This window comes from Echiichthys vipera, assembly GCF_963691815.1.
Source record: "Echiichthys vipera genome assembly, chromosome: 8".
Classification (NCBI taxonomy): Eukaryota; Metazoa; Chordata; class Actinopteri; order Perciformes; family Trachinidae; genus Echiichthys; species Echiichthys vipera.
In genome coordinates this window covers 29,609,666-29,861,249 of record NC_139833.1, presented here as the reverse complement: position 1 = coordinate 29,861,249, position 251,584 = coordinate 29,609,666, and the positions used below count along the sequence as shown (strand labels likewise).

The window sequence follows — 251,584 nt, the reverse complement described above, 5'->3', positions numbered from 1 at the left end:
TCAGAGGGGGGAGGGGGGGCAGAGTAGGGAGGGAGTTGAGTCTCCTGACTGCCTGGTGGCAGAAACTGACTTTTAGCCTGCTGGTTTTGGCTCGGAGACTCCGCAGTCTCCTCCCCGACGGCAGCAGGCTGAAGAGGCTGTTGGAGGGGTGGGTGGGGTCACCTGCGATCCTGATGGCTCTGCGGGTGAGACGGATGTTGTAAATGTCCGACAGGGGGGGGAGAGAGACACCAATAATCCTCTCAGCTGCCCTCACGATGCGCTGCAGAGTCTTGCGGCAGGACACGGTGCAGGCGCCGTACCACACGGTGATGCAGCTGGAGAGGATGCTCTCGATGGTGCCTCTGTAGAAGGTGTGCATGATGGGGGTCGGGGCTCTTGCTCTCCTGAGCTTGCGGAGGAAGTACAGGCGCTGGTTTGCTCTCTTGGCCAGTGATGCTGAGTGATGCTGTTGCTCCAGGACAGGTCTTCAGAGATGTGCACTCCCAGGAACTTGGTGCTGCTCACCTGCTCCACTGCAGCACCGTCGATGGTGAGTGGAACATGCTGGGAGTGCCGTCGTCTGAAGTCCACAACAATCTCCTTCGTCTTCTCCACATTCAGGCGGAGATTGTTGTCCTTGCACCACGTGGCCAGGTGGCTCACCTCGTCCCTGTAGGCTGTAGGTATGTATGTTTGTATGTATGTATGTATGTATGTGTTGCTGCTGCTGTGTCATGATCGGGATGTTGGGCAGATAACGCCCAAGGTCAAATGCAGACCAGTGCCTCCTCACCACACTGACAACACCAGGACTTCGTGCCCACTGAGTTGTAAACTGTATTTCTCAAGTATAAATGAAGACTTGTTACTGAAATGATTGACGGTGCACTTCAGCAGCGAGGGGCTAAAATCGATGAGTGCCACATGGGGTCTGAAGACAGAGGGCTGAAGACTGATGCCTGTGATGCCTACCCTCCTCAACACCCCAGAACTCTCTCATAAATAAATGAGGGAGTGTATTTCCTGAGAAATAGTTTGCTTTGAGAACCAAGAGCCTCTGTATACCTTTATTATACGGAATCCTCCACAGAACAGAAAAATATATTCGCTATTTTTCACCCCACAAATACACAATTTACTCCTAGTTTTTATGCAACAGAGAATCCATTCATCACAAATTAGTTAAAGGGGCACTTCATTGCAGCAATAACGTTAAGCGTGTGTGTGTGTGTGTGTGTGTGTGTGTGTGTGTGTGTGTGTGTGTGTGTGTGTGTGATTATTCTCACACCCATCATAAAACTGCAAACAGTCTTGCACAAATTAATTTGGCTTGAGACGTACTGAGAGCCAATGCATGAATTTCTCATCTGAATGAAATTACTTGCCTGTAATGTTAAGTACAGCTCGGTGGAATAGAGTTTTTCTCAAGAACACATCGGTCCACTCAGAAGTTACGTTTTCAAAACAGTTCATACACAAGTCTACACCGAAAGTTTCACATTTGGTTTGTAAAAACTGTAACACTCACCAACAAATTAAAACATGCAACAAAAGCAAATGTTCAAGCAATGCAACTTGATGATCGTGATCAAATGAGACTTTTTCTAATAATGATATATCCATTCATGTTTTTCTCATGTGCAAGACAAATTCATGCATTCATTATCGTACAGCTCTTGTTCTGCATTTTTCTTTCACCAAAGAACCAATAAAGAATTTCACCTTAACTCAGAAATAAAAGTGTATTGTACTGTATCAGGTTTTTTCTTGACAAGGAATATCCAACAAACAAGATTTCATTTTTTATTGAATGATTACTGCCTGGAGAGCTTCAGTTTCCAATTTCAGCTGTAAATATATGTTTTCATTGTGTTTCACACCTTTAATCCAATCTGTGTCTTTCTATGAGATCTGTGTTAACAGTTTTGACAAAGGGCATGAACAATATGAAAAAGTGCTAACACATTTGCAAGAGAAGACATCTGCTGAGAAAGGGATGATGGAGATCAATGGATCCCAGTTTCATTAAGTGTGTCTTAGTGATCGAGACATTAATAAAATAAATGAATTCAAATGAAAACTTCCCATGACTGAACATTGAATGCTGTCGGTCAGTGATGGGGAAATGTTTGCAAGTACTACACTGTAAAACATGCTGTTCATTTGCAACATAATTTCAACAGTATTAATCTTTTATTGTTAAATACAGTATTTTACTGTTAATACACAAGACAATCTGTTAAATTACACTCCATTGACCATTTAACAGTTCTATAATGGGTTTCTGGAATACAGCACTTTACTACTGCCAACTGTAGTTAACAGTAGTATTTTCAGCATTTTGAGTTCACATCGGCACATGTGAAGCTGGATCCATTTGTTTCTTAATCCTTCTCCATCTTAAAGTCAAATTCCAGTGTAAAATCATCCCGGGGTCTTTTTCGGCAAATACACTCATCAAATAAGCCATTGAGACAATTTTTTTTGTGTAACAAGTATTAACAGAGTAATCTCGGAAAGTCGCTAACAGTCGCTAACAGCCGACTGGGTCGCATTGGTGAACGCATTAAAAACATATTTTTTAACCACTAATACTGCTAAAGATAACACCAAACCTCTGCAGTAGAATGATAACAGTCCCTACACAGAAAACAAAGTAGAAAGTGCTGAGAAGGTGCTAAATAGAACCAGTACTTTGGCTCTGTCTTCCATATCAGCTGGTCCCGTCTAGAGTGCTCCACACGTCTCCATGGCTACAACTGACTGTTTAATTCAATTCAAGTCAATTTATTTTATCGTGCCAAATCATAACAAAAGTTATCTCAGGACACTTTACAGAGTAGGTGTAGACCACACTCTATGACTTATTTATGATAAACATAGACCCAACAATTCCCCCGTAGAGTACGGTGGCGTTGAAAATTTTCCCTTTAACAGACAGGAACGTGGAACAGACCCATCTCTGTGGAGGACGGACATCTGTCTGCACAGGTTGGGGAGGAAGAAAAGGAGAGAGAAAGTGAGAAAAGAAGGGAGAAGATTGACAGAGAGAGACACTTGCTTGCTTGAAGTAAGACAACCAGGTACCGTGTGTGGCTCGAGGAGGCACGGCAGGAGTCTTGGTGAAGGAGAGGCTGTGTACTGGCGGAGGAAGACTTACGCACATGGCTACCCTTTTCACCGCAGGGGCTAGCCAGCGGCAGTTAGCTGTAAGCGAGAAGGCATACAAAGCAAGCAAAGCAAGCACTTGAAACTAAGTCATGCAACTGCACTAGACACATCACATCACCCTGTGGATTACACACACACACACACACACACAAACACACACACACACACACACACACACACACACACACACACACACACACACACACACACACACACACACACACACACACACACACACAGAGAGAGACAAGGAGAGACACAAAGACAGACAGACAGAGAGAAAGACACACTTCCAGAGATGCAAGTAACCAAAAAGTAACAGTAACTATGATAATAGCTATAGTAATGTGAACACGGCCCACATGCCATGGCAGCCAGTACAGCAGAACAGCAGAAACAAGCACAGCCAAGCCATAAGCCATAACAAGGTCGAGGGTGTGATTAAAACAGTGAGTAGGTTTATGTACACTCTGACTAAAACCAATCGAATCTAATAGAGAGATAAACGCAGTACTAAGGCTATTATTATCAATGTCCATGTGAATATTAAAATCTTCTACAATGATTACTTTATCAGATTTAAGGACTAAATTTGACAGAAACTGAGAATTCAGACAGAAATTCAGAAATTACAGTGTGACAGTGTCCACAAGAAACTGCAGTTATCCTCAGTTTTCCTGTCCACACATGACTGCTGAAACTGGACTTTTCCAAAAAAGTTCACTCTGGACTCTGGTAACAACAAACTCCGGTTTCAGGAGCAACAACTGTGGTTACGTGTGGATGAAAGGACAAACCGTGCAGAGAAACACACGTTGTTCAATGGACATTTAACATAATTGGTTAAAACCTTGCCCTGTCTTCTGTGGAAAGGCCAATCAGTGTTTGAGTTTATTTTTAAATATTAGATAAGTGCAAAGAAAGGGACTGTTGCCCTTTGGCAACACTGTGCAGTAGTGGCAACAGTTGGCACGTTGCTTTGCAGCGATGTCACCAGCAGTTTGTTGACACTGTAGTTCTTTTCTTCAAGGGTGTTACTGTCACTGTCAGTAATTCCCAATATTTACAAATTGCAATTACAATTATGACTGCTGGTAATCTAACCTCTGACAGTTATAACATGAATGTAACATCATCAGCTATTTGCTAATTTTTAATTTGTAATGACTAATTTTTAATTTGTAATGACCAAATACTAGTACTGATACTAGTACTAGTATTTGGTCATTACAAATTAAAAATGTCACTATATGAAAAGTCTATGAATCATCAATTCTGAGGGAACATGACAATCGATAGCAACATGGCAATCCATCAATTGATATCAAGTCACTTCAGTAGAAACCACAAATGTTAACCTCATGGTGGCATTAGAGGAAAAGTCAGGTGATCACCAACGTCATGGCGGTGACTCCTCTGAGCAGCACAAGTGTCTGTACAAAACCTCAGGGCAATGAAACCAATATTTGTGGAGCTATTTCGGTCAGGACAGAAGCGGTGGACAGACGGCTGACATCCAGAGATGCTAGAGCTGCTAAAACCTACAGCTTCTGTCTAACATGAGTTTCCACTTTGAGTTGGGGCATTGGAACATCCTACCACCATTCAGTCAGGTGGATTTAATAAAGTCGAACCAACATATTGTGAGATACGAATGCCCCTGCAGATTTTGGTGATGGCCTTTGGTGATACAGACAGCCCAATGCGGAAATGTCACCTAGTTAAACCGGCTCTATGTGTGACAAAACAGATAAGACAAACAGGAAATGGCTTTTTATCCGCCTGCCGTGCTATCTCAATTACGATTTGATTTCATGTACATGTAGGAAATTCTCCTGTGTGTGCGTTGATGCTTTGGTGTGATGTGATTTATTAAGGAAACCCATTTTCAGGCCTTGATATCAAGCAGAGAGCAAAAGTGAGCATTGCTTGGGAAAGAGCTGAAAGTAGGGAAGCAGAGGCATGAGAGAAATGTCAAAATAATAGGTTATTATTTGCACTCAGACTCTGGCTCTGTTCTAATTTTTTCACTGGCTGTCCTATTCTATATTTCTTGTGTGGGAAAGGTGGCCTGTAGGAATTGCATTGTGTACTGAATGTCAAGGCTAAGGGGGAAGAAGCAAGCAATTAAAAATGGCTGCTGCCTCTAGACATGGCACAAATGGCGAAGATGGTGTCAAGGTAACCTGGCACTGAATGAATGGCTCATCATGTCTCTGCACCTTGAGTGTGAAGATGTTACATGTGGCTTGAGGCAGATGTTATTTATGAGCAATGTATAATTAGAATAGCAGAGTGTTAACTGCAAAGCTTCTCGTTCTGTGGATGCTAAAGGATACGGTAACATCATGTTAATCCCAAACAAACAGGAACTGCAACACTCTTTTTTTATTAATACCAGTTTACATCAACAACATCACAGAACTATTAGTATAGGGATTACGCTGATACCACAATAATAATTTTAATAATACTACTGTTTATATTAAGGTCACTGTAAAGAACTGCAACACTCTTTTTTTATACCAGTTTACATCAACATCATCACAGAACTATTAGGTATATAGAGTTCTATATAGGAATAGGGATTACGCTGATACCACGATTTTAATAATACTACTGGTTATATTAAGGTCACTGTAAATACAACAGGACAGCAACTGTACTGTAAATCCCTAAAGGGATATTGTAGGAGTATTGCCATTTTTTTTTCATCACAAATTGCTACAGGAAAATAGAGTTAACGTATATAAAGCAATCATTTAAAAAGCATTGCAAGTAATATCTGGCAATCTCAGGCTTCAATCACTGCGAGTTCTGTGGGTTTGATTTAGAGCTTTGTCAACAATCAGAGATGTGTATAGCCCTGAACCCTGCACTGGTAATCCAAGGGAAAAATGACAAATACCAACTTTTAATCTGGAAGTCAAGGACATCATGCATCATCAGTTTTCTGTTACTGTGGCGAATCTCATCATTAAGTCCAGATCTTTGGTGGAATGAGTTTTCTGTGAGAGGAGGCAAACAGCAAAAGACCTGTGTTTTGTTTACCGCTGTTCAGACTGACAGGCCGCACAGAAGTCAAGGGCCGCTTGGCTGCTGTTTCAATGGCATTCACAAACTGTAGAGTGAAGCTACAGTTGTCTGATTAGACCATCCTCCTCTCAATCCTAATTATGTAGAGCTGGAACAGAAGCAAGAGGTAGAGACGGTCCTGCGTCATTAGCTTTAATCAACCCTGGATACCCTGAAACAAAAACAGCACACATACACAAACAGCCAGCCTGACAGTGAGTCAATACCTGACATTCATCATTTCGGTCCAGCCAGGCTTTTTAATTACTGCAATGAATTCCCTACATGGCTCCAGTCACCTGCTATCTAAACAGGGTTTATTGTTGAGGTCTTGCTTTGTCTGGGCACTGTTTAATGGATAAATAGTGAAGGTAGTCTGGCTTTGTTTTCTCTTTGGTGAATATGAAATGAATACAACTTTACAGAGACTGGTCTCTGGATTCTGAATGAGAACAAAAATAAAGTCTCATAGTCCCTTTCTGATGATGGTGCTTCTGTTGTTGCCTAAAACTTGAATCTTTGCCTAAAACCATAAAGCGTTAACATCAGATGTCTCCCTGGAGTCTGAAATTAGCAAAATGATTATAGACATGGAGCACAGCCAAATTGTAGGCCCAATTCACAACAATTGCTGTGTGAAAGTCTACGTGAATGATACAGACTTCATCAGTATGGATGTCACAGTCCCTGAATGACGCAAACCAGCAGTCTTTGGCGTGCAGTGCACACATGTATGACTACATAAAAACAGCAATTTGCATATATTACTTGTCTTGGAGGCAGCTGTCCTGCCCACCATAAATGTATTATTATTCATTATGATTGTTTGATTTGTTGTTTTAAAAGGATAAAAGAAATGCAAAGCCCCAATTTCTGATTACCTACATCTATTTGGTTATATTAAGATGGAGTTTCCAGTTTATATTAGGTCTGTTCTTTACTGAGTGTGGGATACATGTATGTATGTATGTATGTATGTAATTATGTATGTTTGTATATATATATATATATACTCTCTGATGGCTGAGAGGGTCATCCCTTTGGCCTTCATCTGGACAACCTGCTGTCTCAGGGTTTCAGTCTCCTTAAGAGCAGCCTGACATCATGCAAAGTAACCAGGAGAGCTGCAGAAAAAAGTTATGTGTCCAACAATTAAAGGTTGAATATGGAGAATGAGCAGAACACCGCCATCTAGTGTCTCAAGATCGTAGTCGCAACAACATAAAATAAGTCCAGCAGTCGGGTTGCCAGGTTGGTCAGACCCGGTCCAGTAGCCTACAGGAGACCAGAGTCAGTTTGAGCCTGTTTGAACCTGTCCCCTCCAGCAAATCACACCATAAAAACAGGTATTGCAGAGGAGTTTGACTGACAGTTAGCGTTAGCCGTTAGCATTAGCCGCTCCAGCTAAGTAAAGATAAAAGTGATGATAGGGATCAAGGAGAATCGTAGCCAGTGGAGTGAATGCTTGGCCTATATTGACTGTGGTTTTTGCCCGTCTCCGCACACTCAGCTGCTGGGACAAATAACGCCCCCTTCACTGAGGCTCCGAAGCAGCTGCAGGATTAGCAAACTCCATTTCACCCAGTGCCAGCCTACAGTAGCTGCGCCCAACAACAGACAACCCTGGCAACCAGCAACGCCCAACGCTATTGGCTGCTACCATGGAAACACAACTGTACAGAAAGTTATTGTCAAACCTATCAAAACATTTAAAATATTAATTCGGAATAAATATATTTTTAATGGAAAAGCAATACTTATAAATATATAGCTTTTAATAAAGATTCCGCATATTACACTTTAAGTAAATTGTCACCATGGTGCCAGATTAACACCAATAACTGGGAGGGATCTGAAAGTGTTCTCTAATTTTGCTCACTCCTTTTTTCACAAAATAAAGTTGTTTTTTTTAAGTGTCTTGGTTATTTAAAAAAAACAACAACATGCAGGTACAGCAGTGGTATAGCCACAGCTGATATTCTAATTCTGGACAATAAAAAATAACAGTATTTCAGAATAAATCAAATATTTATAAGTTGTTCTCTAATTTTGATCTCCATATATGTAAAATGTATATTTTCATAACCTTGTATATGCAGCCCTGGTAGGAGCAGCTTTTTGTGTATGCTGTTTATTTTTCATAAAATAAAGATGGAAAGTGTGACAGTAATAATTGTTATTTGTTTTATAAGAGAGGCTATTCATAAATAATTGCAAGGAAAAGACAGAAAAAGGAGAAAACACCGAGGAGACTGTGCTGTGGTAGGAGGGCACAATATAGTGCAACGCGGAAGGTAAAGTTTGTCTCTTGTCGGCTTCTGTACCTCCACCAGGAAGTCGCTACAATCCTTGAGTTTCATTCATTCTTCTGCTCAGTTTGTGTACTTTCCCGACACTTTCACATTTCAAAATGCGTAGAAGAACCGAGGGTCAGGCATCGAACAATGAACCCGTCAACGCTGATAGAAAGGTAATGAAACGTAAAGGATAGCTGGCTGCGGAAAACTTCCGTAAATGTGACAGCAGAACTCTGTTAGCTTACAAAGTTACTCCTAACCAAAACATGCTCCTGTGCGCCAGCTCTCGTTCGTGCCCACACAGCTGTCACGGGAGTTTGCACGCTCCTGACGGGTTCCTGCTCTTACAGTGATGCTACAGTAAAGTCATCCGGTCCTCCAGTTTCGCACAGAGACGAGGAGCCAAATCCTCTTAAAACAGATTTGAAGAATTCGTTGCGTATTTACATCTTAATCACTCATAACCTTTTCATATTTTTCCTTTTTTAAACAAATCGGTAGCAGCAGTTATTTAGTTCGGCGTGCATCCAGAACAAATACGTAACACCACTAGACGCCCATTATTATTAAGGGAAGGGTCACAGCTGAGGCCAACCAAATGTTTTTGCAGGGCATGGAATCCCTCGAAATTGAAATAAAACCAGGAGTCTTCAACCGTGCTCCTGTAGAGCTTCTGGCCTGCATGTTTTACCTCTCCTTCTCTAACACGCCTGATTCTAATGATTATCAAACTGCAGCAGCTGATTGAGAATGTCCAGATCATTTGAATCAGCTGTGTTGGAGTATGGAAAACTTCAAATAAAAATGATGATGATTTTCACCTTCTTTAAAATGGTCCGGAGAAAAAATCCCTCAGATAATACTAATCCTGTCCGAATACGACAGGGATTTCTTAATCCTAATTGGCCATTTATATTACAGATGAAGACTATATTACCCCACGTCCCCACATTAAACTAATCCCGTTCTATAGACGCACTCAATGAAACTGGGATCCACTTGATCTTCATCATCACTCTTTCAGCACAGCAGAGGCCTTCTCTTGCAGAACACTTTTTCATTGGTTTCCCACGTTTTTCAAAACATTTAACACAGATCTCAGAGAAGGACCCCAAACTCTACGGCTTAACTGTGTTAAACAAATGAAAAACATCTATTCACCACTGATAGAAATGACTTCCATTATTATGAATCTTTAATTGACCTGTATGAAACTCCTCTTCAGTCAGTAATCCGTTAGGAACGAATGGACTAAATGTGAAGTTCTGAGTATTTTACTTCTTTAATTTTTTGAGGGGGATATTATTATATCAGTTTCCTTTGGTTGATTGTATGTTTATTTTATTTACAGTTTTCAACAGAGTTTGAAAAGTATGGAAACAAGACTTGTCAAATCCTTGAATATGGCTGTTGTGGTTCGGCCAAAAAGAAATTATTTCTGAGTTTGGGTGAAATTCTTTATTGGTTCTTTGGTGAAGAAAGGATCCAGTACAGAAGCTGTACCCCAATGAATGTGTGAATTTGTCCAGTCTAGGTGCTTCACTCTGGTAACGTGTGATGGAGAAAATGTGGAGCCGTTTGCCAAGCGAACATCACCGTAGGTTTTAAGGTGGATTTAAGTGTGACGCAAGGAGAGGCAACTGTTCAGTGAAATGGATGAGATGAGCGCAGCCATCACGCAAGTTTTATCAGAATTAGAGAGTATTCCTTCGCTGAAAGAAGAGCAAAAAACGGCACTGGAGGCTTTTCTCGTAGGAAAAGATACAAATATCCTTTATGACATGTTTACTTTCTCGATGCTCTGTTAGTACGTCATACGCTTTGTTAATCTGATTGGTTGATCTGGCCTGTATATCACCAACATAGGTGGTGAGAGACAGATGGTTTATTCAATCAGCAACTGGTATATTCGCCCCTTCCCAAAAGAACCAGAGTTCCCAGATGAATATTCTGAGCAAATGGGAATAAGTCCGTCAGGCGGAGTCAGGTTAACTTTCTGTAACAATGTGTGCATGGTGTCAAGATCCTCCTCACCACCCACAAAGCCCTAAACAATCTTGCACCCTCATACCTGACTCATCTCCTCCATCGCCACTCCCCCACTCACCGCCTCCGCTCTGCTGACGCCAACCTTCTCACCCCCCATCACCAAAACCAAATATCTACCCTGGGGGAACCGAGCCTTTGCCATCGCTGCCCCTACCCTCTGGAACTCCCTGCCCTTCGCCACCCGGAACTCAGAAACACTCTCGTCGTTCAAGAGTCAGCTTGAATCACATCTTTTCAGGATCACCTACAACAACTAAAATCCACCATCTTCCACCACTGTCTTTTGTTCTAGTGTTGTTTAACGAGCTTCCTGTTTGATTGTCTATTTTTTTTTTATATGTAAAGCGTCTTTCAGTACTGAGATAGCTGTATCTATTATTATTATTACTGTTGGTCTTACATGTCAACAACAGTTGATGGACTGAAAAAGACCCGTACACAAGAATAACACCCATCCATCGGTTGAAGATGGATAAAAATAATAACATATTATTATTGTCCCTATCGAGGTCGAGGGGGCTTGTTATTTTTTAACAGGATTTCAACAGGGCATCTCATAAAAGTGCAGCAGGGTTTGTTATCTCTAGTAAAATCATCTTTGAAGGGAAGAATACTGTTCATGCTGTGATCTGTCTCCTTGCCTTTTTTGGCACATACTATAACTATGTCAAGTATCAATAAACACAACCATAGATCAAATCAAGGTTTAACCAGTTCATATTGATAGCTGTATTTTGTTGACCATTGGGTAATGAGCGATTGAAAAAATATACTCATTTGACCACAAGTTGTGTTAAATGTTTTGTGAGAAAATGACATTTTTTTTTTTTTGGCCAGAAACTTCTGAGCTGTCTTGGAAATGTATCTCCTGAATGGACCAGTGTGTTCAAGCAAACAAGAAAAATGTTACATTAATCAGAGATACAGTATATATGTCGATACGATTTATATATTTTTTCCAACTCTAGGATGCTAAAGTTAGGTTAATGTGTGACTTAACATTGCATTTTCTTCTGTACATAAACCTCCTCCTCAACTAGGATCGGGATCAAAGATTGCACAGCCAAGCTGAAGCTGAAGGCAGAGTGTCCTATGGTTCTGTGCTCATGAGTATTGGAAAGTGTTTCCTTTTGATCATCTTCATCCCCCCGTTCCTCAACTATGCATCGCTGCAGAGAGAAGGACAGATGCTCTTGCCTAAAGGTTCTCTTATCTAAGGCTATATATACTTTCTATTATGTTTTCAAAGTTGCCTCTGAAGCCTAATCTGTCTTTCATTTCTTTTCCCTCATGCATCCAGATGGCCAGATGGTGGATGTCGGTTTGGGTCAAAAGATGCATCTTCTGTGTAAAGGACAAGGTCAACCAGTTGGTAATTAATCCTATGATGATTATTTTATGACCTGCCATGACTGGTTTTCTTTGAAGTTATGAAACATTTTCTGGCACGTGGTTTTTGCTGAACCCACCCCTTAACCAGTTTGTTTTTCTTTCTTAAGTCATTCTGGATGCTCCAGCTGGAGTGTCCTCAGATGTATGGCTGCATGTCCAGGAAGCTGTGGCCACACTAACAACGGTGAGGGAATGACATAATTACTTTGGATTGTTTTGAACGGAGCTTGAAATTATTTCCCAGATAATGTAAGTTAAAATAAGTGCTGAACTGAACAATATGTCTCAGATAGATTTACTCATGTAGAGTGAGTTAGCACACTGGTAAACCTCACCTCCAACCGGACAAACACTGGTTCCCACATAAAACACCACTAAGAAATACGAGTCGGTACCCCATCCACAAAGTCCCCAATTCTGCACTACAATGGTTTTGCCTTTGACCAAGGAAATCCTCTGTGGTGAAGATTGTCTAGAATCCTTTACTACCAATGCGCCCATGTTGTTTGTTGTCAGGGTCATATAGGGACAGTAGCTGCCGTGACTGTGCCATGTCCTCTCTGCTCAACAAGGACTCAGTAAAGCAGAAAGTCGGGGCTGACAGCCTGCCCCATGTTGTTTGTCTGAAATGTGACCCAAATGAAGTCACAGGCTTGTTGAGGGAATGGCCTAGATACATCTAAACAACAAAATCACATAAGAAGTTACACAAACAAATATACGGTGCACTGTTTGCACCACAACCTCTTATTTTTGTTATTCATTTGAAATGACCTTGTTGTCCATATTGAGAGCATCTCATGTGTATGTAGAACATGGAGTTTAAAATCCCTCTAATCTGTGGTGCCCCTATTTGTGACACTGCTCAGGTCTGTACCTATGACAGAATGGGACTGGGCTTCAGCAAGCGGCTGATGCAGAATGAATCCACAGGAACTGAGAAGGTTTGGGGGATGTCAACCACTGGACGGTTAGTATAGTACTTAGGTTGGCAGTCATTTTGAGTGCTTGTGTTATAAAATGTGACGCTTTTCTCCTGTACACAAAGTCTTCATTGTAAATATAATGTCACAGTCTCAAATCAGTTCTTTTATTGCCATTAAGTTGATTCTGAATGAATGAGTGGGCTGTTTTACACCTGCAGGCCCATCTGTCTCATTTACTGTTGGTGTTACAAAATGAATTTGTTTGAATTAGATGTAGACCAAATACACTGTAGTCTAGTGTGTGTTGCAGGTGAATCTTGGTATGAAGCCAGCATCTACTTTGGAGAAATGCTCAGGTGATACAGGCCTTTTGTAATGGCTCTGTCACTTTCAGGACACTGTACGTTAAAGACCATAGGAGGAAAAATGACTTGGACTGTGCCAGACGTTTGTGTAGGAGGAGATACAACAAGTCATAAGGTCATATATAATCTAATGTTTATTTTACTTACATATGTACTTACCTACCTTAACGACCTAAAGGATGACCTTCTGGAGCTCAAACTATTTTATTACCAATTCATCGAAAAATTATCTTTTGATTGTTTAGTCAAAAATGCCATAAAAATGTTCCCATCATGATTTCCCAGAGTCCATCATCATATCGCTTGTGTCAGCAAGAGAGATCCAGCAAATGTTTTGAAATATCTCAACTAAATGTAATTATTGACCTAGTACCATAATCCAGTCAGATTTGTGACTTGGGTTTATAAGAATACCTGCAAAATTAATTCGATTTTTCCCTCGACCAGCTGTACTCTCTGTAAAGTGTTAATTAGCACGCTAGTGTGCTAACACGCTAAACTTAGATGATGAGCCTCAGAAAAATATAGCTGCTTCAGCATATTGACGTTCTCACTATTAGTATGTTAGCATGCTGACCTTAGCAATTAGCCCAAAGCAACACTGTGCCTATGTACAGGGCTGTAGACTCTTTGTATTGTTGCTTTCTAAATGGCTTGGGGTGCAAAACTTAACCATCTGGAGATTTTACTTGGAAATGACTTACTCGTTTACTTACTAAAATTATTAACTGATTGTCAAAATTGTTGCTAATTCAGTTTTTGTAGAACTGATCGACTGATCGTTTCAACAACTTTCTGTTGATCAAATTGATAATTTCAGAAAGAGATCTACCTTTTTTTAGGGACAATACACATGAACATCTGTTTGAATGTGCCAGTGATTTTCAACTGAAGTCCTTTGTTAAGTGATGGTTAAAAACACAAAAGTTGTGCTCTCATGAGAGTGCAGAATAGAGATGCACCGATCCATTTTCTGTTACAGATACCTGGGCTGAGCGTATCGGCTGATACCGATCCGATACTACTGTTGAATGAATGAACCGTATCCGTCTGTTAAGACATGATATAATGCTCTTTCAAAAAAGGGATTTTCGGGTCCAAGCTGGTCCAAGCCTCATATTTCTACAACTCTGCACTGTTGTTTGAACACATCTGAGTTTTTAATTTTCATTTCATCTCTTTCTTATGGATGAAAAAGACGTCTAACTGATGAAAGAGGTGATCGTAATTGTTCACATGTTCGGCTGTTGTGTTTGTTTTGTTTCAACGCAGCGTTTGAACCAAGAAATCGTATTTTGAAAGAGTGTTACGTCAGACTAGGCTGACATAAACATTTAGCCTTGTTAAAAACAAGGTAACAAATTAACACAGATATAAATGTACTTAATATTATTTAAGTGTACATTAGCAGCAAAAAGAAAGAAATAACACTTCCATGTAAAGTGCACTGCAAACAGATATTTTAAAATGGAATATAAAACCCTAACGTGTTGCAAACATAGAACTGAGGTGATTAGATCGCTGTAACTGTATTGCTGTGTATGATATTAATAAAACAGGAATGACTGCATCAGAATGCTGGATCGGCCTCTTACATCCGATATCAGATCCAGCTAATTAGTCAGTATCAGAGCAGATATCGGATCAGGGTATCGGATCGGTGCATCTCTAGTGCAAAAGTTGTGCAGAGCAACAGAAAGAAGCAAAACATTAGTAGTAATGCATCAACAATGTCTATATTCAGTACAGCAACAACTCATTGCCAGGTAAACTGATTACAGCTATTTGACAAATAATATACAACAATCATAAAAAAAACAATGATAAAAATGTTAAAAGATGCTTTTACAAGTTAAATGGGGATATGACACGTGACCAAATAAGCCATTTTGCACAGGGTTGGAAAGTTCTCAGGCACCGTGTCTGATTTCAGGCATAGAGAAGTTTTAAATTCATATAATACTTAATTGAATACATTGTAAACCATTTTGTCCTGGATAACGTTCCCGGCTCACAAAAGTTTCTTGCTTTAACTCCTGAGATCATATAGAATACTAGTGAATATTCTGTACATACCCAGTTCATGCAAAGAGGACTATCTGACAACAGGTGAGACGTGGAAGTTAGCAGCAGGGTAGTCAGTAATAACAACAAGAATAGTAAAATTTGCATTTGATTAGAAATGTTTACATGGCTGACTTTTGAAACGCCATGCCATGAGACTGTGAAGGCATGGTAGGTGCTGCAGGTTCTTATTTCAGTTGGTAGGGTGCTCCACAGTTGAGAAGCTTCTACAGAAACACATGAGTGGCTGAGGGAGCTGGGCCTGTAAAGCGTTACAGATCTTGTGAAGTTGTTGTTTGAATTTTTGCTTCATAAACGTACCGCGTGGTGTCATTGTATTTCCTCTCTGAGAGCCGTCTTTTTTCCTGGGTTTGGTGTGCTGATATACTGGTGCATGTTACAAATGACACTGTGTCAAGCTAAAAACCTGACCTGCTACTGCACACTACATATCCACTGGGACTTAATATTTCCTTGATAAAGTGACTGCTTGGGAATTCATGTTCCAGTCAGCATAGATTGATGGGTGCATGGACACCTAGTGTCTGTCACTCTGTGGTGGGACTGGGCTCTAATCTTCCTGCCTTTGACATCATAACGCACTTGGCAAACCTTAAATCTGCCACAGGGCTGAGCAGCCGTGGTTCGTTGATGGTCAGTAGTCTAGTTTACCTTGGCATCTGGCCCAGAAAGCAGGCGGCTGCCCATTTGAGAGGCAAGCAATCGATTTCCCAGAATTCGATATCTGAAGGAGTTTGATGACTACCTAACCTTAACCCTGGGAGTCTTGTGATAACTCCTCATTTCAATTTGACACCTTAGGTTGGATTTATTAGCACAAGAAACCCAGGATAGCAGATGGCTCTCAGAGAGGATCTGCTGCATCTCATGTCATGATGATGCTCCCTCTGATGATTTAAGTATGCTGGTGATTGTTTTTCTTGTGGGTTGAAATGAGAAGTAGCCAGCAGTCCCCTGCGTAAGGCTGTCATTTGGGTTTCAGCAGAGCTTTTTGTTTTGGTGTCTTTTTTCTAACACTTTTCCCCTCCTTATATTTGGTCTTTAACAATGACTCTTAATACGCCTGTTAATGAGCACAGTAGAAAAGAGACACATAAGTGTTGTTGTCTTCCAGGATGGTGGATGATCTGCACCGCCTCCTGCAGGCTGCTGGAGTAGCCAAGCCCTTCATCCTGGTGGGCTCTGAGCTTGGCACTTTCAATGGCAGGTTTTACAGCCACATTCATGATATGTAAGTATTGTATAATGAAATAACTTAAAGCACAGCTCCACCAGTTTTACACATAAAGGTCAGTTAACCTGTCACAAGGGACACTAGTCAGCTTGTGAAAACAGTTATGTAATATCTGTGGCTCTGAAGGGAGCTTTCTTGATAACATAACCATGATGGTGTCATCAGGATTATCTTGTATTGGGCTTGGAGACTACACATTTCTAATCGAAAGCCTACATTACAAACTGAAGGCATGACATTTGAGGGATGTGTTTACAAGGCAAGCCGATCATCATCCACCCACTGAAGGCCATTGCAGGGAAGACAAGAGGGTTGAGATCAACCACCCAGCATTCACCTTTAAAATTCTGGAGGGTAGAGAGCAAAGCCAGGGTTTCCTTACCGTTTTGGTGCTTGTTGAACATAGGCAAGAAGTAACACACAGGATGATCAACCCCATCAGCATCCTCCTGACTCCTGATACAATAGTTCTGGCACCAACCTCTAGTTTAAAGCGTCTGGAGAGACCGGGAGGAGCGAGCACTGGAGCGAGACTTCACGCTTTCGAGGGCATGTCGGCATCAAGAGTCGCCATGAAATCTGCATTTGGACTGAGAAGATGGGTTAAAGAGAGGACAGCAGTTGAGAATTTCTGACAGAAGCTCCTGTAATAAGCTGCCAAGGGTTCTCCTAGTGCAGGGAACAGGATACTCTGCAAAGCCCAAAAATGCAGCTTCAACACAAAGTACTACGTAGTAAGTAAGTGTCTCACAATCCTTAGTAGGTAGGTGACAGTGACTTTTCAGAATTTACATTGTGCCAATTTCAATGTGACCAATGCCTGAGCGAGCTACATATATTCCTCCTGGGTGGTTGTGTACACAACGAGATCATCTTAATAGGCATTGCAGTTGGTCATACCGGCCAGAATTGTGTTCACCAACATTCAAAAAGTGGCCAGAAAAGATGGCTGTGTACTGTAAGAAATTGTCGGAGGCAAAGTACCTGCCAATAGTCTGTGAAAAATCTAGTGATTAGTTCACTCACTCATTCACTCACTCACTCACTCATTCACTCACTCACTCACTCACTCACTCACTCACTCACTGACTCACTCACTCACTCATGTCATGACCCAGCTTTTATGACCATAGGTAAGAGTAGGAACAAAGCAGTGATTAGTTTCAACAGTAATGCACTGAAATAACTGGCCTAAGGATGTAAACCATCTCCATACCACACAGCACAGAGCTATAACCCCAAGCAGACTGCTCTGAGAACATTAACAGTCTGGGTTGATATAACAGTGAGTAGGATAGCAGCTTTAAACAAACCATGCCTGCTCCAAAGGGAGCGCAGCAAAGACCTCTTGAATTTTCCCATGAGTTTTACACTGCAAAAGAAGAGGCCAAACCTCAGGTGGTCCCTGCTAAGCTAAAGGGATGATGGGATCAAATGTCTAGGAGCCAACTTCTGATTGCACCCGCAAGACAATAGTCTTCAGTTCCACCATCTCACGATAATTAAATCCTTAAACTGAAGCAGTTTGGCAATCTGTGCTAAATCATCTTCGCAGCAGCTATCAGTTCGGCCACAACTTGCTCAAGATTAAGCAGCTCCATATCTGCGTTTTAGTCAGCTGGCTCGAAATTTAAAAAAAATGTCCAATCACTAAGTGTTTAATAACTTTGGCTACGGGAATCAATTAAGAGATCTACTGGAATTGCTGCCAGTTATGTTACAACCCAGCCCTCCAGGGAAAAGGGAAAGAAACTAAACCAGATGGATTTGGTAAAATCCAAAAGTTATATATTGAATAGACCTAGATTTACAAATAATTCAAAAATCTATCACAGTCACACAGGTAGCAAGGCAAGTAATGAGCAGTAGATTTTTAAGTTTAAGTGAAAGGCTGATGGCTATATTTTTCTTATGCTGTCAAAAGATCCCATGAACTGAAATCCAAACCAACAACATGTTAGTCTGTCTAACATTACTACCTGGCTTCCTACTACTACTCAGAACAGCCATTTTGGCTCCTATAAGATATGTTTATCTTTCAAAATGGATCACAAATGTTAGGGAATAGTTTCATTTCCCCAGACAGTTTGTGTAGTTAATGGTCAGTCCCTCTGTGCTATAGTGGAGAGCTATAATTACAGGACTTTCTGTTAGATATTACTGCTGGGGTCAGTTATCTGCCCTACTTTCTCTCTGAGGAACACACCAAGGCCATGGTCTTATGGCGTCTTCAATCTCACTCTCTGGCAGGTTGCAGACACAGCTGTAGAGTTAGATGATAACACTCACCATCACAGGGTAACACATTGCATTTCCTAGCTGGTGTGAATCCTTCTCTTTGTGTTTATGCACTGTAGCCAATTGGATATCAACAGAACTCCCCTTTGCTGTCTCGGTCCACCTCTCTAGTATAAGAAGTTGAGCTTTGCTGTTTGAACCTTAGAATTGAGGTGGCCTCCCGCACTTATTTGTGTTGATGAGTCTTCTGTTCTACTTGATCAAGTATAAATAAATCCTTCAGCATAAGATATCCAGGACTCTGGTACTACTTCTTCTTCTTCACCGGCGTCACAATAAATCCCACCCTAACCTAACAAATACACAGTTACAAAACATTGCTGCAATTTTCAAAGGATTATTTTCACACTTCATGTGAAGTGTGTATTTCTGGCAGAAGAACAGTGAATGTGAGACTAAATATAAATTGAGTATATAACATGTGTGATTATAATGGTAATGAAGAATCATGTCACTAAATGCAACAATGTGACTCACTGATGTTTTCTATCTATCATTCATGGGATTTGTTGATAATATAACAATAAAGAGTATTAACAGACTTATCCTTCATGTGTCTAACAAATCATGCTTTAAGGTATATCATATACTTTAAGCATTTGCACGTTTGGGAGGATCATGGTAAGCAGTTTCTCTGAAACTCGCCCTCAACAAATGTATTCCAGTGTCCGTTCCCATCATCCCCCATAACTCAGCCACCTAGGAGTCAATGTAGTGATTAACGTGACAAGTAGCCCGTACCAGCCATGAAAGATTTAGTATTTAATCTGGCACGATGTTGCTGCTGTTAAGGGAGAAAATTAAGCAGTGTGAGTGGATGACACCTTTCCAAATAGAAATATTGCCCCTGGATCTAGTATGGTCATGACGTCTTGGGGTGGGGCAGAGGACAGACAAAAGACAAATCTACAGGAAGACAGACGCGGTGACACAATCCATCCAACACCCATTATGGCCTGGCCTGGGCTGGGAGGGTAAAGTGGAAAAGGGTAGTCGATGAGTCTTACTTGATCTGTGTGTGTGTGTGTGTGTCCCCTCAGGCAAGTGTCAGACCTGGTGCTGATTGATCCCATTCCAGAGGACGTTTTTGAGGATGATCAGTGGACAGAGTACTGGTGAGTTGAAAGCTGGTTTCTGGGGTGTAGGGAAGACACAACTGGGGGGAAAGAAGAGGAAGGAGCAGAGGGGGAAGATGAGAGAAGATGGAGAGATGTTCAAGAAGCAGAAACTAGGAAGGGCTGTGAAAAAGCAGAAAAAGATTGGTAAAAGTGTGTGCTAAGGAGCACAGAGGACGATAAGGAGGTCTGAAGGGCAGAGAGGAGCAGATAAAAAGTGAGAGGCAGGGAAGAAAAAACAGGGAAGAGGATTAGGGTGAGGAGAGTGGAAGCAGAGACACTGGCATGTTTCACAAGTGAAGCGCCAAACTCTTCCCTTATTGGCTTTCATGGTGAGAAGGGTTGATTATCTTTGCTGGGCGGGGCTCATTAGCATGATTAATTGGAGGCCAAGGAAACTCATTAGCTGATCACACTCTTTTAGCATGAAACAGATGAGGGGGGAGCGAGGGTTGTGTCGGTGGTCGTGGCTGAGTGACAGAAAGTGTAATAGCAACTGCTTTAATCCTCCAGGCGAGATACTGTATATGTCAAGTTGTAGTCATTGTCACAGCGTATATCTCATTATGCATTAATTATCATACAGGGGGTCGGGTTGTTAATGATAACCGAGAGTGGAGGAGGAATCTTGTTAGAAGTGTCAATTATGCAGCACTAACAATATCTCAGATTGTTTACAAGCAAAGTATGTCATGTATAATCCCTAAAAGGTATTTAACTGCTGAAGAGACTATAATGAATCAGTTATATCATTTAGCAAACCATGCTAAGCTTGTAGATGTAACTGACAGCCTAGCAGCGATGGCTACACAATAAATCAGTCTTTGGAGTGCATCCGGAGTGTGTTTTTTCACTTACAAAGCAGATCAAAAGGCTTTTTTGTTGGTGCTCAAAACCCATTAAATATTTTAATTGCAAAATAGCAACATCCATCATTTGAAATTTAGTTTCTTAAAAATTACTCAAACAATTCAGGGTAAAAGAAGTGAAAAAACAGTCAGACAACAAAAGAATAATAACTCCACCCACCCGTAGACATGCAACATATGGCTCTTATTCTGATCATATGTTTGTCCATTCAATTGTATTACAAAGTATGCTACACATGTTTAGTTCTTTGCTAAGTGTTAAGAGATAAATTCACATTTTAACAGAAATATATGATGATTTTCAGTGGAGTATTTTGTGCGCATTTTAAGCTTGATTGAAGAAGTCCTTAATTTTCTGTAAGGCTTTGACATTTTTGCTTTGACTTGATTTATATGTGGCTTCAAGTGTAATTTATTATGTACAATCACTCCCAAAAAATTGAACTATTTCAATCTAAACACCACTTTATAGGGCTGCAACGACTAAGAATTTATGTTTTCTTTAATTCAGAGATTATTTCTTAAAATTAAGCCAAATTTCACTTATTTCATAAACTGTTCCAAATCTTTACTTTATCTTTACCATAGCAAAATAAATATGTTCATCATCTGCAAAAAATAGATTTATGTGATTTTTTTTGTATTTGTATTTAGGTGTAGAATAAACAGTAGTGGTCCCGTCACTGAGCTTTAGGGAATCCCTCAAGTAACCTTCAATCATTTCATTTTTAAGTCATGGTCAAAAGTATTTACTGTTTTTATGTCAGCAAAGTGGTTCCGTGAGCGTAAAAGACATTTCTGTTCCTGTAATATGTTTTGTGATGTCATAGGAACACCAACAGGGAGTTCATGTGTGCTTTGGTATCACTGAAGGAAAGGAATATCAGCTGAAATCAAGTAATGTCATTCTGGGCATGATTTGCTGCATCAGTAGTTCTGTACGCCAATATAAGCTCACATCTTATATAAGCATGAGTCAAGCCAGTTAAGAAATGGATCCCTTAAAATGGCCTAATTTGTACGTGACTCAAAGTGGAGCAGCGCCATTTATCAGGGGTCTGTGTCCAATTATCCTCTGATTAATAGGCCTTCATTTCACAGTACATGACAGTGCAGCCACAATCCAATTATTCTGTGGAGAAGCAGTGGAGAAATCAAATGAACCAAAGACTTCCATTTACATCCTAAAAACATTTTTATCATCGGTTTCTGATTCCATGGGGGTGTGAAAATAAAACAAGAATAGGATATATTGTCTGAAGAGAAGAGATGCAGCACAACTCTATACATCCCAACATCCAGTGCAAACGGCATTCTTCAACTTGCCTTTCCTCCTTATTTCCCTCACTTTTTTTCAGCAAAGTTGCACGTAGGTGCATATTTCTTTCTCTTATATGCGTGTTTATTAGCTGTTGGAGGTCTTACAGTATTTGGTACACAAGATAAGTATTGCAGAAGGGACACATGAGTAGGATTGTAGGGAGACCCTATCAGCTTTGCACTGGGACTGGTGGATTTACACATCAAAGACCCGCTCATTATCAGAGGCTCATTCCCAAAATGAGTTCTGTTACATCTTACAAAATGAATCTCTACCATCTTCTGAGAATCATATTTTTGCCTGCCTGTGTATGTCTGTTTGTTTAGGCACTTGCTCGTGTGCACTTGTTGTAAAGGGTCAACTTTCTTATTTGGGATTTTCTTCCACAGACGTCGCAGCATGTGTCTCAGTTCCTTGCGGGCAAAGATAATGCTGTCTGATGAAAAATCAGTGGGTCTAGCATCAGAGATTAGGAGAAGCCCCAGTGTACGTCTGGACAAATTACATTCTGGATGAGAGCCATTGGTTGGATTCACTCAGTACTGTCAGCCTTTGTTTCAGCAGCTCAAGCAGTGGAAGCATTGCGTCTCTCCACTTTAATACAGACAGGAATATTCTTTTCATTTCAACATAACTTCTTATAATGTAAAGTATCTTTAGCATCCTTTTTGTTTGCTTACTTTGTCTCTGCTAGGATACACGTACATCACATGGCCAAAAAGATGAAATAAATTCAACTTGTTTGAATGGGGTTACGGTCAGGACTGCTTTGTGCACAGGGGCACAGTTGAAAGCACACTTTTGACTTAAATATGATTGTATGTTAGGACATTAAGATTTCCCTAAATGGGGGCTTAGAGACAAAGCTCTGTTTTGAAAGGTTCTCTGTGGTCAGATCGCAGTACTTTGTAGTTTTCATTTTACTGAACACTTTCAGACACATTAAAGTTATGTTGAGTTACTGCTGATGCAAACCAAACGTTTGCTGTTGCTGCTTCCTATGGCAGGGATGTCCTACCAGCCTGTAGGGATTGAAGTGTAATTCCAGCGCAAAATCATCCCATGGTCTTTTTTGGCACTTACATAAATCAAATAAGCCATTGAGACAGTTTTCATGTATGAATTATGAACGGAGAAATCCGGTAGAGTCGCTAACAGCAGAATGTGGCTAACAGGAATTAGCTCGGGGCAGTACGGTGAAGGCATTCAAGCGTCTTTTTTAACCACTAATACTGCTCAGAATAACAGCAAGCAGCATGAGAAGAGTCCCTACACAGAAAACAAAGCACCAATGGGCTCCTTCCTTTGGGATTGACTTTGGTAATTGACTTGAATGGACTTTACTATGAGAGGAGCTGGTACAGGGGCCAGTAGATAAGTCTTTAAAACACTCTTTTAATAAACTCTGGGTTCATTAACTACATTGTTGGTGCTTAGCTCGAGCCCGAGCTAATCGATGTTGGCCACGTCTGGCTGTCAGCGACTTTACTGGATTTCTCCGTTAATAGTTCATACACTAAAAAAACTGCCTCGATGGCTTATTTGATGTATGTAAGAGCTGAGAAAGAGCACTGGATGATTTTGCACCAGAATAACACTTCCCTCTGCATCTAAGTTCTTTTAATTTTAATTTTTTTTCCAGCAGGTGATAATCTGAGTTTGATGTTGAGACACAAAGTCTGTTACAGCCTTTTCTCAGGTGTCTATCTTAAACATTTCAAGTGACATTGTTTTAGAGTTCATGTGTATATGGTGCTCAAATCCACAGTATATTGGGTGCATCCTCTCTGAGGTGAATATCACAGTTTTGGCCTAACAGCTGTAGCTGTAGGCCTGGATGGAGGCCCGATTGAGTTGAGTCCCAGAATGAAAACAACACTTTCAGTCTCATTTATCATCCTACCTGTGATTAAAAATGCTCTGCAAAACTCGCATACAAACACACACACACACACACACACACACACACGCACACACGCACGCACGCAAAGACACAGACACAGACACAGACATGCGCACGCACGCACAGACACACACACACACACACACACACACACACACACACACACACACACACACACACACACACACACACACACACACACACACACACACACACACACACACACACACACACACACAAACATGTTATATATGATATGCATACATACAGTATGTACATATATCACATACACACCCCAGCAGTTACCCACACATTTTGCTGCAGATCACCTGGAGCCTGCTGTGTATGACAGGCAACGTATGACTGTACTTTGAGTGACGACCCTCAGAGTCTCACCACTGCTGCATTTGGTTTGATTTATCAGCCAGAAAGGGTTTAATATGAGGTACAAGACGAGTGTGTGTCCTTCCCCACGGCTCTTTGTTAGGAGATAAATGTACAGGCCTAATGGAACGGTCCTCTCCTCTCCTCAAGATATTTTAACATTTCAATACTCAGATGCTACAGTAGTTAATTTAACACCACAAGTGGCATTTCTCTCTTGCTCTCTGTCTACTCTTTCATTGGTAACCAGGCAGCCAGTGATGACATATCCAGTCTTCCCCTCAGAGCCCTTTGGCTTTCACTGTGAGCTGCGTTCAATAACCAACTGGAGCACAGCTCCCGTCACCCCCCCACCCGCTCGGCCTATCCTGACTCTGCTGCCTCCCCCTCCCCAGATCCTCCCCTTCATCCAGAGACTCCCAGATGAGCCAAGAATGCCAATTAATTGTAATTAGAACCACTGTAAGCGTAACTATTGCTGTTACGCTCCACTAATGAGTCAAGGCTGCTGTGGTCCCTGTATACTTACTCCAGTGTAATCTATCGTATTGATGCAGGGAGGAAGGTTGAGAGTAGACGGGGGTACTGGGATCAGCTTGACTTTAGCTGTGGTGCAAGTATGACACCTTGTGTTCAGTCTGGGTATTACACTTTGAAGCTGGGGTTTTCACCTTTATATTTCAGTTGTCTGGCACTGGGACGGTTTAAAGGTTCTGCTTATTAGGGGTCCAAGCCCGAGGGGGCTGGGGGCCACAAGATGCAAGCAGCAGCGTGGCTCCCAGTACTAGCGACGCTGGGAACCCTTTTGTTTTTGCTCAGATTTTTACTATTATTATTATTATTATTTTTTTTTAATTCTTCTGTCTATAAAACTCATACTACACCGTACACGTTATGCGAGTGAAACTTTGAACTTTGGTTCAAATCCCTGCACGAATGGCCGACACCAAAAATTACACGTTCACCAGCTGGTGGCGCTGTAAACAAGTTGATCACTTTTTTGCCTATAACTCCCACATCATACCTTGCAAATTTTGAATTTGAACTTTTTCAAAATCGTCCTAGGCTAATAGTCTAATCACCACGGGGCCAGATCACCATGAAACTTGACACACACAATCTTTGGATGGACCTGATCAAAAGTTGTCAAAGAATTTTAATAATCTTAAAAATGCGCAAATCGTAGATTATAGTCATAACAGGAAGTGCTGCGTATCTATCCGAAAATGTGTCAGATCAACACAAAATCTGGTTTGCTATGTCTTACTGAGGCCTGCTACAAAAATTGACACCAACCAACCATTAGGTGGCGCTGTTGATGCTGAATTCATCGTATTTTAGCAATTATAAATCTGATTAACAAGAAACTTAGAACAATAGTTTCTCACGCTCTTCTGAGACTTTGAGGAAAAAAAATGTGACTTTAATCATCCAGGAGGTGGTGCTGTTTTGAATGTCACTCATACGGGAGTATTAACTGTAAAAGTTATGGAAACAAAACTTTCAGGGGAGGTTTAGATTGGTGCACCCTCAAAACACACCAAAAATGACACACAAGGTGGCGCTTTAATAAAAGAAAAGGCTTTTTGGCTTCTAACTTCCACATCGTATATTGCAAATTTAGATTTCTCTCTTCATCTTCCATGTTTTCTCTGAAAGGTGCTGAATCTTGTGATATAGACTACGCCCATTTCCACATAGTGTTTTTTTTGCAAAATCGAAAAAAATGTAAAATCTATTTTTTCGAACTCCTCCTAGGCTGAAAGTCTACACAGGAATTATCCTTCGACCATCTTGTTGAAAGTTAAAAGAATTGTAAAAGTCCATGTATACGTTACAAAGGAACAAATTCCTGTATGTTGTAGTCAAAAGAGGAATTGTTGTATATATTCACAGTACATTATGGTAACTTGAGGCTATGTGCAAAATCTGAGGTCAATCGGCCACAAGCTGGGGCTGTTATGCAAAATTGAGCAATGCATGCATTGTGTGAACAAATGCAAAATCTACTTTTTTGAAATACCAACACTTTCTTTTTAAAACTACTATTTGTGCTGCACTCAAGCTACGACCTGCTTCCATGGACCTGCAGGTCCAAATCACCTCTGCGGGTCGCCAGGCTCCCGATGATACCTGCTTGCAGATCTAGTTAATGATTGGAAACACTTTCAAAAATGACTCAAAGTTCCAACTATACATATGGTATTGTTGGGCTCCATTTGAGTATGTAGTAGTTGTAAAGTAATGTAGCCTGGTTCCATGCCTCTAAATACCCAGACCCGTAACAAGTCATATAGCGAATGAATGAACTGAAACAAAATGGCAATTAAGTCTGATAATCAGACAAGTTATGAAGCAGATATGCTACTAAAATGGAATGTACAATAATTATGGTAGTTAGAATACATTTATCAGCCTTCTGAGCATTCACAAAAACATAATCAGCATATCATTATGTAACCAGAATCCATTTACTGTATCAAGGAACAGCATTCTTTTGCTTTGCTTTCACTCAAAAAGCTATTTTTCAATCCCTTGTTGGCACAAAATATGATGCAAGTTTAATAATCCCCATGAGGAAACTGGGGAGTATAAAAAGCAAACATAAAAATAGACTATTTAATACTGATGGTATACAAACAAGCACAGTTGACAGTTTGTATTTAATGTGGCTCTTACTTTTGTGCTTTAAATGAGCAGAATGTCATGCCGCACAGTATTGTCTGTGTACCAAAGTATGTTATTCTAAAACTGCTTGTATGTGACCAGCACTTCATACTGCGCAAAATAAGAGAATGATACATGGCCTTAACATACAATAAATTTGGTATTTTTACTGTAGGTCTAAAGCTAGTTCTAATTGGTTTGCTGTTTATCAAAGGTCAGAGGAGAATGTGAGTTTTACTGTGTCACAGATAAAGCCTCTATAGAAATGGAAATATACTAATGAAAACTTTGTCAGCGTAAAATATACTGTATTTAAGCTGCAGGCTTTCTGTTAAAGTGGCGATACTGATGATTAAAAGTAATCACATGTAAATGTGTAAAACAAACAAACAGCTATTATAATCTGTATTAGTTTTCCATTGTTGTCTGTCACACACTTGCATACCAAGCAGTGAATAGAAATAGTCCCGATGTCGCCCTACAGTGTCACTTTTTCTAGAACCTAGACCTTATGCTATTTTTATCTTAGGGTTAGGGTTAGGGGGGTTGGGGTTAGGGTTAGGGGGTTAGGGGTTAGGGTTAGGGGTTGGGGGGTTAGGGGTTAGGGTTAGGGTTAGGGGATTAGGGGTTAGGGGGTTAGGGGGGTTAGGGTTACAAGTAAACACAAAACTAATGGACAGAATTCATGAGTGAAGAGTGCTTCTTCAAGCGCCTCCAAGATCAAAAAAATGTGGAATATCAATATAGGTTTTACAGAGGGTCGTATTCAGACGGGATTGGTATTATCTGAGGTATTTTTTCCGGCCCTTTTTACACAAGGGGAAAATCATTGTAAATTTTTTCTGACATGTGGGGACGGGGGTAAGGTCATTTTTACCAATGGTTTTAGTCCTGTCCGAATAAGCATGTCAGTAAATAATCCGTTAAATAGATCTAGGTCTAAGATGAGTCAACTGTATAAAGGCCTAAACTTTAAGATGCCCTTTAATATATTTCTTTTGAACTGTTGTTTTTCTCATGAATACTTTCACACAGAATGTGAATGTTACACAGCGAAAAAGTGACATTCATTTCTAAGGTCGATTTTTCAGGGCTTTCGCACAGTGAATAAAGACATCGACCAATCAGGTTTTTTTTTTTTACTTATGAGGATCATAAAACAACAACACAGAGGTCTGCTACTAGACCTCATTCATCTATGGATTAGATGGAAAACTATTTGACTTTCAACCTTGACTAAGACAACGCTGATAGCTTAATTTCTAACCTTTTTACCTTTCACAATAAAAGCTCTTGACACACACCAGGTAGTTAACTGCTTATCAGAGGGAACTTACATTCATCCAGAGCACTTCTCTAAAAGGAAACTCCATAAAATATCTTACTGTAGCTCAGTTTTAGCTTGTCCTGCTTAGGCTTCCTGACTGTGGTTAGAAATCACAAGAGGAGACACTTTTATTTTGTCTCCTGGCCGAAGTCTCCAGAGTTAACCTCCATCACTGCACTTAGCAGCAGAAACAAGACAAGGCTCCTCCTGTGCTGCTGTGAATATTCAAACCTTTTATGTCGTCCATTCGCATCGCTGCTGGTGTGAATAGTGCCGCTGTCATACAGTCTAGTGACGGTATACCCAGGTCATTTTAAGGATTCGGCTTATTCTGAGTCACTCACTAATATGATCTGGGTTGTGGGAGTCACTTGAGTCAAATTCATCCCATCGCTAATGAAACTTGTTCCTTCGATGTAATTTACAGTGAATGCAGCCACTCACTTAAGCGAGTGCATGACCAAATCTTCTCTCGCAGGATTCGCCATGTACCCGGATGTATCCTCATCCGCAATCTCAGACTGTTTCAGTTGACGTTCGATGATACAACTGCAAGTTATATTACATTTGGCAGATTATTCAAACTGCATCTTGGAGAAAAAAGTGAGTAGATGCAGTTTGAGCGCCAGGTTTTTTGCAGTGTTTATGAATTTCTGGGCACAACCTTTTATACGATTTCCTATGACCTGATAATGAGAATACGTTGAGCTACACTGAGCCGCGCCCGAGATAGACCTTCTCTGGAGTAGGGCGAAAGCGTTCCCAACCCCGTGCCTCCAAGTGGGCTGTAGTGACGTTTTGCTGACACAGGTTGCACCTGTGATGACCATAGACTGTATGTGTCGGGGTCTGTTCTCAACTTGATCCAATCGTACTCGTCCACGGGAGTCTCCATCTTGTCAGACTTTGACTCCGCGTCATTTCCTCTCACCAAAAAAGGGCATGTATGTGACGTTGGGGGGAGGGGGAAGATACGTCCATCTGGGTGGCGTTAACCTCCGAGGAGAAGTGATGGCCAGTAGCTAGCTGTCACTCAAGAGACCACGCCCCTAATTATTCATAAACTTTAACATCCAATAAAATAAAAATTAGACTGGTCCAAAAAAATTCACCACCCTCAGTGTTGTCATGGAGATATGACCTAAACACACAGACAAGAATGTTTTTTGTGAACAAGCCCTAAAAAGGTTTAATTATGCTGTGAAAACGGCCTGTTTAACATGGGGGTCAATGAAAAAGTGCTCTATTGTGCAGACTGCTCCTAGTGGACACTCAGAGAACTGCAGTTTTTGGCACTTCCAGGAAGTTGCTGTGGTGGGGGCTTGGTGATGACCCCTTTCTCCCCCTCAAACAAGCGTAAGTTGGGAGACTTACAGCGTGCTCACACTATCCCTTTGGCCGCGGCCAAAACCGGTTTTTCAGCTAAAGTCTAGTACCTTTAAGTAGTGTGAGCGCACCCGCTCCGCGCTCAACTGGGGCCAGCTGGGCCGCCACGGCCCGCTTGAAAGAGGTGGGCTTTAGCGGAGCCGTTTGCACATGTACGAGCACGAGCGTGCGCACGTGTACGCGCACGAGCACGAGCACGAGCCCTACGGCAGTAGCGTTATGTCCGCCTGTTCGGACATGTAAATAGAAGGACGGACCATGCGCGGACATTTAACAACAACAACAATGGTGGTGAAAGGTTCACGTTGTGTTTACTGCAGATTTGGTCGGATGAAAATATTCAAAAACAGTCGACAAGACGCACAAAAACTCCGAGGTCTATGGAAAGATTTGTAAACAAAGCCACACACACGCGATCAATGCGTGTGACGTGTTACGGCTTGAAGGCGTATGGACAGCAAGAAGTATTGGCCGAGGCCCTGGTAGTGTGAGTACAAACGGGGCTGGGGCGCGGGGGGGAGAGGGAGGGGGGACAAGTACCCTAAAGTCCGGGTCTCGGTCCGGGAGGATAGTGTGAGCGCGTCCATAAAGCACAGGAAAGCTGAGAGAAAGTCTCTGCTCTCAGTACTTTTGTAGTGTCTAAGGGCGCGCTCACACTATCCTCCCGGACCGAGACCAGGACTTTAGGGTACTTGTCCCCCCCCCCCCCCCTCTCCCCCCCCGCGCCCCAGCCCCGTTTGTACTCACACGCTGAAAAACCGGTTTTGGCCGCGGCCAAAACCGGTTTTTCAGCTAAAGTCTAGTACCTTTAAGTAGTGTGAGCGCACCCGCTCCGCGCTCAACTGGGGCCAGCTGGCCCTCCACGGCCCGCTTGAAATAGGTGGGCTTTAGCGGAGCCGTTTGCACATGTACGAGCACGAGCGTGCGTACGCGCACGAGCACGAGCCCTACGGCAGTAGCGTTATGTCCGCCTGTTCGAACATAGTAAATAGAAGGACGGACCATGCGCGGACATTTAACAACAACAACAATGGCGCTGAAAGGTTCACGTTGGTGTGATGCGAGGGCGTGATCACACTGTCCTCCCGGACCACGACCCGGACTTTAGGGTACTTGTCCCCCCTCCCTCTCCCCCCCGCGCCCCAGCCCCGTTTGTACTCACACTACCTGGGCCTCGGCCAATACTTCTTGCTGTCCATACGCCTTCAAGCCGTAACACGTCACAGGCATTGGTCGCGTGTGTGTGGCTTTGTTTACAAATCTTTCCGTAGACCTCGGAGTTTTTGTGCGTCTTGTCGACTGTTTTTGAATATTTTCATCCGACCAAATCTGCAGTAAACACAACGTGAACCTTTCACCACCATTGTTGTTGTTGTTAAATGTCCGCGCATGGTCCGTCCTTCTATTTACATGTCCGAACAGGCGGACATAACGCTACTGCCGTAGGGCTCGTGCTCGTGCTCGCACACGTGCACACGCTCGTGCTCGTACATGTGCAAACGGCTCCGCTAAAGCCCACCTCTTTCAAGCGGGCCGTGGACGGCGCAGTTGTGCGCGGAGCGGGTGCACTCACATTGCTTAAAGGTACTAGGCTTTAGCTGAAAAAACTGAATCTCTGTGGTCTGAAGTTGAGTTTCTCTCCTGCATCCCTGGTTGAACTTTCAGCTTTCTGATATCTACTTTTAAATAAGAAAACAGTGGGAGACTGTGTTTTCCAGCAGTTCTTTGACCACTAGCGTAAGAGAGAATGCCTGTCGTAATATCCTACATATTTGTCACTTCAGGTATATTTTATGAAACTAAAAATATAAAGGACTAAAATACAGCCGGAATACACAGAGCTATAGAGCCACGGTCCTGAAAAGCCACTGAAGACACAACTTCAAGCAGGTGGCCCTGTTCTAATGGAAATGTGAATCCTTGCTGTGACAGGCTGACGGGCCAAGCCAAACCGAGCCGAGCCAGCACATGTGTATGGAAAAAAACGTCATTAGAGGCCTCATCATGTACCTGTCCATGTCTATATGCCCTCCTTTTGTAAAACTCTCTCGATGTCTTTGCAGTGGCCAGTTTAATAAAAAAAAAATCACTCGGTGTAATAGTTAGTTGAGCCTCATGTAATAGTCTGTGTTTAAATGTTCTCTGTTCATTGTAATAGTTGGCAGAAGCTTGTGTAATAGTTCGTGTTTTGTGTGTGAGCAGCCTCTCAGGTGACAGAGGCCCTGCATATGAAATGAGATGGTAATGGGGAGGAGGAGGGGAGCCTTATCACCACAGGGCCAAATTCCGACAGTGAATTGCGCAGTTGTAACAAAAGTAACAGAGCGTCCATTCAGCCTGCACTAATCCAGATGGGAAAGTCAAACAGCAGAAAGTCCACGGCACAAACTCATTTCATCACTTTATTAATTTAGATATTGCCTCCTCGCTCCTGTGGGGAGGAAAAAAAAGAGCCCCTCTGAAATGACCAACATCGGTGAGGCGTTTTGCTCTACATGGTTCCCCCACTTCGTCTCCTCCCGTTATCTGTTTAATTCATCCCGCCAATCTTGGCTGTCTTTACCCACTAAATTTCCCTTTGACACGCATGCCTTGCTTCGCATAATCCTCACTCCGGGGCAGAATTAAAAATGGAAAAAAGAGGAGGGAATAGGACAGGTGGCTGGAGAATCCTTGAAATAATGTTCAATGCCAGACCCAGAAATGATTTGACCAGATTCGAACTAGGGGGCTGATAGGGAAAGAGGTTCCCCCCCCCCCTTTATTTTTGGAATCAAGGGGTAGGAAAAGGGTGACAGGTGAAAAATGTGCAGAGACTGAGAAGTCCCTGAAGAGCCAGGGCGAAGAGTGAATTCTAAATTGTGGTGCTAGAATGACTTCGGGGGGAAACTATGGCAAGGAAGATGAAAATGTCAAAATGTCACTCTCCGGAGGTCTGATTTAAAAAGTTTCCTCTGTCTACTGGAGACTGAAAATTAGAACAGTAAACGTATATCTTTCCTCCTCCTGCATGTATCTATTGTTGACATGTAGGGACTGAATATGACAGTGCTATCTTTACACAGCCATTTGTAGCAGTTGAATAACCATTCTCTGCTGTTTGTATCAGTTTTATCTGACCGATCAGTGCAGACATGCTTTGCTGGAGCAGAGCTTGGTAGTTCTAGCTATAGCTCTTTAGCTAGCAACGTGTCATATCAACAACAGGTGAAATTGGTTATTTTAAAGCCAAAAGTGCATGACATAGGTGTGATATGATCAGTATAATGTCGGTGAACCAGCACTGAAGCCGACCTGTTCTTAAATGCAATAGGCTATATACTCTACTACTGGCTTGTGTTGTTACTAGGGGTGTGACAAGACACTCAGCTCACAAGAGGAGATGATACAGGCTACAGGATACACCATAGTGGGTTCACGAGAACAAGATTTTACACTTTTTATATTTTACTAGTTATTTTTTTATTCAAGAGCGTGGTCTTTCAGTTTGAGCGCATGATTTACTGATTTCACATTCAGATCCGTCATTCTTTCCTTAAAACTCTGCCCTCACACTCATAAAGCTCCTTCTTGTGCTCAAACAGTGTCTTCTTGCACATTTATTCTGCCTCTGCTCAAACTGTTTGCTTGTGTACGTATGTTTTGTTGCTCACACTTAGATATGTTGTGGCTCTCACAGATTCCCTGCTCCTAGCTTCAGCTCTTCTCCTCACACTCACACTGCTTCTGTGCACTCTCCAGTTGTCTGCCTGTGGATTTCTGCTGTGCTCTTGGATTTTTGTGTGACAACCCTGTCAAAAATCCTCAACCAATAGGATTCCAGGTGTAGTGTTGAATGAAATTATCTGAAACAACTCGTCACCTAGATCTCATCTTAGAAAACAACCAAACGTAGCTTATTTATCAAGTGGGCTATGTGACTGACTGACTTTAAATTTTACTTTGAATCAGCTATATTGACCTCAGCAGTCATTTCCCTATTACGCTACACATTAGGGAGCTGTAATGCAGGGGTCAATATATTTGTAGCTTTTGAGAAACACCCTCGATAATTAAATAATGTGCACACTTATACAATCATATCCGCCACAGTAGATATGAAATGCGGCTTGAAAATCATCGGTAAGATGTTTGTGAATCTAACGAGAGAGCACAGCTGCTGCTGTTAGAGAAACAGAAGAGGGAAACCAATAGGCGTAACACTGGCTCCCACTGATGACAGCACCCGGGACAGCTGCAAGCGCCTGGCGGCGTGTTTCCTCATCCAGCCAGTTTGACCGACTCCGACTTTAAACTTCGCTTTGAATTAAATTTTTCACTAACACCTCCAAATCTCAACCTCATAGTGGTAATAAAGGAAAGATCCTGGGGATCAGGTGTCGTTTTATAGGCTGGATAATTGAATAAAGTAATTGGTAAAATAGTCAACAAATAATCTAATGATAAAATAAGCATTATTTGCATTGCTGTAGGAAATCTGATGATATTTTATAAAGGTGAGCCATACTTAATATCAGTTATTGAAATGTACTGTACGACTGAATATAGCAGAGAAAAACTGATAGGACACAGGCATTCTGCCGTAAGTCTGATCCAGATCAGGAGTAAGCCTAAGACAGGGACGAGTGTTTCCCAGTGCAGGGGGGCTGATCTACAGTGTGTTGGCTGCATGTAGGGGCAGGCTGAGTAGCATGGCGATGGCGGCAGCAGGCGCACGGCACTATTGATTGGGCTCCACAGGCTGAGACCAGCCAATTCAGAGCACCAGTGAGCTGAGACCGATTGGGCCTCCTGAGTTACAAAATCCCACAGCTCTTCTTCTCTCATCTGCCAAAAAAAAGAATATTTCTCATTCCCAGGCAAATGTTTTCAAAGTGAAAGTTTGAGTTTTTGGGTGAGAGAAAGTGTACGACTTCGTCTGAGTCACTGTTATGTGATCATAGAATCATCCTTTTTGTACTAGAGCCATTTAGAACTTTAGCATGTTATTGAGCAGCACAATCTAAGTTTTACTTGATTGTATGTTTATAGATCGAGGTACTTGAAATAGGTCAAATAAAGCCAGAAATCTTGGGGCTATTATGGATTCTGATTTACATTTCGACAGTCACATCAAATCAGTAACAAAATCGGCCTACTATCACCTTAAAAATGTAACAAGACTTAGAGGGCTCATGTCAGCTCAAGACTTAGAAAAACTTGTCCATGCCTTTATAACCAGTAGGCTAGACTACTGTAACGGTCTCCTTGCAGGTCTTCCCAAAAAAACTGTCAGGCAGTTACAGCTTGTTCAGAACGCTGCTGCTAGAGTTGAACAAAGACCAAAACATGTGAGCACATTACACCAATTCTTAACTCATTACACTGGCTTCCTGTACGTCAGAGAATTGATTTCAAAATCCTCCTGCTCACATATAAATCACTACATGGTCTAGGGCCGAGGTATATCACTGATATGCTCCCACTACATAAGCCTTCTAGATCACTAAGATCCTCTGAGGCCAATCTGTTAGTGGTTCGCAGAGTAAACTCAAATCAAGGGAAAGCAACTTTAAGTCATTATGCAACAAACAGCTGGAATAAACTTCCTGAAGATGTGAGACTTTCACCCACTCTGACCACTTTTAAAACTAGACTGAAAACTTTTATGTTCACCTTAGCTTTCTGATAAATCTTTGCACTTTTAACGTCCGCACTGTTTTTATTATTGTCTATGTTTTTATTCTCTTTGTCTTTCTGTAATGCATTTTAATTCATGACATGTTGTGCTGTGAAGCACTTTGAGTCTGCCTTGTGTATGAAAAGTGCGTTACAAATAAAGTTGCCTTGCCTTGCCTTGCCTTGAAAGACTACTGGAAAACCTATGATAGAAACTGATCAAATGACCAGTGTCATTTGAAAGAATTTGCTTGTAGTGATGAAGCTTTGCAGTCTCCCCTAGCCCTTCGGTGCCTTTTTAGCATCTTTTAACCATGGACTGTATAAAAACCGTTCTCTCAACTTGATCCAAACGTACTCGTCTTTGGGAGTCGCCATCTTGTCAGACTTTGACTAATTTCCTCTTATCAAAAGAGGGCATGTATGTCACATAGGGGGAAGGACATATGTCCATCTGGCTGATGTATACCTCCGAAGTGAAGTGAGGGCCAAAAGCTAGCTGTCACTCAATAGGCCACGCCCCCAATTATTCATAAACTTTAACCTCCAATAAAATAAAAACTAGCTATTCAGCCTCCTCAGTGTTGTCATGGAGATATGACCTAAACATACAGACTAGAATGTTTTTTTGTACCAGGCCTTAAATAGGTTTAATTATGCTGTGAAAACGACCTGTTTAACATAGGTCAATAAGCGTGTTTCCATTAGCCCTATAGAGTGGCCTCCCGGAAAGTTTCAGGCCACGCCCCCTCAAATGGCCGTTCACCCGCCGTGTTTCCATTACAAAAAAAGGCCCAGAGGGATTTACGAGACTCAGAGGTGACGTATCACTCTGAATGGGTTTAGATTGCCGGTGATCAGTTGATCAGCTGATCAGTGATACAGCGGAGCGCCGCTCTAAAGTGAGAAATGCAGAATAGTTGTTGTTTGATTTAAGGTGGCCCGTATGATTCACAACGTCAACTTATGTTCAAGTAACATGAACAAAAACACTCCACCTTAAGGATTTGTGTGTGTGTGTGTGTGTGTGTGTGTGTGTGTGTGTGTGTGTGTGTGTGTGTGTGTGTGTGTGTGTGTGTGTGTGTGTGTGTGTGTGTGTGTGTGTGTGTGTGTGTGTGTGTGTGTGTGTGTGTGTGTGTGTGTGTGTGTGTGTGTGTGTGTGTGTGTGTGTGTGTGTGTGTGTGTGTGTGTGTGTGTGTGTCAAACAAGTTGTGAATTTGTTGTAATGTAACATTAAAACAGGAGATGACTTACTTTGTGCTCAAAGTGATGCTCAGAGCTCCAAGATGCTTGTAGCAGAGTCACGTGACTAATTCTAGCATAACTTTGCTTTTTTCATTGATTGTTGCATTAAATCTTACCCAAATACAAAAGCAATATTTTCTGATTCGCTATTGTGTACCCCCCCCTTTTTTTTTGATTGGCTGGCCGCTGGTAAGTGGCAGTTCGACTGATCTCCAGGGGAGATGCGCTTGATTCCTGCTGGTTGCTTAGTGAGAGCGGCACTGCTGCGCCACTGCCAGAGACAGTTTGGGCGCTGCAGCATATTATAAATTGACCAAAGACTGAAAAGAGTGACTGTTGCTCAATGCGTGAGAGCCCTGTACTTAACATTACTTTGCCACAAATAAACAAAGCTAAAAATATAAATGTTTTACACAGAAAAGAGCTTATAGTGGAGTTGGGTGGCCAAAATTGGACTTACTTATTGATGGCTACTCTATGTCTGTACCATACAGGTACTTCTGCAGGTACCAGGGGCTATGTGGATAGGTTGTACAGTAGGTACATTTATTTGAAAAAATAAAAATTATGATTTGACCAATATCCACATATTAAGTAGTCAAGTGTAATGGAAAGATTGTTTTAAAACTAGCTAGCTAGCAAGCAAGCAAGCACAGAATTTAGCTAGAACTAATGAATAACTGGTAGAAATAAAAAGCTAAAAGTAGCCTAATGACTAAACATGATTTACTAAAAGTAAGTCAGAAAGAAAAATAGATAGCGAAGAGTAGGCCCTATCCAGTAGGTTTGAAATAGTTAGCTAAAAGTAACATTAATGGATAAATGGTTGAAAGAGTTAGCTAAAAGAAACATTAATGGATAAATGGTTGAAATAGTTAGCTAAAAGTAACATTAATGGATAAATGGTTGAAAGAGTTAGCTAAAAGAAACATTAATGGATAAATGATTGAAAGAGTTAGCTAAAAGAATCATTAATGGATAAATGGTTGAAATAGTTAGCTAAAAGTAACATTAATGGATTAATGGTTGAAATAGTTAGCTTAAAGGATAAATGGCTGATACATTCAGCTTTACTCCATTTCCAAGGCTGACCAAACCAACCATATTATTGAATATAGATTTGGAATCGATGACAGGGTATGTGAGTTGATCCAGCTGTGGGGGTACCTCGGACCAAAAAGGATGGGAACCCCTAAGCTAGAACACCTTTATAATGTTTTAATGTGTCAGTGTGTTTTCAGAGTATTCTTTTGCCCAAATGTGGCCAAAAATCAATGAATGCAGCTTTAAGAACCAGTATGGTTTAACTGTTAGACCATGATACTTTGTTTTGTCTTCTGCTAATGTTTTATGGGTGTGAATGTTTGTGTGTTTGTTCAGGTATGGTAAGCTGTTGCCCTCACTCCAAGTCAGGCAGTTTTCAGCAGCTACAGGACTGAACCGCATGCTTATAATCCTTGGGGTGATTGAACCAACTATTAAAGGAGAAAATGTCTCAGAGGAGGTCATCCAGCGCCAGGTCAGGCTAAAACACACACACACACACACACACACACACACACACACACACACACACACACACACACACACACACACACACACACACACACACACACACACACACACACACACACACACACACACACACACACACACACACACACACACACACACACACTACAATGAAGTATGCCCCAAAGACTGTGACATCGATTTTTTTTTTTAATTCATCTGTTTTAAAAAATGTTTTGTGTTGTGTTACTCTGAAAGTGGGGTCTAGACCATGGGTGATTTAGAGGTCATTAAGGGATAAGTATAACAAATCACCAGGGTGGAAAGGTGCTATCATACCATAGATGTCGAAAATTTCTATATTCTGGAGACGAGACTTTTGCTCAGACAACTTCTGTGCTTTTGTTAACCTAATTAAGAATATAATGGAAAAAGAGGCCTTTTCAAGGAACTCCTCCCATCTTTCCTATTCAGCCACAGGATGGTGCTAGTGTAAGAATAATCATGTCTCCTCTTCAGCAGATACGAGTGGATGATGATTGCAGAGGCATTTGTCTCGGTATCGTCAAAGAGACTGTGAATTTGGCATGATATGATGCCAACGTCATTTTAAAAATAAATGGAAATTGAACCTGTTCCTGGAGCTGACATGACGATGCAGTTGCACTGTATCTTCCGATGCCTGCTATATTGTAAAATCAGCCTTCTGACAGGTCACGCAGTGAGTGAGGAAAAGGCTGTTAATATAAACTACAAGCTTTTTTCTGTGTATTGCAGATGATGTTTCTCTACAGGAGAGGGTTTTATGTTCTTCAGATCCGCTATGACACACACACACACACACACACACACACACACACACACACACACACACACACACACACACACACACACACACACACACACACACACACACACACACACACACACACGTGACATTTCTTCATGTCATAAAGTCCTGTAGTCATTTTTTCTTGTTATAGAATACATCTTAGGCGGAGACCTAGTAATTGATTTTGGTGATGAACAAAAACCAATATCTTTGGTAACAGGGGACGATGCTCTGTATAGATTGACGCTGTATTATAACAGGGAGCAAACATTCATGTTGGGTGCATTAGGGACATGGAGAAAGAGAGATTATTCTGGGAAAAAGCTAATTGAGTAGCTGTTTTATTGCATTTAGACCATCCGGTCCTACTTCAGAATCTTTTTTTCTTTAGTTTGTAGAAACAACTTGGGTGACCCTCTGTGAACACTTAGTGACAATTTTATAAATTGCATTCATTCAGCATTACATTTTAACTGCGGCTGTCTAATGTGATGATGCCTGCCTGGGGATGAACAGTTTGTCAAGACGCCTTGTTCTCTGCTGCCAGCCACCCACGATTTGATGGCAGTAGTGATGAGGGACCTATTTCAGCTTTCAGTATTACAGTTGTTGCCAAGGAGATAAGGACATCATTGTGCTTGAATTCTCCAAGGACAGAGAAAGGTTTTGTAGACAGGCTAGTGAAGGTTATAACATGCACACACACTCACAAGCTCGCCGGACTCAATAGAGCATGCAGTCCATTTCTCAAGGGCATGTTCTGTAACCACTGCTTAATTGAACTGGATCGGAAATAATTTGCTGCTGTGTTAACCTGTTAATGCCACCAAAGCTGTCATACAAGGCTTACTAAAGAGATATTTTATTGGGATGCTCAAATAATTATGCATTGAAGAAGTTATTGTCTGAACTTGTTCTTCGGTATGTATATAGATGTAAGTTGCCTTGTAGCTTAACTTAGAACCTTTCATATCTTTGCCATCTTAGGTCAATGTGTTAAAAAATATATATTGTGCACTGAAAAATAATGCTACAACATTCAACATGTGCATGAAGTTATTTTAAGTGTAGTCTCTGATGCTCTGACTTGTTTGTATTTATTTGAACCAATCACATCGTCTTGGGTGGAGCTAAGCGGATGGCAACAGATAGGCTAGCGGAGATAGTGGAAGGGCACGCTAGATGACAGGCTTTATCCCAGCATCTGGTGGCCCAGACAATTTTAAGAAGGATTGTTTTGACCCCGGATAACAGCGCTGCTAGACTACCCTACGATTAAATTCGCCAAATATAGTAAGCTACAGTAGCTGTATGGGTACTCAAATCATCTAATTGTAAGTTAGCAAGCTAGCTATCTAGCACATCCTGTGGTCTTTCCACCTTACTTCCCTGTCCACTGGGACACTTCATTGGGAGGCAAGCAGACAGCAGCTCTGGAGACAGACCTTCAGTTAGCCGCTGTAGCTACTCAAATTCAGCCAGGTCAAACCCCAGCCCTGGGAGGTCGCAGTGTGCTGGTGGCCAACAACAGAAAGTTTTCTGATACGGCAGGAAGTTATGGCAGTCCAGGATTAGACCCTCTGCACTGCTGGATTGAAGTTACTTCAGCATCTAACTGAAGGTCTGTGTCCCTCCCATATAAGCCTATGTACACTGCAGATCACAATTAGACAACAACGTAATAAAACTTGATTTATTCTGAAATATTGTTATTGTTCAGATTTTGATAAATCATCCACTGTGGCTATACCACTGCTGAACTAGCACGCAACAAAAAGAACAAAAACCTGTAGAGGCCACAGCTTTGAATGACTTCAGCACATCTGCACCCACAGGACATCAGTAGTTTCTCACACTGCTCTGCTTTGATCTTGGTCCATTCTGACTCAGTCTCTTCCACAGTTCAGTAACTGGAGTGGGTTTCTTACACATTACTTTGTCACCAAGGATTTTCCAGAGATTCTCTATGGGGTTTAGATCTGGACTTTTAAAAATAAGAAAATGTTTTAACCAAATTTAACTATTTTAATTTCTTTAGACATAGTCATTCCCAGTCCAACACCACACATAATGTTTCCCATCCGGCCCAAATAAATTGAACTTAGCAATGTCATTTCATGGTTTGTGGGATGTTTTCTGCAGCAGGAGTTGGGCCTCTTGTACAGCTACATGGCAGGGTGAATGCAAATGTTTGTGAACTTCCTTCAGCAACATGCAATACCTTCACTGTTACTGTTTCCCAATCATCTGCAATTTTCATGTAAGACAATGTCCCCTGTCACACTGAAAAACAGGTGAAGCAGTTCAGTGAAGCTAAGAATATTGACGCAATGAAATGGAGTCCAGATCTAAACCCCATAGAGAATCTCTGGAAAATCCTTGGTGACAAGGTAATGTCTAAGAAACCCACTCCAGTTAGTGAACTGTGGAAGAGACTGAGTCAGAATGGACCAAGATCAAACCAGAGCAGTGTGAGAAACTAGTGATGTCCTGTGGGTGCAGATGTGCTGAAGTCATTCAAAGCTGTGGCCTCTACACTTCCTGTTCATTTTTTAATCCTACAGAAGAAAACATTGTTGAAATATTCTCTTCTGACACAGTGAACACTGTTCTCTCATTTTGATCACTGTTTTTTTCACTAAATAAAGGTTTTTGTTGAAGTGCCTTGGTTATTTAAAAAACATGCTAGTACAGCAGTGGTATAACCGCAGAGGAAATTCTCTCAACTACTGAACAATAAAAAAGAGCAGTATTTCAGAATGAATCAAATATTAATACTTTGCTTTCTAATTTTGAGCTCCAGTGTATATGCCATGTGTATCGGCTTTCTTTCTTTTTTCTTGCCTCTGAAAGTAATGTAAGTAGGGTGTTGTAAGCCTCTAGGTGTATGACACAAAATAATTTTCAGATTTTGTGACTGATTTATTTTCTCTATCGCTCCCTTATAGAAATACCTATTGAGTAACCCCGCACACCAGAGCAGTGCTGTGGATGAGCATTACTTTTTGAATGAAAGCGCAGCTCAAGTAAGGTATGGTAACACTTTTTATCATTATTTTCTTGATGGGTTTGCAATTTTCTTAATGTGGGAGTCAAAGTTTACCTTGAAATATGAAACATTAGTATTTAAATGTTTGTGCTTTTATAGGGATATTACAAAGTTTAAGCCGCTCTCCAGCAGGACATCGGTGAGTGTGATCACTGGGGATTCATTTGACCAGCAAATACCAGAACATTTAAACCAGGTGAGAAAGTTTACTGTAGCTGCACAGCTCCATGATGTATCAACAAGACAGTACTGTAGTCATGGTTGTCTAAAATCTATAATAAATCATTTTCTCCCTGCACCAGATGGTAGCTAAGCTTCAAAAGAAGCTTCTAGAGGAATCCTACCCATCAGCCAATCACATTCACATAAAAGGAGCAGACCGGCGAATGATCTACAAGAAGCCATCTGCCATCAGCCAGCACCTGAGGAAGCTAGTCAAGCAACGACAAGCCAAACAGCAGAGCGAGTGACCCATGGCCAACATGTTACAATACCCCAAACATGGACAGAGTAATTACTGAATATGTTTTAAATATTCAATAAAATATAACTACGGTAAATAACTTTTTACCTTTCCCTGCAGCCATGTGTAAATATTGCCTTGTTAGGTTCATCAGGAATAAATCAATGTTTGAACATATTTTTGCATAGCTCTGCTTTATTGGAAGCTTCTAAATTGAAAATACCTGGAGGGTATTCAGTGTGATGAAATATTGGCTGTCTTAGATTCAGAAAATTTTATCTTTCAAGTTTTTATTTCACTCTCTTTACATGATTGGCCAGACACAAAAATTAATAAATTATTCCTTATCAATGTAAAGGCCACCCACGTCACTGCTCAACCTTCTTTTTTATCGCATTGAGTTCTGTCTTAATGTTCTGCCTTGTTCTAGCCAGAGGGAAAGGTACATTGAGTTCCCCCTCTCTGTTGCGTCGGCCTCAGTCATTTGTTACTTACATATAATTGAGTTACATCACACCCAGATGTAGACCTCTGTCTTTGGACTTGATTTAATTCATTTTATTTTTTAAGAACAGATGAGTCCGGCCTGCAAAGCTAATTTTGGGTTTTTGTAAATCCATCTTTATGTACTTTTGCATCTATTTTTAACTGTACTGAACTTATTTCTGTGGCAAACATGAACTGTTTTGATGAGTGCTGTATACAGTTGTGCGAAAGAGAGACCAGACAGCATTGGTTTATCCTGAGGATTTAAGTTTAATTATGACACCACATCAAAATAAAAATTTCCAACAGATCTGGAATTTAATTCCATCCATATACATGCATAGCAACAACGTTTTAAGAAACATTTTCTCCCATAATCAGGACATTGGAATGATCATTTTACATCAGTATCCCCACTGACCTCCCACCCATCTTGTTCATCAGCAATAAACTTAATTCTTGTACAACTTCTTTTTTTCCCTTTGGGGTTACAAATAATTATATGCACAGTCCCCATTTCATAATACTGCTTTCAGTAATGTTCCCTCATTTACAAAGTATTGCATTGAGAGCAAATTTCAAAAAGGGAGACCAAAGTGTATCATCAAACAGAAATACGAGTACTATACAAGAATGCTGCCATCCTCATGAAAACATCCACATCTGAGTTGAAGAAAAGAGACAGGGACAAACAGCCACATATGTATGCAAAGCCATGTGTATATGCCGAAATGTGAGATGCAGGGTTGTGCCTGGTTATCACCCCCAAATGGTGATTTTTTTTTTTTAAGGCAAACAAGTCATTAGTAGCAATCTGCAAGTGACATTTTGGGCATATACAGAAACTGGTACAGCAAATAAGAATACACAAGTGCCTCAGTAGCTATTTTTGTGTCTAAAATGCATCTCATTTTTGTATTGTCTATTTGTTTCATTGAGCCTACACTACAGTGTAAACAATATGTGTGCTACACAAGAATGACTATACAATAACATTACAAACAACTCTGATATAAATTTCATTTGGAATTTTAAATTAAGATAACTACTCCTATTAATACTGATTGTAAAATAAATTAATGTGAAGGTGGCACCAATATTATTCTTGATTCATTTTTCTTTTCTTTTTTAACCAATGGTTTTGCATTTTTAAGTCTTAAAACGATGAAAGAAGAAGCTTCTCTTGATTGTCCACAAGCAGCGTTTAGCACTGCGTGATGCACTATTCCAGACACAACAGTGTACCAAAACAAAGGAGGAAAAAAGGGGTAAAAGTTGGGGGGGAAGGGTGTGGGAGGGACAAGAATTATATGTCTTATTCTTCTCCACTTATTTTACATGCTCTGCAGCATGTGATGAACAGTAAAACTTCTTATGGGTAATAAAGTTTGACAGGTTGTTGAACTGGATATCACACAGGCGGCAGTACTTGCCACTTCCAGAGCCATTCACGCCTTTGTTGGCTGGGGGTGCCGCCTCCTCGTTTGGAGACTTGGAGGAAGGTGACATGTTCTCGTTGGAGTCGGCCTGGTTCTCAGTGGCCCACGTTGGTGAGGGATTGGGAGGTTGGCCGTCTGGCTGTGGCTGATTCTCCTGCTGAGGGGGAGCTGTGCCTGAACGCTCCTCGGGTTTGTGCCCCCCGTTGACTATGACCATGCCCCGGTTTTTGGGCAGTAGGGGAAGAGGCTCCTTGCCAGGGTGGGGGCAGCCATTAGCAGCAGGCTGCTGGGCCTGCTCTCTGGTTGTGCCTGTCTCTCCTCCTCCTCCTGTGCCTCCTCCCCCATTGATGCTCTGCTCCTGTTCGCTGGCCTCTCCTTGCATCACTGGTCCCCCAACCACATAATCGGTTGGCTTTATCCCAAAATATGGTGATATTTGCTCAGGACCTTTCACCTTCTTTATTGCTCCGGGATAAAGGCAGTGGGGCAGAAACATATTCTTGTTCTCGTCTTTTGATGGGATCAGCTGGGGCTCAGCAAAAGACTTGAGTCCCGGGACAGGCCCCAGGTGAGGGGGGAACATGCCTCCATTCTGCACCATTACCTTCCCATTGCCATTCTTCTCACATTTGCCTGGGCTCTTATCGTAGGTGTCATCAGGGTTGTTATTGCCTTCACTCTTCACATCTGGAAACATGGTCGGCTCCACGCTGCCGGTCTCATTGTGTTGTTGCTGTGGTTGGGGTTGTTGCTGTTGTTGAGCAGCAGCAGCAGTAGCGGCGGCTGTTGCAGGGCAAAAGTTCTGTTTGTGTGCCAGGTAGTTCTCCACTTTGTTAAAACTTATTTTGCACACTGCACATTCATGATAGTCCAACAGTCTTTTAGGGGAGCTACATGTCTTATCAGAGACTGGCGAACACTTTTTGCTGAGATCAATTGGAGCGTCCAGCTCCTGCTGCTCCACTGTATTGCATTTGGGAGCCAGAATAGGTTTAGTGACAGTCAGAGAGGCCTCCAGGTGCTTGGGTACCATACCAGGGAAGATGTCACAGCGTGGGTGGAAGCGTTCTGCTAGGCTCTCTACAGCTTCCTGGGATGTACAAGGGTTCATAGGAGGAATTCCGAGGAAACCTGGCTGACCCATAGGGGGCCTCTGGTGGTCCTGGTCAGGGAGACACATCTCATACATCTTCCTGCGTTTGCGGGCCCTAATGGTTCTCTGCATGGAGGGTACCTTGTTGCTGGACATGCGTTTCATGGGTGGGTCATGACGGGTGGCACAGTAGTACTGCTTGTGGACCATGTAGGTCTCATGACGGCTGAAGGTGATATTGCAGGCATCGCAGGTTGTCTTGTTTGGGTCATTGTCACTTTCCACCAAACCTGTACTGGGGCTTTTTCCCTCCATCTGCTTGCCATTCAGCCTCTCCTCAGCCCCCGTTGGGGTAGAGACCTTCTTCACCTGTCCTGTGAGATCCTTATCAGGCCCTTTCGCCCCAGCATTGATCATGTCCAACACATTGGCGTTCAGACAGGCAGACTGCATGAGGTGGTTGTCGCCCTCTGTAGGGTGGCAGCTGGTCAACATGCTAACAGAACTGTGACCACTGTTGGGGCTCACTGCCTCTGGAACCTTATCTGAGAGGGCGGAGAAGTCAGGGGACTTTGCCATGTGTTGCCAGCGGCTGTTACAGTAGTGCTTTTTGTGAACCAAATAGTTGTCCAGGTTACTGAAGGTGATATTGCATTCGAAACAGGTGGCCCCTTTGGGCATAAGAGGACTGTAGATGACAGGGGGGTAGCTGTTCCCTCCATGACGCAGCCTCCGGTGAACTAGCTCTGACATTTTAGCCAGAATCTCAGAAGCCTGCGGGACTACTGAAATGTCTTGGGAGAAAGCAAACTGAGACAAGAAGGGGCCCATGGGAAATGTAGGCATGTTATGCTGCACAGGGGAGGAGGCCAGCCGGGGGCTGGAGGGCTCAGACTTGATCCTAGTGTAAGAAAAACTGGCTTTGCTGCCTGGGTGGGTCTCTCCCTTCTGAACAGACAGCATAGGCTTCTTCTCAGCCTTGTCAGCCTCTCCGTCTGTGCTGGTCTCCTTGTTGAGGGCCCCTTTGGGACTTCCCAGTAGAGCATCCTTCCTGTTGGCCAGCTCAGCGCGGGCCTGCTGCTGCTGCTGGAGGCTTTCCTCAGGCCCCCTGGGGGAATGCTCGGTGCCGTCGCCTTCCCTGTGAAGTTTGCTGCCGTGCCCATGTAAGTCCTGATGCTGTAAGAGTTCCCTGTGGCTCTGGAAGCTGATATGGCAGTGATTGCATCTGAAGGCCGCCTGTGACAGGTGAGACATGATGTGATGCTGGAATGTAATAAGAGAATCTGCCGTGTAGTTACAGATTGTGCATTTCAAGCTGGTGCCAGGAGGGAGGCTCTCTTCCATTTTGACACCTGTGAAGGAGATAAAAGGGAGAAATGCTCAGAATCTCGCCTCCCACTTCTCCTTTAGAGGTAACTGTAGAAACCATCAAACACTCATGCATTATGCCAGGCTTATTCCCATCCACTAGATATTTTTTTGCTCAAGGATAAACTGTCAACTATGCTTGCTGACAGCAGGATATGTATATTTTTGAAAAGAAATGACATTCATTTTTCAATGTAAAACTCAGTCCCTTTGTCAAAACAGTTTTTAGACACTGTTTCTTGAAACACTGTTTCTTGAAAATGAATTGAAGTTAGCCATCTTAAAGAACCATAATATAAAAAAAAAAAACAACAACATTAAATTCTGCACAAATTGTTTGATCCATGACATTGTCACTTACCACTGTGTGAGGTGCTCAAGTGCATTTCCAGTGCCCTGGCTCCGGAGAAGCTCTTGTTGCACTGTGGGAAGGGGCACATACTGGGGGTCTGAAGGGGCCCGTTGTCGTTTTCCTCTAAGACCGTCTCCTGCTCCCTCTGTCGCCCACTGCAATAGTACATCAGATGGGCCTGCAGGTTCCTCTCACTCCGAAACCAGATTCCACATGCCTTGCAGGGGAAGATGTCCTCTGGAGGGACGAGGAAGGGGACAAAGGGGACAAGATATCAGGATATATACAGTACTTTCATATTTATGCATAAGTATAAGATAAAGAGCTTGCACATATGCACACACTTCTCTACTTTTACAGTTCTGACTCTCAAATCCTGTGTTAAAAGGCTTTTCCACCAAATCCTCAGCTGCTGCATATCGCTGTGTTGCTACCACTGGGTTGGTGCCCTTTCTCAAGGGCAAACAAGGACACTGGACCATCTGCTTACAGAAGCCTCCCTGTTGAGCTGAACCCAGATAGCCCTCACGAAGTAAACAAACACACTATTTGCATGAGGCGTGTATTTCGCAATTAACACGTTAGTTCGAGCCTCTGTGTGTTTATGTGAACCCAAAACTTGAAGGTCGATGGCTCTTATCTCCAGTGCAGAGACTCATCTGGGTTAATCTACGCCCGGCGGAGACGACGCTCCTTGTTAAGCAGGTGACTGAGTGCAGGCTTTGGACTGGTGTGAGTGTGTGTATGTGTGTGTGTGTGTGTGTGTGTACGTGTGTATGTGTATGTGTGTGTATGCATGTGTGAGTGTATGTGTGTATGTGTGTGTGTATGAGAGAGACAGAAAGGGAGAAAGAACAAGAGCGAGCATGTGCGATTGTGCATGTCTAAACAAAAGCACGTCTCGTTCCAGCTCTGTGTGTGAGCGCTAGTGATGGTGCACGGACACTCACTGTTGACGATGGCAGTGGGCAGGATAGAAGCCATTGCGGCCTGCTGCGGCAGGAGCTGGATGCTGTCCAGCAGCCTGGCTGGGTACATGCCCTCGCTCAGAGACATGTGGTTCACCGCCTGCAGACGTGAGTCAAAGTCCACAGCAAACGCCACTAGCTCCTCGCCCTCCATCATGTTCTTGGTGGTGGTGCACCATAGTTGGCCACCTGGACAAAACAGAGATAGAGGAGGCATTTAGATGCTTGTTGCGAGAGAAGAAAAAGCTGCGTGTACACATGAGTAGTTAATTAATACTTAAATGCCAGGACAAAATGCAACATAAGAAGTTATATTTGTATGCGACTTGGATGCCGTGCACATCATCTCAAAGACCCACTGGTGTGTTGCATAACAGTATGTAGTTGAAACAGGAGAGTGGAATTTAATTTGTGGTCCTCACAGCATTAAAAAATGATATTAAAACATGTCAACAGCAAGATGTCTTTCCAAAATCAGAACCCACATTACTCTGGATAAGAAAGAGGAAATCTATGAAATCTATCTATGAGACATATCTAAAAACCTGTACAAAACTATTCAACCAATAACTGAGAAATATCTGTTTGTAAATTGGCTGAGCAAACCTTTAAAAAGGAAATGTATTTATTTTTACTGTCACTAATATCCAGTAGCAAGGCAAACCTCAGCTGGGCTAAACTGTAGCCTACAGTGGTGTTGTCAGCTAGAACACAGACAGGTCCTTCATAATATTAGATTGTTGTGTTTTGGGATTAAGCATTCCTCTGAAATCTTCTGAACATATTCATTAAGTCAGAGAAAGGGGGAGGGGGCAGCAGGAAGGAGTTGGGGGGGGGGGTGTAGAGTGAGAGAGTGAAGGTTTTAGCTTAGATAATATTTATCTCAGCACATGACAGGCTTTTCAGCTGCACTTCATTTTCCATTGAAGAGATTAAAGTTTTTAATATGACTATTTACAGAAATCTGGCTGGGGAGATAACAACAAACTATGATACGCTCCTGCTAAATGGCAGAATTAGGACATTGTTTCTGAGGAAAGCTGGACAATTAATTAAAGCACGCTGTTAGCTTTCAAAGATGTGCAAACATACCGACAGAGTGTCAGGCTGAGAGGGGACATGTGATTTGAGCCCTGGCTGATGTGGAATAAAGAGAGTCCTGAGGAGAGGTGTGAAGGCAGGGGGACGTCGCTGAAAAGCCCCCGCACATGTGGAACACTGATTACTCATGTTTACACAAACCCTATGAATCACCAGGTTTAAAACCACCCTGTAGACACGGTGAAGGTGCTCAAGTAAGGCTCTGTATGAAAACAGTCCATGTTTCTGAGGATTTACCAAGAATGGAGAACTATGGGATGAAAACCGAACCACCATGATTTTACACAATTATGGCATGCTGTATGTATAAGTCATTGCTAAGTTTCTCAAATGAATTGCCCCATTATTTTAATTCAAAATTGAATGTTTCAGATTTCACATCGCTGTTTTGATTAAAACCTTTCCAGCCCTTCCTATCTGCTGGCAAAGCACTGGAAATTAGACCAGCACAAATGTGTCAAAGGAGTGAAATATTATTAAAATATGCTATCTTTCAAAGTCCCATTTGTGTGCAGGCTTCCTCCCCGTGAGCGTGTACTGTATGTATGTGTGTGTGTGTGTGTGAGCGTGTGCATGTCAGCGCCACTTTAAAGAGCAGCGCCTATCTGTCGGCCAATCTGCTGTGACGAGACACACACTTCAGGCCGCTCCACTTCATCGTTTTGATTCTGTCATACCACACAGTGCCTGGAGAGGCCCTTTGAATTTTTATCGCCTAATTAAAATAACAAAACTCCTCTCCACTGTCTGCCCAAGTTACCATCAAGGTAGATACAAACTGCCACTGACAATGGCTGGGAATATATCGCAGTCATAGCCACAAAAGTTTCTCACTGAATGGATCTTTTAGTTCAGACACGCTCAGCTTACAAAGAGAATTATGAACTAGGCCCTGACGCAGATACAAATCAGTGTTCTCTGGATCAATCCCAATCAAAGGTACTGTATGCTCTGCTCAGCTGAAATGACTTAGATTATGTGGAGTCTGATGGAAATGTTTGACTGCAGTTTGACAGCAGAATATGCACTCCGATTGCATCCCTTCAGCCAAGAATGCTACAGATCCATCTGTTGTGTGTGAGAATGCTCGAAGTGAGTTAGAACTGCATGTCCCAGTTTTACTGAGCTACACAAAACACTTAGGCAGCACTTGTTACAGTCACTCAACCAAGACAAGGTAGTAAGATACATGTGCTCAGGCTGCAGGATTATGGTTTCAACTACAGCGATGTTGTCATCGCAAATATAAATCAGAACACTTTCTCCCAGATTTGTGACACTTTTCACTGCAATTCTATGCACTGTGTATCACAGTATACAGTATATGTTTAGTGTTTTCTGAAATGCATCATGATTAGGGCTGGGAAACAGAGTAACTCATGATACCATACTATAGTGATACGTTGCTCACAATAACAATGCTATCATGATAAAGCAGTTCTGTGATACTCAATATATTGCAAGACAATCATCCACGAGATGGATGATATGACACAATATCTATGTACCTGAAGAGGAAAACATAGCCCTAAAAAGGCAAAAATGTACAACAAAGTGCATATACACTAGAGATCAAAATTAGATGACAAATGATAAATTCTTGATTTATTCTGAAATATTATTATTTTTTTGTTCAGAATTTGATAGAATATCAGCTGTGTCTATACCACTGCTGTACCAGCATGTTTTTATAAATAACCAAGGCACTTCAACAAAAACCTTTATTTAGTGAAAGAAACAGTGATCGAAATGAGAGAACAGTGTTCATAGTGTCAGAAGAGAAGATGTCAACAATGTTTTCTTCTGTAGGATTAAAATTTGAATGACTTCAGCAAGAAGACTGCACCTACTTTACTGTATATACTGCATACTTTCTGTATTTATCTAACTAAGAGTTTATTGTTTATCTTATACTGTACTTTTTTTTATACCTCCTTGTGTTTTTGTAAACTGCTGGGAATTCAATTTCTTTGAGTTCATCCCAAAGGACCAATAAAGAGAAGTCTAGGTCTCTAAGTCTAATACTCTGTGTGCCACCATCCCAATGTAAAATCACTTAGCTATAATATCATTTACCAGAAAAACTAACAAAAGAATAAATGAATGCAAAAAATTAATAAATGTTGATATTTGGCTCCAGTGTATCGATAATGCATCACAAGAGGGAGTAATGCGATATATTGCTGTATTGATATTTTGTGCCGTCGCTTATCATGATCCTATGTAGCTTTAGTATTTCAACTGTATTAACTGAGCAGCCATTAAATCTGCAAGTTTGCACAAAAAGAAATGCAAGTATGCGTCCCTACAGTGCATGCATGGACTGACCAATGCATGCAAACCACTGTGCAGTCATTTTCCTGCACATATGGAAGAGAAAACAGACAGCATGCAGAGGCGTCAGGTGGGCAACAGACAAAAACGATATTCTAAGAAGGAATTCCTTGTTTCCATGCGACAGCCTTTTTATGACAGGTGATTTAAATCAGAGTAACACAGGTGAGCCATGGCATGATCCGTATGAGAGAGGGAGCAGGGGTGGGAGGTGGGTTGATGTGGGGGTCAAGAGTTAGAGCAAAATACTAAATCGGTAAGTCATGAAACTGGGGGAAAGGCTGGGAAAAGTGCAGCTTGTGATTTGCACTTGTTTGCCTGCTAACTGTCTGCAGTGAGCTGCCTTTGTGCACTGGCCAATGCAGTTGGAATGAAGGCTATTGTCTAAATCCTCCTGCAGAGCACCTGATAAAAGAATAAAGAACTATGACATATTCTAAAAACAATGAAGGAATTAAGGGGAGACAATAGGCCAGCTGCCTCATTAAAACAATCAAAAACGGCATCCTGTACGTAGTCCAGATAATTAAAAACCACTGCTTCCTACAGTCTCTCAATACCATATCCTCCAGCTCACTGAGGCCCTGAGACTATGGCTCTGCTGGCTAAATGCCCTCTTCCCTCTCCTCCCTTTGATTAACGCTTTATTTGAACACACAGTTGAAGATGAACATATGAAGGAATTCATGAAACAAAATTATAATGCAAACCCTTTCCTTCTATAAGTACTTATAAACTAATCAAATGTCTCAGGATGAATCACAGGGACTCGGGGTGTGTGTCGCCTCCCCTTTGCCTAAAGCCCCAAGAGATTTCAAAGTGCAGGCATCACAGGGCATTTTTTAATTTTCTTACTTTAAATGACTTTATAAGAAAACGGATGTGTACAGTATCTGTATATGTATGGGGGAGGCAGGGAGAATAGAGCGTGAGATACTTGAGCAGGAATAATTTTTTTATTTATTTTTGGCTCCCTGCAAACCGCTACCACCACCATATCTTAATGAAGCCGCAAACAAATCTCTCATGCCTCATGCAAAAGCTGAGAGACAACAAAGCAGCAGAAATAACAGAAGGGCCCGGATAATTAAACTGGCCTGAAGACAGGTATTCAAATGTTGGTGTGTAAACAGCACAACTCTTTAATAGTTTAGCTGTAAAATGCGTAGTTAAGCACATCAGCACTTGCCTCTCCCATCTGTCCAAACACATTACCGCTGCAGAGGCCATTACAGCAGTGGAGTACAGTCCCTCTGCACCACAGCCACATATTATGGGAGGGGTTGAATGGGGCTCCTGGGAAAACTAACAGTGGCCCTTTAGCATTACCTGAATGCATCATGGGTCATGTATTAAAAAGCATCACGGTGCACTTTGAGAAATAGCAGAGGTTGAGAGGAGGATGACCATTTTCTACATTTTAACGAGCAAAAGTTTCAAATCTATATGACCAGATTTAGAGTCATTTTCCTTTTTCAAGCCTGCACGGTGCTGATTTGTTCTTTTTTTCCCCCTTGGTTTGGTAATTCTACTCCTTTAAGTTCTTGTCTCTGTCTATTGGCTCAACGCTAACTGCTGGTCTTAATTGTGAAGTGAGGCCAGTGGTGCCTGAAGCCACAGAGAGGGTTGTAATTAAAGACCTCTACTCTTCTTGTCTTTAAATCAGCTCCAACTCCTCCTGGTCAAATGGGAACAAGCTCCTCACACCTACGAATATCAAGTAGCTGCGTGTTGTTCACCACCACTGATTCTTTTTTTAAACAAAGCTTTATTATTGTAGTAGCGGTAAATAACAACTTCCAAGCCAACTTTATGAAACCTGAAAATATTTAGCACAGATGAATAACATCTGCACCTGCACCTGAAAGCAGACGCTGCTGCGACTAACACTAAACAAATCTTCCTCGTGAATACAAGTAAATATTTGGACTGTTTCTGGATCATCAGAGTTGAACACATCAGGATGACTCACTGGTGTCAACCTCGCCATCACAATCCCTTCACAAGCAGGCAGCACAGAGGAAAACGCTGAGTTGGACCCGAGCGTGAACATCATTCACAGGGTCAAGCAAGCTTACCATTATTGACGGTACACTAAACTAGAATTAGCTGACTCTACTATTATTTCACCGAGGCACTGACACAGATTGACTCTCTTTCGCTCTATCTCTCCTTCACTCTCTTCCATCCCCTCCTTCTCATGTTTTGTCTTCACCACTAGGAGGCACTCTTCTCATGCTCAAGCTGCAGCCCGTGGATGTTCTGCTGCGATGATGCAGAGATGCCTCAGACATGGCAGAGCAGCATAGACACCAGTCTGCCTATACATCCTAGCAGGTAGGTGCTAAAGATCTTACTCTCATGAGAAATGTATTCGGATCAAAAGGCATTCTTCTGACCTTATTTTGACTTGATCTTTGCCTGGAAATTACATCGTGTAAGCTTAAACACGGGACTTAAATCTTCTTCTATGATTTAAAAAAAAATGTTTAATAATCTTTTGTCTGTTGTTGCTGCATTTCTGTAATGACAGTAATCAAGCATACCAGAATGCTTTTGTCACTTTTTAACTCATTTTATATTTTTCTTCGAAAATTAAAAAAATTAACCAGGACAAATCTATTTTCCAGAGAAATAAATACTGTTCAGTAAATATGTGTTTCCACAGCCCTGACTTGCCTTGTCTTGTCTGACACCCCAAACCCCCAGATTTCTCTCCTTTTGCACTGCAGCGTCCAGACTAATTTTAGTATCAAGTGTTTTTGCAGATATAGCCAGTACCGAGAGCTCATGGATGGCCTCGAGCGGATGGCACGCGGGTCAGAATTCACAAATTAAAAAGTCCTCCCAGGGGAGACTCGTACACGCTGCTCTCTCTATAGTATATATTCACAGGCAACAAAGACATAAAAGCAGCACAGCACCGAACAATGTCATTCAACACACATTTATGAACTGTTTGAAGACGCACAAACAGTTGGGGAAAAAAATCTAGCAGTGATGTGATTCAGCAAATGTTTTACAGAGTAAAAAATTAAATGTTTCACTTTGAAATTAAAAGACGTTTCTGTGGCTAGTCTCTAGAGACTCATGTAGCTTTTTCAATACAGTGAGAGCGATACTGGCAGGGGGATGTTTCCCTGCTAATAGTGTTGTAATAATTTCAAGGGGAAAAAAACAGAAATGTGAATTGTGAATTGCAGCTAGTTTTGCTCTATTAGTGTGTAGTGACACAGCTTGAATATTTCAAATTTATAATTTTTCTACTGAAATTAATTCAATAGAGCAACATTTAACACTCCAAACATCACCTGTTTTACTTGGATTTTTAAACAAACTATTTGAAAATGCACAAAAAGAAAATCCTCTATCTATATAATTTTACCATCTTCATTTTTTTCCTACCAAATACAATGCTCTCCTGTAAAAAGTAATTGAGGACATTTTACGCTTATATTGTAGGTATCACATGTGAGTTCTGTGCTGTCAGTCTGAGACAATAACAGCCACAAATTCCTACAGTACAAAGCTGTTCTCTCTCATTAGCTGCCACACACAGTCAGCTCCTCCTCGTCCACAGTAAAGTGGAATAGACTATTAAAGGAAAGCTGTGACTGGCTCCTCTCCTCTCCTCTCCTCTCCTCTCCTCTCCTCTCCTCTCCTCTCTGCGCTGCTTTATTCTTTATTTGGACAGGTTTGTCCCATTGAGCACTCTATTAGCTATCCCTCTCTGCGGGTAGTGCTGCCTGCGTCCTGGTTGTGGCCAGTCGACATGTGTTTACTGAGGCCCCTGCTGCGGTGGCAGGCTGGTTGGGGGCCCGTCCTGACCAAGCCCTGCTAATGGGACCACAAGACCCCTCGTGACAGGGCGGCGCTGTGTTGAACACCACAGCAGACCCTACCCCTCCCTCCACTCCAGCTGCGGCCTCATGGCCCATGTCCCCCTACCCATCATGCCTCAGCGGGAGCAGGTGAACGGCGGTGGGCCAATGCCGGTGAGCTTGGTTTTCCTGGGAGAGCAGCGCGCCATCGCCACGCGCCTCAGTGGTTCCTCCAATATGGCTCCGGCCCTACGCCACATGAGCTGGCTTGCCAGTTTGTGTGTCTGTGTGTTTTTAAGTGTGTGGGTGTATGTGTGCATGTGTGTGTGTGTATGTGGGGGTATGGTGGATGCCAGCCCTAATGCAAATGCTTGCCGTTTAAAAAATGGGAGCCTCTCTCCTCCTCTGTCTCTCCTCTTTGGAAAGGTCTATTTTGGCCTTCTGGTGCTGGCAGTTATTTTTTTGCTCTCCAGAAGGACACAGAGCCAGGGAGATGCACCTGTCATCCATTTTGAAAATCAATTTATTGATCTGGTCATGAGGAATGGAATTTACGAGTTGTGTGTTTCTCTTTATGAATCCTCATTGGTTCGTGCCTTAAAACACACATTTCTCTTCTGCAAAGTGTTTGCGTGCCTTATTTACAGGCATGCTAATTTCACATTCACAGCACAGCATACACACACACACACACAAACACACACACACACACACACACACACACACACACACACACACACACACACACACACACACACACACACACACACACACACACACACACACACACACACACACACACACACACACACACACATACACACAAAGACACACACACACAGACACACCAATCACCAGTGCAACATCCCAGCATGCCCTCTGTCTCTGCACCCCTGTAATTCAACATATTGCTTAAAGTATGTGCTAATTAAATTTTCTGTCGGTTTGCAAGAGAAATAAATAATCTACAGCTAAAAGGCCTAATTGCGTTTGTCACATTGTGTCTCGGTGGCTGGTGCATCGGGAGCACAGCCGCTGCCCTTGCTCATTGCCATTCTGTCGTCCTGGCAAGCCCCCGCGCTGCCCCAGGTATCACCACGCGGCCATCTGGAGCCGACATCTGTCTCTCTATTGATCACAAGGGTTTAGCACTTGATCAAACAGACTGCGACAGGAAATTGCTCTTTTCCCCACAGAAAAGGCCAATCGCCTGCATGAGGGTAATAGAGTGGAACTGAGTTGCAGCACCAGCGCGGTGGGCAGGCGGGCATGGGCACAGCCAGGCAGGCAGCGGCACGGCGGTGTCAGCCGCTGTGGAGGTGGCAGGGATGGCACGAGCGTGAAAGTCCACCGCCGTGGTACCAAGACCATGTACCTAACCTTTCTGCTGCGACAGCACTTGTTTTACTACAGTGACAAATTCTAATTTACAATCATGCAAATTTCTAGTTTTCCACTTAAAATCTGTGTATGCATGCAGAATATGAGACCATCCCCCCTGATTAAAAAAACATTTGAAGAGCAGAATTTATCTTTCAAGTCGTTCAGGTAAATGTCTAAGCCAACAGCTGTCTGAAGCTGTTCGAAAAGCTGGATGCAAGTGAAATATGCTACATGATAAGTACAGCAGATGGTGGGAAATTATTGTATTTCTTCAGAAAAATAAAATAATAAAAATCTAAATATTTGAGCATTACCACTAGGACTGGATTCTGATATTTGAGAAGGCCTCAATGTCACTTTTCATTATAATTAAAAGATATTACCTTTAAAAAATAATGTGTTGAATATGTGACCAAGCAGCCGGGTTCAACAGTGGGAAATCCTTGACAGGGCTGCAGTCGTCCCTTGCTCACTGGTATCCCCAGTGGAGTTCAACACACTATTAGTGCCTGAGGTGAACACAGCTCCTGAATGTGTGTTACAGTGTGTTAGCTGAGGCTGTGGTCCACATCTAAAATAGTGGTTTCTCTCTGCTCAGGCATGCTTTCTAGGCACTCACTGTAACACCATGTTTAGCAAGTATGGACAATTTGATACTGAAGGTGACATTTATTCAGCATTGTAGCAAATATTTAATTGTTCCTGCAGAGAGCGAGATATGTTTCCCCTTGCCTACAGTGCTGGGATTGTCCTTTGGAATATGATGCAAATTTGGGATGAAGCAACTAATTCCTTCCTTGCACCCCTGTACATCCCCCCCCCCCCCCACCAAAATCCTCCGCCAGCCTCCATCTTCCCCAGACACGAGGATTCTGATTAATCGTGTGACCGCCCCTCGTTTTACATTTTACACAATCTCACGGCGCCACGGTGAGATGTGTGAGGTGTTTCGCCACTTTTGGCAAGCTGAAAAGATGTAGCCCAAGGAAGAACAAGTCGAAAGTATGAGGGAAAAAAATATGACCAGGGGACGTGATAAAAAATTATCAGCCAGTGTGTTTTCCTGTTTGGTTTTAATCTACATTTAATTAAATTCTTATCTGCTGTGTGCTTATGGCTGCATTTGAATGGCGAGGCTGCATTCATTATGAATGGTAAAATTGAACTCAGTACATTGTGTGTGGCCCAATAAAGAAACAAGACTCTTATTGCAGTGCATGCACAAGCTCCGACAGACATGCGGAAAAAATAAGTCAATTAAGATCGGTCTTTAAATTACCGCTGTATCAAAACAAGGGGCGGGAGCATGCTCCATAATAGAATCCTGACAGGAGAGAGCACAGTTGACTGTTGTTAATATACATCCCATTTGATACAGCCAATTGTATTAGCCAGTTTATGGAATGCACATAGTTGATGCACACTAGATTTACTAGTCTGTCATGATAGTTCATAATCGACAGTGCTGGGGAAAAAAAAAGTTGACTTCAATGAATATAGAGGTCAACTGAAAAATGGCTGGAGCAGTATAATAGGAGTTCCTCATAAAGATTCTGGTGGTTTATCTGAATGTTAGAGGTCAACAGCAAAGGTCAATGACAGAATATGTAGACAATATGTGGGCCACAGCAGATACTGAAGAGTTAAATCCAAAGGAGTAGAGGGGAAAAAAAGAATTGTAATACTATTGACAAAAGACACACAGCTTATAACGGGCAGCACTTCATAAGCTAAGAACAATATCCCATAGGCAGCACCCCGGAAAACGTCGAAAGGACCCTGAGCCGATACTACAAAGTTGGGCCCCGGCAAAATCCCTAAATCTTCCCGTTTGCTTATTCCGAACAGCGTGGGGGGAGAGGGAAGCTCCCTGCTGCCTGCCCATGTTTACAGAGCCGTTCTCATCTCTAGGCCCTGCTCATCCACGGCACAGACACACGGTGTCGACATGATTAGGGGTCTGCCTTTGCATAGGCCTGCGTGTGTGTGCGGGGGGTGGAGGATCGGCAGATGAATGACTTTGGTGCATCGGAGAGGGATCACAGCAGATAATCGCTCCCGACTGCTGCGCCGGAGCTCTCAGATCTGGTCTTTAAAATAATGTTCGGAGTCAAGTCTCTCCAAAGCTTTTTTTGCAGGTTATCTTCCACATTTTATGTTTGCTGTTTAAATCTTAACAGGACATGAGCAGCAAGGGAGAGCAAATATATCCACAGTCGGAGGAACCGGAGTGGAAATGTCATTGCGAGGGGTTAAGATTAGCTGAAGCAGGGGCAGAGGAGATGAAACTCCTCTCTATTCGAATGGCTCTCGCTCTACGAGAAAAACTTGGAATGTTGAATTTAACCTTGGGAGGCTGGATTCCTGTGTGAAGCACGGAAGGGATAATGAACCTGACCTCTTGCTTAAACTGACATCATTCAAAGGCATTCACTCAAACACAAGACAAACACCAAATCTGCTTTAGTACATTTAAATACAGACCACCACTAGCACACAGACAGTGTGAACACAGTAGAACATAAATTCCAATATCATAAATACTGCTATCACACAAACAGAGGAGCCATAAAGCAAGGCTGCCTGTGTCTGGGACTATAAACCTCTGGCGTTACTCATAGGGAATAAACAGACATGCACAATTTACTGCACTAGATCCCCCCTTTGTTTATCTTTTAAATAAGCACACTTTATCACCTTCCTGCATAAGCAAATTGCATGCAATGTGTGTTGTTTTAACATTTGATATGCTGTCCAGAAGATTCATTTCTCCCTACAAATTCAATTGTCTTTGCAATATCCTGCTGCCATAGGCATCAGGCCCCATCACCTGTTCGTTATCACTGGCCGTCCTGTTTGGGAGCTCTTGAAACGGTGCCATGGCATTGACTCTCAGTTAACAGCAGGTCTCTGAACTTCTCACGCTTGATGGCGGAGGCTGGGAAATTACGCTAACAACTAATTAACATCATAAAGAGCGTTTAAATGGACGGACGACACCTGCAACCTTCATTTGCACATGCTAACGCTGAATTACCTGTGTTTTTATTTTTTGCAGATAACGCATGCATTTTTGAACACCTTTTAGAATATTCATTTTCCTCTGGCTGGCTTTAGAATTGGCACTTCTGTGCTTTTTTTTTTTTTTATTATGCACTGTATAAAAGCCGCCAGTCCAAAATAATAATTGTTAAAACAGAGAGCTGGCAGAATTCCTAAAGCATTTTTCCCTATGAGTTTGTGTGCACCATAAAAAAGTGCACAGCTACTGTATATGCTGTGCCTGAAATAACACTTTCCATTTTCTAATTTCTATTTGAATATAAAATATTTCCAGGCGGCAGACATGGACCTCCGGTTACTGGTCCGAATAACAAAGTGCTGCCTGTCAGTCTGAGACACTTTGCTGGCTGGCTGAACTAAGCTGGTTTAGACAGACAAGTCTTCAACGGTGGCAGCCTCAGCTTCCACTGGCAGGCCTCTGGAGTTCTCTCTCACTGTGGCTCCCAGCCTCAGAGTCTTTCACTGGAGATGACCACAGTACACTTAAGTATCCGTGTTCTTTGAAAGCGCTCTCTCTCTGTCTTTCCTTTAAAGGTCTGAAACGGCGACCAACTTCCACAGGACGGTAATGCACTCACACCTCATTACAGAGCCACATTATGGACTACAGCAGTAATACGGCTTTAATCTTCTCCAAATCGGTATAAATGTCAAGCTGGGGCCAGGGACTTCCCAGTCTACTGCACCAATGGCTTAGCCCGCTATCCCCTCTTTTCCGTATTAGCTATAGCCAGAGAATTACATCCACTGCCAGATCCCTTGAAACTTTCAACCCTTTTGTTCCAACATTCAATGCGCCATTAACATACGCTTTGAAATTGCTCCCCCCTCCCAAAAAAGCCCCAAACAGCTAAATATGAAAACAGTTGATACCCCTACCCTGCCACATACACCCCTACCCCGCCCGTACCTCCCCCTTCTTTTCCTTAGCCTCTTCTAATGAGACGCAACATCCCTGTCTCTCCACTGAAGGATCCAGACTTTCTGTGTGATAGAGAGACTGCGGCTGTTTATTAATAATGAATTTGGATGTTTGTGCGTGGAATGTTATCAGCGCGCACACAATCCCACCAATAGTTTGCCCTGATGGGGTAGCTGGGTTCCTCATTAGCAGAACATATTTAATCCAGAAGTTTCTTATCAAATGTCACACCTGCATCTCTAAATGGCATTTTCACATTCATTCGCCTGTATTTGGGAGATGAGGCTCCAAGGTGCTTTGCAGAGATTAAGAAGGAGAGAGAGTGCAAGCTTATTTTATCATTTAGCGGGTCTGGAAGGAATCCAAGGAGTTTTTGTCTTGTTGTTGTAATTAGAAAGCCTTTTAAGTGATAACGCCTGCATAGGAATATGAATATGTAGCGATCAGGCCAGTCCCCCCTCCTCATCTCTCTCTCTCTTTTCTCTGCTCTCTCTTTCTCTTGGCTTTTTTAAATTGTTGAATGCTGAGTTTTTGTTCTATGTACAGCAAGGATTAACTCAGAAGCTTCAGAAGTTTAATGAAAGACTTGAAAGTACACACTTTTTCTTGTTTCTGACTGTGACAGTGTTTCTTTTTCCTGTGCGATGACAGGACGATGATGTATACAACTTTGTCTTCATAGCTAAAATATAAAGGGTGGACTTGACATTCTTTAAGGACACATTTCAGCAGCAGCAAAACAGAATGCACAGTGATAAGACAAAAAATGTATTTTTTTTACACCTGTCTAAACTCAAAAGAACTGTTTGAATAAAATATTGTGCCTTTCTACTGTATATTCTGCCTTTACTGTGCCCAGGATCTCAAACCAGTGGTGAATTGAACATTTCCTGCTACAATCGTCCTCCACAGCTGTAGAACATGGAGCAGGTATGCAGTCCCCCTCTCAGTAGTGGCATTTAGTCCCTGTGTATATCCAGAAAAGCTGCTGCTAACCATCGCGCCAGAGATAAGTGCAAAACTGAGAAGTATTGATCCAGTAATAGTGGTTCACGCTTTGACTCTGACACCTTAACCCTGCAGACATAATGTCATAGCCTCTTATCCTTCCTCTTAACACAACCTGCCTATCTCCCACAAGCTGTCACCTCTAGTAATACGCTTCTCAAAAGCTCCCTTAAATCACTGAAATCATTGCACTTTCAGACATTATTTATTTTCCCACCTCTTAAAAGTGAAGCGTGATTTACAGTTTGGTAAAAGGTTGTGCTTTTTTCTTTTTTCCTCCTTTCCTCCTCTTTCTCCATTTCCCTCTAGACCCACTAACGCTTTCTGTCAAGGTAATTCCATTTCTACCATTGTAAGAGCTGCTACGTAGCAATTACTACGTTAGGTCTGTGTAATTGTGTTGGCTTACAGCGCATGATAAATACAGTGGAGCTAGACCCTGCAAAGTGATCCCAGATGTATGCTGGTTTAGACGTTTTCATTAATTGAAAGCGTCACTGTGTAACAGTGCAGTATTACACACTGGCAGGTGTGAATGAAGTCTAATACAGCTTAATTACTCCGCAGCTAAATATATATTGTGGGGATCTCTTATGTAGGGCTTTTTATCTCTTACAAATCACAAGTTTAAACCACTGGAGGGTGGGAGTGATAATTAGTGAGGATTTAGGCATCCAGAATTCTAATAGAAAACGCTTGAATGGATCCAAACATCTCTCACATAAATATAAAAGGCTGTAAATGATCAGACGTTTTGCCCAAACTTTTTGATCGATGCGTTTCAAAAGGCTGCCACTAGAGTGTCTAGGCCAACACTGAAGGTTGCCAAACGTTGACATTATATGCAAATTTTGTTTATTATCTTGCAGGCAGCACAGATCCTGCCGTGGTTGGGTTGGTGCAGCCCACAGCAACTTCCAAGCAAGGTTTATGCACAAGGGTTTCTAATTAGCTCTCTGAGGGCTGCAGTTAGTGCAACACTTTTCACAACAGCCGTTGGGAAGTTGAACACTAACTTGGAGGGCTCCATATGTTGCCCAGGAGGCCTGAGAGACAGACTGATCCTGTGTGTTTCACATTAGGAGACACTGCGTACACTCCTGAGAGCCCGTTTTCATTCTTCTGTGGATGGAGAGGGAAAAGTAGCCAAACCAATGAATGGTGTTCATCATTAGTTATGTATCTTTGGGCTGCCTTGATTTCAAATATATCCTTATCCTGCTTCCAAAAAAATGATGTTCCCAAACGACAAAACTGCATTCTACGTTTTGACAGAAATATATTTTCCAGCAGTCGCTGTTTAAACACACAATCAACATTATGAATTGAAACAAAAGTGCTTGTTTAAGTTTAGTAAAAGAAGATTATTTGGGTTCAAATAAGTTACATATGTAAGCTAAGTTAGGAACAATACATAAACAAGTCAATGTTGACCTTTGCGTCACAGGAAGTCCTTTTGGTCCGACCCATCCATCCACCCTGACCTCCTCCCTACGCAGATTTTACAGACTTAGATTAGAAATGTATTTGTGATGTGTCAAAGACAAATGCAATCCGGGACAGAATAAGTTTCCCTCAGTGTGTCATTGAGAATGGAGTTTGATTGTACGGGGACATATTTTTTACGATACAAAGCTGCCTTGATGCAAAATAAATCGATTTAATGATATTCAGGAAAACTATAAATACACAAAGAGAAGTGGAATATTTCAATTTTAACCCGAGTCGCATAAAAGCTTTACACACGTTCAAACTTTGTATTGTTAATTAAAAGTGAAAAACACTAAAAAGTCACTAAACAAGACAAAGCAACACATAAAAATGTCCAAATTGAGGTTTCATGCTGAGAGCTCACTCTGAATAGTTAGTTCCAATCGATCTGATTCTCTAGTGTCCATCTGAAGGTGCAGCTCCCTGAGTGCAGACATCAGTAATATCCATACACAGTCAGAGTCTCCTGTGAAGGCCTTCTGTAACGCTCATCTCCAGGTGCTAACTGAGCTTCTATTTCAAAGCTCTGATGATCTTATAGCTCCTTCAAAAGCTAATTTTCACTGAAGAAAACCCCGGCCCACCCACCCTCCCTCCCTCTCTGCTCTCTCTTTTTCTGAATTGCCATCTCAGTTTTACTCCCTTCTCTCTCAATCAGCATGCGTTCTGCTTTTGACCCCGGCGGCAGCGCAAAAAAAAGAAAAAAAAGACGATGTGCCTCATTAACTGAGGCATCACACTGGCTTTCCCAACTTATTGTCTCTCGCACCTTATCCAGCCCTTCATCTTAAACTTGGAATAAATTACGACGATAACGATCGTGTGTGTGCCATTAGTCACAAATGAAGTGGTTAACGCAAAAAAAGGGGGAAGATAAGGCTGAGATCTGATGCCGATCCATAAAAGGGAAGGCAGATTGTTGTAAAATGGCAGATAGACCGTGCAAATTGGGTGCCGACATCATGAGGCAATGTTATTACCAAATTAGCTTGTGCTTTTTTCCCGCCCATTCTGATCACAACCCTGGGAGGAATGACAGAGAAAGGACACTATTGTGTGGTGCTTCCACACATAATTCTTTGAACAAACACTTCAGATTATACAGGAGGCACTGATGCCGCCTTTACCTCTAAGATGTATTTGCTTTTAATTCATACATTCGATTGTGACATTTTAAACAATTTCTCTATTGAGACTCAAGGCATTACAGGCCAAATGACAGTACTGAATAAATAGAAAATGGGAATGTGTGTGTGTGTGTGTGTGTGTGTGGGTGGGTGGGTGTGGGGGGGGGGGGGGTCGGTCTTGATAAGAGAATACAGTGTTTGTTCAAGTTGAGGTTCCGGCTGCTGTTGGCTACGGAATGTCTTTTGTTCTGAGGTGGCCGCTATCTAATAGTCATGGCCTTACAGTTTAATAATATTTGGTAGAATAATTTGCACCAAAAAGATATTTCAGAGGTGAATGTTTTAGCTAAACTTGGAAAATAGAATGAGGACACTAACCTAATTTAGTGCAGAGGACAATTATCATGTAAAAAAGCAACCGAGTGACACATCGCAGGCCGAGGTAGCATCACTCCTTTCTGAAGAAGACAAACTGGTAGATTGAAGGTCTCTTGAATCCGGGCTGTCACTGGGGGTAGGGGAGCTCTTGTAATTTGCAGAACTGAATCCATGGAGCGGGCATAAGGGAATAAGTTGGAAGGGGAAGAAGACAGAGAACAAACCTGGCAGGCACGTTGAGGCCATGCCAGTCCTGCCTGCGCCACGCGGTGTGGCAGGGGGGCAGTGCCAGGAAATGTGGCAAGAGGAGGAAAGATCAAACAACAAGGGCTGCAGATCTCCACCAATCTGCTCTGTATTAATGTCAGAGCCAAGGAGCAGCTGAACCAGACGTGATCCACAATGTGTGACAGCTATGCATGCGTGTGTGTGTGTGTGTGTGTATATGACCATTCCCCGCAAACTGGACCAAATTCATAATGGCCTGGTGGTATGAGAGACGACTCAAAACTATCACAGTGATACGAAAAATTCAATTTACAACTTGTCCTCGGAAACTTGAGGACAGCGAACACTTAGGGGTTCACTCTCAGCCTACGTTTTTAACTTGTTTACTGTTAAATTTAAAGTCAACAGCAGCTGAATGTGAGGTTTCATTCAGAGGTGTTTTACACGTGTCTCTGGATGTCAGACACACTGTAGTGGTAGGAACCTGATGCCTGTATCGACACGCCTCTCGGCTCCAGTGGGCTGCACACCCGGCCCTGCATCCTGCTCCAAAAACTTGTTCTGTATAGCCGCAATAAAGCAAGCAGACGGCAAATGAGCTCCACGCTGCCATCGCTCCCTCCCGGACAGATGGCAAAATTAGACAATATGCTTTCCAAAATTACACTGAAATCACGTGTCTGTCTGCCTGCCTCTCTGTCTGTCCGTCCTTCCGTCCTGTGTGGCATCCCAGCCATCTTTGCCGGGGTGTGGTGCCTGGGCAGGGGCGCCACGGTGTTGTTTGGGATGATGAGGAAGCCGGAGCCAGCCTCATTGTTGTTGATTGATATCGGAGCACTGCGATGGGATGTAGGGCCAGCAGGAGCATTGGTGGACGTGGGGAAGAGACAGGCGGGGTGGGGGATACATGGGCAGGGGGATTGTTGGGGGGAGCCTGTTCTATTACACTGCATGATGAACAGCCTGCTATTTGGAGTGCATCTGCAGGAGCCAGTTTGTAGTGCCGGGTCCTTAGAGAGATGTGGGAGGAGAGCAAATGTTTGAGGAGCGGATTCTGCAACTGCTGAATCTCCCAGTGCTCCGTGTATTTTGGGAGTGACACAGAGCATCTTATGACAATATTAGCCTCTATCCCTCCTTGTTGTTTTCAATAGAATTTTGAACCAGAGTCTGATAATGGTATCTCCGACTGATACGGGAGTCTCTGCTGAGAACTGGGAAAGGTCTGCTGTTTTGGGGGAATCTCTGTTGAAAATCTTGTCTGAGGGAAATTACGTTATTCCTCTGCTATATGCAGTCTGAGATAGAATTGCAGAAGTTGGCAGCTTGACTATCTTGTCATGTAAATAATTTAGCAGGCAGGCATTCCCCCTGCCCTAAAAAGAGAAAGAAACCCCTCTTAAATAGTAAGTATACATACAAAGCACTAACACTATAGCCTAATTTGGAAGTATAGCCCAAAATATAGATTCATGGAATGCTTATTTTGAATATAAACTGTAAGAAGACAAACTGCAAATCAACTTTGTACGGCTTTTAAATACATTTAAAATGTACCTCAAGCTCAGCTGCAATGATTAAAGTATCAATTTGAAAGTGAGAAATATCCTCTAATTAACTAAATAAACATGAACACAGCGATTCCTGGGATGAAAGTGGAGCTGCAGATGGCAGGATAGTCTGATTCTGGACTGAGCCACGAGTGTAGTAGCCAGACAAAGTGAGTAAAAATTAGGAAGTTACACACTGGCTGAAAGAGTTGGGGCTTTCTGAAGAGACTAATGGTATATATTCAGGAGAATGATCACAACCACAGACTGCTCATTGCTGGCTTTGATTGGACTCCCGGTCTGTCGCTTGGGAGAAACCTCAGTCCCCTCGGTGACGGCTCTGTCTCCGTCTTTGTGCCCCGTTCAAGCAATTACGCCCAGCTACATGTTTTCATATGGGAATGGATGGGGAAAGGGAGGGTGGCGGTAGAAGGGGGTGGGGGCGTGGGGGTGTCATGTGAAAAAGTCATTTTGGTGCTGCACTCTTCAGTTCCGGTCATGCTCTGTACCGACGCAAATTAAAACCTCCCCAGTAGCCTATGTAAATATGCTGCCTACTGTGCTGCGCTTTAATGAGCCATGATATGAAAGACATCTAAAACCAATGGAAAATAACTGGCCACTTAAAGGTGGGGTGCGTCTGACAGGTGACAGGTAGAGCCAGGTTTAGGGTGGTGGTGTTGGTGGTGGAGGGGGGGGGGGTGCAGGATGATGGGGGCAGACCAGCTCTGGCATTCAGGAATAATCTAGAGCTGTGAGCTGCAAGCCAGGGGAGAGTAACCAGCTTTTTAGCCTCAGGCATTTCAAAGAATTCTGGGAGGCGGTGATGGAGAGGAAGAAGGGGGAGCAGGTGGAGATTGTGTGTGCTCATTTTAAAGAGGGTGGGGTGTTGTTAGGTGAGAAGTGAAAGGAGACAGTTACTATGTCTCCTGCCTTGAGACACAGCTCATTGTCACCAACTTAAAAATGTACATAATTTCCCTCCATGCAGACACACGCACGCGTGCAAGCACACACACACACACACACACACACACACACACACACACACACACACACACACACACACACACACACACACACACACATACACACACACACACACACACACACACACACACACACACACACACACACACACACACACACACACACACACCCTTCAATCCTCTAATAACCTGTCTTCTAAAAACCTTACAAGGATTACCTATCTGGAAATCTGCTTTGTATGCAGAATGTGATGGCAGAATGGAAATGAGCAACTGTTCAAGATGGCGCCTTCCAAAAAGGGAACCACATCTGCACAAACCGATTAATCCGAAACATTCAGAGGGATCTCAAGTCATTTACAATATCACAGAATCCATAATCAAGATTCACTGCCAGAGCCTGAGTCTGCGGCACAGAGTCAATGCCCAGTTCAATGAGGGCTGATGGAATGTATAATTTCATGACAGATGCACGCATTCACAGGGGAACACAAGGTCATTTTAACATTCACAGGCAAAAAATACAACAACTTACCCTAGAAAGGAAATGCATACCCACTTATTAACAGGCGAAAGGAAGCAATAACAAATAAAATATGTAAAATGTTTGTTCACTGATAGCAGACCATTCCTAAAATACAAATTTAGCATTATATACAAATATGGGTGCTGCTGTTAATAGCAACATATCTATGTAGCTATTTAGAAACATGCATCCTATGGATATAAATATGCATCTCTAATTGGACAAATCCCAGTGTATGCATAGCATTAATTAGGATGATCATGTTTATGTAAAGATTATGAGCTTATTTGTTCTAACAGGTTACTCACTGAGAAGACATATTAGAAATAAACCACTGTGGTCTTGGACTCATAGACCAGTTTAATATGTGGCAACTTGAACGCAATGCATTTCAAATGTGAAAATGGGGCCAACAGATATGTAGATTTAAAAAAAAAAAAAAAAAAGAAATCTGTGGCATGGTTTGTTGGATTGAACCTTGCCAAGCCATGCTAAATCCAGTCTTTAAAGCCACGCAGCGAGCTATAAAGGTAGGAGCTGGCTGATAGGCTGGGGAGAGCCATTGTTGTTGGGCCATCTGACAGTCTAACTCGTGAGGAAGGGGGAAACAGAGGAACAAGCCAGTGGGGTGCCTTATGAATTTAGACTAAGTTGAGATTCAACATTTGGCCAAAACACACTCTCTCCTGTGAACTGTCAACAAATGCAAACCAAACCCACCAAGACCTGTACTGGTGAAAAAGCTTTTTGCCAGTGGCTCTTTGAAATCTGTCATGTGCTTTTACATGGGGGACACTTTGACAACACATGCCAGAATCGTTAATAAAAGTAACAATGTGCAGAGAAATAAGTAAGACTGACGTTGTTATATTACGTGTAAATCCTTGTTTATCAGAATTTTGAAATGTCAGACAACAGCTTTAAAGCTGCGATAAACACTATTTTATAGTCAAAATTGAGCATACAGTATGACTGTGAAGAGATTTTACCCTGTTTATTGTTCTTATTGCTTTATTTTCAGTAGCAGCGGTTTGTTTTTTCAATAACTGGCCCAAAATGGCAGACAAAGTTAGTGATTTTCTTGTGAAGATAATTGAGCAGCTAGCAAGGTAAAGTCCCAAATATACCAAAACAGAGCTCCAAAATCAATATTCGCTAGGTGTCCAGACACTTAAATGAATGCTTCTGTTAATGTCTGCTGGATGTGTTAATAGGCAAGAGTTTGCCAACAGGTTAGCCCTAACAATTTACCTAACATGGTGTCTTATTCAACTTGTTTTGGAGTGGCCCAAAAAAAATCAATTAAAGCAGCTTTACAAAGAAAACTCAAAGTCATTAGATATCGGTGAATGCTGGTGAAGGAGGTCATTCTTTTTCCAAAGGCTCGGTTCAAGTTCATGGTAGCTGAAGATGCTGAGACATCTATCTGACCAGTTTGGGTCTTTCTTTCGCCTGTGTCCACCGGCCCTGATTGCAGAAATGCTTTACAAAGAGACATCTTTCACAATGGCAACTTTGTGTGACCTTGTGGGGCTGAATAAGACTGTAAAATTGATTCAGCTCCTGTAATAAAAGAGCATACACATTATCAGCATTCTAATTATAATTAATACAGGCAGCAGCCGAAGACCCATTATTTACGATGGGGGGGACATGGTAAGCAAACACAATAATAATCTGCTCCATATTTTTATTGATATGTTGATGAATGGCTCTCTTTCATACAAAACGCCAATGGAATGTCTCAGTGGCCGATCATACAAGTGTTGATTATTTCACTGCCAGTTTCCTTCACCCCCGCTCCCCTCCTGCATCTCTTTCTTTCAACCTCTCCTCTTCAGTCTTTCATTACCCCTTTGTTTGTATCACCTTTAGTCCCTGACTCCAAACCTCATTACCAAGAGTTGGATCAGGTGATAGAGTCAACTAACCTCCAGGAGGTGAATTACTGTCAGGAATAAACAGTCCAACAGTAACATCACACAAGCGTCTGCCTGTCCTACAAAGAGAAGAGCGTGTGAGTGAAGTGAGTGAAAACATTTTAAAACACGACTACTGTTTCTATCTGATGTAGATGATTCTGAATTCAACACTAGGAAGGCCAAAACGTAGTCAATTATTGCCTCATTAAAACGGGACGATGAAAAATTCTTAGAAAAAGTTCTGCAGTGACTTAAATAACCATGTTCTGCACAAACCAGTGTTACACTTGATGAGTAATATAAGGGAATAGCTACTGTTATTGTATCTATGATTTTTCTATTCCATTTATTCTTCTATCCTGGGTTATAATACTGTTCCAGTGGTTGAAATTGTGTAATTAAATTAGGGCTGGGTGATAATTCAATATGATCATCTATCGTTTTACAATGGAAGCGTATTGTGAAGACAACATATATTGAGAAGCACATTGACTCAGCCTTCTCTGAAAATGATCTCTGAGATACCTGAAGGAATATCACTTGAAAGTTTTGGCTTAAGCATCAAAATCATCCTATAGTGAAGTAGGACACTCATATACATACCTTCAAAACATAAAATAAAACATTTTTCTATAGAGTTTCAATCGCAATGTCTAAAAAAAGGGCCTTAACATTACAGCAATATTTGCACTTTACGTTCTGATCCATACTTTATGTTCATTTTACACTAAAGTTGTTAATAAAAGGAGAAAATATTTAGTAGATTTCATTTGTAAAGAATTTACTTCACACAGGAGTTTACACAAATACTTCACCATGTATTTATTTAATATAGACTATTTATTTATTGAATTACCAGAAGATCATATAACATGATATACCATGTATTGTTATCCAGAAATGATCTATTTCAGGATAGAAGATTTTGGCCATTTCGTCCACCTCTTAATAAAATCCTTCATTTTCTCAATGTATTATATACTTTTAACAGAAAATAGACCACTGGCAGAGAGTAAGAGAATATGACCATATCAACCAATCTCTAAATATATCTGCTTACTGAGTAGAAAAGACCCAACTATCTCACAGGCAAAGTGTGTCAAATAAAAAGACAGCACCCTTCATATCTAGGTTATCCTTTATAATTAGGTGTCTATGTAGCTTATGCCATTTCCCCTGTTTGATAATTGTAGTCCATCCCTCCTAATTTTGCACAGAGTCAGAGAAAAAAAATGCTTATTTGTGCCTATCTTCCTTATTAATTCTTCTCACAAATCCTTGATTATTTTCCAATCCTTTCCTCTGATATCTCTGGCTCTGTTTGTCTGTTTCACTCCTCCACTGAGCAGTCTGCCTTCCTTCTCAATCGCCTGTTTTGTTTCCCGTTTTAATGAACAGTTGGATTCTTTTATTTCTCTACAAGTGCTGGATTTGCCTTATCACCCCCCGTCCCTTTGAGGGTTGCCAATTGGTTTTATCCATGGATGTATCATTTCTTAGGCTTCCTCTTTTTTTCTCCACAAAGAGAAAGAACCACTCCGTCAACAAGCCTCTCCGGAGCCAGAGATTAAAAACCTCAACATCACCTACCTTCCAGCGCTACTCCCAACTGGTTTGTGTAAAACTCAATTAAACTTGTCCCCACTGAATTTCACATTACAGTACATTAAAAGGAAATTCTTCAAGCGTGATGACAAAGCTCAAACCTAGCTTCAGAGCCGCTATTTAGGAGCTTTCCTAAACGTTGTAGTCTTCGGGGTTTTAGCCTCATGTCGATGCAAAAGGCGCTAAACACAAAGACAAAGAAAAGGTTTCTTTTGACTTGGGAGAAAAACAAACTTTATGATTTATTTATTTACAGACACGCTGAAAGTCACAGTGTCTACTTTATACGCTGCATACAAACAACAGGGTCTCAGTCGATCAATTAGCTCCCTACAAAAGGTAAAATGCAGCCTTTTGATGATTAAAGGTAAATACTCTCCAAAGTAACCAAGGCATAATGATAGTTGTCAACCGAGTGACATTAGCCATCTTTGTAAAATACAGATGTTAATCTTTGGGGGTTTGCTGATTTTTGATCTCAATTTCAGAGCCTCTGTGAGTCGATAACAAATTATTCCACCGCCTTCATACAATCTGTCTGGGTGAAAAGGGAGTGCTCAGTCAAGCATTGCACTGACGCAAAGAAACATCGCAGGTCGATGTGTGTGTTAACTTCATTCACATGTGATAATGTGCTTTCAACTACAAGATAGCGAACCTGAGATTGGAGAGGGGGAGGGGGATCCTTAAGAAGTCGTCTCTTTGTGAGGAGCGTCTATTCTTTTGTTTGTGTCTTCCTACTGAGTGGGAAAGAACAAGTGCGGCAGAAAACGTGGAGGGTTTCCTACAGAACAGAATGGGAAGGAGAAAGGGAGGCTTGGTTTGGCTTCAGCCAGGTCGGCTTTACAAGAGGAGAATCTGGAGATACACTCCTCTCCCCCTCCCCGTCACTCGCTCTCTTGTTCTCCCCCGTATAGCCATCCCTCCTCACAGCCCAAGAATTTAAGGGCAGCTTTGAACCCGCTGTGTTCTCAGACATTGTAAAATGTGTGTGTGCTCTCCTCGCCGTCAGCCACCCAAAGGTGTTTTTGTGCTGAGATTAGTGGATGAGGTTCAGTCTGTGTTTTGGGCCAAACATGCCCATCCTTTGACATGAGGGCGGACTCCGACTCTGACTGGGCTTCAGACCAAGATCACTCCCTCTTGTCTCCTCTGCTTCCTCCTCAATCCTGTCCAACACATGACATGTGTCATTGCTACAGATCTGCTCTGGAAGATACGAGCGGTTGAAGGTCAGGGCCAATGCCCACAGTAGAGAAGAGAAGGGAAAAGATAGACAGACCCCCCCCACCCCCCACCACAGCACCTAACCACCACACTCCCTTTTTTTTTTTTTTTTTTTACACTGATGGACTATTTAAAAAGTTCATTTTTCTTAAATGCTTAGCATATTTCATGGTGCTATAATGTGAGCGCTATAATGTGAAATCTCCATTAGCCAAAAATGGGCGCTGCAGTAATGCAATGGATATGTCAATTTTCTTCTTCTGGAAAAAAGATTTTTTGTCGGGATTTAAAGCCCATGTAATATTCATATTTTCTATTTCACAGCACAATAGCCAGCGAGGAACTAAAGTGATTATACATAGCAAGAGTCAAACTCTAGGGCTGTTATCTATTATAGTTTAATAAATCAACAGAGGGAGAGCAGGGAGCACAAATATGCTGTAACTACATTGGAGTCATTTCCTGAGTCAAATATGTTTGATGAGATGAAAAAAAATGGGATAAGAGATATTTGAATAGAGGAATATTTTACGTGGAATTACATGAAAAGATGTGTCATCATGTATCTTCCTGCATCAGCTTCATTCATCTGTAGTTGGAGGTCCTGAGGAAGCAAACTTCAAAATACTATTCAGTCCAAATGCATTCCGGGGCCAGGTTAACTCAGACAGGAGGGAAAGGGGGCCACCGTGTAATTATTTGGCACTTACAATGTCCTACACTTCAGATTTGTGAGGATGGCGAGCAGAAAATCTGTTTACTATGGAGCCGAGTTCCTCACTCTCTTCTGTGTGGATGAAGCCTTTGAATAATTCATAGTGAGAGCCATAGGCATATGCAATGGAAAAGTGTTGAAGAATATCACACCAAAGATGGCATCCTCCATTATGTGCGCTGTACCCGGCGTGCCCACAGACCTCACATAATGTAATTGGATAAAAGTCAGATGCTGCATATTGAGGAGCTACATAAGGCAGCGATATTCTTCAGAGTCTCTGAAATGTGCTAATTGACTCAAAAGCAGCTACAGAAAAAGGATGCACGGCTTATTGTCTTCATATATTTATCTCCAACACCTCATTACTTTTTTGTGCATTTACAAGAAATAAGTGGAATAAATTTACCTACTACAACTTGTGTTCAAAAAGCATGACCTCTCCCAAATAGAACAAGGGGGGGAAAACAACAAGTCTCAAATAAGAATGTCATTATTCTGGTTTGGTCCAACAAAGATGTTTTTGTTGTCATTTTACTTCTGTTGACAACTTGTCTCGCTGGGATGTTACTGAATGAAACAATATGACATGTGTTTTACATATCAAAACTGCCAAGCCTTTCATTTAAACACACTTCATCTTCACTGACAACATTTTATTGACAGGTAAATCCCTGGAGATTAGACATGGTGGTCTAATTAGTCTCTTTCTCCATTGTTGTATTTACACACCCAAAGCTGCTGAAGGGAAAGTGATCCAGCCGTGGAGGAAGTATCCAGCTCCTCAAGCAAAAGTAATAATAACACAAAACATTGCAAAATTCTGCATTGAACATTTGACTTAAGTATAAATATGTAGGTATTCATCAGGAAAAGTACTCATTCTGGAAAACATGACCAGAGTGAGCAACCCTGTCTCTTAAAAATAATGTTCCCATACAACTAAACTGCCTCTTAAGATCTGAGGGAAACTTCATTGTGTTTGATGCACAAATTAATTTCTAAATAAAGTCCGTGCAAGGAGGAGGGTGGCTGGGTGGATGGGTCACACACACAGGACTTTCACCAACGAGGCTGCTGTTTGTGTCCCGTGCTAAAGCAAAAGTCAGCAGTTGACTGTTTTTTAACTTACATCATGTACTTAACTTAGCCTATGTCACGTATGTAACATACTTAACTTGCAGGTACATACAGTAACTTAAGTTATATAACAAACAAACTTATTATAACCCGAGCCATGATCTATTTGAAATATGTCTTTCCCTGAATTGTATCGTGTATTTATCTAGATATGTATCGGGTCGTCTTATAAGGGGATAATATAATTAGATAAGTATTACTCATGCGTTTATGTCTAAGCAACTTTTTACACTTCATCTTAAACAATCTGCTGGTTAGTAAACGTTAGAAATCACAATTACCCAGAGCTTAAAGTAACACCTTCAGGTCACAAAACAAGACACCTTCAGGTGGTGGTAAGATGTTTCTCCTGGTGATTCTGTTCTTTCAGAGCCTCCATCTCGTCACATTCATGGTCACTATGTGTGTTGACTATTTATTTTAAAAAAAAATTTTCTCTTCTGTAAACTTTATTGAAACACATTCACCTCTCTACTTCCAGTCCGTCCCCTATATGTTCCCCTCTTGATCAATCACGATTGTTTTAACTCACTCTTTGATAGATAGGAACTTAAAAGACAATTAAATAGGTGGGAATCTTACAGAGTGATATGAGGCAAGAAAATGCTTCATATCATTTGAGTAACTCAAATCAAAACACGTGGAGCATTTTTTTCCATATTAAATGACTTAAACTTTATTAAAACAGCTGCTGATTGAGTTTTTAAAAAAATTATTAGTCAGTTAATTTATTTATCTACTGATTGATAGCTCTGAATGTGTATCTACATAAAGTATATGCTGGATACCTTAATTTCCTTTTCCGGATGCCTCATATTTTCTAAAAGTTTTCACATGTTTTGTATGTTAAATTATAATTAGTTGAAGAAACTAGCAACTACAGCTGTCAGATGTATCTCAAATGTGTACTTTAATACAGTACTAGAGTAAACATACTCGGTTGCATTCTATTTTTGAAGCCAACACTCTAAAGAGCAGGAGGGGATGATGATGGATGTTGTGGCCATGTAACTGTAGAAAGGAATAGGCTTGCTTAATTCCTGACATGAAATATTACCTGCGGCGCTCGACAGAGCAGACCTGCTTGGATGGCGGTAGAGATAGCATCCATCCCTTCAGTATGAGAAACAAACAAACAAACAAAAGCTCCAAGACCCCTGACCCGACAAAGGCAGAACAACTGATAAGTTAGTACCAATTTCTCCCTCTTCTCCTGCTTTTCTCTCTTTTCTTTGAATAGCTTTTCTCTGCCTTTGGCCCCAGTTTCACCTTGCTACGCCTGTGCCCTTCTATTAAAGGTGGTAATGGCTGCCAACTTTCCTCGGGCCTCCTTTTTAATATTTGTCACTCATGAAAGAAAGAGGGGGGATAGGGAGATGATAAATCTTACTTTTGCCAGCTAAGGGCTTCTATCTCCCAAACAGAATAAAATCCAGTCCAAAACACTGCTGTGCGCATTAGGAAGCTGTGGGTTTAAGCCTTGTCCGCCATGATCAAACCAGGATTTATGAAGCATCATAACTCCCGACAACATCCAGCGGCTTATTAATTTTATATATTTCTGTCCATTCCCTGATATTCCCAGCCTTGACAGTCACTCAAGATAAGCCAAAAGCGTTCTGACAGGATGGAGTGTGTATATATTTTTCACTGTTCTGCCGCTCCCCTTCAGTTGAATAGGTTTAGTAGAAACCTTGAGACTGCTGGGCTGTGATTTGTCTCTGGTTTTTGTCTTCACTTGCAACCTTCCCATTTGTAAGGGCCCTTAAATCAGCCTTGCGCTCTGCTGAGCCATGAGAACAGGCCGGACAAAAGAGGGGGTGTCTGTGTGTGTGCATGTATGTCTCAATATATGTCTATGTACTGAGAGACAGAGACAGAAGGAGGGAGGGAGAGAGAAGGAGGTGCTCCACCAGAGTATCACGCGTGTGGTTGAATTTTAATCAAAACATTGACTAATCACCATTTACAGGCCGTCTATATAAAGGCCTGTCCTCCGATATGAGAGGGCAACATGCTGATAGGGTTTAATTTAACTAGAGTCTAGGTCGGAGGCTTGATTTAATGTGGCCCACAGGAAAACTGAGCAGGAAGGAGAGAGAGAGAAATGGTAGTTCTTTATGCAATGATCACATAAGTTCACATCAATACAGCCCTAACCCATTACCAGAAACACTACATGAAAGAGGAGGGGCCCTCTGTGAGCACACACTGCTCCTTGGCACAACGACAGAACCGACTCTAACTCTCCTGACGGCTGCTTCACTTTTCTGACAAACTATGCAGGAGCAGTGAAGGGTCCTGACAGGCTGTTTCAAGATAACTCCCTTAACCTCTTGAACCCTGAGTTCCTTTTAATTCCAGCCTAAAGTAGCATAACCTAATTTCTGAAGTGTATTCTGCATCAGCTTGTTTCAACACCTCTTTGAAGTTATACGATGCTTATACTGAGTCATATACATTTAACAGAACTACTTTAGATTCCACCATAGTTAAGCTTGAAATGTTAGCATATTCAGAAAGTGTTTAATAATTAAGTCTGTGCTACGGAATCTTTTTCACAGTTTTAGTTTTGCTTCCAAAATAATAACCTTCACCACACAACTTTAGCAGCACCAAATCTCAACAAGGGATGTCATTTTGTAATTTTCTAATTTTGAGGCACTGCTTTACCCAGAAATCTTTCAATATGATGTCAGTGTCAAAAATGTCTTCACCTTAGGGCTTTGTTAAGATAGGAATGGTGCAAAGCGACGTAGCACTTTTGTATTTTACACTTTCAAAGTGATATGATGACAATTGAGTTGACAAGAAAAAACAAAACAAATTGCTGTGTACAGTGTCTGTTACAGGGTGATTTTAATATGGAGATATTCATCTAAAGCCTCCAAATGAAAAAAAATCAAACCAAAAAGTAAAAAGAGCTAGATTGAATTAATTTTGCACTCACCTTAAAGTTCAAAACCTTTAGATGATAAGTATTTCTATTTCAAGTTGGGGTATTTCCATTCTTTTAAAAATAAAAATCCCCTTACTTGCTTCATTTCAACTATTTTGAGCATCAGCATCTTGTGTATCTTGTGAAATCAGTCCTTTTGTAAAATGGGTAAAGCAAGAATCCTCATGGGGAAAACAAAGGTAGTTTTCTTTTCAATTAGTGTTTGGACAGTTGAGTCCTTTATTAGAGCTGTATAGATATAGATAACAGGAAACATGGGGAGAGTGAGATATGGAACGATATGCACCAAAGGTAAAAAGGATGTTAAACCCTGGGCCACCAGGGAGCCCCAGAACAACACTTAGGTAAGCATTTATGATTTATCCTTCTTCACTGAGGAATATGACATGAGAATATATTCTCTTTGCTACGCTTTTTACATTCACATACCTTCATACATTTACTCCAGTATAACTGGGGAACTGCTGGCCTCTATTGTTGCCCACCGAACACCTCCAATGAAGGAAAAACTGAGGCGTTAGGGAATTAATCAAATGGTAATGCTCATTTCATTTCCCAGTGTTTCGTTTAACCTAAAAAAACCTTTTACTTGATGTCAGAGCCCTCCTGAAGTCTCCACTAGTTCACCCAAACCTCAGAATCTTCTCTGATTTTGTATCCAGAACACCTTCACTTCTCTTCCATCTGCCTGCACTCTGGCTACATCCCCAACCCCAGCTAACTAGCCACAGTGGCTATCACACCCAGCGGTGTCTGACTAAGACTCTAGCATGCACTGGCGAGCTACAGCCACAGTGACTGAAGCACGCAGCGGTGTGGAGGCAGGCAGGATGTAATCTCCAGGAGCTGTTGATACAGGGAAACACACAGGGTTTGGGTCAAAGGGATTAAAATGGTGGAGGTGCTGGTTGTAAGAAATAGAGGGGCTGAGAAATAGTGACGGGAGCAGCGGGCGAGCCACCCCATAACAGAGAGGAGTGGGGAGATTACAGGGAAAATGGCGCAAGGGGGATTCCTACTAGGGGAGGGGAAGAAGTGACTCCAAATGGCATCGGAACATAGCATTAGTAGCTACTATTCAACAGTATGCAGGCTTAGTGAACTCGGGGCATCAGGAGAGGTGCTCATGTTTTCTGTGCTGGTCAGGTGATGCTTGCGTTCTACAGGTGACAGGTGTAAGAAAAACATGGATACGGAATGGGAAAAAGAAAGCTGAATCTTCACAGCTGCACTTGAAGACTTCTCTGCTACTCCGCCCCCCTCTGTGACTGTGGCTGTCTAAATATTGTCAATGCCAGAAAAAAAAAAATCAAATCTTAAACAATCAAGGCCAACTCTGCTGGGTAATATAGAGCGAAGAAGCCTGTCTTAGGTTTTAACTGAGCCCTTCATGCCTATGCAAACCTCACATGGTTTGGATAGAGTTCCATCAACAAAACATGTCAATCACGGCTCCGTGAAAAAGGCAGAGATATGAGAGTGAAACCTATCTCGTGCAGACCCAAATACTGTACTCACGGCTTCCATTTCACAGTCTGTGGGAGAGCGGAGTTCAAAAATCTTACATCAATTTTTTTTTCAATCCAGCTATCCAAGGGCTCAGATTCCAGTTACATTTCACATTGAATAGACTTGTGTTTCCAGCAGTCTAACCCTCTTCTAGTATGCTGGCTAGTGGAGCGATGACAGATTGGTTTCCACTCACTGCACGGGGGAGCACAATGGAGTGGCTTTGACAGAGTTAAGAGAAACAGTGCATCAATGCCCCCCCATCACTCTTTTTCTGTACACACACACACACACCTCTTCCACTCTCTCTCTCTCTTCTTTTCCTTCTCTCTCTCTCTTCCCTGGGGCTTAGAGAATGGATGGCCCTGTCTGACCTGGACGACACTGATGTCTAGTCGTCTACACTACTGTACCTACAGCACGCCTGTCCACTCGCTCGCAGCTCCGTCCACACACTCTCTCTCTCTCTCTAAAACACACACAGCACGCGCACACAAGGAACAGAAGCACCCATCTCTGTCAGCCAGCGCTGACAGGCAGAGGTCAGCAGAGCTCAGGCACTAAAGCAACCGGTAGGGTTTAGTTCATAAGCAGCCAATATCACTGTCTAGGTGAAGACAGACACAAGGCTTACGTCTTAACAACTTAAAGAATGTAAAAATGGCATTGTTACTTAACTATACATGTAACTGACTATAATTGAAAACTGAAGTCCTCATACTTAAATAACATAACTGGTCTTTGCCCTCTGAATGAACCCAAATGAGTGTTTTCTGATGTGCAGTCCCATCAGCAGCCCAGCATCCCCAAGAATTATATCTGTATTGGACCGTTCTGCACCACACACTTTACGTCAGTCTCTAATGATTAGTGCAACTGCAGGAAATAGTTTGCCCTTTATGTAGTCAGGCACCAATGGTACAGGTATTAGGGTGGTGGTCATGTGGCCAGTGTATGCTAACCCCAACCCCAACCTTCCCTCAGCCCGACCAAGTGTTTACCTTGCCTTCACATAATAGACCTAACTGTTAGGAGTTAAAGGTTATAGTTCCTCTGTTTTCTTCTTTCTTACCTTTCAGGCTGGTTTTTATTTGAGAGATGGTGGTTAAAGACATCCGTAACACCAACCAAGCATTTGAGTTGTCTCACCCTAACCACAGTTTATTCCTACACTTTGGATACCTCGACTTAGAATATGTGCATATACTATTTTGCTGAATGTAAAACCTTTATGGCAGTCTCAAACCTCAGACAGTCTCTTTGCATACCTGGTCCTTTGGGTACTGTCGTGTTAAGAATTGGCATCCTGAACCAACCGATTGTCACACACAGACCTTGATTGCAACTTTCCTTAAGAATCTCAAAATGATTCAAACCTAAGATGACACATGTTTAAGCCTTTGTTCCAGCAGGAGTATTCACAAGTTTACAGGTATTACATTTCCAAATAGCTACAACAACGCTTTTAAAGCTCAGTGTTGAACCCACTTCATGCATCCATGTGTCCTTACCCATGGCATTGGACTTTAAGAAGGGTAGAAAAGCTAAGATCCCCTGACCAGATAGAACGATAAAACAACCCATAGATAAAGTACTAATGCTAGAGGTGGCTTGCAGTTGTGTTCCTCCGTGCGCTGCAATGAGAAAAGAGAAACTGTGATATCACACTGATACGGCGCTCTAAAGACTGTGGGGCTATGTGTTTTTTTCCCATGCAGGTGGATGTACAATCAATAAAATGGATTAGCTGCAAAGGTATGTATAAAGGTTATCGCTGAGTTCTCCTGCATGAACACAGCGTCGACCCCACAAAACAATTGTGTAATATGTCGAGCTATTTCTTCAGAGAAAATCTGATTATGTTTTGCTCAACCTAAAAATTGATTTGCAGGGGTATAGATTATCAAAGGAAAAATTGGTCTTGCTCCACCAGACCATATAAGGCTCGAATGGAATTGTTGTAACTCTATTCTCAGTAGTGGTATCATCGTAACATCAGTGTTGTATGTTTTTCTTCCACTGTCATGTCCTTTATTTTCTTTCACTGTGGGCTTTTTTTCATAGTATGATCATCTCCTCTCCCCCTCAGTGCATCAGAGTTTCACCTAGACTCAGCTTCACTTGTTTAGTTCCACTTGCTGCAGTCCTGTGTCAACCCTCAGAGAGACTTAAACCGTGTGGTTTTCCATCACGTTGACTGACGATCTAAACACCCCTCCACCCCAGTGATTCCTCTATCTCTCTCCTTCCATCTCTCTTGCTTACTCTCTCTGACACACACGCACACACACACACACACACACACACACACACACACACACACACACACACACACACACACACACACACACACACACACACACACACACACACACAGACACAGACACAGACACACACACACACACACACACACACACACACACACACACACACACACACACACACACACTGTGACCCCCCTCAACCTGATAAAAAAAGCACCAACAACTCCCCCCCTCCAAAAAAAGCTGTGTGGATGTGCAGAAAGGCCCCTCTCTCAGCTCTCAGCTTTTGTCTCTGATTATCCCTGCCTACATCCTCTCCCGCACACACACGCTTGCACGCACGCATGCAAGGACGCACACGTGCACGCACGCACACAGACTATTTTTCTTAAACTGCTCCAAGATCTTGTGCGTATGTGTGCGTATGTGTGTGTGTGTTTGTGTGTGTGTGTGTGTGTATGTATGTGTGTGTGTGTGTGTGTGTGTGTGTGTGTGTGTGTGTGTGTGTGTGTATGTGTGTGTGTGTGTGTGTGTGTGTGTGTGTGTGTGTGTGTGTGCGTGTGTGTGTGGGGTGTGGGGGGTTGACTCTGACCAATGGCATCCAACAGCAGGGCTTTATCCTGGAGCACACTGACAATGCTTTTCACACCTACTTACCACAGCAGAGATGGGGGCGGTGGGCTGCATCATACCCAGGCCTAAAAGCAGGCTAAGGGCTTTTAGAAGACACACACAGAATGGACTCTTTAATTACTGACTCAAGATCCCTCAGTAGATTAAAAACCTTGAAGAAGCTTATTTTCATATTCGCAGAATTTTTCAATGAATATAAAAACTGGCATTGATTATGCAGTTAAAGCAGGGCAGTTAAGAAGGGAAATATAAAGTACATATAATCACATTAACTTGCGGTGATTAATGTAATAAAATGTGATCTTTTTTCCCCCATCTGTATTAAACACATTCAATACTGAGGAGACATGCTCCAAATATTAAGAAGCAGCTCCTCAAAATCCACTTAAGCAGTTCTGTGTTTGAAGACATCTGCTGAAGCAATGCAGATAACTCATACTGTATAACATTCTTATACAGAGCAGATAGGGAGGGTGCACAAGCATGGAGGAAAAAGGAAAAAAAAAAAATCCAAAACATTGACTCATCTGCTTTTGATGCCTGTGCACTTGCAGTATTTTGAGCGCAAGTGACTTTTTGTGTCTTCAGCCCCAGACACACAATCAGCCTTCCTGCATGATCAATACTGAAGCATTTCTCACCATTGATTATACAATTATAGAGAAGTTAAATCTGTGACACACTCTCATGTAGAAGCATTAACCAATACAGCCGGCAGTGGAGACTGAGAGGAGGGAAGCAGCTTCCTCTTCACTCACTGTTTTTTTTTTCTACTTCTTTTTTTTTTTAAACATGGTGCTTAAAGCGAGCTCAGTGTAGTCCAGGTACTTCACTCAGATGATTATAATGCCACGAGGGTGCAATACATCACTCTTATTAGCCACACTGGAGCACAATGGTATCATAATTAATGGTCGCAGCAGGATTGAACGCTGCCCTGACATGGAAAAGTGGGCCTACTTAAGCTCTACAAGGCATTTAAATATGCAGAGTGAATGGCACAACCCAAACCCTCCTGCTCTAAGGACAGCCTACGCTCATTAGCCTGACACCTTCCGTGGCATTGATACAAGGACGACCGGCTATAGCCACACACTCACAACACAAATCATGAGCACATACTCAAAAATGTGCATGCAGACCACAGCTACAAAATGTTACGCGGTGATATATGAAAAGAACAATCTTTTCCCTCATCAGTGCCCATCACTTCTTTTACATCTTCTCCCAGTATTGTCGTTTTTGTCTTAAGGCTTAGTCGGGGCTGAATACAGACGGACATATATGTGTCAGCAGCAGCCATTATTTAAATTTTCAGAAATGACGCTTGGTCTGTACGTGTGTGTATTTGCAGTGGATGTGGGTGCTGTGGCAGAGAGTGGTGTCTGCTGCCTGTGCTGTACCGTCTACCACAGGGAAACTGCCTGCACGGCGGGAGAACAATGCACATAAAAGGCTGTCGGAGGAAGCGTCTGGAGCTGACGTCTTTCACATGGCTCTGAATGGAGCAGTAGCAAAGTGTGTGTGTGTGTGTGTGTGTGTGTGTGTGTGTGTGTGTGTGTCTCCATGTAGTTTATATGAGACGGAAAAGAAGAAGTGAGAGAAAACGCCCTCTAGAATATGTTTGTAGACAGAGACAGGAGAAAATAATAAGAGTGTGTTCCCGTCTTAGTCATGCGTACTGAAATGTGTGTGTGTGATTGTATGTGCATGAATGCCTGGGCTCCTAAATACATGTGTGGGATGGTTAAGTCTTCTCAGATTGCCGTATGATTTGGATTTTGCTGTCCTTAACCCACCACACGCTCTATGCCTCCTCCTCTACTCTCCACAAAGCCAGCTTTACAACTTCTGCTCAATTGCTAATGTGGAAGCTTCAGCTACAAGACACGCTACTCAACAGCTGCCAAAAGCCTAAACCAGCCGCTCCTCTCTACCCAGCTCACTACAGCCTGACCGTACCCAGTTATCGCGTGGCTCAGTGCAATCAATTATTGTTGCAGTGGAATCATTAATAATTTCCTAATGAAAACGATTCTGTTGATCTGTTGTCTTTTAATTAAACATAATTAGTCGGCTGCTCAGAGCTGTGGTGGGGACTCCTTTAGGGTACAATTTTGTTTTAATACACTGATAATGAAATTTTTACATTGTGTCAGTTGTTTAGTTATTATTCAGTCACACTATTTCTCTATGTTCCCAGATAACAGATAATAACCCTCGCACCTCCTATTCGCCGCAGTCATTTTAAAAGAGGAGGGTTGAAATGAACAATTAAATTTTGAACTGTAAGAGTCCTCTCTCACTGTTTAATGCTGCGTGCTGCCAGGGAGCAGTGCAGGAAACGGCAGTTTTACGCTTTCATTAACATGTCGGGAAAAAACTCAAATTGTCTTTGGCGGTACATTGCATTTCTGTTTTTTTTTTTTTTTGTTTGTTTTTTGAGAGTCAAATAAATACATCTTTCCTGGCAGGTCATGCTAGTTCATCATACGCCTCAGAGGTCTACAGCTCTGGAGCATTGGGAAGAGAAAATGAAGGCATAAAAAGGATCTGATTGTGAGGACTTAGAGAATATGAAATAATACAAAGACACAACGAGTTGGCTAATTCGGCACAGTCCGGGCTTATGTAAAACGGCCTAGTTACATTGGTCAATTTCTGGGCGAACAATGGGCTGTGTTGCTCTGGAGACTTATTGGACATGCTGTATCTGAATGTGGTCTGGTTTAAGAGGCTTACAGTTGAAAAGTTTAGGTGACCTCTGAATAAAGCCACATAATGTGGTCACATTGAGTGTGTATAGTTTCAATGGGCTCAGATATCAGGTAACAATGGCGCAGGCACAATGAAGGCTCACACTGAGAATGAATGAAGTCATATATTGTTCTTTAGACCTAAAAATTACACTTTACGGTAACTGTACACTCAGATCTGACTGTGTTTGATTTCAGCAAATGTACGCTGTAGAAAGGTTATATTTAAGGGGACTGTAATATACTGATAATTTCTGTTAAAATAATTTTGTCTTCTGCAATATAATGCTGGTGGTATTCTATATTTCTGTATTGTAAAGAAATCCCATTAAAAAAGTACCAAAACCAACAATGAATTGAACTACCATGTTGGGCACATCTTATTCTGCTGTGCCATAGACCTCCATTGTGTCTTTAAGTCCACACACCTTCCTTCTGCTGTAAATACTTAATGGGTGTTAATCCCCCAAAATGTGCAACAAATGCACAATTTACTCCTCTTTGAGTAACATTAGCTAAAAACCACAGGGCCCAGCTGTTTTTTAATTTATGTTCAGTAGGAACCAATGGTCTTCAGGTTGTGTCAAGACGTCAAAAGATTTTAGCCCATTGTTGGGCTTGTTCCTTTCATGCTATTTGTTCACAATAAGAGAAATATAGAATAACACCAGATAACACATAACACTCAGTCTGTGAATGCATCACACGCTTGGTCACATTAGCTTCTTCCAATCAAGCAGGGTTGCTGCGTTTGAACACAGCCTCCATTTGTAACATATTCAACTGGGAGATAGGGAAAAAAATCAAAATCAAAATGGGGCTGCATTTCTTCCCTCTGTTAAGTCTCTCCTACTTTCCAGCTGCATTGTTTATCAATCTGTAGTTTATGTGTAAAGAAAATTATCCACAGGTTTCTCTCTCGGGGTCCCTGTCTGTCATTCTCTCTCTCTCTCTCTCTCTCTCTCTCGCTCTCTCTCGCTCTCTCTCTCCCTCCCTCCCTCTCTCCCTCCCTCTCCTCAGACTCCAGTGTTACTGTAACATATAATTACTCTGCAGACTTGCTGCCTGTTTCTATAACTTCAGGGGTTCAAAGAAACTGTCGGAGTGTGGAGGAGAGCATTGTGGGAGTTCCAGGTGGATTTCTCGATAATGAGTTAGCGCAGTCGTAGAGTTGAGAGTTTTAGTAATGGCTGGCTGCTAAGGCTCTTCCTTGGAGTTTAATGTAAAACAAACAGGGCCATGCTGACAGCCTGGGAAAAAAAGATATTGCAGTTTTCCACTTCCTCTTCGGGGCTCTTGCTGCCTCTCATTTTAAGAACAGGAATTTTAATAAGAATTTATATTCATGAAATGGCTCTATGGGTCCTAATTTAAGACATTTAAATGCCTCAAACAGTGCTGGTCTTTGACTTCTAATTTCTGTAAATGGATAAAATGCTCCTGTCTTTCTATTCATCTGGATGAAATGATATGGACAGGAACATTGAATGCACATTGCCAGTTTTGGTGGCAACAGGAATTGTAGGATCCCAAAAATAAGCAAAGGAATTGTATATTTTTGATAATATAGAGGAAGCTTGTCGTGGTGCTGATGACCAGGGGCGCCCCGTGGGGGACCTGAATACACCACCCTGCTGCTTGTTACACACTCCAGTGCATGTATTATACATAACACACTGTTGGAACATAACTCTCAGAGGAATCATTTTGCTGAATCCTGTCCTCTCTCCCTCTCCACATATTTCTCTGACTTCCTGTCTGAAAAGTTTCGGGGATAGAGGATGAGCTGCGGTACAAACTGTAATGCAGAAATCATAGACAGAACACCCAACAGTAAGCTACAGCCACTCAAACCAATCACCAGTCCTTACTTAGAGATACTCCCCCATAGATTCACACTGGCAAGCATCCAAAGTGAACTGCTACTATCTTTGCATGCAGCCATAAAGAAAGCAGAGACCACTGAAAGGTAAGCCAAAACATATTCTGCAGGCATACTGTGTATTGAGATATTCACTGTTTTCCATAAGTAACGCATCTCAGGGAGCAATGAAGCAGCCTACAGAGGAGAAACAGCACAGGGCTGGAGATACGAACAATCTGGGCTCCAGCTTTCCAGGGTGTGAAGAAAGTTCCCGTTGGACTCTCAAGAGCCTTTTCCATGTAGTGGATCCATGCTAGTGTCGATACGATAAATACAAGTCCAGCGAAAAAGGCCAAATTCAAAATTGAATTTGACAAAGATTTAATATTTTCAGCACGCTGACATTCAATTTCAATGTCACCTCCAGAGGGTGCCCACACATGCAGATTGGAATATTTAAAAGAGGGTGATGAGGAAGAATGAGCGCTGGGTCTATAAATCGCTCTGGACGCAAGAGTCAAACGGCTGAACGGCATCAAACACTTTCTGAACTTACTCCTAGTCCACCTAAAAAAAAGTGGCCAGGAGCAAAATGCGGAACAATTTTGGATAGAGAGCTGAGAAAAACGGACACCCAACCAATCCAAAGCTCTTTGGCAAAGTTGCTACAAAGCTGTATGAGTCATGTGCAGAATTACACAGACCTTGTGGTACATAGTAGTATCTGATTTCTTCTATTTATTGTAGCACGCGGTTCAAAGTCAAAACTCTTGATGAGTATGTTTTTTTGTGACATAATTGTTTGATTAAAATAACAATCATTCTGAAAAAAAAACACCAAATCGTATAATACTTCCATCACTCAATATAATAGAAAACTGAACAAAAATTCAAGACATGCTGTTTTTTCAGCATTGTGATGTCAAACACACGGCAACCATGAGGTGACAAGAGACACTTAACTTCTACTCTGAGATTTAAATTAATTCTTTGTATTCAACATCCCCTCTATTATCGTTTATCATCAGTTGGCAAGCGTGTGAAGATTCTTGTGGGGGATTTACTGTAATGAACTTATGCAGTACAACACAGAACAACTCTCGCAAGGGGATGTCTGGAGATGTTATTGTGTTTAATTTAATAAGGTCAAACTGGAAGTGACAAACAAAGGGAGTGTCAGTGATACACAGCTGAGGTGATGATGCTGCATGTGCTGCACTGTATGAGATGCTATCTCATGTATGAAGAGTGGCGGAGAAAATTCTTCACAAAAAAGTGAGAAATCCTGTTATTTCCCCCTTTTTTTGTTTCATACAGTCAGTCTCTGAGCAAAAAGATTAGAAGATTTTAAAGAAGTGCATAATCTTCTTTCACAGCTTATCAAAACTTTAATGATTTGGTGATAAAGAGCACAAAGTTAAGTAGCCGGTTAAGAGGATAACTCCCCAGTGCAGTCTAGTGATTAGTAGATGAGAATTGGGAGACTGAAAATCCGGGTTGCAAATCCCACTCCTGCCACTTATTCACTTTGAGGGAGAAGAAGCTCTATTTCGGCTTTGGGGGTATTGTCACGGGGTTATCATTTTTGAAAAGTGATAAATGGAGCCCCTTTCCTTCACCCTTTAGAATCCAAAATGCATCTTTATTTACGTATTTATTTTTCTGTGTCTCTCTGGTTAACACCCGTCAAGACCCAATTATATCTGCAGAAGCCCGAGTGCTTTCATGGGAAGTGAAGCTACAGACTGGAGTGTCAGGGCTGTATACACTTTAAGCATCTTCACATACAATCTGCAACAAAACCAGGCTCAACAGATCCATGCTGGACTGTTTTAATGAGGGTCTGCTGGATACAATGCAGCAGATTGAGGGGTTGATCGTTATGACAGTGGGTCATTTAGGGTTTTGTGCTTTTAAGGTTAAGGCTGAATAAACAACATGGATTTTCTGACAGATATGTTGTATTTCTTCCCACTTAGTTACATAAATCCATTTCTGTTGGGGCTTTTATGAATATGTCTGATTTATTAAAGATGTAGAGATAAAACTCTGCTGAATTAGTGAGAGAACAAATGAAGCAAAATGGCAATCCCATCTCCACTTGTGCTTTGCTCGCTATCTGCACAGAGATAGGGATTCACTTAGTATAAAAGAGCCAAAAAAGGGGCATTAATTACCTTGTGAAATCTAAAGACCATTAACTTTGTGTGTCAAGTGATGTTTCTCAGTTCCTAATCAGAGTTTTAGTGATATAAATTACTCTTTGGAGTAAAACAGATATGGTGTGGGAGTCTGTGTATGTATGTCTTTTTGTGTGTCCTTGCAGCTGCATACATGCAATTATTTGTGTGTGTGTTTGTGACTGTGAGAAGCAAAAGGAGAGGAAGAAAGAGAAGAGAAAAAGTGAAAAAGCAAAAGAGAAGAAGGAGAGGCAGACGGAGAGAAAGACATGCAGAATTGAAGTGGATGGAGGATTGTCAGTGTCTTTGCGGTGGTGCTGTGGTGTGGTGTGTTGCGCTGCGGAGAGATAACAGGATGCCGCTGCTGCTTGCTTACCTTTGCTGTACACCACACAGTTGTTTTTGTTGTCTTCCGCTCCCTGCCAAGTCACATCCAGCAGCCACCTGGGGCCGGCGCTCAGTACCACCGGGACCGTGCTCTTCGTCTTCTGGACGGGGACAGATAACAAACACTAATCATTTGCTTATTTTGGTGATTAAAGAAACATTAATAACCACTGAGTTACGCTCTTCTGCTGCTCTGAATAGCCATAAACAGACAATTTCAGAAACTATACACCATGCAACTCATGTCCACCCCAATCCCCCCCTTTTCTTTTTTACAATGCAGAGAGGATTTGCAAATCAGGGCAGTTTTTTTTTTTTTTTGGTGTGTGTGTGTGTGTGTGTGTGGGATGGCTGTACAGTGGTCAGAGTGGTGACAATAGCCTGCAATTGTATCAAAAAGGAGGAATAATCACCTAGGAATAAACCCAATGATTCAGCATCAGATCTCTTAGATTAAAAGAACATATAAGGTGTCTGAGGAATTATGGAAAAAGAAAGAAAGAAAGAAAGAAAGCAAAAAGGCTGGTGAGTTTCAGCGAGGAGGAAGCGGTGTTCAGCGGTGAACTTTGGGCACATTGTGTGCCTCCCTATCGCCAGGATCTCACTATTTCCTGAAACAAGCAGGGAAGAATTTAAAGAATCAGTATCCATTTCAAAGGCCGATTGAGGTTAGAGTTTTTACAATATGCCGGAAAATTATTCTGAACGTGTAAGGTCATTTTTCTTCTCGGTCAGAGGTCAAACATGGAGTTTTATTTTCCGGAAAGAAAAAATAAAACAGGGAGATAGAGTGCAACGTCCGCCACAACAGATTCATATGGTGCAGTGTCACCAGATTTTCTTGCTCTATTTATCCTCATAGGATTTTCTATTCTGCTTTATAATATTTTAATGTTCTTTTTCTTTTGCGTATTGCAAAATGGAGTGCTGGTGGTGTTGAGCAGGTGTTGGCAGGCTGGTAGCAACATCGCAGGCAGCTGGGTACAGTCGCTTATTACTCAAAGGCAAAATGTCAGTATTTCAAGGCCATTACTTTTGAACCCCGGGGCCCTCCTTCATTAGGATGTTACAGAAATAGTTTAGCTAAGAGAAAATTGGTTGGGGTGCAATCTCAACACTTCATTCCCTTTTCCATCTGAGGCAGGCAGCGACAGGACACTGTCCATCTGCCTAATGCAACAGAAAAATACCATTCCTCTCTCATGCTTTTCACTTATTTCTCCCACGCAAAAGGCAACAACCTTCAAGGATAAATGCAAATGTCACTTGAGCATGTTAAAGGTCTGAATTGGCACAGTTATGCACAAGAGATGAGCACTGTGCTCCGGCAGTGCGCCTGCATGTCCCTCCACCTACTCCTCTTCCTCCTCCTCCTCCTCCTCTGCCCATTTCTCTTTCCATGAACTCTCTGACTTTTTTAGAGAGCATTATTTACAAATAGCAAATACATCTCAAAGAGATGAAAGCAATCTGTTCGGATTTTGTCTGCAAATTAAGAAAACAAATACAGAAACTAAATAAAGGCACATTTCTACATAGTATATATACAGTATATATATATATTGTATATATAGCTCTGCACATTTGCAAATGCACTGCCAAACTGATCAAACACAAACAGTAAATTGTGTCTGTTGATATTCTTATTCCTTCTCCTGGCATCTTCTTATCCTGTCCTGGCAGCAGATGAGAGAGAGAGGACCTCTGTAATTTAAGTCATCCTCGATTTCACATTTCAAATTAGCCTCACAATAAAGTCTTCTATCTGGCTAACCTGAAAATCTCACAACCCTGTCAAAGGAGCAGAGCAGACCGGCCGATTGTTGCTAGGACGACTATCTGAAATGGGAATCAGATTAACCCTTCCTTAGATCTCCAGACTGGAGCCATCTCTTATTCAGCAGCGAGAGGCCTCTCTGCCGTCCCCCTGAGCCTCTGGGAATTCATGATATTCCAGCTGCTCTTAATGTAGCCAACAGGGACAAAATACCTTCCCACTGTTAAAAATCATGAGAAATCTATGAAAAATTATTACAGCAATCACAATTGTTCCCTTAGTAATTTCTGAGATATAAACTTTTAAAATTCTGACAATGGGTGTTATGTATTATTTTGATTTAATGTTTGTTAATTACCACTATTTTGTGAGCTTCCTTTTTGTTGGGAACAGAGCAGCAACACCATGACAGTTTCTCAGCACAGATTTACATAATGCATCTATCGTGACAATAGTGGCCTATGTGCTTTGTAAGCACGCTGCATGTACCAGACGTTACACAGACAAAGAAATGCAGAAAAGCAACTGCACACAACATATTTAGGATTAAGACACAGTGGCGTCAATGCAGGGCAGAGCGTCTGCAAATGCAAATGAAAACATTTGTACAACCGGATCAGTTTGTCTAAGTGGCCGAGGCCAGAAGAAATGCAGATTGACAAGCAGAACATTTAGATTTCCCTGGACAAAACACATTATTGCAAATATGCTGACTCCTACTGGATAGTTAAATTTGTCAGTTACATCTGTGTATATAAGTGGTTAACCCCCTAATTAAAAAAACATTTTTATTATCACATGTTTAGATATTTCTAATATAGATATTCAGATAAAGAGATATTCAAAACAAGTAAATATGTGTTTGGTTTAGGGAGATACAGTGTTTAATATCACTTTACAGACTATCATCCCTGTCAGAGGCTGTGAAGAACTCCTCTGGCCTTCCTGTCTATGTAGTGTGTTATGGTTTATCCACCCTCTGCCTTCACTTCAGTGGTTTCAATACTCTGCTGCTATTTTTATTATTTTTTTCCCCCTGAGCTCCGTTACCTTTCCTCGTGTAAGAGATACAGTGACCAAAACAGTGTAGTCAGCGAGGAAGTGATTACAAACTGATGCTCCAAATTCGCTATAAAATGAAAATCAATATTTCCACAAGTTGCTGCAACATAAAAGATAACCTTCATTGATTTTTTCTAGACTTAGGCCTCTGTGATAAAATCTAATATAAATTTTCAGCCACACGGATTTGGATCAGAGCGGAGCAGAGGCTGAACGATAAGTTCCGTGCACATCTCTCAGAGTTGGATTTTTTTTCCTCCCCTTTCCCTCTTCCAAGGCAGGGCTGTACTATTTATAATTGGCCCTGTGTGAGCAAAAGCTTCTATCAGGAATCTGTTCTAATTTTTATTACTGAGAAGCTAAAGCCTGTTCCAGATAATTTGGAAATTTCAGGGGAATTGTGATAGAGCTGATGGCACAGCCGGACTGACTCCAGAAAGGAGCTAACCTGTAATAGCCTCTGTGGCTGCGCTGATTAAATGTTGCCATAGATGAAAGACCTGCCATCACCGCAATAAATTAACCAATCACACAAATCCCAAGTCGCTACTAATCCCTCCTTGATACCATGATCCTCTGATCAGCTGAAGGAGGTGAAGAAGAAAGTGGCTTGTGACACTCAGCCTTCCTCTAACTCCCTGCTTCCCTGTGTAAACAACAAGCTAATGATATCACCGCTGACCATTTCACCACCACTGGCTACTCTTAACCCGCTTCATGGTCAGGGCAGGTGAAATCGATACTAACCTTGGTGGGAATGATTACCCCCCCCAAGGTCACTGACTGGCACTGTATCCGTCTTGATCCCACAGCTGCAGGATTTAGACAACTGAGAGATCAAAACCACTCTGTCTGAATATCTCATACATCCCGCTTTCAACACCCACTCGGTATGAAGTAGTGCCATTTTGAAACAAAAACAGCAGTCAAATAATGGTATTAACATCTTTGGAATATTGCATGTTTACCCCCTTTTCTGCCAATGAAACACTGTGCGATAATTCCACTTGAATCACTGGTAAATACATTGGACTTTCTCTCCCCTACATTACATCTGACCCTGTGTGAGCATCACCATGCAATTTTACCAAATCATTTTGAAAGTGCCATGTCCTTTTCAGATGATACTGGCATTATAGACGTAACAAAAAACAAGCTTAGGTATGGGTTATGTCAAGTTTATATGTTCTCTGTTTCTAACATGGGAGTGGGGATAAAGGATTTGTACCTGTTTTACCAGTCAGTTTACAGCAGACAGCACACTCACACCTTGATAACGTCCATTGCAATTAGTTGTTCACTGCGATGAAACAAATTGCATGTGGTCAACTGGAAATTTCATTAAGGGAGATTTTCCTCTAGCCCTCGTTATCGCTCTGCGTATTAATATTTTCTTAGCCTCAAGGATGGTTGGGTTGCAAGGGTCTTTTTGTTGAATAAAACAGCCAAAGCCAACCTCACAGTCTGTCTTCCTACACTACTATCCATGCCGGGAAAAGCTGTGCATATGCTTCGTTAGGTGCTGCATGTTTTTCATTACACCCTGAAATAAGATTCTCGGTCAACATCCTACATAAAGTGAGAAATACCTTCATTTCTCAAGTCGGCTTTTGTGTTATTTTCTCCTTTTCTAAATGGTCGTGGTTACATCTGCTGAAATGAAAAGATACCTACATCCTGCTTTCATTCCTTTCTCTCCCCCCTCTTCTCCTTCTCTCTAAGGCTATAGCATCTGCTATTGGGAGACTAAATAACAGAAATATGCAGGAATTGCACACTAATTCCCTTTAGAGATAGATCTTGGCTGGTGCCCTGTCATAAATCAGAGAATTTCGATATGAAATGAGGCAAGCTGCTCTAATCATTTCTGCATTTCAAATTGGATCACTGGCTCAATCGCTTGGCTTTTAAACTGCTTGCCTAAGAGCAAATGTGAGGTGGGAGATAATTCAGCTGAAATCTTTGCCTGCTCTGTGCAGCAGTTAGTTTACTGCTTGAGTGCAAGAGAATGCTTTTTTCTTCCCTTAGCCCATCTTTCTCTTTTCAACTTTGTTAAATTGACTTTTCATTTTAAAATCGATTAAATTGAGAGAGTCACTGCTGTTCCCGGAATCTTTAAAGGGACACCCATCACTGTGCGCATGTGCCTTTATTTGGCTGCCGCTATCATGGCAGCGCTATGGGGAATAAATATTTTCTCATTTAAATCACCTTTTATCCTGCTGACTGGACTGTAAGCATCAAAGTTCATGTGCTGCATTAGCTATTACTTATTCCACTCCATTGAAATGCTAACAGTGGTTGTATTTACGTGGACCATGGGTGGCATTGCATGATGACTGCATGTTCAGTTGCGTGTATAAAACACAACAATAAGTGTGTGTAATAAGTGTTTGTCTGCACACTGTTGATTGAGTAGCAATGCTAAATGCTAAGAAATTATTTTATTCTGTTATATTATTTTGTCTTGATTTATAAACAGAATCTGCTGCTTACTAAATCAGGGGGGAGAAGTGAGAAGAATAGAGCTTCAGAAGGAGGGTGTACTTTATCCTCTATACTCTATATTCTTCAAGACCTTCAGGCACATCGAGGTGCTCCAACTCTAAAGCCAAACAGTTTAGTGTAAGCTGTACCTGCCCTGAAGACAAGCAGCCCCTTTCTACACCCCTGCTTCATTTCTTTTCCTTATAATTTATTTTAACATACCTTTCCTTTCCAGTCATTCCCTTTGCTGTAATATACTCTCCCTTCCTGCCTCTATTTACCTTTGATTTCCTATTCATGCTATGCATATTCATCTAGCTATTCCTTTCCTTTTCTATCCTTTCCTTTCCTCTCCCTTTTATTTATATCCTTAGCTACCCTTCCCTCCTATCCTCTCTCATCCCCCCTTTCCTTCCTTTTATATTTGTACATCACCAACACTACTCTCTACTGATTCAAAATGTCCTTTCCCTCCCCAGCCCTTCAGCGTCATATAACAATGTCCACAACTTTCGTTGTAGTGGAGAATGTTTAATTCAACTTCACAAGTAAATGCGTATGTACTTCCATAACTATGTGTAATGCGTATGTCCTCAGAACTATTTGAAGTTGTAAACAAGAGGAAGCTCAATTTGTAATGCATGTGCTCCAGGACTTAATCATATCTTGGAGGTAGAGTGCCCACGCACACACACACACACACACACACACACACACACACACACACACACACACACACACACACACACACACACACACACACACACACACACACACACACACACACACACACACACACACACACACACACACACACACACACACACACACACACACACACTTCTTGTGTTTGGCTTTGGTCAGGGGACAGAACAGAGCTGTTGCTTCACTACTCACTGTTTGAGTATCAAAATTTCCCATTTGAATTCAATTGGGAAGGACTTGTTTGATCTTTTGCATGTAAGTTGAGGCTGACTCCCTGAGCAGCGAGAAGCTGTGTGAGGGAATATAATAGGGAACCCAGAGCCAGTAATGTTCACCTGCATGGATATTACCATGGCCCCTGGGGGTCAAGGTGGCAGGTGGCATATTCTCTGGACAGAACCACTCTTTCTCTGTCGGGAATAAACATGCGAGTGGGGGATTTCTTCAAAGAGGAAGAAAGGAAGCTCAAGAGTCAATCAGTCAATGGGGTCACAATAAATCCCTGCTCTCATAACCACACACGGAAGACTAGGATCAGTCAGAGGCAGTAAATAAAGACAAACAATAAAATAGTTGGTATGATGCTTGAATAAAGCCCCTGACTTTAGATAAACCGCTGTGCCCCCTTTAGGTAGTGGATTTTAATATTCTTTTGAACTCCCCTCTCTTCTCTGGTGGAATTTCATGATGCATTAGAATAACATCTACTGTATGTTATTTTATATTTCAGGAGACTCTCAGTCTATGCATTCAGAGACGGAGCTCTATCCAAATCAAAGTGTACGAATCATAATTGCAATAAACAGAGCAAAGTAGAACACATTTAAAATAAAAGCAATAATTTGAGGAAAACTACAAAGAGAAAAAATACAAAATGCATAACTTTGTTCTAATGACTAACAAACTGAACAAAGGTATCTGTGATTCACATACCACCTGATCATCTACATATTGCTGCAGTGTTCAATAGTTTGATCCCTGGGTGCACTTCAGAGAAATGGGGTCTGACTAAATCCATCATAAAAGACCAACAATATTTACACCAAGTTAAGTAAATAAGATAAAGATGGTGAACTTGCCCCTCGCTAAATGCATTAGACGTGAACTCTCTTATCAGAGTCTCAGCACACTGACTGTTAAAAGATGGGTTTCTCGAGCTGGAAATGGTCTTTGTTACCCAATTAGTTTGCTGACGACCCCATGGTATAATATTCCTGCTTCGACAGCCTCATACACATCCATCTAATGAGGTGCTGCCGGACCACCAGGGAGCGAGTGAACACTGTCCAGACCTTCATCTCCTCCAGCACCTATCAGCTTTCTTATCTTCAATGCTAACCTTTTTTTTTGTCAGAAGACTTGTATTTTTCTGCTTTTCTGAGTCATTTTGACAGGGCTTTGTCTTGGGTAGGCCCCAAGCCAACTAGGCTGAGGATCAGAGGGCTAAGGCCAGGACAGGGGACAGCGAGGACTTATCAAGGTCTACCAGCAGGGGTTTGCCTCCCTGTAGGGTGGCTGTCCTTCTTTCTCTGAAGGAGATGGAGCAAGCAAAGCCTCTGTGCTTCTCCATTTCCCTCGCCAACGTGACCAAGAGGGAAAGAGAGGAGGAAAACTGCTGATTTGAGAGTGGCATTTCACAATGTAGAAAGCTCTTTGCTGTACATAATATATGATTTTGGTGATGTTTTAAAGTCTCATTTCCTTACTAACTACCTAACCAGTGGCAAAACATGGAGAACTCAGGACTTAAATCTTAAAAACATCCTCTAAAAGAGATGATAATGACGGCAGCGTTATGTTCTACAATCACAGCTAAAAAAGTAACTTCCACCAAACCCCACTCTGAACAGACTTTGTGCTGGAATATCGACAGAACTATCAGGGGCTTGCAAATGGAAACAATCGAGGATTATCTGCACCACTTTTCAAGAAAGTTGTTTTAACATATCAGAAGTACAGTCATGACAGTGACAGATGGCAAAGCAGCTGGCACCACTCAACTTTGTTTCACTTTTCTTTCTTTTTGCCTCTTCTTCTTCTTCCTCTTGTGCCTTTGCTGCAATAGAGGTCTGTTGTGTATTGAAATCATTCATTTGGAAAGACGTATTGCATAATATAAAACAAGGCAATATGTGAAGCCAGGGAGTTCTGAGTTGCCTGTCAGACTTATATTATGTATAGACTGAAATCTTAGCTTTGCATATTTGTTTGTAAGGTATATCACAGCTAAAGAAGCATCACCCCAAAAATGCTGCAAGCAAGCAGTCATTCAAATTCATAAAACTCTTGAGATAAATGAGTAAGTGATAGTGTGTGACTTGTTTAAATGTTGTGCAATACCAGATGGAACAGTTGTTCATGAATGTTAATGTTCATATCAAGCTGTTTGTGCGTGTTTACCACGCACAGAAAACATAAGCAGATACTACATCTCTTCAGTGTGACAGTTTGTTATCCAGACTGTGTCGCTCCCCGATGGGCCACTGGCAGACAGCAAGCAACCACAGAGTTGTGAGGGGGACAGGGACGCCCGGCTCACCCTCAAGCCCTGTGGGTGTGAAGAGTGCCCCCCCAGGACCTGAAGTCATCACAGGTCCTGCTCTGCTGCTGCTGCTGAACAATGGCTGAACACACTACTGCAGGAAGACAGCTGCCTGTCTATCTAATACAGTAGAATGGTCACAACTTCAGTGTCTGTGAAGGTGGAGCCCATGGATGTATAAAGAGAAATGGATATAGTGCCCTGTTCATTCCTAGGAAAGTTGCTCAGTCAACTCAACGTCTAAAAATACCCGTATAATCGACACTGCTTCCATAGAATAGGTGCACCAAAGACTTCCGCTGGCCAGCAAGCTACTTCCTGTTTAGCTCTCCTGCTAACTTGAATGGGGATCGAACAACTTTCCAAATGTATCAATGTATCAAATTCTTATAGTGTAATTAATCATTTTGTGGGGGTTATGAAGCTCGAAAAAAATGTATCCACTGAATTACAGACGTCTCTTCCCAAATGTAATTTGTCAATGATAAAAAGGATTTTTGGACCACATGGCGTCAGGTGACGGACACAGTAGCAATTTCACCATTTGGCCACTATGTCAAATTGGCTTCAAAGCCTGATGTTCTTCCTTGGGGCCTGGTGGAGTCATTACAGCGACATGAATGTTTCCTTTGTGTAAAATCTGCAGCTACATCTTATCTAGATCCACCTGTTACAGAGATAAAACCATTGCTGAATGCAATGCCATTGCTGGCATTTTTTAGCATTTTTACTTTATTTAAGTAAGTGAAATACTACCAATGGATGTTTTGGAATGTTTCCAACATACTGTACAGGAGCTTTTTATTTAGGTATTTTCATCTGTGTGCAACCCAATCAGATAATCTCTTTACTTTACAGCATAAAACAGGGACATTTCAGTGGTGGAACAAATATTCAGATTGTATACCGAATTGGCAATAAAATAATGTAAATAACATATCCCATTATTTATTATAGTCCTGCTTTCAAAATCCTCCTTAAGTAAAAGTATAGAATTAAGCAATAGTTCGTAGGCCAATTCTCGTCGGGACGAACACACTCCTTAGCCGTGACATATTCCCAACATATCACAGCCTGATGTGAGCTATTACTTTTATAAAACGGTTACCAATTATGTCAATATTAAAGTGATTAACATATTTAAACAGTTTCTTTTAACAAAATCATCCATAAAGCATTGTTCTTAGAAAGAAATAGGCCCTCCTGGCCAGAGGTTGCTATGGAACTTACTATCTTGGTTTAATTTAGCCTGTTGCTGCCCATTTAGCTTACCTGAGCATAGCCTAGCATTAGCGTAGCTTGTAGACATTGTGATTTTTTTTTAAACTGAATTAATTTGACACATATAAACAGTAAACTGCTTTGCTAAGCTCAATCCTGTTATAACTAAGATATCTGCATATTTCTTCTTCTGTGGACAGATTTAGCTCGTCGATCATGAACATGTAGTGTTAGCTTAAGCTGGAGATAGCACTCTGTTATTTACAATATCAGAGAGCATTGTAAGATATAAGACTAACCAATCACTTTATAAATATGTTGTAAAAAATAAGGATAACTAGTCACTTTATAAATATGTTGTAAAAATAAGACTGACCAATCACTTTATAAATACATTGAAATCTTCTGCAAGTTTAAGTTATGTCCCTACACTGTATAAAAAGATCAAAGCGGAGTGATGCAGAATTGTGTCTGGAAATTTGACGTCATGGCCTTGATATACGGGAATAATATTACGGCTAACGACCAATTAGATTTCTTGATTCGAGCCATCTGTTTTATAAGTAACATAAGCTCAATTTAATAAAAGTGCCAAAGTAAAAGTACTTGTTTGGAAGAACATTTTTAGTGAAGATAACATTTTATAATTACTTTTGTAATTCAGATCTTTAAAGTAAACATTATAAAGTAGCATCAAGGTTCTTTTAATTAGATGAAAGCAAAAGTGTCTCCCACTTGAAAGGATGAGTGAAAGGATATTAAAAATTACCCTGTCACTGTGTCAATGTTTGTATTTTGAGAAGATAAAAAGAAAAGCTTTGATCAGTGTGATAAAAGCAACAGGATTTATAAGAAATATGGTCTTCATTTTGACAAAATACTGCCACTATCACTCCCACCCATGGTTTAAGTTTCAGTAATATAAGTAACTAGTAAGAAGAAAATAATGTACTCATAGATACAAATGCTACACTTACTACTCCAAACTTATTAAAACAGTGAATTATGCCACAAATGGTTCCTATCTTTATATTTGTGTTGATGTAGTCACTGTATCCTTGGCATGTGTGAGGAAAGCATGCAGCCATTACAGTGAGCACAAAGCAAATCAGTGAGTCCTGCTCTGCTTATCAGGAGACCTGCCATATCAGTTTGGGTAGTTGTGTTGTGATGTAAGGACAGCAAAATGTCAGGTTCACTTGTAGATCAAGTCAACCATGCATTATCTCTCAAACAGTGGAGCTCGACTGTGGCCATAACAGCTCTGACTAGCTGACTGACTGAGTGCTTCACGGCTAATACATGGAGCTATGGGCGGCAATAAGTTTCAGCCATGCACACAAAAACTTTGAAAGTGCAGGCTTGGGAAATTAATGTATGCAGCAATAAAAATTAAATAAAAAAACCCTGATGGTAGTGAATTTCTTTTGCCACGTACTGCAATCCATTATCCATCTGACTCACAAACAGACATCAATGTCATGTTGATCTGTGTTAAAAGCCCAGATTTAAAGGGCTACTTCAATAGAATGTGCTTTGATGTTTCCCCCTTTTAATGTAAGAACATGAAAACCATCAATAACGCCATCGATAAATATATGGATGACACTGAACAAGGGAAGGCACGCCAGATAATTACCATTTTACCCATCTGAAAAGACCCCAGCCCTGATATTGGTTTAAACCCAAGAAATAATTGATGCATGCAATCACAAATTGGTTCTCCGCCTAAAATTTGGGCCCATTATTTCATTAGATGAAGCCGCATTCTTTGTGCCAAAATTATTTGTGTGTCCAACATAAAAATTCAAATCCTGTTAGTCCTGATAATATCTGCCGTTTCCAAACCATATCCAAGACAGTGTGACTTACAGATAGAAAGACCTGGCCACCTTTAAATGCAAACATGAATCAAAATGTTTCAAATTGTTGTTTTTTTTCAAAAGTCAATTGGTTTGTTTGTTTATGTGCATGTGCATGCATATTTCAGGATGTGTGTGTGTCATTTAGCAGCTATGCTACAGAGAGGTCCTATCCTGCGGTGCCTTCTTGCATATGTAATTGGATGTTACTGTAAATAATTGTCTGGGCATGTGCCAGTGTGATGATGGTGATGATTTGTGTGTGTGTCGGTTCATGTGTGACTGTACGTGTTTAGAACATGTGTGCATCATTCTGTACGTATGTGTGTGTGTGTGTGTGTGTGTGTGTGTGTGTGTGTGTGTGTGTGTGTGTGTGCGAGCGCATCTGCCCCATCCGTACTCCACTCTCAAGTCCCACTGATTCTCCTTTCCAGCCATGTTGAATCCTCTTTTCCTTATCAGGCGAGCCCAGGCCTGCATCAGGCTCTCCTTGCTATGACAGAGGCTACAACAATAGGCCTGCGATACCGCTGCTTAGCGCTGCGTTTCGGAGGGGAAACCTGCCACGGGCGCAGATTAACTACAACACACACACACACAAAATAGATTGCAGCCTCCAAAACAAAACATTTTTCAGAATGCCTCCTCTTGATTAATGAAGCAATGACAAGAAGAAAAATATAATTTCTGAAACAGAAAAATCCGCCACCACTTGTTAAAGTTTAGGGGTAGCTAACAATAAACATATTGGAGGGAGAGGGTGGGCAAAAGGGGTAAGATAAATGGCTTGAGTGATGGGCTGAATAATTTCTGGAGCATTTTTTGGTTGCACAGGCCCATATTCCTACCCTTGTACTAAATTACACAACAGTCACACTCCATCGGCTGACAGCCTCTGCCTCTCCCTCTGTCCCAGGTGAAAATTAGGACAGTATCTTGACATTTTCGCTCTTCTGTAGTCTACAAGCTAAAGCTCTCTGTTCACGGCCAAAAACAGCACCCAGTCTGCGCACGCACGCTGAGTCGCTCTCACATGCCCTCCCACACATACACATACATATACAAACACTACAGCAGGACAAAACACACACTTAGGTGCATGTACACTCAAATACGCAGACATATTGTGCATACATGCAAGCACATTTAATAGCTAACCCATGCACATTTTAGCAAAAATATGTGACTTAACAGCAGGAGATGTTAAATAATTTAGAAGGGTTCGTTTTAGATCTAGATAAACAATTCCAAATAACAGAATTAGAAAGAAAACAGAGATGTGTTTTCCTATAACACACTAAATATGCTGCCTAGTGTATTTGCTGTATATTGGTAGCATATAATGCAGCATTAATGTGTCTATTATGAATTTTCATTCAAGGGTAATATAGTTATATTGTGTTAAGACTTAAATGGATATTATATTTTATAAGCCTATATGATTTATGGACTTTTATTTTGCCTTCTCAATCTTCCAAATCATTGCCTTTGACCCTTGTATGACAAAGACACTACAGAAGTAGATTTGTTTTATTATAAACCTATGCTCACAGCAAATTATCTCATATACTAGTATACAACAAATATATTAAGATAGAGGATACGATTTTTTTTCTAAAGACCGGCAGATCTTAATCTGGAATTAAGATAGTCTTCCGCATTACAATTACCATGTAATTTGCACTAAAAGGCCCTCAAAACACATACAGACCAGAATTCTATTGAATCCAGACTCATTACAGTGCACCTTGACTAAGCCCCCGTAATTAGCATTGGTAAGGCATTGTACAAGAGGCGGCAACACCCTCATCAACACACATTTACAGCCGAGCTCTAAATCTGCTGCTCATTAATAGCTTGCCTCCCAATCAATTATTAACACCTACAATGGAGGCCAGGCTCACCGGGGCCAGGCCTCTTACTCCAGGCAAACTGTGGGCCACCTTCCCCTCCTGGTTCTGTCCAGCAGGTAATTACTGCTTTTAAAGACACCTGCTACTCAATAGCTTCGACCCAGACTGTTAATTTAGCCCCTCGATTGCAGACATTTATGTCTGAGTGTCACTATTAATTTGCGTTAATTTGGAGTGTGTGAGGAAGCCGGGCAGAGGCGTTGTCAGCAGCCGGCTGAATGTGCTCGTCGCTCACCTGCGCCGGGCTGCGGCTGTAATTGGAGTCTAATGGTCTGATTGATCAGTGAGAGAAGTGAGGGATGAGACGACACTCTGGCAGCTTCATCAGTCAGACGTAGAGGAGAGGGGATGAGATGAGAGGAGGGGAGAGGAGAGGAGAGGAGAGGAGAGGAGGGGAGAGGAGAGGAGAGGAGAGGAGGGGAGAGGAGAGGAGAGAGAAAGCGGCTGACAACAGCAGCACAACGCCAACTATTGGGTGTTTCATTCGTTCTTCCTGCCTGTTACTCACTTTGAGCCCCCGCACCTCTTATGCCTTGCTCACCTTTGCCTCATTTGCTACACAGTAGTCTAAGCTGGTGTACTTAGTCTTGAGTTCAGGCTCTGGTCTCTGTCCTCCAATCCAGTTGAGAGCCTTATGTTCCTCTGATGTAGGCTGCCATCTCATCTGTTTTTGTCATTGACACGTGAAAACTAGTTCTGTACGTGGGAAAATGTTTTTTTCAGTCTATATGTGATCTAAGAATGATGAAGAACATAAAAAGTATGAGAGTTGGGCCAGGTATATGAGCTGTCCAATACAGTGCAATGTGATTGTGTTGTGCAATAACTATAACTCCGGTGCCTCATGCCAAGCTGAGCCCCTGGGGTCTACAGACCTGCCACGGCCGACCCATCAGCTGTGAAATCTGCTTTCCTCTTTGATAAACGGTCGAGATGTGACCCTATCTCTGTCCTGCAGATGCCCAGATTTCCTGTCATGCTTTTTCCCCTCTGTTTTTTCCTGCTTCCCCTCTCTCTCTCTGTCTGTCTCTCTCTCATGCTCTCTCTCTCCCTCTCTTTGTCTCTGTCTCTATCCCTTTTCATTCTTTCTTTTTCAAGCTTTATACCTCTCTTCTCAGGCCCGTCTGGACAACTGAGTGTAATGCTCCACTCGCCGTTCTTCTCCAGCATCATCCATCACTCCGGTCAGCTACTGAGGCCTGTCGTCCACCAGCAGCCAGCCCACATCAGCTCCCTCGCCACAGCACATATAGCTAGGCCAGCTCCAGCTCCTGCTCCCATTTGCTTCCTCTAGGGACGAGTAACCCTGCCTTCCTCCCATCCTTTTACCCACCTCTCCATCAGACTCCACAGGAGTACTCCCCAGGCACCAGCCGGACCTAACATACTCTGCTCCTAAATGGCTCGGCTTGTGCCAAATTGCTGCCTATGTTCAGTCTAATGCAAGGCAGCTTAAATTCTTGTATTTTCATTATTTACTGTAAGCCACTTTATGGAGACATTACACTTTAGTCCCTCTCTGGGCGTGAAGCCAAGGATTGAGAAACGGACTTATGCACCGCACGTGGCGGCCCTACAAAAATAGCTTGACCTCTAAAAAGCGATATCTTAAATGACGTGTCTGGATGAAGGGATAAAATATGTTTGATTTCAGAGAGGGCATATCAATATCTCACCAGCGGGTCATGTGTTTCAGGCACGAGAGAGGTGTCACTCCTGCCATATACCTAGCTGCCTTCGGGTAATTCATTCACCTCTATGGTTTCAAAAAATCCAAGAGAGTAAAAGGAGATTTAATAGTCTGTGGAGGTCACACTTCATAAGAATGACTGAGAGTGCCTCCTAGCTGGGGTAGAGACCCATGAAGCAATGAGCCTTTATTTCTACCTTAAACGCTTTCTACTGCCTTCTGACCCTGCTCCTCAGCACTGACCACAATGACATGCATCAAAACCAGCCAGCTTCTTCTCTCTCTCTCAGCTCACACTCACAGTTGTTATTTCAACTTTTCTCTCTCCCTCCAGGTGAGGCATCAGTGTTTGTTCCATGTGTCAGTGTTTGAAGATTTGCACAACTCCCTACCCTCCCACTCAAATAACTGTGATAAATGCAACACCAAATTAGGGATGTTGCCAACGGCTGCATGTTTAACAAGGCAACAGCTCAATAACTAGCTGTTTCATTTTTAAATAAATAAATAAAACTATGCTACTGTAAATGAGATGACTCCCTCGTGGTGTGAAAAAATTGACTGATATTTTTCTGGCTTAGGAAACAAAGTAAAAAGTTACACTGAACCCTAAAAGAGGCTGAATAAAACAAAACATGCCATTTGGTTGACCTAGCCTTTAATGAGAGATGGTGAGAAGCTGCTAACAGCCAGTACCCCATTTGAGGGATGAAACTTAGGAGAGGAGGAGGGCAAGCAGCAAAGCATTGAGAGGGTCCCCAGGAGAATAGACACACATGAGATCCTTAAAGGCAATATGCCAAAGCTACTTCCTCAGCTTTTAATTGCGAGAGAGATTTGACATATTCTCTAACCCCTCCATAGCCTATTACAGGTGATGACCAGCACCTGCTCACTTAAAAAAGGAGAAAACCTGAGGGAAGTAGCAAGGAATTCCTCAGAGGGCAGTTCGTTAACTATGTATCACTCTAGCCAAGAGCAACAATCGGTTTATGCATCTAGTTCAGCAGGTAGTGTGATGAATGTGCTTGTAGTTTGTAGCTAGGAAGAGCACCTAAGCAACAAACAATTCACAAAGATAATTTACTGCATATGACATCACTTGGTGAGTCTGCGGGTCATTTAAGGGACAGTTGAAGGTTGGTATTGGATGCCTTTCAGGGAAATTCATGCAGAGATTGTTGGGGAAATATATGGAGTGAGTTACTTTGGAAGGCAACTTGAGGTGTTGCTCTGTCAAATCACTTTTCCGCCCAAGGATAACTGGCTTTACCCTGAGAGAAGCCATATTTCATGGCTATAATACGGCCTGAGTTATTGAAAGCCACTGATGACTTCAAAACCATGAGAGGAGATTAGAAAACAGTCGAATCTGCTCAGAAAATGATTTAATAAAGTTACGCGTTTAAGGAATCTTAGGAAATGGGGGGTGGTGGGGGCCCTCAGTCCCTGAATCCTCGTTGACTTTCCCTTATGTTTCTTAACAGGATGAATGTGAGCTTCGTTACAATTTTAATAAGAATTTCTTAATTAATCCGAATGCAGAATAGAATATCAAACCCCCGGAGGGTTTGTCACTCCACCAGAGCAGCAGGTCAACACGAGCCTCAGCTGGGATCTTTGAAACAAGAGATATAAAGCTGCTGTGTGCAGGGGAACATCAAAAATAATGGATTGCGACTTCATTCAATTGAAGCCTGGATTGAGCTCAATATCCACCAATTAGAGTGTTTGGTCATAAAATATGCAGATTAAATGGTTAAAATGGATGCACTTCAAAGGTTTTTGTTGGGGGCCAGTTGGATCCCAGAGGAGCCATCTCAATAGGTTTGAATGTCATGGGAGTTTCCATTCATATAATCTTTAGATGTTTCTGGTAATCATGTTGCTATGGCTGCTGAGGACAAAGTTTGGTCAAATAAAGCAATTTCGCTGCAGGTCTTAATGCTGCATTTAGTCTAAACAAAAAAACTTCTCTATTGTAGCATGACTTGCTTTGTCTTTTCAGTCATCATGTGTACCCCACCAATGGACAGTTTGACCACTTACCTTCTGAAAAAGTTTTTCAAAGCACCCAGAGCAAAAGCATTTGATTAAAAATGGGTTTCAGCAATTCTAAAACCTTATAAAGTTAGCCCCATTATACACCTTCCAATATAGTCCTCTGACTTTGGTAGGTTGCATGACAGGGTTGTCTGGTTGAGGTCAAAAACAGGATGGCAAACAACTTACTTCGCTAACTCCTGACAAGAGAGACATTCTTATTATTGGCACACAGCATATTTCTGATGAGCAGTCTGTTGCACCAGCTGTGTGTAAGTTTCCTCCTAAGTTAGGGTATAGAGTCCACACTAATTAGTTTGATGTTTGTGGATGTTTGGATGCACCATGGAGATGTACTATTCTTTTAATTACTCTGGCGTCCACACTAACCATAATATTATAATCATAAAATGACGTATTCACGTCCCGTGGCCAATCAGTAAAAAGCCCTATTATTAATGCAGTGTTTATTTATTTGTTTATTACCATGTTGCCATTAGCAAAAAGGTTAAGGGCTAAAAATAGCTAACGTTAATCACAGAACACAACAAAAAGGTAAGTAAACTAGGAAAAAGCATTGTGATTCCATGATAATAAAAGCTGAATCAACAGCTATTGAAAATAACAATGGGGACTTTAATTTGTGAAAACGTCAAGTGAAGGGCCCCATTTCTGTCAGTGTTTAAATTCTGCTGCCAGCAGGTTGGTGATCATCAGTATATATCAAAATCATCATAAATAAGATTTTCTCCTCATTCAATTTATCCCACCTGTCAAAATATTGCGCCATTGACAACTGCTATTTTACAGAGGACTTTACACTTACTAAGGGCTAGGTGTAAGATTTAAGTTGTAACTTAACTTGCCTACGTTGGAACCATTTCAGCTGGTGCAACTCTTAAAATGTTAGTAGCATGTCAACTCTATGTAGCATGTAAAACTAGAAGTGCAGTTACTGCTAAATCCAGGATTCTAATTTAGGAATGTAGATTCAAACCATGCAATAAAGCTAAAAGTGCCATGCATGCCTTCAGTGTTACTATGCTCTTTCCACTTGTACAAAATTTGGGGTACAAGGTTTAAAATAGAACTATGAGATGGGAAGAGATTACACCTGCTTTAGCTTATTTACACTGACTGATTAAACGTTCTAACATATAAAGCATTGCATGACCAGGTATCAAGTGACATGAATGAACTGTTAAGTCCATATGAACCTAACCTGAGGTCATCTAGCAATGGCCTCTTGGTCAGATTGACTTTCTATAAAAGCCCCAAAACTCTTAAAGGATGTGCAGGTTAATATTTGTTTAGCTGAATCTGGATCCTTTTACTCATCACCCTGATTTTAGTTACTCCTTTCATTTATCCAGTTATTTCTAACCTAAGCCTGTCTGTTGTGGTTGGCTAAAAGTACACAGTGGTTCCCAAATACTTAAAATTATACATAGACTAAAACAAGGACATACCATTGCAGTGCTGTCAGTGCTCATCTCAATCTTCCCCTCGAAGGGTCCCCATGTTGTCCCAACAGGGAGCTGCTGCCGACTGTGGATCCGACGTTCGCCATCTTTAAGGAACGCATCCAGCTCTCCTAAAAACACACAAGAACCCAAGGCAGTCAGCCAAAGTGCTCTTTATAGCCCACACGTTCTACATGTTCTTTTGTTGTCTTTTCGTCACAAACCTACACGTTACACATTATTGCCTCAAAGCCAACAGTCAAGGATCAAATGGATAAGGAAATCAAGGGAGCATCCATCTGATGGTGTTTCTCAGACACATGGCGAGCTAACCTTACTTGAAAGGTGTCTTGTGTTAAGATAATCTCTGTGAGAGAGTGCAGGCTCACTGGATGCTGAGAGCAGCCAGTGGCAGGCCTATTTCTGTTGCTCCAGGAAGACTGGGCCCTTGTTAGTGCTGTGCAGAGCTCCAGTTAATTAACAGTGAAACCGGATAGCGCTGTAAGAACTACCGGTGCTCACCTCCCTGTCACCCCCCACTATCATATCTCATAGATTCAGTGTACTTTTTTGGGATGGTGATTAATCAAATAGTTATGATAAACCCCATGGCAGGCTGTGACATAGTTTACCAGAGAGAATGTTTGTGTGTGTGTGTGTGTGTGTGTGTGTGTGTCTGAAATAGAACGTTCTCAACTGTACATTTCCAACTGGTTGCCTTGACAACTCTAAGAAGTCTTGTTAGATGAAGTATGGTGATTCAGACATCCGTAGCTACACGTTCTATCTGATTTTATAAAAGTTGTGGACACAAGAAGTTCTACAAACTCAAACAAAGGACATTTTTATCAGGACTGAGTCATGTTTCAGACTTTCTTTATTTGCGGCCGTTTGATCATTGGACTGATCTGAAAGGTCAGAGATCTGGGTCAGCTACAGAACACCATCGTTATTCTGCCAACAGAAGAACTGACATTTAAGCAGGAAGCCAACCTGCCAACTATATGCTATCCAGCCAGGCAAATAATTCTGATGTATCATTATTCAAACAAACTCTACATGAGTTGTTAACATTGTGTCTTTTAACCTATTTGTTCACACATGTGGCTAATAGTTATCCAGGGCATTCGGTTCATGGTGAATGGGCCGAAGTGATCACTGAACTTTCTGATGTGTATGTGGTATACTGACCTATTCAGCCCTGTTCTCCTGTGTAAATATCAGCCGTGTATCTGTGCCATGCTATTGTGTCTGTCTGTTGTGCTAATATGGAAATGTGCGCTTATGTGCTCCTTTGCATGCATAAACATGATTGAAACATCAGTCTAGTGTTATTACCAGCTACAAATAACACCTTCCTGACCGTATACTGTACTCATAGCTGGTGGTCACTCCAGGAAACAATAAAAAGCTAAATGTCACCTAGAATAAAAAAATCGCTTGCTTGATCACATCTTTGTTAACAATGGATTTAATAAAAAATCTCAAACACATGGTTTTAACATAGTCATATTTTCTATAAAATTCAGGCATGGTTTTGGAATAGGTGAAAAAATAAGATAATCAGGACAACGTTATCTCAAGCTTTTTTTTCACTCTGTCTCCCCTCCTGTGTTCCTGCTGTTGCATGCTGTCTTCCTGGTGCTGCAGTGGAAGGTGGGTAAGCTCATTACAGAGAAATAATTAAACATTGGTGCACAGCTGGTCGTCATCACTGAGAGCAACAGCCACCGCTTGATGCATTCTGTTTGTCCTCAGATAAGACCCACGGCCTTTAACCGCTTGGATGCAAGTTCCTGTTTAGCCCCGCTTGACAAACAGCACAAGCCATCCCCAGCCAACAATTCTGATTCCTTTCCTTTACCCTTTCTTTCTTGTTTGGGTGGGATGCTTGGAGTAAAAAGGGGGTAATGGGTAGTGTAGGTGCAAAAAGAGGGGAAAAATAGGGGTCCGATTCAATTTGTGCGGTTTGTGGTCCACCATGTTTAGGTGCCAGTTGTGTGCATCTCACACCAAATGTTGCCTGAGGACCTTGGCTCACAGATGGCTTGTCACATCTGTTGCAGATACTGGTGGAAGATCTCCACAAAAACACCCGTGGATGAATAATGAGTTCCCTTCATGCACTGTCTGTATTTTCTCTATGAGCATTTAAAGATTTAGTAATACTGCAAAAATTTACTGACAGATGTGTTCTGTTATCAACTGGGCAACTGGAATCTTTTGCAATTACGGCTGCAAAAACTCTTGATGTCGAAACGATAATTCAATTTCTTACAAGCCCCAAATTCCCAGCTCTATTACAAATACATTTGGTGCAAATACAGAAGTCACAGTGTTTAACCCATCAAACTGCAAGCGACAGACTGAACCAAGAGGAAAGCTTATAATAGGCTATTAGGAGACTTAACAAACCCAGCGCCTGTGTTCTCTCTTCAGCATTCCTCATCATCCAATTCTCAAATGCCACACACTTGGCAAAATAGAGCTCATGATGTGGCTGAAGAGCTGTACCCCCTCCTCCAAATCCCAACCAACCGCTCTCCACCACCTTCACCCTCGACACCCCCTCAACCACCACCTACACCCTACGCCCCACCCCTCCCTCGATAAGATCATCATCTGTCGCTGTACTCTAGGGTCTGTTCCTGCACTCCACAGATACTTGGCAGACCAATGAATGTCCCTTTGTGTGGAGAGATCCTCCTCAGATAGCACCCAAGATGCTCCACGCTGGCATCTGTTGGCTTTTTTGTTTTTTTAATGTGTGTATGCGTGTCTGTCTTTTTTCTGTTATGGTGTAGAGGACCAGGGAACCTCATCTCTCCCTTCAATGGCATACAACTGCATAGTAATGAGGTTCTCAGTGGCAGGGTGCCAGCCTGGTATGATTTAAAGAATAACACATGGACTATTGACAGTGACCCTAAAAGAGGTGAACTACAGTAACATCTTCTACTTTTAAATAATATTATTAGATAGACTTCAAAAAAACTTCTCAGCATGCACTTTCCCCTTTTTATTTACCAGGTTGGAAAAATCATCTTCACATGTATATTGTGTACCAGTTCTTTATTAAAGCTATGGTGTTTTTACTGATTGACATATTCAAAGACATGTTTTGTATGGCTGCACCATACAATCCAGTGAAACAATTCCATATAGAAGAGTCTGTATTTGGTTTAATCTTTTGGATTTAAAAAAAGTCCTGTTGGCTTTGAACAAATTCAAAAGATATAGAATAAAGTTCATATAAAGTGTGTTTGGTAAGTGATTTCCAAAGGTTAAAAACACTCCCCTTTTAATTGAAATGCTACAACATCCAAACAAGTTTGATTTAAGACTGAAACTGAAAAATCATCCCTGTTAATTATTTGAAGTGCAATGATAGATTCACATTTTCTTCCAAATGGTTCTATTAATGCACATTAAGTGTAAGCCTGAATTTCCTTAATATAATTTCTGGCCCTGAGTAAGGTCTCTGCTAATGGTCAGAGATGACAAATGGCATCAACTACTCGCTACTGAAGATTAACATTTGTTAAAGCCATGGATCTGTTCGGACTATATTCAAGATGGATTTGACTTCTCTAACTAGTTCAAAGAAACCCTGATTGCTTATTGAGCTTATTTAATTCACTTTTTCCAGATATCTTGAGCATAATAGAATAAGGGTGGATATTACGGGAAACAAAGAAGAACAACAGTAGAGAGAAGAGACAAATATGCTTGAAGTTCACGAGGCAGATGATCCCTCTTGATACCAAGCAGCACCTTTGAATCAAAGCATATAAATGTCTGCTGTTCAAAGTTCAATAACCTGTGCGTGGCAATTCACAGATGTCCTACTGAATCTCAGTCATCTCCACTGACAGGCCGTGTTATAAAGCCAGAAAATGGGCTATAAATTAATATACCATGAGAGAGGCATATGGGGTGAAATGGAATGTACTATATCGGTTCAACAAAAGGTGCCACATCTTTAAAGCAGATATGTGATATGAAATTTTACAGCTGAAGGAGAAATGTCACAGAGCTTTGATAAGAGAGCGATGAACCCCCCCCACACACACACACACGAACTCTTATTATCAAGCCCTAGTGAGCAAAATGCATCATTTATAACCCACAGCCCATACTATTATCTCTGAGAAAGGCACTTGTTTTAAAACAGTGGAAGACCCCCTTAACCAGCTCCCCCTCCTTTGGGGGAGAAGGAGCTCTCCTCCATCTCCCCCAAACCCGCCCTAACCTGCCTAGATGTGGCTGCTTCTGGCCCTGAACACCAGGGAGAAAGTTGACCGTTAGCTAGAGAGTTTCTAGGCAACCACATGAGCTTGGCCACATGAGGAGAGGGGAGGGGTGGTCTGGGAGTGGGATTCACTCCTTCAGATCGGGGTTGGTTTCAGGCTGTGGAGGGCTTGGGGGGAAAGAGTTAAACAAGCCAAGGGGATTAGGACATTTTAGCTGTAATACTCCACACAGGCTGGGGTGGGTGGGGGCGGGGGGGAACTCCCACACGGTTGTTGTAGAGCTACCGAAACATTGCTCGAAGAGCTGTTTTCAAAGACACAGCTAGGAATACAGGTGCCTTCTAACAAGTGCTTTCTTAAATTTGTGACTTCTATGATATCTGCATGACAACAAAAAAGTAAAAGTTAGACATTTAGGGATTTACACACTCTTTCTAGTTGAGTGTTAGATAGGAAGAGAGATACCACCCTTCAATTCCTACAGCTAGCAACTGGTTGGCTTAGCTAAGCATAATGACTAGAAACAGTGGGAAAAGGTGGTCTGCCCAAAGGTAACAAAATCTGCCCTCAGTTGCGTCCAAAGATAACTAAATCTCTTTTTTAATTCCTACAAAAATGACAATCTTTTTACAGCTGGCTACAGCTGTACTGTTACTTGTCTCTGAGCAGTAACTTGCTGATTCTCTGTTGGTTTCCAGGCCATAACCCTCCAAAATTCAGGGAATTGTTTTTTCAGGTTTTGCACCCACTAAACAGTCAAAATACAACATGTTCATGTGTGAGGCTTAAAGTAGCTAGAAGGTGGATTTTGTTGCCATTGGAAAGTGCCAGGCTAGCTGTTCCCCACTGATTCCAGCCTTTGTGCTAAGCTAACCTAACTGGCTCCTGGCTGTAGCCTTATATTTAACGGGCAGATAAGAGAGTGGTATCAATCTTCTCATCTAACTCTCTGCCAGAGAACAAACACTATTCCTTAAATGAAAAGGCAAACCTTATTTGCAGGTCTGCGACAGGACTGTGACAAGTCAGATGCGCTACATGCCCATCCACCCCGACCTCCACACACTTACTTTCCACCTCGCTACATAATCGGCACACTACTTCCCGCAATGGAATTGAAAATTTGCAGTGGACTTAAATCAGGAGTTGTGAAAAACGTCCTCTATGGACATCATTCTAGGGATACTGGACTCTCAGTGTTTATGGGGATCCAGAGATACCCCAGGATCTAACCATACCCTCAATGAATCTGAACTGCAGTAATTCAAGTAATAAAGAACTGAGAAAGTTTAGCTGCACAGGAACACTAACTCACACACAAGAACTTGTTCCTGCAGTACATCACCAGCGCTGAGAATGTTGTCTGGTGTCATTGAGCAATTGAAATATACCAGCTGTGAAGCACTCCGTTTCATCAAAAGCGTGGCGAAGTTAGCAGCAGGCTCTCTGACAACAATCTCAGAGGCATCCATCTTTAGAGAAGCACTGCAATTTCTATTGATAGCATGTAAAGGGAGACAGCAAAACCTAAAGAATGACTGTCCTCACACCGAGATATCACCGTATCGGCGACAACATCTAGAGGACACACACCACTCCTGCTGGAATCTGATTATTTTAAATGCTCTTCTTAAAATTTCAAAACCATCAAAAGGACATTACTCCACCTGAGTGTGTCAGGATGAATGAGTAATTGATGGTGTGCAGTGGGATTGCATGTATTTGAGACAATGGATAACAAAACTAAGCTGCAAAAGGAAGTTGCTATTTTGTCTGTTCAGTCTTGTCATAAATAAAGTGTGTAAAACACAGCATGACAGGAAATAGTAGGCAGACGCTGGTTTGAAAAATCTTTCTATGAGTGTGCAGTGAAATATCTAAACACGCAACTTTTTAACAAGGAACACAAGTAAACATTGCCTCCTCCAAGTCTTGATATTTTGCAGTTAATTCAGGAAGAGACTATTTTTAAAGTGCTCCTGAATCTCTTCCCATGTCAATTACCAGGCTGCAACTTCCCCTGGGTAACGGGGAATTCTGTTTTTTCCTGGGTGACCTAGTTGTCTTTTGTGAGTAGGTTTTAGCCGGAGCAGTTTGACAGTCAACAGATAAGATGGATTAAGCTTTTTTTCATCCAGTTTTGATGTGAACAGCGTAAAAGCGGGTTAAATCATTGAGTTTCAGGAGTATTTTTAAATGCCTGGAGATAGTGCGATAAAGGAGCTAAATCTAAGACTTGGGCCGGGAAGGTCAAGGTCGTGGCTTAGGAGAGCAGCTACACGGCCACGCGGGCCAACTCTCGTCTCTCTCAGAGCGAGATGAGCGGCACAGCCGAGCCCACCTCTCATCACTCCCAGAAAAGATACACGAAAGGAGTGAAACAAAATCCAGCGAGAGCTCGACGGGTGGCATCAAAGAGCAGTGCACCCTTGCCTTGTGTGGGTGTCTCTGTGTGTGTAAGTAAGCTTGTGTGTGTGTGTGTGTGTATTTGTGTGTGTGTGTGGGGGGGTGTTTTTAGTTCCTGCTTGCATTTCTGTGCATGCATGAATGAGATGAGAGTGTGTGTGTGCCTGTGTGTACACTGTAAAATATTGTTCCTCCATGAGCAACTAGCTCCATAATTACGTTTTGATTATTTGTGAGTACTAAAATAAAACAGCAATTAATCTGTTGATGTAAGACAGAAAATAGAAGTATGGCGTACATATTAAACAACCCAGTTTACAGAGCGATGCAACATTAAAACAAAATCACATTTGGAGTATAATTTGTACAACACCACCCCACCACCTCCCCTTTCCCACCTCCCCCAAACCTGATCTGAGGCGTGCTTAACATGCGCATAGGAGCTGACAGCCGTACAGTCATGTGACGCAGCTCAGCCAATCCTGAATTCATTTGAATTTCTAAGCAGCGCTGTGATGAAGCCACTTGAGCAAAAGAAAAGGTGAAGAGGCGACTGAAATAACAAACAAATCAGAACGATACTTCGGGTCAAACACTGTGTGTGACATGTTTATCACATGTCAAATCTGGCCAACACTGAGAGGTTTTTGGTTCGAAACATTTCTGAGGAGACATATTTAGACACATTTTGTGGACGTCTATTCCCCCACTGCTCCTCATGTCGGTGACAGGGGAGAGTAATCCTATACACAGGCTGCTATTGTGAAATGAGAAACTAGCCTCCTTCACTGCCAGAGACCAGATGCACCTCTCCCTCTCTCTCTCTCTCTCTCTCTCTCTGTCCTAATCTGTAAACGACTTAAAGGAGCCTTATCTCCGGGCTCTTCTGCTTCATTTCATGCTTGATTTACTTTAATTTGTCTGATAGGGCACAAGGATTTGGAAATGGCCCATCTTTCGGTGGAAAATGTTCTGATTTTTCTCCGGCATTGTTATGTGGAGGTTTTTGACTTTTCTCTCCCCCTCTCTCCCTCTCTCACCCCTCCTCCTCTTTCCTCCATCTCCATCTATTTCCCACTCTCCCTCTTCCTCTCTCTCTCCCTCCCTCTCTCTTCCTTTCTCCATCATTTCTCTTTTTCCTTCGGAGGAAGGGGGTGGGGGGATCTTGCTCCAGTGCAACAGTCTGTTTGAGTGCATTTAGATTCGAGCTAACACAGCAGAAACAAGTTTTCCATGAGGTGTGATTTTGTGATGGGCGACGGCAACATTGGAGTCATGTTTGCCTTTCAGATCCACATTGGGCGCAGAGCAGCCGAGTGCTTCAAACCACAAAGATCTTATGTTTAAGTTAAGAGACGACTGGCCTTCCAGTTTAGCAAGTGTGAGCGGCTGGTGCTGATAAAGTTGCTCCACAATGAGGGACAGGGACAGGCGACATGTCTACAGATGCCTCGAGTTCTTTTTCTGCTGGCGGAACACAAGTACTTGCATGTCTGTCTGGCTGCTCCCGTCACCAAGACATTTTCCCACTTCTATTTAGTGACTGAATGACAGTAGAGGCAGTGAGTTATGATTAGAGGAGCCCATATCTTACCAGATCCTGAATAATCTCCATCCCCTCCCACCTATGAGCAAGGCACAGAGGCGGCTCAAAAAAGCCAGAGAAAAAGAGACAAGAAGAATGTGCAGAGCTGTCCTGTGTGGACAGATATTTCGTATAGTTCCACTGGCCTCCTTTACACAGTCAGTGTGGCCCCAGAGAAGCAAAGGGAAAATCGAAATTCAGTCAGTCTGACTAATCTGAACAGCGGTAGTCATAATCAAAGAATATTTAACATACAAATCTGTGAAGCAAAAAAAAAAACAATGATAAAGAAGAGACCACCCAGGTGAATTGGAGCTCTGAATTAAATAATTAAAGTAATTCTGAAACATGTGTGATTCCAATTTCCCACACAAACTGACATGAAACGTCACTAACCACACCTCCAAACACAATGTGCATTAATACATGGTTAACCACACACACACACACACACACACACACACACACACACACACACACACACACACACACACACACACACACACACACACACACACACACACACACACACACACACACACACACACACACACACACACACACACACACACACACACACACACACACACACCATTGAAATTCATCTCACAGCCTGAATTTACTTAACTGCGGGTCTGTGCGCGGTGATAAACGGAGTGATGATCCGGCAACACGTCTTTATCCATGCTTTGCTTTAATTAACGGCGGCTTGTTTGTTGAAAAGATGATTAATATGCCAATGAAAATTGCATAATTGAATACCACAACAACCGCACAATCAGGGAGGAACATGCCATTTTTTATTAACTTTTTATTATCACTATTATTACTATTATTTGGTATTTTAATTCACTTGACAAGCGGGCCCCACCCCCCACCACCCCTAAACAGAAAAAAGAAGGAGGTGGAATTGGCGTGACCAGCAGGCCAAGCTGGGCCCAGCTGTTCATCACCAATGAGAGGCCTTCACAGGCGGGGGCACCGTTCCCATATCAATACCCATCAGTGTGAAGGCTGTACACGAGTGTGTGTGAGAGTGAAAGAGTAGGGGGTTGGGGTTTTGGGTGAGATATGGCTTGGATGGGACTACATTCCTATGGCCAAATAATAATGTGAGGAACTCAATGAAAGTAAGACTGTCATGCATAGGAAACTAAGCACTATCTGAAGCACTTGAATCCAGATTTGAAAAAAAAAGAAACTCGCAAATTCATGCATGAAAAATAACCACAAACCAGAGTCACTCAAATATTATACTCTGTAGTTTTATTTAAAAAAGGCCAAAAGAAATGAACATTTCCACATGCAAGGAAGTTTCAGTTGAGCAATCCAGAGTTTACCCAGCATTATACCCCTAGCACCGCTTGCACGAGCGTCTCCATGTTAATGCTAAATACACACATCAAATATTCAACCAATTACAATGATACCTCTTAGAAAAACGTGTGCAGCTACAGCGCCTGGGAGGGTAAGCATTGCAGAACAAACATATTCAGAGAGCTAAAGAAAGACGCGATGGGTGTCAAGTCCCTGGGGGCAGAAACATCACCACCAGACGTGCTTTAAGTCAGCCATGTATTTTGCAAGAGCTCTCGTTTTCTTTGAGTTCTTTGGACTTGGTGGTGTGAAATAGTAATCACAGTAATAAAGATGGCATTGTAAGTGGACACAAATTCGTTTGAAATGTGGACAAAATGGTTGGAAGTGAATTATCTTATTAAGCGCATTCTGAGCGTGCCACATCCCACGTATCCACACAAAACTAGAACCGAATATAGTGACATCTTCCTCAGATGATAAGAACAGTGACTGCATTTTGCCCTATTTTAGATTATATAACTAACAACCATGAAGTTCCTCCATAAAGCCTCTTAGTATATAACGGATCAGTGACTAAATTTGCATCAAGACGATGCAGCATAGGAGTACAGTGATTTGTCTAATCTCTTGTTGCATATTTCATCATTATAATCACACATTGTGAATCTGTGAAAAAATACGTGTGTGGCGGTGGGGGTGGGTGTTTTCTCCACACACAGGTGATGCATATGGTACAAAGCCTTCATCAGCAATCTCTTAAGAAATAAATGTATTTGGAAAAAGGCAGAGAATGTTTACACATAGCACTTTGATTGCAATATAATTTTACATCACTCAGGGCCCAGAACTCACAGAGACGCTGATGATGGACTTTCATCATCACTATCAGCAATCTCAGTGTCATTCATGTTTTGTGAGACTTGTGTGAAGACTTTGAATAAACCCCTGGAGGAGTGAGATAAAACCTTCCTTTTCTGAGAGAGAATTGCCATGATGCACGTCCAAATTTCTTGATTACAAGACGAGGGAGGAAAAAAAAATAAAACCTTGAATGAAAGCCTGTGCTGAAAGTTTTCAGTTTGCTGATATAACAGTCAAGTGTGTCTATAAGTCTACTTAAAACGCTTAGGTATCAGTGGAGACAGCTGCGACACCCTCGTCTTATGATTCTGTCGAGACAGTACACTATCAAACCTTTCATACCGTTCCCAAGCTACATTTCCGGTGACAAAAGCTTTGCGAAAGCCTCCTGAAGGATTCATCTATATCCTAATATTTCCAATCCAATTTAACTGGAGCAGCCGGAGTGGTCTGAGCACTAGTTTACCAATCTTTGCTTTCCAAGACTCTGTGTGCTGAAGGCTTGAGGGGTTCAATCAATGGCGCTTTGATCTCGGCTGGAACCATAATTATTTAACATTGTTACAAGGATTTCTCTAATCCATCCTACCATTAAATCCCTTTTACACCCTCATCTTCTGCAGCCTAATCTGCATCTGGGTGCTCCGTTTGTCTCCCTCTCTCATTTCGGCTCGCCCCTCCTTCCTTGACGACACCCTGACTTTATAATGGACTTGGGTGCTGAGTTTTAAAATGGCTTGTTTACTGAGAGTACCCTGACTGAACTGTGCTCAAATGGACTGTTGCTGCCGTGTGAGAATTTAGAAGTTTTTCTTTGTATTTATTGTGGAGTTTGGGGAAGCTTACTTTCAGTTCAGTTGGGGCTAAATGTTAAAGTTCTTCTGCAACTAAAATGCCAAAATATGAACATTATGAACTGTTGATTACACGTAAAAGCGGAATTGAAGGTGAATTGAATCTTATCAATAAAAATCCCATATCCTTCTACATTTATTTGAACATTCTCTCCCTCAGAATAAAAACTTTTTCTTTCAATGAACTAAGGGAATTTCCAAGTTCAGGTGACCGATGCCCAAAAGGTTTAATCCCATCTGTTTATTTTGCTGATCACTTTGACTCCCAACAAAAAAGGCCCACTGTCCTTTTGCAAATATTTGCGTGTCTGTGTTTCACCATGATATAAATAGCAGCACGGGCGAGCGCAAACATTTGTCGAGGCACCTGCCACAGTATCGTGGCCATCTGGTCCTCCAATTCTCCTAGCATGACATATGTGCTTTAAACCTGAAATGGTTATTGTTTTTTCTTTGGAGAAGAATGATCTGCCACAGACCCTTCTGGGTTGGCTGGAGTCAAAAATGAGACTCGAGAGTTTTTACATCTGAGTGCAGCTGCGTTTTCAGCGTGTGCATGTTTGATGTCTTGAAAAGGGAAGGAAGGGGGTGAATGAAAATGGATATTGTTTTTAGGGTGGTGGTGGGGGCGGGGGTGGGGGGACTGTATTTGCTCTTGTGCCGTCTGTGTCTGACCATCAGGTAGATTCTCAGATGGCCACTCCTTCTCTGAACCATGCCTCACTCTGGCTGATGCCCAGCTGGCACCACGGCCCGAGCAAGCTGGGCCACGCTGGCCATCAGGGACAGCCAAGGGAAGAGACTTGTGGACGAGGTGATCACATGGCTTATGTCACCTCTCAGTCACACTCATATCCACCTTTGCGGTGTGGTGTTCCTTATTTTTAGTGTATTTGCTTCAATATCTTAAATCCTGATGCCACCCCTATGTATGATGCAGAGGCAGTGATGCAATGACTTTGTATTCCTTGTTAAACATACATTTTAACCAATGTGGGATTTAGAATATTAACACCTTAGCTGCAAACTGACAAACTACAGCAATTTAAGTCAGTCAACTCAGTAAGGTTTTCAAAATGTATGTATTTATTACAGCGAAAAACACACAAAGCAGGGGCAAAGTGCGGCCGTCTGCAACATAATGTCTGAAAACCTGTGGATCGCCATGTCTGCAACCAAACTAAAATTTGGGAATATGTGCCAATCAGTAACTGAGTCCCTGTGACTCCTGTGGCATGTTGACTAATGTTTACAAAGAAAAACCCTGCTACTAATAAAAATGCATATTATATTCATGCATACATGCTAAATTACAATAAGTTCAAGTTTAGTGCTTTACAACCAGTGTTTACAAAGAATTTATTCACACTTGAAACACATGAACACAGCTCACACCACAGAACAATGTCATTATTGTGGCGAGTGGTTTGTTTTCAGTGTTGGTGGTGACATTAGTGTTGGAAAGCAACCCATGGTTAATTTAAGTGCATTTTATGACTTAAAGACCAAAATAGAGATCAAGTTAATTCAATTCAAAACATCAACAATGCTTGCATGCTGTTTTACATGCTGTCTATAAATGGTTGAAGGGGCAACTTTTTGCATCTCCATAAAGTTGGGGGACTTATGGTCACAATCAAAGCAGCAGAGCCTGAGACATCTTGACTTTTATTATTAAGTATTGTATTGGTCAAGCCCCTGAAACACTGGATTCTACATTTCCCATAATGCAACTCAATTTCATCTCGAGTTAGAGCATCCCTGCCCATGTTAAATGCCCATGCCTTTCAAAGTTCATGCCCTCAGTTTGTATCACAGGTTTTCTGATTAAAAATGTAGTCCAAATACCCCTGATGACATCACAGGGATATTTTCTTCACACTTTGGAAAGCTTCCCAGAGCCAAATAGAGTTACAGGGTGAGTGACTTTGATAAGTGTCCCTTTAGTATTCATTATTTATTCAAAATAAAGCGGTATCGTATTGTCTTCTAAGAAATATGTATGACTTGATGAACCTGGAACCCTGCTACTAATAAACATACATATTATATTCATGCATACATGCTAAATTACAATAAATTCAAGTTTAGTGCTTTACAACCAGTGTAGTGTATATACTGTATATAGGTGTCAGTGGTTATGTAATCAGCCAAACATCATGACATTATTGGTGGAATATATGCAGTGTCTATATTAAAGGCTAGTAGACCTCTTATCCTGCTTGAGATATTTATTAGTTTATAGAAGTCTATATTACAGTAGATGAACATATTCATGACAGACGACCATAATAAAATAATGGTATCTTACAGGCTGAACACTTGTAATAGAACTGGCAGTGATAATAATTACAGCGCTCTTAACGAACCCTGGATTTCCCTGACTTTCATAAGGGGGTGTAGTTTACATGAGCACGCATTTAGATAAGGCTGAGAACAAGTTCATTAGCAGAGTTAGCTAGCTAACACAAACCACTCCCAATTAGCCTAGAGGAGAGCGAGTGGGAGAGAATGAGAGAGACAGAGTCAGATTCCTATCGCTGCTAGTCCATGAAAATGAATAGAATAGCATGACACGCTATCTCCCAAATCAGCAGCTGATTGCGAAACATCCGTGACGAGAAATGAACACGAGACAGAAGATCAGTGTGCAGATTTGCTTAAGGACATACTTGTAGAGACGAGGGTAGAGAAAGGGAACTCGCTGGGTGTTCCACATCAGAGACCCAGCACTCTGCACAGCAGAGAAGAGGCAGCTATCAGATTAATAGTGAGTCATTCTGTACGCTTCTCTGCTGTTACAGACAGAAAGACAATCAGAGAACAGGGGGCAATCGCGGACAGCGCTTGACATGAGTTACTAAAGTGGAGATGAAATGCAGGGACAAAAAAAGTTCAATTACAGGATGTAGATTGTAAAGGCTTTTGTTGTTACTCAGCAAAAGGGAAACGGTATGGAGGGGCTTCAATAGAATCACCAAAGCAGGTGGGCATGTTCTGAGTTAGCCCACCTCATTAAAAGGCTTCACTCTCTTTTTATGTAACGGCCATTACACTTCCTATTCAGATGCACACGCGCAGTGATTAAAAATTATCTGTTGGTGATCATAATCACACCTGCTTAAACTTAAGCCAAAGAATAACAAAGAACTTCTGAATGCTGAACTATCTGAACATTTACAAAGAGATTAAAGGGTAGACAGTCTCAAACTAAATAAATTTGCTTTTAATCGCTTTGAACAGGAAGTCATGTCATTTTGAATGTTCCTATCTGATTGTCTGATTCTCCTCTTTATTCAAATTATAACATGCCCATCTGACTTTTTCAGCACAATGGGAAAAATTAAAAAGGGAAATGACCTTTCATGGCAGCCATGATGGGAGAGTGAATGGCATTATTATGCATCGAGATTAATTTCTGCCCACTCTGCTGCCCATTGAGAAAACAGAGGAGGGGCATGAACGCCTCAGTGTAACTCATCATATCATAGAGATGTTCAGAAAGTTGCGTTGGTGGAAACATGCTGATTTATGAACAGGATTTGTATGATTTTGTTTGATAAACCTGACTTCATTGTGTACATACTGTGTATATTAGCATGATTTTTTCAGTTGGATGCAGCATGTGCCCTTTTTCAGTTTGTAATACAGCAGAAATTAGGACAGAGTGTAAGTCTTCCAACCACTCAGGCTGTGGTTTAGTAAAACATTAAATGACCATCATGTCACATCACCTCCTCTGCAGTTCAGCCATCCTCAGTGTATGCGAGAGACACTTACTCCCATAAAACTGCAGTGTCCCTCCTCTCTCTGCTGCCTGTCCAGCAGTGTGTTTCTGAGCCTCTAATTCTCATTCTGATGGCTAAGTAGAAGGGGGAAGGATAATTACAGTCAGTCATACATCTAGTCATGCTACATCCATCCCTCCTTTTCAAAGCAGTATTTTTAAGCTCAGCATTTTCTCGCCCAAAAGGGCCTTTTCCTGCATGTGATGCCTTCTTTTTGTCATGGCCCCCATAGTTCTGAGCTGACCCCCTCAGCCCTGTCTCCTGACTGATCACAGTGATGGTTTATTACTGTCATCCCAGCGTTCTTATCTTTAGCCAGCAATGCTCATTTCCTTCCCCAGATTTAAATGCAAATGTGAAATTTAATGATAAATGCATTATCTGATAGGTGCGATAACACTGATTCACTGTCAGTATAAAATACACACCCCGGGGGGCTTCGAGCTAGCAAGCACAACTTGCCCAAATCCACTTTTTCTCTCCTCTCTCTCTCTCTGTCTCTCTCTTACCTTCTCTCCCTCTATCTTTTCTTTTTTTCTTTTTTTCACAAATGCATGTACCTGCAATAAATTCTTGAGGTCATTTTATGTATTAAAAGGAATCCTATTTTGTGTGTTCAGCAGTGTGGGTGCAGGCTTTTGCTGAGCAGTAATTGCTGTGCAACTATCTTGTTCAATGTATTATCCATCACTTTCATGAAGTTACTTTTAGTAAAAGGGCAAAATAAAATAAAAAAATGTCTCTCTTCATACTCTTCATAACATGTACATCTGCATTGCATTATAGCGTGCTTCAAAAATAAATGATAAACCTGCTTTTTTGAGAGACTAATTGAATGTCGTATTAACAGAATGGTGGGTGTGCATTAAGTTGTAGTAGTTTATCATAGAGAAAGCTTCTTAGACATAATGCAGTATTACTTATGAACCACAAGTGTCTAAACTCATAATGCGCCTTTACTATTCAATGCCAAAATCAATACTTTACCTCAAATTAAGCAACATGCATTTTGTCATAACATTGTCAGATGGCACTAAGAGGCTATACGTATCTAGGAAAGTGATATGAAGACTTAGCTTACTTGGACCATCCCATTCATCTGACCCCACGGCAGTATGCCTGGTCTTCTCGCCCTGCCCGTCCATCTCCGACTCTCCTCCTTCTCGGTTGCCATCTTCCTCGCCTGCAATGTAGAAAAAAATGAAGTCCTTTAAAGCACAAGGGACAAAGTGACAAGCAGTCAATCCAATGTAATGCTCAGTATTCTTAATTTAATTAAGTGCTGCATTATGGACTGCGCTGCCCTTCCAAAGGGTAGATTATTAGGGCTTTGGGTATCATGCCAGCAAAAAAAAACCTTTTCATGTTATATTTGAGTGTCGCTATCTGATGTCACGTGAGCAATTGTCATTTTGTGTGACTATTTGTTTTTTTGTGTACATAGTATTGTACTGTATATGCATATTTGCACTGAGCTCACCAGGTCCAGCTGCACACTTTTATGTAAAAGGAGTTCCCATGAGTGCTTGCAGGAACAGGAGGAAGCCTCATGGAACAGGAAGGAAAGCAATGTGTGGGAGAGAGGTGGCTATTTATTACTGTTTGATCTATTGTGGAGCGAGCTAGAATGTGTGTTATAGGATGTAGGGCTGATTTACAGTCTCGGGGCTCACACAGACCATGCTAAGGGATATTTGGGTATCTCTCTCCAGGATGTAAGTGCTTAAAGACCTTGTTAAACAGACTCCAGCTCCATGCAGCAGTAACACTGACTTGAGCGTTTGTTGAGCGCTCTAAGATGCACTTACTGTAGACAAAAAAAAAAATCTACTTTTGCATGTCTACAGTAAGCACAGTTTGTACTCGAAGTTTATAGGAACATAAATCAGTGCTTAGTAAGTGCCCCTAGTGTGGTGCTCTGAATAAATCCAATGTGGCTGACACAGTGGTTGCACAGTGTCTCTCCAAAGTCTGGCAAGTAAGAGCAAATGTGCTTGGGGTGTGTAGTGGTAGTTGATGGTTTGTGGAAGAACATTTTTCTCACTTTTGTCACCATATCGTTTTCATCCCTTTGATGTTTTAAACCCAACAGTGAACGGTCAAGCACAAGCTTGGATTACTACAATGGATTGCTACACTTACACATCACAAAGACAATATATCGTAAAGATGTGGCTTCTGCATACAATAATAACCATACCAATCATCAGATATGATAGATATGTTTTCTACATCTGTATCTGCCACCCCTTCCACCGCTTCCAAAAAAAATTTCAGAGTGTTAGTTATCACACCTCCAGTGACAACTGCCACGGGACACACGCTACTTCACTCCAGCAATGTCCGTCCTCAGTTAGGTTAATCTCCAGATCAAGCACACACACACCATGCCTGTTTAGCTTTTTTGACATGGCTCACTTCAAAGAAGGTAGCAAACATTGCCAAAAGGATGTCAGCTTTCTGTCTCGCACTAAAAGAAGAGATGTATACAAAGAAAAAAGTGATACTAAAGGGACGTCTGCAGAAATGTCCTACTTAGAGTACATGAGGTCATTATGACCCAGTTTTGCTTATGCAAGTGTCTGCTTGGGCTGATGATTCCTCCCCCCACTCCTTCCCTTTCCCAGTATATTATCAGGGAGCCCACTCAACTAAATTCCCCCACTATTTATTGTTGGGCCTAGAGAACCTCTTTAGCATACCAGGCTTGTATTATGACGAGGATAACAAAAGGCGTATATCAACAGTTCCTTCCAATGGAGCGGAGTTTAAAAAAAAGCTGGCGAGATAACATTAAAGTCACTACCTTGATCTCAGGCGAACATGTTAAGCCCTGTAACGAAACGTATTGGAAATGTTTAATTACAGCCCGGGAAATGAAGCTACAAGATGATTCCTTAATTAAGCGGTGATTAAGGATTTTCTGCCTTCTATCTAACACAGTTTGCAATGCATTTTAAACACAATCGCCCAGGCAACCTCACAGGGAACAATGTCACAGGGCTTTGATAAAGTTTGCTGCACAAATGTCACTATAGGAAAAGCACAGCAGAGGAAGAAGTGCTGGAGCAGCACTCCGTTGCTTATAGTATGGTTTGATAAGGAGTTGCAAAACAGACGAATATGTAGAGCCATTTTTATAGTTTTGAACGATGTAGGAATTCTGACCTTTCTGACATAGAAACAGATTGATTGAGGTGCTCCATTTCATTCACTGAGGTCCACTATAAGTAATAGGGACTCAACCTTGTTTCATCATTTGAATTGAAACCCTCTGCTGTCTTATCAAGGGAGACAGATTGTCAATGATCATCCTCTACATTATCACCTAGATCATAATTTACATCTGGCTTAGGTTCCTTTCCCTGTGCAATCGAATGGAGATACTTAAGGTTGAGTGAGAAAAGGCTGAACAGAACAGAAGGGACAGGGATGGGGGGGGGGGGGGGGGGGGGCAAGACAGCCTGCTGGGTGCAGGGTTGGCGGGCATGCAAGAGGAGCCAGTGAGCTGTTAAAATCAGCCCTATCGCTGCTCTATCAAAGGACAGCTTTCTAGCCAAATCGCAGTCACACGCAGCATGCTACGCATTCAGGTCAATAAGCTTATAGGCGATTTACACAAACAATTCCTGGAGCAAGGTAGCAACAAAGTCATATTGGCTTTTTCTCTCCCTTTTAGCATTGTCTCTTCCAAGGAAGCCCTTGAAAATGTCAATCTCTGGCATGCGACTTTAAGGAGCTCAGAGCACTCTAATCCTGACCACTGAGTCTAGAGACAGGTCGCAATTTCGGCAAAATGGAGTATAAGTATTTTTTAGTCTTTATATGAGATTGCACAGTTCTATATGTTACTGAATTCTAGGCTCAATGACTTTAACCCACTGCTACTTTTCAAAATCCATCACAGTCAGGCTAGAATTGGAGCAAAGTAGTGATTTCTACAATGTTATATGAGGGGGGATGCCTGCTCTTCCCCACCAGTGGTAGTGCTAGTCAGTTGATATTGCATATTTGGTTGTTGATGTAGATTATGTTGCAACGGATAAAGTCAATTCCAGGAAGCAACCTTTTTCTCCAAAGTCAAGCATAGCTGTAAGACTTCCCTGCTATCTGAAAAATAGGTTTGAATTGCATGCAATTTGTGGCAGGCAGAGCACTCGAATGGAGGAAGGCTATTAGTGAAATGCCTTGCCACTGTCTCTTTAAATGCCAATAAATTCCCATCATTACAGAATCTGGCAGTTTTCCTCCCTGTCTGCAGCCTGGGTCTTTATCTCGCTCTGCCTCAGTCTCTGAGCATGTAGATCTGGCCCAGTTAGATTGTCATACTTAACAAACATTAATGATTAATTTCCTCCACTGAGTCAAATGGGGCTAAAGGGATGACTCGATTCATCTTATCGCACCACAAATTAGCATTTCCCCATATTCTCCAGCATCAACTGTGCATTAAAATTCCACATTTACCATTCTGGGCACTGACAGCTGTGGCGAAAGTGCCAAGGAGATCTTCCTCCTGTGTTGCTGGAGATTCTGATTACTTCTGTATTACACAAAGAATGGTATAATTATTTCTGTTTGTTACTGTACATCTCTGACCGCTGCAAGTCAAATGACTCACTGAGAATTTATTTGAAGGGTCAAGGTGGGTATCTTAGATGTTGTGTTAAGTACATGCACTCTCAAGCTTTCACTCTTCACTTCCACTGTGATAAAATGTTTCTGCCCACATGACGTATTTCTTTTTAATTTGAGGAGAACGGTGAAGCAGAATGCAATATGTTCAAATTAGTTGTGCTTGATATTTCCTGACACATAAACACTCACAACAGCATCAGGATCAAGTAGCTTGAGCTGAAAAAAATGTAGCCTATTACTTCACTAAAAGGTGTTTTACATCGAGGAAATGAGATACATGAAATAACATGTAAATTTAGTGTCAGAGCTAACTACGGAAGTCATTTGTCATCAGACAACACTTGGAACGCACAAAGGGAACAGCTTGTGGCAACACCCTGTGCTGAACTTCACAGATAGCCAACAATAAAAGAGGGGGTGAAACAGCAAGGTGAAATTTCACTATTTCAGTAAAAAAAAAGATGCCAGTCAGAGTATATATATATAAAAAGGTATCTTTCTTACAATTATGGAGCCAGGTGTGTCAATAGAGTATAAATCTCTGCTGTGGAGTCAACTGTGAGTTCACAAGCAGAGCTCCATAAATGTGAAATTGAGCGAGCAGGAGAAGTTGTTTGAGGTAAGATTCTGTTGTAACCACAGGAAAAGCCAAGGTTATTTCTTTAGATATGGGACTCTTTTTCCTCACTGAGCTCTCAATAATTCCATCTATATTAAAACACACTTCCTTCTCTCTAGGGCTCTACTACTCCACCAAGCTGCTTCATTTCACATATATGTTGTTTCAGTAACATTGAAGTGAGTGTCACTGACATTAGTCTAAAAGAAAATGAGTGCTGCTACTGTAACTGTAATAATTTGGGCCTACACGACTTCCTTTGTTATTGATATTATTGATAAGTAGTTCCCAACATTGGGGGCTAAATAGTCACAACATAATTATTAAGTAGTGAAAGCACAGTCCAAATTTACTCTGCTACAAGTAAACGTCTTCCATTGCAAACTTTAGTCAAAATTTATCATCATCAAAGTATCATTAAAGGAGCTGTATTCAACATTAATACAGCATTAATATAGCAGCCAAAAAATATTTTGCAATGTAACGATATAGAGCCACTCTCCCTACTACTACTTTAAGTAGTTTAATCAATACAAATGTATCATACAGTATTTGTTGATATGTTTTGTATCTTAAATCTAAACCTGCAAAGTAACAAGGAACAAAAGTTGTCTAATAACTATAGCAAAGTACAATATTAGAATGAAGGAGCCATGTATTAAATACCTTAATCTTAATACAGTGTCCGAGGGTTCGAATCTGACCTGCAGCCCTCTGCTGCATGTCATCCCTTATTTCTCTTTCTCCCTTTCCTGTTTACCCGGCTCTATCATTAAAGGCAGTAAAGTGCAGTACTTGATTTACTTTGAACTACTGAGGAAGATAACGAAGAGAGAGGAGGTGTCAACAAACATTTTTCTTTTACACATTCACTTCATAATTATAAAATTAAATATAAAAAAAGTTTTATTGTGAATAATTGGTGAATCTGACCTATTAGACTTCTAATAAGATAGCACAGAAGGGCTCCTTTGAAAATCATCAGTGTGATTTCACGTTTATGTTGCAAATTTAAAGTTAACAGGCCTCTGTATGTGATACCAGCATCTTACAAACCCCATCCATGAAAGCACCCAAAACCATTGAGAGCCATGACACCATTAACTAAACGGGTTGTGGAGTCAACCACCACCCAATTTAGAGGTTCCCGAGCCCCAGACCAAGCTGGGACGTCAAGGTGCTCCATGCACTTATCTGGGGAGTCCTTTTTCTGCAAGGGTAAAGCAAATGACTGAGTCTTTGGTGGCATTCAACTTCTTGACCTTTGCGCCTTTAAGCGGCTTTGCTACTTCACCGCACTCTGATCAAAGTTAATAAGTGCTTCATATGTTAATGAAAATTGGTACTCCTCTTTGTGTTCCTACAGCTTTTTAATACCTATTATAGACTGAAACTTTTAATGGAGGTTTTAGGTCCCCCTGACAAGCCCATTTCAGAGAGTGACTACACAGATACAAGGCTAAGCTAAGACCAGAGAGTCACTGCTCAGTGGAGGAACCTTACACGGGAGACCTTATTCTCCGGGAAGCCGCAGAAGATAAAGGCCATGGGATGAGTGGCTGCTTTAAAACCCACGTTCAAGTCCGCACAGGGCTAATTACAGCACACTCACATTTGAGAGGGTTTAGTTAATCAAGGGGGCTCTCTTTTTCCTCCTATAGTCGAGGAATAACACACTTAAACCATTTAATGCCGCCAGGATTGCGTCCTGTTTAATTCACGGCAGTTTCACATAAGTGGGGTAAATTTAAGCCACTCCGACATTAGTTTTAAATAGATCTAATTGAGGAAGGGATCATGGGGAAAATGACTACACCTGATGATTGCGCACAACTTGCCATGAGGAGAAAAGAAATTTGGATAGTACATCGTTTGGGTCTTAGAAGGCAATGGGAGACTTAGCTTCTGTAAGCTTAGATAGCAAAGTAATAAAAAAGATCTGACTCGTAAGGCTTGTGTAAGGCTTGTGTACGACAAGGAACAGATTACCAGTTTCTCCAAAAAAGTAGTATTTGACATTTGGGATTGCTATTTAGTGTTGACTTTATTCATAAACATGGAAAGGCGATTTGAGGCCCAGTTCCTCACATGGCTTTATCCAAAACAATGAAAATATCAAGTTGCTCTGACAAGGTTCTTTGAAGATTTTCAGAAGTTGTACTTTTTTTTTCTAGCTTTAGCCAACATTGTGTACTGCACCATCTGTTTCATAGCTACTGGGTTATTACAAGACCATACACGCTACTTTGAAGTTTGTGTAAGGACACATTACGATGGAGACAAAGGGTAAAGCAAACGAAGCGTCGTCAGTAATTGCAATTTCCGAACAATTGTGCCGTTCAACTTTTCCCGGAGAACAAAAGGAAAACATTATTGATACGATTACTGGGGCATAGCCTACCTGAAACATGAAAGATTTATTTTTCTTCAATAATGTAATCCCACGAGGCACATCAGTTTAGAAGTGTGAAGAAATAATTCTAAACAATTTTCCCTTTGAAAGGAGAAAGAAGAGGCAGACATTCAAAGCATTGGTTCTTCATTAAAAAGTCAAATTTGTGGCATCCGTGCGCCAGTAGGAGTGGGGACACCTGGGGTAGTGAAAGCCACGCGACCGGGGGGTAGGAAGAGGTGGGGGTGGGGGAGGGAGGCGGGACAAGTCTGTCATCTTCACACTGTAACCTGGAGCAGACCACAAATTAGCTCCTGTGATGGCAAGGTGTGACCGAAATGAAACAAACATACAAAGAAGCAATCTAATTGAATTGGAGTTCAAAGAGGGCTCACGCGCATTTGGCGATGCTAAGGCGCTTTATAGTGCTGGACCTCCGAGCAGTAGCAGGTGCTGCTGAGTGTTCACAGAGCTTTAGCGCTGGCTCAAAGGGAAGTGCTACGCTCTCCAGTGCATTGGTGTACCGTAGCACACCTTCACAGCACTATCACAGAGGGAGAGCCAGTGTTGCCGATGCCATCTCTTTCTCAGATCAAACCACTGCTCTTGGGTGGATTGCTGGGATCAAATATCAGAATGGATAGCTTCAACTCTCGGCAGTGATGCAGGAGAAATTGTCATATGGATACAAGTTGTGCCAGGTTTGATTTGAACATGTTGAGGAATTTTATTAGAAGCCATTAGCAGGAGTTTCACTTATTTTTGATGCTTGGCACTAGGGTGGATTTGTATATTGTCACACATTAGGTATTAAAAAGAGCACTGCACACTGGGTTCGGAGAACAGCTCGGAAAAAGTTGATGATTCTCACCTTTGTTGCAGTAGTACTCCATGTCTTCACAGCTCATGTTCTCAGTCTCAAACTCAGCGGAGAAGTTCTCTTCAGCCGAGAACTCGTCTTTGGCCAGGAGCTCGTTCTCCTCAGAGACGCACTCCTCCTCCTCTTCCTCCAGGCCATCCTCCAGAGGACCTGAGGGAACACACACACACACACACACACACACACACACACACACACACACACACACACACACACACACACACACACACACACACACACACACACACACACACACACACACACACACACACACACACACACACACACACAGGAGATGTTCAACAGTTTCATCACATCCTTGAGGCTTTGTAAATGTAAAAAAAACATGTCCCCATCTTGTCTTTTGTCGAGATACCAGAAATGCAGATGCAACTCTAAGCACACTGCACACTGTACTGTCAATACTCTCCATGGTTACACATACAGTATAGACAAAGAAAAGGTCATGTCACTTAAGAATATTATTTTACTTTAATATTTCACAAAGGTTCTTCCATTACACCTATTGAAAAAGCCCTTTGAGACAGTGCACTTTCTGAAAAACAAGCTGACGTGCAGCCAAGGTGAGCGTAGATGTTAATCTGCTACCTGCAAAACAAAACCTTTCAGAGACGGAGCGAGGGGAAAAAAAGTTCCTTTCCAGACTTTTCATACAGGCATCAGCATGTGAGAAGGGAAGAAAATACTTTTATTAATTTGTTAGCCTTATCACAGGGTACAATGTTGATTTTCCATTTACATTCCATGCCTCCGGGTAATACACCAGTGCAATCTTAAAGGAGACACTTTTCCGTGTGATTAATGTTTTCCCCCTCTGTGCAATATTATTTCTTTAAATCTAAATGATTTCAGAGTTTTGCTTGTAGCTGTACATCTCTTTTGGTATTTGCATATTACCATTTTGCTTCAATCAAGGGCGCTGATGGAATTACTGTACTGCTACCTGAATTGTATTAGTTCTGAAAACATCTCATCCGGCATTTGAATGTTATTAAGATAATGTGCATCTTGCGCTACACTCCTCCCCACCAATCGTTTCTCCACCGTTTGCACATGAATTACTATAGCAAAGACGGAACACTTAAGCAGTATTACACAAGAGGGTGTGCTTTACCATCCTTGGTAAATAATAATAATCACGGTAAAGCACATGCTCAAGTGTAGCCTTCTATTTCGATTATACATACAAGTTGCCAACAAACTAAAATAATCAAAATGTATTCAAAATGGGGCAATACGCTTTCAAAATGAAACTTTTTGCTAGTGTTATCTCCGTTTCCATGAAAACACGACAATCTAGTCCCTGTTGAACATTTGCTTTGTAGAAATCATAACTGAATAAATACTGCACATATATACACAAAACGGCTTTGCTAGCTCAATCTTTCCATGGACAGATTTAAGCAACAAAGATGATTTCTACTTCTTGTTAAGTCACGCAGTGAACTTCAGCTAACGTTAGCATTGTTTGGATCGTGGGGTTTCCCAAACTAAATAAATACCACACGTACAAACACAAAGCTGCTGTTCTAGCTCAGTTTGGTGACATCTGCTGATTTTTGAAGTGATAACTTCAGCAATAAAGTTAACGCTCCGTCACCACAGTGTCACACCGGCACAGCTGATGTGGTCCAAACCTTTCCAATAACAGAGAGCATTTTAAAAAATAAGACCGACAATTCACTTTTAAATATGATGAAATTATTCCTGCACTGTAGTTTGTGATTTCTTTTTTATAAGAAATGTTTTTAAAAAAAAACAATCCCCTCTTCTCTTTACAAATCGCACGTGTATTTTCACGAGAATTATTGAATAATCTTCTGGTTCATAAGACATCGTTCCCTTTGAAATAGTTGGTACACTAAAAAAGAAATCAGATTTATTACTTTATTAAATTTGCTTTGGTGCTTAGGCCTATAAATATCTTATGTTTTATATATTTAAGGATTGTGAGAATTTTTCTATACATTTTAGATTACAAATGAAAACATACAGTAAATAAATGCAGTCTAATGTTGATGCTGTGTAGTTTCATGGTGTAGTAATATTTTGAGTGATGAACACGGTGTGCTGTCATGCTGCTTTAAGCATGTTTAAATGTGTAGTTGTCCGATCAGATTGTGTGGTCAGATCTACTTGTTCTAGGTAATTGGTAATACGGTTACTTTATATTTGAAATAATACAAGAAACATGCATCATTTTAATTCTAAACAATCTCCTTCTGGAGATGTGTTAATATTCATGTCCAAAGTGCTGCCATCACAGCTTTCTCGATGTGGATGCTGTCTCTGTTTCCGCCTGTCACACATGAGCTATGTTGTAGCCTCTTGTGCATCATTCTGAAGCTCAAACAGAGTGCACTGATATCCTCTTGACACCTTTCAATGTGTCTGTTCTATTGTAGCCGGTGTGAGCCCCTCAGCTTTAATAAAGCAATAATTTCAGTTCAGAAAGTGGGGCTGGTGTGCCTCTCCTGTTTCTCTTTCTTCCCGCACTGAGCCTCATAAAAGACCCCCCTGATGTCCACAAACCGCTTGCTCTTTTCATTAGTCTTATAAATTACTCCTTTGTAGAAGCCTACATCTGCAGGAGCCCTGGACATGAAAAGAATTAGCACACAGATCTCTAATAGACACTGCAGAGGCAGAGTGCTGCTTTTAAATTAGGATACAGTTTTATGATCTTATCTGATGCCTTCTGCTGATTCGCTGAGGAGTGAAGTGAGGCGTGAAGTGACTCGATGAGTCTACCATCGCTTAAGATGATACTGAGAGATAAATATCGCAGTATCAAGGGGAGATTGTATGACTGGCGTTAAAAGCTCCTGCCAAGGCAATTGAGGACAGTGTGAAAGAAAGCGGGGAAATACATTTCTATACACACACTCTGTACACATTCCATTACACAGCTGAATAAGAACTGTGTGTACAACTAAACGATTCTTCCTCTGTTGCCGGCAAATACAGCAGCACTATTGCACCATAGAAAATAGACCTACAGTGTTGCGCGATAATAAGGGTAAAGGGAGATTAAAGATAAACTTCATGGTCAATAAGACACAAAGATTAGGTAGATAAGATGAGATAGAATTGAGGTTTAATAGACTCAGAATAAGGGCATCTCACTTCCCCACTCTAACAGATAGTAACTAAATGGAGCATTTTCAAACTGATAGAGATACTGGAGGCCTTACAGAATATGGAAAAATGAAATACTCCACCCAGTCAGAGACATTAAAGGGGGTCTGATGGCTACTTCTTGGGCACTGCGTAGATTACCAAAGTTTGTGCACATTCTCACATGTTTAGTTTATTATACAGTATTCATTGCATGGAGAGACCTGAAATTATTTCAGAGACAGCAATGATAAGAATAATGACTTTCTAAACGACTAGCACCACACTCCTAACTCATTTTCTGATAGTGGCGTTGCGGCTATATTTAGTTGTGTACTGTTTAAAATCCTGTCACATTCACTGTGTGACCTGCGCTTGTTGGTGCATTTCTATAGGGTCTGCTGACGAATTGGGCCAGGGGAATGTCTGCTGCCTCACCCTCTTATCAAGCCTCTTCTGGAGTTCAGATGGCCAATGACACCGCGGAGAGAGCGTCCGCCACAGAACACAACACAGTCTGCTTTAAAATGGTGCGCTCATTAAAACAGACATAAATCTGTAAAAAGCAGGGAATTCTACATGAGGGGTTATCTTGGATTTAATCACAAGAAACACTGTTTTGGAAAGATACTTGGTAATCTACAGAATGTGGTTTGTTTCACTCATTGCATCTGTCTACCCTGCTTTGCTCCATGTGGGTGTTTTAAACTATTATACTGTAAAACAAAAAAAAACATGTCACTATTAAATGGCAGCTCTTTTAAAGTTTGAACTACACATAAGCTTTCAAAATATCCACCGGTTACATTTCTAAAACCCCACACAAATGAATTGATCAGCAATCAAATAGTTAACTTATACCTTTATGAATGTTATTATTTGGAGAAGATGTTACTTTGCACTCTAGGAAAAAGTGATGGGCATTTTTCTTTTGCTAAGTCTTTTGCTCATCACTGAATGGACAGTTACCAACCTGGAACCCCAAAGGATCTTAAATAAACCTGAGGCGGTCAAATGATGTTTAGATTAGATTTCCATTGGTTTTTGCTTTTTTTCTTGTGACATTCTGGATACACTAACATTTCCAGAAGGCCGCAAACGGTGGAGAGTGTGACGAGACTTCATTTTAAGGTGTCAAAAGTGAAAAAGGGTTGTGATCTACTCAACTAAACAATGATTAAATCAATCGTGGAAAATAATCGTTTAAAATTCATCACATAATTATTAGTCACTGTCCTACAATAATCACCTTTACCCTGAAGTCTGACAGCTGTTAAGGTCAGACTTCCAAGTACTAATTCATGAGCTTGACTTTCTCGAGAAAGGCTTGGTTTGCTAAAAATCATCCCAGCACAAAGACTTATCTGCTCAATTTTAAGAGGAGGTTTTAGGAAACTGCACCCTGTCTAAACTTCCTCTCAATCAGGGTCAGTGTTCAGGTATCCCTGCAACCCCACAGCCCTGTCATCCACACCCTCCACCCTGAACTGTATCATCCGCATTCATCAGACTCTTCCTCTGCCGACTACAGAGAAATCTCAGCCCTGTTCAAACAGTCATGCAGCAGAAGCAGCAGGCAGGAGCAGCCAATGCTAATAGAGACATTGGTAGCTGAATGCAAGCTTGATCACAGTGCCTCTTTTGTTCATGGCATGGCCTCTGTCTGATAGGGATCGGCCATGCGGAGTGGAGCTCCGGAGATGGATATGGTAATGCCCCCACTGAGTCTATAAAATGGGGTGATACTCTGAGACCATATGATGGACAGAGGATTAATGAGTCACAGAGGAAGGGGAGCAGGGAAGAGAGGAGTACGGACAGAGGCGGTGGAAAGAGCATATCTTTCAGGAAAACACTCTGTACACGAGTCTGTGCCTCAGTGGACTAAAACAGAAAATGGAAAAAACACACAGATAGGCCAACCTTTCCTCCAAAACTCACACAAAAAAGACCTCCAAACAAATATGTGTGTATGTGCAGAAATATATGAGTGAGTGCTAATTTCATGGCACGCTTTTTCACCCGTCCGCAATGTGGGGAGCTTGTGGCCGGGCTGTGATAGTGATACCTCACTTTATCAGCAGGCTCCACAGTGTGATGTGTGGATCACAAACCCAGCCTTCTCTATAGCCCCCTAATTAGAGGTGAGGTAATTGAATCTGACAGAACAAAGCGGCAGATCTCTATAAGCATGGAATTCATTTTTGCTCCCGCCTATACAGTTTTTCATCCAAAAGGTCCATTGAAAATGTGTCCAAGCTGGCCTGGGGATAAAACGTAGCACCTGAGACTAAACATGAATGCATAATGCAGCCCGAAAATCCAACAGGGCCACACGGCTCAACCTCTGCCAACTGTGCTCCCTGTGACTGGGCCTTTGTGTCAACACTGATAATGGGCCTTCCTTACTTCCAGGTGAACACACACATACTCTGCAAGACTCTTCGAACTTCTGCAAGAGAGAAAGTACAGACTTTGTCTCAAGTAGCTGTATGCTGTGAGCAAGATAGGCTGAGATACACATTCATATTTTACCTCCACAGCTGGAGAAAAACAAAGCAAAGTGTTAAAATAGAAAAAAGATATTATGTCTCATCTTTTACAAGGAGCTGTGAAGGCAGAGGAGACAGAAGAGAAACAGAAGGGGGAGAGAGTGAGGGAGAGGCAAGGAGAGACTGGGGGCCATACTCTCTCCTCAGCTCTAATGACCTTTGGGAAGCAGAGGGCTCCCTCAGCCTTGGAGGAGACTTAATGTATATGTTACAGGGCTCAAGCCTCTAATTTAATCCTTGATCACTGTAATGAAATAGATACCATTTGCACACTCTTAATAGCTTAATATGCTACAGGAACCCTCAAAGGAATGTTTCATTTCGAACATATTTTTTCATACTGCGTAAATGTTACCAAAAAAAAATCCTGTTTCCAAGTTGTACACTGTGATCAAACTAAATGTGGAGCGAATGCTGTCACACAAGTCAAAAGTAAATTACCATTTGTCTGTGAATGTCTGCTTGTGTGCAAGTGTGTGTGTGTGTGTGTGTGTGCTGGGAGGAGCGCGGAACAGCTTCAGTGGAGACTGATGTGTTCTCAAAGCTGCAGTCTGTGACCAAGAATAAGCAATGGCATTGTTTAACTTGATTTTCCGGTTGCTAAGCAATGTAATTCTCGTGATTAGAAATGGCTGCCTTCCTAAATTCGGGCACTTACAATCAACAGTCAACAAACTGCTTGAAAACTCAGCACCAACGCTCGTCTGGAAATTGCGGTGAAAAGGAGGGAGGGCGGGTTCGTCGGGGGAATGAAAAAATGTATTCACATCTTTGTAAAACACAAACACATACTAACGTGCACACTCTTCTGTGAGGCTGCAGCACTAGAGATGACAAGGCATCTAAATGCAATCGGATGACATCATGCATTTAGATGGCCCACTAAGTTTACATTACGGTACATTTATGCTCCATGCAGTAAGGCTGACACACACCCATCTGCTGGGAAAAAGTATCTCTGTCAATATCACTGTCTCCTATGAGAAAGTGTTTTTTGTTCACATTTCTCAAAAACTGTTCACATAATTCTAGTGGAGTATCTTATTCCAATCAGACACAGCGTTGGATCCCAGCATGTTTTCGGAGTTGCTAAGTTCTGTGTTGTTGCGCCCAGTGTTTCTGTCTGCACTGTTGAAGGGGAATAACACGCTCTTACTTCTTTATCCAATGAATTGGAATTGGAATGGCATGAAAACATGCTGGCATTTGACTATGCCATTAAAATGCTGGAGGCACCTCTGAGCGTGCCCGAGGGCTTCAGCAGATGCCAGCCAGTTACTCTGTGGAGTTAGCTGGGTCCTGCTTCACTCTACTGCCTCTCTGGAGTGTACAGACACACACACGCGCATGCGCACACGCACACGCACACGCACACACACACACACACACACACACACACACACACACACACACACACACACACACACACACACACACACACACACACACACACACAAAAACACACAGTGGACACTGCTACAACGTTTGCTCCATAAAAGTCACAAAGCTTGTCCTCCAAGTAATATGGGCTCAGCTAATGCTTCTCTTGCAGGGTAACGTTTGCTTTGCAGGTGCAACGAACAAATTAAAATGCTGTTAAAATGGCCAGCCTGCCGTATTTAAGCATTCTCCAGTCCTTCCTGATACACACTTGCTTCTCCTCTGGCTGAGTGATTTATTAGTGTCATTCTGTTACTTATAAGGAAATAAAAGTTAACCATGTGCCTGTACACTGGATGTGACAGCTGAAACAAAGCAGGTAAAATATGTGTGGTCTTAATTACTGGTTTATAAGCGAGCTTTTCACTAGAACGTTCACTTTTAATGAAGCCATTGAGTGAGGCTCCTCCAGGGAGCTATCATGGTTAAGTGGGGGCATCCATCTTCAGCCATTGGCTCATCTGCAGACGAGTGGAGGCTCTGTCTACAGCACGCTCACCTCATATTGGCTCACTTTATCTCCACTAAGTAAAGTCTGTTGGAAGGTGCTAAAAGTGGCAAGAAAATACTTTTCTCCACCCGCTCTGATGGGGATGAGAGAGTTTTCCTCCTGTAGCAGCACCAGGCACTTCACTGTGTCTTAAGTGCCAAATAAGATGCTGCTATTTAACCTGAAAAGCATCATATTCATAACAATCAGTGGCCTGCGAGTCTACAGGGGCTGTAATAGCAATATTGTGAAAGCAGCCTCTGCAACAATTGGCTTTTAGTCGAGCATCATTTCAAAGAATTGAATGGGGAGCCTTCAGAAAAAGGAAAAATGATTACTGTATCAAATAATGTAGATAAAACAATATTTTCCCATCAAGGAATTTCTATGAAATGGATATATCTAAGATGTCAGTTTCATTCCAGTATTATGAAGGGTGGGGGGTTCTTTTTGCAATAAATTCTTCATTAATTCAATTCTAATTTTCTTCTGGTCCCTACTTCTACTATTGATAGTTCCACTTCTTAATACCTCGGATAAGGGGGAGAAAATCATTGCAATAACTCAGTGGAGACTGTGAGCAGCAGATAGGATCTAAATATTAGCAATGCCAAAAGAAGTGTGAAGTCTGATGAACATTTCAAAAGAACAATTCTTTATGGATCAGCTAAATCTTTTCCACTTTTTAATTAAAAGTAAAGAAAATAGAAGTTAATTATCCTGTAAAGATTAGCTGGTGGGCATCTTTCTGTAAATTAGTTCTAATTAAAAGGAAATTGTCAAATGACATTCAAAGCACTGTCCTTTAAAACACAGACCGAGATGGGCTTTTTTTCCCTCCCCCCTCAGCCTCCCTCCTAATTCTTGATCTGGCCATGTGAAGCTTCTTGCTGGAAGATTAGGATTCTGCCAGTGCTTCAGACAGCGCGTGCACACACACACACACACACACACACACACACACACAAACACACACACACACACACACACACACACACACACACACACACACACACACACACACACACACACACACACACACACACACACACACACACACACACACACACACACACACACACACACACACACTCCCTGGATAGCAGGCCTCACTGTGAAATACTGCTACGTCAATGGGGAGCTAGTGGCTGCTGGAGATAAATACTCCTCATTGATAAATTATTGCACTGATTAGCTGCTTGGAATCAGATATCAGACTGATATTGGCTTTTATCAAATATCGGTCATTTCCTCCAGTTCAGTGTAACAAATCTCTAACAAACCTGCAATATTTATTAATTAATTTCACTGATTTTGCTATAAAAAACAGACTCACATACAACAAAAAAAGGTCAAAATTCTCTGATTGCACCTTCTTAAATTTGAATATTTTCTGTTTTTTTTCCCTCCTCTATGACATTAAACTGAATATCTTTAAGTTGTGGACAAAACAAGACATTTGCGGACATCATCTTGGGCTTTAAGAAACACTGATCCACATTTTTCACCATTTTTTTACATTTTATAGACCTAATAGAACTAATCAGTTAATTGAGAAAATAACAGACGGATTAATTGGTAATAGAAATATTTTTTATTTTAAGCCCTAACCAATTAAAATATATATTTCAGGGTAGCAGCTAATGATTTTCACTGCTAAACAACCTCACAACGTATTGTCATGATTCATGTTTTCTCAAAACCTGAGAAAAAATGCTCCCAGGGCCCAAGATGATGTCTTCAAATTTCTTGTTTTGCCTGACCAAAAACCAACAGATGCTTCATTCACATGTTAGACAAATAAAGGGGACACATCCTCACAGTGTTTGATGTTTTTGCTTGAGAAATTGCTGAAGATGTTTCACCAGTTAGCAAAATACTTTGAGTGATTAATCAACTAATCATTTAACCTCTAATATCCTTTTCAACCTTCATCATTAGTCAAGTTATTGCATGATACTTCCTGCCACCAAAGCAAAAGAACACAGGCGTACTGTATAAACACACGCAGTACTTAAGCAAACCTCCTCTATCATCACTTCACAAATAAATGATGAATAAGACTGCCTTCTTATGTGTGTACTGTAGCTTTCATCTAATTTCATGTGGATTTCATCATTCATTGTGTAGCTCGACTCTTGCTCCCATCCACCCGCATTGTATCAAACCAGATTCCAGCAGTGTAGTACGACAGAAGAGAGAGGAAAACAGTGCTGAAGCCCCTCCATCTGCTCTGGCTAATGATGATGCTCCCCCTGGCTTGGAGCAGAACTGTGTGAGGGAGATTTACACCCATAATACCCCCGGGGCTCTGGAGCTGCACCGCGCTCCAAAACACCGTCACTCCATCACTTTCTATATGATAGCTGGCAGAGCAGGTAACAATGGAGCAGCAACAATGTCTTTTTGTATTACTGACAAGTGCCTTATTTGGTTGACATAACCTGCCTCGGTGTCTGAGGAGTGGCACTAAGCACACAGGAAAATGGATGACAGCTACACCATTGAGACATTGTGCACTTCTAACAATCATACCAGACTATGTTTTTAAAAAACATCCAGCAGTTTGTGTGATAGGAGCAAGCGAGAACAGTGGAGACTGACGGAGAGGTGGCTGTCTTTCCGATACAGTAATTGGAATGAGGGCAGGAGGGAAAATCTGCTAAAGTGAGCAGAGCTGCCTTTTTTTCATTACAATTATACAGGTTTATAATTTGTAATTTCCCTTCAATTTGGGAGCTTTAGACTCACTATAAAGCTCTGTGTGGGACTAGCCTTGACATCTATCTCCTAAAACAAGTGAGTTAAATGGTGAGAGGCAGAAAAAACGACTATGTGCATGTGTGTGTGTGTGTGTGTGTATGTGTGTATGTGTGTGTGTGTCAGAGAGAGAGAGACTAATGCAGGGGGCGATGTAGAGAGCTCTACTCCTTAGGGATTGAGTGTCCACACACAGCAAATGGAAGTGGCACAGCTCTGACCTTTGAGCCACGGCATACGAGTAAAGTGAAGGCACTGTCAAAATATAGCTTCAGAAATGACAATCCACCTCACCAGTCCCAAGTCTTGACATGGCGGGCAAGTGGAGAGCGGTAACCTGCTGATCCCGACATTACAAATGAGGGGATTATCATGACAACAAACCTCAGCTCGACACACTGCATACCCTAAAGATATTCTGGCATCGGCCGTTATTATCAGCAATGTCCCACATAGATAGTCAGCGATGACACTCAGAGCAGGCGCCAAACATCGGAGGGAACAGTGTGTCAGAATCCCACATTGATTTAAAACAACTTATTACTAAACAGCATCAACGTCGCAGTTGTGATATCACAGTTACAGTTTCAGAACTTGGGATTTGGCAGTAGAGCATCTTCATTTACACCCATGTAATACTCAAGTCCACAGAGAATAACTCAGTCGTAAAGAATAACCCAAAATCACAAGCAAATTAGTAGTGCTCTGAGAGGAAGCTTGGGAGGAACAAAGACAGGCAGCCATAATTATATCTTGGCGTGTATGGCATGTCAATGGGCCACCTTCATTCTGGAGGGCATTCCCCTGGGCTCCTCAGACATCAAAATGATGTCCAAATTATTTTGTGCTCTATTGCAGCATGGCATGATTATCATATTTACCGGTGGTGCATTATGACAACATTGATGTTTACACCTGTCTCTGTGAGAAGGCAAGGTTTACACTCTGTAATTTAGCAAATGTACAGTATGTATATGAGCTTGTTGGCAGGGATTTAAATTAGGTCAGAAATGGAATACATCAATAGCAACCCATATGTGCATCTTTCTTTTTCTTTTTTTCTCCCTCCCCTCCCCAGCCTTCTTTGCTCAGAAGCTTGGCGATGAAGCAGCTTGACGACTGCAGAAGTGTGATATGTGCAAATCACATTTGCAGATGAGCTTGAAACTCCCTTTTAATATTCAGATATCAGACATCCTGCACTGAGAAGCCCGCTAAGACGCGATTCGGGGGAAAGAAGCAAGATCCGCGTCATTAAGGGAATCGTTAGAGGCTCGGTTTACATTTTACATATTTCACAAAAATGTACAACCAAGTAAAAACATCACCAGTTATCAGTGATAACAATGCAAATTTTTGTCAGGGAGCGCATGAAGATTCTGTCAAAATCCAAAGTCGCTCAGGTCTTTCTTTTCTTTTTTTTTTTTCTCTCTCTCTCTCTCTCTCTCTCTCTCTGGCTTAACACCCTCAGCTTATTGGCGCTTTGATTTCTTTCATATTTTTTCCATGAGAAGTCACACAGGCTTGTGGAGTCAAAGACGGTGAAAGGTATGTTTGCCACGAGGCAGGGGAACACGTGTCCCCATAGCCTGCCAATAGCTCATCAAACACACAGGACTACGAATGGATGCAAGCCCTGCTGGCATTTAGGACGTCTAAACAGCACCCCTGTTTACTTGCTTCAGTCAGAGTCACAAAGAACAGCCCTGGCCATTTTCTGCACATAAATGCACCGCAATGACAACACCACCATCACAAGGTTGCTTTTTTTTCTCATATACCTGCTCATATGTGGTGTACAGTACAGTAATAATGTTTGCTGTTTTATAGCCTCAACTTTTTCATTGGATGACAAACTGTAGCCCCTGCAATTTCCCCCTACTGCCTTCATTTCCCCGTGTCTTAGCCCTGCGCCAAATTTGTCTCTGTGCCATTTTAATTACAGCCAAGGCAATCTTTATGGTGGTATTCTGCAAGAACACCAATCTGCAAAAAAGGTGATAAGTAGAACCGCCACCCAGCTTTGGTATCAGTAATAAACAGACACTTAATTGAATAATTTGACCTAAGAGGCTGATCCGGGGAAGTAGCATGTTGGAGAAATTATTTTTGAATATTGAAGACATTTCAGTGTTTTGCATGACGCCTGCAGTAGGAGAACACACAGTGGATTTGGCTGGTTGCCCACCAACTCGCCAATGTGGGCCATGGTGAGTCTTTACGGAACAGATAAGTGAGCCTTTGGTATCCTGGAAGCACTCAGATGTGTGTTTTGTCAGGGTGCGGGGGGGGGGGGGGGCACACATGTATGCATGAGTCTGTGTGCAGGCGTGTGTGTGCATGTGTCCGATATGTACAAAGGGGGAGGGGGCCGAGAGTGAAGTGTGCCCACTCGAGGTCCATCCCCAGCTAGCAGCCACATGGGCACATCCCCCTGCATCCCCCCTGCCTCAAACACACACACACACACACACACACACACACACACACACACACACACACACACACACACACACACACACACACACACACACACACACACACACACACACACACACACACACACACACACACACACACACACACACACACACACACACAGCAGCAGCTTTGCACGGAGCCTTAGAGACAATGACTCGCGGCCCCTTCCTGTTTAAGGATAGCTGTCAGAGGATGATGGCTCCGATTCAACACTGCAGCAGGTTTGCACAGAGCTCCCTGATAAAACGGAAAAAAGCAAAGCCTCCACTCTCTCTCCACTCCCTCTCCCTCTCTCTGTGTCTCTGTCTTCCGCTCACTCTCTCCATCACTCTCCCTCTCCCTCCACAGTTCAACACTGATTTGACTGCTAGCATAATTTTGCAGAGGAGACTATTTGCAGATGCAGCAGAGTTATCAATCCGAACAGACACACAATCCGGGTCCAATGTCACTTCTCCTCATTATGTTAATGGTTAATACATGCAAATGAAAACATTCCGGCAATTTGATTTCTTTGAAGATAGTTTGCATATTGTCTTAGCCATAATGATGGTACACTTTCTCCCCAGCTTCGATTTATGCAAGGCTAGTTAGTTCATTTTTATCAGCTCTGAGTTCATTTCTAGGGCTACTGGAATGTGTTTTCCCCTTCCCCTCACTATTTAACTAATTAGGATTCAGGTACCATAAGCAGATTTTTCACGCTATTGGTGTTTTTCTTAATTAAGAAACAAATGAATTCTCCCCAGCAAAATAGATGGAACAACGGGATAGGGTGCCAGGGGCCAGATGCGGCGCTTCTTAATTAGAAGTCACTCCATTGTCTGAGGTTTTTTAATGAACCTCCAATCTAAATGGATATCAAAAAAGCTTCTAGTGAAGAAAAAAACACACACACACACCGGCCATTTAAAATAATAAGGAAATAAAGATAATGAAAGACAAAAGATATGTACTGGCAGCCCCGGCTCACACCTCCAGTTCAGTGCATGCAGTGCTCTCGTCACCTCTGGATGAGCCCTATTAAAACAGCTCGATCCCTCGCCTGCCCCTGCCTGCCTGCAGCCATGTCTAATGTTCTGCCAAGCCAACAACGACACACTCTTTTCAACTTCTCATCAAAGGTGGAAGTTTCATTACCCCGTGGATGGTTATCAACTAACTATTACTGAAAACTGTTGCAGCTGTCAACTTCCTGTCTTGGTTTGAAAAACAGTGGAGGCTAGCAGAATCCATGCTTATCATATCAATGTCATTTGTGATAGGCTGATGTTGTACGCAGGGACGGACAGCGCAAACTGTCCAATTAGTTGGAACAAATTGCCACCTCTGAACAATATGGAAGATAGAAATTGTAGTTTGCAATTATATTTGAGCACCTGTGCTGCATATATGGTGTAAAACGGGGCAGATGGGACAAAAGAAAAGTTTTAGTTTTGAAGTTAATTTGAAGGGTTTTTGTTTTCCTGTGAAGCCCAATCATCTCGGTCAGCCTCACTGAAGTTGCTGTACCGGTGGCTGAAGGCGATAACATCAGGACTGTTTTTGACTGAAATAAAACCCGTAGCATGCCCATATGTGCTGCCAACCCCATCAGTTCTTCTTCAGACGGCATGGCTTAGGAGCTCCCAGAGGATGGGCCAGTGCCCACTGATACGGGCCCAGCAACCGTCTTGTCCAGGCCAAGTATCCCTGCGCCCAGAGGCTGTGCCATCAATGCCATGACTTGTGCCAGACTGGATCCCACCCAGCAATCCATTTCAAAGGCTTTTTTTATGGATCAGGTATGCAGTGTGATTTTCCTTTCCCTTTGTAATGTGCCGTGTCAAAGGCGAGCTAGGTTGACTTTAAAGTCATAAACTATTTTTTTCCGCCTTTCATTTGGGAAGGAGACATAATTGATTTCTGACTTTCCAAATGTCAAGTTGGAAGAGATGAGAAAAAAGAGCAATGTTCTGAAAATCAATCGGCAATATGGGCATGTTGATTTGGATGGTATTTAGTGTATGGAGCTTTTACTCATAAGTTGTTAATCAATAGTGAAAAAATGATGAAGTATCTATCATCTAAATGATTCCCAGGGGAATTTCGCTTTTATGGAGAGTACCTTATTGAAAAATGTAACAGCTTAATACAGTATTTCTTGTCTAAATCTGCCAAAAGAACATTAAAAGATCATCACTTTATTTATTCATGCAGAATATTTGATTGAAATACAACTCTCTGATTCATTTCTCTGGGTCCATGGAGCGAAAACAGATTTTTTTTAAAGTAACTTTCACAATAAAAAAAGTCACATTTTTTAAACACCTCTATTTATCCACAAATTACCATAATCCTCTGGATGTTCACTCGTGTGCTCTCTCTCGTTTAGAGCATTACTTGTTTATTTATATCGGTGAATGAGATTAGAGGGGAAGATTACTTAGCCCAGACACATGAATAGCGATCAAAGACTGGAGGATAATGTAAGTCTTTCAGTGATTGCTCAGCTCTTTTCAAATCTACCGGTGGAGTATTAGAACAATAAAAGTGGCTGTGCTCCATATAGTGTGACAACAATAATACAAAATCCTCAGGGAGTGAACCGCATGTAAACACTCCAGATCAACACACAGTACACGGGCACAAAGTGTCCTCTAATGCAGCAAAAATTAGCTTTGATCCAGATGAGGGCACGGCAAAGTAGCAATCAGTTCAGTGAAATGACATCAATTGTCGGACATAAATGCGGTTTGAGGCACACTGGTTCTGTATCTGTGCAAAGCAATGTGTTTTACAGCCCGCACTGTTTCTAGAAGCTCAATTGGGAAACATCAGCCGCGAATAAACAAGCAACATTATGTCCTTCTGATTATTCTAAACAAACATGTGGACACAAATATGACACTCTCATCCAGATGATTTATGAAGAATGCTATGACAGCTGAATTGCCTTTTATTCTTCCTGTCTGTGCTGCACACATTTGGAGGAAGCACTGGTCCGGCCAATTATCGGTGGCAGGACAGGGAAACCTGTCACTCGGATATACATGACAAATGAAGAGGGACAGCACCGCAAAACACCAACAAATGAATCTTAAATATGCACACATGTAAGCAAACACAACAACAGAGCCAATGGCATCAGGCTGCAGTTTTGACGAACAAACTTTGCAAGGAGAATTTATTTGAAGCTGCTAATGAAGGGATGGATCTTAGGACCAGTTGGCTAATTATTTATCCTGCTGGCTTTATGGCTCTCATTAATTTCCCCCCTCTCTCTCTTTACCTTCCATTGAAAGTCTGAAGTCAACCTGCATCTGGTGCTGATAACGCTGGGGTCTCAGCAGCCTCCCAGCATCCCCTCTAACCCACCCACACGCAACCCCACTAGAGAAAAGGAGAAGCTTTCATATACACCCACTGGATAATGCCATTAGAAATAGCCCTCTGTGCTTTAAATCCACAAAGATGCGCTTGCTGAACAGGGAAAACATACAGTAAAGTATATTGGGAATAGATTATGCTGCATCTGTTAAATTGGTGCGTTTCATGGCAAGACTGTTGTATGTTACAAGGCAAAGGAGGTGCTGCAGAGAAGGAGCTTGAATGAATAGGAGCATGGGAGGAGAAATATGCTATATGCATTGAATATTTGAGTATCGACTGAAATGTTTCTGTAGCAAAGAGTTTTATAAAAACATGTTTTTATTCCTCAAAAAACAGTATAAGTTGTGTACTGGCACTGGTTTTGAACAATCACCCTATTCATAATTAAATAAAATGAAGGAAGGATGATTTTGGGTTAGTGAATCGGGCTGCCTGTATTTGTCTGGCACTTTTAGCACATTTCCATTTTCTTTCTCTGGAACCTTCGATCTGAGTCTCCCACTCTTCTACTCTCTGTCACTTTTTTTTGCTGTGGGGGGTTGACAGAGATTGGCTCACTCTTGGTGCTTTGGTGAGATCGCACACCAGCAGGTCTGAGCTGAGGCTACTCCTGCACCCTCCACCCTCTCTGTCCAACTTTCCCCATTGATGCTCACCTCCTCTTCCACCGTAGCTGCCAATCAAGTTCAACCTGTGACAACACTGAACGCCATCAAGGACCTCATCATCAATCCACAGACGAACCACACGCCCAATTTGAGCCATTTCTTCCAAGGAGTGAACTGATAGACTCCACACTGGTCACACTTTCAAACGCAACAGAGAGACACAGTGGGCGAGAATTGCTGAAAAGCAAATATTGTCGACTTCTGCTGACTTCAAACAGCAGTCAGATGGCAGAGACTACCTAGGCAGTAAAGAAGCTGCATTACACACAACACAAGAGAAAGGGCCTAAAGAACTCTTGGTGATTCCTTTCATGTTTGTCTTAATAGGGAACCCAGAGCAGGCATTTCTCTTCTTCTATGCAAAGCAAAGTAAACATGGCACTCTCTGCAGGCTCATGAAATTGAACAGTTGTCATTTCTTTCTTGTGTTTTAGAATTAGATGTGTTAGCTCTACCACTGCTTTGGCATATTCTATATTTTTTAAAAGGCTTCAAAGATGAATTTGCATTTAATTCATGATACATATTCCATGCAAAATCTGTGACCATTCATGTGGCATTCCAGTAAACTCTGCATTTTTTAAAACAGAACTTTTCAAACAATTGAACACACACATATGCACAGGTCAGTGAATCAGTGCGCGCGCACACACACACACACACACACACACACACACACACACACACACACACACACACACACACACACACACACACACACACACACACACACACACACACACACACACACACACACACACACACACACACACACACACACACGCAAGCAGAAACACAAACTTAATGCGAAAGAAAAGTTAACCCAGTTAAGTTCTGTTTCAGTCTCCACAATGCCCCGGTGATGCTCTCTTGCAGTCTTATTGGACTATCAGTGCTCAGGGGTCAGGGGCCTGGCCAGTCAAGATAAAACAAACCCTGATGAAATGAAGCATGTGGGAGCAGAGAGGGCTGCTCTCTACTGATGGAAGAAACCCAGTCACTCTGAGAGGTGAGACTGTAACAGTGTGGTATTGACCTGAGTGACCTGGCTCACTGCTTGAACTCCACCACAGTCTGTTTAAAGAGGGGAGGGAGGACTAACTGATATACTACAGGCTCACAAAACAAATAATAAAAAGTCATTACATTATTATTTTGAACGGTTTAAGGCGAGAGACTACAGGTGAAGAGGGAAAACATTTGTAAATTATAGAAACTTCCCCTGTTGACAATTATTTTTACTATAACATGTTTTCTGAAATTCTGAAATATTATGTTTAAATATGAAATGAGGCATTATCTAATGCTAACGTTTGGTGAATTTAAGAGAAATCTATAGACACAAACAGACAGTGTAGTAAAATAAACACCTAATTCTTATATGAGGGATTTGTATTCTTGCTTTTCTCTGTGCTGTTTCACACTGGTTTGAAGTTGGTGGGGCCGGTTGGAAAAAAAGGTGACACCAAGCAAATTCTAGCAAAATTTGGATTAAAATCTAACAGTTGTGGAGATGTTTGCCGATCCACTGTCAATTAAATCAGCTGACTTTTGTTAGTGTAACAAATTTTTGCTTTTTTTGACATGAATATTTAATATTACAGAAAAAGACTTAATATTTAAAGGGGCTTTGAGTAAAGGGTTTTCTCCTTCAGTGGTTGTCAAACTTTGTACCTGACGTACCACCTCAGAAACTATCAGGCTCTCTCCAGCCCCACCACTAAGACCAATGTTCAAATACACTCTTCAGCACAGACAGGAAGGTTTCTTCCTAATCACAAGAGTATTTCTTGTTGACTGTCTTCGGCCACGTTGAATGAAAGGGCAGCATCAGAAGCGATATGTCAGTGTTTTCAAACCAATCCTTTTACCTCTGCTCACTCTCTTTCATCACAGTTTAGTTTGTAATTCATGACCATGGATGATATTGAAACAAATATCAATATGACACGAAGAAAAAACATCTTTCTTTGTGTCAGAGCTCCACTCACTGTCCTGTTATTTTCAAGAAAATCCTGGGACGAAAATCAAACACCGCAAGAGTCAAAAAACAATCAATCATTCAGTGACAAATCGTGTTTGATTCACCCAGCTGTGGGCCTTAAACGTGAATATACACAGGGAATGCTAAACTTATTTAAATAACATTTCACGGTTCTTAAAAATGTAAATATTTTCTTAGTATTATATTAATCTAGTAATTAATGTTTCCTTTTTTATGTTGGAGATTCCTTGAAGTACCCCCAGAGAGAGTTTGAGTACCACCAGTGGTACAAGCACCACAGTTTGAGAACCAGTGATCTACTTCTACCACCACTGAAGCCCATAGCTGCAGCAGGCCATGTGACCAAGCACAACTTTATATATCAGTCTGACAGCTGCTCAGAAGCTTTAATCACTGATTTGACTGAGTGATCGATCGCTGTTTTCATCCAGTCGTTCATTTATTTAGCATCCTACTGCACTCGGCACAAAAGAAACAACCTGCATCTTTCCTGTCTCCGGCAGTGACATTTTAAATATTCAGACAGAGTCTGACAAAGTTGAAGACCGACAAAAATAAGGGAGGTTTTCAATATTCCACACCATTGGATTGAGCCGATGACACAAATCGTTATTTACCACTTTCAGATCAGACATATGCACTGTATTGCTATCATAGAGCTGGTCAATATACATCACTTCCACCCAAAGGATTACACTTCTTATCTGAAATGATATTCAATAAAGTATGACCGCAGAAATACAGAGTGGAGTGTTCTTGCTTGGATCTGGCTTATGCTGTGAAAAAAAAAACACTTTATTGGAATTAAGATCCAAGTCAAGATTACCTGAGGAAACAGCAGTTAGATTTCTGTTCCAGTGCCACGTCCTACACTTTATTCTCCGCTGCCTGGGGACTAGACCACAGTGTACTGTTCCCCACAAGCCATGGGGGTGTAATAGGATGCCTTTATGAAATATATAGAGACTCCCCAGCACCTTCCACAGATCAAAGCATGGGCTAGGGTGTTTGGTGAGTTTTTCCCGTGTGTGTGTGAGGCAGAGGGAAACTAGATGCTGTGTGTGTTTGACTAATATTGCCTTGTTGAAATGTCCCACAATCCAAAAAGTCAGTGAGGAAACAACAAAACTTTCCCCAGGTCCCTCTCTGATGCTCCACGCCCGTAATATCATCAAGGTGCATGGGATGATACCACTCATTTATTTGTGCTGCCTAATTAGCTGCTGCTACTCCCCTTCCCACATCTGTGCCATCCATTCAGAGCTTGTAGCAAAGCGACCGTCATTATCGACATTGGGATGAAGTTAACTCCACTGCTGCCAGTATGTTAGACTCAAGTGAATGTGGTCTGGAACAGTAGTAAGGTGGTTTCTTCTTAAACACAGTCATCTTTTTATAGTTTAGACTGGACAACTGTCATCAGATTTTCCTTGTATGTGTTGTGTATAAAGTGGGTTTGTGGAATTTTCACCCAAATGCTGAAATAACTACCGTCGTTATACATTCTCTTTTCATTTTCTGTGTTTTATTTTTCCCTTGACATCAAATCCCACACACATGCAACCATCCGCCCATACACCCACCCACCCATCCGCCCTGCACTGTATAGCTTTTCTTCTCTTGTTGGGAATTTGATAAAGCCTTTAGTGAGTGTGGTTAGAGCACTTGGGCTGAGGATCTGATGAGAAGTGTGGGGTCTTTCACACACAAACACACACTATAAGTACATTCTAATTAGCTGATGTATGCAGGACCTCATCCACGTTGGAGGGGTATCAAAAAGCAATCAACGCCCCATCCCTGATGAGCTCAGAGAGACACAGAGATCCACATTGTCTATGGAAAGATGATGCGTGGCTGGGCCTCCATTCGGCTTTCCAAACCACCATAATGCCATGCAATCACAAGACATTATGCACAGATCAGAACCCCAAAGCCACAGGATGGAGGGAAAAAAAGTAAAGGGAATATTGAGTTCATAATTTAAAAGCCTGATTATGATGGCTGCTCTTGTAAAAGCTGCTGTGGAGAGCCAGAAGTGGGAGAATTGGCCTGCAAGTGCTACAAAATATGGTTCTAAATGCAGAGGAGAAACGTGTTTAAAAAACTGTCATGATCAAGAGCAATGCAGCTCAGATAGCAGAGAAATCAGCAGAGTTAAGATGACAACTCGTTGCCATGGAAAACTGAAAAAATTAAGTCAGGGAGAATCATATGAAAGTGATTCTTCTCAGTGAAGGGAAATCAAATAGAAATACAATATCAACCCCAGCAGAAGTCCTAAACATACAGTACGATCTAGGATTTTGTCACCCATTGATAATCTAATTTGCCCCGAGGCCATACAGACGATTCGTTTCAGTAAAGACCATAGGTGTTTTAGCTGCAGGCTCCAAAGGAGAGAGGCATGTGTGTCACACAAAGACCATCGGTTAGCGACGTACCGAAAGGGACTCTGTATCACCATCTTATCTTCAAAGGACTGGGCAGGGGCTCAGGGGAGCTGTGCCACCGTCTCGCCTCCACACAGACACACACAGAGGGGGGATTTGGACCTGCAAGCAGGAACCAGAGATCTCTCGGCCGGCACCCAGGCCTGGACCCTCCTCCAACTCGCCCGCGGAGAACAGGCAGGGTTCCTGCACACGCGGCACGACATCAGTGAGCTGATCCCCCCACCACCACCACCATCACCACCACCACCCTTCTCCTCCTCCTCCTCCTCCTCCTCTCTCTCTCCCTCCCTCCTCCCCTGCAACCCCCCCCCCCCCCCCCCCCCCAGCCGACTGCCTGCCCATTTGCTTCCTGGCCTCAGTTTGACGGAGGGGATGGGATCTGAACTCAACTTAGACACAGAGTTTCCACATTTCACAGATGGCTGGGAGAGGCTTTGCATGGAGGTGAGGAAACAGAGAGAGAGAGAGAAAAGAGAGAGAAAGAGAGAGAGTAGGAGCCTCATCGCCGCCGCCGAAGCGGGGCCGATTTCACACCGCGGTAGTGTGCGCTAAAGCAGGCCGCCGTTAATCCACTCACTGAGGGGAAGGCCTGGAGCTATTCCGCCGCCCGACCGCCATCTCCCTCCACAAAGCCATAAATGGTGCATTATACAACTGGGCTTCAGAGACACTGCTGATATGCTGATAGGTGGCGGACAAAGACCAAAGCAACCACAGGAGCAGAGCCACATGCAGGACTGAAGGCCTTAGCGCAGGAACAGAACAGCACACATGTATTCAGGCATGATCTCTCAAATGCCTAACCTGCTGAGGTGTAGACTCTTAGAGTGCTATATCTGTGCTTTTCATCGGGTTAGTTCAACCTCTGGATTCAGCCTCGAGACAGAGATGGACATGCACTAACACTCCCTCCTCTTCTGCTCTCCAACAAAATAGCTTTTTTTTTTTTTCTCTCCACTGTGAATTCCTATCTGTAAAGTTACCAAAAGTCTTGAAGATGAGTCTTTGAACTTATGAAAGGCAATCATTTTGAATGAAAGGAGAGAGGAAATATATAAACATGGGGGAATTTAAATAAATTGCCACAAAGAAAATCACGGGGAGGGCAGTGAATTATGTAACGATAAGACAGCCACCAGCCTAAGCCACAAAATGAGATGTTTTACATGAAACGAACAGCGTTCTAGATTAGAGAGCCATCCTGTTTAGACATGAAGCCAATTGGGTTGATATCACATGTAGAGAAAATGTGAAAGATAAGTGGGAACTATGAGAATTGTTATAATCCAACTGTAACAAAAAGCTGAAGTATATTGGCTTTTCCCCCCAGAAGCAAGGCACGATAAACATCTGCGATGAAAGAAGTTCATTACTTGTGCGCTGTGTAATATAACATGCTGTATTATGAGTCTATGCCAACCTACAGTGAGGCAGTCTCTAAATGAAGCCTCAGGCATTTAATGGACATCATTAGGTGAAAACATATAAGAGATAATTATGGTAATTACAAATCCCTTTTATTCGCCCTGAGTCTTTGACAAGAAGGTTGTCATATCAGCCACTTCAAACAAACAAAGAGTTGTTGTCTCTTCCCCTAAATGATGTCCGGTTCCATTTGGATGGGGATTGTCTTCGGATTATCCTTTTTATTGTTTGGTTAGTGGCTCTGAATGGAGGCTACATTTCTTTCAGTAAAAACTTGATTAAAACAAGTGATTCACAATAGTAGAATTTGACTTGCATTTGCATAGGCACTTCATTACAAGTGAGACCTTGATCTTGAAAGCAGCCCCATACAAAGCTAATGGACATGTCTATTAGAGATGGACCCTCAGAGGAACCGAGGCTTTCTATTTAATATCACAGACATCACTATGGGCACCCAAGGCCCGTCTTATTACATTTCAGCTCCATAACAATAGCATAAGAAACAAAAAAACAAACACTGGCAATATTACAGCTTGTTCTGACCAAAAAATATCTTTCAAGAGTTTGTTTTGGTTAAACCTAATCCAAGTGTGACTGTTATTTTGCCACACCGGGTCAAACCCAGAGCAACCCTTGTCACTTCATCTCAGCGACACACGATCTAAGCAGCAAGAACAGATGAAATGTTGTATGGAACATCTTTATGGAGAGACTGAGAGGCAATCGTGAAAGACTTGGGTGTTTATTTACAATATGCATCCAATCATCCTTTGTCACAGTTCCATGTTCCTCTTTTTCCGAAACCACAGAGAGACACTCGCTGGAGATTCCATTTTTGGCCTCTTTGCTACACAAACTCATAATATGGTGCCGTCTTATCAGATCCCGCTTACAATAACAGATTCACTTTGAGTCAAAGCTGTTGTTTAACTTATTCAATCCCATGGGAAAATTCAGTTCAAACAAGTCAGGAGACATCTGCCAGTCCACAGCAGCTGATGATGTCAACGGGTCCCTGCTAGTACTAGATTCCTCCAGCACTTTCAATCATTCCTCGTGAGATTACTGCAATAGGATATTACAGTACAAACTATGACCATGTGTCCTGCTGCCACAAAGCTTAGCAACATATTACAGTTTGTCAAAGCAAGCTATTGCGCAGGAGAGATAGATACAGGGAGGAGGAGAGAAGCCATTGACCTTTGTGTCCTTCATATTTGCCTAGCTTCCCCTCAACCCCAATCTTAAGAGTGAAATCATCTGATCCCAAACTAACTGTCAAATGGCTTGTGATGGTGGCAAAGCCAGCAGACATCAATCAATCAGATTTTCTCCTCGTCTATCAGAGAAGGCTTTTTTTCCTGTTTTGCCCGGGCTTATCATCTGACCCAGTTGTTATCCTGTTTCTGAAGCTTAAAAAACTTGATTATGGTCAAATGTATGTCTCAGAGATTCACAGGCACATTCTAGACTAAACCTGAAGGGAAGAAAATATTATATATATATATATATATATATATATATATATATATATATAGACACACACACACACACACACACACACACACACACACACACACACACACACACACGTATACATGTATATATATATATATATATATATATATAGTATATATATGTAATATTATGTATTATATATTATAATATAATATATAATATTTCACCATAAAAGGAATGCACAATGTAATGATTCCAGGGTTCTTTCTACAAAAACGAGGCTCTTAATTTTACACTCATGGTGGAAATAAGGGGTTTGAGGCAGTTATCTTTGGTTTTCAGGAATGCGTGAACCTAAGATAAAAATCCGATCTGATATCATAAGACAAAAAGGCATTTTAGTTGGCTACAGCACTTGCTCAATGTCAACAGTTTTTAGTAATTACTAGATAAGCATTCTCTGAAATACACAGAGAAAGAAAATTGGCTGATTGTGAAATAATAGCAGCTGCATTTCTCTCTGGATGTTTACTCTGTCACTTCACAAAGCCTGTTTTGAAATCAAAAGAAGCAGGAGACGTGCACTTGGCATCACGTCACTCCTTTCGTCAGTGTCCAATATCGCACACGCTGGGTCTAATCTGATTTGCATAATTTACGGCAAATATAATCGATCATCATCAAAGTGTGTGGCTCCATTATGGCTATTTCTGTAGCAGAGCTCACTGCTAATCACATGCAGGCAGATATGGCCTCTGATCACATGACATGTAAGCTGCGCTGTCAACAGCTTTACCAGCTTTGCAATGGTGCAAATCAAAACACAGCCTCTTTAAAGTATTAACATATTTTGAAGTTTGTTTTATATTTTCAGCATATTTGACATAAATTGTTTATCTATTTACAAAGCTTTGTCATTAGTGATTTTCCACTGAGGCCTTAAGATGCTATGTGTTTTGTGGCGTTCGTCTGGCAGAAAATGCTGATGTACAAATTGAACTGAAAAGCTTGTTACTTAATCCTCTGTTGCCACCTATCCCTAAACTATAGAGTCTGCTGCATTTCATCTCAATGCAAAGTTCTGCATGGCACTGCCCCCCACAAATTCATCCTCGGTAATTCCTGCCAAGCCAGAGATTTACACTGAACAGCTATTAGGGCATCACTTTCTGTTGTGCCAGCTACGATCCTGCTCTGGAGATGGTGCTCACATAATTATCCCCTTTCATTATCATGTATTAAGAAAAAAAATTCCAATTCCTTCCATTTTTTTTAACTACTCAAACAATTTATGTGGTTGATATCATACTCAAGGCTTGGTCAAAAATCTTACTGTATTTTTATGACAATATTGTGACAAAGCCGGCTGCAAAACGTGAGTCACATTTTCAAGGACTCCCTTTCCTTACTCTCGTCCAAGATTCAGTCAAAACCCTAATATTAAATTTGACATATTCCATGAAAATATTTGGATTAACTGTAGCTAATTAAATTGAAATAAACAAAAATAATCTTAATACAGACATACAAGTGGTTTACTCCCCTGCACTGGAAGACTGACAGACTTTATTTCTTGAATATGGTAGAGGCAAGTTCCTGTTGCGGACGCAGAGCTATTTCTCTTCAGGGCTATGGAGATGTCAAAGCATCACACAAATGTGATGAACACAATATCCATATCCATGATACATCAAAACCTCGGCATGGCACACAAATAACTGCAATACCTTAGGAGCAACCTCAGAAATCCCCTTAATTGAGCAATATCTTCATTCCTGATCCATGTGCATCACCAAGGTGAAAAGGGACGGTGCAAGTTAAATGAAAGAAGAATTCATGATGTGTGGCGGCCTCTCTTACTCACCCTGGCTATTTCCCCTCTTGGCAGGGGCCAAATAGAGAATGTTAAATGAGGCAATTGTGTCCTGGAGGCAAAAAGAGGAAGAAAAAAAAAAAAGCAGGCAGTGCCCCTGCTCTCTGCTCCAACCCTGAGGAGCATTCTGCAGCATGATGAGGTACATCCAAGCACCCAAGCCTGCCACCACGCAAATAGCTGAGAGCAGACATAACTTCCCACCAGAAGAGGCTACTCAACTACTGTACCTACATTACTCAACCGTCAAATTCCTAATTCAGCTGCTGTTTCTCTGTACAATGCATAACAAAATGTGCAGGTTTTAAAAAGTGCAATGCCTAAATTTAATCTACATCCGTGTGGTAATTTCATATAATCATTCATCATCTTTCAATGGAATTGTATTAAATCATATATCAAGGTATCGTGATACACAACTGTTAATAGCAAGCACATAAATCTGATGTGAAATATTTTGGAGCTTGTAGTTTGCACTAAAGTTCTTAATAACTTGAGAAAATATTCAGCATTTTTCATTTGTTACATATTAAATTCACACAGGAGTATACAAAAATTGACTTTAACATGGTTAACATGGTTATTTCATATAAATGATTTATTTTTTGAGTCACCAAAGAACATGCTATATCATGATACTGTATATTGTTATAAAGATACAGTATGAAATATTCTGTATTGGGATAGAAGATTTTGGCCATATCTATGATTATTTTCGGCAGTTGTGGAAAGTAAATAAGTGCATTTACTCAAGTATTCAGTTGAAGTTTCATTTTGATGTACTTGTACTTAAAATAAAGGCTCTTTTACACTTTTAATTTAATACAATATATTTTGCATTTTACTCCCCTGTATTTAACAGCTTAGTGACCTTGCAGATTATGATTTCACACACAAAACGTGCCCATCTTAAAGAAAATATGTTAAAACTACAGAAGCAAACATTGGCAGCACCATGACCAACTCCAGCAGGAAAAGGGTTAAAGATGTTTATCAAAACTGTTGTCAACTGACATTCTGTAGATCCACTAATCGTTTCGGTCTAGGACAACTTTACTTAATCAAAATATCATGAGTACCATAAACAGTGAGTGACGGGATGTATAGTATGGGCTGAGGGCTGTAGAAAATACCAGGATGTAGAGTGTGGCCTGTTAACATTCTGTGGCGGTGGCTGCAGGAAACTGATCTCCCTTGCAGTCCCACACTGTCAGCTATACAGACATACTCCACGGTGACACCTCTGATAATCAAAGCTTTGTCTGGGTCTTAAAAGGACGTACTTGAACAACAGCGAGACCAGAGGCCCTCTTTGCTGTAATGGCCTTTGGACATCAATATTTAAATCTTACATCTCTGTTGTGATTAGAATGCTGCCTTTCTCTGTTTTTTCACCCCTCTCTCTCCTGAAACAACAAGGTGGGGGTGAAAAAAGGCTTAAATCGATGATCTTTGAGTCTAAACTAGATTCCTAAGCAGTTTGCCACTCTCAGCAGCAAGATAAGATAAACTCTCTTTGACCTAAGAGATGAAGTTGCCATGACGATCAAGGAGTCCACTTTCTCTATTGATATTTTGCTGATGTAACAACAAATGGAACTAGATCCTGCTCTTGATAATGGTGATTAATTAATACCAATATTGATCCCTACAAGCAAGAGACAAGGCTATTAACTTAAAGCAGGCCGAAAGTCAATTGTTGCCTGGGGGCTCAATGGGCATCATTGATATCAAATCTAAATAAACAGAGAGGAATACGGTCAGGGACTGAAACGTAAATTCAAAAAGGAAATACACAATCAGCAACAGTACAAGCATTAGTAGATTTGTTTTTTGATATATATACATACATACATATATATATATATATATATATATATATATATATATATATATATATATATATATATATATATATATATATATATATATAATTTTTCTAAAATTAACATTTTGTTTACATGGGAGACAGTTACAGACAGTGCCTGAATTAAAACACAATGGTGACACCTTGGCCAGCGGTTATTGGAATAATAGCAGTGGAATTCAGGAAAGAGGAAGATAAAGAGGAAACTGCATGAGGAAGTGACCTCCACCTTTGCAGCAACCCTGCCCACATTTCACACTGCTGTCCAGGCACTGCAGGCTACAGCGAGAGAGAGAGAGAGAGAGAGAGAGGGAGAGAGAGGGCAGATTTAGGCACCGTTGGTCAATCGCCTGCCAACCCGAGCTCATCCAACACATCACACAGCACTGATTTAAACAAAGGAAAGAGCAGCTGCTATACATTCCTCTCCCTATAGCTGTAGAGCCTGTGACATAAGCAGTAATAGCAGCATTGTAAGTACTTCCTCTGTACAAGAAACATCGACTTCAGGCACAATCGAAAAAACATTACAAGAAGACGACATTCATCTGCATTGTTGTTTTGTGTCAAAAGTGAGATGGCAATTGGGGATCCTTCAGCTAAGACGAGGCAACGGCACAAGCTGTTATTGGCAAGGAACAGATGTTTGAAGGAAAGTTGGCATTCAACAACCATTCTTCTTCTGACAGAAATCAACGAGAGAAACACAAGAGACAAGTCGTGATTGTCACCCAATGAAAGAGAAACCCTTAAATATACAGGGAGGCTGGCATGCAAACATTTTTTGATTTTACACCCCCAAAACATCTGACTGCCGGAGCTGCCAGCGTTTGTGGGCCAAGGGTGAAATGCGGCGTGTACGACTTCCACAGCATCAGCGCGCTTTCCTTATATGAGGACGCAAAGCTGAGCTAAGTTGTAGTAAAAAAAAAATGGGGAGGGGGGTGGGGGGGTGGGGAGGGGGGGGTGGATGAGGAGTGTGTTCACTGAGAGAGAAAAATAAAACACATCAAGCTAACAGCTCCGATCCCTCTGCTGAAACAAAGACACATACTCCTCGCACATACTGTACATGCACCAATGTATACACAGGCAAACACACACAAATTCAGATACAGCATGTTGGCAGTCAATTCAGTAAACACTCTCCTTATCCCTTACTACTGTAATCTGCCTCTGATAAATGCCCCTCAAAGATAGAAATGTCACCTGATATGGTAAACAGTATGCTGACGTTACATAAAGTGGCCTTATGCTAAGGAGTTGGAGAGATTAACTGTAGAGCGGAGATGGAAAAAATGGTTTCTACGATTTAAAAAAAAACAGACATTTTGGCCGTTGTTCAGTTCCAAACTGACGAGTTGTGAAAAGAATTGACCTTATCATAATAATAACGGTTGTATGTACATTTTATTATATTTAAGTTATCTTGGTGGTCAGTATAAACACAAGCTGCAATAACAACAACCCCAAAACCAGTCAGCGTGAAATTTACTAATAAAACAATGCATCTAAGAAAACAGGATAGGAAAAGACGTATTAACTAAAGCGTCACTAGTCCCATTTCCAGCTTCATCCACAAGGTATTCTGGGTAAAAATAAAACAAAATAACAAAAAGGCATTACTGTACACTGCTGTGGACCAGCTTTACAGATGTAAGATCACTATCACATGAGAAGATTAGGCGTTTGGACAGTATGACATAGTGGTAAGCTCTGGGGTGCTGTGCAAACTTACAGTAAAAGAGCAGTATAATCACTACAGTATGGTGCTTGATTCTGGTTGGACAATGTCGAATAAAAGGAAGCAACATGAATTCTCAGACGGTCCATATGGTGAAGACAACAGTAAAGGGGAGAACACTAAGTCAGTTTAATAAGCACATTTGACATTCGATGTCCGCACATGGCCTCAGAGGGCCGCTTCACTATGTTCCCATAAACACTGGTGGAGGCACGCTCCCTACATCATCCAGATTCCCCTTTACGCCGGGAAACTTTGGGGGGCAATTTTACAGAAAAATTACTCTGAGGGGCCTGGTTTCAATTCAGCCTGTTCATATCTTTCCTTCCTATTAAGCATCAAAATGTTCTCCTCTCAGTACGAATAGAGGTATGGACACCAGCAGCAGCAGCCAGGGAGAAGCTGGGGGGGGGGGGGGGGGGGTGCATGGAGTAAAGGAGGGAGGGACAAGAGAGGATAGAGGGAGCTTGGTGGAATTCACACATCATATTACAGCAGCTAATCGCAATCCGCAGAGCATCAGCGATATTTTCATCATTCCTGTCAAATTCTACTGACCCGCCTTGGAACGGCTAACAATCTGGGCAATTTATTGGCATATTGGCACGGGGTGATAAGGCTAAAAACAACAGCAGCTAGCAGCTGGCCCTGGGAGATGAGCTGATAACATTGATATGTGCTCCCACACAAAACACCTCCACCACTATCTCCTCTTTCTATCAAACTCTTATTACAATAAAAGTGTATGGGTTTTTTGTTTTCTAGGAAGAGCAACAAGGGGAGGGGGATACTGAAATGGAGCCAGGAATATATATTTATAAATATATATATATATATAAAAATCAGATGTAACGTTTCACAGGAAAGAAAACAAGGGGGGAAAATACATAATTTATCACTGTATTATCAGGATATCCAGGCAGCCTAATCAAGGAGCACTGAGTGACTATTTTTTGCCTTATCATCCAAAGTGGTGGAAACGGAGAAGGAATTATCAGCCAGCTGCAGATTGCTGGGCTGGAATTTTAATGGTAATAATCGGGTTTCTGATGGTATATCTTCTCTGCTTATCTTTCCCATTATCTGGCCTTATCTCCCCAGTCATCGGAGCAAATTAATGGTGCTCTTTCAGCATCGCCTTTTTATCACCGCTCAGAGAGCACCCAAGGGGAAAGAATAAGCAAAATATTAAAATACTGCATAAATCACAATTTTAGATAACGGTCCAATGTATGCAGGAGGAGGGGGGCCGGGGGTGGGGGGACTGCGCCCAACAACCTTTTTGTCCTTTAGAATGACTGTCTGTGCTGACTTTCTGTGCAGTGCCTCCCCTGCCTTTTTTCCCACAGTTCCCGGGGTGGGAGAGAGGATCTAGGCTCCTCGTGACCTTTCTGTTTCTAACTAGAGCTTGATTATACGACTGCACACCGGCTCCATATTAACACGATCTTACACATGACATACTAATTCACACGAGGCCAGGTCACAAAGACGACACAACACAAACGTTAGACTTCCTTTGCTCGACAACAAAATTCGGATGCTACGACGGGATTGGTCCAAAAATGAGTGGGTCTATCACGTCATACGTTGTCGGGCTTCTTTGTTGATTAGAAGCGGTTGTGGGTTTGTGTTGGATGCCGGCAAAAAACACTAATACAAACTCAATGATCGTTAAACCAAAAGGTTTGCTTCTGCAAAAATGTATTATTTCCATTCAGAGTTTATGGAACCTGTACTGCACCAAAGTGTTCTTAACTGTTTGAAGAAAAAGATTTATTCATAAAAGCATTTTTAACAATGCAATTTAAAAAAAAATATTCCTAAAAAAAGTGAAATGTTAATCTAGTTGATCTTAAAATTATTTTTTAAAAATACTGTAAAACAATGTACAGTATATAAAAAACCCTTATAAATTCTGATGTCCTTTACCTAAAGAAGCATGAAAATAAAAATCCAGATTCCAAACAAGATTGCCCTAAAAACTGTACCACCCATAAATATTGAAGGTGAAACAATAATAATTATGGCTAAAACAAAACATGACGACACACAGATGCCTCGTGTGGCAGAATATGTATGATTGTATATCAGCATGCACATGCCCTTATGAATTCATGCCTTTGAGCTCACACACACATGCAAACACACACACCCACACATGAGCACACATACAAATGTTGCCTTAGTTCTGAATATCATGAGTAACAATATGATGAGGACGAGACAGATGAGTGGAAGTGTTTTGATATTTGATAGTTTGACCCCAAAGTAACCACAGACTGCTTTGAGCCTGTCACAGCAGCACCTAGAAGCAGCAGCATACAGTGAGCACACACACTGTACACACACTCAGATGTCAGCTAGATTTGAGATGTGACCGTGTTTTTATGTCCATGTGCTTGTGTGTGTGTGTGTGTTTGTTTGTATAAATCCCCACGTATTTATGGGTGTTCTACGGGCTCTTTAAATGCATTCAAATACTTAAAAGCTTTTATATAAAATATATTTATTATGACTAAAATTCAACAATGCGAGTATGACACACTTTTGAATTCATGAGCACGTGTTTATTACTTTATTAATACTGTCATGCCTTAAAAACAAATAATATTTTCTAAATTCCAGTTTAAATTTTCATCTGAATTTGAAAAAGAAATATGTGTAAACTAGAGGGACAGGAAAAACAGAATTGTACAGTCAAGTGGAAATTAAAACGTGCCATAAGTTGGCACAGTTTTGCTCTTGGGTACATCTCCAAACACTGCTGATCAATATTTACACCATTTATGTGTTTGAATACCATGAAGTTTGCAAAAGTGTGTGTGTGTGTATTCATACACACACACACACACACACACACACACCTGCAAGTGAGTGTGTAAGTGGAAATGAAATGTGAAGGAGCTGGAGTGTGTGTGAGCCACGTGTGTATGTGTATATGTGCCACAAATAAAACACATTTTACAGCATTGAAATTCAAAAGCAAATGGGCCTTTTAAAGCCACCTCATGATACACATTCGGTATCTGTTACGGGCCTGTAATGTAGGATGACTGGTGATTCATTGGCATGAAAAGCTCGAGTGTGCACAGCAGTCAAAGTGATGCACTGTCTAATACGCGGTGTTGGATGGAAACTACACTAATCACATCAAACAAACAAAATAACTTCATTTTGCTACAACTTGGCAGCAGCGGGGAAACTTTTCAGCCAGCAGCACCGTGGGATTTGGATTGTAAATCATCTCTTCAAAAACAACCTATCTGCGGAGGGACATTGGAGCGTATGGACCGTGACAGGCAACACATGAGTGGCGGTAGTTGAGCGCTGCTGAATCAGCTTCAGTGTGGTCACTATGGTTGCGATATCCTGCGAACTCTAATAAGCTTTGGAGACGCGCGGTAGCGGCGAGACAACATTAAAAAACTTACGTTTGATCTGCCTGGGGTTGCTCTGCTTCCTTCGGGACATGCCTGCTGTGCGGCTGGTCAGTGAATCCAGGTGTAGTACTGACAGATCGATAGGTTCTGGTTCATCCAAGCAGCCGGTTTGGGTTTTTGTCTGATGGAAATTGAGAAAGAAAAAGAAGAAGGGGGGCACCGGTACTTTTTACGCACAAGTCTATCGTTCCGTCTGTCTTTCCTTTATCTTTCTCGTTTCTCTGGCTCTGGCTCAGGCTTTCTCTCTCTCTCTCTCTCACACAAACACACACACCCTCCCTCTCTCTTTCTCTCTCTCTCACACGCTCTCTCTCTCTCTCACTCTCACTCTCACTCCCTCTCTCTCTCTCTCTCTCTCTCTCTCTCTCTCTCTCTCTCTCTCTCTCTCTCTCTCTCTCTCTCTCTCTCTCTCTCTCTCTCTCTCTCTTTCTCAGCACCGCTCTCAATGATGAGGCTGTGCTTCGCCGCGATCCGCACGGACTGACTGGGGAGGTGAAAGCGTTTCGCGCTTTTGTTTGAAGATAAGGTTTGTTCCTCCTCGGGTACCGTAGCCGCAGCTTTTAGTGAACTTCACTCGATCCACAATTACTTTAACTTCAGTTATTAATTAGCGTCGCCTTTAATTACCGCCCGTGTTTTGGGGGTAAATATAAACGGAGATGGAGACGAGCTGAGCTCCAGCCGGTGATCATCCCCATCATCACAGTCACAACTCAAACAAAAACAATCATTGGCGTCGCCTTTACCTCAGGTAGACATCTTCTCACACCTGTTTTTCCGTAAGGAACTATTTACCAGCTTGGTGCTGCTTCAAAATGATCCGCAAGATAAATGTAACAGCTACATTTGATGTCATCCATTCCGCAAAAAAGAAAGGGGTTTAAGGGAGAACTCGCCACTGTTGCACCAGCCTTAATTTAATGCAGCATTAGGTCCTATCAAAAACAAATCTGAACCTTTTGGTGAAATACATTAGGATTAGCTCAGTTGCAGTTTGACCACTCATTCCCCCATAATGCACCGTGGGTTGATCTGGATCGAGATGCCATGACCCATGGGTGCAGATCCCGGAGGGGGGGTTGCTCCATTCAAACAGGAATTTTCGGACTTCGCATTCTTCACATTTGAGAATACCATCTAAAAAAAAGATTGAAATGGTGGAAGAAATAATGTTTGACAAACATTTTTCTGACTCCACATCCATCTGTGCTCTGCTCCACTATAACACACATGAACGGGAGTTTCTTACACAGAAGCTGATGATCAGCAGACTTTAAAAATAGGGCTTCATAGTTTCATATTCATCCATATCTGTTAATCATGCATAAAGTAGCCCCCTACACTGGGAGAAAAGGAAGATGGAGAGAAGAACTGGGGCTGAGGAGACTTTACACGACATGATTTACATTACTAATATAACAGTTCAGTAAATGATGATTTACTAATATAACAGTTAAAATGATGATTTACTAATATAACAGTTAAAATGATGATTTACTAATATAACAGTTCAGTAAATGATGATTTACTAATATAACAGTTCAGTAAATGATGATTTACTAATATAACAGTTAAAATGATGATTTACTAATATAACAGTTCAGTAAATGATGATTTACTAATATAACAGTTAAAATGATGATTTACTAATATAACAGTTCAGTAAAATGATGATTTACTAATATAACAGTTAAAATGATGATTTACTAATATAACAGTTCAGTAAATGATGATTTACTAACATAACAGTTAAAATGATGATTTACTAATATAACAGTTAAAATGGTGATTTACTAATATAACAGTTAAATGATGATTTACTAATATAACAGTTAAAATGATGATTTACTAATATAACAGTTAAAATGATGATTTACTAATATAACAGTTAAAATGGTGATTTACTAATATAACAGTTAAAATGATGATTTACTAATATAACAGTTAAAATGATGATTTACTAATATAACAGTTAAAATGATGATTTACTAATATAACAGTTAAAATGATGATTTACTAATATAACAGTTAAAATGATGATTTACTAATATAACAGTTCAGTAAAATGATGATTTACTAATATAACAGTTAAAATGATGATTTACTAATATAACAGTTAAAATGATGATTTACTAATATAACAGTTAAAATGATGATTTACTAATATAACAGTTAAAATGATGATTTACTAATATAACAGTTAAAATGATGACTTACTAATAAAACAGTTAAAATGGTGATTTACTAATAAAACAGTTAAAATGATGATTTACTAATATAACAGTTCAGTAAATGATGATTTACTAATATAACAGTTCAGTAAAATGATGATTTACTAATATAACAGTTAAAATGATGATTTACTAATATAACAGTTCAGTAAATGATGATTTACTAATATAACAGTTCATTAAAATGATGATTTACTAATATAACAGTTAAAATGATGATTTACTGATAAAACAGTTAAAATGATGATTTACTAATATAACAGTTCAGTAAATGATGATTTACTAATATAACAGTTCAGTAAAATGATGATTTACTAATATAACAGTTAAAATGATGATTTACTAATATAACAGTTAAAATGATGATTTACTAATATAACAGTTCAGTAAATGATGATTTACTAATATAACAGTTAAAATGATGATTTACTAATATAACAGTTAAAATGATGATTTACTAATATAACAGTTCAGTAAATGATGATTTACTAATATAACAGTTCAGTAAATGATGATTTACTAATATAACAGTTAAAATGATGATTTACTAATATAACAGTTCAGTAAATGATGATTTACTAATATAACAGTTAAAATGATGATTTACTAATATAACAGTTCAGTAAAATGATGATTTACTAATATAACAGTTAAAATGATGATTTACTAATATAACAGTTCAGTAAATGATGATTTACTAACATAACAGTTAAAATGATGATTTACTAATATAACAGTTAAAATGGTGATTTACTAATATAACAGTTAAATGATGATTTACTAATATAACAGTTAAAATGATGATTTACTAATATAACAGTTAAAATGATGATTTACTAATATAACAGTTAAAATGGTGATTTACTAATATAACAGTTAAAATGATGATTTACTAATATAACAGTTAAAATGATGATTTACTAATATAACAGTTAAAATGATGATTTACTAATATAACAGTTAAAATGATGATTTACTAATATAACAGTTAAAATGATGATTTACTAATATAACAGTTCAGTAAAATGATGATTTACTAATATAACAGTTAAAATGATGATTTACTAATATAACAGTTAAAATGATGATTTACTAATATAACAGTTAAAATGATGATTTACTAATATAACAGTTAAAATGATGATTTACTAATATAACAGTTAAAATGATGACTTACTAATAAAACAGTTAAAATGGTGATTTACTAATAAAACAGTTAAAATGATGATTTACTAATATAACAGTTCAGTAAATGATGATTTACTAATATAACAGTTCAGTAAAATGATGATTTACTAATATAACAGTTAAAATGATGATTTACTAATATAACAGTTCAGTAAATGATGATTTACTAATATAACAGTTCATTAAAATGATGATTTACTAATATAACAGTTAAAATGATGATTTACTGATAAAACAGTTAAAATGATGATTTACTAATATAACAGTTCAGTAAATGATGATTTACTAATATAACAGTTCAGTAAAATGATGATTTACTACTATAACAGTTAAAATGATGATTTACTAATATAACAGTTCAGTAAATGATGATTTACTAATATAACAGTTCATTAAAATGATGATTTACTAATATAACAGTTAAAATGATGATTTACTAATATAACAGTTCAGTAAACAATGATACTCTGTTGGCTGTTTATAAACACAGTCAATGATTCCATGTGCAGCACCTTTTAAATGATATGGCGAGCCTCTATGAAGTTGTGATTTATGGTGGCAGTGAGAGATTCTTCTTTTACTGCTCTGTTTATTTATCAATATTTGATAAACTGTCAATCACAGAAAAAAAATTCTTGCCTGTAATTAGTCTGTCTGTGGACAGGAAAAATATTGAGAATATTTCAAGAGAGAGAGAGAGAGAAGAGAGAAAACGAGAGCCTTCAAATCATTCAGATTTTGACTGCCATGTTCTGAATAGTTGCCCAAACTGGAAATCACTCTCTTCAATTAGCCAGTTGGACTGCCAAGGAAGACAAGCAAGTGGCCTGTGAAATTATCTTGTAACCCAATTCCACAACTTTGGAATGGAGTCTGAAACTACAGAATCATTTATGTGGCAGACGGGTCAGCGGCGGTTCACCTTGAGGAGAGCATCTGTCTTGCGAGCCTCCTTGATGTGTCTCTTCCTGCACCCCCCCCCCCCCCCCCCCCCCCCGAAACCCCCACCCCCACCCTCCCCGGTGACTAAAGTTTTTTCTCCCTTTTTTTCCTTTCTTCTTCAGATACAGCTTTGGTCTTGATCCAAACACAGTGATGTCATGAACAGTGAATCATTTCAATATCTCAGCTTTTTCAAACTGTACACGCTCTGAGAGTTTCTCCTACAAATGAGAATGAGGGTTTATTTTAAACAAAACTGTTAGTGATTAACATGTGAGAGAGAAAAATTTGTCATACGAATTCAATACGCATGATAAACTCCGAAAAACAAGAGAAGAAGATCAAAAATAAAGCCACCCAAGACACTCTAAAATGACCATGCTAAACATCCATATTAGGTACCCAGCATAAAAATCAATAATGATTTGTGGTAAGAGCAAAACCATAGAGAGAGAGGAGAGTCAAATTGCCAGCTGAAGATTAATTTAACGCCACTCCTAAATCCTCTGAGACTGGAGCGTGGTTCTTCTCTGCTGTTCCTGAGCCCCAGTGGCTTGTTTGAAGCTGTCTTTGATTGACAGGTACAAATCTGCGAGGGGAAGAGAAAGCTTTTTTTCACTGCTCAGACCAGATGGTTGTGATAATTAACATGATACTGTTTCCATCGCAAGGGAAATCACTGACACAAGGTTGGTCATATTAATAGGTTAAGGTATACTGTATGCTGTGGAGATGCTGCGCAGTGCACTCACATAATGTGATTAAAGGGGTAAAGGTTGATTTAGTGCGCTAAATCATTTGATTAGAACTGCCAAGTCACATTTGGGGAATGCCATTCAGTGTCGGGGCAGTGAAGGTGGGCCGTCTGGTGGTTTCATCATGTTCATTCTTAAAGAAAATATGTTTCAAAACAAAAGATGTTTTTGTGACTTATTGGTATGCCCAATAGTTTTGTGACTGATGACACGTCACATCTGAGAACTGTATGTCTCATTTAGAGCTTGGAAATATTAAGAGAGTTACATGTTGATATTAAATAATAGATAGAGTTTTGTTTGTGTTTATTGACAGCTCTGTCACAAGTAATGACTGATTTGTTTATGTTTAAAATGAGGCATTGGTCTATAACATGTTTTATTTGTTTTACCTGGATTGGTTCATCTCTCGTTGCCTTTAATAACTACACAAAGTACAGTTTCATCTTAAAAGGAAAAAAAAATCCATTAAGCCACCAAATCGCACAACAGGGTGGAATTAGCAATGAATAATTAGCAAATATGGAAATCATAGAAAAATGAGATATTCCATCCACTTTTAATTTTACAAATAAGAGCTGTCACTGTCAGGTAGTATGACACATTTAACATTTAACTTTAGTTAATCTGTTTTATAAAACTTGAAAATTGATCCCGTATGATTTGGATGAGGAAAATAAACCCTCAACACAGACCCCAAAAACTTCACCTTTTTGATACAAATAGTCTTTTTTCTATTCTAAAGAAGAATAAAATAAACTCTAACTCTCGGATGAGAAATGAATAACCCTCCCACTTCCTCACTCCCACTATTTATTTTGGTACAGAACAGAAAAGAAAAGTTAGAATACAACAGTTACGTCTTAAATCATACTTGTGCAGTAACTGCACCAGGTGTTCCCAGTTGTTAAATATAAAACGGCATCGTCCCAGTGTTGTGTTGTTGTTGTTTTATGATAATCCCAAATTGGATAGTTGCCATAATAACAGCTGCAGTCTTCCTTTTACACTGTTCAAGTGAGCTGCTGTGCTGACTGAGTAATGTCACAGAGAGTCTGGCATGACAAATTACTAGGTTGATTTTTTTTAAGGGATCACACATGTCCAGTGGCGCTGGGAGTGGCAGCCATCGGTTGGACAGGGGCTCCATCCTTAAAGAGCAGCCTCAGCAGCTCCACTTGGACGTCAGTGTTATGAGTTTGCCTGCTGTGGTGTCACCCTCTGGCTGTTGGGGATTGGTTTGTCTCCAGAGGATGTAAGGTCTATGTGTGTGTATGGAGGGTGCAGGGCGGCTGTGACACAAGTCCTCAATGTGTGTGTGTGTGTGTGTGTTTGAGTGTGTGGGTGGGTGTGCATGTATATATATATAAACATACTGTATAAGGTAGAGACACTGGTGACAAAATAAATACATCTAGGAACTGAATCAGGAAGTTGTTCAGTACCAAAGTAAAGCTGAACAGTTTTGTTTTTGCATAATTCTGAGTGGTTTTCTATTCAGGTATGTGTCCTTGAATGTCCCAGATGTAGCAGTGCATCTCAATGCTGACATCCACAGTTTATAAAATCCTGTTTCACTCATACCAATGAAATCCTGCTTACAAATGGCACAACACTGCATTAATATGAATCACAACTTTTAATGGCTGTAATGTGGACTTGCTGTTGTCTGTCCTGGGTAAGATGCTGGTGCTGGTTGTGGCTGAATGCTCCAGCCCCCCATCCTTCCAGCCAGCAGCTCCAGCAGCAGTGAGCAAACAGATGTCTGAGCGAGTGCCCACTCCGTCGGCCGGGCTGCCAAAACCACCCGCGGCCCTGGAGGCCTCAGCGCCAGCTCTTTCCAGGGAGGCTTCACTCTCTGTGCCACCATCCAGTACCCTTCTCTCCCCACCTCCTTCCCATCTCTTCCGTTTACCAGGGAGATATATAACATGCATGTGCTTTGAAACAATGCACAAGCAAAAAAACAAAACGAAACACATCAACAAAAAAGTCGGAACATTCAAAAATATGAAATGAAAATGCCACACAATCCCCTAAGCATTTACACCAAAACATTAAAGTCGAGGCAAGTGATGAAAATACCAAAAGAGGGTGGGATGAACAAACTATGCTCCTCCCATTGGGAGTGTGTCAATCTGTACATAAAGGCTTTCTGTAGAGGAGGGGGAGGAGGAGGAGAGAACCACAGGGCACTATATTCTTACTGCTAATCTAACTGTCTTTTTATGTGGTCAAAAGCTGAGATTGTGACACCACCAGGGTATAACCAGCCAGCCCTTTATGGATTAAAATCATAAATATCCATACTCGTTTCAAGGAGTTCATTTCTTAAAATAATAATGTTGCATTATTTAGTAAGTCAAATTGATCTGACAGTGGAAGGTGAGGGAATGCAGCCTGTAGAATGAATTAGCCAATCAACGAGTTTCAGTAGGGACCTTTAATATGAGCCCAAAATTACCTTTTTTATTAGTCAATTATATTGGGATATACAGTACATGAAGACATAAGCTCACTTTTCTACTTTCAGTTTTTCTAAGTTTAGTAATATCTTTATGAATCTATTATTAACAACTGAATTAAAAGTCAGATTTTGAGAGAATGATACTCGTTTCCTGTTTTTATCATACGTTTTAGGGACAAAGGTCAAACTGAGAACTGGATTTGGAGTGATTGAAAATGATGTCACTTCTCAGTCCTTTACCACTTCTAATTTTTTTTTGATATCACATGAAACCTCTCTGTACACATGTAACTCCTGCAAACAATGAATTAATGCATTTTTAAACTATGGCTACTATTAAACTAGTGGGCACATATTCATCCAGAGTGCTGCACATTTGCAAATAATAATGAAAAAAAAATGAAGACACCAATTTGACCAAATATCATTCTTCATATATAATGTTACAGGGGAAATTGTAGTTAATATTAATCATTCCACCTAACCATACCTTCCAAGTTAACAAACACAAAAATATTGTGTGTTCTGAATTCTGATGATCTTTACTGGATGATTTTAACCAAAAGAAATCACACAGCTCTGGTTTGTTCTTGAATATTTCTGAGGAGGAATTCCAGTTTTCAACTCTTTAGAATCTTTTTTTGATTTTGAATGTTAAATCCAAACAATATAGAGACAATACGCAGAGATATGATATGATATATTTATATATATTTGTCAATTGAATATTATTTTGACATCTATGAAATCTACTACCCCACCATGTAAAGCGACTGCTCTAATTTCAACTGCATGTAAACATCAGTTAAAATGTGCACTGCATTTTAAGTAACACTATAGCTGATTGTGTCCATGTTTCAATAAATCATTGTTTGTTAGTCAGCGGTTTGTATGGCCAAATGTGTCCAAATAACACATTTCCTGTTGTATACATGAGCACCTTTGATTTAATATTATTCATTTTATAAATTATATTTGATATGTGTCGCTGATTTCCCCCCCTTTTCCTATATGTGCATGAGTAACTGAGGACCCACATCTAAACGCAACAGTATAATACAGTCTGTTGATGTATTTTATAAGTGTGTCTGTTGGTTTATTACATATGCAGAGGCATCAGTGCACAGCAAAATGGAAAAATGCATCAATATATTCACAGAAAGGCAGGCCGAAGACAGCTCAGAAAATAAATCTACATCTGCCAGGCTCCATGCAAACAGCAGAGCCATCCTTAATGGTGAAACCATCGATGAAAACAGATAAAAATATTAAATATTCAGACATTCCTTTCAGCTAGTATCAAAAGCGTCCAGATGTGAGGAGCTGAAGTTGTTATCGTGAATCCAACGTCAGGCATTGAAAGAAATTCCTCTGAATTTTCAACCATATAAAAGTATTTTATGGCATGCAAATAAATGGTAATTTTTGACTATGGAGAAAAAAAACATGCCAATAAACCCTATCATTTGGGACTAAAACTCCACAAACAGGAGGTACTTTCAATTTGCTTTGCCTGTCTCCCCGCGTTAGATGCTTGCGATTGCCGCGAAATTAATCCATTTAACAATCTGTGGCTTAAATTTGAGGATTTCCAATTTTTTTAGAATATCAATAAGTTCCAATTGAAGAGAGGATTCTTTTGCAATTCAGGCATGTGCAGGCGATAACGGCAGAGTTGGCATGAAGAGAGGCAAAGATGGATTAATTATGCAGAGAACATGGAAATTCTGCTTATCATCGCTTAGCAAAGGAGCCCAGCTCACATAATCAGAAAACGAGGATGAAAAAAAAATAACAATGCAATGGCACCTTCCAGCCCATCATCTTACAAGTTAGATTTTTACTGTAATTAAAAAGTAACATACAATTATATTCATATCTCATATGCAGACTATGAGTGGGTGTATATTAAATAATTGCATTGGGATATAAGGGTTGATGTATAAAAAAGAGAGAGAAGAAGAAGCAAAAAAATCTTGTCTCACAGGGGGATAGCTCCCCTGGGTTGGATTGAACTACTTAGGAACTGAAAACTTAAATTATCCTTGGAAAGCAAACAAAGACAAAGGCTAAAGAGAGAAGACAGAAGCTACTGTATATTTCCATACTCGTGGTCTTAAAAACGGGCATTTTGCAAACAAGACTAATGGGCAATGTTTATAGGCAGTTTTGGTAAATCCCCTCTGAGGATGTATGATATGGAAAGATATATATGCTGCATTTTGTTTCCCATTTCACGTTGTCTTCAGATTTCACCATCACAGTCCTGCATTCCAGGATGTCAAGGACCTGTGTTCAGCCTGCCAGTTCTGTGAGCAGCAGCTAATATGTACTGGGCTTATGCTCACATTCCTCTTATTCCTTAAAGAACAGCAGATTAAACTGTTCATATTGTACAGTAGTTGCTTACAAACAGGCGAGAGGTTTAAAAATTATTTTTCTGAGACACCTCTGGTTGAAAAACATTCTGCATTAAGGTCAAAGGTTAATGCTGAAGCGGCCATCATAGAAATTGGATTTACAAGCTTAATACTGTAAAATGTAAAAATGTTGCATGCAGGGTGAGTAGTGTAATGGCTGCCTTTGTTCTCACATGCTTCCTCAGAAATCTGTATTAGATCTGGCTAATGAGGGTGACAAGCCCTTTGTGTTGGTTTATAATGTTAAATGTCGCATCTTTTGCAAAGTAAGAGCACAGAGAACCGGCTGTCCTCATTCACTGTTTGTGCATATACCTAACCTTTTTTCTAATGTTCATCAACTCGTAATGATGCTTAAACTCAACGGTCTCCTGACAGCAGTTTTGGGGCCTGATACCAAAAACACACCAAGCACGGCCAAATAATCACCTGCAGGCATCAGTAACAGAGTTATGGTGACCACTGTTTACAAAGAATTTCTTCCCGCTTCAGACACACGGACACACCTTCCACAGAAGGCGAAGAAGCCTTTCCATGCAGAAAAATGTCATTACTCAGGCTGTCCCCATACACTGTTCGTACATAGAACTACGGAAAAGAATGCACAGTAATTCGTATGTAATCCACATATTTATTACTGTAGAAATTTCGTCCGGAGCAAAGAAGAAAATCAGGCGACATAGTACCTGAGCTCCCAAATCTGTGTCAGGAGGAGGGTCAGGGTGGTGGAAGGGGCCCAGAACAAAGGACTTTTCACACGGAGGAACTAAACCAAACGACAACCTTTTCTCTAATCTTAACCAAGTTGTTTTGTTGCCCGAACTTAACCGTCATGTTGCCGTTTGACAGCGTTAAATATAATTTCATATTTCATAAGATATCATATGAACCCGTAGATGAAAATGACTTTGCTGAGAATCACACACCACGCCCAGCGGTGATGCTTCCATTTAGGAAATCAAGGATGGAAAACATATTGTGTAAGAGGCGTGGTGTTATGATTTACTCTTTTGTTTTATTTCCCGTTCAAAAGTTAGATCTCAAAGGGCAGTGAATATATTACAGGAAGTTATTTATTCAGCTTTGGTTCTATAATTGTTCCGTCACATAAATGATGGACCTACTATGGCATCTTACCCCATCTTGACTTTTTCAGCTGACCCCAACAAGCAAATCCCTCAGAACTTCTCGAATCGGTTTCTTTATCCGAGATAGCTTTCCAGTTCACTTGCAGATTGCGGCAGCCTTTCAGACGGCGCACCTGTTGCTTGAGCCTTGATTTCGCTTTTTGATCAGAGGACCCGTTGACAAAAGAGGGACAGAAGAGGCTGAAGAAAAGGGAGAGGCAGGAGAAAAGATCCTTATCGAATGCTCTCCACTGGACAATGAATTTCCCCCACCATTCAAATGTATCTGCAGAATGCTTGAGTGATTCATTACAGCAGATTCTGAAGTGTGACAATGGACCTCAGAAATGAGTGATGGTATCTTTTTGCTGATTTCATTTCCCTGATCCTTCTTATCCCCCTGGCCTGTGTACCTCTATTAATTAGAAAGTAGGGATTTCCACTCATCAACTGATGGGTTTCATGCTCTGCTCTGTCACAAATCTCCTGTCCACGCTATCTCTCTCCTTCCAACCCATGGCTGCTTTGGAATGTACATACTCCACTCCGGCTTCCATCTCAGCCGCAAGTCAGGGTGGCTTTGGCGATTCATAAATATTTATAAACCGATTAAGAAAGAATAATAAAGTTATAAGACAGTGGTTGGTTACCCTTGAACAGGGCTGTGGATGACTTCCTAGGAGGGGAAATTTAATCACCTCTACTGCTGCTCATTTGGAGCTGTTTTATCGGAAACAATTTGAACATATAAACAATTAGTACATTTCTTTCATCACTCACTTGAGCAATATCATGAAATAAAGCAGGATGATTAGTTGCTATATGATCAGAAGATTCATAAATATGCAGCTAAAAAAAGTGCATCTATTTTATGAGGCTGCCCTCATTCACTGTTTGTACACATATGGACGAAAAGTAATATGTTTCATTTATATGTACGTAATCTATGTATTTATTTCTGCCTGGAACAAAGAAGTAAATTAGTTGATGTAGTAAAGGAGTGCTAAAATCTGCGTAGGGAGGATGGTCGAGCTGGTGGATGGGTCCTTTCACCCGATGTACTGGAAGGTAAAGCAGTGAAAATATTCTAAATGCAGCGCACAATTAAACCGATAACAGATGTTTTAAGGTAGAGATGTACCGATCCAATACCCTGAAATATCTTGCAGTGCACTTTACATGGAAGTGTTATTTGTTTATTTTTGCTGCTAATGTAATAATAATAAATTGATTGGATTTATATAGCGCCTTTCTCAGTACTCAAGCATTATTTATGTCAAGCGTGATGCCCTCACTCACATGGCAAGGTATTCTGTTCATTCATTCAACAGAAGAATCGGATCGGTATCAGGTATCGGCCGGTCGGTAAGGTGACTGTACATTTTGCTGCAGCTGCTGCCGCAGGTAGGTAACACACTGACTGTGGAGAGGTAGCTCATACAGGCACACTTCACATGTATGAAAGAGGTAACTCTCACAGAAAGGAATAACCATAGATTATATTATAATAATATTAGTTTTTACAGTTTGTTATATGAGCTATGTATGAACAAATCTACCCACAGACATGGACATGTACAGTATGTTATCCCTCCTGATGATGTTACCTACTGTACTTCAGTTAGACCTCAGACAGGTCAGACTCCCTGTCAGACCCTTATAAACAAACTGATATAAAACAATAACAGAAATCCAAGTAGACCGATTTGAAACAGTGTGTGATGTGTAAAAAACAGGCACCACTAATCATATATGAAAATGTGTTTATTTACCCTTATTTGGCAACAAGATCTCAAATCTGTGAAACGTGTCATCGGTTCAAAATCTCTCCTCGGCCTCTTCCGTCCCAAACAAGGGTTCATAGACACTAGCCAATCATTTTAGAGGCAAATTCATTTTTGTTTGTATGTATAGGTTATCATAACAGAGATGGCAATCAGCACTGACTTGTATTTAAGTGTAATAACCTCTGCAGTAGCTGGTATCTAGAACGAAAGGAAACTTCACAGTATTAATCACACTTACCTAAAAACAAGCTCATTTCATTTGAGCTTGTTTTTAAGTAAGTGTTGGATGGATAATTAGGATTTTTAAAATGTGACAAATCTCAGAGCAGTAGTAATCTCATTAAATAAAAACAAGTTTCATGAGAGAGGAAAAAAGTAACAAGGCTATATTTGCTATCAGAGCAAATGACACATTGCGTAGTTCCCAGAGCACCTCTTGCTCAGGTTTTTAGGGACAGTCTGACTCTTGGAAGTGCCATTAATTATTAATGATACCCAGCACTGCTGAAATGGCCAATTTCCCTGTTGTCTCTATGACTAGAAGGGTGCTTGAGGGCAAAGACCTGCAATTAGCTGTTATATGTGGGTGGCCATTCTAGACAGCATCAAGTCTTGTAAGTAGCATGACTGCAGAGGAAAGGAGACTGAACCCCAAGACTAATTATCTTTTCCCTCTCCCTTAAATATGAAGACATTAAAGTTGATTAGTCGTTCTAATTAGGTTATGCTTTTTGATACCACTTGTGTTTTTTGCTTCTGGCTTTTATGTATGATAATCTCTTTTTTGCATACTTGCCTACAAAGTTATTCCATTGTAGTCACACACACTGGCATCATGGAAATGAAGACAGGAGCACATTTGGGTTATGTCTGTATTTCCGTGTCCATGTATGAAACAAATATCTTGTATGTGACAGTTTTTTCTTGAAAAATATTGAGCATTTTTGGAATATATCAGCGTGTGAAGTCGTACCATGTTTCTTTGGAACAAAAGGAAAAGTAAGTCGGCTTGTACATGTCTTGGGTTTACAGAGGAATGAAACCACAAGCGCCACTTAACCCAAGATGTTGCTTTCAAATAACAGCTAAATCTGATATGCCAACCCCTCTCCCCCCTTTGCATGACTGGGCAGAAAAAGGAGAGTCCTCATCTGTAAGATTAGGTTTGGCAACTCTACTCCTCTCCTCTGGATGTCAGATCAGCAGAGTAAATTATATTGAGATCCTCTCAGAGATGACAGATGAAATCTGTCTCTTTGGGCTTGACGTGGAGCTGCAGGTGATACATGATATGTGATAAGGCGGTGATGTCATGGCCGCAGGTGGCTCCCCCCACCCCCCTCCTCCCCATGTCCCCTTCACTTGTGTGGAAAATGGCAGCACTGTGAGCAGCTCACAGAGAACTTTTATCTCTCCCCATCTGTGTGGTCTCAGGCGCGATGATCTTGGACTCAAGCCATCTCAACCTTCATGCCATTTAAGAAAAAAAAGGGGATGGGGTTGGGGGTTGGAGGGCAGAAGGATGGAGAGAAAAGACAGGGAGAAAAGGGAGGGGGTGAAGAAGGCTGCTTGCTGCCCCTAAGTTTTAGGGGCAGCAAGCAGCTGTTTGCCATGTTTTTGTTGGGCATTTAGTTACATCTAATTTAAAATCAGTCTGTGTTTGCCTTCTACCTTTTTTGTTTTTATGTTTAATTATATGTGGTATCTTGCATATTTTAAAGCTGTACTCTGTAAGATTTTACTTTAATATAATTGTCTTTTAAAGTGCAATCCCGGCACAAAATCACCCCATGATCTTTTTCGGCACATACATACATCAAATAAGCCATCGAGGCAGTTTTTTTCCCGTAACTATGAATGGAGAAATCGTCCTTTTTAACCACTAATACTGCTCAAAATAACACCAAACCTCTGAGGTAGCATGAGAAGAGTCCCTAAACATAAAACAAAGCACCAACAACGTAGTTAGTGAACCCAGAGTTTATTAAAAGAGTGTTTTAAAGACTTACCAACTGGCCCCTGTACCAGCTCCTCTCATAGTACAGTCCATTCAAGTCGATTACCAAATGCAATCCAAAAGGATTCAGCTCAGTGTTAGCTAATCAGCTTCTAGTCTGCCGGAAATCCATAAGAAGAAGAAAGCCGTCATTGTGGAGTGAAAAGTATCCCATTCTGATCTACGAGGAGACCTGCTTTGTGCTGAAGAAGCAACACCCTGTACAGCTTTGGATGTTAAATCACTGAGGGCCCGGTCTCACTGCATCACAACGGCTCTTTTAAGAGCCACACACTTCATTTGAGAGCTCATTTCTGTTCTTTGAGAAGCATTCAGATCCCTGGTTAGCACTAGCATAAGTTCCCATTTAGCACAGCAGCACAGTAGGGTATAGCTGCAAGCTGAGCCAGGCCGAGCTGCAGTTAGCTATCTCTCCTACTCTCCAAACGCGATGGTCCATATATGATCCAAATATGATCAAGTGGCTCATTTATACTTTACGTTAGATACGCTTACGGATACGGACGGAGCCCTCTGTCCGTACCCTCCGACATTTTGTCTATATTTCTGCACATATCCTGCAAGCTTGTAACAGGACTATTGCCAAATAAATTTTGTTCTGCCTGGCTTCTGCCTTGACTCCGTCGACTCCGCCTAGCTTCATTCAACCATCTGGGATTGCTGGATAGGGAAGTGATTTCAGGTGATAGCGCCCCCTATTGGCAGGATGAAAAATGACAAACATCATTGGATTTACAGAAAATTTCCATTGTGTGTTCTGCACTTCACATATGGAAACATAAGGCATGTTTTGTGCATGTTGCATAATTTCATTTTGTTCTTCTCACCATGAAACAGGAAGTCGCTCAGTCACATACATTGTCCAAACTGCACCAGATTTCCCATACATGATGAGAGTTCAGGCCTGAAGAAAATCACATACCAACAGTGACCAACAGTGACCAACAGCCAAAAGCGCTACCTACTGGCAACAGGAAGTCAGGCAAAATTCATCTGATTTACATCAAATTTTAAATATACGTTCTACACTTGATGAAGTGCAACACTAAGCGCGTTTAGTATGTGCTCTCTAGCGCCACACAGTCCTCACATGCACCGTGCGTCACCCTGCAGTAGCATAAAGGATGCTTCCCCGACGCGCGGCGGGTACGAGGGCCCGTTCATCCAATTACTTGATATAATTCCATATCACTACAGTGTAGGCATATTAACTTTAATTTGCAGAAGATTTCAGCATATTTCTAAAGTGATTGCTGTAAGATTTTATCGATTCTGTGACATAAATCGATATTTTGTTTCCACAGAAAGTATCGATTTTTTGGCCCCAAGTATCGATACATTAAGTCCCATCCAAATGCCCCTGGCACTCTGCTCACTGCCCATTTCCTCGCTTTTGGCTTTGCAGGAAGAGCTATGAGGTCCTTCAGCCGCTAGTCTCGCTGTAGAGCATTTCTAGCTGTCTGTCCAGCAGAGATTGGGACTCCAGATTTGAGACTTGTGCACAATCTTCTTATCTATGTCCTTTTTGGAGCATTAACATCAGGAGCAGAAAGTTCTTCTCCCCCACAGAGATGTGTGAGCGGCCACACTCCACAGATGACAGGGAGAGCACGTCACCTGCTGCTGCTGCAGTCACATTACCGTTTGTCATATTGTTTGGCTTTAATAACTTCAGGCACAAACGAAGCCATCACAAAGTGTTTGAGAGGCTTTATTTATTTATTTCACAGAAAGAGCTCTCTGACATTAAACATCTCTTTTTTCAGAGCGTCCTGAGACAGACAGCAGCACGAAAGACGTTTGTGACAAACATAATGAGCAGCCAATACAAAATACATGACTATAATACAATAAAAAGATATTAGATAACAAGTAAAAAACAATCAAATATACATCTGCCTCCAAGTTATTAGCAAATATCTTAAAATCCTCCAATGAGAGCAGGACCTGGAGTTTCAGGTGTGTCTGTAATTAGTTCCTGGGAGCAGAAAACTGTCTTTATTTACACTAGATTATAAGGTGTCATTAATTGGGACTTTGTGTAATTATACGATACGGGTGCACTTCAACTTTATTATTTATTAAAACCATAAGAGACTTGATTAGGACTTGCTGCTTCCCTCAGAGACTTAATACTTGACTCAGACTTGCAAAAAGTGACTTGTGACCATCTCTGCTGTCCAGTCAGAGCCATATATTGTGTAATTGATTCTTTCAGTTTTTATTAACTCAATCCCAGTCAATGGAACACTCACAAGATGTCACCAAAATCACACTATCCCTTTAAGATCTTGTATCGAAGTGTATCGTATCGAATCGTATAAAATCAAATGGCATTGTTGGTGGAATATCGTGACATAGATCGTACCGTGAGCTGAATATCGTGTATTGTGTATTGTGTATCGCGTATCGTGTATCGTGTATCGTGAGCTGAATATCGTGTATCGTGTATTGTGTATCATATTGTATCGTGAGATTAGTGTATCGCTACAGCCCTAATTGGTTAGTCTCTCTGTTATTGGAAATGAGTGCTATCTTTGGTTCAAGCTTACCCTACATGTTTACTGACATAGTAGCTTAATATTTCCATGGAAATATTATTTTCTTTTGGCAAATATCTAACTTATTACAGGATTAGCAAAGGAGTTTAGTGTTTATATGTGTGGTATTTATTAAGTTTAAGAAACTTCACAATCTGTACAAGCTAATCTAAAAACAGTAGTCAAGTCAAGATAACATGTTCCATAGCAACTAGACAGGAGGGCCGTTTTCTTTGTGAGAACAATGTTTATGGATGATTTTTTAAATTTGAAATGGTTTAAATTGGAATCACTTTAATATTGCCATACTTGCCATACGCTTCGCGTCGGGTCGAACAACGCCCTTTAGCAGTGTTATAATCCCAACTAACTGTCGTTAGCTATTGATTAAACATTCTGCTCAACTGTTTGGTAGAACACATTCTTGATCATCTTTTCATACGTCTATCGCATGTAGCAGCCAAGGTGGCTAGCTAACTGAAGCTAACCCCCGGCTCAGACTACTCTGCTGTTGTGCTAAATGGAAGTGATGCTAGTGCTAGCAGGGGTCTGAATGCTTTTAAAAGAACAGAAATGAGCTCTCAGATGAAGTGTGTGGCGATTAAAAGAGCTGTTGTGTTGCAGTGAGATCAGGCAGTCAGTGATTTAACCTCCAAAGCTGTACAGGTGCTGCCCGGTCTCCTCCTCAGCTTCACTCTTCACTGACGGCTTTCTTATTCTTCTTCTGGATTTCTTGCAGAATAGATGCCCAAAGGCACGTCGCTGCTATCCACAGTCCAAAGTTATAATCATTATATTATATCCATAGGAACAGACTCCTTTCCCCCAAAGATCTGCAACAATAGCAGCTTTGGTGAGCCCCCATGATGTATCACAGTGAACTTCGATGACGCTTACTGCGATCTCAATGCTGACTCACAGCTTCACGTGATGTCGCTTCAAAAGGACAAATTTTTCAACTTCAAGCGACATACGGGATGAGGCGATAAACGCGATGGACGCAATGGACGTATCATTGCTGCATCGCATCGCTATTATCGCTTGGAATGCGTCGCCCGAAGCGGCATCGCATGTCATCGCTTCATTTACATTTATTTTGAATGGCAGCTTGACGCTTTAACGCAACAACCAATAAAAAAAAAAGCATAGTTTTATTCTAGTTTTATGTGATTCTGCTACAAGCATCTTGTAGCTCTGAGCATCACTTTGAGCACAAAGTAAGTCATCTCCTGTTTTAATGTTACAATACAACAAATTCACAACTTGTTTGACACAAACAATGACAACTTTAGAGATGTTAGAAAATGTTGCAGATAATTAGCACCAGTTTTTCAATGCCGAGTTAAGTACCCCCATTCCACCGACAGAGACATCAATTTATAATTTGTAGAAATTTTGATTATATTAAAAACAAGTGTCTGTGTGGATATGAGGGGGAAACTTGTTTTTAATAAAAACAAAATTTCTGTGTTTTTAAATTGAGTTAGATGAAATTAGCTGAGTTCTAATTGACACCCCTGACAGAGGTAGCATACCCCTGGTTGGAAACCCCTGCTTAGGAGGGGTTAGAAAACAAGAAACAAGGATGACAATAGCTACATTTAAAGCTACAAGCCTAAATATCTGCTTCTAGAGCAATGGAATGAGATATAAGACACAAAAAGAGCAATCAAAAATATACTGTGCAAGAAAGAGTCGAGTTAAGTTGGTTAATGGCTTCACCCAGTGCTGGAACAGAAGAGAGGGATTTTTCTTGCCAAGCCTTCCTGAACAAACAGGTACGCCTGTAGTTTTTGATTGGAACATCTTCACACTGCAGACACTGAGTGGAGCTTGAAGGACTTATCATTTTGAAATGAGGAAAAGTAAATATATGTTGCTTGTCAATAATTAGGAATGCCTTGCCTTTTGTTTCTATGCAGCAACTATGTATGTTGTTGTCAATGTGCCATTTTGGACTCAGCTGCACTTCAGAGATATAGAGGCTGAGCATGTCTTCCCTGTATTGTGATATTACAGCTTGGCACAGTTCTCTCATGTTAAAGGATAAACACAGGCTAACAGTATATCAGCCGTCAGGTTGTGTGTGCTTATACATAGAATAGCTTTTAATATGGACTATAACATCAAAGATTGTTTTAAGGTTATTCCATACATTAACATAGAATTCAATTAATTTCTATGATTGTCTAAGCAAAATGAGACAGGAGGGCAGCACTAAGGCACAACATTCTGCTAAATAGCTTTGAACTACAGATAGTTTCCATTAATTAAACTGGATTGCAAGTTGTTTAATCAATTTCAGAGCCCCGAACAGTGACAATCAACCGCCTGCAGTCGGTGTGTGTGTGCATGTGCACATGAGTATATGTGCGTGTATGTGTGAGAGTGTGGTCAAAAAAAAGAGGAAAACGAAAGCATTTGTCTGTTTGCAATGCTACCAGTGGTGCTGGCGTATAGGGTCCCACTAATTAACCTCCACGTTGATAATGTGCTTAATTACTTTATATTGTGATTTAGTTTCTTCCTAGAGGTTATTCTCTCTTTCAGATTGCAGAAATAATCTTACATGCCTCAAAGGTGTTGAGCGGAGAATGCGATGCCCCAGTGAAACGCCGGTGCAAGCAAGCATCTGTGGATAGACTTTGTGATTACCACCGCATTGACATCAATGGAAACCGTTTGACACCTGGCCCAGAGAGAGGGCAGCATCAGGCTGCAAGAGCTTTGATTAAAAAAAAAAAAAAAGACAAGCATAGTCGAGGGGGAAAAACTTGATGTAATTTTGTCTGATCACCACACTGGCCCTGTGTCCTATCAAGCAGAGGACCCTTCATCACCTTTAAATTTCTCTGGGCTCATGAAAGACCAGACACAGGTTTGATAAAAAATGAAAGAAAAAAAAACCCTATGGTAACACAAAATGGGGTGGAATGAGACACTGATCCTCTGCCTTTTGATATCTGGTGGAGTCACTATGCAACAATTTACTTGTAGTACAATTTAAAGTCTTTTCAGTTTGACTTCATACGGGCTCGCAGAGAATGGATATAGTTAAACATGCAAAGAAAAGAAGAAGTATATAGCAACAAAAAGACTTTAAGAATGACAGAATGAATCAGTTTGTTTAGAATGACTGAATGTAAAGGACATATTAGTTCGGTCCAGCGTGGTTTATTTATGGAACAATACATTACAAATTACCGTACTGAAACGGGGGGAAATCAGCTAAATACACCTTCACTTGGTAATGACATGGGATTGTTCATAGATAACAACACACACCTGCATCTCTTCCTCCCTGCACACACACATACATACACACACTCACCTCCCCCTCTCTGTTTGTTTTGTTTTGGACAGTGAGGATAACACCTGCCTCTTCCCAGTTAATGGTCTTTTTAATTCATGGCTCAAACCCATTTAATGGCGAACCCTTTCACAATTTGCTTAATTTCTGATGTCATTTCCACCCTATAATTACTGTTCTCTCCCTCATATTTATCAGTCAATGTACCTGCAATGAAAATATAAGACCTTGACACCACTTTTGCAGAATCAAAATAGTATTTGATTTGATGTCTTTGGCCGTCAAACAACATTGTTCGAGGGACGTAATTAGGACAAATTTATCTTATTTTTTTTTTATTTTGGGGATATTGCCAAGACATGTGGGACCTTTATGATAAGAAGGGGGAAGAAAACGTTTGAACACCGCTGCCCAGTATCTCATGGTTATTGTGAATGGCTTTCAGTAAAATTAATGGTGTGGGGGAGATTGCAGTGTGGCTGTGGTATAAAACAGGATGCAGATGTGGTTACAGGGCATCCAGGTAAGGAAGCAGTCATTTCCTAAACACAGTGCGGATACACACGCACACACACACACACACACACACACACACACACACACACACACACACACACACACACACACACACACACACACACACACACACACACACACACACACACACACACACACACACACGTGGTGTAAATGTAAGAGGCAAGATAGGAATTTGGATCATTGTCATTGTGTGTTCCTATTACTCCCACCATTCTCTCTTTTGTCATTTTTGCCCATCGACCCACCTCACTCTTCCCTGAACATGTTTTTTTAAAGACTCACATAAGCTTGGTTTGCTTGATACCCAATCTCCTTTATTAGCTTCAGAAAAGTAAATCAGCAAAATAAAACGTCTTATAAATGAGTATTTGAATATAAAAGAATCTTGTTATTCTTCTCATAATAGTTAATGACACTCACATCCTCATCCTGTGGAAATAAAATGAGTACGCTTCTGTACTTCTACCACTTCATTGGTCCACACTGATCTATATGCACATGGAGAGGAATATGTGCGAGACAACTGCTCCCAGCAGAGTGAAAAATTACTCCTGCTCCTGTGTACAGCCAGATTTTCTGTACACAACCTGCTATATGTTATGTTGTCAAGACTGATTTTTTTTCCCGCAGCAAAGGAGAATTAATTGCAAAGAGGGACAAGAATTTGTTTTCATATTGGCTTGGTGGAGCTGAGTGCCAGGATGGAGGAGGACAGCTGTGGGGGAAGGCTGGCCGACCCGCTGCCTTCTGCCTCTCCCATGCCTAGCTGCACAGAGTCTGTGACAAAACAAGCCTCCAGGAATACTGGGCAAACACTGAGAGCCTCTCACTGGGATCCGCACTATTTCCTGAGAGTACCACAGCCAAAAATGCTTCACACTTCCAATGCTGTCTTCTCTTCTTTTTCTAAATTGAATTGTTGCTTCCGTATCCCATTGCTATCAAACACATGGAATTGTCAGGATCAGAAAATGCCTGTTCAGTCAGTGGCAAATATGAGCACGGCATCACTTGGCGAGGTGCTGGAATTGCAAACAAACATGTTCTTTTCACACGCTTAAACAACTCGCAACAAGAAATAAGGTCAAGAATGTTGTAAGTGATTCCACCTCTTCTCAATCGGCGTGTGCTCTCACTGTACAAGGCTGTCGAGGCTCAGCCAGGAGAGATGAGGGAGATAGTGGAGGCTGAGGTAGGAACCATTTTCACACTGCCACAATTACAGGAACCGTCATTACATTGCTCACTCTTACTCAAATACAGATAGAAGCCCCCAAAAATTATGCGCAGGCTAGGAGGAGAAAGTGGCTCACTTCTGTTTGCTAAATTAATCGCTTCCTAAATGGCTCCAGGCCAGGCAAAGTTAACATTTGCAGTTTCAAAGGTTTTCAGCGCTTGCAATGAGCCATGAAATTACTGCATGCCGTCGAAAATGGCAGCTGATGAAAAGCCCAAGGAGCAGGTCCCACAGGCAGAGAGAGCTTGGAAGTGAAATCTTAAACACAAAGTCTCATTTCTGATTCAAATCGTGGTGAAATTCAGGACCAAAACTCGCCAATGTGCGAGCCCATGTCCGAAAAGCAGGACAGGTTGTGACAAGACAGATGACGAACAGCTGTTTGTGGCCTGGCAGGCTGGACCAGGCTCCGAGGAGGCGAGGTGAGCACGGAGGTTGGGTTAAAGGAGCGTAATGATGATGTTGAGGTGCTCAGCTGCAGCCAAAATGGACTGACCCAAATTAGGTTTGATTAAATCACAGGGGTGACGCTGCAGTTCTGCAGACATCATTAACATCAAAATGATTACGGCGGAGCTGTTTGGCTCAGCTGAACCCAACCAGTTCACACCAACTGGAAAACTCCCATTTGCATATTGTCTTCATTAAGCTAATCTGAAACATAAAGGAATGAATTTAGGATCCACTGCTGCTCTGCTTTGACTTTGTCAGGATTACTAAAACAAGAACCACATTACCACAATTAGAAATGTTATTTTCCTCCCAAAAAGAGAATATCATCTGTCATCATGAAATTGTTTAGATCACCTTTGCCAATTTCTTGACTTTTGATGCCACATTCCTCTTTAGTTGGGTAAAATCATACCTCAGAGATGAACATTTCCTGAAAACTCCTACTGTGCTTGGGATCTCTAGCTCCTGCCTTGCCAGGAAAAAAAAAAAAAAAAACTTCCCCACATATCAATCTGCAATCATAGAGCCTAGCGGACACTTCGGATTGCAGAAACTTTGACCTATTTTTCAATGATGGAGTGACCAACCAATTTAGGAGCCAATTTTATATTTTTATTGAGCATGTGTGACATGAAATTAGATCCTCAGTTAGCTGATATCTGGAAGAGTTGGAAGATAATCATTTGATGTTACATGTACTGAAAGAGTCATAGTCTTCCTACTCTCAGTCTAAAAATACTCGTCTCGGAATATTTCTTATTTAAGTCAAATTCAAGCACTGGCATGTCAGCTGTAATGTAAATTAATTTTGAAGGATTTGGTTAAAACAGGGGGACACTATGCAGAGACATCACCTATTACTGCTAATAGAATTTTTGAGTATGTTTATCTTGCTGTTCCTGTATTAATGACATTTAAATGTGTTATGCCTCCACTATAAAACATTAAGTACTCTATTGTTAGGTCAAATTTGGAATGAGAGAGAAGTGGTCGCCGTTTATAAATGAGAGCTTAATTAATTAAAGAATGCATTACATTTTAATGGTGAATTGTTAACTCTCGCTGTAGCCTCATTAATATGTGCCCCATGGGGCTTTCTGTGCCGTCATTTCACCAGCAACCTGCTGGCTGCAGGTCCTGTGGCTATTTTATGGTGCTGGAGATTGATAGTTGACAAAGCAATTAATCACATGGAGGGACGAGCATCTCCCCGGTGTGTGTAGCAGGTGGACGAATGATTGTTGAAATTTTCAACAGTGATGAGCAAATGCTTTATACTATACACCTTCAATTAACAGATACATTTATGTTTTTTGTTATAAAGTAGCAAACAAAATGTAAAAAAAAAAAAAAAAAAAAGTAGCAAGAGGGTCAGTACACCCACATGATCAAAACAAATGTTGAGATCTCATTTTGAGGTAAATGAAATTTAATTTGAATCATTGAAACAATAAGTTTAGAGAATTATATTTTTGGCAAAAACTATTTACTTCCTGCTAAAGCAAATAGTTCCGATTAAAGAGAGGTAAGTGCATTACAGCCAGAATAATGTTGAACCAAAAATTGGAATTTGAAAATGTTCACTTAATTTCCATTTAAAACTTCATCCTTAGCAGATTTATGAATGTGTTTGTAGCTTGCCTCTTAAAACATGTTTCTTTGTATTATAACACTGAGTGTGTAAATCATGCTAATATGAACATAAAATTGCCATGTTGACTGGCTAAAAGGAAAATAACTGAGAAAAATGTGCCACTGGTGCTTTTTATAAAATATAAAATCTTATTTATTTATTCATTTTCAACTTTTGAGATTGGCCTACACACTATGTCCATTAAGAAACAATATCCCTTGAAAAATAGTCCTATGATAACTGCTGAAAGATATTTCTTTCTGAGCTTTATTGTTTTCCAAAGCTCTGAGAACGACATTGAACAGGATATTTACCGCTGTTGTAATGTAGTGGCATTGTTATCTTGTAATTTTGGTGAACTGACCCTTCAATAGATTTCTGCATTTGTATTTGCACTACAGATAGAGTTCTGAAAACGTGAAAGCATGAACAGAGCATGTCTACTGGCCAAATACAGAGAATGTGGCATTGGTGTTCTTAAAGGTTGAATATGGAGAATGAGCAGAACAGCACCATCTAGTGTCTCAAGATCAAAGTCGCAACAACAAAAAATAACTCCAGCAGTCGGGTTGCCAGGTTTGTTGCAGAGTGTGTCAGCAATCAGCCTGCTTCATGTCAGTGATGAATCAAACAGGGGAACCATAAGTTTTAACTAGAAAGTCATTGTCATACCCGTCATTTAAAAAAACATTTTTTATTCAGATTAAATGTATTTTTTTTAGTGGAAAAGCAATACTTTCATTTTGTACCCCTCAAAATGCCCTGTGGGTGTATTATTTTAATATAGCATTTAATACATATTCTACATATTCAAATTTTAATTATAAAGAATAGATTAGAATAGCCTTTATTTTCATTGAATTGCATACAACCAAATTAGTGCAACTCCTTTGGTGCATAGAAGACAATATAAGTACCATAAAAACAGCAATATAAAAAAACAATTTAAGGACACTTACATCGATTGAAAGGTGAACAAAACAATATAAGAAACAAATATATTTGGGAAAAGAGGAGAATGAAGCGGAGTGGTTACATTTTGATATTAATAGTTATGATAAATTTAAATACTTTTGCAATTGTAATGATATTGCACAAGTAGGATAATTTCACATTGTAAACAGGGCGATATTGCACACAGTATGTTACAGATACAGATAATGGCATGATGGATGAAAGCAGCAATAATTTTTTTCAGGGTCAGTTCACCCCGATTACAAAACATACAGTATATACAAATTGCTTACCTCTAATAGCACTTTGCAGTCATTTGCCCAGGTTTTGATCCGTGTCTGGCTCTACCCCAACACTGATAGAATATCAATTATGAAGTTTGGGTTAACTGACGATTTCATGTTTATTTTACTATAAAAACATGATTTCTATATAACATAAATAGTTTTGTATTACAATACTGATATCGTGGTGAGAACCTCACAGCATGTGAAAACATGTTAACATGATCATAACAATGCCATGTTGACTGGCCAAAGGGCATACAAATCCCTGCACCACTTGAATAGTGTTGTTTAAAGCTTCTCCCTGAACCCAGTTGCTCTGAAGCAGCCATTTTCTCTCCTTTCACTCCTAATTACCATAGCCTCTCCAGAAAGTCCTCTGTTGCTCCATCTGTCCCCTCAGCCACTGACAGAGATGCTCTAATCACCTCCCATAGCAGGGCACACATGGGGAAAGACAACACAACCACCATACTGTCTCAGATATAGAGCCGCTACTGGATGCCAATACCTCGCAGGGGGTAAGCTATAAACACTGGCCGCAGCCTTGTATGGGATATGTTCAGTGATGTGCGCTGAAATGGATCCATCTCATGTTACAGATCTCCCACACAGCCCGACAACACCGATGCCAAATGAGGTTTTGTATGAAGTATATGTGACATATGCTGAGTGTGTCGGCAGTCCATCAGTAGCTCACATCAAAATGACACTCAAGGGATGAAGCTGTGTTTTTGGAAGGATACCACAGTTTACATTATGCTACATACTATATGTGGGCATGCAATATCACAGCGTCAAGGCTTGGAAGGAAAAACAGGTTTTTAATGTTAAGAATATTAGATTAAGACATCTTACTGAGAGAGAAGAGCAGGATGTAATAGCAAAAAACTAACTTTATGTGCTAATTTTACGGGATGTGTTCTAAAGCTATACCTCCACAGATCCATGCATTATTTAATCTTGTTCTGTATGCCCTGCAGCTTGATATCTTACCCTCCTTGTATTTGATTCTGTTATTCTCACCCAGGTTGACACCTCCTGACTTCTCTTTTCTTGCTTTACCACCTTCTCGACGACTTTCATGTGTTCCTTTGTGGGGCCCTGCAAGTTTCCTTCAAAACTTTTCCTGAAGCAAGAAAAAGAGAAACTTTCCGGTTCTGCCAGAAAGCCTTCTCATCTTGGCGGAGGAGCAGCCGAGGGAACTCTCAAATGATGACAGCCATCGTGAAAGGGCAGATAAGCCCGTGTGGCTTTGCCTCTGATTGTATGTTCATCTCATTCTGATCCGGCCGCGATTCTAAGCCCCTGTCTCGCAGTCCTCACTCTCCCAACAGTTGATCTTCTGCATGTCATTGAAATCGTCTTATAGCTGATCCAGGAGACAGGGGGAAAGTGGCTGTTTGTCACCCAACTTCAGTCTTGGCAAGGAAGACGTATTCTGCTGTTTTTTTCCTTTACAGTGTGAGTGACTGACCAGTTCACTTTTATTCTACTGAACAGTAAATGATAGAACACATATGCCGCATTGCAAGTCTATCCTAAAATATTTTTTCCCATCATAATCTGATCTTTTTGAGACTATTTTGTTGATTGGAGTTATTACATTTTGTAATTTCCCCAGATAACTGGCCAATCAGACAATATGATGTAATTTTATATACATCATATTAAACACACATCCTGCTGTTTAGCTCTCATTTAGCGGTTTGGGTGAGATATTCACGTTGACTACTGTAACTGAGGACTATTAATTGCTATGACTGAGTGATGGATGGGCTTACAAGACACACGACAGCAACAACTACCAAGATGATCAAGTGACAAATCATGGTGTATCACAACAAAAACAACAGTCAATTGAATAGTCAATACAATAGTCAATTGGATAAATATTGTGTTTTAAAGTGTAACTTTTGTTGAACAACAGACATTGTGGCCACTAGTGACAAATAAGGGCTAGTGTTAAATGCTTAAATGTAGGGGAATCACAATTATAGTCATTAAGTCAATGAAAATGACCCAATAGTGTTAGGTACAAACCAAATGACTGCATAACATAACAAAAAAAAGTGTGTTCATTGTTTTTTAAATTGGCAATTGGAAAAACTATAACATATCCACATTGCAATGCATTGTGGGTAATTAAACCGGGGGAAGTCTGCACCACGACCAGACTCTGTGGAAGTCTGCAGAAAGTCCGCTTGTGGACTGGATGAAATGAGGATTTGGACATCCCTCAGCACTTGGAGGTTTCCCAGGGACTTGAGTCTGCAAGTCGATTTAGTTAGTTTAGATAGTGACTACTTGGAATACAAGCAGACTACAAACGAAAACCGGAATGATTCAATTGCCAAAATGTTTCCTACAGATTTTACTTTCATGTGCAGATATCTGTTTATAGAGATAATATTAGACATAGTAAGACTTTAGTAGCAAAGCCCTTGAGTGTATTAAGTTCAGAGAGGGTGTGTTTTACTGCTTATGAATTTGTAAGAGGAAGAATTTGTTGTTGTCTCAATTTAAGTTGATGATTGCTATGGGTCTTAAAGCATTTTGAGAACTGCTCACTCTTCCAATTATGCAAGAATGAAACAAAGACGGAAAGAGTTGTTGAGAGGAGTTCAACAACTAAAAATCTCAATTAACTAGAATCATAGCTTATTCAGTTGTTCCCCAATGAAATGCATTGAACACGTGTTTTAATGAGATCTAACAGTGCAACAGTATCAAAGGGTTGAATTTATCTTTAAGGCAAGTGGAGCAAACAGGAAGCAACTTACTTGAAGCTCCGGAGTTGGTGTAAAGCGATACAGTATAAAGAAAGCTGAAAGGTTTTTTCCACTTCAAGAGGCACTGCTCCTCCACCATGGTTATCAAAGCTTAATATTTGATTTTAGTTGACCATTTTCCATTAAAAACATGATAGCCACTGTAAGAGTGACAGACCCAGGCAGTGGGAGCAGCACACTCACACATACCCCCACCCACCCCACAGGGAGGTACGTACCCTGCTTACTAGAGTGTGCAGGCCGAACAGTTCCCTTCACTTAACTTGACATTTCCAGCTGCACTGTCTGCGGCAGGTCCTGTATGGTGTCACATCTATAGCCCCTGCAGTATGCACTGCTGAACGCTGCAGGCCTTAAATGAGATCCCAAAGGGAAAGCAGAGCTGAGGGTGGGGGTGTGTAGGGGGGCATTATCTTAGCCGCTAATGAACAATTGTATAATTTCTATCAAAAGCAGTCATAAGGCCTGCTCAGTCTTACGGTATCTCCTCTAAATACTGTCATGATAAAGGGACTGTTAAAAGAAGAGGGCTGGTGGAGGAGGGGCTTGGAGCTGTCAAGAGGGGCCACTGTGGTCAGGAGGAACGCTAGAAAAGAAAGTCTTTCTGCCTTTATCTGCCATTTCCTGCTCCCTTCCTGGCTACATTAATAATCTGTAAGAGCAGACAATCACGCACGGCCATGAGAGATAAAACATGGATGACAAAATATCAACTTCCTGCTACAAAACTCAAGCCGTTATTAGAATATCAGGCACAGACGGTAATTAATTTCAACTTTAATTACTTCCACTGTTCCTGTAGATTAGATCACAGGTTTGAGATGGGTTATTAAAACAACTGGGGAAATCTGCAATATAAAAAAAATGTTAATTTCTCCAACCCCGTCTCTTAACCTGCTTGTTGAGTGATGCAATTACATCTTTGTGGTGCAGACGAGGGTTGATATAATGTAGATGAAAAAGACACCCGATTACTTCGGGTGGAAGCTGGAAGGTTGTTACATCCAACACTTATAGATATCTAAAAGGTGACGATATCATCTGACTGTAATCATGAGGTGATGATGTTATGTTTTCCATCTATATCAATGACAGATAATAAAACTGGTAAACTGCAGAATCTTCAGTGGAGATAAAGCCATGAGCCGAAGCATTATTTCAGTCATGCAATATGGGCCTCCATGTGTTACAATAGAATTAACAAATTGTATTGTTCCGTTTCTTGGTTAAAGGTTGTTTTGTAGTTCTCTAAATATGATTATGTGACTTTATTTAGACACACTAATTTCCTTTTTGAAAAGTTATTTGTGTAGTTTTTATAATGATTAATTTACTCCCTCCACAATGGAGCCTTGCTTTTCTTATCTTATCTATTAAATGAAGGACTTTCACATATAGATGTCACGGACACCATCTTAGTTCTCCACTTTCCACTTGCCAATTGGCAACTTGAGATGCAAGAATGGAGTTGGAGTTGACAGACAGCATCTCTATAAACAGATACCTGCATCTGAATGCAGATAAATAATAACAAAAAGCTTATGAAAAGCTAAATACGATAGACGATACAATGAGTTCCATGACTGCATGGCGGCAAATGTGTTCTGCCTCATTTGCTCTCCTCACTGACTGTTTACCTGCATTCAACCAAAGCATGCTCAAAGGTTATTGGTCAATACTACTCGGACTACAAACAGAAGCCAGACTGCTTTTGCTACTCACTGCAGACTTTTCTATATTAAACCCATGATGATATTTCTCTAACCTTAACCAAGTCCTGTGAGTGTCTTGTAACCACTACAAGTGGGTATTGGATGCAAAATATTCTGGTGGAAAACAAATTAAATATGAATAGTCAATGAACATTTTACTGATATGTTCAGTATCAACATGTTTGCGGCTTTGCAGATACATTCATTAACAACATTTCCTCATGTTAACGGAAGATCTTATCTGGGTGCCATCACTTTTAGATGTGCTGTTGCAGATTAGTTGTATAAAAAGATAATTTTCAGGAGACAGGGTCGTCAAGCAATCTATTGGTGGTCCTAGACTGTTGAATAATTGCCCCCTCGCTGTCAGGTCTTTCCCATTGATCGCCACTTTTAAATCCCATCTTTAGGCTTGGAAATTGTTTTAATTCTTAATTTTTTTGCTTCAGTTATTTACTCATTTATTATTATTTTGGTTACCAAATTATGATTTTTAAAATATTTTCTATAAAGCACTTTGTGATAATGCTATTTTTGTAGAGTTAGCTCTTCTTCCATTTTGTATAATACCCATGTCCCATGCACACCACAGTTATCCAATTCCTGTTTCACTCATTGAAAGTGTAGTTGCACATTTATTCATGCAATAATATGGAAATATTGTTTCTCTTGCTTTAAAATCAGAGGGATAGTAAACAATGAGCATGAAGCCAGCAACCAATGCTCTTGCAACAGCTCCACGACTGCTTCAGTTTTATCACATCAAAGTGAAATAAGAATCTGAGAGCACTTGTTTTTCTTCTTGTCTTGATACTCATGGACGCATTCAGTGATATGTTCAAACGTCCCTCTAATGGAGCATTTATGGTGTTATAAAGGGGCCATTCAGGAGCAATCCTCATTTATCAACACAACCGTACGACTTATGTGTACAGCAGATATGAGCATGATGGGGCCTTGATTTCTATGCAGTAAATAGGAAACCACATTCAGCCTCATGTGCCTTAAATCCCAGCCAAGCGGCCTCGTCTTGTTCTAATAGAACGACTCCATATCAGTTGATTCAATGCACACTTTTCTTCATCAATCAAAATAACATCATACACCCTTTCATACTTTGCAACCTATATGCAAATTATCTGCTCCAAATGGTAATATCATATGAGCAGACTGCGTATTTGCTGTGGGATTATAGAATGAAAAAAAATCATTGCAGATATGCCATTTCAAATTAAACGCACAGCCTTTTTCTGCTATCGTTCTTTAGATAGTCTAATTAATTTACTTCAACTATAAATAAATATTTAGTTCCTTCCTGGTGCAGCACAGGCCTATACTGATTTTGTGTATCAAGTCCTCATTATACAGAAGTGCTAAGGGGTATGTGGGAACAGCTAATCTTAAAATCCCTGCCACACAATAAACAGTGACAGAAAGGAAGGATGTATGAGATAAGTCGCCAGTAATGAAACTGGATGCCAAAAGGAGAGGACAGTATGTAATGAAGAGAGAGCAGAGGGGAATGTTTAAAATAAGTTCAAGAACAAAGATAAAGCCCAAGGATGATGTTATCTGCAGGACTGAAGAAAGCATTTCAGTAACAGAATGGTCAAAATCACTTAATCAGCCTGACTCCACCCAGCATAGTCCCTGTCTTCCATCATATGCTATTTCCCCTGCTCCAACCAGTCAATTTTCACTGTGTGTGTGCGTGTGTGTGGGCGACATCTGAGTAAAAGGGGTTACAGAAAGTGTTGATGGCTCTGTCATAGTGGAGGGTGGCCTTGCATTATCAAAGCACAGGACTTCAGTTAGTACAGCTTTCGAGCCTCGCTGAGAAGATGACCAATATGAAACATGAAACAAGGAGGGAGAGGGATTTATATATCTTTGTCAGTGGACACAACTGCTTTAGTAACATTCAAACTTACCACATGTTTTCGATGTTATAACTCCATTGAATGGGTGTCATTAGTGGTTATCAGCCTCATAGATATGGCTAAGAAGGGGCATGCTACACCTACTACACCTAAGTTCAGAAGGCCGTTAACATCTATTCACATGGTAACAGTCACCGACATCTTGGTGACACAACGTTCTTGGAGTCCCCTTGTGAATTCAAACAAAACTGAACTAACTGCGTGGTTAGGTTTAGGCAACAAAACTACTTGGTTAGGTTTAGGAAAAGTGAGAAAATCATAGATTGGGTTAAATAACTAACATTCATGGTGTTCATATGTTAGAAACATTGGATAAGAATATTTACTTCATAATTTAAAAAAGTCTTACACAAGGATGCCGGTCGCCAGGGTGAAAGTCCTGTGATTGTTGTTTGATGTTAGAATAAACACTGCTTCTGGCCTCTAGCCTGCTGTGAACTCAAGTACTGCGGTTTGCGCTGCCTCAACTCAAGTTAATACCGCCCCAGTTTCCCCCCCTCCAAACAAAGTAGTCTTGCTAGCTTCTTAGTCTAGGTTGTTAGCCTTTGCTAGCTGGGAGCCAGGCTTCATTTGGTCTGCCCCAGCATTACTGCTTGCCCTCTTTGTCTACATGTCACCTGAAAATCCATCTCGTCAGGCTCAAAGTAATGTGTTTGTGTTCAAAGCAAAGGTAAGCCAAACAACCTGTGAGGAGTTAGCAAGTTAGTTTATTTTAGTTTTAGGCACAGTGGTGTGGTGGTTAGCACTGTTGCCTCACATCTTCCCTCACAGGGTTCCTGGTTCGAATCGGGCTGGGGTTAGGGTTAGGGTGTGTGGAGTTTGCATGTTCTCCCCGTGTCTGCGTGGGTTCTCGTCGGGTTCTTTGGCTTCCTCCCACAGTCGAAAGACATGACATAGTCCAAAGACATGCGTAGGTTAGGTTAATTCATGACTCTAAATTTCCCATAGGCATTGATGTGAATGTGAATGGTTATTTGTATCTGTCTGTCTCTATGTGCCATGCGATAGACTAGTGTCCTGTCCAGGGTGTACCCTGCCTCACACCCAGTGTAGCTGGGATAGGCTGAAGCTCCCCGCGACCCCATTAGGGAGAAGCAGTTGAAGATGATGGATGATGGATGGATCTTTGTACATTATTATTATTATAATAATTATTATTATTATTAAACATTGTAACAGAATGAAGTTTGTCCCAAAGCTAGCCTAGATACTGTAACAGCATCAGTTTTTATCAGAACTGGAGAGTCGTTCTTCATTGAGAGAAGAGAAGGCACTGAAGGCTTTTCTCCATGGAAAATATGTTTTCTCTTTTCTTCTGATTGACTTTGGCAAAAGTTTGATAGACAGATGCTTCATCAAATCACTTGCCAGATATATTTTGAAAGTGTGATTTCTTTCCCAATCAGTCTCTAATGATGGCTACTCAGATGGTTCTGTGAAACAAACCATATGACAAGTCCGGTTAGCAGTGTCAGGCACTGTCAAGATGGCGACAGCTGGAGCCACCAGGAGCTGCCCACTTTGAGCTTCTTTTTGGCTCCCCAGAAACAAAGGATACAATGTTGTAACCTTGTTTCTATAAGCACAAGCTGATCCCTCTATTGAATTATATGAGTAATACTCTCCTCCAACAGAACACATTACTCACTGAAATTTGCAGAAACGTAGCCAGCCAATCAGGATGTCACTGTTGCTATCCTACGCCCTTTTAACTTTTCTTCATCGTTGATAGTGTACCCATAGAATTCTGTAGAGGGTGGAGCCCCACCGACCCTTGTATAACCTAAACCGCCACAACAGAGAAGTAGTGAGCCCTCGCCAACGCAGGTAGTATGCAACTAAACAGGGTAGAGCCACCATCCAACCTTGCAAGGGTCAAAAGACAAGCAAAAGACACCCTGCACACCACATTCTCTGAGGCATCCATGAGCACAGGAACATGTAGGTGCCCAGAAGGGAGCCAGGTGTAACACAACTGTCAATCAGGCATCCCTTTCACTAGACCTGTGGTGTTCTGGCAAGCACAGACCCTGAAAAGGAATAGACAAGAGATAGAACCATATGAACAGGCATGGCATAGACCACGATGGTGCCATACATATGTCCTTGACACCCACTCTGCCAAACAAGGCCCCCTCACTGCCTCACTGTGTGTAGAGTGTGCGCGGGCCACAGTTGGAGAGTCTCTTCCTGCCTATAGCTTTGGGATAGACACTCACAAAGCCAACCTGCATGGCATTTCTTTGACAGGACTTTGTCAGCCAAGTCATCCCCAAAGTCATCCCCAAAACATACACGTTCAATATGTCTGATGGGGGCTCTGCTTTCAACATAACATGCCAACACACAAATCTGGGAAAAGCACATGCGTTATCCCCTACCTGTCCCCTGCACGGGGTGAAGGACAAACCGTATTGAGCTGCATAACCCTCGACCTAAAATTCTCAGTTCTTTTGACAAAGGATGGCTTTGGTCTGAGAGTAGTCCTGCTAATATAGAGAATAGAACCATGGGGATCTAGCCTCTCTTCCTCAGCATTGGAAGCCCAACCACTTTTACTTTTGACAGGCAGTGGTGGATCCCATTCTTGGTGCCTGGATGGTCTGCACAACCTGTACAGACACTGAGCCCCCCTCAGCCTGTCCCTCTCTGGAGCCAGGCCTGGAGAGGTTGTCCCAGACTAGGCAAAGGGCCTATCAACCCTGCCTCCTCAGACAGAGACTTTTAGAATTGGGGATTGTCCAGGGCTGGGCTGCCATCATTTGAGTCATATCTGCATACCACATCACGAGCGGCAACCTGAGGCTAACAGAATGACCAACAACTGTTCCAGTCTCACCGTTTACAAAAGAGGAGGGAGGGGGGGGGGGGCAACAGGTGGTGTCTGAGCTGTGATTCCTGCTCCTCCAGTTCATAGACTGTATACAAAATGGACAAAGCCTCTCCATTGAGGCGCATTCTCTTAACTAGACCCAATCGTACTCGCCTCTGGGAGCCGCCATCTTGTCAGACTTCGACTCGGCCTCCGTCCATATTTTATACAGATACTACTCACTACCATTGTCACGCTTCATATTTCTTACAGTACCACAGGTGAGTCGATGGGGGATCCAGCTTATCAATCAATAATAACACCCACTGAGCCAACTGGGAGGCAGAGTAGGGTCATACTGCCTCATATATATGGTAGTGATAACAATTAATAATGCCCATTCAATCAGCTGATAACATCTGAATCGGGTGCACTAAAACTGGGATAATGAAGGCCAACTGAAAACCAAACCCAAAGCAAGATGGCAAACTTACTCTTACAATACTGACATCTAGTCAAGTACTTTTATTCAAGTACTGAACTTAAGTACAATCGTTAGGTACTTTACTAAGTATGTTTTGTTTTAATGTTACTTTGTAGTAATATGCAATATCGTATTTTTTAAAAATGTTATTAGAAAATATGATGCATTTTTACAGATTAGATTAATCAACAGTCAAGATATGTCAAAATAAGTTCACCTATGACCAACTACAACAGTAAAATGATGCCCAACCTGATTTATTAATAATTTTTTTGTGGTGCATAATTTTTTAAACGATTTTAATCGAGGGTAAGTTAAGACAAATATTGATTCATGATGATTTTTCTTTTAGGTTTTGCACTCATTGCCAAATCTTATAAGAATATAGTTTATTTTATGTCTTGTGTGAGTTTCCTTTAATTTCAGATATACTGTGCATAGTGCATCCAAGGAAACAGGATGAAGGAAAATGAAATGCCTTTAAGGGTCACAAAGATATGTTCAGTTCAGTAATTCATAAAATAGATGGATACAGGTAGTAAACGGTACAATCGTTAAAACAATAAAGTTACAGTAACTCTGATACACTGAAACATTGGTTACACTTACATATTCAATATAACACTCACATATACCGTTTTCCTTCCAAATGAGTACTTTTATAATCCCCAAAGCAATGCTACAGAATATTTTCAGTGGTATTTCTACTTTTGCTCATGTATGTGTAGCACCCTGCCCTATGAACTGAGGAACAACTCCTCCTTTGTAATCACCTTTAATATTAGGGCGGTTTCTGGCTTCTTAAGGTTTTGTGTGCGCTGCCGTATTAACCTGTACTAATAAAATTTAACTAATGACTAGACTCATTTTCTCTTTTCAGAGATAAGTGAATAAATGATTTGATGCCTCCACTTAGTAGAACTTAAAATGAAATAGAATGCAAATCCTACAAAGAATAAACATGAATTCCTCCAAGTGTAACTTGTCTCTTTTATATTAATAACGTATTAAACACAAAGCAAATTATTTCACATGTAGTACATGGTGACAATATCTTTCTTACACAAAAAGAAGACTCTCAATATCAGTGTCTCTTGCTATTCCCTGAATGCAACACACAAGCCAGATTTAGAAAAAACAAACAGTAGCCTAGGGGCCCATGAACACCTTAATCCGCCACTGACATCAATTATTAACATGTCTTTCTCAATATATAATATTATTAACCATAGTTATTCTTAACCTTTTGTATGAAATATGAACTGACATGGATTTTATGTGATTATCTCAATCACAAAGAAATATTTATTACTTATTTTATTTTTTAAGTGGTTTTAATTTAGGCAGGCCTGCATACAGTACGTATGAGCTCATTATCAATATTTCAACTCAGACTACAGATTTTGATCTTATCAATGTGTCATGCATGCAGTATCTAATACAGGGGTGCCCAATAAAAAAGGGCCACTGTCCTGCATGTTTTAGGTTTCTCTCCGCTCCAACACTCCTGATTCTAATGCTCTGCTCGTTATCAAGCAGCTGAAGCTCGTCGCAGGTTTGAATATCGTTAGAATCAGGTGTGTTAGAGAAAACATGCAGGACAGTGGCCCTCCAGGACTGGAATTGGGCACCCCGATCTAATATAAAACAGTTCAATATATTTCCTGTTCTGTGGAAGAGGCTCCCTCTAAACTTCCTTTCTATCCACTGTGATCCACCGCTGTACTGTACAGTACCGTCTTCCCAACAAGCTTATTTCTAAAAGCTGCCGAAGCTCTACTCAAATCCTCTAGATCCTGGTCCCTGCTGGGGCTGGACTGCTGGCCAAACTGAGATCCTCAGACAAAGACTGGCCCAACATTCCTCTTGATTTGGATGGGCTGCCATGCTCTGCAAACACCACAACACCATCTCTGTGCTCATTTGTGAGGCCTTTAGCTGTTCATGAGTTTGCGATTAGTAGTGCTTTGGTTTGATGGCAGCTCACCAGTTGTAAAAGTCAGTGTGGACAGTGGCCCCCCTCTGAGTGCGGCTGGTAACCTCTAATGCGCCGACCCCACATGTACCAGGCAAGGCCCAACCATGGCTGCAGGACCAGGCTCCAGTAATGCTGCTCAACAAGCATTTTGAATGATAATGACACCGCAGGCTGCACAAATGTTGAAAACCCATGTAAATATAGTGCCAGAATGGAAGATCAAAGTACATCTGCAGTCATCCATCGACGCCACCACCATTGTTTTAGTAAATCATGGCGTAAATCACTTTCACATTTCGGTTCAGAGCTGTTTTACTTCTTCCTTTTGTGAAAATGTTTCCCTGTTTTGCCTGTGAATGTTCTCATTCGTCCAGGTCATCGTTATCCTCAAAGCAATTTCAGTCAAAAACAACTGGACTGGTTGTTTGTCTAGGAAGACGTTTCACCTCTCATCCAAGAGGCTTCATCAGTTCATGTACGCATCTGACCAGGCTGGGACTGGTCCAACTAACTGGTGTGGAGATCCAGGTATTTAACCTCTCACAAGGCCGATGATGTCACTGAAACCCTTTGTGCTCCAAGTGCCCACGCCCGTCGTTAGAGTGACAGTCGGTGGTGGGCAGTTGGTTTCGACGTCGTTAGTGCTCTATTGAGTCTGAACGACAGTCGTTGGGGTCACCCGGGCCATGTGTGAACAGTTGTCCTTTGAGGTTAGATTGTTGAATCTCCTGGGAAGGGATGTTTTGAATTGACCTTGAACTTGATTAGCTACAGCACAGAGAATCATGAAAGGGGTAATTGAAACTCCAAAGGCCACTTAAGTCCCTTTCAAACATGCACTGCAAACTTGAAAGCATCTAGACATTACCTGGTGGAGCTGTATGTGAGAACATTAATGTCTGAATCCATTGGACTGGACATCACCTTAGTGATCAACTCACCCCTGCCAACTGGCACGCAAGGAAAGAATGATACCAAATGTAAACATAAAGTCATCGTCCACTTCTAACTTATTATTTAAAATATATCTAAAAGGGTTGTATGAATGTGATGATGTCTGAGCACATAACATATATATCAAACACAAATATGTGTTCAACTGACTCCCACAGAAGGTAATACACACACGCACTGGGACTAAAAGGAAACCCATATCAAAAGGGGAAATGGTTCATTATGCTTGTACCATAACACTTTATTAGGTGATACATGGAGCATGAACATTTTAAGCCCCAGTTCAACAGAGCCCTAACCACAAGTTATTTAAGAAAAAAAAACAATTCCAGAACATATAAGTCATTATTAGAATCATGCAGGGATGCATCAATCTTATATATTCATTAGGTCTTTAACCAGTTGCCATGTTGTGTGAAACTAGCCCATAGTTTCAAACTAAATGTTTTCCAGCATCAGAGATCTTATCAGTTATTAATCCACAAACCAAATATAGGAAGGTTAATGTATTTCTATGTACAGTGTAACTATACTTGCAGTAAGGTTAGTAAAGGCTATCATGTTTTTGTTATTTCAATTGAGATCCAACAGGATATTCCAATCACTGCTACGAATGGTTCGCAATACCATTGTTTTTCGAAAAATGTAAACATAAGATGCCAGAAATAAGTGACGTAAAAGCAAGACCAAAACATATCAGAGGGAGGTGGTGTTTTGCCAACACCATTCAAATCTAGAGTCAGTTGAAATTACATTTTTTATTTATTTTATCTTAACCATTCAAATCACTTAAGTCACTGCGTATTTCTATACAGTGCTTATCGGAAACTGAAGTAAGGGGGCCCTGTGTTTCAGTGAGAGAAATAAAGTTTTTGAGAGAACCCTGCAGAAGGTGGATGTTTGCTGTAACAGAGACAAAGAGAACGAGTTCACTGGCTGGAAAAACAGTTAATGTCTCTGTGCAGTGTGGGCCAGAGCAGAGCATACGACAGTAGATGATGTTGTTTACAGCTAGTTAACAGCCATGGACTTGTGGAGGGATTGGAGGCAACCACCATCCACACAGACTTCAGGCTGTGTGCCTGAGGCCGGGCTCTCCAAAACATGAGCTCCAGTAGAGACGCTGTCAACAATAGTTTCCACATAGTTTGCACTGTTATCAATGAATAAACTATCTAACTGACCGAGGGCTGCACATCTGCCAGCTCTAGTTTCTATCATCACATATTAGGCGTGTTTCCATTCGAGTAAAATGTGGCAGATTCAGGGCACGTCAACTCAAAAGACTGTTCACTCGCCGTGTTTCCATCACAAAAAAAGGCCAGAGATTGATTTACAAGAGTCCGGAGGTGACGTATATCTCTGAATGGGTCTCACCGGTGATCAGCTGATCAGTGTTAAAGCAGCACACTGCTCTTTCTCAGAGTGGGAAATACAGAATAGTTGTAGTTTGATTTAAGGTGGCCTGTATGATTCATAATGTCAACTTATGTACAAGTAACATTAAAAAAAAACCTCCATCTTAAAAATTCAAAGATGCACGTGCCCAGATGCAAGTGCACGGATCATTTTCTGTGCCGCATTCTTCTACACCACTGGATAAATGTGTCTACTCTACTTCACCTTGTTGATGTGGCGTCTGTATGACCACACGTCACATCCCCATGAGAGCTGCATCCAATCAGCAACCAGGCTTCTCTTAGGGGCTTCAGCAGGGCCAAAAAAACACAGCTGAAATGGTCGCTCAAGAGACTCACATGCAAATTAGGGGTCTTTCGGAGTATTCGACCATAGTGGAAACGCACCAATTGTTTCATTTTTCCAGCCCCTTTTTTCATCGGTATATATTAATTAATGTATTAATAGCAACACAGTTTGACTCGCCATGTGCTGCTGTAAACAGAGAAAAACTTAAAAAAGTAACACAAAATGTCTCTCACAGGAATGATTTGTTGCGAATGATGCACAGGTGGACATTTATGATGCCTTCAGTACAGTTACATAGAAATACTGTTCATAATTGTTCTGCTGTTTGGAAAAAGGCTGCTGATTATATGAACGCTGCTTGATAGATCTTCTGAGCTGGGCCCAGTGGAATGTCTCCCCTCCTCTGTTTAAACAAAGCCTCAGATAAGATTTAAGGAGAATCCTTAAGGTGATCCAGCTGCCCTCCTCCAAGCTGCAGCAGGCACCGAGCCATAATGAAGACTGAGGAAAAAGGCTCAGAGACCCACCTCCAGAAGACAGGGCTGCAGATGAATACATTCCCTCTCACATTCCCTTACAGCTTATCCTCTGCAGGAAAAAAAGAGACAGTCAAACAGAGATGAGAGGAAGAGGGATGACTCTGTTTTAGTTTTGTCACACTCCTTACTATCGTTTTCCCGGTTTGTTTCAGAGTAGCCACTGCTGTTGTCCACCGCTAATCACGAGTCCCTGTCATTTCATTGGCATTTTCTGTATTGGATTTACATGTGAATTACTTGGAGAGCAAATCATTTATGTGTCACATTCATTCCTTACAGCACATTTTAATGATTACTCTGTGTTTGAATTTTCTCAATTATTCCACGTCCCCCCCCCCATCGCCCCCCCCCTCACTGTGGGCGGAAAAATGCATTTTGCCTTTTAATTTCATACAAAACTAAAAAAGAACAAGTCAACTGCCCAATTGCCTTAAAAAGAAAAGCATGCATATAAATGCATTTTGACATATGTGTGATTACATTACATCAAAAGAATGTTTAACATGTCACATCAAGCTGTAATTAATGCAAAACATATTTGCAAGAACAACACATTTCAATAAAAGAAAATGTATGAAATCATCATTGGGTCTAATGCTGCGTGTTGCTGGATAATCCAGAGAGAGGGAGAGAGAGAGAGGGGGAGAGAGAGGGAGGAAATAATTAGCAGAGAGAAGCGATTGCACTAATGAGAGGAGAATTTGACTAGGATACTTTACTTGACCCCCAGTGTTCCTTAGCTGTCCAAGAAAAAAAGGCTGATTTATAATTATACTCTGCAATGCACCATGAAATTGTTATTGTGGAATACCTTTTTGAAAATGTTATCAAACAATTACTTTAATTTTTCCCCCTGGAAACTGTTGCACACGTCTACCAAAATGAGATGGTGGAGCAGAGTCTCCTGCCTGTCATCCACTGCTGTTCATGCAGATGAGCTCGTTTTTTTGTGTGGTTTTTTTCTTCTTCCCTTCCCCAGAGTCTCTGTTCCGAGGGATGCTGTGGCAAATAAAATAATACTCTGATAAAACTGAAATATTTTATGACAGAATGATAATCATTGCAAGCATACGTGCCACTGATATGGGGCTGTTGCGGTTGGGGGAGGAGAGGAAATAATCCTTTTTGTGGGCTTTAAAAAATGAATCTCAGTTGAATCACATCAGAGAAAAAAACTCAAAGACAGTTCCAAGATGAGCCAACTCCAGGAGAAAATGACCTCCTCGTTTTGGTGATAAAGTTCTAGCCAAAATATGATATCAGCCTGCGACGTGACTCATTAGAAATGTGTGTATGGCGTGGAGGCAGCTCTCCCTATCTGCCAGTGCCTGGCTTGCCGACTGATAAGAAGCAAATGCAAATGTCCTGATAAGAACTGAATGCAAATATTTATGATATGATATTCCCTGGGAATTATGTGTGGATAAAACAAAGTGTTATTTCCCTGTAATTCTTTCAGGTTTGCCAAAATGTCCGTTTTTTGCTTTCGGAATTTGCATTTCTTCAAAATTGATTGGGCCTGCGTATTATGTTAAGCTATTTGTTTGCTGAGGATGGTAATTAGTTACTGTAATTACAGCGATGACAGTTGCTAAATTGTTTTTAAAGCATTACAGTGTGTCTGTGCCAGAAGATTGCAGTACTTATTTTAGGATTTAAGCATTTGCTGGAAACACTCCAACTCTAAGGCCAAAGTGGGGATTTTTTGAACTACAAAGCAGCTATTTTCTAAGCAAAGACATTTTTGAAAATGTCTGTTAATTTGCACTAATTGCTGGTTTGACTGTGTTGTGCAGTTTCTTCTCCGATCAGGGACTTGTTACTGATAGGATGTCTCGGGGGATCAAAATGGGCTTGAAATAGTTTTAATACATGTGTTTGTTAGCTTTGTGCGCTCATTTAAGTCAGACTTTTAATGTTCTTTGTCACCCAGGAAACAAATTGTTGTTGAAGGCACATTTTGTAATTGTGGTTCCCAGTGTAGCCTATACAGGCTTTCAAGTTAAGTAAACATTAATTAGCACGGACACAGACAGTTGGGTGTTTTAGAGAGTGTTTCATGTACAGCATAAACAGCAAATGTCTGAATCACATGGATCAGGACTGCTGGAGCTGTGTATGCATATTTCTAATGCAGAAAAAAGCAAAGCCGGACATACTCTAGACCATAATGATACATGTCACATCTAGATATGTTTTGGTTAAATCAGTGCCTATAGAAATGAAGAGACAACATACGGTATAACATCTGTAGTGCCACAGAAAAATCAGTTGTCAACCATATTCACATTGAGAAAAGAAAGGCGTGTTTTTTCCCAGTTTTCCCACTAATTATTGTGGATTAATTATCTGTTGATTGTCTAATTGATTATTTGACTAATTGTTTCAGCTCTAAACTGCTCTCTATTATAGTGAAGCAGATTTTGCGAAATAAATGAGGATCCCTGATATTTTAATTGACATTGATGCAACAAACACAGACACTGAGGCAATATATGTGTGTACTCTGTGTCTCCTGAGCATTAAAAACTATTGATTCCACTGTTTTTGCAAATGAAACATACACCGGTCCCACATCTTGAGGACCCCATGGGCAACAAGCCTAGTTTCCTTCTAAAGCATTATGCTCTGAGTGCATAATTGGATTTACTATTAACATAATCGGACAGTGTGCGTGTTAACTTGGATATTCCCCTATGAGCTGCATTGCTCTTCTAAACATTATAGAAAGGGATGGCGAACGTACACCCAGGTCCCATGAGCTGCTTTTTGTTTCTCTGACTTCAGTCTCGCTGTTGGAGGAGGTTGTATACTTTCACAGGCTTAAAGTGGAAAGAAAGAGGCATTTTTCTAATCAGAGAGAATTTATCAGAGCAGGGTCAAAGACGTGAATATAATAATGATCACCTCTAGTATAAAAGCCTGAGACACACACCTGTTGTATCACTGTAACACTCTTTATAATGGATAAATAGTGAACCATTGCTTAAGAAAACAGCAGTACACTTGCATATGGTGCAGTAGATGAAGCAAGCATTATGCTACAAGCCTTCTTTGTTCAAAATAAATAGCTACCTTACATATAAGATACATAGAAATGTAGTGTATGAAAGAAAATTCTCTCACCTCATTGGAAAGGTAAGAGACACAAAAAAAACACTCAACCATAAACAAGGGGATTCAGGAACAGCATGAGGAAGAGACACAGCTTTACAGTAAGAGGAGCATACAGAGTAAAGCAAGAGAGGGGCAGTGCAGATAGAAACACATGAGTCAAGCAGCAGCGAAAGTGAACACAGCTCTATCAGTGAAATAGCTGGCTATTGGAGCAGAAATGTGGCCTCGGTTTGTGGGGTGAATTCCCATGTTTTGTTTCTGTTGCATAAATAGCCAGCACCCAACAAACGCAGCCTAAATCCATGCCTGCTCAGACACACACAGATACACACACACACACACACACACACACACACACACACACACACACACACACACACACACACACACACACACACACACACACACACACACACACCATCCATATTAGATGCACCCGCTAGTTACTTCTTAATTAACACCTACTGCAGTCATAATAATAGAATCACTTTCCCCCTTTCTGAAATCCCTCTGAAATTACGCAGGATTAAGGAAAGTTGGTTGCTAAATTGGTGTGTGCATCTGTAATTTAATTGCATCTGAAGCCATTAATTAATAAGGTGCCTCCTTTAATAGTTAATGTTTAATTGCTATTAATTAACAGCCAGTCTTGATAAAGTGTCACCAAAATCAAACAAAAACAATTAGCTTTTTGAGGTAAGTGTCTTTTAAATGCCTCATTATTAGTACTAGAGGTAATATACAGTAGTTAGAATGATAAAGAAGCCCGTGTAGATTTTAATTTGGATGGGGAGAGAGGGGAAAAAACACAGTTGACATCCATAAGGGAATTACCATGCAGTAATTATGGGATAAGCTCATTGTAACATGATAAATAATGCAGCAAATCTGTCCCCTCCAGTTAGGTTGTCTCCTTTTTTTATTAGGATGGACTTTAATTCCACATCTTGTGTTGTACTAGAGCAAATTCAGTTGCCTTTAGCTTCTCATCAGAGTGCTAAAGATTGAATACAAATACTGACTAGGGCCTACTAACTAATGTGTATTTTTCTGACACAGGTTTGAGCATTTGAATACGTGTCTCCTCTAAATCTTTGTCTCCGTTCTGGTTCAAGAGTTACGTTCCTTGATAAAAGCAGCCATGAAGTGTGAAGTCCTTGTGTTTGAGCCTCCATTGATCGCAGTATCACATGGAGTAAATATAACAAGCAATAACTTAGACAACAGGTACAAGCGTGACCAATATTTTACATACTTTGGGTGACTAGCACCGTTTGTGTTTGAACCGATGTCACCCGAGACATATTCAAGGAGAAATAGCGCCGAAACAATGTTAGCTTTGTTCCTCTTATCTGGTATAAATCAGTAGGTTGTGGTTTTAGCCGAGATTTACAAGCAGAGTGGTCGTTGGTGCGAAATGAATTGGGTGCCAGGTTGAGAAGCATAAACATACATCTGGAGCATGGAACTTTAAACAAACCCGACTGTTATTTGCAGTGCCATATTACCATGAATACAAATGACAGCATGACCTCAATTTTCTGCACTGTATGAGAGAGTGGAGGAAACCAATGGTTTAAGTGCTGTTCCATCCCAAAGTGCTTGTTTGGTCTCAGTTTCACTCCTATCACAAAGTCAACAATCACGCTGTTTAGTATTGAATTGGTAGAAATAATATCCAGGGTCCCTGTCCACAGGCAACTATTATAACAACCCATTTTCCCCTGCAATATGGTTTGTTGATATACATCCCCAACATACACACGGCAATTTGAGCCTGTTTTAGCCTCTTTTTAATGAGGCATCAGCAAGAGAAAAGAACCTGCAGTGTAACAAACACTTAGCCTAAGAAGTCATTTTCACCTTGGTTCACTGTAGAGAGAAGCTCCGATCCACTCGCTAAACAATTACAGCATATTAGCTACTTGTCAGTCAGACCTTTTGGAGAAGATACATCTCCATTTATTTCCTCTCTACAATTTCGCCCTGCGCTCGCTCACCTCCTCTGCTCTCCTCCCCCCCAGACAGGCGGGGATGTGTGGGGAGTCCACAGGGAGTTGAGGAATATTTCACTCCGCCAGTGAGGCACCCGGTGGGAATAGGGGTTGAAACTGTGTGAGTATGTATCTCATTAGTTCAGTTATGTAATTTGGAGCACTGATAATCCTCCAGGACTGCCACGTTGCGCACCTCAGAAACAAGAGTCGGAGTCGTCAACATGCAGCCAAGTAAAGTCTAAGCTGCTAATTGCTGGGTGTGCTAATGTAAGTGAGTCCTCTATAGTATCAAGGCTAAATACATGGTACAGTTGGTGAATGAAATGTTTACGTTGCAGGTAATCAAATCAAATCTGAAAATGGAAATGCAGAAAGTGTGAGGTTCTTTTAAGTTGTAGTTCAGTTACTCAGTACCTAGTTTAGGGGACTACAATTTTCTTTTCAGTAATATTATATTTTCATCTCAGTTTTTTTCGGAGGTGATTCAACATCTTTGAATTACATGGTTGTGTGATGATGGCAGGTTTCTCCCAACCTTGCCTTAGCACATTAAAACTAACTATCTACACAGATGGAGAGGTGACATTTTGGACAGGAACGATAAGCCTTCACCCTTGGTACACCCACACTTATTTTAGGTGATTGGTCTTCCTCTCATGACTGGGTGAGTGTGCACATGTGCACTGACATCTCCTTGATTATCCTGTTTGTTCTGTTGCACCTAGGGGAGGGACAGGTTACAATCTTTGTCATTCTTTTTTCTTGGGGGATTTCTGTATTTTTCAATCCAGACCCATGCCTACTGGCAAAAACTTAAAAAAAAAAAAAAGGTTCAGTATTGAGTGACAATAGTGAGAGACACTTATAATAATAATAATAATAATAACAATAATAATAATACCGTCAGTTTCAAAAAAAAATCATAAAATGTTATTGCCATGAGTCACTTATACAGAAATACATGGTGAAAAAAGGATGAAAAATCCCCAAATGACCCTTTAACTGTACGCATTCAGTTGACCTCATCAGGCTCCATCCATGTTCAGCATAAGCTGGTGTCTAATCAGCCGGAATTGAAAACACCTGAGTGAGTGTGCACATTAAATAAATAGTCTAGTCAGTCAACTTTAACCCTGTAATACTTGATCCCAGCGTGCTGCACTCAGCTGACCAGCTATTCAGTGAGGGATGTACAGTTGGAGCACCGGATGAATGCAATTAGCTGGCTGGTGGGTTGGATGTGGAATCTGAGGAACCTTTCCCAAATCACAGTACCCAAATCTCAACCGTGACCTTACAGCCATGGTGGGGATCATTTCTGTGATTGTCAAATCTTTTAAATCAATCAAGAGTGTTTTTGCTTGTAGAACCCTGTTGATTTCAAGTAGAAAAACAACCAAGACGGCTGCAGCTGATGCAGAACTTTTTCTTAAAGTACTATTCTAAATTCTGATGACAAAACGACAACTCATTCACAGCTCATCTCTGCACGCTGTTTTCATTTATCCATTGCTCAGTGCTTCGCAACTGTTCATACATATAACTATGAAAAGTAATGCACTGTAATTTAAGTGTAGTCCACATATTTATTACAATAGATATTAAGTCCAGAGCAAAGAAGGAATTTAGGTGACGTAGTAATACCCTGAGCCATACATCTTGCATGAGCAGTGCGTGGTGACTGCCTCGCTCTAACTGCTGCAGCTTGCACTCGAGTGTGTCCACATATGTAGCAGTTGCTGCTGTGGTGCTGCTGCAGTGCTGCCTGCATTTTTTCTACATTGAGATTGCCTCTGGTAATGGCCATAAATAATAGAATGTTCAATTGTATTATTTAATTTTTAATGTCGTTTATGCTTCTTTTAGACAGAGATGGTTAAGATTCTGTCGTAAGGCACAAAACAGAAACCGGAAATGTTGTGTTAATTATAAATATCTACATTTTGTCCATATATCCTGTTCATTTTTGAATCCTATAGAAGAAAACATTGTTGAAATCTACTCTTCTGACACAATGGTTACTGTTCTTTCTTTTGCTCACAAAATAAAGGTTTTTCTTGAAGTGTCTTGGTTATTTAAAAAACATGCTAGTACAGCAGTGGTATAGCCACAGCTGATATTCTATCAAATACTGAACAATAAAAGAATAACAGTATTTCAGAATTTCAAAATTTCAAGAATTTATTAGTGTTCTTGTCCTGGATGTACTAAGCCAACCCTCCATCTTTTTTCAAATCCTAACCAAGAAGAGTTAGTCAACCGACGCATTTTATTGTCTAAACTTGATCATTATGGTCACCTAACAGGTCGCTGTTTCACGTCATTAAATAGAATGTCATGTTTTGTAAGATATCATACGAATTGTTGTGCATATGTTTCTGAAATGTTATACAAACCTGTTCATGCAAATATGTTGTTTTAGGTCAAGTTTTTTTGGTCTGAATGGTTGTAGGTCTCTGCATCCAGAGGCATTGTGATCTGCACCTGTTGCCCTTTGGGAATTGAAAATGAACTGAGAGTCTCCAGACTAAAGGCCCCTACACATGATACGCTGTAAAAAAAACGCTTTGTGACCTAGTTTCTGCTGACCTTTCAAAAGCTCAACCAGTGAGAAAGAAGCTTTGAGTGTGACGTTTACGTTTCCTAGGCTAGGTTCCTAGGTTAGTATTAAAACAATACTAACGTTGTTTTAACCGTTTACTGGGACTCTGCGCCCAACCTCGCGGTGAGCCCAGCGCAGAAAGCTTATCATGAGAAGGCTCCTTCACATTTTTGGAATTGGTCTGGTGATGTCAGGCTCGTAGAAGACGTCCGTCCTCCCCAGAGCTGGGTCTGTCCCACGTTCCTGTCTGTAATAGGGAAGGTTTTCGTTGCCACTGTACTCTATTGGGGAATTGTTGGGTCTATGTAAATCATAAATAAGTCATAGAGTGTGGTCTTTACCTACTTTGTAAAGTGTCCTGAGATAACTTTTGTTATGATTTGGCACTTTAAATAAAATTGAATTGAATTGAATTGAATTAATGTCATATAATACATTTGTGGTTCATCATCTACAAATTGTAAATGCAAACTGTGTTGATCTTATGATGATTTCAGATTTGAATAAACTGACACATGTGAACATACTGTAAGCTCATTGTTTTGGGTTGTTTTTTTTACTGATGCACTATTCAATTTTGAATACAAACAAACATGAAACTAGAACACGTAAAGTAAAATATACACCCATATTACTAAGAAACAGCAGACAAATGATGGTCATTTGGATTGAGGCAGGTAAAAGTGGACATTGAAGCTGCAGCCAGGACAAATCACTGTGGTGAACACGGTTCACTGGCTGAGTGTAGGTGAAGGCTTCAGCACTTGACCCTCTTCTTGGGATCATCGCAGGGCCGCAACCTCAACCTGGAGCAGGGAATGAGGAAGGGCAGAAAAAGGTGTCAGTATCATGTAGTGTGGCATGCCATGTCCAATAACAACGAACAACATAACATCATTTAACCTTTACAACACATGTATTGATCCATCTGGTTGTTATCATGCTGCGATCACAGCTCAGGGCTGGGCTCAGCTCAGCTTCAGGCACTGTTTGAATCCAACCAGCAATATTACTCGGAGACAAAGAGATCCAAGCCATGTGTTGTTTTTAACCCTGTCCTTGGATCATCCTTTTCCCCACACCACTTTGTCTGTGCAACAGTGGGAAGATGTGTCACTGGCTGTTTCCTTGCAATGAGTAAATATACAATGTGTGGTGTAAGATATAATCTTGGCACACTGGAGTAGAATGATTAGGAAAAAACGCCCACACAACCCCCTTGATGATTTTTTCAGTGATTCAATGAGACTCTCCATTCTGAACATGTAAAGATGTGTTTGTTTTTTTTAATTTCTGGGATGATATGATTCACAATAACTTAATCAACTGTACTTTTTTGTCTTTATTAACATATTCCCATAACAGAGACAGCCTCAAAGTGCATATGAATGAACATGATCATTGATATTCACTCTCATCACCTGTTTAAAAGAATCAAAGATGCATTGTGGGTTTAAAGTAGAGCAAGAAACACTGCGTATTTTGAAGAAGTATAACATGATGATATAAGCTACAGTTGAGAGAAGTTGACTCCCTCCCTCAGGAGACATGCACCCAGATGGATTCACATCCACCCAGATGGCCTGAGTTGACAGTCTGTTCTATCTAAAGCTGTTGCTCAACATTTCACCTTATTGAATATATCTTTCACATGTAAGCTAGGAAATCTGAGGTACACAACATAAATCCTTTGTTAATGCGCGTGTATCTTATATTAATTTATGAAATAAAAAGGGTAATTGTTCAATAAAGAACTTAATGAATTTTACTGATACTACTCTTACCAGTTGTATTAAGCGGTTTAACGCCTGACATCAGGCACTGGATGACAGGCGTGACAGTGGCCCCTTCCGCTATCTCCACTATCTGTTTTGCAAGGGCATCCAGGGCTTAGTGCTGCCCAAGACGATTGTGATTGGTTTAGGAAATACAAACAGCCCAGAGTGTTTTTTCCTCCTATTCCTGAATGTTAACTAGTGCAGCCAGCACATGTATAATGGTCTGGCAATGCAAGACTTTACTGATACCGACAGCAGCAACTAGGGTGACCAGATGAGAATGGATGAAATTGGGGACAGAGGAGGTGTGTGCGTGTGTGTGTGTGTGTGTGTGTGTGTGGGGGGGGGGGGGGGGGGTGAGTGTCAACAAACAGTAACAGTAAAATGTGAAAGTAGAAAGTCGGGGTGGCTGGTGCCTGAGTGGTTAGTGCAGTCGCCCCATGTAAAGAGGCTGAAGGTACTCGAGGCAGTGGCCGCCGGTTCGTCTCCGACCTGCGGCCCTTTGCTGCACGTCTCCCCCTCTCTCTCTCATCCCAGTTCCTGTCTGTCCTATATAATGAAGGCTTGGAAATCTGCCCAAACAATAATATTTAAAAAAAAAAAAGTAAAAACTCCACACTAAAATGTATTATTTGTGTTCAACTGTCAACTGTGACAAGTGTGGTGTCTTCCTTCCCTCCGTACTAAAAGCCCAATTCTTTCCTGCAGACTTTGCCAAATGCTTTCTTTGGATCTGGTAAGGCAAGGTTAACGCTTTTGCTTTCGGGATGGACGTTCACCAGTTGTTTGCAGCTCCATGGATAAAACAGCCATGATTCATATGGACTACGGACATACCAGTGACTATCTGTAGGCAACACCAAAATAATGTTTTACAGTGATCAGCATTTAATGTTTTATCAGGCTATAACAAGTGAAAACTCAGCGGCAACTACGAGAAAATCATACGGTCTTATGACTTGATAATTCACTTAACCTCCTCTAGAGAGCTTGTCCAATAACAGCTTAGCAGCCATAACTAGCACAACAGGCCTGTCATGTCCCACATGCCAAAGGTGCATGGGGCTGTAGGAAGACAAATATTTAGAGGTAAATGGTAAAGAAAAAAGTATAAGTTTGTTTTTTCTGCTCTAATGTAATTGTTTGCATGTCTTAGCTAGCTTACTACCTACAGTAGTGGGCAATTTTACAGCTTTGTCTGCCTGTATCTGAAACATAGACTGTCCGTCTATGTTTCTCCGTCGAGGTCCGTTCTCTCAACTTGATCCAATCGTCCTCGCCTACAGGAGTCTCCATCTTGTCAGACTTTGACTCCGCCTCATTTCCTCTCACCAAAAAAGGGCATGTATGTGACGTTGGGGGGGAGGGAGATACGTCCATCTGGCTGCCGTTCTCCTCCGGGGAGAAGTGAGGGCCAGAGGCTAGTTGTCACTCAAGAGGCCACGCCCCTAATTATTCATAAACTTTAACCTCCAATAAAATAAAAACTAGCTATTCACCCCCCTCAGTGTTGTCACGGAGATATGACCTAAACATACAGACTAGAATGTTTTTTGTACCAGGCCTTAACCAGGTTTAATTATGCTGTGAAGCTTATTACTTCCTAACATGGACAGCGGTCCCCTGGGTGAAAATCCTGTGTTTTGGGACACCTCGATACTCATCCCTATGTGGATATTAACGCTCTTATAATACATCACCTGATTTCTGTCTTTACTCTGGACTTTCTACAGTACACATTTTCTACAGTAATAAATATGTGGATGACATACAAGTTAGAGTGCATTGCTTTTTGTAGTTGCATGGACAGTGAATGAGAGCAGCCTGCTTAGAAATGATTTACAGTAGTTGTTGTGGTTAACAGTGATATTAGTTGCAGTAATTGTAATGCTTTTGCGATGGCTTTGTTTTTCAAAATAAATATTAAAGGCAGCCTCTTGTCGACTGTAGTCAAACCAAGACCAATGGGCATAAAAAGAGCACAATGACAGAGCCAGAGCCAGAATGATCAAATTTGCTGTGAACGCTGATAATAGATATGTATATGCTAAGGAAATTGGTGCTTTAATAGAGTTTTTAACTGTAGATCTAGAATAGAAAATTGGACATACATTCTAATTGAATACCTGGTTGAAAATGCACCCAGCACACCGTTATAAATCATCTGGAATCAGTTTTCTCGAACTCCTCTCTCCCTCTCACCCACTTTACAAACACAGAGCAAGGCTTTTTCAGCCTCTGATAAGTGTTAATAAATTACCTGAATTTGAAAATTAATGGCTAGCCGCCTGCTTCAGGGAGATATCATTGTGTTTCATGAATATTTTGATTTTGTGATTAGATCAAAATGCTGTGAATTCCTAAACAGCCCCCATGCCCAAGCTCCACTGATCATAAACTCTTCCCTTCTTAAAAAAAACCCTTCCATGCAAATGTGCTGATATGGAATAATTAGAATGAGTTTTGCCAGTATTTTTCTGCAGTAACATTTGCATGACTTTAGATCTCACCCGACTGATCTGCTCCAAGCTGAGGAAAAATGTATGTTTTTGTGCAGCTCCCCCAAAATTTACCTTGCCAGGCGAGATAATGGCTTATATTGTGATGTTAAAGAGGCTTGTATTTACAAAAAGAAACAAAGGCGAGGCGGATGCCAGTCCTGGAGGACATTGATTAGGCTCTTCCTGTCATTTCCTATTCACACACTGTATCAGTGGCATTCCAGCTCATCTGCTTTTGTGTGTGATAGGGATCAAATAGATTTCCACACATTGTCACAACATTTACAGGTACGGGAATGTGAGGAAGGGGAAGCGTGAATAGCAGTGCAAACTTTGACTTAATAGCATATTTTTGCACTGTCTCCATTTCTACACATGAAGTCTCCCAGTCGGTTTGCCTGGCTCTCTCTCATGCTCATACAAACATCATTACTGTTTAGAAAAATGAAAACACATGCCCAGAATCGTATACCAAGACAGGCATAGACAGAAGGTATAAAATAATAATTTATCTCACATCTCTGAAGAAAAAAAACCCCAACCATTGTATTATGCTTCTGCCACAACCAAAGCATTATGTGCAGCATTTGTATTTTGTTTGGATACATTTATTTTTCTCTTTTACTCTGGCGTTGGCACTTTTACACTCTCTAGTTGGCACTCAGGAATGTGTGTGGTGCAAGAAAACATATACTCTTTCTGAAGTTGTGCGACTTCAGATCTTAGTTAGCCAAAGTGTGCTTTCAAACATAGAAGGATGCTGGTGGCTGTATGTGTTTGTGTGTGTGTGTGTGTGTGTGTGTGTGTGTGTGTGTGTGTGTGTGTGTGTGTGTGTGTGTGTGTGTGTGTGTGTGTGTGTGTGTGTGTGTGTGTGTGTGTGTGTGTGTGTGTGTGTGTGTGTGTGTGTGTGTGAGAGTGTGTGTGTGTGTGTGTGTGCATGCACATGAGAGTGTATGCCCGGCAGCTGCACAGGGCCCCAGGGACAGGCCTGTGTAGATTGGGTCTCCTCAACCCACAGCTCATTAGTGGAGAGTGAAAGGAATCCACACAGATGGCTGTCAACGTTCAAAAAAGTCGGCTGCGTGAGACATGTCAATTGAGGTTTAAGTTCCTTCTGCTCATTTCTGTGACATTGCAGTATTCATGCAATATTTGTTTATTCTACCCAAAAAGTAAAAAAACACAGAAGCCTGGTGACATCTGAAAATGTGTTTTCTAATGAGCGCTCAGACTACTGAACAGGAGCCTGCACTTGTCATTCATCACCACAAATTACTCGTTCTAACTTGACATGTTTTCAGCGCTACAGATGACGGGCTTGTCTGTTCTGCAAACACTGAGAATGGTCCGCGTTTAAACTGGAAATATGGGATTGAACAGTCCGGCAAGATGCCATGGAAAATCAATTAGATTGTTTACCTATCAAAGTTGGAATGGAGGCCACGCCACTGTAACTGTTGCTCATCATTTTCACTACAGCCCTGTCACCTGCTCCCCTCCTGTTATTCAATTAATACAATTGAATACACAGTCGTGATATAGTGCCTTTATACAGCAGCGGTTTATTTGACCGTGCTTGCTCTCATAATATGGTTTACCGTAACTGTATGGAAACCTGCCCTTGAACTTCATGAAAGTATAGAGGTTTTATATGAAAGCATGTGTGAGAGATTTTCTGCTATGGCCATGGACCAGCAGCATACTTCAAAGGAAACCCTGCGTACTTTAAATCAAATATGTACTTGAAATTCAAATTAACTCAACACAGCTGTCCTCATTCATAGTGTATCTACAGTAATGGTAAACAAAAAGGTGGAACATACATACATGTTTAGACAGATTGCTGCTCTAATGCATGTTGTGGATATGCACAAACAACTCGGGAAACACTTGAGGTTATAGTGAGAGAAATGTACAGTAGCTGCAGGAAATTATTAGATCTGTTGTATAAAATCTCCAGCCGGCAGGAAAAGCTGCAGCGACTGTACAAATTCACAGCAGCTGTTTTTTGACACTTACAGGTACGTCGACAAAACTAACTTGTAGAACAAACTGTTTGCGGATTAGGGAAGATGTTTTAAAAAGTTGGTGAGAGAGAAGTTGACTTGCTCATTCACTGGAGTGTGGATTAAAAGTTACTGTCGGCCGGAGATGCTACTTTACTTTAGTAATTGTACATAACAGCAATCTGAACACCACTTGAGCTGACCTACTTATGGGGCTCAGAAACTTTTTTATCCTGCAGCCAAGTCTAAAAATAACCCTGTGGCCAGTTTTAGATTCATCTCAATGGTAACCCTGACAGTTTTACAGAGTGCCAGTGACAGAGTCCTGTTAAGCAGCAGCCGTCTGCAACAGCTTAGATGCTTGTTCACTGCATCACTTTCACTCCTCATGAAATCTCTTTCCTCTCCTAATTAGCGCACAATTAAATGCACTGAACATGCATTTTCATTGCTAAATGCATCGAGCACAATATCAACATTTTATGCAACTGTAAGCTTAATAACTTAATACTCTACAACAAAATCATGGCAATGCAACTCGGCTGTGAATGTGAAATCTTTGCATTCCTGGTTTAGTTGCTTATGGAGCTTTGTGCGAGAGATCAATGTGAAGTAGCTCCCCTTTAATCATTTACTGTGAATGGCAGTAAATGATTCTGCGAACACAAATTGGTTTCATGTCCAAGCGAAATCACATGGAGTTTTTGTGTTCTCTTTTCTTTCCCTCCTTTTCTTTTTCTTCTTTTTTTTTGTCATTGTGCAGACACACTCTCTTGCTGTACGCATCGCTCCTTTAAGATGATTTGGAATTAGAGGCTTTTCGTACAGCACATATTATGTAGCTTGGTGGGACTCCATTAGCCTGAATCAAAGAGGACAGCAGCCTGCGTGGAGCCACACAATAACGTGGCAGCCTGTGTTTCAGCAAATAAATAACAAATCCGCTGCTTACTGTAGCAGCCAATGCAAACTAACTAATTAAAAGATGAAAGGGGGACGTCCTCCCAGCAGTTTGATGATGCTTTTTTCGTAGAATGGTAACACTGGAGTCTTGAATACTTGGCCAAAATGAGTGTGACGCTAATAAGGATCTAGAGCAGCTAACAGTCTCAGTTTTGGTGTACAAGGGGGTGCCCGACCATAATCTGCTGCTGTTGGAGAGAGTGCAATTAGGCCCAATATGTTGTCCCTGAGCTGACACTGGCCTGTGGGAAGACTAAACTGTTCTCTCTCTCTCTCTCTCTCCCTCTCTCTCTCTCTCTCTCTCTCTCTCTCTCTCTCTCTCTCTCTCTCTCTCTCTCTCTCTCTCTCTCTCTCTCTCAGTGAATCTACAGTCCCCTTTCCTCACCATCTCCTCTCCTCCTTCCTGCTCTCCTCTCGGAGCATCTTGGGAGCGTTGAGCTCAGACAGCAGGATTAGTCAAGGATCCATCTTGAGACGCAGATAATGTTTTTGCGCGCAGACTCCCCTGCTCTCTGCTGGCTTCTGCTTCACTGATTAGAACTCCAAACTCCACCAGAAATGGCTATTTGTTCTTAAGCTGTTTTTTCCCCCTCCCTTTGTTGAGCTGCTTTTGTCAGCCATCCCTCTAATTCAGCGCAACAACGAGTCACAAGTAGGTCAAGACAATGCTGCAGCCGGCAGTGTCTTGGTCTCCGAGCGGACTGACAGCAACATGGAGGAGCCACAGGGCTTTTTAAATATGCCCTCTGGTCTTTCCCTCTCGCACGTCTTCTGAATGGCTGAAATTGGGTGGTGCTTCTCCAAGTTTTCTTCTTCCACAATGCAAACAAATTTCAGGGCTTGTTTGAGTACTTTACCTAACAAATAACTTTTTTTCCCTCCTTACGCTCCAAGTAGCATAAGTTCAGTGCATGGTTCCCTTATGGCACTGGAGTAACACACACCTTAACAGTTGTGCACTTGTAGTTGAGGGAGTGCGTGTGCGCTCGCTGCCTAACCTGCCTGTCATTGTGAGTGACAGGGGAAGTGGGGGGCGTTCAGGAGCCCAGCAGCTGGCTTCACACCTGCACAATCGCACACACACCTCCATTGGGGACCATCGTGTTCCCTCCTTCTTTGTTAGCATGCAGGAACACTTAACAAATAATTTATTTGTTCACTTTTCTTTTGCCATTTCCTTCTGGCGATTTGTTGTTGAAATAATTTATATCCTAAACAGCAAAGATAGAAATATACTGGGGGGAGCTAACACAGTCTCATATGACTAGTCACTTGTCTCTGCACCTCATTATGGGAAGTACTGAAGTAAAGCACTAAAGATAAAGCACACTACATACATTTAAAGAGGCAGGTTTTTGGCCTACACTGACATCCCTGTTTCGCCTCCACTTAAACTTTCTTTTAAATGAAGCAAGATGACATTTAAATATTAATAGTCTCTACTTGCGCACATGAAACAATTACATGTTTTGTGTGATTGTCAAGAGGGGTGGAAAAAAAGCCTCAGTTTCCAACATTACACACACACACACACACACACACAGGCACACGCACACACGTGCACATTCACAGAGCTGAAGCAGGGCCTAAGCAAATTTAATTTAGAGACATTCTCTCTTTCCCTCCACATCCTGGGCTTTTTAAGACACTGAAGTGACTGTTCTTCGCCCGTGTAAAAGAACCCCATTATCAAAGCATTAAGATATGATTAAACTGACATTTTCTTAAGAAAACGAAAAGAGTTGGGAATAAAGGGAGGGAGAGAACTACATATTCCAGATCTTATCAGGAGGGAGGGAGGTGGGGAGGGGGTGTACATACTGATCTTTGAAGGAGCTTATTACAGAGCAAGCTAAGAAGACAAGCACAGTGGTGTAGTGATCAGAGGTATGCAAGCCAAATGCACCTGCTAGATTTCACTATCATTTGCAGAGTGTCAGTCAGTGTTGAGGCCCCTGACTGACGCGGGTGCAACCTGAGCGCTTCTGAGGGCGCACTGCAAAAAATATCCAGCTTAAGAACGCATTTCATCCAGCACTGAGTCCAGTTAGCATATCTGTTAACAGACTCTCATTAGGATAATGGAGTTGAACAATATGGTGTAGAAGTATTGTCACTTTGTAAGACACTGACAAATGCCAGTCGTGAAGGGAATTATAATATATCACAGTGTTTTTGACACAACATACTGTATACCTACATGCAGTTATTACTGATATTCACACAATCAAACACACATTAAAACCATTTTCACTAACAATCTTGAACTGACAATGCGATTCAGTGAATAGAAAAACATTTAAACATGTCTCGCCTCTTTGTTCTGCCAACAGAACCTGGCTGCTGGTGTTCTTTCCAGCCCTAATCTTTTCTGCTCCCAAATTTACGCCTACTTTTTTTTGCCAGGGCAAGCTGGGGTGATCAATGTCAGTGTCTGAATGTAGTCACTGTCATCAATAGTTAAAAGCTAAACACCCACAAACAGCTGCAGCACAGCACAGTTAGCATCAGGTCATAATTGGCACATAGGGCCTACAGTCATTACCAAATGTTGGCCTCCAGGCTGTAATCTCTGAGTTAATCACAATAACTTGAGATGCTTGTACTAACATTACAGTAAATATAACATTGATTATTTCTAACAAACAATAACTGTACTGTAGCCTTTACTAGCAAGATAGCTACTTCTAGCATGGTAGCTATTGGTAAAATTAGCATTTCAACAAGTTCAAGCTAGTTTTGAAAAATGAATCATCTTGGCATTTGTATTGTCAGTGTTTTCAATGAAATCATCACTTTTAAATTTTTAAATCTTTAAATTTCATCCTTTAACCCCAGAGCGTTGAGGTGACAGTAAAGAAGCAGAACCTGATTGGCCGCTCCCGTGTACATTCTAAGCACTGATTGGTGTCTTGCAGGTTGAACCTTATAGAACCAAGTCAGAAAAGATTGGAGATTAAGGTGGTCATGGGGCACTAGGCTGCTCTTTGTGTGGGTCCCTGTCTTACTCATCATGCTTTACTAGAAGAAAACGTAGTTTAGTACCATGGAATATTACATAACACACACACACACACACACACACACACACACACACACACACACACACACACACACACACACACACACACACACACACACACACACACACACACACACACACACACACACACACACACACACACACAGAAAAAAAGGCTTCACAGCATCTGCAAGCTAGTAACAACTATCAGTTTTCTAAACCGACAGATACAACATCTGCAGCAGTACAGGATACCCTGTTTTCTTGAAATAAAGGATTTTCTCTAACTTTTTCTGAAGTAAATTTAAAAACTTAAAAATATGCTGGCCTTTCTGGGCCCCATGTACACATGGGGCTCCTAGGCTGCAGCCCAGGTCAGCCTTTGCAATATAACCGGTCAAATGCCATGTAAATAATTCAACACACAACACACAGTGTCTTCATCACTCACATAGTTTCAAGAAAAGATGATTTATTTTACAAACCAGTGAGCTCACTATATTTACTGCTAAGTCGTCAGTTATGGCATTAATGATTGCATATTAAAATTAAGACTACACTAAATGACTTGTTAAGATGGATATTTTTTGCAGTGATGACCAGGGAGTGGAAGCAGCACCCCCTTCTATTTGTCTTTCATCGTCCCCACAGACAAAATAAAGCCTACAGTAGATACAAGGCTTGGGGGTGGTGTGCATGAATGTCAGGATTTTCTTCTGAGGCTCCCAACTGAAGCCGAGGTATGCTCAGCATGTGATGTGAAATCTGTGTAATTTTTTGAAAGGCATCACATAATCAGGAGGAGTCAAAAGCTTTCTGGCAGTAATTGCCTTTTGGCCACAGACAGAATGTACAACACTTTGCAATCTCTCCCAGCAGAGATTTCTAACAAATAAAACCCAAGAATGAACTCTGTTTTATGCTGCTGAAATTTGCAGTCATCTTTCAGTATTTACATATCAACTGTGTCACTGTGTTGTGGATTTCAATTTACAATTTAATTAATAAGCTATCGACCATACATCATCTTCTTAAGTTGGTTTTAAAGTCCAGGATGAAGCCAAGAAGAAAAGGCTTTTAAAAGCACAAAAAGTTTTTTTTTATTTTTTATTTTTTTATGGTCAAATTCTTGAGTGGATTCGACTGGCTCGATAACATTTGTGTTTTTAGATGTCACCATCAAAGAGGAGGTTGAAAATGGAATCTTTATATACTGTACATCTATCCGCTTGATGTGGAGCCAGCTGCCATGTTGCAGGAGGAAAACAAGCAATATACTGTCAAAAGATCTGAACCGAGATATAACAGACACATTTTGATTTATAGTCTGATCAGCTCTCTTCTGCGTGAGCTGCATGATACACTTTCACTCACTCTCCTTTAATTATCCCATCCTTTTCCTCTTTCAGAACCCACTTTCTTTTTTTTCTCACACAACCTTTATTTTGCTCTTTTTCTCATTGCTTCGACTTTCTTTCCCTGTACCACATCCTACATGCTAAACATAGTGGCTGCTCAGCAGGGGTCTGGTTTTGAGCTATATCATCATTCAACCATGAGGGGTGTGTGTGTGTGTGTGTGTGTGTGTGTGTGGGGGGGGGGGTGAAGGAAAGATTGTAAGTAATCAACAAAAAAAGTGAGCAACATAACATAAAGCAAATGCCCCCCTTCCCCTCCCACGGCTCTTTCCTTCCTTGTTTCACAGTTTGGTGTGAAGGAAGGGGAGGACAAGGGGGAGATAAAATGTGCATTGGTGTGTCGAGTGGCACAATGTGCAGCGTTGTTGCTGATTTCCACAGCTTCACTCAACACACTCCTGCTGAGTTAATAATTCTGACCTCTGCTTAATTAAAATAACAGACCATCCTCCACTGAGAAAAAAAAAGAAGCAGTTTGAGAATTATTCTAACTAATCGCTAATTAAGATTTAGCAAAACAACAAGAAACCTGTTAAGGAAGATGTATCTATTTTTAGAGTATATTCCTAGGAAGGAGCAGCTGCAGTGGACACTGAGACTGAACCAAAGTGAAGTCCCAGTTGCTCAGCGTTTCTGTTGCTCTGGTAAACTAAAGAGAAATGTAGTCAAACTAGTGCACATGATGCTCTACGTCAATTATGGTGCAGAAACAAATCCCTTAAAAAGACCAACCCAACAAGAAAATAATCACATTTACAAGTGCTTAGAGGGCAATGCACCCTTTTCTGAGGGAAGAGTCATCGCAATGCTCCATTAATTGCTCATTTTGTAGTGTTGCTCTTTTGACCAAGTAAGGTGAACGGGGCCAGAGACACAGTCACAACAAAATGATTGTGCTGTAATGACTGCGTCTTCTCTCTAGTCTTGAATCTTGGCCCCTGCTGCCGTGAGGGCTGTTATTCTGTAGCAAGCAGTGTTAAGAGGATATCATTATCATGTGTTTTCCGAGTAAGCTGCAGTTTTTAGTTAAATATAGTAGCTTTTTTTTTGTTTCCTCTTCTTTTCAGTTTTGCATTAAAGCTGGGTCAAGCCGACCCCTCCCATGGCAATTCTTTTCAAACGGAGCTGCCAAAGCGCCTCCTCTGCCACAAATGTAGCCAATATCGATGCCATGCTCAAAAACTGATTGAAAAGAGACTTACATGTTTCAAAGCATGCTGGGAGCTGGGGGCCAGGCGAAAGCCCAAAGTATTAAAGCTGAGATAGTCACCAGTATGCTCTAAAAAGGCAACATATGCCCACAAGTCCGACAGTGCACCAATCCCTGTATGTTCGGATTTTTTTTTTATATGAAAATATTTTTTGCAATTTTATGTTGTACTTTTATTGTGTTTTTTATAAATATCTGTCTTATTTGTTTGTATTAAGAACAAAACAATCCTATTTCTTTACATTTTGAAATGACAATGACACTAAAATATAAATTAGGGTCAGTTGCAATCAAAACGATTTTTTTCTTTTGAATAAAACGTTCACATTTTAATAATAATCGGATTTAATAGTCCGTGTCATTCATTTTATTCTCAAACCCCTCACAGGTAATTAGGTCACAGCACTAAAAACATCTTTATTTCAAATCAAACTGATTTTGAAGGACACAGCAGAGCAGAGATGGAAAAAGAGTAAAGGACATGACACCGCAGACTAAGTTAATTAATGAAAGTGCGATTTTATGAATCCTATTTTATTCTTTGATATTCAAGCATCACTTCTGAAAGTATCAACAGCAGATTTGTGAAATGAGATTTTAATTAGTTTAAGCGAATGAGCAAGAAGTGTCTTGATTTTTTCAGCTGATATCTATACTTTATCAAAAGATAAGGTAGAAAAAAAAAATTCATCCAAATCCCCAAAGAGTGCCATTGTTATCTCACTATACTGTTCGTCTCATAATAGAAATTCTGTGCCGAAGTGTGGAGCTGCGCACTACGTTTGCATATTTATTCAGCTGTCATATCTATCTGAGCAGATCATCAGAGGAGATAAACTAAAGAGATGAGGGAATAATGGCTCTCGCTGAGAGGCTGCCGAATGATACAAGCACATCCCTGAAAAACACCAGGAACTGGGTAAACAAAAATGTACTCTACAAAGCAATGCAAGTCAATATGAGCTGCTGTTAATGATGGTGAAGATGGTGGTGATGATAATGATGATGAAGATGCTGGGAACACAATTTGAATGATGGAAAGTTTTAAGGAGTAACAATGCAAACAAAGCATTGTTGCAAACTTTTTACCCTGTTACTGAAAAAGCAGAAAACATGGACAGTTTGTTTGCAGAGTGCCTAAACATGACATTGAGGGCATGCATTATTTACTCTTTAATATTCAAGAGAGACAAACACCGACCTGCCTGCATGAGGTTAATGTTGTTAGAGTTTATTCGTCCACAGATGCAAAGAGACTAGGTATAAAAGATGCTTCAACCTTTGTGCAAAATGTTCCTGAAAAGAACATGGCCCCTGACATTTAGTGAAAGAAGCCTCTAAGGTCACGCTGTTGATACCTCGTGCAAAAAAACAAATCAAACATAATCAAGGAAGTGAAGAGTCACAGAAAAGGTTCCCGTTCCCATTTGCATAATATACACGCAGATATCACTTTTTAAACAGGATGCAGTGTATGGTGCACTTGTTAGAAAATGACCTTTTATTTCATCGCTGCAACATTAATAAACGCTCGTCTACAAGTGAGGCTATCATGGGGACCGACGTGTCATCTATCCCTCAATGCATATGTACACCCACTCAATGAGGACAGTATAGGACAGTTAATTGAACAATATCCAGGAAGTGACAAGAGGACAGCGAGGAGCAAGTCTGCTCAATGGTGCCATCTAGTGCTTGTTCAGGAGGACCCGGGACGAGCTCCACAATACAGTAAGAGCTCTCCCCTGCTGCTGCTGCTGCTGCTGCTGAGGAAGTTTGGATAACAATTATCTGTTGTATTTGCATTAATGTGATTGCTTTGTCGGCACACTCATCTGACTGCAATTATAAAGAGTAGCATTAAAACACTAATTAATTAACTCAATTGTGGGTAGATTGATTAATTCTAAACAAACATGAGATCGCAGCAAGCAAATGAGCTCTGGAGTGCCGATGCATCTGGGAGTGCTGCTGCGGAAACATTTTGATTATCTGCAGACACATGTAGTTGCAAATCTTTTAATTAACACAAATAGATAGTGGGAGTGAGTCGGTCGTGCAACTATCCTGCTTGTTACTCGTAATCATAATTTGGTCAGTTTTTACAAGAACGACTGTGAGTGTGGACTGTGGGTTTGAGACAGTGATCGAGAAGCAGCTCAATTATTCCAAAGTTGTGTTGCGCATGTGTGTGGGTGTGTGCATGTACATGTGAGGGATGTGTGCCTGTACAGTGTGTGTGTGTGTATGTCTGTGTGTGTGTGTGTGTGTGTGTGTGTGTGTGTGTGTGTGTGTGTGTGTGTGTGTGTGTGTGTGTGTGCGTGTGTAAGAAAATGGGTCTTGACATCGAAAGTCATCACATAAAAAGAGATAATCAAATTATGATCAAAACAAAACAGATGGTCACATAAATCATCCATTCACATGTTGGACTGGCGCCTCTGTTGCAGAACAATGAATCACTGCCTATCAATGTTAGAATCAAAACATAAAGGCTGTTGTGAATACAAAAAGCTTGTTATTTTTTACATCCCAACATCTATATTATTTTGCGTTCTATTTTTGCAAAAGATCTAAGAAAACCTGAAACTGAATTAGAAGAAAAATACAGTTTGAATAGTGGGACATGAAAAGATGTTGACTGCCAGACACAAGGATCATTTTGATTCTTCTCACTTTCATTATGTTCCAGTTCAAAATGATTTTCCTCCATCAGAGATTTCGACAACATTTCAGATTTTGAGGAAAGATATTTCCCCTTTCAGCGTAAATACAAGCAAGCTCCTTCTGTATCCATAAAAATCCTGAACTCCTGAACTAGATTTAAAAGGGAGCAGTCAGTCAAAGCTCCCTTTCTCGGTGTGCTGTCAGCATCTGCACATGCAGAAAAGCCTAATCAGAGAGATACCAGTAAAGTGCATGTAATACTTTAGAGATTTAATGCAGTTTTTAATTGGATAGAGGCCCATTATTTTTCAATACAGAAGGGGCACTGAGGCACATAAAGCTCTTGAATATTTTTGCAAATCGTGTTCAACAGCATAATGATTAACCATGGCACTAAATTTGCCTCACAAAATGAAAAGCAAACTTCATGCAAGGCGTAATTTAATTGTTTCCCTTCACATTTTCTGCCTCCCATTGTTGGAAGCTTAACATTTTTAGAGTCTGCTTAACAGCTGCCTTGTGATGCTTGAGCTGCAACAATGTGACTGACAAATGTTTTGAAGTAGCTGCAGACTTCCTAGTGTCTTTGTCGGCAAAATGTCAGGAAATCTTACATCACTTTGTGTCCCATTTGAAGCCTTATTACATGGATATTTATTTTTCTAATGCAATGCTGCAAATCACCACTAAATACATCGTTCAGTTGATGCCGTACATGACGCTTGACAATGTATCTAGTATTTCTGATTTTTGGTTAACACAACACATAATCTATTCACTCTCTGAAACCATGCACAATATTACAGAAATATATGAGATTGATTACAAGTAACACTTTACCTCCAGAATTGTCTTTACCACATAATTTAATTCACTTCAATTATTTTAAACATGTATCTTTATATTAGATCATACAAAAATCATATTATTGTCTTTATTTTTCTATGCCAGCATGCTACATACCAGTAATTGTGTTGAGCATTTTCTTTTTGTACAATAAAATATTTCAGCAGTCAGAACTGCAGGTCACATTTCCATTTCAACCTGAGGAGAACACTGCCATCTGGGCTACAATTAGTGGTAATGCAATCCTGAACCACTCGTTTGTGTGCATGAATATTTAGAAACAGAATCAGGTCATTGGCTCACACATAATGTACTTACATGCTGCTAAAACAAACATACAAAGGGATTATAACATTGGTAAATGGGTGCAGAGATATTAAATGAAATCAAATAAATTGTTCAAATTTGGACGAAATAGAGATAGATAATAAATACAAGTAAAAACAACAATGTGGCAGCTATATATACAGGACAACGTGTTTGTAGAGGAGAGAGGTCTGACTGATTACTGTTTGCACATAGACTAGGCGATAGTGGTGCAAAAAACACAAAAAACATGTCTTTGAATTTTAAGATACAATGAATAAAATATAGAGATGTCTGTGTGTAAAACTACAGACATTCATAACATTTCTAAAATAAGAGGACATTTTGTATAAATGGCATGTCTACAGATGGACATATAGGCTATATCTATTATACACGTCTGCTAATTAATCACTGGGTATTGTTCAGAAACTGTAGTAACACAGTCACATGGATGAGTGAATTATTCACCAATTTGTTGTGCCCTATGGATTAACTGGTCCTGTGTCTGCCTGTTTAGTAGTATAGTCCCTTGTATTGCATGCCAGGGAAGATCAAAAGCAGTGTGGCCTGTGTGGGAGCGGTATGTGCAGAATTCCCCTGTCTGCTTCCCGACTCGACAAGGTCCAAGTTGGTATGTAGAACAATATCCACAGCTCCTGTGGCAGGTTGGGCTTCCTCTGCTGCCACACGAAGTTCATCTTCTGCTGGGCTTTTTTTTTCTTTGGCCACTGAAAGATTGTGGATCCCAGAAAGCAGAATTCTAAATCCTACAACTCTATTGTGGCAGGTGTGGATAGTGAAGGAGAGCAGGACCGTCCCCATCATCTCCTCCATTCAGCGTGTTCATATCCAGGTTGTTGTGATTGTACCAGCAAGCCATTAGTTGGATGTCCATTTGTCAATTAGCATCAGGAGGGTTGGTGTAAAGGGAGAGGACCAGCAGTGTTGTAGTGGAGAGCCTCCTGTGCTACAGGATCTCTGCATGGTTTGGTAACTTCAGTCAAAGGATCACTCGACTTATACAGACTTCTATGATGATCATAGGAGTCCGTCAACATCCCAGTCTTCAGGATATTTTGAAACCCGGCTGGGACCCTTCTGTGTGGAGTTTGCATGTTCTCACCGTGTCTGCAAGGGCTCCTCCCACAGTCCAAAGACATGCAGGTGTTAGGTTAATTGATGACTCTAAATTGCCTGTAGGTGTGAGTGGTTGTCTGTCTCTGTTTGTCTCTATGTGCCCTGTGATGTCCAAGGCAAGCTTCCCACTGGGACAATAAAATCTTATCTTATCTGACTGCCAGAGGTGCTGAGCTTCACCTGCTGCTTCCTGTCTATCAGGAAGCTGCTGGTCAGCTGACAGGTGGCAAGTTAAACTAAGTGAGCTCAGCGTGAATGTTGGGGTTGTTATTGGTTGTAGTAAGTTGCAGCAAGTAAAGAGTGTGTGTATAGGCTGATATAAGCAGTAATGCAGGTCATATGGTTTTTCCAAATAGCTCCACTGTGTTTGAGTGTCCCATGCCTCCTTCTACAGACATGTATAATGTGCATTTTTCTTTAATCCAGTTTGATTTAAATGAAAATGAAAAGTAAAAGTCAAATGCTTATTTGTTTGACAAAACTTTAAGATAAGCAAGATTTGAATTAAATCTAATTCGACAAGAGAAGAAATAGGAGAAACAAGGCATTATTTCATTTCTTAGAAAGCCTTCTTCTGGTTTACCAAAAGAAAACAATTAAAAGAGCTGGAGTAATGACAAAAACGACAGATGTGTATAGCTTTTTCCTTTTCAGATTTGTTGAACCTAACACACATTTACTGTAGATGCAGTGTGTTGTGTGAAGTTTAGCACAAGCACAGTAAACAAGCCTCTTTCTGCCTGAGCAGAGAGCACTGATAATCTGCTGAGCATTATCTTATGTCACTTTTTGTGCATGCTATGCCCTTCTAATGCCAGAGTTTTACCTTGTCAACACTCAAGGCTGTGCTCACTGAATTTGAATGCAGTCGAAAAGAAACTGACATCTGTGTTGGTTTGTAATGCTGGTAGAGGAAATAAAAAGATAACAACAGCCTTCCTCTAAATCCAGCGGAATGGCAACTTTCCTCATTCAGCAGCACAGAGACTTTTGAGGAGATGCCATTGCTGCCTCATTGGTTTTTCACTCCCTCTGATTACTCCTCTCATCTTATGTAAATCCTCTTAAGTCACATGTTATTGTTTATTGCAACTGTGAAGGTTAGGTGTTCCTAAGCCCTGTGCGTGCGCTTATCTCACCAGCGCATGCATCTTTGTCTCTCCAATGTGTCTTGTTTTCGTAATACACTAATGGATGAGAAAAGTTGTCTGGACTGATGCGGTGCCGACAACCAATCCACTGCAGTAAAATGCTAATCTCTCCCAGTGGCTAACAACTCTTCATGAAAGAGAGGCAGTTGCATGCTCCAGGGATATCACAGCATTATCAGAAGCCTGCTGAATTTGGGGATTTTTCGTAAATAGTGAATATAAACAATATGGAAATCGCTTTTTTGACCAGTCAGCTTCCCTGCTTCTGTACAGTGTTTGAATTTTGGCACTGAACGAGGTGATTGTTGTTACAGGTTTTCTGAATGAAGACCAGAGAATAAAAGTTACTATACCACAGTAGTTTAGAGTGATAGGGCGTTTTAATGGAACAGAGCCGTTATTAATGTCAATAGCTTTAACTTTATATTATAAAATGGGTTGCTTCAAAATCCTAAGAGTGAAGGAGACAGACGAGTGAGAGACTAACTTTCCAGGTTTCCTTTCTTCCCATGGTCCCTTCAGACTATAGCTGGCGGAGAATAGGGCCAAACTGTTACAGGAGTCTTTGGGGTGTGTTTTTTTGGTTCAGTTGTTTTTTTAGACATGGCATGAAATGACTTTAAAGCTGAAGTACCTAACTTTCGACTTTTTCATATTTGCTGGAACTGTCCGTATATCCTGACAGTACTATATGAGACATATGATCTGTGAAAAAAAAAATTGTATTACATGAGCCTCCACCGGCACCTCATAATGGCACCTACAAGATGCCAGCGTTCCTGAAAGAAAACAACCAATCAAAGCTGAGCAAGCTCTCACACAGTGTAAATCTGTGAGAAATATGATCGTTTGTGACCAAGCCAAACATTCAACACTCTGATTACATTCTAAAGCTGTTGTTGCAACTTTAGATTACATGTTAAAAAAGTTCCATGTTCATATATACACTAATTTGCCAACTTACTAGGCACACCTAAAACTAATGCAGTCCAATACAACGGTCCGTTGCCCTGTCCAATTAAAGACAGGGCAAACAATACAGTACATCCCCGAAAACTATTGGATACAGGATAAAGTTAGAACAGGCATCTTCTTGGAACCATGACAGCATTAGTATTAAACTTTGTTTATGTATGTAAATGTATTGTCTACATCTAGAATTAAAAGAGCAAACCGTTGTCCAGTTTTCAAGGTGGACTAGGTCCAGATATTTATCAGATGTGGGTAATGGTGTGATCATCACATGCCATTGGACAATGTGTAATACAAGTTCCAAATATTGTTTTAAACACATGAAGTAAGAACATTGGGATGTTTTTTATTAAGGAATATTAAACACACACAGACCTAAATTGTTAACACCAAAACATTTAATGTAACATTACTGACAAAATCATCATTTGGTCATTTGGTTCCTTCCTAAACATGTCTTCTTTCAGAGTGGTGGAATGAAAACATCCAAAATACACATTTTCTCCTAAATATATCAAGAGTTAGCAAAATTTGCACAATTAAACATACAAAAAACATTTTTTTTTTAGTGCAAGTAATCAACTGAGGAAGTGTAATGGGGATTTCTCTTAGTTTAAAAAGTTACCCTATTCACCTGTCTCCCCTTAATCATCTAGGACTTTGTTTTGAAATGCTTTAAAATGGCCAGTTTCGCTGTTGAGTAAAAAACAAAAAAATACCTTGAACTTAATAAGTCCTGATCTGAAGAAAACCCCAAATTAACACTTAATGTTAGGACATCATCCATGTGAGAGGGGATACTTTTTGTAGCAGACCAAACATTGCAGAAAATACCGTCTGAAAGATTATCTGTCCCCCTATGACCTTTGCCAGGAAAGAAGAAACGTCTTCATTTTTACCAGAGTTACTAGTTATGATGTTAAATATGTGAAAAATGAAACACTTGATGGTAGGACATCATCTGTACAATTTAGAGAGGAGAGAGAAAATTCATCTCTCGCCATATGAATTCCGTCTCAGGTTAGGATGGCACACCTCTGGTCTACTATGTACTACAGCCTTTTTTACTACTACTACTATTAATACTGCTACTTCTTCTCCTTCTACTACTTTTGACCTCAGCATTGGGATGGTTGGGATGTGCACCAAGCATCAGAACGGGTAAAAGTCCAGCCCACATTTGAAATTTCTTGCGAAATTTTCTAGTAATTCATAAACTTTAACCTCCAACAGAATAATAACTAGCCTGGTACAAAAAAATTCACCCCCCTCAGTGTCATGGAGATATGACCTAAACATACAGACTAGAATATTTTTTTGTACCAGGCCTTAAAGAGGTTTAATGATGCTGTGAAAACGGCCTGTTTAACATTGGGGTCAATGAGAAACTGCTCTTTTGTGCAAACTGCCCCTACTGGACTCTCAGAGAACTGACGTTTTTGGCACTTCGATATTGGATCAAGGAGGAAGTCGCTGTGGTGGGGGCTCGGAGCACTCTGGATAGGACCATGAATTTTTCCAGCCTTGTGATTGGCTAAAATGGCCTTCCTGTTAGGAGTGCTATCACCACCTACTGCTTTGGCATGTGCATGACATTGTTTGAGGCGGATTATGCGGTTTCATGCGGACAGAGATATTTCTTGTCACACCAGCGGTGCAGACGGGATTCGTATGGACTAGGCCACAGAGTCACCAAGTTGCGAAGTATTGGACTGACCAGTCCTGAGCCGATGACAAGCAACAGTCCTTGCTGTGACCAGTCTCCTTTTCCATACGCAGGGAAGAAGTGGCATTCCCTGCTGCCATTAGCCATTTCCCTTATACTTATTAACCCATTGCCCTTTTTATTGACCCTCACCCAGCTCAGCCTGTTTTAGCTCACTTTTAATATTTAGTACTGCACAAAGAAATATATATATATATTTACACTTGTTGTCAATCCCGTGTCCTTTGTGTCCTTTACAAGGACATCATTTGTGCATTTTTAGACTGGAGATATATTTTCTGACGGACTGAAAATCGCAGGGTCAGTTCCAAATCCCACAATTCGTGTCTCTCAGAACACTTCACCAGTTGAAGGATTCCACTCAGTATAGCATTAATTACCATTTGCTATTCATTTTGGGTGACAGGAAAAAATTTAAAAATTCGTCAAATTCCTCATTACTAAGAAGCTGAGCTTCATCACTTTGTAAGTCTGCAAAAATGTTTTATTCCTATCCACCTAGTGTTGTAGATAAAAGGATTAATTGTTCCATATAATAGTACGGTGTGGAGAAAAAATTATGAGTGTCGACTGATAAACTTTATACAACTCTGGTGATGATTAAGTTTCATTAAATCTACATTGCAATATAAATTGGAGGCCTCCTATTTTCCGCAATACATTCTGAGGCATGAAATACCAAAGAGATTCTGGAGCTTTCAAACATTCTTTAATCAATTTCATTTTAAAGGTATTTCCCACCTAAAGTAATTTCCATGCCACCTTGGCCTCCTGGGGCTGCTAGAATCTCCCTTTTTAAACTGTGGCATTTATTTTTCCAATTAAAATTAATTAAAGTCTTATTTATTTCTTTACTATTGGACAAGCAGATTGGGTAGGATAAATAAATCTAAAGATACCATCTGCTTTCCTCAAAAGGACTCAAAGGGAAGCCACATATTGTATTTACTTTTCATTTTTTGGGCTTAAAATGATTTACTTCTCACTCCTTAAGATCACTCTGGATTCTCAGGTATTTAATACTGTTTTTATAGGTAGCCTTCATGAAAGGGACAGGACAGACTAGGATTCACTGTGGATGAGGTACGGGGTCAGTGGAGCTAGCAGTTCATTATTTTCCCCATCTGGCCATTGTCACTTTTGTCAAACCAGGTTGTGTTGGCCAATCATAGCCTAACTGGATTCTGGCTGGGTGGTGGAAACCAAAAAAGCTATAATGTTCAGAAAATATGCTTTTTTTTTGTTTGTTTTTTTTTTTACTTTATTTGCATATTTTCACAAATATCATAATACATTTGTAGAACATTTCGGCATCGTACTTGACAATCAAACGATGACATGAAAAAATTGTATATCTAAGGCAGTCATTTCTCCTTTCAATGAACATTCCAATCTTAAATTATAAATACATAACATAAGTAAACTTAGGAAGAGAGAGGACTTAAATACACAATCCAATAAAAAGGCAGAAAATCAAACATCTAGGGATACAATAGGTCCCTCAACGATGACCATGTCGGTGCTCGGGCCCTAAAGAAAGCATACACAGATACAAACAAAGACATGTGGGCTATATTATTACATTTAGCGGTGTAAATGCATTTATTATTATTAATCATTTGGATAGACTCCAAATCACTTTGAAATTCAGTTTTGAAGGGATTCAAGTTTGGCTGAGATTTGGAGAATTTAGATTCATGGATATGAAATTTTCCCCGTATAGAATTATGAAGTCGACAATCCACTGTATTGTTTTGTTTTCATAGCAGGTACGGACATCTTTTGCTTCCAGTTGAATTAAATGATGTACTGAATGTTAAAAAAACTCTTTTTTTTCCATAACTCCAAAGTTTACTGACATTCCCAGGATAAATGCTTAATATTTCTTCTTTAACCTTACAAAATTAAGATTTGTTGTCCAAATCTGCAAACCTTGAAACAAATGTATTGGTGGGATAAATATTGTGCATGGCTTTCTATCTATCTTCTCTCTCAATGTATTGGGGATAACACATATATACGGAAGAAGCCATGTTCTTTTTTTTTTTTTTTACCAATTAATATTAGAAAAATTAGAACTCCAAACAAATTTCCCCTGTGGAGGTATTTTCCTTTAGCTGTAGAGGTAATCCCTTATACCAGTGCTGGGCAATTCCGGTCCTGGAGAGCCGCTGTCCTGCATGTTTTAGGTTTCTCCCTACCCTAACACACCTGACTCTAACAATAATCAAACTGTGACAATCATCAGCTGCTTGATAACTAGTAAATCATTAGAATCAGGTGTGTTGGAGCAGAGAGAAACCTAAAACATGCAGGACAGTAGCTCTCCAGGACCGGCCCTGCCGTGAAACGCGTCCCCTCGCATTATAGGTGATATTCTGGATCAGAAGGCTGTTGTTTCCACCCATAGGAGTAGTTTATATACCGGTAACCCAATTAAAAGCACACACTTTTGAACCTATGAATTGCAAAGAAAGCTGGGATTATATTTAGGAAACGCTGAGTCAAATACATTCAACTTGATCAAAAGATCCATTGAATTCATTTTGTCATTGTCATTCAGTATATTTCCACAGAACATACAAAAAGGTGTTGTTTTGTGTTTGCTATTATCCAAGGTTGTGATTTTAAACTCTTTAAAATAGTTTAAAGACTGTTAGTAACCAATGTTCTGACCGTTGTGGGTTACCTGTAAATAAACTACTCCTATAGGTGGAAACAACAGCCTTCTGATCCAGAATATCACCTATAACACCGGAGTTGCCTACCCCCGCCTTAAACTGTATGTGTTTACTGGCCCACGCTGCTGTGAACCAGCTGTGGAGAGGGCGGCCCGTCGGGGCGGGGTCTGACACAGGACACCTTTGTGTCTTACACTGGAGTTAATGCGACATCCCTGCGGCACATGAACTTTGGAGCGGATCGACGTGAGTTTCTGACCTCCACTCACTGCACACATTGACAGTGCCGTATTGCGTGTGCCGCTCCGCTGTCACTAAGGACCGTTTGCACCAACTCTGACTTTTTCATTTGCATCTAAACACTCTCTCGGTCGTGCAGAGCAGGGATGGCAGAGCCCAGCGGGATCCTGGTCAAAGGGGGTAAAGTTGTGAACGAAGACCGCTCCGTGATCAGCGACGTCTACATTCAAGATGGGAAAATAGTTGAAGTTGGGCCGAATCTTCAGATCCCAGCGGGGGTGCGAGTCATCGATGCCACCGATAAACTGGTGATCCCGGGCGGCATCGACACGCACACACACATGGAGCTGGCGTTCATGGGCACCAAGGCTGTGGACGACTTTCATATCGGGACCAAGGTGAAGATCCTGCGTTAGACAGAAAAGGACGGGTTCCTCGCGCATACTAGTGTGTAGACGAACAGAAGAATACCAGTTCAGCGGTCTAGCCTTCGTATTAAGGCTCTATACTGACACACACTATTGTAATTCTATATTTCTTATAATTGGCTCTTTTAAACTTGTGTCACATCCCAATTAGCTGTTTGAATTAGTGGTGGGGTAGTGGTCAGCTGCAAATATGGCTTGGCCCTAAAACAAGTCTAACAAAAGGTTTTTCAGTTGTTTAAAGTAGTATCAGTGTACTTTCTAACTCCAAGAAAGAGTCCAAGAAAGGCCCCACTTTCAAAATGGTGGCCATCAGGTCCTTAAATTGACCATTAATCCTTTGTATTCCTCCTAGACCAGGAACACTGATGCCTGATACATGTTTTGATCATGTAATATTCAAATGAGCTTATCTGCATGATAGATAAGTGATAACAAGTACAATTAAAGCTGCAAGCAGCATAGAATGAGCCCTTGCACCCCATGCTATTAAACATATAAAGTATTACGTTTAGACACTAATGATGCATTTGCAACTTTTTGTGCGCTTAAGAGCACGATTAGCACCTCAAAAATGCTAAAAGTAATTAGGTGGGGCTATGGAGCCCACGTGCCACACCTAAGCCCAATTGGGGCATTAAATCTAAGTAATTAGTAGTTTGAGTTTGGAATGTCGTTGGTTTTTGTGCATCCTAAAGTCCTCAAACATGTGTTTGTAAAAGGAAAATTGAACACCAAATCGAAAATAGCTGACTTCCTCTCCAGTGAGAAAAAATTCCAAAACTGTACATGTGGTCTTTAAGATGAGAGCAATGATCCCACCAAATTTCATGAACATCAAAAGAACTTTATCCCAAGCATGGCATGCGTTCAGGAGCGCTATGGAGCCCGCTGGCCACGCCCGACCCCAATGACTTTTGAATTTTGCAATTTTCACCACTTCTGACCTATGTGCCAATTTCTCTGAGCCTACCTGCATCCTAAGCCCCTCAAAAATGTGATGGCGCAGTAGAAAAATAATAATAATAATAATAGGTTTCCTCGCACTTTCGTGCTCGGGCCCTAATTGTATATTAAAGCAATTGGTTACAAGCATATTAATGCAGAAAATAAGTACTATTTCCCTTAAATTGTAATTACGGCGAAAAATCACCCCATGGTCTTTTTCAGCAAATAATTTCATTAAATAATCCATCGAGACAATTTTTTTCGTACAACAACTATTAACGGAGAAAAATCAAGCTCTAACCAGAAGTTTGAACCCAGAGTTTATTAAAAGAGTGTTTTAAAGACTTACCTACTGGCCCCTGTACCAGCTCCTCTCATAGTAAAGTCAATCCAAAAGGAAGGAGCCCATTGATAGGTAGGCCAATAAAATATGAGAGTTTAAGAAACAATATAGTCATTAATTTGATTTTAAATAATCATAATAATAAAGTAAATAAAAGCATCAAAATATAAAAGTAAAATCTGTTTTGAATGGCTCACCTCAGAATATTGGTATATAGGCCTACTATGCATGGACATCACTTTAATGGTGCAGCTGGTAAAGGTGGCTGTGATTGTGAATTTCCTCCCAGTGATCATTAAAATATTAATTTACATCATAATGTATTTGTTGATTATTTGTTATTGTCAATCTGAGTCTGAAAGTTACCTAACTAACTTTAACTAAAGTTCTGAATTCCAGAGAAGTAGTAGCAAGTAGAAAATTGAGCTTTTACTGAAGTATTTTCACTACAATTCATTTCAATTGTTAACAAAAGTTATCTCAGGACACTTTACAGAGTAGGTAAAGACCCCACACTATGACTTATTTCTGATTAACACAGACCCAACAATTCCCCCGTTGTGCACACAGTGGCAACACAAACCTTCCCTATAACAGGCAGAAACGAACAGACCCAGCTCTGTGGAGGACGAACATCTGTCTTGACTGGTTGGGGAGGAAGAAAGGGAGAGAAAAAGAGAGAGTAGACAGACAGATGGACAGAGAGAGAATGACATTTCAGCGTTTCTAACTTGCTGTCTGCAGTAAACACAGGTATAACATTCACTCTGAGGTGTAGGATTCAAGTGTAGTATTGGTATTTCATTTGCACATTTATTGGATGGTTGCATGTATTTTGTGCAAATAATCTGATTATTTTCTTCATTATTTAATATGCTGTGGCTCTCTTTGGTTTGATGTGCATGTCAGTGTTTTAGTTTGAGGGTTGTAACCAGAATGTGTACTGAACTTGTCCTACGTAACTGACATTTGAACTACCTAATGTTAATCTTTAACTTGCTTCTCTGTGGCAATGTTTGTGTTTCATCAGGCCGCTCTAGCAGGGGGGACCACAATGATCCTGGACTTTGTCATCCCCCAAAGGGGCAAGTCTCTCCTGGAAGCCTACGACTCTTGGCGAAAGACAGCTGACCCCAAAGTCTGCTGTGACTACTCGCTGCATGTCGCTGTCACATGGTGGAGTGACAAGGTGAATGACCAGATCATTGTTAATAAATACAAACAAATAGATGTAACTTACAAGTATGTTTGCCAATTCTAAAAAATAATGCACTACACAAAAGTAGGGTCTGACATCCAGTATGGGACAGTGAATTTATTTTCTGCTATGAAAATGAACTTTTTCTATCAGGATTTTGCACCAATATGACTCTGCAAAGGTACTTAGAAGGCTGCTAACTTTATTAAAGAATATATAACATTAGTATACACTACATTGTCAACCAATTCTAGAAATTAACACAATGAATAAAGATACAATAGATAGCTAAATAAACATCAAGTCAGTTGCTGATCGTTTAAAGATATAATCCGTAAGATTTATTATTTAGTTCTATTTAATTGTCTTAAATTACTTTCTATCACAGAGTGAGTTAAAACAATGGTGATTGATCATATGACCCACCAATGAAAGCACTTGTACTTGCCTTTTTGGTGAGTATTCCAGTCTGTGTGTCTGTGGCGACATTCGTTTGGTGAATTCAAATGCATCGCCATGTTAAAGACGCTCGTCACCGCTGGTTCTGCTGCGACTTCTGAGTCAGGCTTGCAGTAAAGGCAGAAGTGTAATAGGAACATGTGTGTATTGATTTAAGAGGGTAACATACAGTAAAGGGGACGGACCGGAAATAGAGAGGTGAATGTGTTTCAATTAAGTTTACAAAACACACATAGCAACCGCAAACGTGACAAGATGGAAGTCTCTGAAAGAACCTCACCTATAGTTACATCTTACCACCACAGAGGCCGTTAGAAACAAGGATCTAAAATCTTAAGGATTACGACTTTTAGTAAAGAATGAATAACATTTATATAAATAGCAAAAAAAAACATCAAGTTCAGTGTCTATCAGTTGCTGACCATTTAAATAAAGAATAAATCTAAAATAAATAACTATATGACACATTTGTAAATCACCCCAAGCATAATTTTCATCCCTGCATGCTCTGTAAAAAAGATTTTCATACTTTTTTCAAGTTCCTGTTAAGAACAACCATGTCAATGTTTCTGCTGTGTTGAAGGCACCACTTTCCCGTATGCTGATGCCTTTTTCAGAGGGGTAGCTGTATAAGAGAATCAGTGTTACTGTATATGAGAATCAGTGTTACTCAGAGCGATTCCTCCATGTATCAACCTTGTTACTCCCCAGGTCAAAGAAGAGATGCAGACACTGACCAAGGAGAAGGGAGTCAATTCCTTTAAGATGTTTATGGCCTATAAAGATGTGTTCATGCTGCAGGACTCTGAGTTGTATGCAGCCTTCTCCCAGTGTAAGGAGACTGGAGCTATAGCTCAGGTGCATGCAGAGAATGGAGACCTGATCGCAGAGGTTAGTACGAGCTGATAACCTGCAGAGTAAATTAATGGAATCTGAGAGTCTTTCTCCACTCTTAAGCTTCTGACTTCCAGCGGAAGCATGTCTTTTATAGTACAATGTGTTTATTATAAAAAATATTGTAGCAACTCAACACGTTTGCCCCGAGTCTCATCCATCCATCCATCCATAACCCCTTGTCCCTATAGGGTTGCGGGGGGGCTGGAGCAAATCCCAGCTGACATTGGCCGTTAGGCGGGGTACACACTGGACAGGAATCCAGTCTATCACAGGGCACATAGAGACAAACAGAGACAGACAACCACTCACATTCACATTCACACCTATTGGCAATTTAGAGTCATCAATGAACCTTAACAGTGGGAGGAAGCTTGAGAACCCGGAGAAAACCCACACAGACACGGGGAGAACATGCAAACTCCACACAGAAAGAAGGGATTTGGACCAGGAACCCTTTTGCTGTGAGGCGACAGTGCTAACCACCACTTCACGTGCCGCCCTAGTATGAGACTCAATAATGCTCAAATCTGAACAAAATCAGCCCTGATCACCCCATAGCTACAGAGGCATACATGCTGCTGTCATTTTATCAAGAATACAAACTACAGTCCAGAAACAATTTGGATAATGTTTAACTGTGATTGGAACTACGTATGTCCTTGTGCAAGGTCCTGCATGAGGACACACTAATGCTAAACATTAGAGAAAAATAGACATTGTAGCAGTAATACTGATAGAAAATGCTGTCATATTCTGTAATAGAAATGCAGAAAATGCAATTGAGAGTTTCTGAAATTTCTGATTGATGGGACATGTGGGCTCAGTGTTTCCCCTGTATGTTCCAGATGATTCAGGTCCACTGACACTGTCTGTGGAGGCAATGAGAGCAAATGTTGAAGGTTAAATATGGAGAATGAGCAGAACACCGCCATCTAGTTTCTCAAGATCCTACTCGCGACAACAGAATATAATTCCAGCAGTCAGGTTGCCAGGTTTTTTACTAATTTGGACTAATCAGTTAATTTAAACAACAGTATTTAATGTAAGCCATTCTTCAACTGTGGAATCCATGAGCAAGCTCTCAACTCAAAATTATTCTTTGTTTCTGTAGCAACAACAGACAACCCTGGCAACCAACAACGCCAAACGCTATTGGCTGCTACAATGGAAACAGAACGGGACAGAAAGTCATTGTCAAACCAGTCAAAAAAAGACAAAATATTTTTTTTACGGAAAAACAATACTTTCATTCTGTACCCCTCAAAACGCCCCATGGGTGTATTATTTTTTCTTTTTTTTTCTTTTCTTTTAATAGATATTCTACATATTGAACCTTTAAGAAATGCATTGTTGTGAGACCCCAAAAGCAGCCTTTGCTCTGTTCAGTGTCCACTGAAGAACACTGTTATTTGTCACAGAGGTCTTGTTTTTCCATTCATCTTTTTTTTTCTCAAATGTCATGACAATAATGCACCACTAGAAGGCAGCAAATGCCAAAAAAGTGAAACATGGTGGTGGGGAACAAATGATTAATGTTGTCACTGGGGGATGTGATAAAGGTGTAGTAAGCATGCTTTTGTGTTGTTAACCCAAATATATTTTGTTTGGGGTCCTTGACTTTTCCTAATTTAAGGAGAATACTTGATTTAGTACAAATTACATATTTCAGAAGTGTGCCACAGAAGAAAACACATTTCTTCTGTTTGGATTCTCCAGCTGTAAAGCTTCTTTTAAAAAGATACAATTCATTTTAATATTCTACATCTGTGATTATTGCTGATAGTACTTTTCATGCAGCACTACTCCTCCCAAATGCCTTATATGTATTTAGGTTGTTGTTATTGGAGTGAATTTCCTTGCTGGAGTCATCCCAAAGGATTAATATAGAGAAGTCTAAGTCTAAGTCTTACAACAGTTTCTTCATGGTGAGTATAAAAGAGAGTTGGATTTGATGGGAGTGTATTCATTTTGGAACCAGGGTCTGTGCAATAGTGATCGGCAGGTATGGAAGTCCGCCCACACGGGATAGTGAGTCAGTCACAGCTGTCAGTCATGACGTTTCACCCCATTGTTTTATAGCATTAAATAAATAATCACCCAACCAAAACCGATTAGAAAAAAGAAAAGTAAAATAAAACAGAACTACCTAAACTGATTGAAACCCTCTTTGGGAAAAAAATATCTGACAGATACTTTGATTTTTTTTAGTTTAGCTCATGTCCCATGTCACTTTTGGCTTCACTTTTAGGGAGCTGTCAAGCCATCATGTGTAGGATGTGCACATTTCTGTCTGCATTAATTTTTGTCGAACAAAATAAAAAATGAAATATACCCTTTTACTTCATTATTATTTATTGATTTTTCTCTCCATTTGTCGCTTTATTGTCATTTCCATATTTTGTCACGTTTACCATATGTTCAGACCCAGTTTGTGACAAAGGGAAGGGTCACTATACCCTTCTACATATTGGGTTTTAAAAAGGAGAGAAGAAAAGGGGAAAATATTTAATGGAGAAAAGATGTTTAATTTTGCAATTACTGTCATACAGCGTTGGGACCCAAAACAATTAGCAAGTAAAGCCTGCCTTGTCTTGTTGGTTCAAGTTTCCACATGCTCTGCAACAGGAGTTTAGTTATAGCTTGTTAGAGTGTGTTCCCTCTCTGGCTGGGCAGATACTTTGCTGTTGTTACCCTTCCATTTCCTTTAACCTTTACGCTGTCTTGTTGTCCCCATCCCTGCTGGGACTCGACAGGGGGCTAAGAAGATGCTGTCTCTGGGCATCACGGGGCCAGAGGGCCATGAGCTGTGCCGGCCGGAAGAGGTGGAGGCTGAGGCCACCCAGCGAGCCATCACCATCGCCCATGCTGTCAACTGCCCGCTGTATGTGGTCCATGTCATGAGCAAATCTGCTGCCAAGGTGGTGTCTAATGCACGCAGAGATGGTGAGTGTGGGCTTGCTGCCACCTGCTGTGGAAATAGGGCAAGGCCTACAGTACACAGCCTTTTAAAAACCAGAACCAATATCAGTGTTCATATTTGGTCTATTCAATGTCTTTTCCTTTTTTCAGTTAAAAAAACAACATAAAAAGTTGGATTATACAGTGTCTATGCGTTGATTTTCTTGTTGTCATGGTGGGAAAGTGTCTGAAACAGTGATACAGATTCTAACCTTATAAGCTTCACTCACTAAGCTCCTGAAGACCTCCGTCCCCTGGTCTTCTTCAGCAGGTGGAACTTGCTCCAGTGTCATCATGTCTTTTTCTCTCTCTCTGCAGGGCGTGTAGTGTTCGGGGAGCCCATTGCAGCTGGATTGGGCACAGATGGTACTCACTGCTGGCACAAAGACTGGGGCCATGCTGCTGGCTTTGTCATGGGCCCCCCCCTCAGACCTGACCCCAGCACCCCTGGGTACCTCATGGACCTTCTGGCTAAGTAGGTGGAACTGAAAGTTTAGCTGCCAACAATGTTCAACCAGTGATGTCATCAGAGATTCTTAAAACGCTAGTGCTGGTTGATGTTTTATTTCGTGTGAAATATTTCAATATAGAAGAATGACTGCTATTATTTTTATTTTATTTCTATTTATTATTTCCATCATCTATTGTGATCCATCCATACATGTATTTCTCCATCACATGTTCTAGTGATGATCTCAGTGTGACGGGGACAGACAACTGCACCTTTTCTGTGTGTCAGAAGGCTCTTGGCAAAGATGACTTCACCAAGATCCCAAATGGAGTGAACGGAGTGGAGGACAGGATGTCTGTCATCTGGGAGAAAGGAGTGGTACGTCTTGATAATAAGAATGCACTTTATATGACATTGTTCAGCATTAACACTTAAAGCTGCAGTGGGTTAAAAGCAACAAAACAAACTAGAGAACTGGAAGTAGAGTGAGACGTCTTATTGCAGCTCTCCCTCTTTCTCTGTCCTGAGCCAATTGGAACTTACTCACGAATACCAAAGTTTTCTCGGAACACTTTAATTACAATATAATGAAAGATTATTATGGGGTTTTTTTGCCCGACAATGGCAAAAATAAAGTTTATAGCCCAGGTTTAAGTCTGAAACGGCAAGAGTGCGCTGCATTATGTGCTGTCAACAGCTACTATACAGCTTCCTGTCATTATCCATGTAATTGCACTGTTTGTAGTGATGTGGCTGTGTGCTGAATGAACAGATGCATGAAATAGAGTAAACGACAACACAACCACAGATTAAATTGTGCTTTCTAAATTGATAGTCCCTATTTGCATGTATCTTACGTCAGCTTGATGCTTCTAACTGTGATGCTTTGTCACGGCTGATTGCTCATCGTGTATGTAGGCCAAATTATTGGGGGAATATGCATCATTTAGGCACAGTGTGACTTCAAATTATAAGGCGCTTATGGGGGCCCCTTTACAGATACCAAGTTGTGAAGATCTGTCATGCCTTGGGACCCTGTATATACATTGACACAACAGTGGGCAGGGGTCTATTGGGTGTTATTTTAGTCCCTGGGGGGCCATAATTATTAATAGTTTATTGTTAGGCTGAGAATGTATTCACTTTCATGAATTTGTTAACACAAATTATTAGACTATTCTAATTGTAAGTATTAGTTTATATATAGTAAAGTTTTCTGCAGGACAAACAGAAAAGGCAATAATCTCTCAGAGCTGCGGATTGCTGCAGAAAGCCGGCGTTGAATTTTCTCGCTGTTGTTGTGAAGACGTTATTTCAGCGAGGCTGCCCCAAGGCCACTGGGAAGATTTACCACATTCCTCAGTGCTTACAAATCACACATTCGATGATATTTTGGCATAAATGAGTTGCTTGCTGCAGCAGTAAAGCGCTGACCTATTGGCTGCTAATTCTGTATTTTGCCGGCTCCTATGTGCGTTTCCTCCCTCAGCACAGCGGCAAAATGGACGAGAACCGATTTGTAGCTGTCACCAGCAGCAACGCAGCAAAAATCTTCAACTTCTACCCGCAGAAAGGCCGCATCGCCAAGAACTCAGACGCTGACTTGGTTATATGGGACCCTAAGATGACAAGGTGAGGACACGAGTCCAGCCATCCAGCAGTATGGGAGGAAGCTTTTGAAATGGAGCAGGAAAAGAAATCTCACTGTGTGCGTACAGTTTCAGATGTGTACGACTAACGCACAGTCGTATTAAGTTAAACCTTTCTACCAGTGCTATCAGCAGCAGGTGCAGACACAGAAGGTCCTGCTGAAACATTGGGCAGACTTGAAAGCATGTCTTCAGGGTGTCAAGCATTAAGTTGAATAAGATAAGGTTCATAAAGTCTAGCAGTAAAGCATGCAAGCTACTGATACAGGCAACTAAAGAGAGAAGTTGTGTATCTTTCATCTTGTGCCACCTCAACACACACACTAACCTGCCATGTAAGCTGATTGTGCTCCATCCAGTCAGGGTTTGTCATCACTTATTTTCTGCCACAAATAAAACATTGGCCCAACTTTACATATGACCCAGTAAAAAAAGACTGTTTTATTCATTAATTTCCATGTTTGGTTATTTTTTAGGGATGTTTTAACACTTAAGCTCAGTGGGATGATGCTAATGGGTCATGGTGAGGATCTTAAGGAGGAAGATGTGAGGACGTGGGAGCTAAACCAATTTACATAATCAGCGAACACACAGCATTGAGGTTATTTTCAGTGACAGGCTAAGAATATAATATGGCTGTATATAAAAATTGATCATGTGCTTGTTTCTTATTCTAACAAAGTCTCAGATGTGGAGCAGAGAATCGCATGCTGTTCTGTGGAGCACATGCACAGATGCAGGCACAGAGGACAGTTTCATCCAGTAGCTTGTGCACTGTAGCACACTAATTCTTATATAACCCAGAATGGCACTGCATTGCTCTGTTTGCTGCAGAATCTAGGCTGAACCCCTCAGGGAAGTCGTTAACCGCTGATGTGAATTGGAGAAGAACATATTACACCCTGGTGTAATTTGCTGTGAATTAATTCACTGGTAACACTGGAAACTGTTGTGTGAGACCTTTTACATTTCCTCCTGTGGAGGAGTTCACAGTTTTTCAGTCCTCTCAGGCCTGTCATCATCGGACATCACCTGTTTGTCCCACTGTTTGTGTTCAGTCTTTACCATGTGTGCATGTCTGTGGATGTTATAATGCTTTTCAAGCATGACGGTGCCTCATGTTTGATTGCTGCAACCGTGAATTCATCTGTGAAATGTCGTTATTAATCGCCCTCAGAGCAAGTGTCTCTTCAGAACATCCGGGACCAAGGGCATGAACAGTTGCATAACCAGAAACAGCTAGGAAGTTCAGTCAATTACATTGTGTCTCATAATTGGGCTGCTACTTGAATAATGACAACACATATTGTTTTTGTCAGTGCACACTAGGCAAGGTGTCTGGCTTCACTAATCAACAGAAAATGTGCATGTGTGGATGGAGGAAAGAGGGCTCACTACAAAAAAAAAAAAAAATACATTCAATGTGTTTCCTGGAACTGGATGAGTCAGAGTTAATATCACTGTATCCCTGCTGATTTAGTCTTTCAACTCAGACATGATTTATTTGTCATCATCATCAATCTGTACTGTGCATTATTTTAATATGAAGCCTTGTAATTGGCTTTGCCTCAAAGACATTTTCTACATTTCCCAGAAAGCCTTTCAACCACCCTGATGAGAAGGTGCATTAACTTACTACTGCTAGTAACTGCACACAGTGATGGAAGTACACAGGTTGTGTACTTAATTCAATCATTTTATATTAAAGCTGTAGTAGGTAACTGACAGATCTACATGACACAAATACTAATGAAAAAACACCTGGTGGAGGAGTCCCTGACTCTGGACTCCGATCAAACTGTGAAACTAGATTATGTCACTGTATTGCCTATTTTCAGCCAGTGTTTTCAGAAACACATTTTAGCGTATCATTTAGCTGTGAAATGAGAAAGTTTGTCGAGCCAGTGATGCTTGGTTTTGGCTCGACTTGGTCACAAATCCATTGTGCAGCGGCACAGAGCGTTTTTGTGTCCTTCAGCTTGTTGTCCTGGTAGTCTTTAGTTCACTTTCACTGCTTTTGGCATTGTTTTTGGCCACATCAGTGAAATAGCTCTAAAATCCCACTGTATACTATCTGTCAAGCACCAAATAGTAGACAAACAAACTTAGCAACTACCTACTACCTAGTTAACATTGTGCAGCAGCAGCAGCTGAAAAGCCAACTATTTTCCTTAGAAGTTGGTGGAGATAACAGAGCTGAGAGGAGAGTGAGTATTGGACTGAGATCTGTCAGGTGGACAGAAACAAATACTAATGAATGCCAATGTTGCTCTGCATCTGCTGATTGTGTGGAACTATTTGCTAACATAACCTCTATCAACTTAAAATGTGGAATTTGGTATTGTGCTTTGCTTCTTTTTGCTGCCTAGTAGACAGTAATCTGTTCTTGCAGGTTGTTGATGGAATTGGAGCTAGTTTTAACTACCTCACTGTATATTGTGTGGTAGTTTGTTCTCTAACAATGCATTTTATAGGATATGTCTAATATGTAAAATACAATATTTCCCTGTGAAATGTAGTGGAATATAATTGTACATATAGCACAATTTCCATCCATGTTGAATTTGTTCGTGTGCCTTTCCTACACCTCTTCATCAAAACTCTTTTTCATCATCCCACCCCAGCCTGGTTAGAGAAGAGGATGATGCAGAAGTTGCAAATAATACATTATATTGCTTATTGCTACAAAGTAAGTGAGCTGCAGTAACTCAGTGCTATGTATGAGTACATCTCGGCTCATCAGTTTCAGATTAGAACAGAATGCTTTTGATGAAAACAGTTCTAAAGTCATTTACAATGGTTGTTTGTAAACCTGTATTTGTATACTTGTGTCTTGGTAGGAAGATATCAGCCAAGACCCACCACCAGGCTGTGGACTACAACATCTTTGAGGGCATGGAGTGCCACGGTGTCCCCGTCCTCACCATCTCCAGAGGCAAGGTGGTCTATGAGGACGGGCAGCTAAAGGTGTCCCCAGGGCAAGGCAGATTCATCCACAGAAACCCCTTCTCTGAATATGTTTACAAAAGAATCAAGCAAAGGGATCAGGTCAGTCAAGATTTCTTAGTAGAGAATAAATCCATGTCTATGCATCTTGGTGCACCACATTTGCTTTCAGTCATTTTATTTGAGTGCCAGAGTGAAGTGTGACTTTTATTTTATTTACAATTAAAACTTAGGCTATCAATAGCATGTGTAATACCTTTTAGTAAGTAAGTATTATTAAAGCTGCTATAATCAATATTTTTCCTATAAAAATGTATCAGAAGACTGTGTGTTATGTAATGTTTAATTAGTCATTAGTTGTGACAAATGTACCAAGAATTCTCTCTTGACTCTGCAGTTTCCCTCAGCTCTACAGGCTGTTGTAGCATCTTTCAGCTCATTGTTTTGGTATTTAAGCATTGCCACACATCTTGCCTGAGCAGTGTGTATGCATCACCAAACTTTTTACCTTTTTTTCCCCGGTTGGAGCAGCCACATAGCCTGCTTTAACAGTGTCGCTTGGCTGCTTGTCGACTGCAGAACATCTAGAAATTCGACCTCTTACCTGTTTTTACCATAACACGCACATGGCTCACAGTAAAAAGAGAAATTGAATGTTCTTTTGACAGTCATATTGACATCATAACTGCACTTTTACTACTGTTTCAATATGTATATATATGTAGAATATGCCACAGACATAACCGATGTAGATACATTTAACTCAATACTTTAGGTCTCAGCAGGCAGCTGTTTCGAGCGAAATAACCCCAAAAATATTCTGTACATTACTTGCCTAAGACCAAGCTGCAGACACAGTTGAGCATTTAGCTGGGTTACAAGGTTTTGCTATGCATCTGCATCCACTTTTTTTGTATACCCCTGTGTAAAATGAGAAGTTATTCAAGGGGGTTGAGTACATTGGTCTAGTCTGTCTGACTCATTGATCCTTTATCTAAGGTTTGTGCATGTTAAGGCGCACTCAAACTGTCCATTCGTATCGTGCCCAAGCACGCTTCACAGCTTAAGTCTAGTTCGTTTGACCAGTGTGAGTGCATCTGTTCCACGCCCAGGCACGGCACGCTTGCCAGCCGCGGGCACGTTTGAGAGAGGTAGGCTTTAATAAAGCACGGATGCACATGTATGGGTACACGAGTGCGAGCATTGATGCCGGTCCTGATGTCTATTTATATGCG

The 251,584-nt window shown here is 40.9% G+C and overlaps 3 protein-coding genes across 3 annotated transcripts in view; 2 read left to right on the top strand and 1 right to left on the bottom strand.

Moving 5' to 3' along the window:
• Positions 1 to 8,568: 8,568 nt before the first annotated feature.
• Positions 8,569 to 42,612, top strand: LOC310950635 (uncharacterized protein; the record flags this gene model as incomplete). The annotated part of the gene is made up of 11 exons (XM_083918539.1): positions 8,569 to 8,698; positions 11,615 to 11,777; positions 11,875 to 11,946; positions 12,074 to 12,150; positions 12,836 to 12,936; positions 16,457 to 16,573; positions 19,915 to 19,989; positions 38,130 to 38,268; positions 42,042 to 42,124; positions 42,242 to 42,338; positions 42,445 to 42,612. Exons 1-11 carry the CDS (start codon positions 8,639 to 8,641, stop codon positions 42,610 to 42,612), a joined length of 1,152 nt encoding a protein of 383 aa, XP_083774665.1. The 5' UTR covers positions 8,569 to 8,638.
• A 1,808-nt stretch (positions 42,613 to 44,420) lies between these two features.
• Positions 44,421 to 164,975, bottom strand: zfpm2a (zinc finger protein, FOG family member 2a; the record flags this gene model as incomplete). Its single annotated transcript, XM_083919084.1, has 8 exons — positions 164,921 to 164,975; positions 131,746 to 131,904; positions 124,307 to 124,408; positions 108,165 to 108,289; positions 89,383 to 89,494; positions 48,294 to 48,500; positions 47,353 to 47,580; positions 44,421 to 46,975 (listed from the first exon to the last, which is right to left on the bottom strand). Exons 1-8 carry the CDS (start codon positions 164,958 to 164,960, stop codon positions 44,421 to 44,423), a joined length of 3,528 nt encoding a protein of 1,175 aa, XP_083775210.1. The 5' UTR covers positions 164,961 to 164,975.
• Positions 164,976 to 238,112: 73,137 nt separating this feature from the next.
• Positions 238,113 to 251,584, top strand: part of dpys (dihydropyrimidinase) — a 14,358-nt gene continuing 886 nt past the window's right edge. The window contains exons 1-8 of the mRNA XM_083919196.1: positions 238,113 to 238,473; positions 240,822 to 240,980; positions 242,160 to 242,339; positions 245,099 to 245,288; positions 245,622 to 245,778; positions 245,991 to 246,132; positions 247,244 to 247,386; positions 250,244 to 250,451. Of these exons, the coding sequence (XP_083775322.1) occupies positions 238,222 to 238,473; positions 240,822 to 240,980; positions 242,160 to 242,339; positions 245,099 to 245,288; positions 245,622 to 245,778; positions 245,991 to 246,132; positions 247,244 to 247,386; positions 250,244 to 250,451 (1,431 nt within the window). The 5' untranslated portion in view covers positions 238,113 to 238,221. The remainder of the gene's footprint in view (positions 238,474 to 240,821; positions 240,981 to 242,159; positions 242,340 to 245,098; positions 245,289 to 245,621; positions 245,779 to 245,990; positions 246,133 to 247,243; positions 247,387 to 250,243; positions 250,452 to 251,584) is intronic.